Genomic DNA, 268097 nt, shown 5'->3' with positions numbered 1-268097 from the left:
TGACGTATTGTACTTCATGTTAGTGGTAACATTTCTTTGATATTACTTGCGATTATTCATGAAAAAAACGGAAATATGGCAAAAAAAATTTAAAATTTTGCAATTTTCAAACTTTGTATTTTTATGCCCTTAAATCAGAGAGATATGTCACACAAAATAGTTAATGGATAACATTTCCCACATGTCTACTTTACATCAGCACAATTTTGGAAACAATTTTTTTTTTTTGTTAGGAAGTTGTAAGGATTAAAAGTTGACCAGCAATTTCTCATTTTTACAACACCATTTTTTTTTAGGGACCACATCACCTTTGAAGTCATTTTGAGGGGTCTATATGATAGAAAATAACCAAGTGTGACACCATTCTAAAAACTGCACCCCTCAAGGTGCTCAAAACCACATTCAAGAAGTTTATTAACCCTTTACGTGCTTCACAGGAACTGAAACAATGTGGAAGGAAAAAATGAACATTTAACTTTTTTTTGCAAACATTTTACTTCAGAACCATTTTTCTTTATTTTCACAAGTGTAAAAACAGAAATTTAACCATAAATGTTGTTGGGCAATTTCTCCTGAGTACGCCAATACCCCATATGTGGAGGTAAACCACTGTTTGGGCGCACCGCAGAGCTTGGAAGAGAAGGAGCGCCGTTTGACTGTTTCAATGCAGAATTGGCTGGAATTGAGATCGGACGCCATGTCGCGTTTGGAGAGCCCCTAATGTGCCTAAACAGTGGAAACCCCCCACAAGTGACACCATTTTGGAAACTAGACCCCTTAAGGAACTTATCTAGATGTGTGGTGAGCACTTTACACCCCCAAGTGCTTCACAGAAATTTATAAAGTAGAGCTATGAAAATAAAAAATCCTTTTTTTTTCCTCAAAAATTATTTTTTAGCCTGCAATTTTTTATTTTCTCAAGGGTAACAGGAGACATTGGACCCCAAAATCTGTTGACCAGTTTGTCCTGAGTATGCTAATACCCCATATGTGGGGGGAACGTTTGGGCACCCATCGGGGCTCAGTAGGGAAGGAGCGCCGCTTGGAATGCAGACTTTGATGGGATGGTCTGCGGGCGTCATGTTGCATTTGCAGAGCTCCTGATGTACCTAAACAGTAGAAACCCCCCACAAGTGACCCCATTTTGGAAACTAGACCCCCCCCAAAGAGCTTATCTATGAACCCCCAACTGCTTCACAGAAGTTTATAATGTAGAGCCATGAAAATAAAAAAATCATATTTTTTCCACAAAAATGATCTTTTCACCCCCAAATTTTTACTTTCACAAGGATAACAGGAGAAATTGGACCCCAAAATTTATTGTGCAATTTATGCTGAGTAGGTTGATACCCCATATGTGGGGGATAAACCACTGTTTGGGCGCATGGCAGAGCTCGGAAGGGAAGGAGCGCCGTTTTGGAATGCAGACTTGATAGAATGGTCTGCGGGCGATATGTTGCGTTTGCAGAGCCCTTGATGTACCTAAACAGTAGAAACCCCCCACAAGTGACCCCATTTTGGAAACTAGACCCCCCAAGGAACTTATCTAGATATCTCTTATCTAGAGAACTTTGAATGCCCAAGTGCTTCACAGAAGTTTATAATGCAGAGTCGTTTTTTTTTTCCACAAAAAAAGATTTTTTAGCCCCCACGTTTTTATTTTCACAAGGGTAACAAGAGAAATTGGACCCAAAAAGTTGTTGTCCAATTACCCCCGGCAGCCGAGACCCCAAAGATCTTCCGGGTGCCGGCCGGCGGGTGCACTGCACATGCGCCCACCATTTTTTGGCCGGAACAAGATGGCGGCGCCCATCGACAGCCACGAGGAGCACCGGGGGAGACAGGTGAGTATTGGGGGGCGATCGGGACCCCATTTCTCTGTCCTCTGATGTGCGATCACATCGGAGGACAGAGAAATTAAATGGGAAATTGCGTATTTATTTTTTTTTGCGACCGCCGGTAAACGGTTGACTACCGGCGATCACAACCCGGGGGTCGGTAAAAAAACCCCGAATCATGTTCTCTGGGATCTCGGCTACCCCCGGCAACCGAGACCCCAGACAAAATCTGACTCTGGGGGGGTGCTATTCACTTTTTCCACAGCGCCGTTAATTAACAGCGCTGTGGTTTAAGTACCCTTAACTGCCGCCGCTAAAAGGCATATCGGCGGCCGTTAAGGGGTTAAAGGGTTTCAGCTTTAAATTATCTCTTTTATAATACTGTGTTTGGGCATTATAATAAAAAAGAGCTGAAAATGTAAAAGATATATTGCACTCACAGCTTGCCCAAATAAACAAACCTAAACAAATTGATTACACCTATACAGTAATATAACTATTATAATACTGCCCCCTATGTACAAGAATATAACTACTATAATACTGCTCTGTATGTGCAAGAATATAACTACTATAATACTGCCCTTATGTACACGAATATAACTACTACAATACTGCCCAATATGTACAAGAATATAACTACTATAATACTGCCCAATATGTACAAGAATATAACTACTATAATACTGCTCCTATGTACAAGAATATAACTAATATAATACTGCCCCTATGTACAAGAATATAACTACTATAATACTGCTCCTTTGTAAAAGAATATAACTACTATAAGAATGCCCCTAGGTAGAAGAATATAACTACTATAATACTGCTCTCTAAGTATAAGAATATAACTACTATAATACTGCCTCTTATGTACAAGAATATAACTACTATAATGCTGCCCCTATGCACAATAATATAACTGCTATAATACTGACCCTATGTACAAGAATTTAATTATTATTATACTGCCCCTTAAGTATAGGAATATAATTACTATACTACTGCCCCCATGTACAAGAGTATAACTACTATAATACCGCCCCCTATGTACAAGACTATAATTACTATAATACTGCCTCTATGTACAATAATATAACTGCTATAATACTGCCCCTAAGTGCAAGAATATAACAACTATAATACTGCCTCTATATACAAGAATATAACTACTCTAATAATGCCCCTATGTACAAAAATATACAGTAACTACCGTACTGCCTAGGATATAACTACTCTAATACTGCATTTATGCACACGAATATAACTACCATAATACTTTTCCTATATACAAAAATATAACTACTATATACTGACTCCTATTTACAAGAATATAACTACTACAATACTGCCCAATATGTACAAGAATATAACAACTAATATACTGCCCAATATGTGCAGGAATATAACTACTATAATACTGCCCAATATGTACAAGAATATAACTACTATAATACTGCTCCTATGTACAAGAATATAACTACTATAATACTGCCCGCTATGTACAAGAATATAACTACTATAATACTGCTCCTATGTACAAGAATATAACTACTATAATACTGCCCCCTATGTTCAAGAATATAACTACTATAATATGGCCCCTATGTACAAGAATATAACTGCTACAATACTGCCCTTATGTTCAAGAATATAGCTACTATAAAACTGCCCTCTATGTAAAAGAATATAACTACTATAATACTGCCTCCTATGAAAAATATAACTACCATAATACTGGCCCTATGAGCAAGAATATAACTATTATAATATGGTCCCTATGTACAAGAATATAACTGCTATAATACTTTCCCCTATGTTCAAGAATATAACTACTATAATACTACAACTATATACAAGAATATAACTACTGTAATACTGACCCCTATGTACAGGAATACAACTACCATTATACTACATAGTAACATAGTTATTAAGGTTGAAGGAAGACTTTAAGTCCATCTAGTTCAACCCATAGCCTAACCTAACATGCCCTAACATGTTGATCCAGAGGAAGGCAAAAAAAAACTCATGTGGCAAATAGTAAGCTCCACTTTGGGGGAAAAAAATCCTTCCCGAGTCCACATACGGCAATCAGACTAGTTGCCTGGATCAACGCCGTATCAAGGAATCTAGTGTATATACCCTGTAACATTATACTTTTCCAGAAAGGCATCCAGTCCCCTCTTAAATTTAAGTAATGAATCACCATACGGCAGAGAGTTCCATAGTCTCACTGCTCTTACAGTAAAGAATCCGCGTCTGTTATTATGCTTAAACCTTTTTGCCTCCAGATGTAGAGGATGCCCCCTTGTCCCTGTCTCAGGTCTATGATTAAAAAGATCATCAGAAAGGTCTTTGTACTGTCCCCTCTTATATTTATTGTTATGAACTGGTGGTTTAGGAGCAACATGCGACGAGCTCTGAGCAGGTGGTAACTATACTGACCGCAGTTCCTGAGCTTAACACAACACTAGAAGTAGCCGTGGGATGTTCCTGTCACTCCCTAGACACCTCGTCACAGCCGGAGAACTAACTACCCCTAAAGGTAGAAACAGGAAAGCTATCTTGTCTCAGAGAAAATCCCCAAAGGATAGGTAGCCCTCCACAAATATTGACTGTGAGTGGAGAGGGAAATGACATACGTAGAATGAAACAAGATGTAGCAAAGGAGGCCACTTCTAGCTAGATAGATAGTACAGGACAGAACACTGTGCGGTCAGTAATAAAAACTAGAAAAAGTCCACTGCAGAGAATGCAAAAATCTGCACACCTGACTAAAGGTGTGGAGGGCAAAATCTGCTGCCCAGAGCTTCCAGCTTAGCTGAATAGATCCATACTGATAAGCTGGACTAGAAAGAAAAACATAGAATGCACTGAACGATCAAGTCCACAACAAGTGGGCTGCAAAAGAACAAGCAAGGACTTATCTTTGCTGAACTGGTCAGAATATCAGGGAAATCCAAAAGAGATGTGACTCCAAACAGGAATCATTGACTACTGGCACTGGCTGAGGTATAAGGCCAGACTAAAATAGCCGAGCCAGAAAGACAATCAGTGGAAGCAGCTGCTGATGCTAAATCCAAGGAGCAGCCATTCCACTTAAAACCACCGGAGGGAGCCCAAGAGCAGAATTCACAAAAGTGCCACTTACAACCACCGGAGGGAGCCCAAGAGCGGAATTCACAACAGTACCCCCCCTTGAGGAGGGGTCACCGAACCCTCTCCAGAGCCCCCAGGCCGATCAGGACGAGCCAAGTGAAAAGCACGAACCAAATCGGCGGCATGGACATCGGAGGCAACAACCCAAGAATTATCCTCCTGGCCATAACCCTTCCACTTGACAAGATACTAAAGCCTCCGCCTCGAAAAACGAGAATCCAAAATTTTCTCAACCACATATTCCAACTCCCCCTCAACCAACACCGGGGCAGGAGGATCAACAGAGGGAACAACGGGTACCACATATCTCCGCAACAAAGATCTATGGAAAACATTATGGATGGCAAAAGAGGCTGGAAGGGCCAAACGAAAAGACACCGGATTGATAATCTCAGAAATCTTATAAGGACCAATAAACCGAGGCTTGAACTTAGGGGAAGAAACCTTCATAGGAACATGACGAGAAGATAACCAGACTAAATCCCCCACCCGAAGCCGGGGACCAACACACCGACGGCGGTTAGCAAAACGTTAAGCCTTTTCCTGAGACAACGTCAAATTGTCTACCACATGAGTCCAAATCTGCTGTAACCTGTCCATCACAGAATCCACACCAGGACAATCAGAAGGCTCAACCTGCCCCGAAGAAAAACGAGGATGGAAACCAAAATTACAAAAGAAAGGCGAAACCAAAGTAGCCGAACTGGCCCGATTATTAAGGGCAAACTCGGCCAACGGCAAGAAAGCCACCCAATCATCCTGATCAGCAGACACAAAGCATCTCAAATAGGTTTCCAAGGTTTGATTAGTTCGCTCAGTTTGGCCATTTGTCTGAGGATGGAACGCCGAAGAAAAAGACAAATCAATGCCCATCCTAGCACAAAAGGCCCGCCAAAACCTAGAAACAAACTGGGAACCTCTGTCAGACACAATATTCTCCGGAATGCCATGCAAACGAACCACATGCTAAAAAAACAATGGAACCAAATCAGAGGAGGAAGGCAATTTAGGCAAAGGTACCAAATGGACCATTTTAGAGAACCGGTCACAAACCACCCAGATAACAGACATGTTCTGGGAAACAGGAAGATCCGAAATAAAATCCATGGAAATATGCGTCCAGGGCCTCTCAGGGACCGGCAAAGGCGAAAGCAACCCACTAGTGCGGGAACAGCAAGGCTTGGCCCGGGCACAAGTCCCACAGGACTGCACAAAAGAACGCACATCCCGCGACAAGGAAGGCCACCAAAAGGACCTAGCAACCAAATCTCTGGTACCAAAAATCCCAGGATGACCGGCCAACACCGAACAATGAACCTCAGAAATTACCTTACTTGTCCATCTATCAGGAACATACAGCTTCCCCATTGGACAGCGGTCAGGTTTATCAGCCTGAAATTCCCGAAGCACCCGCCGTAAATCAGGGGAGATAGCAGAAAGAATCACCCCTTCCTTAAGAATGCCAACCGGCTCAAGGACTCCAGGAGAATCAGGCAAAAAACTCCTAGAGAGGGCATCCGCCTTAACATTCTTAGATCCCGGAAGATACGAGACCACAAAATCGAAACGGAAGAAAAACAGGGACCATCGAGCCTGTCTAGGGTTCAGCTGCTTGGCCGACTCGAGGTAAATCAGATTCTTATGGTCGGTCAAGACCACAACGCGGTGCTTGGCTCCCTCAAGCCAATGTCGCCACTCCTCAAATGCCCACTTCATAGCCATCAATTCCCGATTGCCGACATCATAATTGCGTTCCGCAGGCGAAAACTTTCGGGAAAAAAAGGCACACGGTTTCATCAAGGAACCATCAGAATTACTCTGAGACAAAACGGCCCCTGCCCCAATCTCAGAAGCGTCAACCTCAACCTGAAAAGGAAGAGAAACATCCGGCTGACGCAACACAGGAGCAGAAGTAAATCGGCGTTTAAGCTCCTGAAAGGCCTCAACAGCTGCAGAGGACCAATTCGTCACATCAGCGCCTTTCTTCGTCAAATCGGTCAGGGGCTTAACCACACTGGAAAAGTTGGCAATGAAACGGCGATAAAAATTAGCAAAGCCCAAAAATTTCTGAAGGCTCTATACAGATGTGGGTTGAATCCAGTCATGAATGGCTTGGACCTTAACAGGATCCATTTCTATAGACGAGGGAGAAAAAATAAAACCCAAAAAAGAGACCTTCTGAACTCCAAATAGGCACTTAGTTCCCTTCACAAATAAAGCATTATGACGAAGGATCTGGAATACCATCCTGACCTGCTTCACATGAGACTCCCAATCATCGGAAAAAATCAAAATATCATCCAAATACACAATCAAGAATTTATCAAGATAATTGCGGAAAATATCATGCATGAAGGACTGAAATACAGAAGGAGCATTAGAAAGCCCGAAAGGCATCACAAGGTATTCAAAATGGCCTTCGGGCGTATTAAATGCAGTTTTCCATTCGTCACCCTGTTTAATACGAACAAGATTATATGCCCCTCGAAGGTCAATCTTAGTAAACCAACTAGCCCCCTTAATCCGAGCAAACAAATCAGAAAGCAAAGGTAAAGGGTATTGGAATTTGACCGTGATCTTATTAAGAAGGCGATAATCAATACAGGGTCTCAAGGAGCCATCCTTCTTGGCAACAAAAAAGAATCCCGCTCCCAATGGTGATGAAGACGGCCGAATATGCCCCTTCTCCAAAGACTCCTTAACATTACTCCGCATGGCGGCATGCTCTGGCACAGATAGATTGAAAAGTCGGCCCTTAGGGAACTTACAGCCAGGAATCAAGTCAATAGCACAATCACAGTTCCTATGCGGAGGAAGGGAACTGGACTTGGGCTCCTCAAATACATCCTGGAAATCCGACAAAAACTCAGGAACATCAGAAGAGGGGGAAGAGGAAATTGACATCAAAGGAACGTCACTATGTACCCCTTGACAACCCCAACTAGTCACAGACATAGATTTCCAATCCAGCACTGGATTATGTACTTGTAACCATGGAAAACCCAGTACAACAACATCATGTAAATTATGCAACACCAGAAAACGACAATCTTCCTGATATGCTGGAGCCATGCACATAGTCAGCTGAGTCCAATACTGAGGTTTATTCTTGGCCAACGGTGTAGCATCAATGCCCCTCAAAGGAATAGGGCTCTGCAAAGGCTGCAAGGAAAAACCACAGCGCCTGGCGAATTCCAAGTCCATTAAGTTCAGGGCAGCGCCTGAATCCACAAATGCCATGACAGAAAAGGATGATAATGAGCAAATCAGGGTCACAGATAGGAGAAATTTAGGCTGTACAGTACTGATGGTAACAGACCTAGCGACCCTCTTAGTACGCTTAGGGCAATCAGAAATAGCATGAGCAGAATCACCACAGTAAAAACACAGCCTATTCTGACGTCTGAATCCCTGCCGTTCTGCTCTAGTCAAAATCCTATCACATTGCATAGGCTCAGGATTCTGTTCAGAGGACACTGCCATATGGTGCACAACTTTGCGCTCGCGCAGGCGCCGATCAATCTGAATGGCTAGAGACATAGATCAAACCAACAGGCGTGGGGAACCCCACCATAACATCTTTAAGGGCTTCAGAAAGACCCTTTCTGAAAATTGCTGCCAGAGCATCCTCATTCCATTTAGTGAGCACAGACCATTTTCTAAATTTCTGGCAGTATAATTCTGCCGCTTCCTGACCCTGACACAGGGCCAACAAGGTTTTTTCTGCATGATCCACAGAGTTAGGTTCGTCATACAATAATCCGAGCGATTGAAAAAATGCATCTACATTAAGCAATGCCGGATCCCCTGACTCAAGGGAGAATGCCCAGTCCTGAGGCTCACCACGCAGCAGAGAAATGACTATTTTAACCTGCTGAATGGGATCACCAGAGGAACGGGGTTTCAGAGCAAAAAACAATTTGCAGTTATTTTTAAAGTTCAAAAACTTGGATCTGTCCCCATAAAACAAATCAGGAGTAGGAATTCTAGGCTCTATAGCCGGAGTCTGGACAACATAATCTTGGATACTCTGTAGTCTTGCAGCTAGTTGAGTTGATCCACACGAGAAAACAAACCCTGAACATCCATGCCCGCGCCAAAATCCTGAACCACCCAGAGATTAAGAGGAAAAAAAAAAGACAAAACAGACTACAGAAAAAAAAAAATGTCTCAGAACCCTTTTTTTTCCTTCTTTTGAGATGCATTTAACTCATTTGTGGCCAGTTGCACTGTTGTGAACTGGTGGTTTAGGAGCGACATGCGAAGAGCTCTGAGCAGGTGGTAACTATACTGACCGCAGTTCCTGAGCTTAACACAACACTAGAAGTAGCAGTGGGATGTTCCTGTCACTCCCTAGACACCTCGTCACAGCCGCAGAACTAACTACCCCTAAAGGTAGAAACAGGAAAGCTATCTTGCCTCAGAGAAAATCCCCAAAGGATAGGTAGCCCCCCACAAATATTGACTGTGAGTGGAGAGGGAAATGACAAACGTAGAATGAAACCAAGATGTAGCAAAGGAGGCCACTTCTAGCTAGATAGATAGTACAGGACAGAATACTGTGCGGTCAGTATTAAAACTAGAAAAATCCACCGCAGAGTTTTACAAAAATCTCCACACCTGACTAAAGGTGTGGAGGGCAAATCTGCTGCCCAGAGCTTCCAGCTTAAATGAACAAATCCATACTGTTAAGCTGGACTAGAAAGAAAAACATAGAATGCACTGAACGGTCAAGTCCACAACAAGTGGGCTGCAAAAGAACAAGCAAGGACTTATCTTTGCTGAACTGGTCAGAATATCTGGGAAATCCAAAAGAGATGTGACTCCAAACAGGAACCATTGACTACTGGCACTGGCTGAGGGATAAGGCCAGACTAAAATAGCCAAGCCAGAAAGACAATCAGTGGAAGCAGCTGCTGATGCTAAATCCAAGGAGCAGCCATTCCACTTAAAACCACCGGAGGGAGCCCAAGAGCAGAACTCACAAAAGTGCCACTTACAACCACCGGAGGGAGCCCAAGAGCGGATTTCACAACAATTTATACATTAAAATAAGATCACCCCTTAGTCTTCGTTTTTCCAAACTAAATAGCCCCAAGTGTAGCAACCTATCTTGGTATTGCAGACCCCCAGTCCTCTAATAACCTTGGTCGCTCTTCTCTGCACCTGCTCCTTTTCAGCTATGTCTTTCTTATACACCGGAGACCAGAACTGTGCACAGTATTCTAAGTGTGGTCGCACTAGTGACTTGTATAGAGGTAAAATTATGTTCTCCTCATGAGCATCTATGCCTCTTTTGATGCATCCCATTATTTTATTTGCCTTTGTAGCAGCTGCCTGACACTGGCCACTGAATATGAGTTTGTCATCCACCCATACACCCAGGTCTTTTTCATTGATGGTTTTGCCTAGAGTTTTAGAATTAAGCACATAGTTATTCATCTTATTACTTCTACTCAAGTGCATGACCTTACATTTATCCCCATTAAAGCTCATTTGCCATATATCAGCCCAAGTTTCTAGTTTACATAAATCATCCTGTAATATAAAATTGTCCTCCTCTGTATTGATTACCGTGCAGAGTTTAGTGTCATCTGCAAATATTGAAATTCTACTCGGAATGCCCCCTACAAGGTCATTAATAAATATGTTAAAAAGAAGAGGGCCCAATACTGACCCCTGTGGTACCCCACTGCTAACTGCGACCCAGTCCGAGTGTGCTCCATTAATAACCACCCTTTGTTTCCTATCCCTGAGCCAGCTCTTAACCCTCTTACACATATTTTCCCCTATACCCATTATTCTCATTTTATGTACCAACCTTTTCTGTGGCACCGTATCAAAAGCTTTTGAAAAGTCCATATACATTACATCTATTGGGTTCCCTTGGTCCAGTCCGGAACTTTACCTCTTCATAGAAGCTGATCAAATTAGTCTGACATGAACGGTCCCTAGTAAACCCGTGCTGATACTGGGTCATGAGGTTATTCCTCTTCAGATACTCCAGTATAGCATCCCTTAGAATGCCTTCCAGGATTTTACCCACAGTAGAGGTTAAGATTACTGGCCTATAATTTCCGAGTTCAGTTTTTGTCCCCTTTTTGAATATTGGCACCACATTTGCTATACGCCAGTCCTGTGGTACAGACCCTGTTATTAAGGACTCTTTAACCCCTTAAGCCCCGAGGGTTGTTTGCACGTTAATGACCGGGCCAATTTTTACAATTCTGACCACTGTCCCTTTATGAGGTTATAACTCTGGAACGCTTCAACGGATCTTGGCGATTCTGACATTATTTTCTCGAGACATATTGTACTTCATGATAGTGGTAACATTTCTTCGATATAACTTGCGTTTATTTGTGAAAAAAATGAATATTTGGCGAAAATTTTGAAAATTTTGCAATTTTCCAACTTTGAATTTTTATGCCCTTAAATCACAGACATATGTCATGCAAAATACATAATAAGTAACATTTCCCACATGTCTACTTTACATCAGCACAATTTTGGAACCAAAATTTTTTTTTGTTAGGGAGTTATAAGGGTTAAAAGTAGACCAGAAATTTCTCATTTTTACAACACCATTTTTTTTTAGGGACCACATCTCATTTGAAGTCATTTTGAGGGGTCTATATGATAGAAATTACCCAAGTGTGATGCCATTCTAAAAACTGCACCCCTCAAGGTACTCAATACCACTTTCAAGAAGTTTATTAACCCTTCAGGTGTTTCACAGGAATTTTTGGAATGTTTAAATAAAAATGAACATTTAACTTTTTTTCACACAAAATTTTTTTCAGCTCCAATTTGTTTTATTTTACCAAGGGTTACAGGACAAAATGGACCCCAAAAGTTGTTGTACAATTTGTCCTGAGTACGCTGATACCCCATATGCGGGGGTAAACCACTGTTTGGGTGCATGGCAGAGCTCGGAAGGAAAGGAGCGCCATTTGACTTTTCAATGCAAAATTGACTGGAATTGAGATGGGACGCTATATTGCATTTGGAGAGCCCCTGATGTGCCTAAACATTGAAACCCCCCACAAGTGACACCATTTTGGAAAGTAGACCCCCTAAGGAACTTATCTAGATGTGTGGTGAGCTTTTTGACCCAACAAGTGCTTCACAGAAGTTTATAATGCAGAGCCGTAAAAATAAAAAATCATATTTTTTCACAAAAATGATATTTCGCCCCCAATTTTTTATTTTCCCAAGGGTAAGAGAAGAAATTGGACACCAAATATTGTTGTGCAATGTATCCTTAGTACGCTGATACCCCATATGTGGGTGTAAACCATTGTTTGGGCGCAGGGCAGAGCTCGGAAGGGAAGGAGCGCCATTTGACTTTTCAATGCAAAATTGACTGGAATTGAGATGGGACGCCATGTTGCGTTTGGAGAGCCCATGATGTGCCTAAACATTGAAACCCCCCACAAGTGACACCATTTTGGAAAGTAGACCCCTTAAGGAACTTATCTAGATGTGTGTTGAGCACTTTGAGCCAACAAGTGCTTCACAAAAGTTTATAATGCAGAGCCGTAAAATGAAAAATCACATTTCTTCACAAAAATGATCTTTTCGCCCCCATTTTATTATTTCCCCAAGGGTAAGAGAAGAAATTAGACCACAAAAGTTGTTGTGCAATTTGTCCTGAGTACGACGATACCCCATATGTGGGGGTAAACCACTGTTTGGGCGCATAGCAGAGCTTGGAAGGGAAGGAGCGCTATTTTACTTTTCAATGCAAAATTGACTGGAATTAAGATGGGACGCCATGTTGCGTTTGGAGAGCCCCTGATGTGCCTAAACATTAAAACCCCCCACAAGTGACACCATTTTGGAAAGTAGACCCCCTAAGGAACTTATGTAGATGTGTTTTGAGAGCTTTGAACCCCCAAGTGTTTCACTACAGTTTATAACGCAGAGCCGTGAAAATAAAAATTCTTTTTTTTTTCACAAAAATGATTTTTTAGCCCCCAGTTTTGTATTTTCACAAGGGTATCAGGAATCAGGATAAATTGGACCCTAAAAGTTGTTGTCCAATTTGTCCTGAGTACGCTGATACCCCATATGTGGGGGGAACCACTGTTTGGGCGGATGACAGAGCTCGGAAGGGAAGGAGCGCCATTTGGAATGCAGACTTAAATGGATTGGTCTGCAGGCGTCACGTTGCATTTGCAGAGCCCCTGATGTACCCAAACAGTACAAACCCCCCACAAGTGACCCCATATTGGAAACTAGACCTCCCAAGGAACTTATCTAGATGTGTTGTGAGAACTTTTAACCCCCAAGTGTTTCACTACAGTTTATAACGCAGAGACGTGAAAATAAAAATTCTTTTTTTTTTTTCACAAAAATTTTTTTTTAGCCCCCAGTTTTGTATTTTCACAAGGGTATCAGGATAAATTGGACCCTAAAAGTTGTTGTCCAATTTGTCCTGAGTACGCTGATACCCCATATGTGGGGGGAACCACTGTTTGGGCGCATGACAGAGCTCGGAAGGGAAGGAGCGCCATTTGGAATGCAGACTTAAATGGATTGGTCTGCAGGGGTCACGTTGCATTTGCAGAGCCCCTGATGTACCCAAACAGTACAAACCCCCCACAAGTGACCCCATATTGGAAACTAGACCTCCCAAGGAACTTATCTAGATGTGTTGTGAGCACTTTGAACCCCCAAGTGTTTCACTACAGTTTACAACGCAGAGCCGTGAAAATAAAAAATATTTTTTTTCCCCAGAAAAATGATTTTTAGCACCCCCAATTTTTATTTTCCCAAGGATAACAAGAGAACTTAGACTGCAAAAGTTGTTGTCCAATTTGTCCCGAGTACGCTGATACCCCATATGTTGGGGTAAACCCCTGTTTGGGCGCACAGGAGAGCTCGGAAGGGAAGGAGCACTGTTTTACTTTTTCAACGCAGAATTGGCTGGAATTGAGATCGGACGCCATGTCGCGTTTGGAGAGCCCCTGATGTGCCTGAACAGTGGAAACTCCCCAATTCTACCTGAAACCCTAATCCAACAACACCCCTAACCCTAATCCCAACGGTAACCCTAACCACACCCCTAACCCTGACACACCCCTAATTCTATTCCCAACCCTAATCCCAACCGTAAATGTAATCCAAACCCTAACCCTAACTTTAGCCCCAACCCTAACTCTAACTTTAGCCCCAACCCTAACCCTAACCATAACCCTAGCCCTAACCCTAACCCTAGCCCTAATGGGAAAATGGAAATAAATACATTTTTTTAAATTTATTATTCTTCCCTAACTAAGGAGGTGATGAAGGGGGGTTTGATTTACTTTTATAGCGTTTTTTATATCGGATTTTTATGATTGGCAGCTGTCACACACTAAAAGACGCTTTTCGTAGCAAAAAAGTTTTTGCGTCTCCACATTTTGAGAGCTATAATTTTTCCATATTTTGGTCCACAGAGTCATGTGAGGTCTTGTTTTTTGCGGGACGAGTTGATGTTTTTATTGGTAACATTTTCGGACACGTGACAGTTTTTGATCACTTTTTATTCCGATTTTTGTGAGGCAGAATGACCAAAAACCAGCTATTCATGAATTTCTTTTGGGAGAGGCGTTTATACCGTTCCACGTTTGGTAAAATTGATAAAGCAGTTTTATTCTTTGGGTCAGTTCGATTACAGCGATATCTCATTTATATCATTTTTTTAATGTTTTGGCGCTTTTATACGATAAAAACTATTTTATAGAAAAAATAATTATTTTGGTATCGCTTTATTCTCAGGACTATAACTTTTTTATTTTTTCTTTGATGATGCTGTATTGCGGCTCGTTTTTTGCGGGACAAGATGACGTTTTCAGCGGTACCATGGTTATTTATATCTGTCTTTTTGATCACGTTTTATTCCACTTTTTGTTCGGCGGTATGGTAATAAAGCGTTGTTTTATGCCTCTTTTTTTTTTTTTTTCCTTACGGTGTTTACTGAAGGGGTTAACTAGTGGGGCAGCTTTATAGGTTGGGTCGTTACGGACGCGGCGATACTAAATATGTGTACTTTTATTGTTTGGTTTTTTTTATTTAGATAAAGAAATGTATTTATGGGAATAATATTTTTTTTTTCTTTATTTAGGAATTATTATTTTTTTTTTTTTTTACACATGTGGGAAATTTTTCTTTTTACTTTTTTACTTTGTCCCAGGGGTCGACATCACAGATCGATGATCTGACAGTGTGCACAGCACTCTGTCAGATCTGCGATCTGCTGTGCAGGGCTGCAGGCTTACCAGCGTCTGCTCTGAGCAGACACTCGGTAAGCCACCTCCCTCCCTGCAGGACCCGGATGCCGCGGCCATCTTGGATCCGGGACCTGCGGCGAGGAGGGAGGTCTCAGGGAAGCCCGCAGGGAGCCCCCTCCCTGCGCAATGCTTCCCTATACCGCCGGCACACCGCGATCATATTTGATCGCGGTGTGCCGGGGGTTAATGTGCCGGGGGCGGTCCGTGACCGCTCCTGGCACATAGTGCCGGATGTCAGCTGCGATATGCAGCCGACACCCGGCCGCGATTGGCCGCGCTCCCCCCGTGAGCGCGGCCGATCGCGTATGACGTACTATCCCGTCACTGGGAATTAAGTCCCAGGTCACCTTGACGGGATAGTACGTCATATGGGATTAAGGGGTTAAAGATTAAAAATAATGGTCTATCAATGACTGTACTTAATTCCTGCAGTACTCGGGGGTGTATCCCATCCGGGCCCGGAGATTTGTCAATTTTAGTGATTTTTAGACGCCGCCGTACTTCCTGCTGGGTTAAGCAGGTGACATTTAATTGGGAATTTTTATCACTAGTCATTTTGTCTGCCATGGGATTTTCTTGTGTAAATACTGATGAAAAAAAGTCATTTAGCATATTGGCTTTTTCCTCATCCTCATCCACCATTTCACCTAGACTATTTTAAGGGGGCCAACACTATCATTTTTTAGTTTCTTACTATTTACGTAGTTAAAGAATATTTTGGGATTATTTTTACTCTCTCTGGCAATCAGTCTGCTCTTATGTATAAGACTATAACCAGGGCCGGCTCCAGGTTTTTGTAGGCCCCAGGCGAAAGAGTCTCAGTTGGCTCCCTCTTTAACACATGCCACGATTCATGATGCACCGATACAGCAGAGAAATATAGGTATAGTACAATGCCAGATTTCACTTCTTACATGAGTGATACCTATTGTAAATGCTACAATACCATACAGCAGAGGGGCTTTATATAAGACAGCCCCTTATATGCCAATTTTTGTGATCTACTCCCTCTTCCTCAGTTACCAGTAGGCATTTTATTGTTAGCTGAACTTGCTGCAAAGAAAAACTGCATACATTGAATATGACAATTTTTTAATGGAAAACTATTTAAAGTAAACATTAGAAAGTATTAACGTAGAACATTTGTAAAAGTGCAAAATGGGTAGCATATAGAACAGCCACATAGTATATAGCACCGCCAAGTAGTATATAGCACAGCCATGTAGTATATAGCACAGCCCGCGTAGTATATAACACAGCCCACGTAGTATATAGCACAGCCCACGTAGTATATAGCACAGCCCACGTAGTATATAACAGCCATGTAGTATATAACACAGCTACATAGTATATAACAGCCCACATAGTATATAACACGGCCCACGTAGTATATAGCACAGCCCACGTAGTATATAACACAGCCATGTAGTATATAACACAGCCACATAGTATATAACACAGCCCACATAGTATATAACACAGCCCATGTAGTATATAACAGAGCCCACGTAGTCCAGTACTCACTGTTATATTAAAAAAAACACACACACTACTCACCTCTCCTCGTGCCTGCACCGTGTTGCTCCCTGCTCCTGTCTCAGCGGCTGCACAGCCTGGCACACAGTGAGTGCGCAATGACGTCATCGTGCACCCGCAGTGTCAGAGGCAGAGCGGGGAATGATGGGAGAGGGAGCGTCAGCTGACATTCTCTCCTCCATCATTGCTTTGAACTGTACAGGCAAATGCCGGTATAGTTCAATGCGGAGTCGGCGCTGGGGGGGGGAGCGGGGGCCCTAGGCAGCTGCCTGCCCCTAACACCTTCCCTGCCTGCAGGGGCCCACCGGAGCCTCAGTGTACCGTACCGTGAATGGGCCCCCCTGTCTCGCCAGGGCCAAGGCACTTGCCCGGGTGCGCCAGGTGCTGACACCGGCCCTGACTATAAGTACTATAATACTACTTCTATGTACAAGAATATAACTACCATAATATTGTCCCTTATGTATAAGAATATAGCTACTATAATACTGCCATTTATATATAAGAATATAATTACTATAATACTGCCCCTATGTACAAAAATATAATGACTATAATACTGCCCCCTATGTACTATGGTATAACTAGTATAATACTACCTCTATTTACAAGAATATAACTGCTATATACTGCCCCCTATCTGCATGAATATAACTACTATAATACTGCCCCCATGTAAAAGAATATAACCGCTATAAGGCTATGTGCACACGCTGCAGAATGGTGTGCAGATTTTTCCGCACTGATTTTGATAAATCCACAGGGCAAAAACACTGCGTTTTTCCTGCGGATTTATCGTGGATTTACTGCGGATTTACCGCGTTTTTTGTGCGGATTCTACTGCGGTTTTACACGTGCGATTTTCTAATATGGAGCAGGTGTAAAACCGCTGCGGAATCCACACAAAGAATTGACATGCTGCGGAAAATAAACCGCTGCGTTTCTGTGCTTTTTTTTCCGCAGCATGTGCACAGCGTTTTTTATTTTCCATAGGTTTACATGGTACTGTACACCGCATGGAAAACTGCTGCGGATCCGCAGTGTCAAAAACGCTGTGGATCCACAGTAAAAACCGCATTGTGTGAACACGGCCTAATACTGCCCCTATGTACAAGAACGTAACTACTATAACAATGCCCCATGTAGAAGAATATAACTACTATAATGCGGCCTCCTATGTACAAGAATATAACTACTATATTACTGCCCCTATGTACAAGAATATAACTACTATAATACTACTCCCTATGTAAAAGAATATAACTACTATATACTGCCCAGTATCTGCATGAATATAACTACTATTAAACTGCCTCCTATGCAAAAGAATATATCGGCTATAATACTGCCCCTATGTGCAAGAATATAACAAGAATATAACTACTATAACAATGTCCCATGTAGAAGAATATAACTACTATAATACTGCCCCCTATGTACAAGAATATAACTAATATAATACTGCCCCTATGTACAAGAATATAACTACTATAATACTGCGCCTATGTACAAGACTATAAATACTATAATACTGCTCCCTATGTACAAGAATATATCTACTATAATACTGCCCCCTATGTACAAGAATATAACTACTATAATACTGCCCCTATGTACAAGACTATAAATACTATAATACTGCTCCCTATGTACAAGAATATATCTACTATAATGCTGCCCCCTATGTATAAGAATATAACTACTATAATACTGCCCCTATGTACAAGAATATAACTACTATAATACTGCGCCTATGTACAAGACTATAAATACTATAATACTGCTCCCTATGTACAAGAATATATCTACTATAATACTGCCCCCTATGTACAAGCATATAACTACTATAATACTGCTCCCTATGTACAAGAATATAACTACTCTAATACTGCCTCTATGTACAAGAATATAACTACTATAATACTGCTCCTATGTACAAGAATATAACTACTATAATACTGCCTCCACTTATTCAAGTGGAATTGAGTTCTACTCGAATTTTACAAAAATACAAGTTCTCCAAAATGTGGATTTTTTTGTATTTTGCTCCCTGTATGTTTAGCACAATGGACACTTTTCTGCACTGTAGAATGCCAGTTAATGGTAAAAAATAAAAACTAATATTCACCTTATTGCTCACCTTTTCATCCTCCCTGCTGCTTGCCGCCTGCCATCCGGTTCTCTTCTTTTCACTTCTTCTTGCTGCTTGTCATAAAGTCACGACACATGCTATCACAACCCTGTGACGCACAGTGATCTCGAGTCTGGACGTGATCAGAAGTCCTGGCTTATAGTGAAGAGCCAGAGAAGCAACGGCATAAGAGGACTGGATGATGGGCAGCAAACAGCAGGGTTGTTGGAGAAGTGAGTGAGGAGTTTGTTACATATTACGTCCATATCTACAAATTGAATGTAAGTTGGAGGTTTGTCACTCTGGGACTGCCTGTACTGTAATGCTGCCTCCCCCTAGTGTTTACAAGGAAAATCTACTATTTTATAGGGACATGTGGAAAGAAAGGCTCCGAAGTACAAATCCTTTCAAAAATTGATGTGTTAATAGTAGTGATGAGTGCAAGTGCTCGTTACTCTAGTTTGCCTAGGGTGCTCGGGTATCCACCAAGTATAGAGAGCAGGGCCGCTATCAGGGCATTACTGCCCTAACTGGCGTATGGGGCCCAATCAGCAGAGGGGGCCCGCATCGGGCTCCATCTCTTCTGCTGATCGGGCCCTAGTGGCAGGCTTCTGCTCTGTGCAGTAACTGAACGTGCGTCCGAGACGCAGGTTCATTTACTTATCGCCGTGAGGGCCCGCCAGCCAATCGGAGGCTGGCAGTTAACGTCAGCACGTCATTGTCATTTGCCGGCGACTGCATGCTTGACGCTTGAGACGCCTGGAGGGATCATCATCAGGAGCGCGGCAAGGTAAGGAGAATTTTTTTTTTTTTTATTGAAAGCAATATGTTTCACCAGCAGAATGGAGACACATGGACCATGCCTTGGGCAGAATGGAGACACGGGGCAGAATGGAGACATGGGCAGAATGGAGACATGGGCAGAATGGAGACACAACCAGGATGGGAGACGGGGGCAGAATGGAGACACAGGGGCAGGATGGGAGACACTGGGGCAGGATGGAAGACACGGGGCAGAGTAGAAGCACAGGCAGGATGGGAAACGGGGCAGAATGGAGACACTGAGGCAGGATGGGAGACACGGGGCAGAATGGAGACACAGGGCAGAATGGAGACACAGAGGCAGGATGGGAGACAAGGGGCAGAATGGAGACAATAGAAGCACAGGCAGGATGGGAAACGGGGCAGAATGGAGACACTGAGGCAGGATGGGAGACACGGGCAGAATGGAGACACAGGGCAGAATGGAGACACAGAGGCAGGATGGGAGACAAGGGGCAGAATGGAGACAATAGAAGCACAGGCAGGATGGGAAACGGGGCAGAATGGAGACACTGAGGCAGGATGGGAGACACGGGCAGAATGGAGACACAGGGCAGAATGGAGACACAGAGGCAGGATGGGAGACAAGGGGCAGAATGGAGACAAGGAGCAGAATGGAGACACGGAGGCAGGATGGGAGATGGGGGCAGAATGGAGACAAGGGGCACCATGAAGACACGGAGGCAGGATGGGAGATGGGGCAGAATGTAGACAAGGGGCAGAATGTAGACAAGGGGCAGAATGGAGACACGGAGGCAGGATGGGAGACACGGTGGCAGAATGGAGACAAGGGGCAGAATGGAGACACGGAGGCAGGATGGGAGACATGGTGGCAGAATGGAGACAAGGGGCAGAATGGAGACACGGAGGCAGGATTGGAGACACGGAGGCAGGATGGGAGACACGGGGGGCAGAATGGAGACAAGGGGCAGAATGGAGACACGGAGGCAGGATGGGAGACACAGGGGCAAGATGGAGACACGGGGGCAGAATGGAGACAGGAGGCAGGATGGGAGACACGGGGCAGGATTGGAGACATGGGGCAGGATTGGAGACATGGGGCAGAAGGGAGACACGGGGGCAGAATGGAGACACGGAGGCAGGATGGGAGACGGGGGCAGAATGGAGACAAGGGGCAGAATGGAGACACAGAGGCAGGATGGGAGACAAGGAGGCAGGATGGTAGACATGGGCAGAAATGAGACAAGGGGCAGAATGGAGACAAGGGGCAGGATTGAAGACACAGGGCAGGATGGAGACATGGGGCAGGATGGAGACATGGTGCAGGAATATGGGGCAGGATGGAGACAGATGTGCAGGATCATGGGGCGGAATGGACAAGATGGAGACAGATGGGGCAGGATGGAGACGGTGCAGAATCATGGGGCAGGATGGACTCGATGGAGACAGATGGGGCAGGATCATGGGGCAGGATGGAGACAGATGGTGCAGGATCATGGGGCAGGATGGAGACGGGGCAGAATCATGGGACAGGATGGACACGATGGAGACAGATGGGGCAGGATCATGGGGCAGGATGGAGACAGATGGGGCAGGATCATGGGGCAGGATGGAGACACATGGTGCAGGATCATGGGGCAGGATGGAGACAGTGCAGAATCATGGGGCAGGATGGATACGATGGAGACAAATAAGGCAGGATCATGGGGCAGATTGGGCAGGATCATGGGACAGATGGTGCAGGATCATGGGGCAGATGGGGCAGGATCATGGGACAGATGGGGCAGGAACATGAGACAGATGGGGCAGTATGTGGAGCTCAGATGGGGCACGATGGGACATCACATGGAGGCAGGATGGGAGAACATATGGCTGAAGCCAGGAATGAGACACACGGGGGCCAGGATGGGGGATATTATTACTGCAGTGAGGTATTTATTTTATTTTTTAAGGATAGAGTTTTAAATGGGGGAGGCGGTCCTGTTACTGTGCAGAGCAACACTGTCACTTTTTTTTCTTCATCTGGTGTAGTTTAGAATTTGGGGAAAACAAAAGTAATGTGTTCTGCAAGCAGAGCTCTAGATAACTGTGTTATTTCCTGCAGAGATGAGCCCTGGCTGGAAGAAGTGGTCTGTGCTGGATGAGGATGAAAAGCAAAGATGAAGGCCTTCACCTAGAGACGTCAATGGTGAGTCAGTGTGTTACCTGGGACTTGAACATGTCACTCCAGCACCCGCGATACTCGGGCACCCTAGGGAAACTTGAGTAACGAGTACTTGCGCTCATCATTAGTTAATAGAACATTTTTTATCAATTAACAAAATGCAAAGGAAATGAAAAAGAGAAAACTCTATGTCACACCAATATTTGATATAAATGCCTGGGCTTTCAAAACAGCACTGGTTCTTCTAGGTACATTCGCAGTTTTTTTCAGTTTTTCTTATTAATGACATTGGCTGTATGTTTGGGGTCGCTGTCTTGCTGCAATATAAATTTGGAGCCAATCGGAGGCCCCCTTGATGGTACAGCATGACGGATGAGTGACTGCCTGCATTTCTCAGCATTGAGAACACCATTAATCCTGAACAAGTTTTAGGCAGGTGTGGGAAAGATGCTACAAAGTCAGAAATGCCTCCAAAATATATATCTGTAAATTGGCTCTTCAGAGAGGTAGAGGACTTGAACTCTAGTGGCACCTATTGGGAGTAGCAATCCTAAAAGTCAATATAGACTCTTTAATGAGTTTTGCCATATGACTTATGATAAAAGCCAAACCAGAAAATTAATTTCCAGATACGTATTTCGAGTTGTTGCCCTTCCTCAGCACAAAGCACGAGATCTGATTTTACTGTATGAGAGGCTTCTGTCTGGGTTTAAAGGGGTAACATTTCTCCATGCGGAGGGTCACATGCCAGTGTAAGGAGACTTGTAGGCCATGCAATGCTCCTCTGGAAAATTAAATAAGCAAATTGCCTCTTCATAGAGGAAGAGGACTTGAACTCTAGTGCCACCTATTGGAAGTAGCAATTCTAAAAGCCAATAGGAAAAATGTGCACGAACATGAAAAACCTCACCGTGCCTTGTCTCTACATCAGTAGTAAGTACCTATATCTATTCTGCCGAACAGCGAATTGTTTGCAGTGCTGAGTTTGCATCAGCGACGCTTTACTTGGTAAGGCAACTCTAGATTATTAAATCCCTCTGGCTCTCAGCTCTGTAGCTGTGATTAACAGATTTGAGGCAACATGTCACTTGATGTTCTCCTCCAAAGAATAGCTAGTGGGTTGTGTTCTGCTCTCATGATCTCTAAACAAAGGTGACAGCCACCCTCATGGCAGACAGTTTTTGCAACAATTCTGGCGAAAAACTATTTCGAAGTGCTGCAAAATTTTTGCACAACTTATAGGTACACAAAAATTGTGCAACTTTTGGCATTTCTATGCCAGTCCCAGCCAATTTTTGTGCAAATTCAATTTTCTATAGCTAAATTCATCATTTTGTAAATTATGACAGAAATCTACAGGGGTATGTATTTTGCAGTTGTGCTCGGCAGATGCACCTCTTACTGAATTTAGCTCATCTTCCTGCCGTGCATTCTCCATCAGGACTGGAGTACAAAACACCAGTCTTGATGAATCAGGGCCTGTGTCTACTTCTCAGAATATGCTTATGTCGATTTCAGACATGAAGAAAAACAGATTGTTAGATGAGAATTCTTAGATATATGGGCTCTACACACATCCCCCAGCTTTATCTACATGAAGGCTCTGCGTATGGTAATGGACGCTTAGAACAGAGCCATTCATCCTCCTCTGTCGCATTGCTCATTAACAGAAGTAGATTTCTATCTCAGTGGCAGCACAATCCGATACTTGGAAGATGGCAGCGTGAGCCGAGTGCAGCGCCGGTCTCGCTGTGGGAGTGACGGTGCTGGGTTTTGATTACTGCAGTGACTGAGGAAATGTGATAGGTTTGTGTAAGAAAGTAGGACAGTGCATTAGGAGCAGGGAGCTGGGCGCTTTCTTGCAGGTAACATAAGTGGAGGAAATTCATTAATAATGCACCTACACACATGGGATGAACTCAGCGAGTGTAGGGAAAGGGCCGAAGCTATCACTGCACTCTGGAAGTGGTGGAGACCATCAATGAATATTGACATTTTTGTTGTGTTTTGTCCTTTTTTTTTTAAAGGGCACATTTACACGGTCAGTATTTTACCTCAGTATTTGTAGCCAAAACCAGGAGTGGAACAATCAGACAAAAAGTCTAAGGGTATGTGTCCACGTTCAGGATTGCATCAGGATTTGGTCAGGGTTTTCCATCAGTATTTGTAAGCCAAAACCAGGAGTGGAACAATTAGAGAAAAAGTATAATAGAAACATATGCTCCACTTCTGTATTATCACCCACTCCTGGTTTTGGCTTACAAATACTGATGGAAAATCCTGACCAAATCCTGATGCAATCCTGAACGTGGACACATACCCTAATAGAAACATCACCACTTCTGTATTTATCACCCACTCCTGGTTTTGGCTTACAGATACTGAAGTAAAATACTGACCAAAGACTGAAAATGTGCACGTGGTCTAACAGACAAAACAGGAACACGTTAACGTCAAGGCCACATTCACATGTTGAGTATTTGATGAGTTATTTACCTCAGTATTTCTACGCCAAAACCAGGAGTGGGTGATAAATACAGAAGTGGTGACGTGTTTCTATTATACTTTTCCTCTGACTGTTGCACTGGTTTTGACCGTGGCCTAATGGATATATCCACATGCCCATCTTTGATCCACAAATCAGATCAAAATAGGATATGTCTCCAATTTTAGAAAATAAAAGGAGACGTCCTAGTTGGATCCAGTTTACAGATCAAAGTCGCCCATTCAAGTAAATGGTTTCATTGAAAAAAAACAAAAACAAATGCTGCTTGGATGCCATCCTTGTGTCACCTGAGTGCTGTCTGTTTTTCATTAAGAAAAACAAATGGACCAAGAGTATTTTTTCATGTAGGAGAACACATTTGACATGTGAATAACCCCTTGCTAAGAGTGGGGAAGTTAGCCACTTGTACTCATTTTTTTTCTCGGCGGGTATAATGGCCTGAAAGGTCAGGCATGACATGGGACGCACTTATTGAAGCTGTTCAGAAGACCAACATCGTCTAGCAGAAGGTTGGATGGACTTCAAGAAATTGTATGACCGTAATATATGGTGAATTCTTGCAAAGACCATTTACGGGTCATTTCTGACATACCCAATGGGAACTTTCTGGATTAATTGGCATCTGATTTGCCAATGCTCTCATGGTTTTATTATGAGAGGAAGTCATGCCAAAAAGGGTTCATGTAGATGCTTGTGGATCTCGATCTGATCATGGACCACAATGCACGGACTGGCCGTGGGTCTCTTGACCTGAGCATGAGTGCCTCATAGAAATATATGATGCTGGGGACCTGAACTTTGGTGCTATAAAATGGTTGTAGTAAGGGCTAGGGGGCTGCCAAGGGAAGCAGAGTACCTTCACAGACATCGTTGGACTAGAGCACCTTGGGCCCACCAGAGAAAATCATTCTTGGGGACCACTATGTAGCTATATAGAAATAAATGCAAGACCACCGATTGTGCTGTAAAACATTATAATATCAAAGTATAATATAAGGTACACATCTTAATGATGTAGCAGGGGTTGGGGTAGTCCCCCTCATAGAATATAATGTTGCCCCCTCATAGAGTATAATGAAGCCCCTTCATAGAATATAATATAGCCCTCCTCATAGAATATAATACAGTTCTCTAATATAGTTTAAAACAGCCCCCCATAGAATATAATGCAGCCCCCCCATAGAGTATAATGAAGCCCCCTCATAGGGTATAATGCAGCCCCCCATAGAATATAATGCAGCCCCCCTCATATAGTAACATAAAGCACCTCATAGAATATAATGTAGAGTATAATGCAGCGCCCCTCCATAGAATATAATGTAGTTCCCTCATAGGGTATAATGCAGACCCCTCATAGGGTATAATGAAGCCCCCTCATAGGGTATAATGCACCCCCCATAGAATATAATGCAGTCCTGCTCATATAGTATCATACAGCACCCCATAGAATATAATGTAGAGTATAATGCAGCGCCCCTTCATAGACTATAATGTAGTTCCCTCATAGGGTATAATGCAGCCCCCTCATAGGGTATAATGCAGCCCCCTCATAGGGTATAATGCAGCCCCCTCATAGGATATAATGCAGCCTCCCCATAGAATATAATGTAGCCCCTCAGATTGTATAATGCAGGCCCCACATATAATATAACGTAGCCCCCTCATAGGGTGTAATACAGCCCCCCTCATATAGCCCCAATGGGTGTGGGGAGCAGTGAATATAAATTTTTCTTAGCAGGGGAACAGGCTTTAGTCGCAGCAGCTGGCTCCTGTCATCCACTTCTCCACTGCTGGCGCCGGGCGGGCCCCTGTGACTCATGGGCCCCATAGCAGCTTCATAGTGTGCCTCTATTAGCGACACGCCACTGGCTGGGGGCCCCTGGAGAAGCGGGGGCCCTTAGGCAGCTGCTGGCCAGTATGCCAGCAGAGGTCAGTGCATGGGCCCACGAGGAGAATCCTCTGGTTCTCCGGTGGGCCAGTCTGACCCTGCTCACAGAATTACCCTCTCTCTTCACTGAAACAGACTTCCGGGAGATGTCCGCGTACAGAATTCAGCACCGGACACTAGATGGTTGTGCCTAATATAGCGATTAGGTCCTATTCATTGAATGGGACTGACTTGCATTAAGTAGTATTTTGCACCTGTTTTGCCATCATCTTTCCTATATGGGCTGGCTGCATCCTGTAATGCATTTGTTCTGAAACCTGGGCAGGTAAGCGGTGCTGCTCTTCTTTCAGCTGTATTTTTTAATTTTTGGAGGATTTTAGTCCTCTTTTGTGGCTTTGCTACTAAGTTTAGTGATAGGACTCGCAAGCGTGGGGACCCTTGACGTTGGGTTGCGAGCTTGCATATCTGGAGCGCCCCCACACCGCCGCAGGGCCGAGGGGTACCCGGAGCCGGGCCTCTGGAATCTCAGTCCTGGGGTTATCACGGTGGCTAGACCCGGTCCGTGGCCCTGTCTGTCAGTGGGGGACGTCCAGTGCAATAAGTGGTGTTAGTAACGTAACGGTGCAGTTGTGGGGTGCAGGTCGCGGTAAATAACGAGGACACCAGGTTGCAGTCTCTTTACCTCTTTACTGGAGATCTCTGAGTCCTCAGTCCAGAATACGGTTCACCAGACTGCGCAAGTCCGGCCGGTCCAATGGCACCTCCAGAGTTCACTTCACAGGTGGAAATCGGTGCCTTCCTTCTTAGCGCTATGTGTTGTAGTCCTTCCCTGCTGTGCTTACGGAAAGTACCCCACAACCGTTGTGTCTGTTTCTTAAGTTCCCTCACAACTCGATTAAATGATGTTCTTCTAATCTTCCGTCCCTTCCTGATGTTACGGTTAGAACGGCACCCGTTTGTCGGATAGGCCTGGAGTTCTTCCGGGACCCTAGAGACGCCCCTCTCCCGCAATTGCCTCCCAAGACTTCATAGGTGATATGTGTTAGACAGCCCGCCTTAAACTGACTGTCCTGCCGCTGTTTAGAGTATTGCTTGAAGCTGAATGTTATAATACTCCCTCGGCGTTCCGGCCACCGGTAGTGCGCCTCAGCAGGGTGTTGCTCCGGTCTTACAGCATGACCCCTACTGGAATTCTCCTATTGCTTGATCTCGTTTCTCACTCAGCACAATCTATCTCGCTTCTAGTCCTTTCTTGGGTCCCGCCGCTTCCCGGAGCTGGCGCGGACCCGTTACGTTCTTTTCAATGCCAAGCCTCTGTCAGGATCCCACCCCTGACAGAGACCCTACTGTCTCTTCCTCCACAACACCCTCTGCCACTAGGTGTTGCTTCGTCCAATCCAGTCAGCTTTCTGATCTAACTTCCTGCCTGACCCCCAGTTTACCCACTATGGTGGGGGAGTGGCCTAATGAATACCACCCTTAGCTCCCCCCCCGGAGGCCCAGCTGTGAAATGTATTGGTGTCTGTGATACCTGATCAGATGAACTCCTTCAGTGCCATTGGACGCACCATGGCTCCCCATAGTGGCGGAGCCACAGTACTGCAACGACCAGGACTCTGGGGCACTGCATATCGACCTCACATATTTATATGTATTTTGTGCACTTTATTTTTCAGGGTGCAGCCAGCCCAGCATGTTGGGTCTTGTATACAGGGGTGTTCACATGGGACGTATTGAGAGAGTGCTGACCAGCCCGACTAATCGAATAGTATGGGCGTGACTAGTGATGAGCGACTATACTCGTTACTCGAGATTTCTCGAGCATGCTCGGGTGTCCTCCGAGTATTTTTTTAGTGCTCGGAAATTTAGTTTTTCTTGCCGCAGCTGAATGATTTACATCTGTTAGCCAGCTTAAGTAAATGTGGGGATTCCCTAGCAACCAGGCAACCCCCATATGTACTTATGCTGGCTATAGTCCAGTCAAAATACGAAAAAAAAATACTTTACCCTGAACAAATTCCACGAAAACGTTTTATTTGGTAGTATTATGTGTAGGGAAAAACATGCTAAAAGTTTACCAAGATAGGGTTACCACAAAGGGTCCAAATGTGACGTCAAAGAATATGGCCGCCAAAGCTGTAAAATGTTAAATGCGACTCGCCTTTCCATGTCTATCATATTTCTTTTACAATTACTACTATTATTATATTTATTATTTAACAATTTATTTATCTTCTTTTACAGAGCTGAGAATGATGGAAAGTCAAGAAACTTGCCCCTTATGCAGCCATGAAGTAGAAGATGATGGAGAAAGAGTGGTGATTGGTGCGAAAGGAGCTGAAGGGATCAATAAAGCCAGTATTGAGAGGGGCGTTAGCATTGTGGTAGCTGCTGGAGCAGTGGTGCACAAGAGATGTCGTATGAACTACATAAGCAAGACGCAAATAGACTTGCATAAGAAAGCTACTTCCGTTCATCGTTCACCTGCCAAGAGAGGTACACGGGTGTCTACTGGATCCTATGATAGCATGACGCAGTGTTTGTTCTGTGGACATGAAGTGGTGAAGACAAGATCTAGAAGTGATTTCGATGACTATAGCTTTGTTAAAACGGATGGATTTGTAAGGTCCATCATGTCACATTGCAAACAGCGTAATGATGACTGGGCAATCACCATTCAAGGGAGAATCGCGTACATTGGGAAGGACTTACATGCTGCAGACTGTCTGTATCATCGTTCATGTGACATTAACTTTCAGACAAATTACGGAATGCCTATGCGTCATGGTGGTGGATCTACTACAAATAAACCGCGGAAAGTAGGGAGGCCGATGAACATGGACCAAGAGCAAGCGTTCTTGAGAATATATGCATTTCTCGAGGATAACAATGAAGAGCAACTGACTGTCACAGATCTTGCAAAGAAAATGACAGAGTATCTTGTAGAAGGAGACAGTGCTGCCTATAGTAATAAATGGCTGAGGTATAGGCTGGAGGAGAGGTATGGCGATTCGCTATTCATAGCAGAGTGTGAAGGGTTGCCTAACATTGTAACGTTCCGTGAAAAGACCAGAATAATCCTGAGGGACTATTTCCGTAGTCAGGAAACGGATGAAGAAGCCCAGAAGAGAGCCATCATAGAGACTGCGGCCAAACTAATCAAGAGCGATATCAAGTCTAAGATCCCATCTTCAACCGATGAATATCCGAAGACTTCTTCGCTTGAATGTCAGTCTGCCTTAGATTATCTCCCCCTGAGAATTTCTTGTAGACAGTCTTTCAGCCATGGGATATTGTTCATCATGATCTTTCTCTTGATGAGGTGATGGCCTATGAACTTTCACCATACCCACCATCCCTCTTTGAGGCAAAACATCTCTAAGGCCATGTGCACACGTTCAGTATTTTTCACGTTTTTTTCGCGTTTTTTCGCTATAAAAACGTGATAAAAACGCGAAAAAAACACTAACATTTGCCACCTATTATTTACAGTGTATTCCGCATTTCTTGTGCAAATGTTGCATTTTTTTCCGCAAAAAAATCGCATCGCGGAAAAAAAAGCAACATGTTCGTTAAAAATGCGGAATTGCGGGGATTCCGCACACCTAGGAGTGCATTGATCTGTATACTTTCCGCACGGGGCTGTGCCCACCATGCGGGAAGTAAGCAGATCATGTGCGGTTGGTACCCAGGGTGGAGGAGAGGAGACTCTCCTCCACGGACTGGGCACCATATAATTGGTCAAAAAAAAGAATTAAAATAAAAAATAGTGATATACTCACCTTCGATGTCTTCCCGCCTCTCATGTGCATGCTGCTGCTTCGGTTCCTATAGCTGGTGTGCGGTGAAAGACCTGCGATGACGTCGCGGTCCTGTGATTGGTCGCGAGACCGGTAATGTGACCGCTCACGTGACCGTGACGTCATGGAACGTCCTGCGCACACACACCAGCTATAGGAACGGACGCCGCTGAGGAGATCAGCTGTCTGCAGGTGAGTATAAGCATTTTTTAATTTTTTTTATTATTTTTAAACATTCTATGTTTTACTATAGATGCTGCATAGGCAGCATCTATAGTAAAAAGTTGGTCACACTTGTCAAACAGTATGTTTGACAAGTGTGACTGCAGCGCCCCAGAGTCCTGGTCGTTGCAGTACTGATGCTCCGCCGCTAAGGGGGGCCATGGTACATCTGATGGCACTGAAGGAGTTCTTCTGACCAGGTATCACAGTCACCAATACACTTCACAGTCTGGCCTCCAGGGGGAGCTAAGGGTTCTATGTATTAGGCCACTCCTCACAATCTGGTAAAACTGGGGGTTAGGCAGAAAGTTAGTCAGAAGCTGACTGGGTTGGAACCAGGCAACACCTTGTGGCAGAGGGTGTTGTAGGGGGAAGATTCAGAGGGGTCCCTGTCAGGGGTGGGATCCTGACAGAGGCCTAGCAACCAGAGAGAACGTTACGGGACCGCGCCTGCAACATCCTATTGAGGCGCATAACTGGTGGCCGGAACGCCGAGGAAGTATAGAGCTCCAGGCCAAACTTCAAACCTACGGCAGGACAGTCAGTTATAGGCGGGCTGTCTCACCCAATTGACCTAGGAAGACACAGGGGGGTAACAACAGGAATGGGGCGACGCTAGAGTCCCGGAAGAGCTCCGAGCCTCCCCGTCATACGGGTGCGTCCTAACCATAAGATCTGGGGGACGTGGAAGAACATCAGAATCGAGTTGTGAGGGAACACGAGAAACAGACACAACAGTTGTGAGGACTATCCCGTGGTGCTTAGCAGGGAAGGACTACAACACACAAGCGCTAGAAGGTAGGCACAGATTTCCACCTGCAAAGGGAACTCTGGAGGTGCCATCGGACCGGCCAGGCTTGCGCAGCCCGGTTAACCGTATTCCGGATTGAGGATCCTGAAGCCTTCAGTAAAGAGGTAAAGAGACTGCAACTTGGTGTCCTCGTTATTTACTGCGACCTGCACCACACCACCACAACATCATCACCATTCCCTCCACCTTTATTGTACGCCCCTCAGCAGGGTCACGGACCGGGTCTAGCCACCGTGACAACCCCAGAGCAGAGACTTAGAGGCCCGGTACCGGGTACCCCTTGGCCCTGCGGCAGTGGGGGCGCTACAACTTGGCGTCACGAACAGGATCTACTTAAGCCTGAAGAATCGGGTCATATGTGCCTTGGAACTGTGATTTATTGTGCTTGGACTGTGACTTATTGTAAAGACTGTGCATTGCCATTTACCGCCAAAAACCGCCGCCATTACAGCGCTGAGGAGAGCGCAGGAGAAGAAGAGGGGCGTGGAAGTGGGCGTAACCAGGTTGGAGAGCGCGAAAGACAATGGCCGCCCAGTCTAAATATTTCTGCACCGTGAGGACGTGTCCGTCAGCAGCCGAGATCCGCCTCCTGATTCTCAATGGTGGGCAGAGACAGAGAAAACGAAACCGCCCACGAAGGCGAGAGCGGGAAAAGGATCAGGAAGCGACCCACGTGGAGGACGCCATGGCCAGCAGCTCGGGACCCGAATGTGGGGTGGAAGCAGAAGTCTCCCCCAACTACCCGGACGAATACCGCAGCCAATTCTCCACGGATAGCGCTGATCTCTTGCAGGCTGAGATGGGAGACTTGATCCACCAGCTCCTTCAGCTGAACGTGAAGGCCCAGGCTCCGCACCAGGTAGCGCCGGAAGGAAGTCCTCTGGCATCGGATCCTGTACCACCACCGGAGTTGTTGCTGGGGCCCTCGCCGGCCCAGTCAGCGGAACCCGCCGCAGAGGAGGAGCCTGCATTGGCTGGTGAGTCCGCCGACCCCGTCCCGCTGGCAGAGGGCTTGTTAGTGGGCCCCGTTGCGGCACCCCCTCTCCCTGGGACCCATAGACTCCAGCGCCTGTTACCATGGGAGGAGGCAACGGGTATGGAACACCTCCTGAAAGCCCCGATTCCGCCAACTACCCTGCTGTGTGATGCCCATGCGGAGCGTACGGTATGCCGCTGGGTGAACCCAGGATCCAACCTCATGGGGTTCCCCGGGGTGAAGACACGGGAAGGGGAGATTGTGCAGGCCCTGAGCTGGGAGGAATACCAGACCCAGCTGGAACAACAGTGGGAGGAGAAGGAAAAGGCGTACCAGGCCGGGCTGGAGACCCACCATCAAAAAGACCTGGCGGTCAAGGACCGGGCCCGCAAGGACCCCACCGTTCACCAGGCCCCGCGCAGGCAGGGCACTATTGTCGCCTTCAAGCTCCGCGGAGGCTGGGGCTTTATCAAAGAGCCGGGCCTATACGCCGAAGTCTTCGTCAACCGGCGGGATGTGGAGTCGCATCTCAGAGAGGGCCACCCAGGCTGGGATCTCTACCCGGGGGACGAAGTCACCTACACCCGGCATTTTGGGGGAAAGGGGTGGTTCGCCCTGAATGTCCACAAAAAGCGCAGCCCCGTGACACCCTCGACTAAGGTGTCGGAGAAGCTGTTCCCCATAGCCAAGGTGCTCCCTTATGATCAGCCCACGGTCATCACCAAGACCACCGTGGTCACTCCAACGTGCACCATGGTCAAGACCACGACCTGCAGCATAGTCACCTCAACCACCCTCGTGGCCAAGGAGGTGCCTCTTCAGGTGGGCAGTGCCCCTGCTGCTCCAGAACTGAAGACAGTGGGTACGCAGACCCCCAGATGGGACAACACTCCTCCTTACGCAGTACCAGGCGGCGGGCAATATCCACAGGGGTTGCCTCCGCCGGTGCTGCCTCCTGAGTGGTTCAAGTAAATATCCTAACACTCTGCGAATGTAAATAGTTGATTGTTTGTTTCCCGTTTGCTGCTACGACCCGATCAGGGTTAACTCTTAAAGGGGTCCCTTTGTTTACCCGGGATCCCTATTGCTTTTTATTTCTTGTTTTCTACCTGTTTGCACAAGTTATCAAGAACTGCTGAATCATGAACAATGCATGATTACAAACTTTTTGTACATAGTTTGCACCTTCTTAAAGGTGCTCTCTACTGGTTTTACACAAGGAAAGGACTCTTTGCGAAGACACTGGTCTTGGAACCAGCACCGGAGTCCTTACTGCGAACAGACTTGCAGCTTGAGAAGTTGCACTACCTCTTAGAGACTTAGTCCCTTCTTAAAGGGGATGTTCATCAAAAGCACTTAAAGAATGATGATGTTTTGAAAGAAAGTACTGATAATGCTGATATGTAAAAGTTATATGTAGCTAACTAGTTGATTGTGGGAAATGTTTAATGATGTTGATAGAAGAATGAGGACAGAAAGTGAACCCGTACGGGGTTAGTCAGTGAGTCCTCCTAGGAGCCATACAGAGATGGCTCAGTAATCCTGAACCGAAAGATGGATGATAAGTTCTATACCGTGTATAGTAGTAGAAAGGCAGTAGGCCCGGGCAGAAAGGGGCGGTCCTGTAACAGAAAGGAGAGGCAGTAGGCCTGGAGCGGATAGGACAGGCGGTCCTGCAGATGTAAAGAAGGAGAATGCAGAAAAGTTGATTAGCCTTATAATGTTTTATAAGAAGGTCTTTAGTGGATTCAGCGAGTACGTCCTTAAAGGCAATGTTAAATTATTGTTCAAAAATTTTGCACTTAGTAGAATACCCGGTTGGGTAAGAAAAGTTATTTATAGTATGTTATTTAAAGTATTTAACCATGTTTGTAACGTTCAAGTGTCCTCACCTCCCATAAAGGGAAGCTCTGTTAAAAAGTTTACTTGTACTTGCATTTTCAAAATTGTATGTCTTTTTGCTGACATATATTGTTGTTTTCTTCCCAGTCCAGGAGTACTGGATTTAACCGGGGGGGAGTGCAGCGCCCCAGAGTCCTGGTCATTGCAGTACTGATGCTCCGCCGCTAAGGGGGGCCATGGTACGTCTGATGGCACTGAAGGAGTTCTTCTGACCAGGTATCACAGTCACCAATACACTTCACAGTCTGGTGTTGTGAAATTGGATTTTGGGCTTCCCCGGTGGCCACTGGTGGAATTGAACTGGTGTGCATCATCCTCTCTGTTCACCTGTTTCCATCAGGATGTGGGAGTCGCTATTTAACTTTGCTCCTCTGTCACTTCCATGCCGGTCAACATTGTAATCAGAAGCCTTTCTGTGCATGTTCCTGCTGCTAGACAACTCCCAGCTAAGTTGGACTTTAGTCCTCGTTTGTTTTTGCATTTTGTTCCAGTTCACAGCTGTAGTTTCGTTTCTGTGTCTGGAAAGCTCTTGTGATCTGAAATTGCCACTCTGATGTTATGAGTTAATACTAGAGTCTTAAAGTAATTTCAGGATGGTATTTTGATAGGGTTTTCAGCTGACCATGAAAGTGCCCTTTCTGTCTTCCTGCTATCTAGTAAGCGGACCTCAATTTTGCTAAACCTATTTTCATACTACGTTTGTCATTTCATCTAAAATCACCGCCAATATTTGTGGGGGCCTCTGTCTGCCTTTCGGGGAAATTTCTCTAGAGGTGAGCCAGGACTATATTTTCCTCTGCCAGGATTAGTTAGTCCTCCGGCCGGCGCTGGGCGTCTAGGGATAAAACTCAGGCTACGCTACCCGGCTACTGTTAGTTGTGCGGCAGGTTTAGTTCATGGTCAGTTTAGTTTCCATCCTTCCAAAAGCTAGTTCTTATGTTTGCTGGGCTATGTTCTCTTGCCATTGAGAACCATAACAGTTTGACCGGCCTAAAAGGGTTAAATTAATTGACAGAGAAAGGAGAGAAAAGAGAAGTCTGCTGAAGATTTTTTTTTTTTTTTTTCTCAGTTCTGAGTGTGCTTGTAATTGAATCTCTTGCAAGTCTGCCTATATTGCAGCCTTTCTCTCTCTCTCTCCTTCTAATCCTGGAATGGCTCTGTGTTCACCTGTTTAAAATGGATATTCAGAGTTTAGCTGCAGGTTTGAATAATCTCACCACGAAAGTTCAAAACTTACAAGATTTTGTTGTTCATGTTCCTATATCTGAACCTAGAATTCCTTTGCCTGAATTTTTCTCGGGGAATAGATCTTGCTTTCAAAATTTCAAAAATAATTGCAAGTTGTTTTTGTCCCTGAAATCTCGCTCTGCTGGAGATCCTGCTCAGCAGGTCAGGATTGTGATTTCCTTGCTCCAGGGCGACCCTCAGGATTGGGCTTTTGCATTGGCTCCAGGGGATCCTGCGTTGCTCAATGTGGATGCGTTTTTTCTGGCCTTGGGGTTGCTTTATGAGGAACCTCAGTTAGAACTTCAGGCGGAAAAGGCCTTGATGTCCCTATCTCAGGGGCAAGACGAAGCTGAAATATACTGCCAGAAATTCCGTAAATGGGCTGTGCTTACTCAGTGGAATGAGTGCGCCCTGGCGGCGAATTTCAGAGAGGGTCTCTCTGATGCCATTAAGGATGTTATGGTGGGGTTCCCTGTGCCTGCGGGTCTGAATGAGTCCATGACAATGGCTATCCAGATCGATAGGCGTCTGCGGGAGCGCAAACCTGTGCACCATTTGGCGGTGTCTACTGAGAAGACGCCAGAGAATATGCAATGTGATAGAATTCTGTCCAGAAGTGAACGGCAGAATTTTAGACGAAAAAATGGGTTGTGCTTCTATTGCGGTGATTCAACTCATGTTATATCAGCATGCTCTAAGCGTACTAAGAAGCTTGATAAGTCTGTTTCAATTGGCACTTTACAGTCTAAGTTTATTCTATCTGTGACCCTGATTTGTTCTTTATCATCTATTACCGCGGATGCCTATGTCGACTCTGGCGCCGCTTTGAGTCTTATGGATTGGTCCTTTGCCAAACGCTGTGGGTATGATTTGGAGCCTCTTGAAACTCCTATACCCCTGAAGGGGATTGACTCCACCCCATTGGCTAGCAATAAACCACAATACTGGACACAAGTAACTATGCGGATTAATCCGGATCACCAGGAGATTATTCGCTTTCTTTTTTTTTTTTTTAACCAATAAATTTTTATTGAAAGATTGCATAACAAACAACATTTCAAAAAACATCCGGAGAGGGAAAGAAAGTAAGGAAGGGGGAGAGAACATGGAAAGGGGGGCAACAAAGACCCCAGTACATAATATAATAGGACCATAATGAAGTCAAAGCAAAACACATAAAATCTACAATCACAGAGTCAGTCATGACGAGAGACAATAGCAGAAGTAAAGTCTTTGCATAAAACTTTAAACTTTAAATTTTAAATTTTAAATTTTAGATGAGGGCGAGTGCAGACTGAGATATGTGTGTGGAGGAGATCCAAGGATCCCACCACGTAAGAACCCTAGACTTCCGCGATAGATCCTGCGCCATAATCACCTCATAACAGAAATGTAAATCAATTTTCGCAATCAGCTCAGCCCTGGAGGGGAGGGCCGGGGACTTCCAGTACTTTGCAATACATTGTCTGGCGGCAACAAGGACATTAGAGATTACGGGCCGGAGAGAGGAGGGGAGGTCGATGAGGGAAATACCCAGAACCGCAAGCTGCCCACTCAGCAGAAGGGGGAGACACGTCAGCTCAGTAATCAGTGCCTCCACCTCACGCCAAAAAGCCCGAACCCGCGGACATGACCACCAGACATGGGAAGCCGACCCCACAGCGCCACAACCCTTCCAACAGAGGGGGGAGGAGGATGGAGAGAACCTCGCCAGACGGGACGGAGTAATATACCAGTGTAGTTGTATCTTTTTCACCTGTTCCAAGTGGCCAATGCATGAAGAGAATTTAGCGGGATGTATCATTGCAAATTGCCAGTCCTCCAAGGAAGCCTCAAAACCCAACGAGGACTCCCAGGAAGTCATGAATTGAAATTTGTCAGCAACGCCACAGGATAGGAGGGCTTTGTAAATAATGGAGATGCCATGGGACAATACAGTGGAAGGTCTAAAAAATCTATGGACCAAGTCCTCTGTCAAAGGCGGGGGGGCCCCGAATGAGCGACGAGTCCTGAGGAAACTACGGAGTTGGAAATATTGGAAAAAGTCAGAGGCGGTCAGGGAGAACCTCCCCGAAAGCACCTCAAATGACAGAAGGCCATCTGAGCCGAATAGGTCCGCCACCCGAAGCACCCCGCGCCTCCTCCAGGAGGAGAGAGAGATGTGTCCGATGGCATACTCCAGAGCCCGTAGAGAGACATAATCATGCATGAACCCCAGTAGAGAGGGAATAAGCAGCGCCCACAGTTTTGTAGCAGTCCTGACAGAGCGGAGACACCTGCCCACAAGGGGAACCCGGAGAAACTGGAGTTCTAAGAGCAATTTTAACGAGTTTTGGGGGGCAAAGTGAGATTCGATAAGAAACCAGGGCAGATGTGAGTCCCCATCCCACCATATTTTAAGAGGCTCAAGGATCGCCGCTTTATAATAAGATTGAACCGCCGGAACACCCAGACCTCCCATTGAGTACGGTAAACACATAATCCGACGCTTGACCCTATGAGGTTTCTTGTTCCAAACGAACCTATCAATCAGCGATTGGAAAGCAGAGATAAATTTCGAGGGAATAAAAAGGGGAAGGCAACGGAAGAGGTACATAATTTTAGGCAGGAATAACATTTTAGCAGTTTGTATACGAGCCATCCATGATAGAGTCGTATTCGATAACTGATCCATACCTCTTCTGACCTCTGCAAGAGATTCCTCACAGTTTGCACGGACTATGTTGTCTAACCTAGTTATCTTGATGCCCAAGTATGTGAATCCCAGGGGGGCCCAGATGAACGCATATTTCGATTGAATTTGGACCTGAAGGGAAGTTGGAAGAAACAGAGGGAAAATTGTGGATTTTGTCAAATTAAGCTTATAATACGAAACCGCTGAAAATTCATTTAGAATGGAGGTGATGGCGTTCAACGAGGTTAAGGGTGAAGTGCAAGTTAATACTACATCGTCAGCATAAAGACCGATTTTATGTTCCGATCCCCCCACCACAATTCCCTTTATATCCGTCGACTGTCTAACTCTCGCAGCCAGGGGCTCCATAACCAGAGCGAAGATAATCGGTGAGAGGGGGCAGCCCTGACGCGTACCATTACGAATAGGGAACGTCCGAGAGCTAAAACCCGCCGAGCGAACCGACGCACAGGGGTTGGAGTACAATGCCATGACAGCTCTAGCAATCTGTCCAGTAAGCCCGAATCTCCCCAAAGTGAGTTCAATATAGTCCCAGTGTACCCTGTTGAACGCTTTTTCAGCGTCGAGTGACAGAAATACACTGGGAATACCCCCCCCCTCCACCACATCCAAAAGGTCTATCAGGCGCCTGGTGCCATCCCTGGTCTGCCTACCCGGGACGAACCCAACTTGATCTGGGTGAACAAGACTAGGGAGAACTGCAAATAGTCTGTTGGCCCAGATCTTGGCATAGATCTTCACATCACAGTTTAGCAGTGCTATCGGGCGGAAATTCCCCGGAGATGTGGGGGGCTTCCCCTGCTTGGGGAGAGTCACAATGGAGGCCCCCAGACCCTCATCCCCAATACTACCTGCCGACATCCAACTATTAAAAAGCCGCAGTAGGAAAGGGGAGAGAACAGAAAAGAACTGTGCGTAGTAGAGAAAGGAAAAACCATCTGGCCCAGGAGAGGAACCTTTATTAGCATCTCTAATAATTTGTGAGAGTTCAGACTCAACAATGGGAGAGTTTAGGAATGCGAGCTGCTCCTGGGTAACCGAGGGGAGATTAGCCCCATCCAAGAACGCCAAAATTGACTCCCGCGAAGGCTGGGGAATCCCTAGGTCAGACCCGAGGTCATAGAGCGAGGAGTAATAGGAGGCAAACTCCTCAGCAATCTGAATCGGGTTCCTCACCTGGGAGCCGTCAGGCCTAAGCAAGAATGGGATCTTAGACTGAGCCTCTCTCTTCCTAACACGTCTGGCCAGGAGAGCGCCCGCTCGGTCCCCCATTGTGTAGAACTTCGCTCTAGATTTCCTCAGGTTCCTCTCAGCCCTGTGGAGCAGAAGGTTACGGACATGCAAACGGGCCCTAGAAAGGTCAGAAAGAAGGGCTGGAGTAGGAGATAATTTATGAGCAGACTCCAGACGAGATAAATCCTCCAGAGCCGAGCGAAGGACCGCATTGTACTTCCTCTTGGCCCTGGCTGCCAGTTTAATGAAGTGGCCCCTAATCACCGCCTTGTGCGCAAACCAAAGGGTGTCATCCGCTATGTCAGGAGTATCATTGTAGGCGAAAAATTCACTCAGCGCCGCCTCTATGCATTGGGAGTTGGTTTGGTCAGCAAGGAAATGGGCGTTAAGACGCCAATGCCCGGGGGGTCCAATGGCCAGGGGGTCCTTCAGGGTGAGGGACACCGGAGCATGGTCCGACCAAGTAATGCCTCCAATATCTGCTGAAGTACAGTGAGGGAGAGCCACGTCATTCACCAGCACAAAGTCAATCCTGCTATAGGAACCGTGCCTGGGAGACAAAAACGTGTAGTCTCTCTCGCCGCAATGCAGATATCTCCAAATATCATGAAGGTTGAAAGAATTGACTAGGGGCCCCGCTTCACATCTTGATAGCGAGGAGGCAGAACAGTCCAGATCTTTAGACATTGGGACATTGAAGTCGCCAGCAATCAACTGGTGACCATGTTGGATATCGTGAAGGGTTTGAAAAACCCCCTCCAGGAACCTGAGCTGCCCCACATTAGGGCCATAGATCGAGGCGATGGTATAGGGTACATTGTTAATGAGACATAACACCACAATAAACCTACCCAGCGGGTCTGCAATGGAACGGACCAATTGAAAGGAGTTGGACCTACTAAAGAAAATGGCTACTCCCGCCTTTTTAGTCGGGGCGTTAGCAAAAAACTGGTGCGGATATAAGCCTGAGTGCATTCTCTGGTTGTCACATTCCAGCAAATGCGTTTCCTGAAGGCACAAAATATCATGGCGGGATTTACCTAATTGGCGCCACACAACAGACCTCTTGCCCGGGGAGTTAAGACCATTAACATTAATTGAAAGTAGCGAGATACTCATAATGAGAACATAAAAACAATTTAGTAATCATCAAATACTGACAATCTGTGAATAAAAGAAGACACGATATGGTCAATGAACTAAAGCATACATGTGAATAGACCGGGGGGAGGGAGGAAGGAGACGGGAGGACACAAACAAGACATACCACAAGAAACAAATAAACTAGCGGACTGGAGTCCATTCAGGAAAACCCTGAGTCCAAAAAGGTGAGAATCAGAAAAACAGTTCACCTATGGGGCACAAGAAAGCTGTAGAGATCCTCAAAAGAGGGCTCAGCACAGCAGCAAAAACCAAGAAAAAATAAAAGAGAGAAAAAAAAAAAAAACAGAGTACAACCGTGTGGGAAAATAGCCAGGAGCCACAAAAGCCGTGGAGTCAGACCTCCTCCCAATCAGGAGCAATGCGGGCCCTGGGGCCATTGTTACCTCCAGTCTTAGTAAAGGATGCAGAAACCGGAGATTCAGGAGTCGCGAGTCCCCATTTGGAGAGAGCGGAGGCCGCGTGAGCCGGGATCAAGCAGGTAGTGATCGAACCATCTTTACGGATGAGAAGCTTGGTAGGAAATCCCCAGCGGTACTGGATACCTTTCTCTCTGAGGATGGCGGTGTAGGGGCCAAAGGTCCTCCGAAGCGCCAAAGTACCTGGGGAGAGATCCGGAAAAACAGCAATGCGTGCGAACCTATCAGGGAGCACTGGATTTTTCCGTAGAGCCTGTAGAAATTCTTCCTTCATTTCATAAAAGTGTATGCGCGCTAACACATCTCTTGGAACGGAGGGACCCAAGCCGGACGGTTTAGGGATCCTGTGAATACGATCGATTATGACCTTCTTTGGGGCAAGCTGAGGGAGAGCTGCAGCCACAAATTCCTGCAGGAATAACTTCAAATCTCCTGACAAGGTAGATTCATCAATGCCCCTGAGTTTGACGTTGTTTCTCCTGGACCTGTCTTCCAGATCCAGGGCTTTAGAGTGGGTTTTAGTAGCCATGGTTTGCAGTGCCTCATGAGCATCCCAGAGGTCATTGTGTGAAGAAACCAGCTCCGCCATCTTACGCTCCAGACGGTCTGTGCGGTTACCCAGTTCCACCACTTCCCCTTTAAGCTCAGCCAGCATATTGCGCATATCCTCCTGAATGGAAGCTCTGAGGTCTCCAAGAAGGTTTTTGAGGAGAGCAGCAGTCACCGGACCATCGGCCGAATCCGACGCTGCAGCGCCTGAACGCGACGCCTCACCGCCAGATTTGAACGCTGCTGCGTTGGACTTCAGCGCCGCACCACCCGATTGCGACGCCTGAGCGTTACGTTGTGCAGAGCGGGAAGACCTGGGGGAGGACGGCGCCATCTTGGGTGCCGGCGGGAGCTGCGGGGCAGCGGCAAAGAAGTCAGGGATTCTCCTTGAGGGGTCACGGGCGCCTGTTTTCGCTTTCCCCATGCACTCACCACTGCAGCGGGGACCAGCGGCGGTATCGTGGAGGCAAAGAATATAGCAGAGGAGGTAGAAGAGAGCCGTTTTAGGGTTCCTGGCTGAGGAGCTCCCACTCTGTGCGACCTACTCCATCAGCAGTTAGGCCACGCCCCCGATTATTCGCTTTCTTGTGCTGTATAACCTACATGATGTGTTGGTGCTTGGATTGCCATGGCTGCAATCTCATAACCCAGTCCTTGACTGGAAAGCTATGTCTGTGTTAAGCTGGGGATGTAAGGGGACGCATGGGGACGTACCTGTGGTTTCCATTTCATCATCTATTCCCTCTGAGATTCCTGAATTCTTGACTGAATATCGTGACGTTTTTGAAGAACCTAAGCTTGGTTCATTACCTCCGCACCGGGAGTGCGATTGTGCCATAGATTTGATTCCGGGTAGTAAATACCCTAAGGGTCGTTTATTTAATCTGTCTGTGCCTGAACATGCTGCTATGCGAGAATATATAAAGGAGTCCTTGGAAAAGGGACATATTCGTCCTTCGTCATCTCCCTTAGGAGCCGGTTTTTTCTTTGTGGCTAAGAAAGATGGCTCTTTGAGGCCGTGCATTGATTATCGGCTTTTAAATAAGATCACGGTTAAATATCAATATCCGTTGCCACTGCTGACTGATTTGTTTGCTCGCATAAAGGGGGCCAAGTGGTTCTCTAAGATAGATCTCCGTGGGGCGTATAATTTGGTGCGAATTAAGCAGGGGGATGAGTGGAAAACCGCATTTAATACGCCCGAGGGCCACTTTGAGTATTTGGTGATGCCTTTTGGTCTTTCAAATGCCCCTTCAGTCTTTCAGTCCTTTATGCATGACATTTTCCGTGATTATTTGGATAAATTTATGATTGTGTATCTGGATGATATTTTGATTTTTTCGGATGACTGGGACTCTCATGTCCAGCAGGTCAGGAGGGTTTTTCAGGTTTTGCGGTCTAATTCCTTGTGTGTGAAGGGTTCTAAGTGCGTTTTTGGGGTTCAAAAGATTTCCTTTTTGGGATATATTTTTTCCCCCTCTTCCATCGAGATGGATCCTGTCAAGGTTCAGGCTATTTGTGATTGGACGCAACCCTCTTCTCTTAAGAGTCTTCAGAAATTTTTGGGCTTTGCTAACTTTTATCGTCGATTTATTGCTGGTTTTTCTGATGTTGTTAGACCATTGACTGATTTGACTAAGAAGGGTGCTGATGTTGCTGATTGGTCCCCTGCTGCTGTGGAGGCCTTTCGGGAGCTTAAGCGCCGCTTTTCTTCCGCCCCTGTGCTGCGTCAGCCTGATGTTGATCTTCCTTTTCAGGTTGAGGTCGACGCTTCTGAAATCGGAGCTGGGGCGGTTTTGTCGCAGAGAAGTTCCGATTGCTCCGTGATGAGACCTTGTGCTTTTTTCTCACGTAAATTTTCGCCCGCCGAGCGGAATTATGATGTTGGGAATCGGGAGCTTTTGGCCATGAAGTGGGCTTTTGAGGAGTGGCGTCATTGGCTTGAGGGGGCTAGACATCAGGTGGTGGTATTGACTGACCACAAAAATCTAATTTATCTTGAGTCCGCCAGACGCCTGAATCCTAGACAGGCGCGCTGGTCGTTGTTTTTCTCTCGGTTTAATTTTGTGGTGTCCTACCTGCCGGGTTCTAAGAATGTTAAGGCGGATGCCCTTTCTAGGAGTTTTGAGCCTGACTCCCCTGGTAATTCTGAACCTACAGGTATCCTTAAGGATGGAGTGATATTGTCTGCCGTTTCTCCAGACCTGCGGCGGGCCTTGCAGGAGTTTCAGGCGGATAGACCTGATCGTTGCCCACCTGGTAGACTGTTTGTTCCTGATGATTGGACCAGTAAAGTCATTTCTGAGGTTCATTCTTCTGCGTTGGCAGGTCATCCTGGAATCTTTGGTACCAGGGATTTGGTGGCAAGGTCCTTCTGGTGGCCTTCCCTGTCTCGAGATGTGCGAGGCTTCGTGCAGTCTTGTGACGTTTGTGCTCGGGCCAAGCCTTGTTGTTCTCGGGCTAGTGGATTGTTGTTGCCCTTGCCTATCCCGAAGAGGCCCTGGACGCACATCTCGATGGATTTTATTTCGGATCTTCCTGTTTCTCAGAAGATGTCTGTCATCTGGGTGGTGTGTGATCGTTTCTCTAAGATGGTCCATTTGGTTCCCCTGCCTAAGTTGCCTTCTTCTTCTGAGTTGGTTCCTCTGTTTTTTCAAAATGTGGTCCGTTTGCATGGTATTCCGGAGAATATCGTTTCTGACAGAGGTACCCAATTCGTGTCTAGATTTTGGCGAGCATTCTGTGCTAGGATGGGCATAGATTTGTCTTTCTCGTCTGCTTTCCATCCTCAGACTAATGGCCAGACCGAGCGGACGAATCAGACCTTGGAGACATATTTGAGGTGTTTTGTGTCTGCAGATCAGGATGATTGGGTTGCTTTTTTGCCTTTAGCGGAGTTTGCCCTCAATAATCGGGCCAGCTCTGCCACCTTGGTGTCTCCCTTTTTCTGTAATTCGGGGTTTCATCCTCGATTTTCTTCTGGTCAGGTGGAATCTTCGGATTGTCCTGGAGTGGATGCTGTGGTGGAGAGGTTGCATCAGATTTGGGGGCAGGTAGTGGACAATTTGAAGTTGTCCCAGGAGAAGACTCAGCTTTTTGCCAACCGCCGGCGTCGGGTTGGTCCTCGGCTTTGTGTTGGGGACTTGGTGTGGTTGTCTTCTCGTTTTGTCCCTATGAGGGTTTCTTCTCCCAAGTTTAAGCCTCGGTTCATCGGCCCGTACAAGATATTGGAGATTCTTAACCCTGTGTCCTTCCGTTTGGACCTCCCTGCATCTTTTTCTATTCATAATGTTTTTCATCGGTCATTATTGCGCAGGTATGAGGTACCGGTTGTGCCTTCCGTTGAGCCTCCTGCTCCGGTGTTGGTTGAGGGCGAGTTGGAGTACGTTGTGGAAAAAATCTTGGACTCCCGTGTTTCCAGACGGAAACTCCAGTATCTGGTCAAATGGAAGGGATACGGTCAGGAGGATAATTCTTGGGTGACTGCCTCTGATGTTCATGCCTCCGATTTGGTCCGTGCCTTTCATAGGGCTCATCCTGATCGCCCTGGTGGTTCTGGTGAGGGTTCGGTGCCCCCTCCTTGAGGGGGGGGTACTGTTGTGAAATTGGATTTTGGGCTTCCCCGGTGGCCACTGGTGGAATTGAACTGGTGTGCATCATCCTCTCTGTTCACCTGTTTCCATCAGGATGTGGGAGTCGCTATTTAACTTTGCTCCTCTGTCACTTCCATGCCGGTCAACATTGTAATCAGAAGCCTTTCTGTGCATGTTCCTGCTGCTAGACAACTCCCAGCTAAGTTGGACTTTTGTCCTTGTTTGTTTTTGCATTTTGTTCCAGTTCACAGCTGTAGTTTCGTTTCTGTGTCTGGAAAGCTCTTGTGATCTGAAATTGCCACTCTGATGTTATGAGTTAATACTAGAGTCTTAAAGTAATTTCAGGATGGTGTTTTGATAGTGTTTTTAGCTGACCATGAAAGTGTCCTTTCTGTCTTCCTGCTATTTAGTAAGCGGACCTCAATTTTGCTAAACCTATTTTCATACTACGTTTGTCATTTCATCTAAAATCACCGCCAATATTTGTGGGGGCCTCTGTCTGCCTTTCGGGGAATTTTCTCTAGAGGTGAGCCAGGACTATATTTTCCTCTGCCAGGATTAGTTAGTCCTCCGGCCGGCGCTGGGCGTCTAGGGATAAAACGCAGGCTACGCTACCCGGCTACTGTTAGTTGTGCGGCAGGTTTAGTTCATGGTCAGTTTAGTTTCCATCCTTCCAAGAGCTAGTTCTTATTTTTGCTGGGCTATGTTCTCTTGCCATTGAGAACCATAACAGTCTGGCCTCCAGGGGGAGCTAAGGGTTCTATGTATTAGGCCACTCCTCACAATCTGGTAAAACTGGGGGTTAGGCAGAAAGTTAGTCAGAAGCTGACTGGGTTGGAACCAGGCAACACCTTGTGGCAGAGGGTGTTGTATGGGGAGATTCAGAGGGGTCCCTGTCAGGGGTGGGATCCTGACAGAGGCCTAGCAACCAGAGAGAACGTTACGGGACCGCGCCTGCACGATATAGCAGCGGTACCCCAAGAAAGGACAAGAAGCGAGGTTCATTGTGCTGAGTGAGAAACGAGATCAACGCAACAAGGAGAATACCAGTAGGAGTCGTGCTGTAAGACGAGGCAACATCCTATTGAGGCGCATAACTGGTGGCCGGAACGCCGAGGAAGTATAGAGCTCCAGGCCAAACTTCAAACCTACGGCAGGACAGTCAGTTATAGGCGGGCTGTCTCACTCAATTGACCTAGGAAGACACAGGGGGGTAACAACAGGAGTGGGGCGACGCTAGAGTCCCGGAAGAGCTCCGAGCCTCCCCGTCATACGGGTGCGTCCTAACCATAAGATCTGGGGGACGTGGAAGAACATCAGAATCGAGTTGTGAGGGAACACGAGAAACAGACACAACAGTTGTGAGGACTATCCCGTGGTGCTTAGCAGGGAAGGACTACAACACACAAGCGCTAGAAGGTAGGCACAGATTTCCACCTGCAAAGGGAACTCTGGAGGTGCCATCGGACCGGCCAGGCTTGCGCAGCCCGGTTAACCGTATTCCGGATTGAGGATCCTGAAGCCTTCAGTAAAGAGGTAAAGAGACTGCAACTTGGTGTCCTCGTTATTTACTGCGACCTGCACCGCACCACCACAACATCATCACCATTCCCTCCACCTTTATTGTACGCCCCTCAGCAGGGTCACGGACCGGGTCTAGCCACCGTGACAACCCCAGAGCAGAGACTTAGAGGCCCGGTACCGGGTACCCCTCGGCCCTGCGGCAGTGGGGGCGCTACATGACCAACTTGTCAGTCAGTTTTCCAAGCAATGCTACAGATCGCTTGGAAAACTTTAGCATTCTGCAAGCTAATTACGCTTGCAGAATGCTAAAAAAAACGCGAAGAAAACGGAAAAAAACGCAAAAAAAAAATGCGGATTTCTTGCAGAAAATTTCCGGTTTTCTTCAGGAAATTTCTGCAAGAAATCCGGACGTGTGCACATACCCTTAGGCAAACCAAACAAAGCACAACTGGTGGCTGCTATAAAAGAACAGAGTTCAGATGACGCAGCACTCAAGGATGTACCAGAAGTGGAACATTATGTTCTTGACGGAGGTTCTCTTCTCCATCGATTGAAGTGGTCAGAAGGAAAGACATATTGTTCAATCGCTGAAGACTATGCATCTTTCTCACTAAAGCACTATGGTAAGGCTACGATAGTATTTGATGGTTACATTGGAGGACCAAACACTAAGGACATTACCCATCAGCGATGGCGCAAAAAACGAACAAGTAACAAAGTGAACATTGCTGAAGGAACAAAATTTGTCGGGAAAAAGGAGGACTTCCTCTCGAATGTGGAGAACAAACAGTCTCTTATCAATCTCGTTTCACAGCGCATGAATGACAGAGGTTGCCACGTAATACAATCAGAGAGGGATGCAAATGTGGAGATTGTTAAGGCAGCAGTGTCAATATCATCCAACAAAAGTAATAGACTCATTGACGAAGATACAGATCTTTTGGTGTTGTTACTTCATCATGCGTCAACCAGCGATGGCAACAAGCTTTATTTCTACTCAGATAAAGGGAGTCCTGCAACAGTATATGACATTAAGGTTATGAAGAAGTTCCTGGGAAACCTTGTCTGCAGCAGTCTTCTGTTCCTTCATGCATTCACGGGTTGCGATACCACTTCCGCGGTTTGTGGAATCGGAAAAAACCCCGGTCTACACAAGGTTTTGAAGGAAGACTCAGTCTTTAATAGCTGTGCTAAAATCTTTTCCACACCTAACAAAAATAGAGCTGAGATTGAAGATGCTGGGTGTAAAGCGTTGGCGGCATTGTTCGGGGGCAAACCTGGAGACAATCTGTCTGCAATGAGGTATTCTACTCTCTGCAAAAAAGTTGGTTCAGCCAAAATCTTTGTTACACCTGAACGACTGCCACTGACCTCCTCTGCAACGAAGTATCATGCTCTTCGGAGTTACCTCCAAGTGATGCTTTGGATGGACAATGGTGAGGCCATGGACACTACTGAATGGGGATGGGAATTGCAGAACAACAGTCTAGTTCCAGTGATGATGGATACTTCACCCGCGCCAGAAACACTTCTGAAAATAATTCACTGCAATTATTCCGAGGTTGTAGTACACTTCGGTGCACTTGCAAAAGACGTGGACTTACCTGTTCACGGGTATGCGGACCATGTCAAGAAGGGCATTGTGACAATATGAATGAGGAAGCAGTGTCTGATGATGAAAGTAGTGACTATTGACCTGACACGCTTATTCAGTGATGAAGTAGGTCTTAAAATGCACTGTGTATTAATTCTATAATTTCTAGAAATGTACATATACTGTATGTCATGGCGTCATTGATGATGTCATGACCTCGCCTGTCCATGTAGTTAGTATAAAACTTTGTATAAAAATTGCTATATGAAAATATATAGTATACAAAATGCAAACTCTTCTGTAACCTAAAGCTACAGCTTTGAAATAGGGAAATATTCGTTATTTTTAGTGCGATGGCTGTCATCGTCTTATGACGTCATAGTTAGGACCTTTGTGGTGATCAATTTTTGGAAAACTTTTAATATGTTGTTCCCCACATATAATAGTAATAAAAAAATATCATGTAATGCTTTCTTGGAATTTGTTCCGGGTCAAACCGTATTTTGACTGGACTACTAACAGATGTAAATCATTTAGCTGCGGAGATGAAAACTACATTTCCGAGCACTAAAAAATACTCAGAGGACACCCGAGCGTGCTCGGGAAATCTCGAGTAACGAGTATATTCGCTCATCACTAGGCGTGACTAATAGGCTGAGAACCAGACACTATGCATTACCTACATGTGAACAGCGCCCTATACAGGCCTCTACTGTACAAATGTATACTAAGCAGTCACCCCCTCCATGAACTGGTAGGCTGTGAGTGGCTGTCTATTTGGTATTTTTCACCTGTGTTGCCAACATCTTTGCTATATGAGCTGGCTGCATCCTGTAGTGCATTTGTTCAGAGACCTGGGCAGGTAAGCGGTGCTGCCCTTTATTCAGCTGTATTTTTTAATTTTTAAAGGATTTTTAGTCCTCTTTTGTGGCTTTACATAGTTATTAAGGTTGAATGAAGACTTTAAGTCCATCTAGTTCAACCCATAGCCTAACCTAACATGCCCTAACATGTTGATCCAGAGGAAGGCAAAAAAAAACCATGTGGCAAAGAGTAAGCTCCACATTGGGGAAAAAAATTCCTTCCCGAGTCCACATACGGCAATCAGACTAGTTCCCTGGATCAATGCCTTATCAAGGAATCTAGTGTATATACCCTGTAACATTATACTTTTCCAGAAAGGTACCCAGTCCCCTCTTAAATTTAAGTAATTAATCACTCATTACAACATCACACGGCAGAGAGTTCCATAGTCTCACTGCTCTTACAGTAAAGAATCTGCATCTGTTATTATGCTTAAACCTTCTTTCCTCCAGACGTAGAGGATGCCCCCTTGTCCCTGTCTAAGGTCTACGATTAAAAAGATCATAAGAAAGGTCTTTGTACTGTCCCCTCATATATTTATACATTAACATAAGATCACCCCTTAGCCTTCATTTTTCCAAACTAAATAGCCCCAAGTGTAATAACCTATCTTGGTAGTGCAGACCCCCCAGTCCTCTAATAACCTTGGTCGCTCTTCTCTGCACCCGCTCCAGTTCAGCTAGGTCTTTCTTATACACCGGAGACCAGAACTGTGCACAGTATTCTAAGTGTGGTCGCACTAGTGACTTGTATAGAGGTAAAATTACGTTCTCCTCATGAGCATCTATGCCTCTTTTAATGCATCCCATTATTTTGTTTGCCTTTGTAGCAGCTACCTGACACTGGCCACTGAATATGAGTTTGTCATCCACCCATACACCCAGGTCTTTTTCATTGACGGTTTTGCCCAGAGTTTTAGAATTAAGCACATAGTTATTCATCTTATTACTTCTACCCAAGTGCATGACCTTACATTTATCCCCATTAAAGCTCATTTGCTATTTATCAGCCCAAGCTTCTAGTTTACATAAATCATCCTGTAATATAAAATTGTCCTCCTCTGTATTGATTACCCTGCAGAGTTTAGTGTCATCTGCAAATATTGAAATTCTACTCTGAATGCCCCCTACAAGGTCATTAATAAATATGTTAAAATGAAGAGGGCCCAATACTGACCCCTGTGGTACCCCACTGCTAACCGCGACCCAGTCCGCGTGTGCTCCATTAATAACCACCCTTTGTTTCCTACCCCTGAGCCAGCTCTCAATCCACTTACACATATTTTCCCCTATCCCCATTATTCTCTATTTATGTAACAACCTTTTGTGTGGCACCGTATCAAAAGCTTTTGAAAAGTCCATATACACTACGTCCACTGGGTTCCCTTGGTCCAGTCCGGAGCTTACCTCTTCATAGAAGCTGATCAAATTAGTCTGACATGAACGGTCCCTAGTAAACCCGTGCTGATACTGGGTCATGAGGTTATTCCTCTTCAGATACTCCAGTATAGTATCCCTTAGAATGCCCTCCAGGATTTTACCCACAGTAGAGGTTAAGCTTACTGGCCTATAATTACCGAGTTCAGTTTTTGTCCCCTTTTTGAATATTGGCACCACATTTGCTATACGCCAGTCCTGTGGTACAGACCCTGTTATTATGGAGTCTTTAAAGATTAAAAATAATGGTCTATCAATGACTGTACTTAATTCCTGCAGTACTCGGGGGTGTATCCCATCCGGGCCCGGAGATTTGTCAATTTTTGTGATTTTTAGACGCCGCCGTACTTCCTGCTGGGTTAAGCAGGTGACATTTAATTGGGAATTTTTATCACTAGTCATATTGGCTGCCATGGGATTTTCTTTTGTAAATACTGATGAAAAAAAGTCATTTAGCATATTGGCTTTTTCCTCATCCACCATTTCACCCAGACTATTTTTAAGGGGGCCAACACTATCATTTTTTAGTTTCTTACTATTTATGTAGTTAAAGAATATTTTGGGATTATTTTTACTCTCTCTGGCAATGAGTCTCTCTGTCTCAATCTTTGCAGCCTTGATTTGCCTTTTACAGAATTTATTTAATTTTCTGTATTTATTTAATGCCTCCTCACTACCTACTTCCTTTAATTCTCCAAATGCTTTCTTTTTGTCACTTATTGCACCCCTTACAGCTCTATTTAGCCATATTGATTTCCCCCCTTCCATAGAATATAATGCAGCCCCCTCATAGGGTATATTGCTGCTTCCCCATAGAATATAATGTAGCCCTCTCAGATAGTTTAATGCTGACCCCACATAGAATATTATGTAGCCCACTCATAGGGTGTAATACAGCCCCCTTCATATAGCCCCTATGGGCGTGGGGAACAGTGAATATTAATTTTTCTTAGCAGGGGAACAGGCTTTAGTCGCAGCAGTCGGCTAGGGGCCCCTTGGGCAGTGGGGCCCTTAGGCAGCTGCCAGACCTGTATGCCAGCAGAAGTCAGTGCCGGGGCCCACGAGGAGAATACTCCGGTTCTCCGGTGGGCCAGATTGACCCTGCTCACAGAATTTCCCCCTCTCTTCGGTAAAACAGACTTCCTGGAGACATCCGTGTTCAGAATTTAGACACTAGAAGGTCGTGTCTAATATGGCAACTAGGTTGTATTCATTGAGTGGCACTGACTTGCATTGAGCAGCAATAACAGGCACAACCATTCCCAAATTTACAGTATGGTGCTATATAGGATAAGTAAGCAAAGGCCCACCATCCTCATTGCGGCCCTTACACTTATCTAATTGACAGGGGTGCTCCTCATATCCGATATTCATGACTTATCCTATAGACAGCTTTGGTGCATCTTATCCCAATGAATGCTGATAGATCCTGTTGACTTCTATTGGATCCATTAGCTTTTTTTTTTTTACGAGATTACTTTTTTTTGCCTTATTCTTAAATATTGGTATTTTTGTCAGTAGCCTCATGCTCTGAAAAAGATAGTAAACAAATAAAAAAATGTAATAAAAAAAACAAACAAATACAATAGGTGTTTATGCAAAGAGGAAAAACCTGTTGTTACGCATACGACACGCAGACATGAATTAAGGTTCTTGCCCAGTATAGAAGTCATTCAGGTATGAACATGTTAAGAGCGTAAGACAAAGTATGTTCTTTATACCAGCTTGTTAAATGAAATCTCCAGGGAATGAAGACTAATGTGAGCTTCTACCAGAATGAACACCCAGATGTGTTGGGGTAAAAAAAATATAAATAAACTAGAAAAAAAATCTAATATATATTTTTTATGCAAATTACTTTAGGTAAAAATATACATATATAATAAAAAATATGATTATTTTATACTGCAGGAGTAAAAATAAAATGTTGGTAATGTTAGAACATGACCACTAGAGGCACTAGCTCCTGTGCGGTGTTTTGGAGATTTTATCAAAGATATATATATATATATATATATATATATATATATATATATATATATATATATATATATATATATATAAAAACAAAATAATAGTGATGCATTATGTTTAGAAATGTTAATAATCCTCAAAGAAAAAATATATGGTATATACATTAAAAAAATGTGTTCGAAAGCTATAAAAAAGATATATAGTTTCATAATGATTTCTGGCTCTTGCCCTGAAGGCATTGCACTACATGGGACTTAAATAGCCATGAAGAGACTATAAATGGTAGAAGTGCCGAAAGCCTGTCCAGTCATATATACGATTACATGAGAAGTGGCGTCAGTAGTTATTCCCAGAAGAGGGAGCCCTCAAAATGAACTGTGAGAGTCAGAAGTGATGCGGGGAGTTGCTTTCATGAGCATGAAAATACGTAATTGTTCTTTGCACAAGCAATCAGCCTGAAAAATGACTGTCATGAAGCAGGCGGTGATTATTGTAACCTGCCACTGAATGGACAGTGACTGATACAGATTACTGGTTTTTGGCCGGTGGCTCCTGGACTGTAGGTTTCCTGTAATAATACGATAAGTTGTCTCATACATTGTTACAGTAATTTAAAAACTATCAGTGTATTAAAACATATCTAGTCTTGGGATACAGGGCAATGATAATGACACTTGGGGTACAGGACAATAATATGCTGACATTTTTGGTACAGGATAATGACACTTATGCTAGGTCGCCGGTCGGCATTGGACAATAACATGCTGACACTTGGAGTACAGGACAATGGAACACTGATACATGGGGCACCGGATAATGACACTTGGGGTACATGATACTGACACTTGAGGAACAGGACAATAACATGAAGACATTTGACAATGTCAATTTTTCTTGGAGTACAGTACAATAACACAGTGACACAAGGAGTACCAACCAATGACACCGTGACACTTGGGGAACCTGGAAAATGACACTTGGGGTACAGCACAATGACACAGTGACACTTGGGGTACAGGACAATGATACAGTGAAAACTGGGGTACCGGACAATGACACTGTGACACTTAGGGTACTGGACAATGACACAGTGACACTAGGTATACAGGACAATGACACAGTGAAACTTGGGGTACAGGTCAATGACTCAGTGAAAATTGCGGTACCGAACAATGACACAGTGACACTTAGGGTACCAGATAATGACACAGTGACAATTGGGGTACTGGACAATGACACTTGGTGTACTGGACAATGACACTGACACTTGGGGTACAGGACAAAGTCATATTGACACATACCTCCCAACTTTTGAAGAACAGAAAGAGGCACAAATCATGCGCAGTGCGTTGCATCAAATTTTGGCTACGCCCCTGGCCATACGCTAATCCAAACCCATTGCCTTTTCTTTCTTCTCTGGCAGGAGGAGATGTCAGAGGGGCGCTGGCAGTGAGGGACATTCAGCAGACGTCGGAGACTGCAGGGTATAGACCCAAATCCAGGACTGTCTGCTGTATACAGGGGACTCTGGTCCATCATACAGGTCAGTGATACCTGGCAGCTGTACGGGAGACCGCAAATCTCTAACCTTCAGACGTCCTCTGTTGAGGGCAGAGTAAAGTCGTCCTGCAGTGCGCAGGCGCTGGGCCTCTCTAACCTTTCCCGGCACCTCCTCACTGCAGCACTTTGCCTCAACAGGGCAAATCAGTACACCAGGGCAGGAGCGCGATGCCGGGGAGTGATGAAGCAACAGGAGGGCGGCATCACCAGAAGATGGCAGGCGCCAGACCAGGACCAGACAGCCCTGCAGGTGATTATAATAAAAGTTATTTTTACTCTCTGACATGTCGGATCGGGGGCTTATCTACAGCATTATAGAATGCTGTAGATAAGCCCTGAAAGGCAAAACCTGGTGACAGGTTCCCTTTAAAAACTCTGCACCAAAATCACATCAGATAAGCAGGAAAGTGCTAAAAGGAAGCACAGCAAACATGCAATAGTCGTAGAAGATTGTTATTACATTGTGGTGCGGACAACTGCAGAAAAAAGCAGCAAAAAGCACGCAGCATTTGCTACATTTTACTACATTTTTTATGTGTTTAACACCTTTCCGACATCATAATAGTCATAATTCCATTTGCACAACAGCATGTGAAATTGATTGTCAAACAGCCTTGCTTCCTAAGTGGACAGTTTGATTTCACGGAAGTTTGACTTGGAGTTATATTCTGTTGTTTAAGTGTTCCCTTTATTTTTTTGAGCAGTGTATATATATATATACAATGTATCTCTATGGACATGTATAACTGGGTTCACTGCCTGCAATAGAGGTCAAGATGACCAAATTCTTCTGTCTGCATCATTATAAGCTGTGGCTCATTGGTGGAGCTTCAGTTTGTGAATGTGGAGATGTGACTTCAAGTCCCAGTGAGACCTGATCAGGAGAAGTAGTGTACAACATATAATCTGATTTATGCAGAGAGAAACAGCCTCGCCCTCCCCTGAGGAAAAGCTGAAGACATTGACGTCAGTACCAGAAGCCGGGGAGTGGGACAGTCCCCTCTGAATTTGGGACTTTTGGAGTTATGCTGACACTTGGAGGGCAGGATGATCACAGAAATTTGCAGTAGTAGAATCAAGGCTGATTTTAGACAAACTGTAGCTGTGTGTGCATTAATTAAAACTGGGAGGTTGAGCTCCGACCGCGGCTGTTATGCATTTAAAGGGTTTGAACCAAGAACAAGGAACATTTTAATCGATAGATTTTGGAATAAAAATAAATTCCACAATTGGATGTCTTAAAAAAAAGTTCCTGTGTGGAGATAATCAGTCACCCGTCAGGGCAGTGGGGAACTCGGTACCAGGTCCGGTCACAATTAAAGGGGTGGTCACTGTAGCAGCGACCCGGTCCATGGCCCTGGGCACCCAAGCATAAGGGACGGTCTTTAAAGGGGTTGTGGAAATAATGAAAGTTCATGACGCCACCTGTGGTTCTCGGTCAGAGGTGACCAACGCTGCTTAAAGGGGTCCTCTGGGGCGATGGCGCTGCAGCATAGATGGTGTTGCTTCCCACAGGTGAAGCGGTGTCCCCAGGGCTCCCCGTGCACCTGGCAGGGATGGTGAATGCCGGCAAATAAATGGAGGACACAGGGTTGCAGTCTTTACCTAGTTTACTGGTGTTAAACAGCCTCAGTCAAGGGTACTGGCAACAGGTAAAGATGGAGTACAGGCAGCCTGAAGACAAGTGGAAATCCATTTGACAGGTCAGTTTGGGAGCCTTCCACTATGCGCTGGTCTGTGGTCCCTTGCTGCCTGTAGCTCTCTAACAAGGCCCTCTTTCTTCCCTGTCCAGGGACAGTACGTGCACGGAAGGCAACTTGAGCCATCTCTTTGGGGTCTCTGTCCACGGTGACTCCGGACTCTGATTGCTGCTGTACCTCAGGTATTATGTGGGCAAGTCCCTTTTAGTTTCCTGCCCTCCGGTTCTGCCATGGGATCTGTAGTTCCTCACGAACTCGGGCTCCCGGTGCCCGGTTTCTGCGCTCAGCTCAGAGAGGCCCAGTAGCAGTCCTCCTCTAGCTCCTAAGTCCTTCTGTGCTCCTCCACTGTCTGCTACCAACTGTCAACTGTCCGCTTGTCTGCACCAGACTAACTAATTCATCCCTAACTGCCTAGCAACTGCCTAGCAACTAACTCCTCCTCCCGACTAGAGAGAGCAGCTCCCCTGAAATCGGGTGTAGAGCTCCCCCTTCTGGCCTGGAGTCAGAACGGTGTTGTATGTGCTAATTACCTGTTAAAAGGAATCTTACATCACTTCCAAGTGTGATATCACTCTCCCCGTGAGGAAAGCAATGCCACTGTGACAACCAGGACCCTAGGGCGTCACAATAATCTTATAAATGTGCAGTTATAAATGGTGCGATTGCCAGTGCTTGCAAGCACTAGCTCCCAAAGGTGCCATTGCTATGCGGGGCATGGGATACTATGGCAGCAACGCCTGAAGGCCCCCTGATGCTGCCATGTTGGTACACAGGCTGGACTTCACAGGAGGCTTTAATTTACATATATACAGTATTGCAATAGTGTGGTATAGTATTATATGGAGTAAGCGATCAGATGATTGCAGTTTCAAAGCCTTTAAAAGGCCCCTTTCACACATCAGATTTTTTGCTGTCAGTCACAATCCTTTGGCTCGACAGATCCATAGCAGATTGTGAAAACCTGATGCGAAAAATCCTTTTTTGGACGGATGCGACTACAAGATCTGGCTAATTGGATCGGAGTATGTTAAAAAAAACAAATCCGCCGCCGGATTCCATCATTTGACGGATACTCCATAGGCTTCTATTCTAGCAAACGACGGACGGTGACGGATCTGTCGCTGTCCATTTTTTTCGACATGCGCAAATAACGTTACTTTGTCCATTGTCTCCGGCCACCGGACAAACAATTTTTGACGGAACCGGCGAACGACGGATGAAACGTGAGGCCATCGGTCGCAATCCATTGCTAATGCAAGTCTATGAGAAAAAAACAGATCCGGCAGCATTAGTCGCTGGATCCGTTTTTTTTCAAAATTCGACGGATTGCGACTGATGGTAAAAAACTAATGTGTGAAAGGGGACTAAGGGGAATAAAAAAATGGATAAAAAAGTTTATAAAATATGAAAAAATATAAAAATTGGAATCAACTCCATTTCCCCCAATAAAAAAATCAAGAAATTATATAAAAAAAAAAATAAAAAAAACCATATTTGGTATCACCACATCCGAAAAAGTCGGATCTATCAAATTCTAAAATTAATTAACCATATACTAAACGCAGTAAGGAGAACTACACCTCCCCCAAAAAATGCAGGAAAAAACAATCAAAGCTTTGCATCTATCCCAAATTATTGTCAATAAAGGAGCTTGTGGTACAAAAAATAAGACCTCACACAGCTCAATTAATAGAAAAACACAAATATTACAGGTCTAGAAAAAATGGATGCACAAATATATATATTTGTACATCCATTTGGTACAGACCAAAAGTTTGGACACACCTTCTCATTTAAAGATTTTTCTGTATTTTCATGATTATGAAAATTGTAAATTCACACTGAAGGCATCAAAACTATGAATTAACACCTGTGGAATTATATACTTAACAAAAAAGTGTGAAATAACTGAAAATATGTTTTATATTTTAGGTTCTTCAAAGTAGCCACCTTTTGCTTTGACGACTGCTTTGCACACTCTTGGCATTCCCTTGATGAGCTTCAAGAGGTAGTCACCAGGAATGGTCTTCCAACAATCTTGAAGGAGTTCCCAGAGATGCTTAGCACTTGTTGGCCCTTTTGCCTTCACTCTGCGGTCCAGCTCACCCCAAACCATCTCGATTGGGTTCAGGTCTTGTGACTGTGGAGGCCAGGTCATCTGGCGTAGCACCCCATCACTCTCCTTCTTGGTCAGATAGCCCTTACACAGCCTGGAGGTGTGTTTGGGGTCATTGTCCTGTTGAAAAATAAATGATGGTCCAACTAAACGCAAACCGGATGGAATAGCATGCAGCTGCAAGATGCTGTGGTAGCCATGCTGGTTCAGTATGCCTTCAATTTTGAATAAATCCCCAACAGTGTCACCAGCAAAGCACCCCCACACCATCACACCTCCTCCTCCATGCTTCACGGTTGGAACCAGGCATGTAGAATCCATCCGTTCACCTTTTCTGCGTCGCACAAAGACACGGTGGTTGGAATCAAAGATCTCAAATTTGGACTCATCAGACCAAAGCACAGATTTCCACTGGTTTAATGTCCATTCCTTGTGTTCTTTAGCCCAAACAAGTCTCTTCTGCTTGTTGCCTGTCCTTAGCAGTGGTTTCCTAGCAGCTATTTTGCCATGAAGGCCTGCTGCACAAAGTCTCCTCTTAACAGTTGTTGGAGAGATGTGTCTGCTGCTAAAACTCTGTGTGGCATTGACCTGGTCTCTAATCTGAGCTGCTGTTAACCTGTAATTTCTGAGGCTGGTGACTCGAATAAACTTATCCTCAGAAGCAGAGGTGACTCTTGGTCTTCCTTTCCTGGGGCGGTCCTCATGTGAGCCAGTTTCTTTGTAGCGCTTGATGGTTTTTGCAACTGCACTTGGGGACACTTTCAAAGTTTGCCCAATTTTTCGGACTGACTGACCTTCATTTCTTAAAGGGAACCTGTCACCCCCAAAATCGAAGTTCAGCTAAGCCCACCGGCATCAGGCGCTTACCTTCAGCATTCTGGAATGCTGCAGATAAGCCCCCCCCGATGTAACCTGAAAGATGAGAAAAATTAGATTATACTCAGCCAAGGGCGGTCCCGCTGCGATGGGCGTCGCGGTCCGGTCCGGGGCCTCCTATCTTCTTACATTCACGTCCTCTTCGTGTCTTCACGCCGCAGCTCCAGCGCAGGCATACTTTGTCTGCCCTGTTGAGGGCAGAGCAAAGTACTGCAGTGCGCAGGAGACAGGAAAGATCAGAGAGGCTCGGCGCCTGTGCATTGCAGACAAAGTACGCCTACGCTGGAGCCACAGTGTGAAGACAAGAAGAGGACGTCATTCTAAGAAGATGGGAGGCCCCAGACCGGACCGCGACGCCCATCGGACCAGAACGCAGCGGGAACGCCCCTGGGTGAGTATAATCTAACCTCTTTTTCTCATCTTTCAGGATACATCGGGGGCTTATCTACAGCATTACAGAATGCTGTAGATAAGACCCTGATGCCGGTGGGCTTAGCTCAACTTCCATTTTGGGGGTGACAGGTTCCCTTTAAAGTAATGATGGCCACTCGTTTTTCTTTACTTAGCTGCTTTTTTGTTCCCATAATACAAATTCTAACAGTCTATTCAGTAGGACTATCAGCTGTGTATCCACCAGACTTCTGCTCATTACAACTGATGGTCCCAACCCCATTTATAAGGCAAGAAATCCCACTTATTAAACCTGACAGGGCACACCTGTGAAGTGAAAACCATTCCCGGTGACTACCTCTTGAAGCTCATCAAAAGAATGCCAAGAGTGTGCAAAGCAGTCATCAAAGCAAAAGGTGGCTACTTTGAAGAACCTAGAATATAAGACATATTTTCAGTTGTTTCACACTTTTTTGTTAAGTATATAACTCCACAGGTGTTAATTCATAGTTTTGATGCCTTCAGTGTGAATGTACAATTTTCATAATCATGAAAATACAGAAAAATCTTTAAATGAGAAGGTGTGTCCAAACTTTTGGTCTGTACTGTATATATATATTTAAACTTATTTTTGTTTTAACCACTTAAAGAGGTTGTCCATTAGTTTATCCTTAGGATAGGTCATCAATGTCTGATCGGTCAGGTTCCGACAACCGGCATCCCCACCGATCAGTTGCACTCGGTGTTGGAGGCCGCCGGCTGGAACTGCTCAATTGTGGAGCTGCTACCCCTTCTGATAGTGGTCGAGGCTTGGTACTGCACATCCGCCTTCTATTCAAATCAACAGGAGGCAGATGTGTAGTACCCAACCGCGGCCACTATCAGAAGATGGAGTAGCTCCGCAATTGAGCAGTTCCAAATTATTATGAAAATTATATTTTTCTCAGATTTTCCTAAATGGTCGGTGCAAATGACAGTCAGTCTAATAAAAGTGATCACCTGTTAGAGTATACATTGAATTTTATTGAAGAAACCTCCCAATGATAACAGTATAATCTCCAAAATGAATAAAAACTCAAAATGCATTGTTCCAAATTATTAGGCACAGTAGAATTTCTAAACATTTGATATGTTTTAAAGAAATTAAAATGCTCATTTGTGGAATTTGCAGCATTAGGAGGTCACATTCACTGAACAAAAAAGCTATTTAACTCCAAAACATCCTAACAGGCCAAGTTACATGGTAACATAGGAACCCTTCTTTGATATCAGCTTCATAATTATTGCATCCATTGAACTTGTGAGTTTTTGGAGAGTTTCTGCTTGTATTTCTTTGCATGAAGTCAGAATAGCCTCCCAGAGCTGCTGTTTTGATGTGAACTGCCTCTCACCCTCATAGATCTTTTGCTTGATGATACTCCAAAGGTTCTCTATAGGGTTGAGGTCAGGGGAAGATGGTGGCCACACCATGTGTTTAACTCCTTTTATGCCTATAGTAGCCAATGACTCAGAGGTATTCTTTGCAGCATAAGATGGAGCATTGTCAGCATGGAGATGATTTTGCTCCCGAAGGCACATTTCTGCTTTTTATACCATGGAAGAAAGTTGTCAGTCAGAAACTCTAGATATTTTGCAGAGGTCATTTTCACACCTTCAGGAACCTTGAAGGGCCCTACCAGCTGTTTCCCCATGATTCCGGCCCAAAACATGACTCCTCCACCTCCTTGCTGGCGTCGCAGCCTTGTTGGGACATGGTGGCCAACCACCAATCATCCACTACTCCATCCATCTGGACCATCCAGGGTTGCTCGACACTCATCATTAAACAAGACTGTTTGAAAATTAGTCTTCATGTATGTCTGGGCCCACTGCAACATTTTCTGCTTGTGAATACTGTTTAGGGTGGCCGAATAGTAGGTTTATGCACCACAGCAAGCCTTTTAAGGATCCTACACCTTGAGGTCGAGGGACTCCAGAGGCACCAGCAGCTTCAAATAACTGTTTGCTGCTTTGAAATGGTATTTTGGCAGCTGCTCTCTTAATCCAATGAATTTGTCTGGCAGAAACCTTCTTCATTGTGCCTTTATCTGCATAAACTCTGTCTGTCTGTGCTCTGTCTCAGTCACAAATCTCTTCACAGTATGATGATCACTCTTAAGTTTTCGTGAAATATCTAATGTTTACAAAAACTGGCTGCGGAGGCAAGGGGTATAAAATTAGGGGCAAATGTTCCCCACATGCAAACTATATATTATTTCAATGTGTAGCACTATTACCTCCATACTGTTACTGAATAAAACAAAGAATCGCTAATTTAAAGCAAATTCAGGAGGCCCCTATAGTTTTTTGGAAATGATGATGTTGCCTATATGAAGACTATGCTGTATGCAAAAAAATGGTCTATATGATGCTACCACCTGGTGCTAAAAATCCTACACACTGACTCTTCAATTACCCTGGTGTGTATTCAAGTAATCAGAGTTTTTACCAACTGCAGCTGCGCTTAGATGGCCTACAAGACACATTATGTCGCAGTGTTTGGGCAAACATCAATTTTTTTCAGTGTCCTCTTTCAATTTTATGAAGGGGTACTAGTGTCATAGTGCTACATAAAGCAATACGGCTGTATAGTGCCTAAGAAAAGCCGCCATGCAGTGACGGACAGGAGGCAGAACAAGAGTTAACAGGTTTATTAACAAGGGTATTGCTCCACACAGGGAGGTGATGGGTAAACAGGGATTTGGCAGGAGGGAAAGGCCCTGTATAAGGCTATGTTCATGCAGCGCCCCAGAGTCCTGGTCGTTGCAGTATTGTGGCTCCGCCACTAAGGGGAGCTATGGTACGTCTGATGGCACTGAAGGAGTTAATCTGACCAGGTATCACAGACACCAATACATTTCACCGTCGGGCCTCCAGGGGGAGCTAAGGGTTCTATTCATTAGGCCACTCCTCACATACTGGTAAAACTGGGGGTCAGGCAGGAAGTTAGACAGAAAGCTGACTGGGTTGGAACCAGGCAACACCTTGTGGCAGAGGGTGTTGTGGGAGAAGATTCAGTAGGGTCCCTGTCAGGGGTGGGATCCTGACAGAGGCCTGGCAACTTGAGCGAACGTAATGGGACCGTGCCTGCTCAGTATAGCGGCGGTGCCCAAGGAGGGATTGGAAGCGAGATAGATTGTGCTGAGTGAGAAACGAGATCGAAGCAAGAAGGAGAATACCAGTAGGAATCGTGCTGTGAGACCGAGGCAACATCCTACTGAGGCGCACAACCGGCGGCCGGAACGCCGAGGGAGTATTACAATATTCAGCTTCAGGCAATACTCTAAACCAACGGCAGGACAGTCAGTCTAAGGCGGGCTGTCTCACCTAAATCACCTATGCAGTCTTGGGGGGCAACTTGTGGAGAGGGGCGACTCTAGGGTCCCGGAAGAGCTCCGAGCCTACCCGTCATACGGGTGCCGTCCCAACCAGAACATCAGGGAGGGACGGAGGATTAGCAGAACATCATCTAATTGAGTTGTGAGGGAACTTAAGAAACCGACACAACAGTTGTGGGGACTTTCCGTAAGCACAGCAGGGAAGGACCGCAACACCTAGCGCTAGAAGGAAGGCACAGATTTCCACCTGCTAAGAGAACTCTGGAGGTGCCATTGGACCGGCCGGACTTGCGCAGCCCGGTTATCCGGATCCCGGACTGAGGACCCAGAGATCTTCAGTAAAGAGGTAAAGAGACTGCAACCTGGTGTTTTCGTTATTTACTACAACCTACACTGCACCGCAACATCACCATCCACATCTATGATTCACTGTACGCCCCTCAGCAGGGTCACGGACCGGGCCTAGCCACCGTGACAACCCCAGAGCAGAGACTCAGAGGCCCGGTACCGGGTACCCCTCGGCCCTGCGGCAGTGGGGGCGCTACATTCACACGATCCTTTTTTCGCTGCGGAATTTTCAGGTCCTGATTTGGGAAAACCGCAGTGCAAAACCTGCGGTGGTTTTCACTGCGGTTTTCGGTCCTTTTTCTACTGCGGATTCCACTGCGGGTTTCCAGCTGCATTTTCCTATTGGTGCAGGTGGAAACCCGCAGCGGAATCCGCAGAAAGAATTGACATGGTACTTCTTTTTTTCCGCAGAAAATCAGCGCGGATTTTCCAGCGGAAAAAAGGAACGTGGGAACAGCGGTTTTCTTTTTCCATAGGGTAACATTGTACTGTACCCTGCATGGAAAAAGGATGCGGATCTGCAGCTGCAAATCCGCTGCGGATCCGCAGCGAAAACCGCATCGTGTGAACAAGCCCTCAAGGTGGGTTATAGTAACAATGGCAATCGATAAAGCAACTGTTCATGAGAGGTTAAACTTATCAGTCAGATGGCTTCTTAGCTGCAGAATCCTAGTGCTCAACGGAGGTGCCTTCGCAACCAGAGTGTGATGATCTCGGGGTAGTCCTGAAGAAGTTGCAGATCCGGTTCCTAACGATGGCGTCGAGTCCTCGCTGTCTCGAGCGTGATCCTGAGTCTGGATTCGCCGTGAGGAGTGAAGAATAGTGAATGATGCTGCCTGTACATGGTTCAACTTGGCAGAACACTACGGGTGAGGTGGGACACAGATCTATGCAAGTCATCCTGTCTGTCTCAGGCGGCACGCAAGCAGCAAAAACCGGCCCGGAGCATCTGGCACTTTTGGATGCAGGAGCCAGCGGGCACAATGCAGGTCTCTGCTCACAGTCACTGTACTTGACAGTCGGGGGTCTATAGCGTGGGCTGTACTGTCACGTTGCTCGAAGGATTGAGCACCAACCTTCCCCTGATGCGCACGCTATATTCCCACCAAGTCTCCTCCACTCTTCCCGCGCACAGCCCCTTTTATATCAGACGTGCCCCCTATTGCACAGTGCAAAGGTGAGTTCAGGTCAGAAAGCTTTCCCCCAAGCAACAATGGTGACAGCCCCGACAGTTCCAGAACCTGCGCAAGAAAGGTACCCCCAGTCCATCTTCTTACACTGCCATACCATGCTCAGGTAGTACCACAGCTACATGTATTAGAAGATGACTATTGCAGCTCCCTGATGCAACTTCTCATTAGAATTAGGCTTCAGACTTTGATCAGAGTCAAGTCTGAGTGTCATCCGATTTTCTCGTATGTGGAGAAATTAAGAAACAATTAAAAAAATTCTCCACCGCATCCATTCTGACAATCCGGGAAAATTGGACCACACTCAGATGTCATTCGTGTGTCGTCCGATTTTTTCATGAACCCATAGACTTGCAGTGCTGATTTTGGATAAAAATTGGACATGTCTCTGATATTCGCTGAAGAAGTCCTGACTCCCTTTAAAAGCAGAAGGGGGTCCTGTTATTCAGCTGGAGAATCAAAGTCAGCATCACTGCCCTACCGATACAGCAGAATATGTCGCCCTGCAAATAATGTGGAGAAGTATTACTATCACATGGACAAAACCGCATGGCTTCACTGTATTAAAGGACTGTAAGCATGTAGGGACAGAGACTTGCAGCAATGGGGGGTGTGAGGGACAAGGGAGAATCCATTTTGGATTTTAAATTCAGGACATCTCCTTACACTCCTGAAATGTTCCCCAACCCTTAGGATTACACAGGCTCATTGTTATCTTTTAATTAAAAAAGCTAGGACAAGCTCTTTGAAGCTGTTAACACAAGGGTGCAAACTCTTCTGCAGGTATAGCAACCTGAACCTCTTTGTGTGACTAAGCACATGGTACAACTATTCACAGCAGACTGAGGTATGGAATCTGGAAAATGACCTATAATAACAGAATGCAATATCTCTAAGATGAGCCGAGCACATATTCCAAATCGGCGTTCCTTTCCCCACCTGCACATATTAGGCTACGTTCACATTTGCGCCTTTGGGCGCAGCGTCCTCGACGCATAACGACGCATGCGTCATGCACCCCTATCTTTAACATTGGGGGCGCATGGACATGCGTTGTCATGCGTTTTGTTGCGTTTCACGACGCATGCGTCGTTTGGCCGCACCTGGGGGGGCGCGGCCGACGCTACATGTTGCATTTTTGTAGCATCGAAAATTTTGGAAAAAACGCATGCGTCGCCCGTGCGTCGTAAATGCGTTTAAATCCCCATTGAAAACAATTGACAACGCAATGGACGCGAGTGCGTGCGTCGTACTGCGTTGTGCGACGCATGCGTCATTTAATAAAATAACACAAAAAGTGTCTAGACGGTGTCTAGACAGTGAAAAAACATCCGACATATATAAATAAAATGTTTGCATTGTTTGTCACTTGGCTGCTGCATAGGACAGAGAACAGACAAGCTCTATATCATCTGCATCATCTGCTTTCAAGAGATGTAAGTATAGAAAGGATCTGCGCATTTTCTTTGTGTTTGATTTTTTAAAATTTATAGCAAGTTGTGTATTTGTTTGTTATGCACTTTATATACTGTGGTTGTGTAATGGACATTGGTGTTTTTTTCTTATGGTTGTGATGTATTTCTGGCATTATATGATGGCGTTTCATTGTCTCCGGCCTTGTTGGTTTTATTGTAAAGTATGGTGGTCTATCCAGGATTGACTTTTATTTTCCATTTTTTGGGGGTGTTTTTTTATTATGGTTGTGATGTATTTCTGGCGTTATATGATGGCGTTTCATTGTCTCCGGCCCTGTTGGTTTTATTGTAAAGTATGGTGGTGTATCCAGGAGTGACTTCTCTTTCCTTTTTTTTTTTTTTTTTTTTTGTTTGCCTTTTCTTGTGCCTTTCTGAAAAAAAAACTATTTATTTTTTTTTAAAAGATATGTGTGTTTTTTGGATTAGTACATAGGGTCTGTTGTTTATTTGTTTTGTTATCTTTTCTGGGACTGTTCTATTCTGCTTTTGCTATACTCTGGCATTGTGTCGTCTCTGCCATTGTAGTTTCAATGTATGGCGGTGTCGTTTGCTCAGTGCTTGTTCAGTTGGCATTGTACTATGAGTGCACTGTTTGTTGTGTTCGTAATGTTTATGTATGGATTTTTTTATATTTTCCTCTATGTGGCTGTGTATAATTGTGCATTCTGTTAATGTAAATATTTTTTTTTGTTTTTCCTTCCAGAATTTATCTTGTTACCATGGCCAGCGAGTCAAGCCACACAACACCGCAGGGGAGTCCGGTGAGTACATGATCTACTGTTGCTTACTATTCGGTGTCATTTGTAGACGTGTCACTCAATTTGTGTAAAGCTATTTTCCAGGCTTCTTCAAGTGAGGAGGAGGAAGCGTGCCAGCAGGAGCAGCGACCTCGGGGCCAAGCTGTGGTGGCAAGACGGCGAGTAAGTATTTTTTCCAACAACCTATTTATTTTTTCTTTTAACAATTTCATATGTTTTTTTATATATTTGGGGGGGGGGAGAGAGCTATTTTTATTTAGATTGCAAACATTAATGTTTTCCAATTATTCTAGGTTTCACAACGGGACCAAGATGAGGAGCTAGACATAGATATCATGGTCGCCTCTATCCAGGAGCGAGGCCCGTTGTGGGACAGCCGTGACCCCCGGCACGCGGACCAGGTTGTTTTGAGGCGTATGTGGACGGAGGTTGCCAAATCGCTGTGGGATGGCTTTGACACAGCTTCATCCGCGGACAAAGATAACTTTGGTAAGTATTGCTGAAATGCCCCTCTGACACATCAGGCCAGGATACACAACCGTGTGTGATGCGATCAACTCCTGCAAGTTTGTTGCATCGCACACAGTTGCGTTATCATATGAAAATGTTTCTCAAAATTATTATTTTTTTTTTTTTTTCACAGTCAAAAAATTGAGGACAAGATGGCGTTCCATGAAAGACCGTTTCAATCGTGGCCTGCGGAAGGAGGAGGAACAGGCTCGTAGTGGTGCTGCTGCGGCAAGGACATCTACGTACAGGCACACCAGACTTCTCCAGTTCCTGAGACCGGTCCTTGCCCGCCGAGAGTAAGTATTTAGTACCTATTCAAACACATCGGCTATTGTACAACATGCATGTTCACGTACTATATTGTCCAGCCACGTAGTATATAGCCCAGCCATTTAGTATATTGGCCAGTGACGTAGTACAGCACAGTGACACATAGTATATTGCCCAGCCACGTACAATATTTCATAGTGGCGTTGTATATTGCCCATCCTGGTTTGTCACAGTTTTCTAAAAAAAAAAAAAAATTGACACGGGAGACCTTATAGTCCACGGCAGGTTCCGTTCCCAGGGTTGGTCTGATCGCAGGACCTGTGATGACGTCTCGGTCACATGACCGTGACGTCATGGCAGGTCTGACGATAAGCATAAACCATGGCGGCCATCACAAACGGCAACCATGGGTGAGTATAGCATGGTAATTTTTTAAATCAAAATGTTTATATTTTTAAATATTGATGCGGCATAGGCAGCGTCAATATTAAAAAGATTGTGACATCAAGGTTTAACGGCGGCAACGGTTACTGCCGGTAACTGTTTATCGTGACAGAGGGGAGTATGCGGGCGACAGGCATTCACTGCGGGGAGTAAGGAGTGGCCATTTTATTATGGACTTTGCCCGTCGCTGATTGATCGCGTCAGCCATGACAGGCAGCTGGCCAGAACAATCAGCGAATTAATAAACCGTTACTGCAGGACAGACAGACTGACAGACGGAACTGACCCTTTACAATTTTTTAAAATTGGTTTACTGTTGTGTGATGCAATGTTAACTTTTTATTACACAGGAGGTGGCGAATGTGAAATGTTATATTTTGTATACTAATGTTTTCCTTATGTTTTCACAGAACACACAGCAGCACCCTCGAGCCTGTTGGCCCATCTGGAGCGGTCCTTTGTGAATCGCCATCTGACCCGTCACAGCCCTCCCACAGCGAGAGTAGGCTTGCACCACCATCTGGAGAACCAGCAGCCGGTCCATCAGGTGTTCCCCTGGCCGAGGCCACTGGCGCTCCTTCCTTCGGTTATTCCCGACAGCGTCAGCGGGCCTCGGACAGGCCGCTAATGCCCGAATTTTTGCATTTGGGCACGGTCTTCCAGAATTGTTTCAAGGCACTGGGCGATAGAATGGACACTGCTCTGTCCAATATCGACCGGCGCCTTGAAACAATGGAATCCGAGTTCTCGAGGCCGGCAAAACATTTTTTTAGTGCCATTGCGAAGGGCATGGTGGAACATCTTATGCCGGAACTCCAGATTTCGGTGATGCAGGCCTGCAACAATGCCTACGTGACTGCTCTGCAGCAGGCTCGGGTCATGCAGTCAGCGACTACAATGCCCGTAGTACCATCGCTGGCTAGCATGACTCCGACTCCTGCTGCAGAGCAACTCCACAGAGGTCCGGGTGCTGAGGGCCGCCGCCACCGACACCATCGAAACGAGCCGCCAAGTCCTGCTCCTGCCAGGCCTTCCAGTTCCAGAAGACGCCATGCAGAACACCACCCAGAGGGAGAGAGGAGAAAACGCAAAAAAACACAGACAGCTACAGCGGCTCTGGCTGCTCCAATACCAACACCGAGCTCTCGGCCGGGGTCTAGCCGGAGCAGGAGTAGCCAGAGCCAGTCAACAGTGACTAGGAGACTGGTCGTGCCTCCTCCCTCCCCTCCTGCGTTGGCAATCTCGCCACCGTCTGCCACAGGGTGGTCAGAGATACCTTCAAGTATTTTACAGTACGGTTCCTCCTCCTCCTCCTCCCCCTCCACCCACTCCCAAACCGGTGGATATCAGTCGCCCTTAATTGCAGACGTTCCTACCCCTTAAGAACCTTTCCCCATTTTTCTTTTTGTGTCCCCCTTATTAAAATTGTTATTTTGCTAACAAAATCGGAGTTTCTTGTTCTAAAATAAGTTTGCAGCAACTCACACCGTGCGCCGCATACATTAATCTTTTGTTTTTCACACCTCATATCTGCAATGTCTGACACTATTTTTTCTATTTTGTTTTCTGTTTTTTTTGGGTGTCTTTCATTGTACTATGAGGTGTTACAAACACAAAGAGGATTAAAAAATATAACAATTTTCAAACATACTGTAAGGTTATGGGTCAGGTGAGGTGGTAGCAATGGTCACGTCACGTGGACAAGTGTCGCCACTATTTGACTCAGGACGTTTTCCAGCATCCTGAGTTCAATAGTGTTAACTCACTAGAGTTGAGCGAACATGATCGTCTCCCTCCTTGTCAAGCAAAACACTTGCAGACTAGTAGCATATGGGCCCCGGCTTCATGGAGTGCGGATTATGATCTGCAGCCGCATGTTCAGAGGCTGTGTGACAGGCAGAACACATGCACAACCCAGGCCTATTTGTTGGCCTCGCCATGCATGTGTAGTGCCTGTCACACAGCGGCGGCACATGCAGCTGCAGTGGCAGAAAACCTGCTTCAGCCCGCGCGCTACATGAAGCCAGGTTCCATATGCAACTAGTCTGCAAGCTTCATTGCTTGACAAGGTGGGAGCCGATCATGTTCGCTTAAAACTATGGAACACACGGCTATGTGAACAAGTGAGGTGGTTTGTCAGAGTCAATTTGGGAACTGGTGCTCACATTAGTACATTATTTGTGGTACACGCATTTGGTTCTAGGACATTGCCTTTGTTTTAACATTTTTTTATTGACAACAACATTGTTAAAAAAAAAAGGGGAGCAGTTTTTTGTAACGGAAAGGCACACTACAGTACGTTTATTCAAAACACAACACAGTAGAAAATCTAGGTACATTACAACATTGAAAGAACATTACATTAGGCTGGTAAAATTTAATGGACTCAATAGTGTTTAAATCTTTAAATGTCAGTATTTAGATTTTTATTAAGCACAATAAATGTATTTTAAGTTAACAGCAGGATAAAGTACTGTTAAAATCAACACTACACCATTTGATTTTGCCATGACACACGGCCAACATCTGAAACAAAATAGGAAGCAAATCGATCCCTCATCTGCCCAATTTCCAAAGTTGTCCTCAGAGGATGATCTTGGTAATCGGGCAATGGGTTTGATATGGGTTCATCTAGTTCCACGTTGACTCTCTCTTTAGCAATAATATAATTGTGGAGAACCACACAAGCCTTCACTACCTCATCAACTGTCTCAATTTTCAGATTTATAGCGGATCCTAAAATCCGCCATTTGGAGACCAGGATCCCAAAGGCGCACTCCACAGTTCTTCTGGCCCTGGACAGTCTATAATTAAAAATACTTTTTGTGTGGTCCAAGCCCCGACTGGAGTAGGGTTTTAATAGGTTGGCACACATTTGAAATGCCTCATCCCCAACCACAACAAATGGCATTGCCGGGCCTTCGGTGTTGGGAAGAGGTCGTGGCTGGGGGAAATTAAAATTTTTCTGATATAATCTTCGGCCCGTATCAGACTCCTTAAATGTCCGTGAATCATTTGCACGGCCAAACGCTCCAATGTCCACGGTGACAAACCTGCAGTCCGCACCTGCAATTGCTATGAGCACGGTGGAAAAGTGTTTTTTATAATTAAAAAAGAGAGATCCACTTCTTGCAGGCTTTGTAATCCTAATGTGCTTCCCATCCACAGCTCCAATACAGTTAGGGAAAGAACACAGTTGTTCAAATTTTTTGGCGTTGGCCTCCCATATTTCAGTTGTAGGGAGGGGTAAAAATTCATCCCGGAGATTGTCCCACAAAGCGCGGCATGTGTCGGCAATAATTCCCGAAAGTGTGGAGACTCCAATCCTGAATTGGAAATGCAGGGATCTCAAGGTCTCTCCGGTAGCCAGGAAACTGCAAAACAGATACATTTAAAAATTTAATTAAGTACATTGAAATATAAAAATAGAATAACAAAAAAAACAAACAAAACATTGCTGAACATATGACAGGCCTTTACATTGCAAGATAAAGTACCGTAGAGTCACCAGCAGCCTTTCCTCAGCAGAAATTGATCTCCGGAGCTGTGTGTCCTGCCTGGTAATGGATCCTTCCACAAGACGAAGCAGATATCGGAAGCTGTCTTGAGACATCCTGGTAAATTCAAAATATTTTTCCAGGTTGTCATTTAGCTCACCAAACAAGCAATGGTAGGCTCCACGGCTCTCCCGGACTTCCACTATAGGGTGTAGCCAAAAGCGCCGATGAAGACTCCTTCTCCGTTTCTCTCTTTTCCTTTGCTCGTAATAGGCAATAGCGTAAGCATTAGCCAAGGCAAACTCCAACTCCATATTCAGGTAGATACTCTCCATGGAACGCTCCATCATGATGCTGTAAACACAAGCAAAATGGGAGGAATTCATCTCTGCCAGGGTATATATACACAAATTCCATTACACCCACCCTCCTCTATCCATTGGTGGTCCTTATCTAGTGTCTAGACACAAAATTGGGCTTTTTTTCCCAGCAATTGGGTAAAGAATGACACAACGCATGCGTCAAAAAACGCAGCCTTTTCGAAAAAACGCAATGAAAACGCACACAAAACGCTGCGTTTTTTGACGCATACGTCATGCTCTGCGGCGACGACGCTGCACCCAAAGGCGCAAATGTGAACGTAGCCTTAGTTAGCCACTTGTAGCACTCTGGATTATGGAGTTATAAAGCATAGCTAGCAGTAATTACATACGGTAGTCATATTTAGTCTAAAATCCAGCAGAGTCCAGTCGCGGTACAACCAACCCATTCAGAGCTTCGGGCGCAAAGTTATGGGCCAGCCACAGTTCTAGGCAGAAAATCATATTCTCAGATATGGGAGGAGAGGCTGCACCACCCAGGGGTGGGAGCATATGTGTGAGGTAGCAGCCTAGGAGATATAAGGCAGCCTCTTATTTTGGACTGTGTTTTCTGATGACCGGAGGATACGTTTGCTGACGCAGCCCGGAAAGCCTGTAACTAAGATTTGGACCTGTGATCCATCAGCGCCTCCCTGTGGTCACATGCTACATCACATGGTAATTGCAACCTAGCTATACCCTATCCTTGTCCTACACTCCTGACTATATATTTGCTCTTGTATGTATAGCTGTATTTTCTAGTGCGCCTCCTCGGCGATTAAATATAAAATTAATCTTGGGCTGCTCTTTTATCTCAATCCACGAATCCCCACGTCCGCACGCTCAGTTGGTTATATTATATGCTACCCCAGGGTTGGTTCCTGACCAGATATAAGCCTGCTGTCAGACGGGGCTTATTTTAAATGAGGAACTGGTGGCAGAATACCGTACTATTTTAGTGAGAAGCTCTGGCAGTGACAGCCGGGAGGTTTAGACATATATGCCCAGACTGGACTGGTGATATATATATATCCCCCCTCACTGGGAGTACCTCACTAACTCGTGCCTATAAGGGAAGCCTTTCTGGCGACTATTTCCCTTTGGTGCAGTTCCCTGACTGACCTGAGGCAAGTGGTGGTGCCAGAGAGCCGATCCCTGCTGGGTCCTTCTCTCCCCTCCCCCAAGGGGAGCGAAGTCAACGCCCCCCTTCCCCTGTGACATCCATCACAGAGGGTGATGGACAGCTAGCAGCAATGGGGGGAGGGGGTGATGGATAGCTAGCAGCAATGGGGTGATGGAGAGCTAACAGCAAAAGGGGTGACTGACAGCTAGCAGCAATGGGGGGTGATGGACAGCTAGCAGCAATGGAGGTGACTGACAGCTAGCAGCAATGGGGGTGACTGACAGCTAGCAGCAATGGGGGTGACTGACAGCTAGCAGCAATGGGGTGAGGGGGTGATGGACAGCTAACAGCAATGGTGGGTGACTGACAGCTAGCAGCAATGGGGGTGACTGACAGCTAGCAGCAATGGGGGGGTGTTGTGAATTAGACTTTTTTGGCTCCCTCTAGTGGTTACTAGTGATATGACTCTGGGATTTCCTTCCCTCTGTTTGCACCCAGCTGGGTCGTTACTTCAGGGGTGTTGCTATATAAACCTCCTGGAACCTTAGTCCAGTGCCTGGCATCGATGTTATCAGACACATTCTGTTTGCTCCTGTTTGCTGGTCCTGGTTCGTGCTAAATTAAGCTAAGTCTTGCTTCTTTGTTTTTTGGGTTATTTGTTTGCTATCATTTTTGTCCAGCTTGTACTAAATGTGATTCCTGACCTTGCTGGAAGCTCTAGGGGGCTGGTGTTCTCCCCCCGGGCCGTTAGACGGTTCGGGGGTTCTTGAATTTCCAGTGTGGATATTTTTGATAGGATTTTTTGCTGACCATATAATTTATCTTTCTATATTCTGCTATTAGATAGTGGGCCTCTCTTTGCTAAATTCCTAGCTCATTCTTATGTTTGTCTTTTCCTCTTACCTCACCGTTATTATTTGTGGGGGCTTCTATCCAACTTTTTGGGGTATTTCCTCTGGAGGCAAGAAAGGTCTTTCTTTTCCCTTCTAGGGGTAGTTAGCTCTCCGGCTGGCGCGAGACGTCTAGGATCAACGTAGGAACGTTCCCCGGCTGCTGGTATTTGTGGTGCTAGGATTAGTTATATGGTCAGCCCAGTTACCACTGCCCTATGAGCTGGTTTTCTGTATTTACTGACTTAGCATTATTCCTGAGACCCTCTGCCATTGGGGTCATAACAGTTTGCCAGGCCAATATTGAATGTTTAAAGCATTGCAGAAGTGGGATAATAAGAAAGGAAATTCTGAGTTTTTTTTTTTCCTTCCTTCTCTTCCTCCCCTTTACCTTTGAGTGGCGTGTGCTTGCTGCAGACATGAATGTGCAGACCTTGATTACAAGTGTTGACCAGCTGGCAGCTCGTGTGCAGGGTATACAAGATTTTGTTACCAGTAGTCCTATGTCTGAACCTAAAATACCTATTCCGGAATTGTTTTCTGGAGATCGATTTAGGTTTAGGAATTTCAAGAATAATTGTAAATTGTTTCTTTCTCTGAGACCCCGTTCATCTGGAGATTCTGCTCAGCAAGTTAAAATTGTTATTTCTTTTTTGCGGGGCGACCCTCAGGATTGGGCTTTCTCGCTAGCGCCAGGACATCCGGCATTGGCGAATATTGATGCGTTTTTTCTGGCGCTCGGATTGCTTTACGAGGAACACAATCTTGAAATTCAGGCAGAAAAAGCCTTGCTGGCTATTTCTCAGGGTCAGGATGAAGCTGAAGTGTATTGCCAAAGGTTTCGGAAATGGTCCGTGCTTACTCAGTGGAATGAGTGTGCTCTGGCTGCAAATTTCAGAAATGGCCTTTCTGAACCCATTAAGAATGTGATGGTGGGTTTCCCCATTCCTACAAGTCTGAATGATTCTATGGCGCTTGCTATTCAAATTGACCGGCGTTTGCGGGAGCGCAAAACCGCTAATCCTCTGGTGGTGTTGTCTGAACAAACACCTGATTTAATACAATGTGATAGAATTCAGACTAGAAATGAACGGAAAAATCATAGACGTCAGAATGGGTTGTGTTTTTACTGTGGTGATTCTACACATGTTATATCAGCATGCTCTAAACGCCTAACAAGGGTTGTTAGTCCTGTCGCCATTGGTAATTTGCAACCTAAATTTATTTTGTCTGTGACTTTAATTTGCTCTTTGTCTTCTTACCCTGTTATGGCGTTTGTGGATTCAGGTGCCGCCCAGAGTCTTATGGATCTGTCATTTGTCAAGCGCTGTGGTTTTGTTCTTGAACCGTTAGTAAATCCTATTCCTCTTAGAGGTATTGATGCTACGCCATTGGCGGAAAATAAACCGCAGTTTTGGACGCAGGTGACCATGTGCATGACTCCTGAACATCGGGAGGTGATTCGTTTTCTTGTTCTGCATAAAATGCATGATTTGGTCGTTTTGGGTCTGCCATGGTTACAGACCCACAATCCAGTCCTGGATTGGAAGGCAATGTCTGTGTCAAGTTGGGGCTGTCAGGGAATTCATGCTGATACCCCGCCGTTGTCTATTGCTTCCTCTACTCCTTCGGAAGTTCCTGAGTATTTGTCTGATTATCAGGATGTATTCAGTGAGTCCAGATCCAGTGCTCTTCCTCCTCATAGGGACTGTGACTGCGCCATAGATTTGATTCCAGGTAGTAAATTTCCTAAGGGAAGATTATTTAATCTGTCAGTACCTGAGCATGCCGCAATGCGTTCATAAATCAAGGAGTCCCTGGAGAAGGGGCATATCCGTCCATCCTCTTCCCCTCTTGGTGCGGGATTCTTTTTTGTGGCTAAGAAGGACGGATCTTTGAGACCTTGTATTGACTATCGGCTACTGAATAAAATCACTGTAAAATTTCAGTATCCTTTGCCTCTCTTGTCGGACTTGTTTGCCCGGATTAAGGGTGCCAAGTGGTTCACCAAGATAGATCTTCGTGGTGCATACAACGTTGTGCGCATTAAGCAAGGTGATGAATGGAAGACTGCATTTAATACGCCCGAAGGTCATTTTGAGTACTTGGTGATGCCTTTTGGGCTTTCTAATGCTCCCTCAGTATTTCAGTCCTTTATGCATGATATTTTCCAGAAGTATCTGGATAAATTTATGATTGTTTATCTGGACGATATTCTGGTTTTCTCTGAAGATTGGGACTCACATGTGGAGCAGGTCAGGATGGTGTTTCAGGTTTTGCGTGAGAATGCCTTGTTTGTTAAAGGCTCAAAGTGTCTCTTTGGAGTACAGAAAGTTCCCTTTTTGGGGTTTATTTTTTCCCCTTCTGCTGTGGAGATGGACCCAGTCAAGGTCCGAGCTATTCATGAGTGGACTCAATTCACGTCAGTTAAGAGTCTTCAGAAGTTCTTGGGTTTTGCTAACTTCTACCGTCGTTTTATCGCTAATTTTTCTAGCGTTGTTAAACCTTTGACGGATATGACCAAGAAAGGTTCTGATGTTGCTAACTGGGCTCCTGCAGCCGTGGAGGCGTTCCAGGAGTTGAAGCGCCGGTTTACTTCGGCGCCTGTTTTGTGCCAGCCTGATGTCTCACTTCCCTTTCAGGTCGAGGTGGATGCTTCTGAGATTGGGGCAGGGGCCGTTTTGTCACAGAGAGGCCCTGGTTGCTCGGTAATGAGACCATGTGCTTTCTTCTCTAGGAAGTTTTCGCCTGCTGAGCGGAATTATGATGTGGGCAATCGGGAATTACTGGCCATGAAGTGGGCATTTGAGGAGTGGCGTCATTGGCTCGAGGGTGCTAAGCATCGTGTGGTGGTCTTGACTGATCACAAAAATTTGATGTATCTCGAGTCTGCTAAACGCTTGAATCCTAGACAGGCCCGCTGGTCATTGTTTTTCTCCCGTTTTGACTTTGTGGTCTCGTATTTACCAGGTTCAAAGAATGTGAAAGCTGATGCTCTTTCAAGGAGCTTTGTGCCTGACTCTCCTGGAGTCACAGAACCTGTTGGTATTCTTAAAGAAGGAGTTATTTTGTCAGCCATTTCTCCTGATTTGCGACGTGTGTTGCAGAGATTTCAAGCTGGTAGACCTGACTCTTGTCCACCTGACAGACTGTTTGTTCCTGATAAGTGGACCAGCAGAGTCATTTCCGAGGTTCATTCCTCGGTGTTGGCAGGTCATCTGGGGATTTTTGGCACCAGAGATCTGGTGGCTAGGTCATTTTGGTGGCCTTCCTTGTCACGGGATGTACGGTCATTTGTGCAGTCCTGTGGGACTTGTGCTCGAGCTAAGCCTTGCTGTTCCCGTGCCAGCGGGTTGCTCTTGCCCTTGCCTATCCCGAAGAGGCCTTGGACACATATTTCCATGGATTTCATTTCTGATCTCCCGGTGTCTCGGGGTATGTCTGTCATCTGGGTGGTATGTGATCGCTTTTCAAAAATGGTCCATTTGGTGCCTTTGCCTAAGCTGCCTTCCTCTTCCGATCTGGTTCCTGTGTTCCTTCAGAATGTGGTTCGTTTACACGGCATTCCTGAGAATATTGTGTCTGACAGAGGATCCCAGTTTGTTTCCAGGTTCTGGCGATCCTTTTGTGCTAGGATGGGCATTGAGTTATCGTTCTCGTCTGCCTTTCATCCTCAGACTAATGGACAAACTGAGCGAACTAATCAGACTCTGGAAGCTTACTTGAGGTGTTTTGTTTCGGCAGATCAGGATGATTGGGTGACCTTCTTGCCGTTGGCTGAGTTTGCCCTAAATAATCGGGCTAGTTCCGCTACTTTGGTTTCGCCATTTTTCTGCAACTCTGGTTTCCATCCTCGTTTTTCCTCGGGACATGTGGAGCCTTCTGACTGTCCTGGAGTAGATTCTGTGGTGGATAGGTTGCAGCAGATCTGGAATCATGTGGTGGACAACTTGAAGTTGTCACAGGAGAAGGCTCAGCGTTTTGCCAACCGCCGCCGCGGTGTGGGTCCCCGACTTCGTGTTGGGGATTTGGTGTGGCTATCTTCTCGATTTGTTCCTATGAAGGTCTCCTCTCCTAAATTTAAGCCTCGCTTCATCGGTCCTTACAAGATATTGGAAATCCTTAATCCTGTGTCCTTTCGCTTGGATCTTCCGGTTTCGTTTGCCATTCACAACGTGTTCCATAGGTCTTTGTTACGACGCTACGTTGTGCCTGTGGTTCCTTCTGCTGAGCCTCCTGCTCCGGTGTTGGTTGAGGGCGAGTTGGAGTACGTGGTGGAGAAGATCTTGGATTCTCGTCTCTCCAGGCGGAGGCTTCAGTATTTGGTCAAGTGGAAGGGTTATGGTCAGGAGGATAATTCCTGGGTGGTTGCCTCTGATGTGCATGCGGCCGATTTGGTTCGTGCCTTTCACGCTGCTCATCCTGATCTCCCTGGTGGTCTTGGTGAGGGTTCGGTGACCCCTCCTTAAGGGGGGGGGTACTGTTGTGAATTAGACTTTTTTGGCTCCCTCTAGTGGTTACTAGTGATATGACTCTGGGATTTCCTTCCCTCTGTTTGCACCCAGCTGGGTCGTTACTTCAGGGGTGTTGCTATATAAACCTCCTGGAACCTTAGTCCAGTGCCTGGCATCGGTGTTATCAGACACATTCTGTTTGCTCCTGTTTGCTGGTCCTGGTTCGTGCTAAATTAAGCTAAGTCTTGCTTCTTTGTTTTTTGGGTTATTTGTTTGCTATCATTTTTGTCCAGCTTGTACTAAATGTGATTCCTGACCTTGCTGGAAGCTCTATGGGGCTGGTGTTCTCCCCCCGGGCCGTTAGACGGTTCGGGGGTTCTTGAATTTCCAGTGTGGATATTTTTGATAGGATTTTTTGCTGACCATATAAGTTATCTTTCTATATTCTGCTATTAGCTAGTGGGCCTCTCTTTGCTAAATTCCTAGCTCATTCTTATGTTCTTTTCCTCTTACCTCACCGTTATTATTTGTGGGGGGCTTCTATCCAACTTTTTGGGGTATTTCCTCTGGAGGCAAGAAAGGTCTTTCTTTTCCCTTCTAGGGGTAGTTAGCTCTCCGGCTGGCGCGAGACGTCTAGGATCAACGTAGGAACGTTCCCCGGCTGCTGGTATTTGTGGTGCTAGGATTAGTTATATGGTCAGCCCAGTTACCACTGCCCTATGAGCTGGTTTTCTGTATTTACTGACTTAGCATTATTCCTGAGACCCTCTGCCATTGGGGTCATAACAGGGGGGTGATGGACAGCTAACAGCAATGGTGGGTGACTGACAACTAGCAGCAATGGGGGTGATGGACAGCTAAGAGCAACAGGGGGTGATGGACAGCTATCAGCAATGGTGGGTGACTGACAGCTAGCAGCAATGGGGGGAGGGGGTGATGGATAGCTAGCAGCAATGGGGTGATGGAGAGCTAACAGCAATAGGTGTGACTGACAGCTAGCAGCAATGGGGGTGATGGACAGCTAGCAGCAATGGAGGTGACTGACAGCTAGCAGCAATGGGTTGATGGAGCGCTAGCAGTAATGGGGGTGATGGACAGCTAGCAGCAATGGGGTTTGATAGACAGCTAGCAGTAATGGGGGTGATGGACAGCTAGCAGTAATGGGGGGTGATGGACAGCTAACAGTAATGGGGGGTGACTGACAGCTAGCAGCAATGGGAGAGTGACTGACAGCTAGCAGCATTGGGGGTGACTGACAGCGAACAGCAATGGGGGTGATGGAGAGATAACAGCAATGGGGGGTGACTGACAGCTAGCAGCAATGGGGTGACTGACAGCTAGCAGCAATGGAGGGTGACTGACAGATAGCAGCAATGGTGTGACTGACAGCTAGCAGCAATGGGGGTGATGGAGAGCTAGCAGCAATGGGGGTGACTGACAGCTAGCAGCAATGGGGGTGACTGACAGCTAGCAGCAATGGTGGGTGTCTGACAGCTAGCAGCAATGGTGGGTGACTGACAGCTAGCAGCAATGGGGGGTGACTGACAGCTAGCAGCAATGGGGGGTGACTGACAGCTAGCAGCAATGGGGGGTGACTGACAGCTAACAGCAATGCGGGGTGACTGACAGCTAGCAGCAATGGGGTGACAGACAGCTAACAGCAATGGGGGTGATGGAGAGCTAGCAGCAATGGGGGTGACTGACAGCTAGCAGCAATGGGGGTGACTGACAGCTAGCAGCAATGGGGGTGACTGACAGCTAGCAGCAATGGGGGTGACTGACAGCTAGTAGCAATGGTGGGTGTCTGACAGCTAGCAGCAATGGTGGGTGTCTGACAGCTAGCAGCAATGGTGGGTGACTGACAGCAAGCAGCAATGGGGTGACTGACAGCTAGCAGCAATGGGGTGACTGACAGCTAGCAGCATGTTGTGAATTTGCTTTTTGGCTCCCTCTAGTGGTTACTAGTTTTTTGACTCTGGTTTTTCTGTCATTCCTTTTATCCGCACCTGGGTCGTTAGTTAGGGGTGTTGCTATATAGCTCCCTGGACCTTCAGTTCAATGCCTGGCAACGTAGTTATCAGAGCTAATCTGCTGTGCTCTTGTCTACTGATCCTGGTTCCGGTTATATCAGCTAAGTCTGCTATTTTGCTTTTTGCTATTTGTTTTGTTTTGTATTTTTGTCCAGCTTGTTCCTAATCTGTATCCTGATCTTTGCTGGAAGCTCTAGGGGGCTGGTGTTCTCCCCCCGGACCGTTAGACGGTTCGGGGGTTCTTGAATTTCCAGTGTGGATTTTGATAGGGTTTTTGTTGACCATATAAGTTACCTTTCTTTATTCTGCTATTAGTAAGCGGGCCTCTCTGTGCTAAACCTGGTTCATTTCTGTGTTTGTCATTTCCTCTTACCTCACCGTTATTATTTGTGGGGGGCTTCTATCCTGCTTTGGGGTCCCTTTCTCTGGAGGCAAGAGAGGTCTTTGTTTTCTTCTACTAGGGGTAGTTAGATTCTCCGGCTGGCGCGTGTCATCTAGAATCAACGTAGGAATGATCCCCGGCTACTTCTATTGTTGGCATTAGGAGTAGATATATGGTCAACCCAGTTACCACTGCCCTATGAGCTGGATTTTTGTATCTTGCAGACTTCCACGTTCCTCTGAGACCCTCGCCATTGGGGTCATAACAGTTTGCCAGGCCAGTATTATATGTGTAATGCATTGCAAAAGAGGGATTACAAGAAAGAAGATTCTGAGTTTTTTTTTTCCCTCTCTCATTTTTTTTTTTTTTTTTTCTTCTTTCTTCTTCCCCTTTACCTCAGAGTGGCTTAAGCTTGCTGCAGACATGAATGTCCAGACCTTGATTACAAGTGTGGACCAGCTGGCTACTCGTGTGCAGGGCTTACAAGACTATGTTATCAGAAGTCCTAGGTCAGAACCTAAGATACCGATTCCTGAACTGTTTTCCGGAGACAGGTTTAAGTTTAGGAATTTCATGAATAATTGCAAATTGTTTTTGTCCCTGAGACCCTGTTCATCTGGAGACTCCGCTCAGCAAGTAAAAATTGTTATTTCGTTCTTACGGGGCGACCCTCAAGATTGGGCTTTTTCGCTGGCGCCTGGAGATCCGGCATTGGCCGATATTGATGCGTTTTTTCTGGCGCTCGGTTTACTTTATGAGGAACCCAATCTTGAGATTCAGGCAGAAAAGGCCTTGCTGGCTATGTCTCAGGGGCAGGACGAGGCTGAAGTGTACTGCCAAAAATTTCGGAAATGGTCCGTGCTGACACATTGGAACGAGTGTGCACTGGCCGCTAATTTTAGAAATGGCCTTTCTGATGCCATTAAGAATGTTATGGTGGGTTTTCCCATTCCCACAGGTCTGAATGATACTATGGCACTGGCTATTCAAATTGACCGGCGGTTGCGGGAGCGCAAAACCGCAAATTCCCTCATGGTGTTGTCTGAACAGACACCTAATTCGGTGCAATGTGATAGAAAAACCGCAAATTCCCTCATGGTGTTGTCTGAACAGACACCTGATTTAATGCAATGTGATAGAATCCTGTCTAGAAATGAGCGGAAAATTCATAGACGCCGGAATGGCTTGTGTTACTACTGTGGTGATTCTACACATGTTATCTCAGCATGCTCTAAACGTATAGCTAAGGTTGTTAGTCCGGTCACCGTTGGTAATTTGCAACCTAAATTTATTCTGTCTGTAACTTTGATTTGCTCACTGTCATCTTATCCTGTCATGGCGTTTGTAGATTCAGGTGCTGCCCTGAGTCTTATGGATCTGTCATTTGCTAAGCACTGTGGTTTTATTCTTGAACCATTAGAAAATCCTATTCCTCTTAGGGGTATTGATGCTACGCCATTGGCAGCAAATAAACCGCAGTATTGGACACAGGTTACCATGTGCATGACTCCTGAACACCGCGAGGTGATACGTTTTCTTGTTTTACATAAAATGCATGATTTGGTTGTTTTAGGGCTGCCATGGTTACAGACCCATAATCCCGTCCTGGACTGGAAGGCTATGTCAGTGTCAAGTTGGGGCTGTCGTGGTATTCATGGGGATTCCCTGCCTGTGTCTATTGCTTCTTCTACGCCTTCGGAAGTTCCGGAGTATTTGTCTGATTATCAGGATGTCTTTAGCGAGTCCAGGTCCAGTGCATTGCCTCCTCATAGGGACTGTGACTGTGCTATAGATTTGATCCCAGGCAGTAAATTTCCTAAGGGAAGACTGTTTAATCTGTCGGTACCTGAACATACCGCTATGCGTTCGTATATCAAGGAGTCTCTGGAGAAAGGACATATTCGTCCTTCTTCTTCCCCTCTTGGGGCGGGATTCTTTTTTGTGGCTAAAAAGGACGGATCTTTGAGGCCTTGTATTGATTATCGGCTTTTAAATAAGATCACTGTCAAATTTCAGTATCCTTTGCCGCTGTTGTCTGACTTGTTTGCCCGGATTAAAGGTGCCAAGTGGTTCACCAAGATAGACCTTCGTGGTGCGTACAACCTTGTGCGCATTAAGCAAGGTGATGAATGGAAAACCGCATTCAATACGCCCGAAGGTCATTTTGAGTACTTGGTGATGCCTTTTGGGCTCTCCAATGCGCCTTCAGTTTTTCAGTCCTTTATGCATGACATTTTCCGGAAGTATCTGGATAAATTTTTGATAGTTTATCTGGATGATATTTTGGTTTTTTCTGATAATTGGGACTCGCATGTGGAGCAGGTCAGGTTGGTCTTTAAAATTTTGCGTGAAAATTCTTTGTTTGTCAAGGGCTCAAAGTGTCTCTTTGGTGTACAGAAGGTTCCCTTTTTGGGGTTCATTTTTTCCCCTTCTGCTGTGGAGATGGACCCAGTCAAGGTCCGAGCTATTCTTGATTGGACTCAGCCCTCGTCAGTTAAGAGTCTTCAGAAGTTCTTGGGTTTCGCTAACTTCTACCGTCGTTTTATCGCAAATTTTTCTAGCATTGTGAAACCTTTGACGGATATGACCAAGAAGGGCTCCGATGTAGCTAACTGGGCTCCTGCTGCCGTGGAGGCTTTCCAGGAGTTAAAACGCCGGTTTACTTCGGCGCCTGTTTTGTGCCAGCCCGATATCTCACTTCCCTTTCAGGTTGAGGTGGATGCTTCAGAGATTGGAGCAGGGGCCGTTTTGTCGCAGAGAGGCCCTGGTTGCTCTGTTATGAAACCTTGTGCCTTTTTCTCTAGGAAATTTTCGCCTGCCGAGCGAAATTATGATGTGGGCAATCGGGAGTTGTTGGCCATGAAATGGGCATTTGAGGAGTGGCGTCATTGGCTCGAGGGTGCTAAGCATCGTGTGGTGGTCTTGACTGATCACAAAAATCTGATGTATCTCGAGTCTGCTAAACGCCTTAATCCGAGACAGGCCCGCTGGTCATTGTTTTTCTCCCGCTTTGATTTTGTTGTCTCGTATTTACCTGGTTCAAAGAATGTGAAGGCCGATGCTCTTTCTAGGAGCTTTGTGCCTGATGCTCCTGGAGTCGCTGATCCTGTTGGTATCCTTAAGGATGGAGTTATCTTGTCAGCTATTTCTCCGGATCTGCGACGTGTGTTGCAGAGATTTCAGGCTGATAGGCCTGAGTCTTGTCCACCTGACAGACTGTTTGTCCCGGATAAATGGACCAGCAGAGTCATTTCCGAGGTTCATTCCTCAGTGTTGGCAGGTCACCCGGGAATTTTTGGCACCAGAGATCTGGTGGCCAGGTCCTTTTGGTGGCCTTCCTTGTCAAGGGATGTGCGGTCATTTGTGCAGTCCTGTGGTACTTGTGCTCGAGCTAAGCCTTGCTGTTCTCGTGCCAGCGGGTTGCTCTTGCCCTTGCCTGTCCCGAAGAGACCTTGGACACATATCTCCATGGATTTCATTTCTGATCTTCCGGTGTCTCAGGGCATGTCTGTCATCTGGGTGATATGTGATCGCTTCTCCAAGATGGTCCATTTGGTTCCTTTGCCTAAGCTGCCTTCCTCTTCCGATCTGGTTCCTGTGTTTTTCCAGAACGTGGTTCGTTTGCACGGCATCCCTGAGAATATTGTGTCAGACAGAGGATCCCAGTTCGTTTCTAGGTTCTGGCGATCCTTTTGTAATAGGATGGGCATTGATTTGTCGTTTTCATCTGCTTTCCATCCTCAGACTAATGGACAGACGGAGCGAACCAACCAGACTTTGGAGGCTTATTTGAGGTGCTTTGTCTCTGCTGATCAGGACGATTGGGTGACATTCTTGCCGTTGGCTGAGTTTGCCCTTAATAATCGGGCTAGTTCCGCCACCTTGGTTTCGCCTTTTTTCTGCAACTCTGGTTTCCATCCTCGCTTTTCTTCGGGTCATGTGGAGCCTTCTGACTGTCCTGGGGTGGATTCTGTGGTGGATAGGTTGCAGCGGATCTGGAATCATGTGGTGGACAACTTGAAGTTGTCACAGGAGAGGGCTCAGCGCTTTGCCAACCGCCGCCGCGGTGTGGGTCCCCGACTACGTGTTGGGGATTTGGTGTGGCTTTCTTCTCGCTTTATTCCTATGAAGGTCTCCTCTCCAAAATTTAAACCTCGCTTCATTGGTCCTTACAAGATATTGGAAATCCTTAATCCTGTATCTTTTCGTCTGGATCTTCCTGTGTCGTTTGCTATTCACAATGTATTTCATAGGTCCTTGTTGCGGCGGTACGTTGTGCCTGTAGTTCCTTCTGCTGAGCTGCCTGCTCCGGTGTTGGTTGAGGGCGAGTTGGAGTACGTGGTGGAGAAGATCTTGGATTCGCGCCTCTCCAGGCGGAGGCTTCAGTACCTGGTCAAGTGGAAGGGCTATGGTCAGGAGGATAATTCCTGGGTGGTCGCCTCTGATGTTCATGCGGCCGATTTAGTTCGTGCCTTTCATGCCGCTCATCCTGATCGCCCTGGTGGTCGTGGTGAGGGTTCGGTGACCCCTCACTAAGGGGGGGGTACTGTTGTGAATTTGCTTTTTGGCTCCCTCTAGTGGTTACTAGTTTTTTGACTCTGGTTTTTCTGTCATTCCTTTTATCCGCACCTGGGTCGTTAGTTAGGGGTGTTGCTATATAGCTCCCTGGACCTTCAGTTCAATGCCTGGCAACGTAGTTATCAGAGCTAATCTGCTGTGCTCTTGTCTACTGATCCTGGTTCCGGTTATATCAGCTAAGTCTGCTATTTTGCTTTTTGCTATTTGTTTTGTTTTGTATTTTTGTCCAGCTTGTTCCTAATCTGTATCCTGATCTTTGCTGGAAGCTCTAGGGGGCTGGTGTTCTCCCCCCGGACCGTTAGACGGTTCGGGGGTTCTTGAATTTCCAGTGTGGATTTTGATAGGGTTTTTGTTGACCATATAAGTTACCTTTCTTTATTCTGCTATTAGTAAGCGGGCCTCTCTGTGCTAAACCTGGTTCATTTCTGTGTTTGTCATTTCCTCTTACCTCACCGTTATTATTTGTGGGGGGCTTCTATCCTGCTTTGGGGTCCCTTTCTCTGGAGGCAAGAGAGGTCTTTGTTTTCTTCTACTAGGGGTAGTTAGATTCTCCGGCTGGCGCGTGTCATCTAGAATCAACGTAGGAATGATCCCCGGCTACTTCTATTGTTGGCGTTAGGAGTAGATATATGGTCAACCCAGTTACCACTGCCCTATGAGCTGGATTTTTGTATCTTGCAGACTTCCACGTTCCTCTGAGACCCTCGCCATTGGGGTCATAACAGCAGCAATAGGGGGTGATGGAGAGATAGCAGCAATGGGGGGTGACTGACAGCTAGCAGCAATGGGGTGACTGACAGCTAGCAGCAATGGGGGGTGACTGACAGATAGCAGCAATGGTGTGACTGACAGCTAGCAGCAATGGGGGTGATGGAGAGCTAGCAGCAATGGGGGTGACTGACAGCTAGCAGCAATGGTGGGTGTCTGACAGCTAGCAGCATTGGGGGTGACTGACAGCGAACAGCAGTGGGGGTGATGGAGAGATAGCAGCAACGGGGGGTGACTGACAGCTAGCAGCAATGGGGGGTGACTGACAGCTAGCAGCAATGGTGGGTGACTGACAGCTAGCAGCAATGGGGGGTGACTGACAGCTAGCAGCAATGGGGGGTGACTGACAGCTAGCAGCAATGGGGGGTGACTGACAGCTAACAGCAATGGGGGGTGACTGACAGCTAGCAGCAATGGGGTGACAGACAGCTAACAGCAATGGGGGTGATGGAGAGCTAGCAGCAATGGGGGTGACTGACAGCTAGCAGCAATGGGGGTGACTGTCAGCTAGCAGCAATGGGGGTGACTGACAGCTAGCAGCAATGGGGGGTGACTGACAGCTAGTAGCAATGGTGGGTGTCTGACAGCTAGCAGCAATGGTGGGTGTCTGACAGCTAGCAGCAATGGTGGGTGACTGACAGCAAGCAGCAATGGGGTGACTGACAGCTAGCAGCAATGGGGGTGACTGACAGCTAGCAGCAATGGGGGTGACTGTCAGCTAGCAGCAATGGGGGTGACTGACAGCTAGCAGCAATGGGGGGTGACTGACAGCTAGTAGCAATGGTGGGTGTCTGACAGCTAGCAGCAATGGTGGGTGTCTGACAGCTAGCAGCAATGGTGGGTGACTGACTGCAAGCAGCAATGGGGTGACTGACAGCTAGCAGCAATGGGGTGACTGACAGCTAGCAGCAATAGGGGGTGACTGACAGCTAGCAGTAATGAGGGTGACTGACAGCTAGCAGCATTGGGGGTGACTGACAGCTAGCAGCAATGGGGGTGACTGACAACTAGCCGTAATGGGGGTGACTGACAGCTAGCAGCAATGGGGGGTGACTGACAGCTAGCAGCAATGGGGTGACTGACAGCTAGCAGCATTGGGGGTGACTGACAGCTAGCAGCAATGGGGGGTGACTGACAGCTAGCAGCAATGGGGTGACTGACAGCTAGCAGCAATGGGAGGTGACTGACAGCTAGCAACAATGGGAGGTGATGGACAGCTAGCAGTAATGGGAGGTGACTGACAGCTAGCAGTAATGGGGGTGACTGACAGCTAGCAGCAATGGGGGTGATGGAGAGCTAGCAGTAATGGGGGTGATGGACAGTTAGCAGCAATGGGGGGGTGATAGACAGCTAGCCGTAATGAGGGTGACTGACAGCAGCATTGGGGGTGACTGACAGCTAGCAGCAATGGGGGGTGACTGACAGCTAGCAGTAATGGGGGTGACTGACAACTAGCCGTAATGGGGGTGACTGACAGCTAGCAGCAATGGGAGGTGACTGACAGCTAGCAACAATGGGAGGTGATGGACAGCTAGCAGTAATGGGGGTGACTGACAGCTAGCAGTAATGGGGGTGACTGACAGCTAGCAGCAATGGGGGGTGACTGACAGCTAGCAGCAATGGGGGGTGACTGACAGCTAGCAGCAATGGGGTGACTGACAGCTAGCAGCATTGGCGGTGTCTGACAGCTAGCAGCAATGGGGGTGACTGACAGCTAGCAGCAATGGGGGTGACTGACAGCTAGCAGCAATGGGGGTGACTGACAGCTAGCAGCAATGGGGTGACTGACAACTAGCCGTAATGGGGGTGACTGACAGCTAGCAGCAATGGGAGGTGACTGACAGCTAGCAACAATGGGAGGTGATGGACAGCTAGCAGTAATGGGAGGTGACTGACAGCTAGCAGTAATGGGGGGTGACTGACAGCTAGTAGCAATGGGGGTGATGGAGAGCTAGCAGTAATGGGGGTGATGGACAGTTAGCAATAGGGGGGGTGATAGACAGCTAGCCGTAATGAGGGTGACTGACAGCAGCATTGGGGGTGACTGACAGCTAGCAGTAATGGGGGTGACTGACAACTAGCCGTAATGGGGGTGACTGATAGCTAGCAGCAATGGGGGGGTGACTGACAGCTAGCAGCAATGGGGGTGACTGACAGCTAGCAGTAATGGGGGTGACTGACAGCTAGCAGCAATGGGGGGTGACTGACAGCTAGCAGCAATGGGGGGTGACTGACAGCTAGCAGCAATGGGGTGACTGACAGCTAGCAGCATTGGCGGTGTCTGACAGCTAGCAGCAATGGGGGTGACTGACAGCTAGCAGCAATGGGGGTGACTGACAGCTAGCAGCAATGGGGTGACTGACAGCTAGCAGCAATGGGGTGACTGACAGCTAGCAGCAATGGGGATGACTGACAGCTAGCAGCAATGGGGGTGACTGACAGCTAGCAGCAATGGGGGATGACTGACAGCTAGCAGCAATGGGGGTGACTGACAGCTAGCAGCAATGGGGGTGACTGACAGCTAGCAGCAATGGGGGTGATGAAGAGCTAACAGCAATGGGGTGACTGACAGCTAGCAGTAATAGGGGTGATGGACAGCTAGCAGCAATGGGGGTGATGGAGAGCTAGCAGCAATGGGGTGACTGACAGCTAGCAGCAATGGGAGGGTGACTGACTGCTAGCAACAATGGGGGGTGACTGACAGCAGCAATGGGGGTGACTGACAGCTAACAGCAATGGGGGTGACTGACCGCTAGCAGCAATGGGGGGTGACTGACAGCTAGCAGCAATGGGGGTGATGGAAAGCTAACAGCAATGGGGTGACTGACAGCTAGCAGCAATGGGGGTGACTGACAGCTAGCAGCAATGGGGGTGACTGACAGCTAGCAGTTATGGGGGTGACTGAAAGCTAGCAGCAATGGGGGTGATGGACAGCCTCCATCTACAGAACATGAATGATAGTGGGTGATTGACAGCTGGCAGATATAATTCACACTGACACTGTGGATGACTGAGAGTTTACAGCTAGCAGGTATAGGGGATGATTGGCAGTTTGCTAGCAGATTAATGTGATGATTGACAGGTTGCAGGTATATGGGATAATTGATCGCTTGTAGTTAGAGAGGTTCTGCAGCAGTTGCAGCCCTGGTTGTGACCCTAGCAGTGTGCTTCTTCTGGCACTGGGGTGGGGTTCCATGACTGAGAGCCTCCTCCCTGTGGTAATAAATAACGCAGCCCTGTGTGTGGTGTGCAGTCTGCACTGGAGCCGGTACAAGGGGTTAATCAGGGAGGTGAGGGGCCGCCCGTGTAGGAGGAGCCGGGCTCCGGAGAGCGGATTGCGGAGATTCCGTGTTCATCACTGAGCGAACGGCAGCTGCACTGGTCATAGCCCCCACCATCCCCATATACCAGGGATATGAGCCCCCCACCTGGAGAGACCCCCTCGGTCTGCCCCCCATTCAGCATGGAGCCCCGGTGAGACCCCCAAGTTCTATTCATTGACCATGGTGCAGAAATCTCGCAATGGGGGGGTCTACCCCGGCCCTACCGGAGAGAAGAAGCTAAAGGTGGGCTTCGTGGGTCTGGACCCGGGGGCCCCGGAGTGCAGCAGGGACGGAGCTCTGCTGATAGACGGCTCCGACCACAACACGAAGAGGAGCAGCATCCTCAGCAGCAAGAGCCGCTCAGCAGTGCCCGGGACCGGGAAGCCCCCGAAACGCAACGCCTTCTACCGCAAGCTGCAGAATTTCCTGTACAATGTGCTGGAGAGACCCCGGGGCTGGACCTTCATATACCATGCCTATGTGTGAGTACCCCGCCAGGGCGCTGGGTCCACTACATTAATGGGGTACACACAGAGAGGGGCACTGGGTCCACTACATTAATGGGGTACACACAGCCTGGGGCACTGGGTCCAGTACATTAATGGGGTACACACAGCCAGGGGCACTGGGTCCACTACATTAATGGGGTACACACAGCCAGGGTCGCAGGATTCCAATACATTAATGGGGTACACACAGCCTGGGGCACTGGGTCCAGTACATTAATGGGGTACACACAACCAGGAGCGCAGGGGTCCAATACATTAATGGGGTACACCCAGCCAGGGCGTAGGAGTCCAATACATTAATGGGGTACATTAATGAGGTCTAGTACATTAATGGGGTACACAAAGAGAGGGGCACAGGGGTCCTATACCTTATTGGGGTAAACACAGCCAGGGGCACAACCTGGGGTCCAGTACATCAGCAGGGAAAACACAGTAAGGGGCACAGGGGTCCAATATATCAATGGGGTACGTGTAGCAAGAGGCACAGAGGTCCAAAACAACAGTGGGGAACACGGTAAGGGGAACAGGGTCCAATTCATCAGTGGGGTATACACGGGGGTCCAATACATCAGTAATGTACACACAGTAAAGGGCACAGGGGTTTGATACATCTTTGGGGTACACCCTGCCAGGGGCACAGGGGTCCAGTACATTATTGGGGAATATGCAGTAAGGGGCACAGGGGTCCAGTACATCAATGGGGTACACACAGCAAGTGGCACAAAGGACCAATACATCAGTGGGAAGCATACAGCAAGGGGCACAGAGGTTTAGTACATCTTTGGGGAACACACAGTAAGGGGAACAGGGGTCTCGTACATCAGTGAGGTACACATAGGTAGTGGCACAGGGGTGCAGTACATCAGTGGGGTACACACACTTTGTGGCAGAGGTGTCCAGTACATCATTGGGTAACACACACTTTGTGGCACAGGTGTCCAGTACATCATTGGGTAAGACACACTTTGTGGCACAGGTGTCCAGTACATCATTGGGTAGCACACAGAAAAGATAACAGGGGTCCAGTACAACAGTGGGGAGCACACAGCAAGGGGCACAGAGGTCTAGTATATCTTTGGGGAACACACAGTAAGGGGTACAGGGGTCCAGTACATCAGTGGGGTACACACACTTTGTGGCACAGAGGACCAATACATCAGTGGGGAACACACAGTAAGGGGCACAGGGGTCCAGTACATCAATGGGGTACACACACTTACAGGGGTCCAGTACATCATTGGGTAACACACAGAAAAGATAACGGGTCCAGTACAACAGTGGGGAGCACACAGCAAGGAGTACATTTTATGGAGATTAATTGGTGTACACTTATGAATTCAGAAAGTATCTCAAATAGAAAAGCCAACTCCATAGTGGGGTACAGTAACAATCACAGACCTATGTTACTTTGGCTTTAAAGTTGAAAGCCCCAATTATAAGACAATTGTGAAAGGGAAGAAAATATAGGGTTAGCAAAATTGGGGTACAACTCTATTGGCACATGATTGGTAGACTCAGCAGTGATGTAAATCTGGGGGCTTAGATGTAAGCGTGGTCTTCTAAGAGTGATGTCTGATTTTTGGGGTGTATTGGACCACAGGGCTTTTCACAATATCCCCGGAAATCTGGCTGCCAAATTTTGGGTTCAGTATTAAAATCATGGGGCCTGTCATGTTCTAAGAAAGATTCTGAGATAGAGTGTGGCCTATTCTGTGGTGTAAAACACTTTTGGAGAAACATTTGGCACCAGATGTTCATACTGAACACCAGAACAGATCGAAGCCTGTGGAAACTGGGGTTCAGTTGATGACAAGAACAGAATGTTGTGAGGTCCTGTAGATTCCTGCCCAGCTCATATCTCCATAAACCTTACAGTTTACAGATACCGGAGTCTGTCCAGAACATATGACAGGTACTATAAAGGTCTTATTGTTGGCTCATGGTGTCCTCCATGAAGCCTTTTATATTACTAGATATCAAACTGGTGTACAGAACACATAACATGTATGAGAAGGGAGGCATTATCTTCTATTTCTTTGCTACTGTATATTTCCAGCCTAAACATGCTGATATTCACTTGTTTATTATGCACGATGGAACCTTGAGGATCAGGCCAGTGACCACTGATGGTCAGGTGTCATCGTAGTAGAAGTTGAAGAAGCAGTACATGAATGTAACCTATCATGGGAGTTAATAACTGAAGGGAGGTTGGGATACCATTACACTGTTCATAGCTTTGAACCTTATAGTGAGGTGATCACTCAGATTGGGGGTGCTGTCCTTCTTGACTTCTCTGAGCTTTGTCTTCCATCAGATATCTGTCTCCATTTGGATATGTGTCTGCCCATAATCTGTCTTTAGCTCATGTTCAATTAAGGTTTTTTCTTTATTAGAAGATTTAACCCACTCTGTGCTGGTATGAAGGTTTATTTTCCTCCATTATTTAATATTGAGCCCCCCTTTGAGTTTTTCCATTATCCTACGTAGCTAGAAATATTGAGTTTCTGATTTTTGGGGTAAACTATAGCTGGTTTTCTATCTTCCATTTTAAGTTTCATTCCTTATCTATCATCTATATGCATCTTGGCTACCACACCCCAACAATGTCTTCCTCAAGTTGGATAGCACAATTCTTTGTCCATTCTTAAAGTCCAAAATCTATTGTGAGCCTGTTTTCTTCAGAAATCCTCTGCCTGCAACATCTTAAGACGTCCATTCCTCATGTAACGTTTCTTCTATCATATTGGGCCATACAATGGTTGCTTCTTGCTGTGACTTAAGCCTAAGGTTTTCATTAGAGCTTGAGCAGTAGAGGGAGAGTAGGAGGCAATATTGTCTGTGAATTTGGTCCATCCCACAATTTGTAGACACAAAAGGGGGGAACGTTCCATTGAAAACATCCACAACGTCACAGCTGGATCTCATGTGTGCCGAGAAAGCTGAAGACATTTTCTAGTGTGGAGAATACATTCAGCATCTTTCCTCACGGGGAATCATGTGGGGCCTTAGCCGTCTCCCTGTTCATCAGCCAGTACATGATAGAACATTCCTTGGCTTGGAATGACCACAAGATTCTTCTCCCTAGGGGATTTCTTTAGCTGAAGATCAGCTTTACGTGGTGGGGTTTTCATAGAACAGAACGCCACATAAGACCCAAATTTCCAAGCACTAATCAACGTAGTTCATTGCAGAGCACCAGGTGGTGTGAAACAGCTCAGGAAGGTGCGATTTCCTGACTCTCTCATAGACATGAGCTTGTAATTTATTCAGTGAACAACTGTTGACCTAGAAAATACTAACATTATTTTTAGTATTTCTTTTTACTTACCGTAATTTGGTAAAATATTGTAAAAATGGAATAATGCAGAATAAGGCAATTTAGCCAAAATGAGGACCCATGACGATTATCTATAGGTCCATGGTGGCGAAACAATTTTTGGCTCTTGTATGGACATGGGTATCTCCAGGGGTTTCAATTGGTAAAAGTTCACATACATATTATACTAACCTGTTGATATCGTTAGGTTCAGCCTGTGATCTAATGACTGCTGACCCTTTTGTTCTCCCAGATAAGTAGCCAGCAGAGATGTCTTTCAGTAGCTCTCTCATAGAGAACACAGAAATGATCGGCGAAACCATTGTATGTTTGACAGCTATCTAAGATGTATGAGGGGCTTAAGGTGGAAGATAGGACTGCCACCGATCACTAGCACAGATGGGTTCTAACTCTACTTTAAGAATCTTTAGATTGAGGATTTCTTGATCTCAAAGCTAATGTTGATGGGCTAGCTGTGGAGACATTGTACCTAATGCTGACTTTCTCAATTTCAGTATGAACTTTTAGCCAAAAAGTCTTTACATCCTCAAGCATTAACATTGAAACCAAGGCCATGTATACCAAAGTAGTGGCATCTGTGAATACTACAGAGCTAGTGAAGTTGGGTGACTCAGCTCAGGTTGGATCCATGCCACTTGTCTAGCATCTTAATTAAAAACGAAAGTAAGCAATGAGGGTCATTCTGCTCCAAGGATTAAAAAGGAGTACAGCTAGAAGTATAGCTAGAAAGGGTGCAGAGGTAGCAGTACCACCTAAGACCTGGTGCCTGAGGGGCTCAAAAGCTATTATCCTACTTAAGGACACACCCTTATTATAGATCCATGTTAGGTGGTGACACTGGAACTTTTCCAGTGAGTCTCAGGAGCTTCATGCTACATCTCTGAGGGCAAATATGGATAGGGGCTTATGGTGGTGGAAACATGGTGATGGAATCTATCTCAAGGAAAGTTATAGTTTTGATCTTTTTTCTCTGTGGCCTCTAATTCTCTACAAAAGGCCAGTATGCCTACTTGGTCAAGTGTGTAGCAGTGCATTGATGAAACAAATATTCATGTTTCCACTATAAAGTAGGGTACAAAGATTTTTTTTATTGTCTGTAGCAGCAGGATCCTCAATAAGTGATGAAATGTGATTGTAAAGTGTCACATACGTCACGTGTACAAGGTAACAAGCTTTAGCTGAAATGACTAGGGTCCTGAGCTTTGTGCTACTGTTCTTACAGACCTGAGGGCATATGGGTTATGCACTTTGACTAAGCCCACAAGACCTAGACTGTGAGGTGAGTAGGCACCATGATGTGGTCTCCATCTTCTGTTTTGGATCCTTCCCTTTTACATATTGAAGGGTACATCCCAATCATGGGGTAGAAGGTGGGAATCTTTCCACTAACAGCCCTCATCAGTTGCAACCAATGGGAAAGCCAATCTTGTTGGTGTGTCCAGTGTGTCAATTCTGTTCAGTGGCCACATTTTGGTCCACCAGCAAATAAATATTGAGATGACATTAGTCATTTGGAAAAATAAGGCAGCTGTCACTCAGTGGGTTCCTACAGGCGGCAGCAAATTTTGAAAGAAGGAATATAAACCAGCTCACCCGTGATGCATAAACCAATCCTCGGGAGCACGGACCCGCTGTGTTCAGGCGTATAGAGTCCAAAAAAATCTCAACGCGTTTCTGGAGACTAGGCTCCTTTAATCATGTCATGATTAAGGGAGCTTAGTCTCCAGAAACGCGTTAAGATTCTTACCCATATGGCTTGTGCTGAAGTCTGTATCCTCTATGCTTAAAAGTATGTGAATAAAGAAAACTCTTTTTTACGGATTCGGTGAAGCTGGACATTCTTTTCTTTTTTGGGCAGCAAATTTTACCACAATGTCATATTCTGTGATCAGAAGGCTGTGAGATAAGTATCAGAAGTGGCTCTGCATGTTAGGTTGGCGTCGACTACAATTCTAGCAGCGGATAATGGGTTCCTTATGATGTATCATGGTCGAATTAATAGGACACGGTCTCTGTGTCGTCCTTAGATCCAGGGATATTGTTCCTTTGTACAGCCTGGAACATGGCCGCATTCCCTGTGTGTAAGGGACGGGTCTACTTTAATGAAATGAAAATGATTTATCTTCTTGAAGCTCCTTCAGACCATGGGGAGACCACGCTAGTGATGTGCTAATGACAAAGATCATTAAGATATGATCATAGGATGTTTCTGAATACAAGAAGTGGCCGATGTGTCTTTAAGAATGGCATACACCACACCTTCCTACTTCCTTGTGTTATACTGTACATTAACTACTTATTTACCCCATTATGTCTTACTAGATGGTGGCCCGATTCTAACGCATCGGGTATTCTAGAATATGAATGTAGTTTACTTATGAAGATTTCAGAATAATGCAATGAATACACAGGATTCGGCCGGCCGCAACCAATTAGCGAAGTGTGGTTTAAATTCCGCGCCAATTCGCGGCCGGATTGCGCCTGTCACTGACTGTTCACGGCCGGCCACGTAGTATATAGCACAGCTACGTTGTATATAGCACAGCCACGTAGTATATAGCACAGCCACGTAGTATATAGCACAGCCACGTAGTATATAGCACAGCCACGTAGTACATAACACAGCCCACGTAGTATATAGCACAGCCCACGCAGTATATAGCACAGCCCACGTAGTGTATAGCACAGCCCACGTAGTATATAGCACAGCCCACGTAGTACATAGCACAGCCACGTAGTATATAGCACAGCCCATGCAGTATATAGCACAGCCCACGTAGTATATAGCACAGCCCACGTAGTATATAGCACAGCCAAGTAGTATATAGCACAGCCACGTAGAATATAGCACAGCCACGTAGTATATAGCACAGCCCACGTAGTATATAGCACAGCCCACGCAGTATATAACACAGCCCACGCAGTATATAACAGCCCACGTAGTATAGGGCACAGCCCACATAGTATATAGCACAGCCCATGCAGTATATAACACAGCCTACGTAGTATATAACACAGCCATGTAGTATATAGCACAGCCACGTAGTATATTGCACAGTCTACACAGTATATAGCACAGCTACGTAGTATATAGCACAGCCACGTAGAATATAGCACAGCCACGTAGTATATAGCACAGCCAACATAGTATATAGCACAGCCCACGCAGTATATAACACAGCCCACGCAGTATATAACAGCCCACGTAGTATAGAGCACAACCCACGAAGTATAGAGCACAACCCATGAAGTATAGAGCACAGCCCACGTAGTATATAGCACAGCCACGTAGTATATTGCACAGCCCACGCAGTATATAACACAGCCCATGTAGTATATAGCACAGCCCACGTAGTATATTGCACAGCTACGTAGTATATAGCACAGCCCACGTAGTATATAACACTGCCCATGCAGTATATAACACAACCCACGCTGTATATAACACAGCCTACGTAGTATATAACACAGCCTACGTAGTATATAGCAATGTGGGCACCATATCCTTGTTAAAAAAAGAATTAAAATAAAAATTAGTTATATACTCACCTTCCGGCGGCCCCCGGATCCAGCCCAGGCCTTTAGCGATGCTCCTCGCGACGCTCCGTTCCCAGTAATGCCTTGCGGCAATAACCCGTGATGACCGCTATGTCATCTGGGGTCATTGCTGCAATGCATTCTTGGGACCAGAGCGTTGTGAGGAGCGGGAAAGTCTGCCGCTGACGCCGGAAGGGGAGAATATAATGTTTTTTATTATTTTTAACATTATATGTTTTTATATGTAGTATAGAGCACAGACCATGTAGTATATAGCACAGCCCACGTAGTATATAGCACAGACCATGTAGTATATAGCACAGCCACGTAGTATATTGCACAGCCCACGCAGTTTATAGCACAGCCACGTAGTGTATAGCACAGCCCACATAGTATATAGCTCAGCCTACGTAGTATATAGCACAGCTACGTAGTAAACAGCACAGCCACGTAGAATATAGCACAGCCACGTAGTATATAGCACAGCCCAAATAGTATATAGCACAGCCCACGCAGTATATAACACAGCCCACGCAGTATATAACACAGCCCACGCAGTATATAACAGCCCACGTATTATATAGCGCAGCCCACGTAGTATATTGCACAGCCACGTAGTATATAACACAGCCCACGTAGTATATAACACAGCCCACGCAGTATATAACACAGCCCATGCAGTATATAACACAGCCCATGCTGTATATAACAGCCCACGTAGTATATAACACAGTCTACGTAGTATATAACACAGCCTACGTAGTATATAGCAATGTGGGCACCATATCCCTGTTAAAAAAATAATTAAAATAAAAATTTGTTATATACTCAACTTCCGGCGGCCCCCGGATCCAGCCCAGGTGTTTAGCGATGCTCCTCGCGACGCTCCGTTCCCAGTAATGCCTTGCGGCAATAACCCGTGATGACTGCTACGTCATCTGGGGTCATTGCTGCAATGCATTCTTGGGACCGGAGCGTTGTGAGGAGTGGGAAAGTCTGCCGCGGATGCCAGAAGGTGAGAATATAATTTTTTTTTTAATTATTATTTTTAACATTATATGTTTTTACTATTGATGCTGCTGACTGGAGGGAGTATGGAGGGGGCACTGACTGGAGGGGAGTAGGGAGGGGCCAATTTGTGGCCTGACTGTGCTTGTCGCTGATTGGTCGCGCCCAGCTGGCCGCGACCAATCAGCGACGCGGGATTTCAGTGACAGACAAACAGACAGAAGTGGACCTTAGACAATTATATATATAGATTGCCTTTCCAGAAATACCTGCTGGGTGCAAGCACGATCTCTGGGGCCATTACCTATGGGGATCCCATTTTTCCTGTTTGTCAACTGATGATAGCTGCTGTCCCTATTAAAGTCTATAGAGTTATAGATGGAAGAGAGTGCGACTTACTTGGGTCTTCCCATGCCTGCCACAGACCACCATAGACCTCTATAGGGAAAGCTGCTCATGTGATACAGTGAATAGGAGTCACAGGACCCCGGTTACTCTACAGTAGCACTTTATAGGGCTTAGAGCTAATGTATGTACACAGTGACTGCACCAGCGGAATAGTGAGTGCAGCTCTGGAGTATAATACAGGATGTAACGCAGGATCAGTACAGGATAAGTAATGTAATGTATGTACACAGTGACTGCACCAGCGGAATAGTGAGTGCAGCTCTGGAGTCTAACACAGGATGTAACTCAGGATCAGTACGGATAAGTAATGTAATGTATGTACACAGTGCACAGTGACTGCACCAGCGGAATAGTGAGTGCAGCTCTGGAATATAATACAGGATGGAGCTCAGGATCAGTACAGGATAAGTAATGTAATGTATGTATACAGTGACTGCACCAGCAGAATACTGAGTGCACCTCTGGAGTATAATACAGGATGTAACTCAGGATCAGTACAGGATAAGTAATGTAATGTATGTACACAGTGACTGCACCAGCAGAATAGTGAGTGCAGCTCTGGAGTATAATACAGGATGTAACTCAGGATCAGTACAGGATAAGTAATGTAATGTATGTACACAGTGACTGCACCAGCAGAATAGTGAGTGCAGCTCTGGAATATAATACAGGATGTAACTAAGGATCAGTACAGGATAAGTTATGTAATGTATGTACACAGTGACTCCACCAGCAGAATAGTGAGTGCAGCTCTGGAATATAATACAGGATGTAACTCAGGATCAGTACTACTGTAGTTATGAGTTGCTTTAAAAAAAACCCCTCAATTTTGAATGCAGATTATATTTCTGTAAATATATATGTTATAAAGTGTAACCCTTTTAACTTTGTTAAATCTGGTAATTGCGAGAAATTTACAACTCTTAAAGGGCCCTATGTAAAATATCACACACGTTCATTCCTTCATCTCTTGTTCCTGGCAAACATGGTGACGCATAATTTAATGGACCGGTTCCTCAGAGAATTGACTTTATTCATTCACACTGTAATAACAGGAATTATCCATATTACAGACTCTTTAAACAGAGCAAGATCCAGACATTCTTACATTAATAGGATATTAATGAGGCTTTGTAATATAATCTGCTCTAGAACAGAGAACATTGGGTTGTCCCTACTGATTGCAGTGCACACTAGACTACATGCAGTGGGGAAAATAAGTGTTTGATACACGGCCGATTTTGCAAGTTTTCCCACTTACATTTGCATTTTATTGCATGAAATAAGTATTTGATACAATAGAAAAACAGAACTTAATATTTGGTACAGAAACCTTAGTTTGCAATTATAGAGGTCACACGTTTCCTGTAGTTCTTGACTAAGTTTGCTCACATAGCAGAAGGGATTTTTGCCCACTCCCCCATACAGATCTTCTCCAGATCTTTCAGGTTTCGGAGCTGTCGGGATTTTCAGCTTCCTCCAAAGATTTTCTGTTGGGTTCAGGTCTGGAGACTGGCTAGGCCAATACAGGACCTTGAATTGCTTCTTACGGAGCCACTCCTTAGTTGTCCTGGCTATGTGTTTCAGGTCATTGTTATGCTGGAAGACCCAGTCACGAAGTTGGTGAACTTCAAACAGGCCTAAACATGTGCTGGCGTGGGCATGGGGACATTGGGTGCCCTGCAGTATTTCAATCCATGATGGTGTAGTGTGGTACTAATGGTAATGTTTAATATTATGGTTCCTGCTCTCTTCAGGTCATTGACGAGGTCCTCCCTGATAGTTCTGGGCTGATTCCTGACCTTTCTTAGAATCATCCTTACCCCACGAGGCGAGATCTTGCATGAAGCCCCAGACTGAGGAAGATTGACAGTCATCTTGTGTTTCTTCCATTTTCTAATAATTGTGCCAATGGTTGTTGCCTTCTCACCATTTCTATATTTTCTACAGTTAATGAGTTTGAACAGGTGCAATTAATACAGGTAATTAGTGCATAGTAGGAGGGCTTCTTAAAGAAAAACTAACAGGTCTGTGAGTCAGAATTCTTGCTGTTTGGTAGGTGATCAAATACTTATTTCATGCAATAAAATGCAATTTAATGATTTAATAATCATACAATATGATTTTCTGGTTTTTATTTTTAGATTCTGTCTCTCACAGTTTAAGTTACCTATGATCAAAATTACAGACCTCTCCATTGTTTGTAGATGGGGAAACTTGCAAAATCGGCCGTGTACCAAATGTACGTCTCCTATGCTGACCGATGAGTCTCCATGGTGACAGATTACAAATTCTGAGTGGTCTGGTCCAGCGTTACTCCACTACAAGATACCAGAAGAAGGTGGAGTGATTGGAGTAACACATGACTGCAGGATCAGACTACATGGTTTGTTTGTAGTCTGTTACCATGGAGACCCACAGAGGTCTGCACAAAGGGAGCCTGACATTATCAAGGTAGTCCGCTTTAAAACCCTCACCAAATGGAAGTGTTGGTGGCAGGGCTGTGGAGTCGGAGCCCATTTTGGTGGAGTCGGAGTCAGTGTCATGGAAATTAAGGAGTCGGAGGTTTGGCTTACCGTCTCCACAGTCCTGGTTGGTGGAAGCGATCATTTCCAGAATCGCCGTGTTCATTGATCATTAAATGGATATGTGTAGGTGAAGGCTTCATGGTGGTCAGGAGGAGTTAGGAGACTAGTCATCTGCTGGTCATTAGGCCGCATCCTCCGGATGAAGCACAGACCTTTTCTCTTTCCTTATCTTGAACCAGATAGCAGTCATCAGGTTTTTCGATCCATAAATCATTCCTCCTGGCCGCGGAGTGGCCGGGGCTGACTGTGGTTCTTCGGGATTATTTTCCACCATTTCATACCGACAGCCTGATGTAGATCATTGATTCCTTTCATCGCTTCCTGTGTTGCTGGGGCTGATAGTTTGATTTCCCTATAGCAACGGTCACTATGTCTTCATTTCTTCACTGCTTATATACTCTGTGTCTCCAGGGTCAACAAATCCAAGATTTAAAGGGGCAGGCCACTTTTTCTTTTTTCAAAGACATTTTGTAGGATCTTTTTTGCTTTCTTCCACAACTAATGCCACACCTGTCCTTTGGTCATGTCGGTTGTTATGGCTTGGCTTTAATAACTTTTGTAAAACTGAACTTCAATACCAGATTTAGTAATGACTTTTGGAAGAAAGCAGCCATGTCTTTCACATCCAGAACTATCCCCTTAAAAGGAACCTTTCACATTGTACTTGCAGTCCGATATGTGAACAGCACAGTATAAAGGAGAAGCTGAGCAGAGTTATATAGATTTTTGTTGGAAAGATTCAGTATAACTTGTACTTTATTTATTGAAATCCCTGGTGTTTGTATCATGAGTCCAGTGGGCGGTCCTACCAGTGATTGACAGCTCTCTCCATGTCATAGTGCGATGACTGTCACTGAGTGGGACCGCCCACTGGCCTCAGCTATCAATGAATAAAATAGACATTTTTATGGGAAATGTTTAAGTAAAACTTGTGTTTTTTTTCATTGAAATCCCTGGTATTTGTATGTATAGGAGTCTAGTGGGTGGTCCTACTACTAGTGATTGACAGCTATCTCTGCATCCACAGTCTTACAGGGAAGATTGTCAACCACTCAGTAAGACCGCCCACTGGACTCTTATGTATAGATTTCAATGAATGAAAGTCAAGGTTGTTAGTCATGTACTAACTCCGGCTCCAGCTGTAAAAATAATCCTCTCTGTCATGAATATTGTATAATGAAATTTATTCATTTTTATCAGAATTTAGCCAAGTTAAGTGATGTTAATAATAGAAATATATTTTATGTTTTTCAATCGAAGGCTGCTTTTTAAAAAACAAAAAATAAAACAGCAAAACTCAGTAAATCTAATAATAATAAGTTAATTTCTTTCTAATTATTGGCCATTTATAAAGGAGTCTGGAAAAATGAAGGAATTGGAGATGGGGTCAGATCTTTGGTTTATTGACTCCTTGGGCCGGTAGACATAGACCGGGCTTCTCAGCTTCGCTATGGTACCAGATGGGGTCCAGAAGTCCCTCTGCCAAATAAGGAGACCCCTAGATTATAAATGGCACATGGTAGGTAGCGGTCTATCACAGATTTTGCATTGCAGCCCAGGAGCCTCAAATTGCACCAAAGCTGGACTTCCTTATTTTTAATCCCATCTACATAGATGGTTATTGTCAGACAGTGCTTGTAAATACAAGAAATGTTCCATTTTACTGTTTATTAAATTTTGCAACCGTTCTTGAAATTTTAACAGTTTTCTTTTGCTTACATACCTCTGCCTTGGAGACCGACCACTGCTGATAGACAGCAGAACATGCCAGTGCTTACAAGCAGGGCCGGCTCCAGGTTTTTGAAGGCCCTGGGTGAAAGAGTCTCAGCGGGCCCTCCCCCTTTAGCACATGCCACGATTCATGATGCACAGATACAGCAGAGAAATATTGGTATAGTACAATGCCAGATTTCACTTACATGAGAGATAGCTATTGTAAATTCTACAATACCGTACAGCAGAGGGGCTTTATATAAGTCAGACCCTTATATGCCAATTTTTGTGATTTACTCCCTCTTCCTCAGTTACCAGTAGGCATTTTATTGTTAGCTGAACTTGCTGCAAAGAAAAAACTGCATACATTGAATATAACAGTTTTTCAATGGAAATCTATTTAAAGTAAACATTAGAAAGTATTAACGTAGAACATTTGTAAAAGTGCAAAATGTGTAGCATATAGCACAGCCACGTAGTATTTAGCACAGCCACGTAGTATTTAGCACAGCCATGTAGTATATAGCACAGCCCGCGTAGTATATAACACAGCCCACGTAGTATATAACACAGTCCACTTACAGTAGTATATAACACAGCCATGTAGTATATAGCACAGCCACGTAGCATATAGCAAAGCCATGTAGCATAAAACACAGCCCACGCAGTATATAACACATCCCACGTAGCATATAACACAGCCACATAGTATATAACACAGCCCACATAGTATATAGCACAACTACGTAGCATATAACACAGCCCACGTAGTATATAACACAGCCACATATTATATAACAGCCATGTAGTATATAGCACAGCCACGTAACATATAACACAGCCCATGTAGTATATAGCACAGCCACATAGTATATAACACAGCCATGTAGTATATAGCACAGCTACATAGCATATAACACAGCCCACGTAGTATATAGCACAGCCACATAGAATATAACACAGCCATGTAGTATATAGCACAGCCATGTAGCATATAACACTGCCCACATAGTATATAACACAGCCACGTAGTATATAACACAGCCCACGTAGTTGTAGTATATAGCACAGCCATGTAGTATATAGCACAGCCACATAGTATATAGCACAGCCACGTAGCATATAGCAGTCACGTAGTATATAACACAGCCCAGGTAGCATATAACAGCCCACGTAGTATATAGCACAGCTGAGCCCACCTAGTATATAGCACATCCCACGTAGCATATAACACAGCCATGTAGCATATAGCACAGCTGAGCCCACCTAGTATATAGCACAGCCCACGTTGCATATAACACAGCCACGTAGTATCTAGCAGTGTGGGCACCATAACCCTGTTAAAAAAAGAATTAAAATAAAAAATAGTTATATTCTCACCTTCTGGCGACCCCCCCGGATCAAGCCCAGGCCTTAGCGATGCTCCCGTCCCCAGTAATGCCTTGCGAGACAATGACCTGTGATGACGTAGCATAGGCAGCATCAATAGTAAAAAGTTGCTCACCGACTTGTCAAAATGGAAATGGGCCCCCCACCTGCTCAGGGCCCCGGCACTTGCCCTGCTGTGCCGGGTGCTGACGCCTGCCCTGCTTACAAGCTCTTTTCTATTGAGATTGTAAGCAGTATTTTGAAGCCGGCAAGAATCGCTGGAGCGCTCGCTGTTCCATCCGAATCCCGGCCGCCTGCAGCACATTATTTATAAGCCAGACGGCAACAGTGGTCAGTTTCCTAGGCAACGAGCTGTAAACAAAAGAAAAATGTTAATATCTCAAGAACAGCTCTAAATATTAATTAGCAGTAAATTGCAAAATTGCTTGTTTTTACAAGCACTATCCAAAAATAGCTCTGAAGAAGGGGATAACCCTTTAAGGCATGTTTGAATTATTGATGGATCAGTGGTGGATGCCATAACATTTGGTTGTTACCCAGCTATCCCAGATAGAAATAAAGCTTGCCATTGACATGAGATATTTATCTGCAGACAGTTGACAGATCCGGCTATAATTGATGACAACCCGATGTCTGAATTGGTCATACACATCAGAACAAGGGGTTATTTACAGGATATCTTGTAGATCTATGGGGTCTGACAACTTGGACTGCCACAATCCCAAGAAAGGGGTCTGTGAGATGCCCTGGATCAGTGGCTGGACACGTGCACTACAGCTCCATTCATTCTTTATGGGACTGCCAGTAAAAGCCCGGTGCTATACACGTAAGGCTGTGGAGTCAGAGTCATGGAGTTGGAGCCCATTTTGGTGGAGTCGGAGTCGGTGTCATGGAAATTGAGTAGTCGCAGCCGGAGGGGCTGTGGAGTCAGAGTTGTGGAGTCAGAGTCGGAGCCCATTTTGGTGGAGTCATGGAGTTGGAGCCCATTTTGGTGGGAGTCGGTGTAATGGAAATTGAGTAGTCGGAGCCAGGGCTGTGGAGTCAGAGTCGGAGCCCATTTTGGTGGAGTCGGTGTCATGGAAATTGAGGAGTTGGAAGTTTGGCTTACCGACTCTACAGCCCTGGTTGGGCTGTGGAGTCGAAGTTGTGGAGTCGGAGTCGGAGCCCATTTTGGTGGAGTCGGAGTCGGTGTCATGCAAATTGAAGAGTCTGTTACGGAGGTTTGGCTTACCGACTCCACAGCCCTGTTACACGGCTATGTCCGGGAGTCCCATTGAGAATAAGCCAGCGCTTCAGAGCCTGTCCTTGGGACTGGCGGGGCCCCCAAAAGTTGAATAATTGTAAATGTTGGGAAGAAGCCTTTAACAGCAGATGCTGCAAAAATAAGTTGGATCTGCCAGTGATCTTCCAATACATTTCTCATGTCAGTGTGATGTCCAACAGAACACACTCATCTGCCCCCTGAAAGGGATGATCCTTACACAAGTACATAAAAGGGACTTTTGGGGGAATTCATGGGCTGAGAGGGGAACAGGATTTTTATCATAATTTTGGATTGAAGCGTGAATGGTGTAGTTACGCCTATTATTACTAGAATATAGGGCGTTAGGGTCTGCTGTATTTGCAGTGCGGTAAGTAGGACCCCTGTCACCTCTGGGGCCCCCAATACACCTAGTTGGAGTTAAACACTGAACTAATTATATAAAAACAGGCGCCGAACTCCCCCGCAATCTGTCAGGATTAGACTCCGACGTCCCCCAATTTCCCGCCATTGATTTTTCATTTGCTATATAACCAGATTACAGGAAGCCTGTTATTCAGCGGCTGCAAATGAACTCTACTGCCATAAAGAACAGTGTGCCAGGTTCCTGCGCCATTGGCATAAACCCTGTGATAATTTGGCATTATTTCCCGGGAGGTGTAAATATGACTGCAAATACATCAGCAGCATGAGAAATGGCGCCATGGGGTCAGGATTCGGGGGAGGGGCAGGGTTAGGGCAGCTTGTAAATTCCCGTATGTGGACAGTGATGCACTGGTGAATGGGCTCAGAGGTTACTGTATTTCATGCTGAGAGCCGGACACTTGTACTCCAGGCCCTGGCTATGGATTTTCTGGTCCCAGTGGTGATGCATTAGGCTAGGAGATGGACTTGTTTGTTGGATTTACTGACACTATTTTCTGTGTCCCGGTAAATGTCGTGTGTTAGGGAGAATAACGGACATTCACCATGATAGCATTTTGTTGTCATTTCTTAGCAATGTTTGATCTCAGGAAAGCTGGTGGCAACCAGTGTGGCTTGTTCAATGGTGGGCTTCTTCAGTGCTCTAGAACCTTCATCCTGTGGCGTGTGTAAATGGGTTTCTTGGCTCTCAGATCTTCATCTTTTGTGTTTGGTCTTACTTTTCTTGTGTCTTTTCCCGTGTTGCTGTTTTTTTTCTGTGTTCTAGAACTTGTGTTCTGTGGCTTATTTAATTTCTTCAAAGCTCTATGAACATTATTTTGTGACATGTTTTATGTTATTTAGGGCTCTTAATTATCTAACTCCATGATTGATTTAATCAGTGCTCCAGCATCTTCATCCTGTTTCATCCAGGTTTTCTTCAGTGCTCTAGGACCTTTATCTCTTTCCATGTATGGTTACATCACTTCCTCTATAACCTTCACCCTGTTCCATCCAGATTTTCTTTAGTGCTCTGGGACCTTTATCTATTTTCATGTATGGCTTCATCAGTGTTCTATAACCTTCATCATGTTCCATCCAGATCTTCTTCGGTGCTATGGGGCCTTTATCTCTTTCCATGTATGGCTTCATCAGTGTTCTATAACCTTCATCATGTTCCATCCAGATCTTCTTCGGTGCTATGGGGCCTTTATCTCTTTCCATGTATAGCATCATCAGTGTTCTATAACCTTCACCCTGTTCCATCCAGATATTCGGTGCTGTGGGACCTTTATCTCTTTCCATGTATGGCTTCATCAGTTCTCTATAACCTTCATCCTGTTCCAACCAGATCTTCCTCAGTGCTCTGGGGCCTTTATCTTTTTCCATGAATGGCTTCATCAGTGTTCTATAACCTTCACCCTGTTCCATCCAGATCTTCTTCGGTGCTCTGGGACCTTTATCTCTTTCCATGTATGGCTTCATCAGTGTTCTATAACCTTCATCCTGTTCCGTCCAGATCTTCGGTGCTCTGGGACCGTTATCTATTTCCATGTATGGCTTCATCAGTGTTCTATAACCTTCATCCTGTTCCGTCCAGATCTTCGGTGCTCTGGGACCTTTATCTATTTCCATGTATGGCTTCATCAGTGTTCTATAACCTTCATCCTGTCCAATCCAGATCTTTTTCAGAGCTCTGGGACCTTTAGCTCTTTCCATGGATGGTTTCATGAGTGCTTTAGCATCCTCATCCTGTTCCATCCAGGTTTTTCTCATAGCTCTAGGGCCTGTATCTCTTTCCATGTTCGGTTTCATCAGTGCACTATAATCTTCATCCTGTTCTATTCAGGTCTTCCTCCTGATTGGCAGATTTCTGTGTACACTGCATAGTCAGAAAGCTGCCAATCAGAGGTGTGTGTGTGTGTGTGTGTGTGTGGGGGGGGGGGGGTATACAACTTTCAACATTCAGAGAACTAGTAGAGCTACAGCAGATAAAATTGATTTTATCAAAACTACAGCAAGCAGCCCAGTAAGTGACTCGTTCTAGAGCGGATCCAACATGAGGTCAATGTCTTTGCTAACTTACCAATTATTTGAATCTGTGGAAAGAATACCAAGGAATATTGGCTGATTTTAGGCTGCATCGGTCTTGTTCACTGGTTGTCCGTATTATTGCACTTCAATACCAGACACAACATACTGGGGGCTATTTCTATAGAAAAAAGAAAATCTAGACAACAGCTTTAGGTTACCTATAAAAAACCGTGGAGTATTGGCATATTCTGTGCCTTAAGTGTGTTGCCATTTTTAAGATCTCTGCTTGCTGTCAGTGTCTGAAAAGATTTCGCATAGGCTCAGAATTGAGTGTGATACAATTGCGTTCATTAAATATTTGACAGATTTTATTGAATTGGATTAGCGTCTCTGCTCCAGCAGTAAATAGGTTAATCGCCCGGCTTCATTCAGTCTGCCAGCCAAGGGAAAGTGTCCTGTCAGCAGAAATGGACCTGGATCCGGCTCCTCCCGGCGCTGCCGGGTTCAGTTTCATCGGGTAAAAGCTTTACGTAAATGAAGAGTGGCTTTATTGCCGCTGATTTGTGTTACTCGCTTGTTTCTCCCGCACAATTGTGATCAATCTCCCCATATAATTGCCCCTACAGTGCACAGTGCCACCGACCCGCCAGATCCCTATGGTCCTAGTGCCATCATGGAGGCACGAGCTCTGTTTCCCCAGCACTACATTTTGGCCCAACCGTTCCCGTGGCCATCATGGCGATTGTGTCTTCTGTCTGCTCTGTGCCAAACGATCGGCCTGTGTGTAGCAGAGCCGGGCGTGTTTCCTACACGGCAGAGACGAGTTTGTTCTGGTTCTTGCACATTTCTATCAGTTTCAGCAGCTGAGTTTCTGTCGGATACCGCAAAGGTGAATTTTAAGGTTGCAGCGGAGGTGAGGTTTTTTTTTCAGGTATAGCAGAAACTTTTGGATGCAGCAGAGCCAAGTTTCATTCAGATGCGGTAGAGTGTGTCTTTCACATGTAGCAGAGCTGAGTTTATTGTTGATGCAGCAGAGCAGAGTTTCTTTCCGGTGCAGCAGTGCAGAGTTTCAGATGTAGCAGAGATGAATTCCTTGCTGATCCAGCAGAGCTGAGTTTATTGTTGATGCAGCAGAGCTGAGTTTCTTTCAGATGCAGCAGTGCAGAGTTTCAGATGTAGCAGAGCAGATGTAGCAAAGATGAGTGCCTTGCTGATGCAGCAGAGCCAAGTTTCTTTCAGATGCAGCAGTGCAGAGTTTCAGATGTAGCAGAGACGAGTTCCTTGCTGATGTAGCAGAGCTGAGTTTCATTCAGATGCAGCAGTGCAGAGTTTCAGATATAGCAGAGACGAGTTCCTTGCTGATGTAGCAGAGCTGAGTTTCTTTCAGATGCAGCAGTGCAGAGTTTCAGATATAGCAGAAATGAATTCCTTGCTGATCCAGCAGAGCTGAGTTTCTTTCAGAATGTCGAGTGATTAGGGGTTTTTTTTTGGATGCAGCAGAGATGAGGGGTTTTTTTTCAGTTGCAGCATAGACCTGTTTCTTCTGGATGAAGCAGAGCCGAGTTTCTTGCGGATGCAGGAGATGTGTTTGAGTTAGACCCAGCGGAGGCAAATTTCTATTACATGCAGCAGAGCTGACTTTCTGTAGAGATACGTTTCTATTGCACCCAGTAAAGACAAGGTTTTTCATGATGTAGCAGAGCTGTGTTTACACTCTTTATGTCAGACGCAGAAAGCTGAGTTTGTCATTGTGTTCGGTTTGGATTTACATAGGACTGCAGATAAACTTAATGCATTGCCTGAGCTCTATATGTGAGTTGTTAATACAATATTAAAGCTGAATTACAAATTTAGCTCTGCTACATCTGTGCGTAAACTCTGACGCTCAGGAATAATGGCTAATGGTCTAGTGCAGGGATTGGTTTTCTGACCACTGGTCACTTGGGATCGCCAGCCCTTGTAGTGATTCCTGGGGTTATGGCTCAGACCTGTCTCCGTAGAAGCAGAGGACATGACAGTCCCGGATTTGATGTGGGCAGACACGCGCCCGTGGGCAGCAATGCTCAAGATCTCTCCCAGAAATCCTGGTGTAAATAGATCAACCCTCGGCTGTGACCGGTATCGCGTCCGTACCAGCATTGATCCTCGGGATATCAGCAGGAATGTTCACACAGACTGACAGCAAGCACAGATATTGATGGGGGGTCCTGATTTTGAGGGGGGCAGACTTGTCCACAGATCTGCATGTGATGGTCAGCGTGCCATGACGAAATCAGGGTAAATGGGATAATGCAGAATGAGTGTTTGCTATTAGCAGCACAGAGTATTTCAGGAGAGTATTTGTGGAGAGTAGTAGTTAATGACTGATCCCCAGCAGCACAGAGTATGTCAGGGTTTGAGTACTCAGATCATGTGTAGGGGCTTGTTCTCACTAGTCTTGTGATGCTAGTGAGGACGAGAGGAACTGAGACAAGTGCTAAAGGGAATCTGTCACCAAGTTTTTGCTATCTTATCTGAGAGCAGTATGATGTAGGGGTGAGACCCTGATTCCAGTGATGTGTCACTTACCGGGCTGCTTGTTGTAGTTTTGATAAAATCCCTGTTTTCTCTGCTGCAGATCTAGCAGTGCTCTGAATGCTGAGCTCTGATAACCCCGCCCACATCACTGATTGGCTGCTTTCTTTGTACATTGCGCATAGGCAGAAAGCTGTAATGGGGATGGGGTTACACAGAGCTCATGAATATCCTCCCACGTTCCAAATTTAGAATTTAGATTATGAGCCCCAATGGGGACAGTGATGATGATGATGATGTCTGTAAAGCTCTGTGGGACTAATAATAAGCTGGTAAAAAAATGTATAACTATGGAGCACTACATAGCAGCAGGTGTAATAATCTGATGATAAAACATTGATTTGATCAAAACTACAGCAAGAAGCCCAGTAAGTGACACATCGCTGGAATCACGCATAGGGCAACGCAGAGTATTTAAGAAGGTATGTGTGCTGAACAGTGGTGTGTTAGTGGAGGCAAGTGGGAGGGTAAAAACTGAGAGTTAGCAGTGGAAAAAGAAGGCTGGCACAGTGGCACAAAGTATACAGGAGAGGAATACTCATCTTATTAGAGTCACAGACCGACAGTTACCTCACGCAGCACAGAGTACTTCAGGAAAGGGATGTCCTATCTTCATGGATGTAGTGAACACAGAGGGTCCGCAGTAGCACAGAACATGTGATGAGAGGACTGATGATGATGATGATGATGAAGGTCAGAACAGGGATGCACATTTCCCACAAGACCTTAGAGGGTCCTTCCCCCCAAAATCTCCCCATTATAGATGACGGCTCCCTGTGATAATGACGCTCACTGCTTTGAGGTCTTGTTGAGAGAAGACACATTTATAAAATGCATTTTCTTCTAAAACCGCAGATTAATTTTCCGTCTCATTATCCAATTACATGAGCTCTGGATAATGAGACATTACTGCAGTCCCCTGGTATTACTGATGCTGCCATATAGCGGTCTGTAGACAGGCGGCATGATGGAGGTGCATTGCCCAGGGGACCGGGGCGGGTGTATGAGGCCGAGGTGCTGACTGTGGTGGAACCACAAGGAAGTGCTGAACTCAACTTATTGACTGGATATTGCCCTCTTCACTAAATTTGAACTGTCCCCCGGGATTGGAGAATGGGACCCCCTCCCCCAACAATCATTGTGGATTTGGTTTGCTGTACCATGTACCTCTTTAGGGAACCTGTCCGTCAGCCCTGATTTCTCTGCAATTAACAGAGCCATGTAATTCCCGAAGGTGCTTTAGTCTCACATGTCACGTAGGAGGCAGGAGAACAGGAACATTATATATAATGCTTTGTATCACTGCAGCGTGATGGGGGAGCGGAGGAGGGGGCTTCCTATAAATGTCCACCAGGAAATATGAGATTTATGTCTGTAAGTGCATGTGAAAAGACTTTTACCCCTGTGTACATGTATTTTCTTATACATAGGCAGTATTATAGTAGTTATATTCTTATACATAGGGGCAGTATTTTAGTAGTTATATTATTGTACATAGGGGGCTGTATTATAGTAGTTATATTCTTGTACATACAGTGGGGCAAAAAAGTATTTAGTCAGTCAGCAATAGTGCAAGTTCCACCACTTAAAAAGATGAGAGGCGTCTGTAATTTACATCATAGGTAGACCTCAACTATGGGAGACAAACTGAGACAAAAAAATCCAGAAAATCACATTGTCTGTTTTTTTATCATTTTATTTGCATATTATGGTGGAAAATAAGTATTTGGTCAGAAACAAACAATCAAGATTTCTGGCTCTCACAGACCTGTAACTTCTTCTTTAAGAGTCTCCTCTTTCCTCCACTCATTACCTGTAGTAATGGCACCTGTTTAAACTTGTTATCAGTATAAAAAGACACCTGTGCACACCCTCAAACAGTCTGACTCCAAACTCCACTATGGTGAAGACCAAAGAGCTGTCAAAGGACACCAGAAACAAAATTGTAGCCCTGCACCAGGCTGGGAAGACTGAATCTGCAATAGCCAACCAGCTTGGAGTGAAGAAATCAACAGTGGGAGCAATAATTAGAAAATGGAAGGCATTCAAGACCACTGATAATCTCCCTCGATCTGGGGCTCCACGCAAAATCCCACCCCGTGAGGTCAGAATGATCACAAGAACGGTGAGCAAAAATCCCAGAACCACGCGGGGGGACCTAGTGAATGAACTGCAGAGAGCTGGGACCAATGTAACAAGGCCTACCATAAGTAACACACTACGCCACCATGGACTCAGATCCTGCAGTGCCAGACGTGTCCAACTGCTTAAGCCAGTACATGTCCGGGCCCGTCTGAAGTTTGCTAGAGAGCATTTGGATGATCCAGAGGAGTTTTGGGAGAATGTCCTATGGTCTGATGAAACCAAACTGGAACTGTTTGGTAGAAACACAACTTGTCATGTTTGGAGGAAAAAGAATACTGAGTTGCATCCATCAAACACCATACCTACTGTAAAGCATGGTGGTGGAAACATCATGCTTTGGGGCTGTTTCTCTGCAAAGGGGCCAGGATGACTGATCCGGGTACATGAAAGAATGAATGGGGCCATCGTGAGATTTTGAGTGCAAACCTCCTTCCATCAGCAAGGGCATTGAAGATGAAACGTGGCTGGGTCTTTCAACATGACAATGATCCAAAGCACACCGCCAGGGCAACGAAGGAGTGGCTTCGTAAGAAGCATTTGAAGGTCCTGGAGTGGCCTAGCCAGTCTCCAGATCTCAACCCTATAGAAAACCTTTGGAGGGAGTTGAAAGTCCGTGTTGCCAAGCGAAAAGCCAAAAACATCACTGCTCTAGAGGAGATCTGCATGGAGGAATGGGCCAACATACCAACAACAGTGTGTGGCAACCTTGTGAAGACTTACAGAAAACGTTTGACCTCTGTCATTGCCAACAAAGGATATTTTACAAAGTATTGAGATGAAATTTTGTTTCTGACCAAATACTTATTTTCCACCATAGGGGGCAGTATTATAGTAGTTATATTCTTGTACATAGGTGCAGTATTATAGTAGTTAAATTCTTGTACATAGCAGTATTATAGTAGTTATATTCTTGCACATAGGAGGCAGTATTATAGTAGTTATATTCGTGTACATAGGTGCAGTATTATAGTAGTTATATTCTTGTACATAGGGGGCAGTAGTATAGTAGCTATATTCTTGTACATAGGTGCAGTATTATAGTAGTTATATTCTTGTACATACGAACAGTATTATAGTAGTTATATTCTTGTACATAGAGCAGTATTGTTGTAGTTCTATTCTTGTACATAGGAACAGTATTATAGTAGTTATATTCTTGTATATAGGGGGAAGTATTTTAGTAGTTATATTCTTGTACATAGGTGCAGTATTATAGTAGTTATATTCTTGTACATAGGGAGCTGTATTATAGTAGTTATATTCTTGTATATAGGTGCAGTATTATAGTAGTTATATTCTTGTACATAGGGGTAGTATTATAGTAGTTATATTCTTGTACATAGGGGTAGTATTATAGTAGTTATATTCTTGTACACAGCAGCAGTATTATAGTAGATATATTCTTGTACATAGGTGCTGTATTATAGTAGTGATATTCTCGTACATAGGAGCAGTATTATAGTAGCTATATTCTTGTACATAGGGAGCAGTATTATAGTAGTTATATTCTTGTACATAGGGGGCAGTATTATAGTAGTTATATTCTTGTACATAGGTGCTGTATTATAGTAGTGATATTCTCGTACATAGGAGCAGTATTATAGTAGCTATATTCTTGTACATAGGGAGCAGTATTATAGTAGTTATATTCTTGTACATAGGGGCAGTATTATAGTAGTTATATTCTTGTACATAGGGGCAGTATTATAGTAGTTATATTCTTGCACATAGGAGGCAGTATTATAGTAGTTATATTCGTGTACATAGGTGCAGTATTATAGTAGTAATATTCTTGTACATAGGGGGCAGTATTATAGTAGCTATATTCTTGTACATAGGTGCAGTATTATAGTAGTTATATTCTTGTACATACGAACAGTATTATAGTACGGTAGTTATATTCTTGTACATAGAGCAGTATTGTTGTAGTTCTATTCTTGTACATAGGAACAGTATTATAGTAGTTATATTCTTGTATATAGGGGGAAGTATTTTAGTAGTTATATTCTTGTACATAGGTGCAGTATTATAGTAGTTATATTCTTGTACATAGGGAGCAGTATTATAGTAGTTATATTCTTGTACATAGGTGCAGTATTATAGTAGTTATATTCTTGTACATAGGGGTAGTATTATAGTAGTTATATTCTTGTACATAGGGGTAGTATTATAGTAGTTATATTCTTGTACACAGCAGCAGTATTATAGTAGATATATTCTTGTACATAGGTGCTGTATTATAGTAGTGATATTCTCGTACATAGGAGCAGTATTATAGTAGCTATATTCTTGTACATAGGGAGCAGTATTATAGTAGTTATATTCTTGTACATAGGGGGCAGTATTATAGTAGTTATATTCTTGTACATAGGTGCTGTATTATAGTAGTGATATTCTCGTACATAGGAGCAGTATTATAGTAGCTATATTCTTGTACATAGGGAGCAGTATTATAGTAGTTATATTCTTGTACATAGGGGCAGTATTATAGTAGTTATATTCTTGTACATAGGGGCAGTATTATAGTAGTTATATTCTTGTACATAGGGGCAGTATTATAGTAGTGATATTCTCGTACATAGGAGCAGTATTATAGTAGCTATATTCTTGTACATAGGGAGCAGTATTATAGTAGTTATATTCTTGTACATACGAACAGTATTATAGTAGTTATATTCTTGTACATAGAGCAGTATTGTTGTAGTTCTATTCTTGTACATAGGAACAGTATTATAGTAGTTATATTCTTGTATATAGGGGGAAGTATTTTAGTAGTTATATTCTTGTACATAGGTGCAGTATTATAGTAGTTATATTCTTGTACATAGGGAGCAGTATTATAGTAGTTATATTCTTGTACATAGGTGCAGTATTATAGTAGTTATATTCTTGTACATAGGGGTAGTATTATAGTAGTTATATTCTTGTACATAGGGGTAGTATTATAGTAGTTATATTCTTGTACACAGCAGCAGTATTATAGTAGATATATTCTTGTACATAGGTGCTGTATTATAGTAGTGATATTCTCGTACATAGGAGCAGTATTATAGTAGCTATATTCTTGTACATAGGGAGCAGTATTATAGTAGTTATATTCTTGTACATAGGGGGCAGTATTATAGTAGTTATATTCTTGTACATAGGTGCTGTATGATAGTAGTGATATTCTCGTACATAGGAGCAGTATTATAGTAGCTATATTCTTGTACATAGGGAGCAGTATTATAGTAGTTATATTCTTGTACATAGGGGCAGTATTATAGTAGTTATATTCTTGTACATAGGGGCAGTATTATAGTAGTTATATTCTTGTACATAGGGGCAGTATTATAGTAGTGATATTCTCGTACATAGGAGCAGTATTATAGTAGCTATATTCTTGTACATAGGGAGCAGTATTATAGTAGTTGTATTCTCGTACATAGGAGCAGTATTATAGTAGCTATATTCTTGTACATAGGGGGCAGTATTATAGTAGTTATATTCTTGTACATAGGGGCAGTATTATAGTAGTGATATTCTCGTACATAGGAGCAGTATTATAGTAGCTATATTCTTGTACATAGGGAGCAGTATTAAAGTAGTTATATTCTTGTACATGGGGCAGTATTATAGTAGTTATATTCTTGTACATAGGAGCAGTATTATAGTAGGTATATTCTTGTACATAGGGGCAGTATTATAGTAGTGATATTCTCGTACATAGGAGCAGTATTATAGTAGTCCTTCTCCTTTTTTATCCCCAGGTTCCTGCTTGTCTTTTCCTGCCTTGTTCTTTCTGTCTTTTCCACCATTAGGGAGTATGAGGAGAAGTCAGAGGGGGCCCTCTACATACTGGTATGTACAGAAAAAGAGATTGTCAACTCTTTGAAGCAAAAATGTGTGATAATAACTTCAACACAGTGTTTTGTGCATTACATACTGTATAATATAAATTAATACAAATTGATTAGATTTTAAAATGTTGTTAAACTGAGGTCCCAGATTTCTTGCATCAGTGACTGATGTGATGAGCTCCAATTTAAAGGGATCTATCAGCAGGATTGTGCAAAGAAACCTACAGTGTCAGGTTGGTGCCGTTTTACAGATTAAAATAATACCTTTGTTGATGAAATCCGTCTTGTGGTTGTTGTTTAATCCTTATTTGTAGTTTTCAGTTAATGATATGCTGGTGCCCCAGAGCGGCCTGTGGGGGGGGCTTCATGTGGTGGTCTGCTTACATATGCATCTGTATTGGCTTATGAGAGGTTACTGATCCCTCAATGACCTGTCCCCTATTTTCATACTGTATATCTTACTGTTTAAAAAAAAAAAAAAAAAATTCCGTTCGTCATGGAGGTGGTGGCGCCTGCGCTCTATCATGGTTGGATCTATAATATCCTTATTTATTTAGTCATATAAATTTATTTAGGAAAAAAAAATTCTTCCTCAAAATGGCTGGGGCCATTTTGCTAGATGAAAATTATTATTTTTTGCCACCACCAAGAAGGCGCCGGGCGCGCCTGTGCAGTAGCATCTATCGAGTTCTGATGAAAGCTACTGTGCAGGCGCCGCAGTTGCCATCTTGGTGGAGACACAATTTTTTTTATCTAGAAAAGTGGCAGTGGTTCCTGCACAGTAGCATCTATCGCGTTATGAATTTTGCCACTACAGCGCAGGTGCTGTAGGCGGTATTTTGAGGAAGAATTTTTTTTCTAAAGAAATTTATATGACTAAATAAAATTTAAATATGGATATTATAGATCCAATCATGATAGAGCGCAGGCGCCGCCACCTGCATGATGAATGGAATTTTTTTATAAACAATAAGATAAATAGTATGTAAAATGGGGGCAGGTCAGTGATGGATCAGTGACCTGTCATAAGCCAATACAGATGCATATGTAAGCAGAGCACCACATGAAGCCCTGAACACAGGCCGCCCCGGAGCACGAGCATCTCATTAACTGAAAACTGAAAATAAAGATTAAACAACAACCACAAGACAGATGTCATCACCCAGGTATCAGTGAAATCAGTATAACAGCGCCGACCTAACACTGTCTGTAGGTTACTGAGCACAATCCTGCTGACAGGTTCCCTTTCCCTGATTTTTTGAAGTCTAATATCCCTTTAAATTCTTTTTTCTATTGTCTTTTACAGCTGAAAAATCAGAATGGTTTTCTTTCTTGCAGGAAATTGTCACCATTGTGGTCTTTGGAGTGGAGTATTTTGTTCGGATTTGGGCTGCCGGGTGCTGCTGTCGTTACAGAGGATGGAGAGGTCGGCTGAAATTCGCACGCAAGCCATTCTGTGTCATTGGTGAGGCCAGTCCAGCAAAATTGTTATTTATTTTTTAAAAGAATAATTAGTAAGTGACAGTAAAAGTCTCCTGCTCAATATCTGTAATCAACTGGTACCTTGTCACTAATATATACCCCCTTTCAGATCTACATCCTTTCACTGTGTATGTTTTTCTAGCTTTGGGACCCCACAGCCTGAAAGTGGTGGTTCGGTTTGAGAAAACATGGTATTTTATTCAACCCTTTATGTCCATTATTGTGTCCAGAACTGCCTCGTAGCTCTTCAGCTGTTACAGAATTTTAATTATCTGCTTTGTAATATTGGTTGGAGCCGCTGTACCCTGCATACCCTGCGCAATTGTAATATTATTGAAGTGCAGTTTTTTGCCACATATGAGAAGATCTCCCCCTTTTCTTTCCTCTCTTTCCAGACATCCTGGTGTTGATAGCGTCCATAGCGGTCCTATCTGCCGGATCACAGGGGAATGTCTTTGCTACCTCTGCTCTCAGGAGCTTGAGATTTCTGCAGATTCTGCGCATGATCCGTATGGACCGGAGAGGAGGAACATGGAAACTACTGGGCTCTGTGGTGTACGCGCACAGCAAGGTATTATCCACTGTACATGGGCATTACCTTATTTCTATGGCAGTGTAGTACCTACTTATTGGACATATCCATGTATGTGTGTACAGTATATATATACAACTCTGGCAAAAATGAAGAGACCACCACATCGAAACCCTGCCATGGGCAGCCCAATCTCCAGACCTGAACCCCATTGAAAACCTCTGGAATGTAATCTAGAGGATGATGGATAGTCACAAGCCATCAAACAAAGAAGAACTGCTTAAATGTTTGCGCCAGAAGCAGTGTGAAAGACTGGTGGAAAGCATGCCAAGACGCATGAAAGCTGTAATTAAGAATCATGGTTATTCCACAAAAAATTGATTTCTGAACTCTTCCTGAGGTAAAACATTAGTATTGTTGTTTCTAAATGATTATGAACTTGTTTTTTTTGCATTATTTGAGGTCTGAAAGCACTGGTTATTTTTTTTTCAATTTTGACCATTTCTCCTTTTCAGAAATAAAATACAAAATTTATTGCTTGGATATTCGGAGACATGTTGTCAGAAGTTTATAGACTAAAAGAACAATTTACATTTTACTCAAAAATCCTACTATATAATTGTCTAAGGGTCACTTCCATCTGTCTGTCCCGGATATTCATTGGTCAAGGCCTCTGTCTGTCATGGAATCCAAGTCGCTGATTGGTCGTGCCAGCTGCCTGTCATGGCTGCCGCGACCAATCAGCGACAGCCACAGTCTGATTAGTCCCTCCCTACTCCCCTGCAGTCACTGCCCGCCGCCCGCATACTCCCCTCCGGTCTCCCCCCACAGACCCCGGCAGTTCCAGTCTCCTGCCTGCAAACAGCTCAGGTGGTGGGCTCCACACTCCCACCAGCCTGGCACACCGCCTTCAGCCTCCCAGGACCGTCCCCTGCTTACCGTCACCCCGTACTTGAGAGCGATGCCCTGCACGGTGTCCCTGGGGCAGACCGGGCGCTCTATGTACCTCTCGGCCCAGGGCGCCATCACGCTGGACGCGGCTGTAGCACCGGCCACAGTCCCGCCATCTTCTGCGGAGGAATGCACACTCCGGTAACGGTAAGAGCACTACATGTGCTGAACTGGAGCCTCCACTGCCAGCAGCCACCGGCAGGGGGCACTCCTCTCATCCAGCACGGGGAAGCGCGGCCGTGTTATCCCGGGATCCCCGGTGTGGAGCACGTGTCCGGGAACGCTCCGCCCCTGGCGGCATCTCCAGGCTGCACGGTGTGCACGGCAGACATGCTGCAACCTCAGGAGACATTAGTAGCATTCATCTTATTTACTCTATCAGTGCTGTTAGTATTTTATGGGCAGTATACTACGTGTGTGTGCTGTATACTACATGACTGGGCAATATACTACGTGTCTGTGCTGTATACTACGTCACTGGGCAATATACTATGTGGCTGGGCAATATACTACGTGACTGGGCAATATACTACGTGGCTGGGCAATATACTACGTGACTGGGCAATATACTACGTGTCTGTGCTGTATACTACGTCACTGGGCAATATACTACGTCACTGGGCAATATACTACGTCACTGGGCAATATACTATGTGGCTGGGCAATATACTACGTCACTGGGCAATATACTACGTCACTGGGCAATATACTATGTGGCTGGGCAATATACTACGTGACTGGGCAATATACTACGTCACTGGGCAATATACTACGTCACTGGGCAATATACTACGTCACTGGGCAATATACTACGTCACTGGGCAATATACTACGTCACTGGGCAATATACTACGTCACTGGGCAATATACTACGTCACTGGGCAATATACTATGTGGCTGGGCAATATACTACGTGACTGGGCAATATACTACGTGAAGGGCAATATACTACGTGACTGGGCAATATACTACGTGGCTGGGCAATATACTACGTGTCTGTGCTGTATACTATGTGGCTGGGCAATATACTACGTGGCTGGGCAATATACTACGTGGACATGCATATTCTAAAATACCCGATGCGTTAGAATCGGGCCACCATCTAGTATACCTATAAAGAGAAAAATCACACAAACTGGACATTTTACAGTGGCCTCTTAATTTTTGCCAGAGCTGTATGTATATATATATATATATATATATATATATATATATATATATATAATTTTTCTATTTTTCTGACTATAAGATGCACCCCAGGTTTAGACAGCAGAAAATAGGAAAAACATTTTCCTGATAATTAAAACTTTGCTGTAAAATGGAGGGGTCAATATCACTTAGTTTAATGTGCTTGGGTAGAATAGGGAAGTAATAAATCTGTTATTAGTGTCTCCCTGCATTGTGTGTATTTTACATACATCTCTGCTACATATGCACACTGCATGCACATATAGATACAGTCTACTACAGATGCAAATATAAACACAGCTCTGCTGCATGCACATATAGACACACACAGCTCTGCTACATGTACACTACATACACATACAGACACACACAGCACTGCTACATGTACACTACATACACATACAGACACACACAGCACTGCTACATGCACATATAGACACATACAGGTCTGCTACACGCACATATAGGCACACAGCTCTGCTACATGCACATATAGACACATACAGCTCTGCTACATGCACATATAGGCACACAGCTCTGCTACGTGCACATATAGACACACAGCTCTGCTATATGCACATATAGACACACACAGCTCTGCTACATGCAGATATAAACACACACAGCCCAGCTACATGCACATATAGGCACACACAGCTCTGCTACATGCACATATAGACTTGCACAGCTCTGCTTCATGCACATATAGACACACTGCTTTGCTACATACAGATACAGACACACAGCTCTGCTACATGCACATATACACACAGCCTGCTACATGCACATATAGTCAGGCTGATCTGCTACATGCACAAATAGATACACACTGCTCTGCTACATGAACACTACATGCACATGTAGACACACAGCTCTGGTACCTACACATATAAACACACAGAACTCTGCTACATTCAGCTATAGACACATACAGCTCTGCGACATGCACACTACGTGCAGATATAGACACAGCTCTGCTACATGCACATATAGACGCACAGCTCTGCTACATGCACATATAGACGCACAGCTCTGCTACATGCACATATAGACGCACAGCTCTGCTACATGCACATATAAATATATAAGCAAGAGGAACAAGAGTAATCAGGTACAGTTAATAGATGTCAATTTTATTGAAAGTTCAAAAACCTAATAATTACAAATCAAATCGACTGACACCCCATCCGGGGTCTTTATTCTTCTGCCTGTGGTAAGTCCTCTCGTTGTAGAACTGTGTTTGGATGCAGTGACATCCCTTGTGAGAGAGAGGATCCTATCCTAGTTCTGTGATGCACCTTTGCACAAGCACTTTAAATGAATATGGATCTATCTGCACAATCGGGCAGTTGCAATGAGTGACCCTTTTACCCTTCTGTCTCTTTTTTCTGTATTTTGTTTCATTTTTTATTGATTAATTTGTGGTCATTTGTGATTATTAGGTTTTTGAACTTTCAATAAAATTGACATCTATTAACTTTACCTGATTACTCTTGTTCCTCTTGCTTATATATTGATTTTTGAGTGGGTACTCATTTTTGGTTTTTCTGATGGGCTACTCATAGCCCGACCTTGAGACATAAATATGTCACTGAGGTATGTGTATCTATGCACATATAAATGCACACAGCACTGCTACATGCAAACTACATGCATATATAGACACGCACTATACATTACTACATCTTGCAGTTCCTGATCATCATCTGAACAGATCCTACACAAGTGTCGTAAATATCCTATAACCCGTCCTACCTCATATTTACTAATTACCGTACCTTTGGGGACTGTACATCCCCACCCAGTGTATCTATAATCTCAAATATTGAAAATATGACTCCCTATAGAAGTCTACAATCAAGTAGTTCATAATTAGGTGAGAGAAAGTTTTTTCCCCTACAATAAAAAAAAAAAATCACCGAATTTAGAGTTATCCTGCGTTATATTCATTTCTGGGAAATCTAGGTGATAAGCAGTACCAGTACTGCACCATGTTGTAGCTGACACCAGACAGAACTGATCACAGAGAGTAATAGCTTGCATTATGCTGTACAATAAGTGGAGATTGCAGAGACTTTATTTTGCAGGATCCCTTTAAGGAGAATATTTCTGACTAACTGATTTTACTTTTAGGAACTGATAACAGCCTGGTACATCGGCTTCCTGTGCCTCATCTTGGCATCGTTCCTGGTATATCTGGCAGAGAAAGAAGCAAACAGTGAAATGTTTGATACTTATGCCGACGCCTTGTGGTGGGGACTGGTGAGTGTCTGAGTTCTGAAACTGGCACCATCTGCAGGGCACATTGAAGAATCGTGGGAAACTTTCAGGAAATTCTCCTTTCTTTATTATTCTTTATATGTAGCTAGATACAGTCCAGTATTAAGTGTTCACATTCACCAGCCATATTGAGAAGTCTGTCTCTTACCTCCATCTCATCAGACACCCTGATGGTCACCTTATCCAGCCTGGCTGATAACAGTGATCACTTCTGATTAATGCCAAGAACGCTTGTCACTAAATCAAAAGTGGCCAGTTTTTATTCGTCCAGCTCCCCTGTTTGTTTGTTTTTTAATGCCGCCATACGGTTCCAGAGACTTGGGTCTTTTTTATTTAGCGTTATTTCTATGGACTTTACAAGGGGACGGGGTCACAGGATCCTCTGGGGTGGGTCTTTAGGCTGCTCTGCATTGTTAACTTTGGGAGCTACACCCCCTTGGTAAAAACCATAAAAAATAGTAGTAAAGAAAAATGCCCAAATCTCTCTACTGTATGGTGGATTTAAAAAACAACCAAAAGAAAAACAAGTAAAAATGTAATACTTAGGAAATGAATAGGAATAAAATAATAGCAAAAACTGGCCTCTTATAACAGGTTTTCTTTAAGTACTAAGTCTCTGATCTCAGATATCTTACCTGTTAATTATGAAAAATTGATGTAAAATGCCAAAAGTATGAGAAGCAGCTTCACTGCTCTGAAGGAACAAGCACTTCATCAATATTTGACGATGAAGTGAAATCGCTCCTTCCAAGAATAATGCTGTAATAAGCAGTAAAGAGATACTCAAGTCTGATATAAAGGTTCTCCAACCTGTGCACGTCCTTATGTATTACAGTAGATATATTCTTGTACATAGGGGGCAGTATTATAGTAGTTATATTACTGTACATAGGGACAGCATTATAGTGAAAATAATGGCATATCCAGCAAAAGGATCCTTAAAAATTCAGAAGTTTATTGTAAATCCATAAAATCCAAGCCATTATCTTTAGCCATATTCTTGTATATATAAGACAGTATTATGGTAGTTAAATTAGATTACTGAAGAAATGTTGACATCTCACTATATTAAAGCTCCAAGGCTACATGTATATAGAATTTCTGGCCACCTTTTCCCAATGCTGACTTTGGTCTATATCTCCTGTTACACAGCAATACTGTTATTGTGAATAGTTAAGCAAGTTGAAGATTAAATGATCTCTAAAAGGCCGAAAGATAAAGATGTCACATTTCCTTTGTTTTTTTTTTAGAAAAAAAATATATTTACCATTTTAAAACTTAGAAAACGTAAAATGAGCCATTGGAAAAGTTTAGGCACCCTTGGAGATTTGAGTGCTCAGATAACTTTGACCAAGGTTTCAGGCCTTAATTAGCCTGTTAGGGTTATGGCTTGTTCACTATCACCTTTAGGAATAGCCAGTTGATGAAAATTTCCCAGCTTTATAAAAACCCAGCCTCCTCTAACCTTGTGCAAAAAAACAGCAGCCATGTGTTCTTCTAAGCAGCTGCCTAGCACTCTGAAAATGAAAATGGTGGAGGCCCACAAAGCAGGAGAAGGCTATAAGAAGATAGCAAAGCGTTTTCAAGTTGCCCTTTCCTCAGTTTGAAATGTAATTAATAAATGGCAGTTAACAGGAACAGTGGATTTCAAGATAAGGTCTGGAAGACCAAGCAATATTTCAATGAGAGCTGCTTATAGGATTGCTAGAGAGGCAATTCAGAACCCTGCTTGACTGCACAAGACCTTCAGAAAGATTTAGCAGACACTGGGGCTGTGGTTCATTGTTCTACTGTTCAGAGACACGTGCACAAATATGGCCTTTACAGAAGACTCATCAGAATAAAACCTCTCCTGCATCCTCACCAAAAAAGTCAGCATCAGAAGCATGCAAAATAACATCTAAACAAGCCTGATGCATTTTGGAAACAAGTCCTGTGGACTGATGAGATTAAGATAGAACTCTTATGATCAAAGTTAAGTGTGGAGAAAAAAGGGCACAGAATTTCAGGAAGAGAACATCTCACTAACCATTAAGCATGTGAGTGGATCAATCATACTTTGGGGTTGTGTTGCACCCAATGGCACGGGGAACATTTCACGGGTAGAGGGAAGAATGGTTTCAATGAAATTTCAACAAATTCTTTATGCAAATATAACACCATCTGTAAAAAAATGAAGATGAAAAGATGATGGCTTCTGCAAATGGTTAATGATCCTAAACACAAGACAAAATTCACAATAGACAACCTCAAAAGGCGCAAGCTGAAGGTTTTACAATGGCCCTCATAGTCCCCTGATCTGAACATCATTGAAAATCTGTGGCTAGACCTCAAAAAAGCAGTGCATGTAAGATGACCTAGGAATTTCACAGGACTGGAAGAATTTTCCAAGGAAGAATGGATGAAAGTCCCTCTAACAAGAATTGAAAGACTCTTGGCTGGCTACAACCTGTGATACTTTCAAAAGGGGGTGCTACTTGGTACTAACCATGCAGGGTGCCCGAACTTTTGCATCTGCTTTTTTTTAAAATGAAAAAATTACAATATACCGTATATATTTTTTTGCGTCATCTTTAACTTTAGCTTGTTCAGAGATAATTTCATCTTCAACTTGCTTAACTGTTCACAATAACAGTAATTTTGACCACGGGTGCCCAAACTTTTACATGCCACTGTATATTGTTTGGATTGCATTACAATAAAATGTGAACATTTTTTTTTCTTCTATTGAAATGCCAAGTGCCTTTTTTAATTTCACAGAATTTTTTGTGTGGTTGACAAACCATGAGCTGTCTCAGCCTTCTGATTGGTCAGTGCCTATTTTGATGGAAATCCCATTAGGAACCGCTCAAAGTTCCCATGTTTTTTTTTTTTTAAATCTAAAGTGGAAAAATATGCTATTCATAGAGATGCATAGGAGGAGTCTTACAAGCAATTTTTTTATAGCCATTTTTTGGAGTGTACCCGTTTGAAAATATTCCGAGTCCACATGCCCTAAGGTCCCGATTCATGAAGACTGGTGTTTTGTGTGCCAGTGTAAATGAAGAGAGCGCTGGAGTAAGAGCGCCAATTTTATTAACAGGCTTATGATACTTTAATGAATTTGGCGCATTTTTCACTTTTTGTGCGCCAACACAAAACTGGTAATAACTGGCGTACATTTTTCATTTACTTTTTTTGGCATAAATTATTTATAAATTTGTTGGCCATGCTCATCAATCCCCAGGACTTTGGAAAAATGGCAAAAGCCTCCTATTTTTTTCTGCCAAGAGAAGCAGAAAAAATGGTAAAAACTTTTTGATGAATCGGGGGCCTAAGTGGTTTCCTGTAATAGTGGACGACCATTATTTCTATTAAATGTGCTTGCCCTTTGGAGAGATGAAGTGCATGTGCTTGTCATGTTCTGCTTTACTCCAGATTTACTTACAGAAAGACACACATCCTGGTCATATTTCCTTTTCTTCATTAATCGTCTTAAATCATCATATATCAGAAAATGGCATGTATGGCAATTCACTATCACAACAGATTTGTGGAAGCAATTGGCTCATAAGGTCCCTGTTTAGGACTGATGACATCTTGTATCTGCTGATTGAATCACATGGTACTTAATAGTTTATTCCCATCTTCATAGATGGTTAGTGTTTGCAAAGACAAGCAATTTTACAATTTTCAGCTTATTAATCTTTGCATCCTTTCGTGAAATATTATCAGTTTTGTTTACTGCTCGTTGCCTAGGAGACTGACCACTGCTGCTGTCTAGCTTGTAAGCTTGTGCTGCAGGTGACCTGGATTAGGCTGTAATAAGGTGCTCCAGCAATCCTGGGCAGCTTCAAATTAGTGTTTACAAGCTCTATAGAGTAGAGCTTGTAAGCACTTTGCGTGTTCTGCTGTCCAGCAGCTGTGGTCTGTCTCCAAGGCAACAAACTGTAAACAAAACCAAAAAGTTAATATTTCATGAACAGGTGCACATTTTAATAACCAGGAAATTGCAAAAGTGTTTTTTTTACAATACCCATTTATGAAGATTGGAAGAACCCTTTAACTCCTGATCCACAGATAGTGATTAACCTGTAGAGCTTTTCTTGTCTCTTTCAGATTACTCTGACCACCATCGGTTATGGAGATAAGTATCCACAAACCTGGAACGGTCGTCTCCTCGCTGCCACCTTCACCCTTATCGGGGTCTCGTTCTTTGCCCTTCCTGCTGTAAGTACATGGATCTTAATGGTGTTGTCTAGTTTAGGAAGCCGAATTTCAAATACCCTATTGGAGGGTGGGATGTTGCCCCTTTTTAAGCAGTAAGCCCTTACAAGCACCCTCCTTTCACTCTGGATTCCCATGGATGACACATACAAAAGTGTATATATATATGGGCGCCATGTAATACTTTATGTCCCCTATGGGGGTGCTGCAGCAAAATTGCACACCTGATTCCAGGTTCTTCCATAGATCTCAGTTGATCTCTAGTGGTCACATAAATGGGATTTCCACACTACAAAGGTATAAACTTGTTGTATGGCATCGGCCTGTAATGTCATCTTTTCAGGGGATCCTCGGATCTGGATTTGCCCTGAAAGTCCAAGAACAGCACAGACAGAAGCACTTTGAGAAGCGGCGTAATCCTGCGGCCGGACTGATTCAGGTAACGGATGACTGTCCTCGGTTCCCCTGGTCCCAGCGCTGGGACCAGTTTTAGATCCTGCGTGGGAGGTGTAATCTCTGCATCATAAATATGCCCATTGTTGTCAAAGCACAGACGTCATCCTGTGCGGCAGCCAGCTCCGGCGCGGGAACAGATGGCACCAAGGGAGTTTTTAGGGAAAGGTGAGGAATAACTAAATGCAGAAAACATCCACATGTAAATCTCTCCTGAGTGCGGAAAAGCTTAGAAACCGAGGCAGAGCGATAATTGGACAAGCTGTTTCTCTATAGCTATTCTGGAACCACAAATCCCAGCAAGTTGTGAGATGACGAATTTGGTGCCAGAGAAGAAAAAAAATCTGTTATGTTGGATCCTTGTGTTTTTCTAGATTTTCTGTTCACTAATGCATTATAGTTTCCATCTATTGGCAGCAAGCAGAGATGATGGGGTATCCCTGACAGTCACCTGTGTAGAACTCATCAAAATCATCAGCCCCTATTAAAATGAATGGTCGGTGGTCGACCATAAGGAATCCAGTTGTTGAAAATTTATCCAACCTCCTTCTCTACTTTGCATGTAATTTTATTCCCTTTTTGCTTGCTGTCAGGGAATGGAAATATTATTTTTGTTGGTTAAAATGTATTGAGCTGTCAGACTGGAATCCAGACCCAAAGAGAAATTTGGAGACATACCTAGTCTGATACATTGTAACAAACCTGCATAAACTGGGAAATGCTTGGGAAATAAAATCCCCACTTTTACTCTTGCATTACTGTTGAACCCTACAGGAATGGCCTTACCACATGGTACTAGGACGAGTTAGATCTGCCAGATTGGGAGCTGCTCCTGCTCTCTGTCCTGGCTCATACAGGGGGTTTAGTAGGGACCCCCCCCCCCCCTTTATGACATCCACTGACTCTAATATAATTCAGATCTGGGTGGTCTCTCTACTGGAGTCCAGCGGACAGTGTGCCATCCCACTAGTTGCCCAGAAGGTCAGGTTGTGGCTGAGGTGTCTCCTCTGATCCAGCTATGGGTCTCAAGGACCCTACTTAGTACCACTGCTTGCCCTTCATGGGTTTTGATTGTGCGGTTGTTTACAAGAGCCCTGGTACCTTCGGGGGGGGACCACACGACACGGCCTCCTGACTGTCTCCTGACTTTATTGAGGATGTACAGACATGTTCACCACTAATTTTGGTGTTATCAAAATGTCTGACTGATCACAATGTGGCCAATGCAGTCCAAAGTCTTTGTCAGTCTTTTCTGAAGCCCTTCAGGCACTCTGAATGTTTACTGATGTCTCTGAGAGTTCGATCACACTTAGGGAAGAGTCAGACGGCCGTATATCTCGGATGAGGATCGCAACACAATGCTCGGACTGGCAGTCGGTTCTCACAACTGGACTTTTGCATAGAAATACATGCTGTCCTGTCAGGAGAGCCAACGACCAGTCCAAGCACTGCGTTGCCGCATGACTCTTCCCTTAATTACAGCTACCCTACAAAATTCGGAACACTTAATCCCTGCTTGGGTTTGCCTGGCAATACCCCAGATGCCCAGCACCGTGCCAAGCAGCCATTTTAGATACGGTTTTACTAACCCCCTTCCTTTTTGTGAAATAGTTTGCAGGATGTTCCTGATCTTTAAATTGTTGGCAAGTATGAACCCATTGCCACCCATGATCCATCAGGTTCGCGATACACCGTGTCCTACTTCAGCCGCCTCTCTGTACCTTGACTTTTTGGCGTCACTTTCAGGCTCCATGGCTGATGGCTGTCTCTGTAACAGACCTCTTTGTGGTCTCTCTGTTTGCCAGGTGCCTCAACGCGTCCATGTTTGGCACCAACTTAAAAACGCACCTACTGTCTCCAGGGTTACCGCTACTTTCCTCACAGTCACGTCAGCAGAAAGCTTATAGCACATCGCCCTCGCTGACTGACACCTACTCCTCCTGCAACCTGGCATCCAGGAAAAGCACTGGCAGGATCTGGCGGTGCTGCCACGCGTGCAAAAACCCAACATGCTTCACTATTACACATAAAATTGCTTGTACAGGGGCAGGGAAGGATACTTGTGGTCCTCCTCCCTTACAGATGGGACAACCACTTCAGTGGCGACTTCTCTGCTGGAACATGGACCCCAGGAGTTACATTCCCCCTATAAATAGTTAACGAGACTGTTGATACATTAACCCTAAGCTGACTGTCTCTATGACAAGTGTATCCTTGCCCAAAATGACATGTCTGACACAGATAAGTAAGCCTACTTTACTTTTTTTAGGCGTCTTGGAGATTCTACGCCACAAATCTATCTCGCATGGACCTGCACTCCACGTGGCATTACTATGAGCGCACCGTTGCCGTGCCAATGTACAGGTAGAGGTTCTAGCCGTTTGTCGCTCCCCCCAAACAAGGCTCATTTCCCCTCCCCACCCACATGTTATGAGCATCTTTGGGTTTGATTTTCATTTATATTTCACATTTTTGTATCTTTATGATTTTGTTGAGATTATTAATTTTATTCTTCTCTTTGTTGTTTTTTTTTTTGTGCAGTTTGTTTAATTTATTTATTTTTTTCTCATTTGACCCCCTCACCACATCCATTGTCAGTAGATTTTTGTTGTGTCATGTGAACGTATGAAGACGGCTCATGCATCAGAAGATACTAGGTAACTCTTCACCGTGTTCTGGGGTATGGGTGTGGGTAAAATCTGAAACAGGAGACTGACACATCATGGCGGGAATTGAAAATTCATGTGTGCAGGACTACATGTTCCAGAAATTTCCAGCATGGCCATAAATACTGCCCGTGAAAGGACGAATCTGTGGACTTTGGTCAAAAATAGATGTAGCGCTGTCCAATTTTTGACAAATTGATCAGTCTTCTATAGGAAAGAAATTAGCAGTACCTTACACAAGCAGGTTATTAATATGAAAACTTGATCCTATTGGTCAAGGTATTGGGGAGTCTTTAGTTATTTTACAAAATTATGAAAGCGTACAGTATTCTTATATTATATAGTTGCCGTCCATACAGTGTGAATATAGCGCCACATACACGCTGGTAATCACTGAAGTGTTTCGCCCTCATATGATCCCTCCTTGGTTCTAGCACACCCGCAAAATTCTTGATCTTTTTTGCTTTTCTTCCCTTCTTTGCTGTTCGACGAGCAGCTCTCAAACATACGGCGCATCCAGGTATGGCACAGATATATATGTGGAGCGTCCTGTCTTCCACCCTTTCCCTGGCGTTGTGCTGTTGGCTTGCCATTTTAGCTGTGGTTTGTGTGCCCCCCAGTGACTGTGAAATCTCTGTGACCATTTTGTGGTGACCTGTGTATGCATAAAAAAATGTTTTTGGTGATTTTCACGAGAATGAGGGATAAATTTTATATAATGTTTAAAATACATTTTTTCCTACCATGAAGGTGCCAGGTTGTGCCATATGAGGGCACATCCTAATGCCCCCTAAGGTAATAAGATGTGCTGGTTCAGGCGCCAGTATAGCTACATTAGTGCTGTTTTCTAGACTAAACCATTATTCACTTTCGCCATACTATATGCCAATGGGGAAGAGTTCACCTTTTTAGGCAGAACCTGGCATTCTTCTCTAGTTCAGTCAATTTTTGTTGTGTCTACATCAGTCATGAGATATCTTGTGATTGTACAGTATTTTTGCCCATTTGTTACTTTGTGTTTGTGGCTTGCAGTTTGTCTTTCCATAATAAAGCCCCTTTAGGTGGCAGAACTGTCACACCATTGCATTTCAGTTGACATTTTTGGGTGGGGAGAGTCAATGAAGGAATAACTTAACATAGTGGAACAAAAAATGTAGACAATGAAAACTCAACATCCCAAGGTATGGCGATGTGATGTATTGGTAGCAGTAGACCTGGATAAGTTGGTCAATGTGTCAGTCTGTTCATCGGCATTGAGTTGAATTAATCTGAGATGGAACAACTGAACAAGCACATTTTTTTTTTTTGTCTTGTGTGACTGAACAATGTCCTCAGCCCCGGTCAGAAGTCTTGAGTACGGACTGCGATGCATGAACTAGCAATTGGTGTCCTGACTCAAACTTGACAGCTAGTTCGGGACAGTAGACCATTGGCCAGTCTGTACATTGCGGTCTATACATGGACCTTGTTTCATGGATATCTGAATTTAGTCTAGCCCCAAGAGTCAACTGTGATAGATCTAGGATAACTAGCACATCCTTTATACTCTAAACTGAGGTTGGTGGATGTCAACATGTTTAGTATTCGACGTGGAGCAAACCTCATATGTTGATGGACCAAACTTTGGAATGATCTACTCTTATCCCATGACCTCTGGTTAATTACTCTAGGCCTTTTCCAATTGGAGACCATGCAGTCTGGTTCTTTTAGTCAATTTTGATGTCTGACCATCCCTATTGCCACTCACATTGTTACACATTGGAATAGAAGCCCTCAACTATTGGGGACTTGGATACCCTGAGAGAAGCTTCTAATTCTAGTCATCAAACATTCTGGGATCCGATTGTGCTGTCTCTTCCCAATGTACTAAAGTGTTAGACATTAAAGATGAATCAGCGGGTTGTAGAAGCCAAAGGGCATAACTTAGAAGTCTTGTTCCCTAAACATAAGGAATTTTCTATGGGATATCCTAATTCATTCTCTTTGACATGTTCAAAATTTGTTACAGAGGAAGCCTCCAGTCTTCATGATCAGATTTTATGATGTTCACCATCTACTCCATTCGGTGAATTACCCCGTGGCTTCCCAGCTGGTGACCCATAGCCAGATTGCCGCTCTAGCTTTGTTCATTCCTACTGGCCTTCTTTTGGAATTGTTCATAAAACATTTTGAAAAACATTTATTGAGATTTTATTGTTAGTATTAATCAGTTGGATTAATATGAGTCTTTGGAAACATCTCTATTCGGGCAAGGTCAAAACAAACTAAAAAAGAACAAAGCCAAACATGTTTTTAAATAAAATAACAGAGGGAATAAAACTTTTGGATTATAATACATTATTGATATCCTATCTTCTATATCCCTTCTTTAGGTTGATCCCACCACTTAATCAACTGGACCTTCTAAGGAACCTGAAGAGCAAATCGGGACTTACATTCAGGTCAGATGTGCCAGGGGGAGTTTTCGTGGAGTTGGTCAATGAACCTAATTATTATTTTTTACAATGCTTGATAAATTTAATGAGGGGTCTGAGTTATGTGGCACTTTGGACACCCCCAATCATGGTCATGTCTAACCAGTTGTGCCCACTCTCGGATACCTTTCATGCAATGATTGTGTATCTATATCAGGGTCATGTAATGCAGTAAAAAGTCGCCGCATTGTGACATTACAAACTGGTTGCCATCATCTAGCATTGCATTGCGTCCGTCTACATGTGCTTTATGATGCCAGAGTCAATCATTCAACCAAGTCAATGGATTTAGTGCCTGGCCATATATTAAGCTGACCTAATTTAAGGGAATGTAGTGTCAGAAAATTACCTAGTGTTTAAATCAGGTTTTTAACTCTTACATGTATATTTTTAATTTTTTATCATGATTTGTATTAAAAAAAAATTAACAGATTTCACACTGGCTACATGTACATTAGCAGCAGAAGTAGTCGGACTCTGACCCTATCTTTTATATTGGTCCATACAGTGAACGGGTGCAAAGGTCTTTGTGAAAGGAGGGGGAGTAGGATCAGCCATTGTGATCATTTGATCCTTTTTTTTACTAACTGTGTGTAGAGATGTAATTTGTAATCCTGCCTCTGATGATAAGAGTCTGCTGAAAACTCTTCCTCAAAGGATAGAAAGTATGGGTCTAAAAAAGCTCCAATGATCAGCATGAAAATTGCAACATTACTAATTTTATGTTTTACTACAGATCATGATACGAAAAAATAAATAAATATTGCTAAGTTAAAAAAATAAATAAATAAATTTAATACAAAAAAATGTGATGTACACGGTAGATCATTTTCTGACGACATATTCCCATAAACATAGATTGGGTCATCCTTCAAAATCTTGATGTGTAGGACCCTTCTGGTCAGTTCTCACCGTTCTTGTGCCAAAATAGAATTTATTTGGGGGAAGGAGGGGCAAGAGGGGTCTCTAACAAGTTTTTTATTGTTCTGCTTGATAGTTGATTCCAAACTCTTGCGTGACGCTAATAAAACACATATGCCCAATACGGGTGTATGGGGATATCAGTTTTTCATTAATTAATGGAGAAAATGGCGCATAGGTGGCCACCTCCTTATTCCATGATAACGCTCCAGGGCCCCTTTTTCGATAATTTTTTATATATATATATATATATATATATATATATATATATATATATATATATATATATATACATACACTCACTGGCCACTTTATTAGGTACACCTGTCCAACTTCTTGTTAACACTTAATTTCTAATCAGCCAATCACATGGCGGCAACTCAGTGCATTTAGGCATGTAGACATGGTCAAGACAATCTCCTGCAGTTCAAACCGAGCATCAGTATGGGGAAGAAAGGTGATTTGAGGGCCTTTGAACGTGGCATGGTTGTTGGTGCCAGAAGGGCTGGTCTGAGTATTTCAGAAACTGCTGATCTACTGGGATTTTCACGCACAACCATCTCTAGGGTTTACAGAGAATGGTCCGAAAAAGAAAAAAAATCCAGTGAGCGGCAGTTCTGTGGGCGGAAATGCCTTGTTGATGCCAGAGGTCAGAGGAGAATGGGCAGACTGGTTCGAGCTGATAGAAAGGCAACAGTGACTCAAATCGCCACCCGTTACAACCAAGGTAGGCCTAAGAGCATCTCTGAACGCACAGTGCGTCGAACTTTGAGGCAGATGGGCTACAGCAGCAGAAGACCACACCGGGTACCACTCCTTTCAGCTAAGAACAGGAAACTGAGGCTACAATTTGTACAAGCTCATCGAAATTGGACAGTAGAAGATTGGAAAAACGTTGCTTGGTCTGATGAGTCTCGATTTCTGCTGCGACATTCGGATGGTAGGGTCAGAATTTGGCGTAAACAACATGAAAGCATGGATCCATCCTGCCTTGTATGGAGCATCTTTGGGATGTGCAGCCGACAAATCTGCGGCAACTGTGTGATGCCATCATGTCAATATGGACCAAAATCTCTGAGGAATGCTTCCAGCACCTTGTTGAATCTATGCCACGAAGAATTGAGGCAGTTCTGAAGGCAAAAGGGGGTCCAACCCGTTACTAGCATGGTGTACCTAATAAAGTGGCCGGTGAGTGTATATATATATAGTATATCTATTAAATGTCCCTGATGGGTCCCCTGACCCATATTTTTATCAGTTTTTCGCATGCTAGTTTCACCGTTTATTGCCAAGGGACATCAGATGATGGCAGGAATCACCTCAGATTTTCGGGCCGCAATGAAGCCATGTGTGGGAATCCAGCGTAACCAATTAAGGGCTGTGACGTGATTTACAATGTACCAACAAATACTATAATGAAGAAGATCTGGGGTATAAATATTAATTCATGATGAAATATTCAGCAAGAACCTTCCCGGATTTGCTTTTGATGTTCTGTATCCAGGCTCCATCAAACCGATAATTTTTTTTTGGGTGAATTATTTACTGGGTGACACAGGGTCAGTTATAGCCTTTTTTTTAAAGTAATCACGTCCAAGTTTGTGTTCAGCTTCCGAGGTGATCAGTATGCGGTTTCCATGGCTACAGGCTAGTGCGGTTACCATGCCGACGTCTCCCTCTCCTCCTGTGACTCATCGCATCCTCGCATTCCATGCATGCGAGGAGAACGGCACCGTGACTCCCCGATGACTGAGGAAAGCACAGTTATGGGGGCCACGCTCACCCCACTCTATTGTGTCCATAGTTGTCTTCTACCATTTAAAGCCCCCTCATTATCATTTGTCTGTAATATTGCAAGGCTGCCGAAAAAGTGGTTAATAAAATAAACCTATACGCACAATTTTTCTTTTTTTAGCAACTTTAGTTATATATATAATGCAGTGCTATGCAAAAGTTTTGGGCAGTTTTTGGTAAAGACTTTGCAAAGTAAGAATGCTTTCAAAAATAAAAGGGTTAATAGTTTACTGTTATAAAGGAACAAAATGCAAATAAAATTAATATTTGGTGTGACCGTCTTTTACCTTCAAACCAGAATCATAGCATAATTTCCTCTTGCACTTGCACACAGGTTTTGAACGAGCTTGGCAGGAGGTTGTTCCAAACATCTTGGAGAACTAACCACAGATCTTCTGTGGATGTCGCTTGTACAAATCCTTCAGGCTTCATGTAATCCCAGACAGACTGGATGATTGAGATCAGGGCTATGTGGGGTCGTATCATCATTTCCTGGACTTGTTCTTCTTTCCGCTGAAGATAGTTCTTAATGACATTGTCTACTTGTATTTCCGAGTGTTGATAACACCATTAGTCCTGATCAAATCCCCAACTCCAGTTCCAGGCTTGCCTGGAGCCTCCATCATGCTTCAATGTTCCTGCAGACACTTATTATTGTACCGCTCTCCAACCCTTCTGCGAATAAATTTCCTTCTGTTTGAGCCAAATATTTCACATTTTGACTCATCAGTCCAGAGCACCTGCTGCCATTTTTCGGCAAACCAGTTCTTTGGTTCTTATTTATAATTGAGTTGCTTGGCCTTGTTTCCATGTCGAAAGTTTGACTTTTCAGTTGCATTTCTTCAATGAAGACACCTTCTGGTCAAACGTCTCCAAACAGTAGATGGGTGTAACTGAGTCCCACTGGCTGCTGCCAGGTCTGAGCTGATGGCACTGCTGGACATCTTCCAATTTAGTAGGAAAGTGAGCATGTTGTGTCTTTCATCTGCTTCACTAAATTTCCTTGGTCGACCACTGGGTCTATGGTTCTCAACGTAGCCCATTTCTTGATGCTTCTTCAAAAGAACTGGAACAGCAAATCTTGAAACCCCAGTCCGCTTGGAAATCTTTCCCTGGGATAGACCTTGCTGGTGCAGTATAACTACCTTGTGTCTTGTTGCTGTGCTCAGTCTTGCCATAGTGTATGACCTGTGACAAGAAAGAAGAGCAAAGGGTCCTGGAAAGGAATATATGGCATTACATAACCCTGTTGTCAACATCTTCAAGGCTGTCTGGGTTTAAGAGAGCACTTGTCAGTGAAAGGCTGGGATCCATTAAAAGGGCTATACTATTAACAATTCTATTTTTGAAAGCATTCTTACATTCTAGCATTTTTCTCACACCTGCCTTAAACTTTTGCACAGTACTTTATATACTGTGTGTATACCTATATATTTTTTTTGTTTTATTTTTTTTTTCCGTTTTTGCTGACTTTGGACTAAGAGCTAATCTTTTCAATTTAAGAGTACCTCAACAAGTATAGCCCCAAATGGTCATATAACATTGCTGAACTAGCTCCAGCATGGCACCATAGATGTATATAGTGATCTGCATACAGGGAAACAGGGAACAGAGTGAAAGAGTATTTTTCTCCTGTGTTTTATTGTATGGACTTGTCACTACGTATGTGCAGGGCAGATAGCGAGATCTCCAAATCCCCCAGGGCTGTAGCAGGTGATGTCTGAGCTACTCTGTATTCAGATCGCTTACATGGGCATTAATGCATAGATGTTTAGCATTTCATGGGACAGTGTCAAAAAAGGTAGAATTTATGATAATATGCCCCCAAAAGAGTAAGTTGGCTACATTCTGGATAGGATGGGTATGGGTCTTAAAATGCCTCTTATTTGTTTGTCAGATATTTTAAAACATAAATAAATAATTATTAATTTATATTACTAACTGGTGCTTCTCACAAAATTAGAATATCATCAAAAAGTTTATTTATTTCAGTTATTCAATACAAAAAGTGAAACTCATACATTATTTAGAGTGATTACAAACAGAGTGATCTATTTCAAGTGTTTATTTCTGTTAATGTTGATGATCTACCCTCACCTACTGTATTCTCACCCATCCCTTGTAGATTGTGAGCCTTCGCGGGCAGGGTCCTCTCTCCTACTGTACCAGTTATGACTTGTATTGTTCAAGATTATTGTACTTGTTTTTATTATGTATACCCCTCCGAGTCCTCACTTGTAAAGCGCCATGGAATAAATGGCGCTATAACAATAAATAATAATAATAATAATAATAATAATGATTATAGCTTACAGCCAATGAAAACCCAAGTCATTATCTTGGTAAATTAGAATACTTTATAACATCAGCTTGAAAAATGATTTTAAAATCCGAAATGTTGGCCTACTGAAATGTATGTTCAGTAAATGCACCCAATACATGGTCGGGCTCATTTTGCATCAATTACTGCATCAAAGCGGCGTGGCATGGAGGTGATCAGCCTGTGGCACTGCTGAGGTGTTATGGACCTACACCAGCAGATAACATGGCTCCCCAAACCATCACTGATTGTGGAAACTTCACACTAGACCTCAAGCAGCTTGGATTGTGGCCTCTCCACTCTTCCTCCAGACTCTGGGACCTTGATTTCCAAATTAAATGCAAAATTTTCTCTCATCTGAAAACAACACCTTGGACCACAGAGCAACAGTCCAGCTCTTTCTCTCCTTGGCCCAGGTAAGACGCTTCTGGCATTGTCTATTGGTCATGAGTGGCTTGACACAAGGAATGCGACACCTGTAGCCCATGTCCTGGATACGTCTGTGTGTGGTGGCTCTTGAAGCAATGACTCCAGCAGCAGTCCACTCCTTGTGAATCTCCCCCAAATTTTTGAATGGCCTTTTCTTAACAGTCCTTTCAGGCTGTTGTTATCCAAGTTGCTTGTGCACCTTTTTCTACCACACTTTTTCCTTCCACTCAACTTTCCATTAACCCCTTTCTGACATCGGACGTACTATCCCGTCGAGGTGGGGTGGGCCCGTATGACCACCGACGGGATAGTACGTCCAGCGCGATCGGCGGCGCTCACGGGGGGAGCGCGGCCGATCGCGGCCGGGTGTCAGCTGCATATCGCAGCTGACATCCGGCACTATGTGCCAGGAGCGGTCACGGACCGCTCCCGGCACATTAACCCCCGGCACACTGCGATCAAACATGATCGCGATGTGCCGGCGGTGCAGGGAAGCATCGCGCAGGGAGGGGGCTCCCTGCAGGCTTCCCTGAGCCCCCCGCAGCAACGCGATGTGATCGCGTTGCTGCGAGGGTCTTACCTCCCTCCCTGCCTGCTCCAGACCCGGATCCAAGATGGCCGCGGATCCGGGTCCTGCAGGGAGGGAGGTGGCTTCACAGAAACCTGCTCAGAGCAGGCACTGTGAAGCAGCCTGCACTTCTCTCAGATCGGTGATCTGTCAGAGTGCTATGCAAACTGGCAGATCACCGATCTGTATTGTCCCCCCCTGGGGCAAAGTAAAAAAGTTAAAAAAAAATTTTCCAAATGTGTAAAAAAAAAAAAAAAAAAATATTCCAAAATAATGAAAAAAAAAAATATATATATTATTCCCATAAATACATTTCTTTATCTAAATAAAAAAAAACAAAACAATAAAAGTACACATATTTAGTATCGCCGCGTCCGTAACGACCCGACCTATAAAACTGGCCCACTAGTTAACCCCTTCAGTAAACACCGTAAGAAAAAAAAAAAAAAACGAGGCAAAAAACAACGCTTTATTATCATACCGCCGAACAAAAAGTGGAATAACACGCGATCAAAAAGACAGATATAAATAACCATGGTACCGGTGAAAGCGTCATCTTGTCCCGCAAATAACGAGCCGCCATACAGCATGATCAGCAAAAAAAAAAAAAAGTTATAGTCCTGAAAATAAAGCGATGCAAAAATAATTATTTTTTCCATAAAATAGTTTTTATCGTATAAAAGCGCCAAAACATAAAAAAATAATATAAATGAGGTATCGCTGTAATCGTACTGACCCAAAGAATAAAACTGCTTTATCAATTTTACCAAACGCGGAACAGTATGAACGCCTCTCCCAAAAGAAATTCATGAATAGCTGGTTTTTGGTCATTCTGCCTCACAAAAATCGGAATAAAAAGCGATCAAAAAATGTGACGTGCCCAAAAAGTTACCAATAAAAACGTCAACTCGTCCCGCAAAAAACAAGACCTCACATGACTCTGTGGACCAAAATATGGAAAATTTATAGCTCTCAAAATGTGGTAACGCAAAAATATTTTTTGCAATAAAAAGCGTCTTTCAGTGTGTGACGGCTGCCAATCATAAAAATCCGCTAAAAAACTCGCTATAAAAGTAAATCAAACCCCCCTTCATCACCCCCTTAGTTAGGGAAAAATAAAAAAAATGTATTTATTTCCATTTTCCCATTAGGGTTAGGGTTAGGGCTAGGGTTGGGGCTAGGGTTAAGGCTACAGTTAGGGTTGGGACTAAAGTTAGGGTTAGGGTTGGGGCTAAAGTTACGGTTAGGGTTTAGATTACATTTACGGTTGGGAATAGGGTTGGGATTAGGGTTAGGGGTGTGTCAGGGTTAGAGGTGTGGTTAGGGTTACTGTTGGGATTAGGGTTAGGGGTGTGTTTGGATTAGGGTTTCAGTTATAATTGGGGGGTTTCCACTGTTTCGGCACATCAGGGGCTCTCCAAACGCGACATGGCGTCCGATCTCAATTCCAGCCAATTCTGCGTTGAAAAAGTAAAACAGTGCTCCTTCCCTTCCGAGCTCTCCCGTGTGCCCAAACAGGGGTTCCCCCCCACATATGGGTTATCAGCGCACTCAGGACAAATTGGACAACAAATTTTGGGGTCCAATTTCTCCTGTTACCCCTGGGAAAATACAAAACTGGGGGCTAAAAAAATATTTTTTGTGGGAAAATTTTTTTTTTTTATTTTCACGGCTCTGCGTTATAAACTGTAGTGAAACACTTGGGGGTTCAAAGTTCTTACAACACATCTAGATAAGTTCCTTGGGGGGTCTAGTTTTCAAAATGGGGTCACTTGTGCGGGGCTTCTACTGTTTAGGTACATTAGGGGCTCTGCAAATGCAATGTGACGCCTGCAGACCATTCCATCTAAGTCTGCATTCCAAATGGCGCTCCTTCCCTTCCGAGCCCTCCCATGCATCCAAACGGTGGTTCCCCCCACATATGGGGTATCAGCGCACTCAGGACAAATTGGACAACAACTTTTTGGGTCCAATTTCTCCTGTTACCCTCGGGAAAATACAAAACTGGGGGCTGAAAAATAATTTTTGTGGGAAAAAATTTTTGTTTTACTTTTACGGCTCTGCATTATAAACTTCTGTGAAGCCCTTGGTGGGTCAAAGCACTCACCACACATCTAGATAAGTTCCTTAGGGGGTCTACTTTCCAACATGGTGTCACTTGTGGGGGGTTTCTACTGTTTAGGTACATTAGGGGCTCTGCAAACGCAATGTGACGCCTGCAGACCATTCCATCTAAGTCTGCATTCCAAATGGCGCTCCTTCACTTCCGAGCCCTTCCATGCGTCCAAACGGTGGTTCCCCCCCACATATGGGGTATCAGCGCACTCAGGACAAATTGGACAACAAATTTTGGGGTCCAATTTCTCCTGCTACCCTCGGGAAAATACAAAACTGGGGGCTAAAAAAATAATTTTTGTGGGAAAAAATTTTTGTTTTATTTTTACGGCTCTGCATTATTAACTTCTGTGAAGCCCTTGGTGGGTCAAAGCGCTCAAAACACATCTAGATAAGTTCCTTAGGGGGTCTACTTTCCAAAATGGTGTCACTTGTGGGGGGTTTCAATGTTTAGGCACATCAGTGGCTCTCCAAACGCAACATGGCGTCCCATCTCAATTCCTGTCAATTTTGCATTGAAAAGTCAAACGGTGCTACTTCCCTTCCGAGCTCTCCCATGCGCCCAAACAGTGGTTTACCCCCACATATGGGGTATCAGCGTACTCAGGACAAATTGTACAACAACTTTTGGTGTCCTATTTCTTCTCTTACCCTTGGGAAAATATAAAATTGGGGGTGAAAAGATAATTTTTGTGAAAAAATATGATTTTTTATTTTTACGGTTCTGCATTATAAACTTCTGTGAAGCACTTGGTGGGTCAAAGTGCTCACCACACCTCTAGATAAGTTCCTTAGGGGGTCTACTTTCCAAAATGGTGTCACTTGTGGGGGGTTTCAATGTTTACGCACATCAGGGGCTCTCCAAACGCAACATGACGTCCCATCTCAATTCCTGTCAATTTTGCATTGAAAAGTCAAACGGCGCTCCTTCCCTTCCGAGGTCTCCCATGCGCCCAAACAGTGGTTTATCCCCACATATGGGGTATCAGCGTACTCAGGACAAATTGTACAACAACTTTTGGGGTCCATTTTCTCCTGTTACCCTTGGTAAAATAAAACAAATTGGAGCTGAAGTAAATTTTTTGTGAAAAAAAGTTAAATGTTCATTTTTATTTAAACATTCCAAAAATTCCTGTGAAGCATCAGAAGGGTTAATAAACTTCTTGAATATGGTTTTGAGCACCTTGAGGGGTGCAGTTTTTAGAATGGTGTCACACTTGGGTATTTTCTATCATATAGACCCCTCAAAATGACTTCAAATGAGATGTGGTCCCTAAAAAAAAATGGTGTTGTAAAAATGAGAAATTGCTGGTCAACTTTTAACCCTTATAACTCCCTAACAAAAAAAAAATTTTGGTTCCAAAATTGTGCTGATGTAAAGTAGACATGTGGGAAATGTTACTTATTAAGTATTTTGTGTGACATATCTCTGTGATTTAAGGGCATAAAAATTCAAAGTTGGAAAATTGCAAAATTTTCAAAATTTTCGCCAAATTTCCATTTTTTTTGCAAATAAACGCAGGTAATATCAAAGAAATTTTACCACTATCATGAAGTACAATATGTCACGAGAAAACAGTGTCAGAATCGCCAAGATCCGTTGAAGCGTTCCAGAGTTATAACCTCATAAAGGGACAGTGGTCAGAATTGTAAAAATTGGCCCGGTCATTAACGTGCAAACCACCCTTGGGGGTGAAGGGGTTAATATGCTTGGATACAGCACTCTGTGAGCAGCCAGCTTCTTTAGCAATGACCTTCTGTGGCTTACCCTCCTTGTGGAGTGTGTCAATGACTGTCTTCTGGACATCTGTCAAGTCAGTAGTCTTCCCCATGATTGTGGAGCTTACTGAAACAGACTAAGGGACCGTTTTAAACGCTTATGAAGCCTTTGCAGGTGTTTTTTGTTAATTATTCTAATTTACTGAGATAATGACTTTTGGGTTTTCATTGACTGTCAGAAATAAACACTTGAAATAGATCACTCTGTAATGACTCTATATAATTTGAGTTTCACTTTTTGTATTGAAGAACTGAAATAAATTAACTTTTTGATGATATTCTAATTTTGTGAGAAGCAGCTGTACGGTATATATAGTCACATATTTGTTTTAAAAAGATGCAGCAATCACCATTGCAGCTGTTTTTGCATTTTCTAAAAAGAGGCTCCAAACGTCCATCAGAATTATACTGATGTTTTCTTTTTTACATTTATGGGGTAAATGGCACAGCGCCCCCTTCTGACACAGTCAACATTACAGAATATTACAGTGATCATTAACATAAAGAAAAGAATTTAAAAAAATCTAGTTCTCTTTATTTATTATGAAATGGCAAAAGTGTCGCATTTTCTGGATATTGGTTTTGTTGTAATTATTTGTATTAAAAAGTTACAGTTCTCATTTCCGCTAGATTAGACATTTTTTGTACTTTCTCCTCATTCCTTTTCCCCCTCCTGCTGCCACGTCCCTCGTTTGCTTGTGTCTCGCTTGTGTCCCAGGCAGTTGGTAGCTGAGAATTAACAGAGAATGCGCCATTTTATCATTGCATTACGGCTAACATAATATTGCTTCTTGTTTTAAGGAAAGAGCAGCAGGCTGAGCCGCCACCCAGGTTGGTACCCAGACGTGTCATGTCGCCATACTATGCGTCCCTCTCATTCATGGTAACCCTTACTGATGCCCACCTGCCAGCTCCTGTGGCTACACCTCCTCCCCCATGGCTTCTCTGGTCCCATCCCACGTTACGTGTCCTCACTAACCGCTCACTGCACCCGTCATACAATAGCCAGAACAATTGGAAAGGGGTCTTTTCATTGGGATAAAAGTGGCAGTCTTGGGCTGGCATCATATTCTCCAACTATGAGTCCTTTCTACTATTGAGACCTCCTGGAAGACCTCTGTTGGGGGCATGAGAAGAATGTCGACATTGGGAGTGAGTGTTGCCTATAGTGGCCACTATTACTTCTTCCCCCGAACTCTAGAGCTATAGCATGCCTACTTGGCTCATAGATTTCGGCACTTTTGGGACTTGGGGCTTATTATCTATAGATTTAGTGAAAGCCTTTGCCCCCACTGCTTCTGAGATTGTCCTGATGTCCGGGTATGGTTTTCTATTCCTAACTAATTGACAGAGAGCAGATGACATCACAAGACGATTGCCGATGTCACCACTTCTTAACTTCTTAGTGACTAGACGTCTAATATTCAAAAACACCCTATATACATCCTATAGTAATATATTATTGAAAAGAATGGCGGCCACAGTAACAACCTTGTTTAGTAGGGAATTAAGAGGTGACATCTGCTTTATTCTGCATAGTGACTGCCTGTTCTGTAAGTGTCAGGTGTAGAGGTAACGCTTCCTGTGATCACTCCATAATGAACATTTATCACTCTAAAGTCATATCTATACTAACACCGGCTGGTCACCCTGCATGGACACCGCCATCCTCATGCTACATTGTGACATCTGCAGTTAGTTGGCAGCAGAAATGGTTGGGTAGAAATTAAGTAGAACATTTTAGTTTGTGGTGTGTAATACTTAGGTAGGCCTCTGGGTGGCGCCGTGAGTCAGAGAAGAGGTGTTGTCTTTCTGCAGTTGGTGCCTTCTATGGTGAAGCAGCAAGAACACAGTGTAACCGGCCGTGCCTCCTCCTTCTCTCATCTCCCTTCTCCTGACTTTTCAGTCAATATTTACTTTTTTCCTTCTATTCCTCTACAGTCTCTTCCTTTGTCCTCCCTCCTTATTTTCTCTCATTTTATTTCTTCTATCTTTTCTCACTCTGTTTTCTCTTCTTTTTTTTCCTTCCTCTTCTCCACTCTCATTTTCCATCTCCCACCTCCTTTTCTGCTCCTTTTTATTTTCTTTTTTAATCCTTCCTTCCTTCCTTCCTTCATCTTTCCTTCATCCTACCTTCCTTCCAGCCTTTATCCTTCCTTCCATCCTTCATCCTTCCTTCATTCTTCCATCCGTCATTCTTTCTCCATTCTTCCTTTCTTCCTTTATCCTTCCTTCCTCCAATCCTTCATTCTTCCTTCCTTCATCCATCCTTCTTTCATTTTTCCTTTCATCATCTTTCCTTCATCCTTCATCTTTCCATCCTTCATCCTTCCTTTCTTCATTCCTTCATTCTTCCTTCCGTCATCCTTCCTTCCGTCATTCTTCCTGTCTCCCCTTTTTCCTTTCTTCTCATTTCTCATCCTTTCCTTTTTTTCCTCATTTCTCTTCTTTCTTCTCTCAGTCCCCACTTAGCATTTAACTTGGCAATGAAGAGGTGTTATTTGGCTCTGTGTAGTCGAGAATGGCCGACATCCCTGGAGTATGCTTCTGTCGCTCTATACTGTCGCTGCCACGTGTGGTTATATTGCGGCAGGATTTTTTGGATTTACTATTATAGCATAACCTTATACCTATGGGTACACAGGTATCCCAAAACGTGATTTGTGTTATATTATTTTTATGTAGTTCATGAGACTGGCCACACGATGGCAGCACTGCCCATGTTTATATTTCCTAAGTCTTTTGGGCGCTGAGGTTTAGTTTTTCAGGTCATGGAATTTATTTTATTTTTTTAATTTCTAATCTTTTACTGTTGCTAGATAATTGTCACAGGGGGGTCCTACACTGTAATACTGCGTTACTACCTCCAGTAACCTGTGGGGGTGCCAGCCTGGCACACTAAAGCTCTATTGCTTGCCTTCTACTCTCTCTTCTAGCTCTGCTCAGTCAGCGCTCAACTATAATTAACTGTATTATTAGAGTCTGAGGTTTTCCAAAGCCCACCTGCTGCTCTGTCACCCCCCATGCTTTACACTGCAGCTCTGATGTATGCCCATTTAATCAAGTCATCGTGCAGCTATTCCTTACATATACCCCAAGTCAGTCACTTTTGCAGACATCTTAGAAGTTATGTATTTTTTTATTTTTCTTGTACGGCCATATAACAATCATATTTTGGATGTAACCATACCGTGTCACTTTGTGATGCTGCCACCTGCTGGCCATAATCATTGTCTCCTGAAGCTGGGAGACATAGGTATTGAAGTTTCCAGACATGGAGCCACCCTTCCATCAGGCGGTATGTCCGCCCCCGTAATACTGAAATATCCTGATAATTTTATTGGATCATGACAGCTCTGAGCATCTATAAAGCATCTAATTATGGCAGAACGCAGTGAGGTTGTCAACCATCGCTTAGGATTTTTTCTGCCAGGGAGGTGATATTAGGTGATCGTTTTATGGCTGAGACATTGCGGTCCTCACGGCCTGAGATGAATATGGACCCAGTCTGCAGAATAAATGTGTTACTTTGAAAAAACTTTACTATCAGTAGCCATTATACAAGGGTAACTGCATTATAGACAATTACAGTTATATGAAAAAGTTTGGGCACCCCTATTAATCTTAAACTTAATGTTTTATAAAAATTGTTTTTTTTGTAACAGCTATTTCAGTTTCATATATCTAATAACTGTTGGACACAGTAATGTTTCTGCCTTGAAATGAGGTTTATTGTACTAACAGAAAATGTGCAATCTGCTTTCAAACAAAATTTGACAGGTGCATAATGTCACCAGAAAAGTGACATTAATATTTAGTAGATCCTCCTTTTGCAAAAATAACATCCTCTAGTCGCTTCCTGTAGCTTTTAATGAGTTCCTGGATCCTGGATGAAGGTATTTTTGACCATTCCTCTTTACAAAACAATTCCAGTTCAGTTAAGTTTGATGGTCGCCGAGCATGTACAGCCCTCTTCAAATGATCCCACAGATGTTCAATGATATTCAGGTCTGGGGACTGGGATGGCCATTCCAGAACAGTGTAATTGTTCCTCTGCATGAATGCCTGAGTAGATTTGGAGCGGTGTTTTGGATCATTGTCTTGCTGAAAGATCCATTCCCTGCGTAACTTCAACTTTGTCACTGATTCATGAACATTATTGTCAAGAATCTGCTGATACTGAGAGCAATCCATGCGTCCCTCAACTTTAACAAGATTCCCGGTGCCGGCATTGGCCACACAGCCCCAAAGCATGATGGAACCTCCACCAAATTTTACTGTGGGTAGCAAGTGTTTTGCTTGGCATGCTGTGTTTTTTTGCCGCCATGCATAACGCCTTTTTGTATGACCAAACAACTCAATCTTGGTTTCATCAGTCCACAGGACCTTCTTCCAAAAAGAAATTGGCTTCTCCAAATGTGCTTTTGCATACCTCAGCCGACTCTGTGTGTGGCGTGCTTGCAGAAACGGCTTCTTTCGCATCACTCTCCCATACAGCTTCTCCTTGTGCAAAGTGCATTGTATAGTTGACCGATGCACAGTGACACCATCTACAGCAAGTTGATGCTGCAGCTCTCTGGAGGTGGTCTGAGGATTGTCCTTGACTGATCTCACCATTCTTCTCTGCCTTTCTGATGTTTTTCTTGGCCTGCCACTTCTGGCCTTAACAAGAACTGTACCTGTGTTCTTCCATTTCCTTACTATGTTCCTCACAGTGGAAATTGACAGGTTAAATCTCTGAGACAGCTTTTTGTATCCTTCCCCTGAACAACTATGTTGAATAATCTTTGTTTTCAGATCATTTGACAGTTGTTTTGAGGAGCCCATGATGCCACTCTTCAGAGGAGATTCAAACAGGAGAACAACTTGCTATTATTATTATAATCTATTGTTATTAGATATATGAAACTGAAATAGCTGTTGCCAAAAAAACAATTTTTATAAAACATTAAGCTTAAGATTAATAGGGGTGCCCAAACTTTTTCATATAACTGTATTTCACATATGTAGCAGAAGGGGAAGAGTGTGCTGATCATGTGGGGGCAGTGACCTCTCCACTCAGGTGGTGATGACAGTGGGTAAAGGGCTACATTTGATAGGAGTAGTGTCAGTGTGTTTCCATCTTAAAGGCATTAACATAAGGCACTAATATGATTATATCTGCAAGGACAGTGCTAAATGTGATGGAGCATTTCCATAATCAGGAGACAGCGTTTCCAGTATTTCAGTAGAGGCTTGTGCCAATCTTTTAGAGGCATTGACCCTGCTACTAAGAACTTAGCTGTATGTAGCATGGGTAGTGCTATACAGCTGGCAAGAGCAGAACTTTAAGTAGTTAATCTGAGTACAGCAGCGAAGATGAGTGTGTTGATCTTGCAGGAGAAAGTGACCTATCTACTCCTTATGCTAGAAATGCTAGAAGGAATATAGCTGTATTTGGCAGGGACAGTGTTAGACTATTTGCATAAAACGAGCTCTCAGTAGTTAATTTGAATACTGCAGCAGAAGATGAAAGTGTTGATCTTGGAGGAGAAAGTGACCTGTCTACCCTTATGGTAAGTTCACACAGGGCGTTTTTGCTTTTTTTTCTGCATCAAAACCTGATCATCTTGGCAGGAAAGAAGCTGCGTCAAAAATGCAGGTTTAGGTGCGTTTTTTGTTGCGTATTTGATGCGCTTTTTGGTGCTTTTTTTTCTCTTTGTCCATGCTAATGTCCTTGGATTTTCAGCAGCAAAAACGCAGCAAATAAAGATACCTGCATTTTTGCTGCGTTTTTTTCAACACCTATTCAGCAAAAACGCTGAAAGAGGAGACATGCTCTATGTCCAAAAAACACAGCAAAGCACAAAATACTGATCAAACAAAAAAACAATGTGTGTGCATGAGATTTCTGAAATCTCATAGGCTTTGCTGGTACTGTGAAAAGCAGCTGAAAATTAGCATAAAAAAACGCAGCAAAAACGCCCTGTATGAACTTACCCTTATGCTAAAAGAAATATACGGCAGCTGTGCAAGGACAGTGTTAGACATTAGGCAGGAGCAGAATGCTCAGTAATCAATCTGAATGTTGCAGAAGAAGATTAGTGTGTTTATCTTGTGGAAGATACTGACCTTACTACTTTTAAGTTAAGGTACCGTCACACTGACCAACTTTCCAACGAGAACGACAACGATCCGTGACGTTGCAGCGTCCTGGATAGTGATCTCGTTGTGTTTGACACGCAGCAGCGATCTGGATCCCGCTGTGCCATCGCTGGTCGGAGCTAGAGGTCCAGAACTTTATTTCGTCGCCAGGTCGGCGTGTATCGTCATGTTTGACATCAAAAGCAACGACGCCAGCAACGAGCATAGGGGGCGTCGCAGCGTCTTCTTCTAGCCAGTCGGTACAAACCGGCTGTTTGACATGGAGCTAACAACCAGCGAGAACGAGAAGTGAGTCACCGTTACGTCACTGGATCGCTCCTGCATCGTTCTGGAGTTGCTGTGTTTGACTTCTCTACAGCGACCTAAACAGCGACGCTCCAGCGATCTAGTTTAGGTCGGCTCGTTGTCTATATCGCCGCAGCGTCGCTGAGTGTGACGGTACCTTTACTTTCCTTTTATAAATTGTAATGTTTGACTTGTGATTCCTTGACAATATCTTCTAGTCCAATTAATGAATGACCCCATTGTATATGTGAATATGTTCAGAATTCGTCTTTGGGCATGACAGATTCCCTTTAATGTACAGTACAGACCAAAAGTTTGGACACACCTTCTCATTTAAAGATTTTTCTGTATTTTCATGACTATGAAAATTGGACATTCACACTGAAGGCATCAAAACTATGAATTAACACATGTGGAATTATATACTGTGAAACAACTGAAATTATGTCTTATATTCTAGGTTCTTCAAAGTAGCCACCTTTTGCTTTGATGACTCAGAAATCGCAGGTTAACAGCAGCTCAGATAAGAGACCAGGTCAATACCACACAGAGTTCTAGCAGCAGACACATCTCTACAACAACTGTTAAGAGGAGACTTTGTGCAGCAGGCCTTCATGGTAAAATAGCTGCTAGCAAACTGCTAAGGACAGGCAACAAGCAGAAGAGACTTGTTTGGGCTAAAGAACACAAGGAATGGACATTAGACCAGTAGAAATCTGTGCTTTGGTCTGATGAGTCCAAATTTGAGATCTTTGGTTCCAACCAGTGTCTTTGTGCGACGCAGAAAAGGTGAACGGATGGACTCTACATGCCTGGTTCCCACCGTGAAGCATGGAGGAGGAGGTGTGATGGTGTGGGGGTGCTTTGCTGGTGACACTGTTGGGGATTTATTCAAAATTGAAGGCATAATGAACCAGCATGGCTACCACAGCATCTTGCAGTGGCATGCTATTCCATCCGGTTTGGGTTTAGTTGGACCATCATTTGTTTTTCAACAGGACAATGACCCCAAACACACCTCCAGGCTGTGTAAGGGCTATTTGACCAAGAAGGAGAGTGGTGGGGTGCTACGCCATATGACCTGGCCTCCAGAGTCACCAGACCTGAACCCAATCGAGATGGTGTGGGGTGAGCTGGACCGCAGAGTGAAGGCAAAAGGGCCAACAAGTGCTAAGCATCTCTGGGAACTCCTTCAAGATTGTTGGAAGACTATTCCTGGTGACTACCTCTTGAAGCTCATCAAGAGAATGCCAAGAGTGTGCAAAGCAGTCATCAAAGCAAAAGGTGGCTACTTTGAAGAACCTAGAATATAAGACATAATTTCAGTTGTTTCACAGTATATAGTTCCACATGTGTTAATTCATAGTTTTGATGCCTTCAGTGTGAATGTACAATTTTCATAGTCATGAAAATACAGAAAAATCTTTAAATGAGAAGGTGTGTCCAAACTTTTGGTCTGTACTGTATATGGTAAGGAATCGCCGGACACCAAGGCCTTGCCATAGGGAAGTGGAATTGTATATACTGCATGAGTAGACCTTGACCAGTAGGGGGCGCCGTTCTTGATATTTCAGATTAGATTTACAATTGTATATGAATAAAAAGTTCAGTCTCTGATGAATCCCTTTGTTCCCCGCATTTTTACCCCTGTATGTGTATGTGTGAAGCAACTTTCTACTTTTAAACAACATTTCACAGGTAGAGCTTCATTTGAACGGATACCATTTTACAGGTCTTGGGTTAGGTTATAGCCTTCTTGTTTGCCCTCCTGAATATGTATGTGTCCTACAGATTCCAAGTGGCACTCAGCCGAATTTTGAATGCAGCTCTGGATGTAACTAGAGTATAAAACATAATTAAACCCTAGATTATTACATTATGCTTTAAATTATTAATGCAACATTGTTTAAAAGTGGAACTTCCTTTATGGATGTGTGAATTTTAGCCATTATTTTTGCCTAACGCACTATTTTTCATGGTCCTGGAGATGTCTTTGAGGATTCTCCAAAGTCCTGTCTTTGTTCCATAGCTTTGCATGTAAAGGAGACTAATTTTTTACTTTCCCCTAATTTTCAGTAAAGGCAAAACACTCTGCAGCTGCTGCGCGGGGGACAATAGGTACCGTGAGAGACCACCACTAGGACCCCTCCAAGCTGCACGTCCTGCCCCAGATCGGTTTTCTAACCCTGTAGTGTCTCAGTAGAGTTTCCACAAGTCCAGGTTCTCCTGATCGTTTCTGTTCAAACACAGTTAGTCTACTCATCCCAGTAGCCCAAAATGTTCCTCTTGGCCACAGGTGACTCTGTGACTTTTGGCAACTCTGCTCAGCTTTAATCTAACATGTTAACCCTCTAACCTTGATGTGTCCACCTCCTCGGCTACTGTGGTCCAGGCTTACGTTAACATTACTAAAACACTAAGATGACATTTATCCATCTAACTATTCCATATTTGCCCTAAAATTTTCTTAAGTCTTTTCTTTCACTATTGTAAAAAAAAAGAAATGTGGATTAGTTACTTGAAGGGGGTTTTCAGGAATTCTCATATTGGAGGAGTAGACTGAGGGTATGTGCACACGTTGCGGATTCTGCTGCGGATTTTTCTACACTTTTCTATTGGTGCTTGTTGAAAACCGCTGCGGAATCCGCAGAAAGAATTGACATGCTGCGGAAAATAATCCGCTGCGTTTACGCGCGGAATTTTCCGCAGTATGTGCACAGCGGGTTTTTTTCCCCATGGGTTTACATGGTACTGTAAACTTTGGGAAAACTGCTGCGGATCCGCAGCGTCGGATCCGAAGCAAAATCCGCAGCGTGTGCACATACCCTTAGACTAAGGCCGGGATCACACACAGCGAGATACGGCTGAGTCTCGCAGGTTAAAACCAAGCTCTGGCACCGGCACTCCAGAGCGGAGCGTACGGCCGCATAGCAATACATGGAGCCATGTACTGTGTAATGGCTGTGTATGTCCATGCAGAGCTGCTCCAGTTAATGGTCCACACAAGCCACAGCTCTTTGTCAAGGGAGGTGGCACAAATCACTTATGATAAGTGAGTATATCGACGGAAAACCAGGGGATCATAGCTGCTCATTTCTGGGGTAACACATTGAGTCCTGTGATATGCCAACGTTAGAGCATCCTGAGACCACTTGTGTGGGGGCTTCTCATTCATGGAGGGGGCTCATTCACAATTTGTTCCAGGAACATGGCCATGAATAAAGAGCGACATCTAGCATTCTCCAAGATCAACTTCTCCCAACAGTCCAGGAGCAATTTGGGGATGAACAATGATTTTTCCAGCATGATGGAGACTATGTCACAAGGCAAAATTGATAACTAAGTGGCTTAGTGAACAAAACATTAACATTTTTGCATCAAAGCCAGGGAACTCCCCAGATCTTAATCCCATTGAGGCTATGTGCACACATTGCGGATTGGTGTGCGGATTTTTCTGCACTGTTTTTGCAAAATCCGCAGGTAAACCGCACTGCGGATTACCCGCGGATTTACTGCGGTATTCGTGCGTTTGTGCGGATTCCAACTGCGGTTTTACACCTGCGGATTCCTATTATGGAGCAGGTGTAAACCGCTGCAGAATCCACACAAAGAATTTAAATGCTGCGTTTCTGTGCGTTTTTTTCCGCAGCATGTGCACTGTGGATTTGGTTTTCCATACGTTTATATGGTACGGTACAAAGCATGTAAAACAGCTGCGGATCCACAGCAAAATCCGCAACGTGTGCACATAGCCTGAGAACCTTTGGTCAAACCTCAAAGAGCGAGAGGACAAATAAAATCCAGAATTTGTGATAAATTCCAAGCACTGATTAGACAAGAATGGGCGGCCATCAGTCAGGATTTGGCCTAGAAGCAGATATCCAGCTGCCAGGGTGAAGAGCAGAAGTCATGAAAACTAAGGGACAACCCTGTAAATAATGAGTCTTTACATAAACATGTATTTGTCAGTAAATGTTTGATATGTTTCTTATTGAACTTCAGTAACCACAGAAACATCTGACTAAAAAATCTAAAAACATTAAAGTAGCATACTGTGTGAGAACAAAAATATGTCTCAAAACTTTTGGCTACAACTGAATACTTTTTAGAGACAGTATTATAGTGGTTATTTATTTAGCACCATTGGTTCCATGATACTGTACATGTGAAGTGGGTTTACATGTATAAATTACAATGATCAAACAGTGACAGACTGGTACAGAGGGGGAGAGGACCCTACTCACTTGGACTTCTAATATATTCTTTTTTCATAGGGCCAGTATTATAGTAGGTATATATTCTTGTACATAGGGGCAGTATTATAGTAGTTATATTCTTGTACATAGGGGCAGTATTGTAGTAGTTATATTCTTGTACATAGGGGCAGTATTATAGTAGGTATATATTCTTGTACATAGGGGCAGTATTATAGTAGTTATATTCTTGTACATAGGGGAGCAGGATTATAGTAGTTATATTCTTGTACATAGGGGCAGAATTATAGTAGTTATATTCTTGTACATAGGGGCAGTATTATAGTAGTTATATTCTTGTATATAGGGGCAATATTATAGTAGTTATATTCTTGTACATAGGGGCAGTGTTATAGTTGTTATATTCTTGTACATAGGGCAGTATAATAGTAGTTATATTCTTGTACATAGGGGCAGTATTATAGTAGTTATATTCTTGTACATAGGGGCAGTATTATAGTTGTTATATTCTTGTATATAGGGGCAGTATTATAGTAGTTATATTCTTGTACATAGGGGCAATATTATAGTAGTTATATTCTTGTACATAGGGGCAGTATTATAGTTGTTATATTCTTGTACATAGGGGCAGTATTATAGTTGTTATATTCTTGTACATAGGGGCAGTATTATAGTAGTTATATTCTTGTATATAGGGGCAGTATTATAGTAGTTATATTCTTGTACATAGGGGCAGTATTATAGTAGTTATATTCTTGTACATAGGGGCAGTATTATAGTTGTTATATTCTTGTACATAGGGGCAGTATTATAGTAGTTATATTCTTGTATATAGGGGCAGTATTATAGTAGTTATATTCTTGTATATAGGGGCAATATTATAGTAGTTATATTCTTGTACATAGGGGCAGTGTTATAGTTGTTATATTCTTGTACATAGGGGAGCAGGATTATAGTAGTTATATTCTTGTACATAGGGGCAGAATTATAGTAGTTATATTCTTGTACATAGGGGCAGAATTATAGTAGTTATATTCTTGTACATAGGGGGCAGTATTATAGTAGTTATATTCTTGTACATAGCAGTATTATAGTAGTTATATTCTTGTACATAGGGGTCAGTATTATAGTAGTTATATTCTTGTATATAGGGGCAATATTATAGTAGTTATATTCTTGTACATAGGGGCAGTATTATAGTAGTTATATTCTTGTACATAGTGGCAGTATTATAGTAGTTATATTCTTGTACATAGGGGAGCAGGATTATAGTAGTTATATTCTTGTACATAGGGGCAGAATTATAGTAGTTATATTCTTGTACATAGGGGGCAGTATTATAGTAGTTAAATTCTTGTACATAGGGGAGCAGGATTATAGTAGTTATATTCTTGTACATAGGGGTCAGTATTATAGTAGTTATATTCTTGTATATAGGGGCAATATTATAGTAGTTATATTCTTGTACATAGGGGCAGTGTTATAGTTGTTATATTCTTGTACATAGGGCAGTATAATAGTAGTTATATTCTTGTACATAGGGGCAGTATTATAGTAGTTATATTCTTGTACATAGGGGCAGTATTATAGTAGTTATATTCTTGTATATAGGGGCAGTATTATAGTAGTTATATTCTTGTACATAGGGGCAATATTATAGTAGTTATATTCTTGTACATAGGGGCAGTATTATAGTTGTTATATTCTTGTACATAGGGGCAGTATTATAGTTGTTATATTCTTGTATATAGGGGCAGTATTATAGTAGTTATATTCTTGTATATAGGGGCAGTATTATAGTAGTTATATTCTTGTACATAGGGGCAGTATTATAGTAGTTATATTCTTGTACATAGGGGCAGTATTATAGTTGTTATATTCTTGTACATAGGGGCAGTATTATAGTAGTTATATTCTTGTATATAGGGGCAGTATTATAGTAGTTATATTCTTGTATATAGGGGCAATATTATAGTAGTTATATTCTTGTACATAGGGGCAGTGTTATAGTTGTTATATTCTTGTACATAGGGGAGCAGGATTATAGTAGTTATATTCTTGTACATAGGGGCAGAATTATAGTAGTTATATTCTTGTACATAGGGGCAGAATTATAGTAGTTATATTCTTGTACATAGGGGGCAGTATTATAGTAGTTATATTCTTGTACATAGGGGAGCAGGATTATAGTAGTTATATTCTTGTACATAAGGGTCAGTATTATAGTAGTTATATTCTTGTATATAGGGGCAATATTATAGTAGTTATATTCTTGTACATAGGGGCAGTGTTATAGTTGTTATATTCTTGTACATAGGGCAGTATAATAGTAGTTATATTCTTGTACATAGGGGCAGTATTATAGTTGTTATATTCTTGTACATAGGGGCAGTATTATAGTAGTTATATTCTTGTATATAGGGGCAGTATTATAGTAGTTATATTCTTGTACATAGGGGCAGTGTTATAGTTGTTATATTCTTGTACATAGGGGCAGTATTATAGTTGTTATATTCTTGTACATAGGGGCAGTATTATAGTAGTTATATTCTTGTATATAGGGGCAGTATTATAGTAGTTATATTCTTGTACATAGGGGCAGTATTATAGTAGTTATATTCTTGTACATAGGGGCAGTATTATAGTAGTTATATTCTTGTATATAGGGGCAGTATTATAGTAGTTATATTCTTGTACATAGGGGCAGTATTATAGTAGTTATATTCTTGTATATAGGGGCAGTATTATAGTAGATATATTCTTGTACATAGGGAGCAGTATTATAGTAGTTATATTCTTGTACATAGGCGCAGTATTATAGTAGTTATATTCTTGTACATAGGTGCAGTATTATATTAGTTATATTCTTGTACATAGGAGCAGTATTATAGTAGTTCTATTCTTGTACAGAGGGGGCAGTATTATAGTAGTTATATTCTTATACATGGAGTATAATAGTAGTTATATTCTTGTACATATGGGCAGTATTATAGTAGTTATATTCTTGTACATAGGTGCAGTATTATATTAGTTATATTCTTGTACATAGGGAGCCGTATTATAGTAGTTATATTCTTGTACATAGGCGCAGTATTATAGTAGTTATATTCTTGTACAGAGGGGGCAGTATTATAGTAGTTATATTCTTATACATGGAGTATAATAGTAGTTATATTCTTGTACATAGGTGCAGTATTATAGTAGTTATATTCTTGTATATAGGGTCAGTATTATAGTAGTTATTTTCTTGTACATGGGGCAGTATTATAGTAGTTATATTCTTGTATATAGGGTCAGTATTATACTAGTCATATTCTTGTACATAGAGGGCAGTATTATAGTAGTTTTATTCCTGTACATAGTGGGCAGTATTATAGTAGTTGTATTCTTGTACATAAGGGTAGTATTATAGTAGTTATATTCTTGTACATACGGGGCAGTATTGTAGTAGTTATATTCCTGTACATAGTGGCAGTATTATAGTAGTTATATTTTTGTACATAGGGGCAGTAATATAGTAGTTATATTCTTGTACATAGGGGCAGTATTATACTAGTCATATTCTTGTACATAGAGGGCAGTATTATAGTAGCTATATTCTTGTACATAGGGGGCAGTATTGTAGCAGTTATATTCCTGTACATAGTAGCAGTATTATAGTAGTTATATTTTTGTACATAGAGGGCAGTATTATAGCAGTTATATTCTTGTACATAGGAGGCAGTATTATAGTAGTTATATTCTTGTACATAGGTAGAAGTTATATACAGAGAGCTACAATCATAGTAGTTATATTTTTCCCTATGAGGAAGAGTGTTGTATTCCTGTGTGCCAATGTAACTGGGAAATTTCCAATATTCATTATGGGTGGAGAATACACAGATTTAGGCATTCCACCTGCAGGCTAATTCAGACACATTGCCTGTTATTTATCTTCATGCATCAGCTAATTATTTAACCCCTCTTACACAATGCTTCTTTAGTCCCACACTCCTCATTCCACCATTGCATCTTGGTTTCCACGTGTCTTGCGTTGTCTGCTTACAGCACCTTTGTGTCGTCATTACGCTTTGCTATATCAAACACTTATTTGCTATATGCATGAAAACACAGTCTTATATGTGATTTTTCCATGATACATTGTTTCAGTCTTCAAAACAATGAATGCATAAATGTTGAATGTTCCAACACTTCACAAGTATTGGAACGCTCCTTGTATAGGCTTTAAGACCAGCCTTGCACTTTAAAAGTTACCCCATTTGTAGCCTTTACTTTTAAAGGGAGTTTGTTAATGATCAGTTGACTTTAGAACAGCGATCTTCAACCCAAAGCGCAATCATACTGCATATCCTGAAAGCCTGAGACTGGATAGACACAGTTTGAAGTCAACTACTTTGATTATTCCATATGCTATCAGTCTGAAAGGACAGATCTCTGTCCATTTCAAGTGTCAATATAACAAGTAATAATAATAATAATAATCTTTATTTTTATATAGCGCTAACATATTACGCAGCGCTTTACAGGTTGCACACATCATCATCGCTGTCCCCGATGGGGCTCACAATCTAAATTCCCTATAAGTATGTCTTTGGAATGTGGGAGGAAACCGGAGTGCCCGGAGGAAACCCACGCAAACACGGAGAGAACATACAAACTCTTTGCAGATGTTGTCCAAGGTGGGATTAGAACCCAGGACTCCAGCGCTGCAAGGCTGCTGTGCTAACCACTGCGCCACCGTGCTGCCCGCGCCAAGTCATTCAGCATTCACTCCCCTTAATAATCAGTCACCTGTAATACTCCTAGCAGATGTAGTCATTTAAAGGGAATCTGTCAGCAGGTTTGTGCTATGTATTCTGACAGCATTATGATGTAGGGACAGAGACCCTGATTCTAGTGTTGAACACTTAATTTACTGGGTGCAGTTGATAGAATCAGTTTTCTCTGCTACAGATCTAGCAGCGCATGTTGAATCCTGTAGAACCCCACCCACACCAGTAATTGGCTGCTTTCTGTTTGCACTGTGCATAGGCAGCAAGGTGCTAATCAGTGCTGGTGGCAGGGTTGGACTAGGAGGCACCAAACAGCTTGTGCTGTAGTGATAATCTCCTGCTGATAAAAAACTGATTGTATTGAAGCAGTAAAACACAGTCCAGTAAGTGAGACATTGCAAGAATCAGGGTCTCTGCCTCTACTGTAGATCATGCTGGTCACAGACTAAGCCTGCTGACAGGATAATTCGGTCACATAAAACTGGTGTAGAGATCTCCTAATGTGACATACCTTTGGATGTCCATATCACTGCCTAAGTCACTGCTTGGCCCAACATGGTGGCTACAATAAACAAAGGAATATCTTGATGTATTCCTATTGGTATAAGAAGAATTAGTTTTTAGTGGTGGAGTCATTGACAGGCCGAGATTATAAACCGTTAAGGATGTGTTCTCAGATGGCGTTGGACAAAGAAGTTGTGCTGGGCTTTCTAGTGCCAAATGTTTCATTGCACTGGTCTAGGAGGTAGAAAGCAGGTCTTGCATTGCTCATTCATATATTTCTTTTGTATCGTACTAATTTTTCTTTACAAGTTATTTTCGGGATTCTTGGTCAGCGCCTTTATTTTGTGTCCCGCAGCCAGAAAGTGAGCTTGAAGGAGAGGGTGTTTTCTAGCCCCAGAAATGTTGCTGCAAAAGGAAAAGGTTCTCCTCAATCTCAAGGGGTGCGTCGTTCCCCCAGCGCGGACCAAAGCATGGAGGAGAGTCCAAGCAAGGTGCCCAAGAGCTGGAGCTTTGGAGATCGAGGACGGACTAGACAGGCTTTCCGCATCAAGGGATCAGCATCACGGCAGAACTCTGAAGGTGGGGTCATTGATGGACCTGATGTGATCTAGATCCATGAGCTAATAAAAATAGTTCCAGCTTCTCAATGGTCTAAGGTAGTAAAGAGTCTAATGCCATTTTCACTAATAGTCTGTAGCCCTGGTCGTTTGTGTAAAGATTAATGCTTGTGTCTTCATTGATCGTGGAGGGGTTAAAGGGAATTTGTCATCAGAAAATGACCTACTGTTTAAATTAGGTTTTTATGTTAAATGTCTTTGTAAGAAAAAAATAATTTTTCAAATGAAAATCTGTATAACAAAATAGAAATCTTGCAATTTTCACACTGACCACTTTTTCAGGAGGAGTTTTCAGTAGTCTCATTATCATCACTGACAGGATTGTAATGAAAGGTAACCGGTCTATTCATTGTACTAGGTGATGTCACAGTTGCCCCTGCTCCCACTCCTTTCCTAATGACCTTTGCACATGCTCATTAGATGCTTCATTACTAAGGATAGAGCCTAGATGAGTCTATTGCTGTTAATATACATGTGAATTTCCTACAATAACAGGAGGTGAGAAACTAGAATAACCCCAGTTGTAGAAATGGGAAGATTTCTAATCCTTTTTTAATATTCAGATTATATTCTGAAAAGTAAAGGAATAAAATACCCATATTTTTGAAAACATACACACATTATAAAAACCTGATTCAAACATCAGATCATTTGCTGATGATGATGGCCCATTCCCTTTAAGGTTTGTGATTGACTTTGTGGTCTAGGATAATGTAACAATTAATACTGATACAATATATCTGGTAGTCTAAAACAGAGAAAGATTTAGTACACACTTTCCTAGTAGTCAGTGATAGTAAAGGGATAAATCTATGTTTCTCCAGTGGTATAGGATAGTGTAGGATTTAAAGGGGTTGCCCACTTCTTGGACAACTCTTTCTGAATCCCAATGTTTACCCCCTGAGAAAAAAAATAATAACCAAAACTCACCTCCGGAGCCGGTGTTGTTCGGCTTTGGCTCTCCCGCAGCTTGCGTGACATTATGTCACATGATTCCTGTGGCCAATCAGCGCTGGCTTCACTCTCCTCTCCTATAGACGTAATTGACATTGGGGGGAAGGGACAGGGCGGCTACAGCTATCACTTCCTCTGTCTGTCTTGATTTGCCTGATGGCTTGGGAAGTAAATCCAGCGCAGATTGGCCACAGGAATCGCATGACATAACATGTCACGCAATCCCCGGGAAAACTAGTGCCGCCACCAGATGTGAGGATAGGTGTTATTATTTTACTGCGGGGAAACATAGGGATTCAGAAGGAGTTATCCAAGTAGTGGACAACCCAGTCTGAAGAGCTTGTCCGGTCACACATATTAATGGGGCTATCCACATGAGATCATTTTGGGTCTGACAGCTGTTATAATCTGCGGCCGCTACTGGAAGTGAACATTTTCAACTGAGCTGATCTAGGAGCTGTTCTGCAGGACCCGCCAGCAGCCTCTACACTGCGTTGTTTATTCCACAGCATGTCACTTCTTTGTGCGAATTCCGCAGCGGTTTACATCTTCTCCATAATAGGAATCCGCAGGTGTAAAACCGCAGGTGGAATCCACACAAAATCCGCAAAAAAGGCGGTAATTCCACAGGTAATCCCCAGTGCGGTTTACCTGCGGATTTGCCAAAATAAGTCCTTAATAATCCGCAGGACTTCGGCAACGTGTGCACGTAGCCTCAGGGTAACAATTTTTTTTAATAAGATAATTTAAAAAAAAAAATCACATAACTTATATAAGTGACCCTGTGCTGTAGTTTGGCAATTGGAGATGTAGGTAATATAGCCCACTGATGTTTTATAGTGTAATTATTATAAGCAGTATTACAATGGGGAAAATAAGTATTTGATACACTGCCCATTTTGCAGGTTTTCCCTCCTACAAAGAAAGGAGTTGTGTAATTTTTATCATAGGTACACTTCAACTGTGAGAGACTGAATCTAAAAAGAAAATTACATTGTATGATTTTTACATAATGAATTAGCATTTTATTGCATGAAATAAGTATTCAATTCCATAAAACAACAGAACTTAATATTTGGTACCGAAACCTTTGTTTGTAGTTACAGAGCTCGGATGTTTCGTGTGGTTCTTGACCAAGTTTGCACACACTGCAGCAGGGATTTTGACCCACTCCTCCATACAGATCTTCTCCAGATCTTTCAGGTTTCGGGGCTGTCCCTGGGCAACATTGAGTGTCCGCTCACTCCAAAGATTTTCTGTTGGGTTCAGAAATGGAGACTGAGTAGGCCACTCCCAAGTCCTTAAAATGCGTCTTACGGAGCCACTTCTTAGTTGACCTGGCTGTGTGTTTCGGGTCATTGTCATGCTGGAAGACCACAGCCCATTTTCAGTGCTTATTGAATGAAGGAAGTTGTTGGTCAAAATCTCGCGATACATTACCCCATCCATCCCCCCTTCAATATGGTGCAGTCATCCTGTCCCTTTTGCAGAAAAACACCCCCAAAGTATGTTTCCCCACCATGCTTCACGGTTGGAATGGTGTTCTTGGGGTTGTACTCATCATTCTTCTTCTTCATCCAAACACGGCGAATGGAGTTGATACCAAAAAAGTTCTATTTTGGTCTCATCTGACCACATGACTTTCTCCCATGCCTGCTGTGGATCATCTAGATGGTCATTGGTGAACATCAAATGAACCTAGACATGTGCTGGCATGAGCAGAGGGACCTTGGGTGCCCTGCAGGATTTTAATCCATGACGGGATATGTTACTAACAGTAATGCTTATGGTCCCAGCTGGACCATTGTGCAGGTCCTCCTGTGTAGTTCTGGGCTGATTCCTTACCTTTCTCAGAATCATTCTTACCCCATAAAGCGAGATCTGTCATGAAGCCCCAGACCGCGGAACACTGACAGTCATCGTGTGTTTCTTTCATTTTCTAATAAATGTGCGAACAGTTGATGCATTCTCATCTAGCTGCCTGGCTATTGTCCTGTAGCCCATCCCAGCCTTGCACAGGTCTACAATTTTGACACTGGTGTCCTTAGACAGCTGTTTGGTCTTGGCCATGGTGGAGAGATTGGAGTGTGATTGATTGAGTGTGTGGACAGGTGTCTTTTATACAGGTAACGAGTTCAAACAGGTACAATTAATATTGGTAATGAGTGCAGAGTAGGAGGGCTTCTAAAAGAAAAGCTAACAAGTATGTGAGAGCCAGAATTCTTGCTGGTTGGTAGGTGATCAAATACTTATTTCATGCAATACAATTCAATTTAATTATGTAAAAATCATACAATGTGATTTTCTGCTTTTTATCTTAAGATTCTGTCTCTCACAGTTGAACTGTACCTACAATAAAAATTACAGCCCTCTCCATTCTTTGTAGGTGGGAAAACTTGCTAAATTGGCAGTGTATCACATACTAATTTTCCCCACTGTATTTCCTCCCACCTTCCGTCTTCCTTTGTTCTCGGTTATGTGACCTAATTTTACATTTGTAGTAATCTTTAAAAACAAAAAAGATCTCCTTCACTTTGCTTAAATAATGTTATTCATGGAGGGTTCTCCACCCAGCAGCCAGCCTCCCTGGGGAGGAGATTCCTGAGGACAACCGGAGCTGCAACTGTGAGTTTCTCGCTGAAGACCTTACTCCTGGTCTCAAGGCTTCAATTCGAGCCGTGTGGTAAGTCTTCTAAATTTCACCAAGTCATCCACAGTGAGGAACTAGACTTTTCAATGACTGACCTGTTTACTGTTGTATCTTTAGCGTAATGAAATTTATGGTATCAAAGCGGAAATTCAAGGAAAGTCTCCGACCCTATGATGTGATGGATGTGATAGAGCAGTACTCAGCTGGACATCTCGACATGCTTGCGCGTATCAAAAATCTGCAATCCAGGCAAGGAATCTTCTCAACTTCTCTTCCTGCCATATACACACAATAATATACACATTTATGAGCAGATCCTTCAACTACTACAGAGTCTGAAGTCAATAATATGTAAAATGTGGGTAGCCATATGTAGAGAATACGGACTACACCACTATGTTAATCCCTCAGTTATGGGATTTATATATATTACATTCAGTGACCCAAAAGATTCTAGAGCTTGTATGTAGAAATGTTGATATCATTGTCGGATTACGGTTCACATTGTCTGATGTGTATCCATGCAACCCAGAGTGTATTCGAGTGGTGAAATATGGCCGACGCAGAGCTGCTTCACGCTCCTTGTCGGGGATAACATGTTCGACCATTTGGTTTAGTTGATTACCTCTGATAAAAGCGCTGAGTTTCAATAGCTTGCTGAACTTAAATATGAATCATAAGGTGGAAAATTGGTCCAAGTTACCGCATGCTGAGATCATGAAGGTGGCTTCAATGAAAACAGGATCATGAAGAATTGATCAGGGCTAAGTCCAATGATATAGGGAGGACATATTGTAAAGTTAGCCCGTCTAAACCCATGCAACATCCAATACATGAGCTGAACAATTATAGGAGAAAAGGGAACATGCTATCAAACAGGAGCCACCAATACATAATCAATATTTTGTTAAGAGTGTACAAAAAAACTACATACCGTAAAAACATTTAAAACCAAACCGTGCCGACTGTGGGGTGGGATGCCGCCCTGTGGACCTAAGGGACATGCATGCATATACATCCCACCGCATGTTCATGCATTTATAAACTCTAAAGGATTAAATATCAAATAAGCATACACTGGCCAATAGGGTTGAGCGACCTTTAGTTTTTTAGGGTCGAGTCGGGTTTTGTGAAACCCGACTGTCTTAAAAGTCGAGTCGAGTGAAATCGGCCGACCACAGTGAAAAGTCGGGTTTCGGCCGAAACACGAAACCCAGTGAAGATATTATTTTTTTTTATTTATTTTTTTTTCTCTCTCTCTCTCTCTCTCTCTCTCTCTCTCTCTCTCTCTCCCCCTCCGTCCCAGAACAGAAAATTTCGATTTGCACATTCCAAATCGCTACTGCGCACAAGCGATAACATGACGATAGGCGTTCACTCCCCTAACACCTATGTCATCACTCTGCCCACGCTCATTCATTGGCTGAAAAAATGGCGCTAATCGCGTCATACGAAACGCGACTTTGGCGCCAAGATCGCGTACCGCATGGCCGACCCCCACAGGGATCAGGTCGGGTTTCATGAGACGCCGACTTTGCCAAAAGTCGGCGACTTTTGAAAATGAACGACCCGTTTCGCTCAACCCTACTGGCCAATGTTACAGATACATATACTATTTTGTCACCTGGTATGAGGCACCAACAAAAGAATGGACTTTCTTTTGTTTTAAACCCAGCATAGGCCTAATGGCAAATTGGAAAAATCCGAGAAATAGTGCAGGAAACAAGGCACAATGCAAAACAAGTGTCCAAATGAAAAATAAATGTCTATATTTGAATCAAAACACTGCACCCTGCTGAAAAGTTATCCTTTACCAACATGTGTAATTTACCATCATAATAGAAGATAAACTTGCAGCACGTGCATGAAACAAGACATGGATGGAAAATGATACTGGAAAGGATGATGATAAAGAGTCTCAATAGACTAAATTAATGTAAAAATGCCATAGCTGCAGCTAGAGCATGCCACCAGAAAAGTACACACAGTACCTATTGAACATGACCAGAGTATATGCCAGAAGGCCCGGAGGACGTGTGAGCCCAACGCGTATCGCCACTGAAAGTGGCTTCGTCAGGGGCAGGTGTAATGGCTCCTGTACACTCATATATATATATATGTGTATATATATATACTAGATGGAGGCCCGATACTGTCGCATTGGGTGGGCGGTAATGTCACGATGGGGGCAGGTTTTGCAGCGTTGAGAATCTCCCCCCCCATGTACTCACCCACCTATCCACTCTCTCTTTCCTCATGTGCTGACTTCTCCCATCTGTGCTCTCTTCTTTGACCTGTCTACCCCATGTGCTATCCCCCCGTCTCTCTCAATACTGACACTACAGCAGGAGATAGCAGAGGATACATTTTGTGAGGCAAAATATTGTTTTAAAACAGTCAGTGAAATATTTTACCTCACAAAATGAATCCTCTGTGATCCCCTGCTGTAATGTCAGTATTGTCTTTTGCTTCCTCCCCTGCCCAGGAAATGTGGTATGCTCCGTACACGGTCACACACAGACAATTTTTAAAATGAACTTTTGTTTGTGGGAAAACCCCTAGTACTAGTATGGCGCATGTCGTGTCTCCCCCTTTGATGTGGGCTCCGGCGCTGAGCCCACATCAAAGTCGCGACATGTCAGCTGTTTTGTACTGACATGTGCGCGCAATAGCGGCAGGTGGAATCGCAATCCACCTGTCGCTATTAACTAGTTAAATGCCTCTGTCAAACGCTGACAGCGGCATTTAACTCGCGCTTCCGGCCACATCACATGATCGGAAGTTAGCGATGCGTCGGCATGGCAACCTGAAGTCTCCTTGAGACCTTAATGGTTACTGATGCCAGATTGCTGTGAGCGCCACCCTGTGGTCGGTGCTCATAGCAAGCCTGCAATTCAGCTACATAGCAGCGATCTGATGATCGCTGCTATGTAGCAGAGCCAATCAGGCTATGCCAGCCCATGGAGGCTATTGAAGCATGGCAAAAGTAAAAAAAAAATGTTTTAAAAAATATGAGAAAAATAAAAAAAACTCTAAAAGTTTAAATCACCCCCCTTTCGCCCCATTCAAAATAAAACAATTAAAAAAAAAATCAAACATACACATATGGTATTTGGTATCACCATGTTCAGAATTGCCCAAACTATCAATTAAAAAAAAGGATTAACCTGATCGCTAAACGGCGTAGGGAGAAATAAATTAAAAACGCCAGAATTAAGTTTTTTTGGTCGCCACGACATTGAATTAAAATGCAATAACTGGCGATCAAAAGAACATATCTGCACAAATGTGGTATCATTAAAAATGTCAGCTCGGCACGCAAAAAATAAGCCCTCACCTGACCCCAGATCACGAAAAATGGAGACGCTACGGGTATCAGAAAATGGCGCAATTTATTTTTTTTTATTTATTTTTTTTTTTAAGCAAAGTTTGGGAATTTTTTTCACCACTTAGATAAAAGAGAACCTAGTCATGTTTGGTGTCTATGAACTCGTAATGACCTGGAGAATTATAACAGCAGGTCAGTTTTAGCATTTAATGAAGCTAGCAAAAAACCCACACAAAAAACAAAACACTTGGAATTTTTTTCCCGTTTTCTAGTGCAAGACATGGTAAAACCAATGGTGTCTTTCAAAAGTACAACTCTACCCTCAAAAAATAAGCCCTCACATGACCATATTGACGGAAAAATAAAAAAGTTATGGCTCTGGGAAGGAGGGGAGCAAAAAATGAAAACGCAAAAACAAAAAAGGGCTGCGTCTTAAAGGGGTTAATGTAACCGGCTTCCCCTGCCTGTAGACACGTCGGAATTCGCACAGGCGCAGTAAATCAGATCGCCGCCATCTTTGCGCAGACAGATAGCGGTGGTCATATTAAAACTGCGGATACACTCCTTCTGTACAAAAATGACGGCGGCGTGTTCGCGACGGTGTTCCGCTGGTGGTACCGCGCAAGAGGCTGCGTACGGCGTCTACAGTGTGTGTGTGGAGCGACGGTGTTCCGCTGGTGGTACCTTGCAAGAGGCTGCATACGGCGTCTACAGTGTGTGTGTGTGTGATGCGAAGGTGTTCCGCTGGTGGTACCGCGCAAGAGGCTGCGTACGGCGTCTACAGTGTGTGTGTGGTGCGACGGTGTTCCGCTGGTGGTACCTCGCAAGAGGCTGCATACGGCTTCAACAGTGTGTGTGTGTGGTGCGAAGGTGTTCCGCTGGTGGTACCGCGCAAGAGGCTGCGTACGGCGTCTACAGTGTGTGTGTGGTGCGACGGTGTTCCGCTGGTGGTAACACGCAAGAGGCTGCGTACGGCGTCTACAGTGTGTGTGGTGCAAACAGTGTGTGTGTTGTGCATACGGCATGTACAGTGTGTGTGGTGCATACAGCGTCTACAGTGTGTGTGGTGCGACGGTGTTCCACTGGTGGTAACACGCAAGAGGCTGCGTACGGCATCTACAGTGTGTGTGGTGCGTACAGTGTATACAGTGTGTGTGTGTTGTGCATACGGCATGTACAGTGTGTGTGGTGCATACGGCGTCTACAGTGTGTGTGGTGCGACGGTGTTCCGCTGGTGGTAACACCCTAGAGGCTGGTACCACCAGCCGTTTCCCTAGTGAGACACCCATCACTTGGATGTCCCAATGTGGCGGTCGGTGAACTTCCGCCGCTTGGAATTCTGGGCTCCGGACACATCTGTACGGAACAGGGTGTGAAGACATTACAAGGTAAGTATGTATTAAGATATAGACATACCAAAATGAGAGGATCCACAACAGCTGTGCGAGACGCCAATAAGAAACCGGAAATGACATCAGCGTTCACTCAGGTTGCAGGAGCCGGAAGTACTGATGTGCAAGTATGTAGTGAGGCAAAGTGCCGGCCGGCACAGAGACGGGGGACGGCGCATGCGCCAAATAGAAGCTCCGGAGATTAAAGTAGGAAGATCAGTCGTGAATGAAAATACATTACAGCGCATGCGTGCAAATATTAAATTCACAGCTATAGATGAAAGCCACAAAGCCTCACAGTATATGCGTGCAGGTATCCTGTTAGTATAGCTATAAACAGAAGCTGCAGTTTAGATGTTTTCTGCACCGCAAAATGAGGTGTAATGTAATAACAATTTAGCCACATTCGCTATAAGGCCAAATGCCATATATACCAAGAAGTTTGGTGATACAAAGACCAGTAGTGTCATAGAGCCAATGACAGTGGAGATTAATGGCACATGATGTCCGAATTTGAATATCAAAAAATAAGGTACTGCAGTTACTAGCAACCACACAGTCAGAGTCAAAGCCCGCAGGTCATGTGCAAAGAGACCGCACAGTTGTGAAAAACTAAGGTGAGCTATGTTTTCCTAAAAAAAAAACAAAAAAAAACTCCAAAGTGTCCTCCCATGTTCCTTGACAGGTGGAAACTTAACATAGCATAGTCAAACCTTAGATCTACCAAATATGACGAAAAGGAAGGCCGGAACACATGAAGAATTATATGAATATCATGTAAGTAGTAACATGCAGAAACTTGAAGAGGTAAATTAAATAAAATAGAAGATAATTCATTGCTTCATACCAAATCACGTACCCAGTGTCAAAATTGATGGGAAAATAATGACAGTAACCCAAAGGGATGTCAGAAAGATCACCTAAAGTCAAACCCCATACCAGGCGAATACATGAGCTATACAATGATATAGCGGACTTGGCTCCTATAAAAATCACGCTAGCACTGTACCTGTGCTTGAGAAAATAATGTGCATTTACAAATGAGGGGGCCTTGGTGCACCGTCACCATTTTGCATGTTGAGTGCACGCTTCCCAGAATGAGCTCTGCCTAAAGTTAACCAGCATGTGTGCACACTGGCACTGCCTGAGCCTGACCTCGCACATAGCGTCGGCATACACATAGTGTGGCTGGGCACGTTTTCCTGCCTGATTCTTCTCTGCTGATAGTTCTGGTTGTGTCATTGTAGAAAGCAGAGAGGAGCCAAGGAGGAGAACTTTCTCAAGCACTGTATGTGTTTGTGGCCGGTGACTGTCTGTGCAAACACACACACAACGTCGCTCTGGTAAGCGGGCGCTATCAATCAGAAGCGGGTGAAGCCCCCAAAATGCAAAAAGAGGGAGCGTAATGGTAAATCTCGTGGCTTTTCCAAGAGTACATCCTCATTTTCATGTGTATTAAGTTATTTTCTCAGTCACTGTACCAGTAACAGCTACAGTGCTAGTATTGTTTCTATAGGAGTCAAGTCCTCTATATTATTATATAGATTGTCTAAAATCCATTAGAGTGACATACTCACTGTAGAACAGAGTTGCTGCTTAGGTTGACACTTGAGAGCAAAAATAGGTGGATTTCATCCAAAGCTGCTTGTGACCATGGAGGTGCCTACTTTACTAGTACCTTCAGTCTTGAGGTTTAACTATGTATGGTAGAGGACTAGTGCCCAGTTCATATATTATTATATGAGGCTTCCTCTGAGCCTCATGTCTCCATTCATGATTCCTCAATTTTCCACCTAATGTAGGTTAAAATAAATTCCTCTGTTTTTGACAATCAGAAGAAAAGTTGACTTGACTTTTGTCTCAGAGTATTGAAGCTATCTTCTATTTTAGTCAAGATTGAGATGATGTTATCTAAGGTCATTAATAATACTTCTAGAAGATAACGTCAACTCCTTCTTAGTTGGGTTTGATAAATTTATTAATTTGACAAATGCCTTTGATAAATTCCAGTTTCACCACCAATTACACTCTGACCTGCATACGTATGATGACTACTCCCATGACCAGTTGTGTGTCTTGTGTCATATTGTGTATTTTTTTCACTCCTCCATCATGACGCACAAACCCTCTCTATACTTTCACACTGTGTCTGTCACCTCGAACCATAGGAATATATGTTGATCTATATCCAGTATTCCAACCAGGATATTGCTACATATATACATGCAAATATATTCCAGCCATCCTAGACTTTGACTGGTGGTTTTTCCGCAACCTACACATTGACATAGCTGAATTCAGCCCAATGGAATATATTTCCAATTTATTGAAAAATTTTCCCTTTTGAATTTTTCCCAACGTTGCTTCATTATGCATTTTTGCTGGTGTTTTGTTTTTCTATTTACTTTGCCAGGATAGATATGATTGTGGGTCCCCCACCCCCTTCAACACCCCGGCATAAGAAGTACCCTACCAAAGGATCAGTGCAATCTACCAAAGAATCTCCCTTGTACTCTCCTAGGTTAGGATTCACCAAAATGCCTCTTTGTATGGACTGCTTTCATTTTTTATTTCCTTTCTTGAAGGCGAACCTCTTCCAGTCCATGGTTTGTGATGGCATGTAGATGCTGGGAAAACCTAGGGGAATTAGACAAGAAATGTCATGTAGAATTTAAGGAGCCACCTCCACGTTTCTTATGAGATCATTGGCTTTTATGGACACACATAAGGTCCAAAACTGCCCAAATCCAAAATAGTATAAGACCTTAATATAAGTTTCTGTTTTTTTAGTGATGACCTGATAAGTATTTGTAGAGAACAATAATCAGGAAGCTCCAGAATTGTCAGTGACCTCAAAAACTTGGTGTATGATCAACAGTGGGAATTGATTCCCTTTAAAGGAACACTAAACCTAACTTCTGTCTACCCTACTAAATGGTATCAAATGAGGTCTACTTTAGGTTTAGTGCTCCCAAGATATAGGTTTTATAGTTTGAACATCATATGAAACAGGATTTTATAGGATGAGATCTAGGGAAGCATAGTGTCCATTGGTTAGGGAGAAACAAAGTTGTCAAGGTGACCCATGCAGAAGGTAAGTGTCCATCACATAAATGGGTGAAAGGGGTTTGCTGGTATCATTTATTCTTTTTTTTGAGCTGCAACGAGGTTGAGAAGACAAGCATCCTCCTTTGTTTTATCTGTTGCTAGTCTTTCTTTTCTGCTCTGGGTTCTACCTTGTTATTTGCATGCACGCATGTATTCTAATGGAGCATGACAAAGATGGCATCGTGGCTGAAAATGAGCAGCATTTTTATGTCTCTTTTAATGTATCTTTTTCTAAATAAATGATCTCTAGATCCCACCAAAGATTAGGATTTTAGAAGGGAGGAACCAATGTTGAGTAGATGTTGCGGGTGTGTAATCATAGGCATCTTCACTGGTTATAACTCCTTTTGTATACGCTGTTATTTATTAGAGGGGGTTTCCCTGCTCAGGACATCATCTTTTAAGCCACAGATGAGAGCCATGTCCACAACAGCTCCCAAAAATTGTAGGTTTCTTCTGGATTACATGGATTTTCAATTATTAAAATGGACATCTTCTGAGCAACTCTTTAAAGTAAAGAGCCATAACTTGGCACTGGGTGAGAACCTAAGAGCCATACTGACCACTGATATGACTATCAATGGTGGTATAATTAACATATAGAGCAGCAAGATCTTTCCAACTAATTGGGGTTTATAGAAGTTCTCAGCTCATGCAAGACTGATCTCAAGTACTGACAGCTTCCTCTCCGTACATTTAGGACAACCCCACTGTTGTAAACTGGCAATTCAAGCTGTAGGTGAAAATTTCCAGCAGTCTTCATTTGGATGACGTACTTTGTGAGCCAAAGTCATGTATAATTTAGCATATCCAAAGCATTACCCAGATGTATTCTAGCCAAAATCATGGGACCCAGTTGGTAAAGAAAAAATAAAAGTTGCCTGGATCCCTGGCAGTTGTTGTAGGCTGTTGCTTTCTGCCTTGCAGTAGCCTGGCCCCTTCATCTTCTCTGCTGTCACTGTGTTTGTCTGTGTCCACTTCATCCTTGCCCCTGCCACCCTCATTTAGTGCACGTGTCCCCATCACATATCATGCCGGCTGGTGGGAGCCACTCAGCATTCAAGTGTGATATAGGCTTAATGATCAGTACAAAGAGAACGGGGGGAGGGGGGGGGGGGATCTGTAGATGTTGCACCCCAGATCAGCTTTTGGAAGGGTTATACAAGAGCGAATGTTCACTCATGTCACTGACATTTTCACCTCATTGCCCCTAAAATTTCCAAGATGGACTTTTAGGGGCTCAAAAAATACATTATAATTGTTGAAAGGACCTAAAATTAATCTTCTACCATAAAAAGGCCAAAATAATGACTTAACTCTACTGGAAATGTGAATATTGCACTCTTGTAGGACTTTTCACGTGTGCCTGGGACTTGTTTTTGGTTTTCTTAGGTTAATGGCTTCCAATCGGTTTTAAAAAAAAATTGACGCCTTTAGATGCTGAAATTTCTTCTAATGTAGACTGTGCTACAGTGCTAGAACTAGTTTGATTCTGAATTGCTTACTGGAATAGTAAGAATTGAAATCTGCAGTGACATTTGACTAATCTTTGGGCATTCTTGGGTATGTTTATGTTTCTGGTAGAGTGGACCAAATTGTCGGAAGAGGAGGTTCCATTAATGAGAAGGATAGGACTAAGGGAGCAACTGAACCTGAGATTCCTGAGGACCCAAGTATGATGGGTCGTTTGGGCAAAGTGGAAAAACAGGTAAGTAAATTGACAACAGGTATGTGAGAAATTTTACAATGTTATATTTAGCTTTTGTTTATTTAGGTTTCATATCGAACCTTAAAATATCAGATTGAACCTTAAAATATCTTATCAATCCTTACAATTATGTTCACATGTGTTTATGTTGAGTTAAGATCACTTTTATGGTTCAAATAAAATCACGTCTCAGTAATTACACATTAGGCATGTTAATATGTATTAGCCTAGTGTAGGTGATTGTGGTAACCATTATGGTCTTTTCAGGTGCTGTCAATGGAGAAGAAACTTGACTTTTTAGTCAACATCTACATGCAAAGAATGGGCATCCCACCATCTGAAACAGAGGCTTACTTCGGGACCAAAGACCGTGAGCCTGCTCCTCCATATCACAGTCCAGAGGATAGCCGGGATCCTGTAGAAAGAAACGCCTGCATCACTAAAATTATTCGATCCACAAGCTCTATGGGTCAAAAAAACTATAGTGCTCCTCCTACACAGGGAACAACTACAACTTATTGCCCTCCATCTACATCATGGCAACAGCAGCAACAGCCACCAAGCCACCGCCATAGCCATGGCTCTTCCCCTGTAGGCGATCCTAATTCCATGGTAAGGATTCCTCCTCCCCCATCACATGAGCGCTCACTTTCTGCATTTGGAGGAAGCAGGATGGGGACAGGCGAAGAAGGATCTGCCAAACATCGAGAAACAGCAGCCTTGAGAGATAGTGACACCTCCATATCAATTCCTTCAGTGGATCATGAAGAGTTAGAGCGTTCCTTCAGTGGCTTTAGCATTTCTCAGTCCAAGGAGAACCTAGACGTTTTGAACAATGGGGCAGTGGCGGGTCCTGGTCCCAGCAACAAAGTTCGTCCTTACATTGCAGAGGGAGAGTCAGACACAGACTCAGATCTCTGCACACCCTGTGGACCACCCCCAAGGTCAGCCACCGGTGAGGGACCATATGGTGATATGGGTTGGCCAACTAGCAAATAAGCGGTTGCCTAGAGATCTTTTGGACTTGTGTAGATATTGGCAACCAGCGATTCATGTAATGCGCCCAGAATAAAGCGTCTCCATATCTACATCTTCCTCCGAAGGTGCAACCACATCAAAGAATTTAGTAGCAAATGTGGGATAGAAATTTTTGATGACAACATCTTCTGTTAGGCTTGCTCTAACTGCAGATTAGACTTGGTTGAACTGCCCAGTACTCTGGGGCAGGCACCCTGTTACCTTATGTGTCTGTTTGACATAGTTGATTGTTAGGTTCATTGGCCATTTTTCACTAGCTGTTGGGTTGGCAGATCAGTTAGCACTGGTTGATATGGCGAGGTTCATCATCTCTTCACAACTGTTGACTTGCTGGAAGTTGGGACATCTTTGTAAGCCCCCTGGGCTACTTATAGACAGTTTTCTTACTCTCATTCATCTTCTTCACTGTACAGTGTTTTTATAGAACATTACAAATCTAGTCCGTCTATTTTCACATTCTGCCATTACAAGTGTCTCCGTCAATTGGAGAGTTTTATAGACCTCACGTTTTCAACGCCACTGTATATAGTTGTACAGGATATTTAAGACACCCCTTCGGACTTTTCTTCAGATGTACAGTATTGGAACAATGATCAATTAATAGATCTTTGTTTACCATGTATAGATTAATGTAATTATGGATAGAGGCATATAATCTTCATTGGTCTCTCATGCATGTTGCAATGAAAAGTCCACATCATAGACCCCTATGACATCTTGTTTATCCCCAGATTTCTTCATTTATCTTTCTGCATGTACCAAAAAATGTGTTCCTTTTTCGTATCTCAGTAATCAAACTGTTTGCCAATAAAGCTGCCAACCGACAGGTCAGACAACAGAACTTTCTAATGAGTTCCATCCAGTTTACAGACATTGATGTCTCATCTGGTGCTGTTGATAGTTATATTAGGTCGGATATTGAAATTTCCACCACCTCCTGCATGAAAAGGGCTAGATTTAATCAGTACAGCCCCCAATGTACCTAACTAATGTAAATATATGTACGATTGCGATGCCTTACACTTTTCTGTGGTCTAGAGGGCGCTAGTGAGTTTTTACTTTTGAAATTCTAGTATTCACTTAACCCACCCGACCACAGTATCTCAAATGCAAACCTTTTTTTTTCTAATGAGGGCTCATTATAGAGATATGCAAGTAATCTGTGTATGTTTTGGCTTTGGCAACTCATGGTGAGCCACCACAATCTGGTAATGATGACCCGAAATCATGGTGTGCCATCCTATCTATGTACTGATATTGAGGTGACAACCAACCGTAATTTGGCTCTTGATGCACTTAGGTGAATTTAGCTTCTATGGCGTTCCATCCAGCCAACATATAGTATACAAAGGGTGGGATAATTTAAAGGGAATTTCCATCTTCAGCATTTGTTTGTTTCTTGGCTTGTGCGGTTTCCCAAGGCTTCTACGTAGCACCTAACAAGACTTTGCAATTGGTTAAAATTTTGAAGGCCATGGATAGAAGAAAGTTAGAGCCGTCCCTAAACTGGAGATTCCTTGTAGATAGAAGTCTTCTTGAAAGCCTATTTAATCTTGCAAATGTTCAGGTCCAACCTAAACAAAAGAAGTTCTTCCTGAATGCTATTGTTGAGTTGATGAAGAAGTTAAAGATTTCTCGTAAGGGGTAAAAAGTGTGATGTTTTTTGTAAATATGGCTCCACTTTCTTTCCACACTTGATGCTGTGGTCCTAACCATATATAAAGAACATTGCAGAACGGTTTTATAATGTGGTTGCACCTTTCAACGTGGTTCGGGAGGAAGAACTTTGGATGACTCTTAAGGAGCCTTCCACTTCTTAAGCTCAGGAAGGGTTTTGTTGGGTGAGAGAACGCATTTTATGCACTTGTTTCTCTGGAATTTGGACTGTCGGGAGCTGGGAGAAAAATTATTGTACTTTTTATATTGGGACGCCCAGGCTCCTTTCACCAGCCACCACTGCTGCCCGAACCAAATACTGGCACGTAGGCTTGACCTGGATTGATTTGCATTTCTGCCTTGGCTTTTTGTTGCACTTGTTTTCTTCCAAAGAAACTTTTTACATAATTGCCTTTTTTTCTTCCTTAATCTCTTAATCTCAGCTCTGTACTGGGCCGGTCGCTAGACCTGTGTATATGGTCCACTCTGGGTTTAGTAGGGGCAAGGAGCCGTGCTAGCTTCACCACACTGCCTGCATCTTGGGTTTTTTGCATCTTGTGCATGGCTGTATTTTTGCGATGTTCTGCAGTCTGCAAGAGATGGCTCAGTGCTGCGCTCCCCTTTATGTTAAGTAATCGGCCTTAACCCTACAACTGCCAGAAATGCATGCAACATCTACACAGCTCCTTGCAAGCTACAACGGCAGGGAAGTGGGTTAAAGGCAGGAGAAAATCAATAAGTAAAAGACCCCTTTTGCAGACAGAGTGCAGCTGCTCATTGCTGTGCAATTTGCTGCAAGGTTCTTTTTGCGCAAAAGGGTTGTATGCTCTTAAAGAATAAATTTAATTCAGTACTTATGACTGACTCTGGTTGAATTATGTGATCTCATCATTCACTCTGTAAAATTGCCAGTTCACTGAGATGTCAGATTAGAGCTGCCTATGAAGTTGGAGGATGAAAGAGGAGGTGGGTTGAGCAGAGTGAAAGAGATGCAGCTTCTAGTGTTTTAGCTCATCTCTGTGCTGGAGTCACAGCTACACTGCTCAGTGTAGAAATCACTCATGTGCACTGTGTATGGGAGATATCATAGGAGCTAGTCTCTTCTCACTAGTTCAATGAAAACTGAAAATTAGATACGGAGCCTGTAAAGGTAAAGCTGATGATAAGTTCAGGACATTGTGTTATTCCTTGTATACTCACATATAACAGTTTATTGAAAAATCAGTAATCTAGCATATTTTTCCCACTATAAGAGTTCAATAGACTGAATATCCTGATCGAAACTACAGTTACTTTTTGATAACTTATAGATAAGTAGGGGTCGCACCATTGGACCCGGCACCAATCAACAGAACAATGCACTTTTATCGCTGTTAGAATGGAGCAGCATTGAACATGTCCGACCGCGCTTTTATTTATTCACTATGCAGTTCCATAGAGAATGAATGGAGTGGCTCTTCGGCATGCACACTTTTGACCATTCTAACAGGGATAGGACTGCCCCTTTCTGCCATTTGGTGATGTCCCAGTGATCGAACCCCCGCTGATCTAGAAATTTTCACTTATCCCGGAATAACTTATCTTGACTGGAAAACCCCTTTAAGTTAGGTTGCACACTATAGTGTTAATGTGTCGGTAGGCTACTCATTATGGTAGAACCAATTTAGTACCACCAATGTTATAATATCAGCATAATGCGGTGAGAAGGTAGGTAGATGCCAAAGGGACCAGACCAGTACTGGTGGCACAAGAGTTCCTATCAGTGCCAAGAGGATCTTCGTTTTTGGGTTTCCGCAAAACAGTATTTTTGAGTGCCTTTACATACAGAGAGAGGCTGCTATGGAGATATATTATGAGGAACTCCCGATTAAAAAAAAAAAATCCTTTTAGATGTGTGTCTTGCCTTTTTTCACTACAACATCAACAACTTAATGAAAAGACTAAACTGATGTTCTTCAAGAGGCTGCTCATAATCCCTGACCATAGACCGTGGGTCATAAAATATCTCCTCAACCTACCTAATGATAGTGATAATGGCTACAGGTTGGAGGCTCCTTATCCCTTATATCTCTTCTATGAATAGTTTCTTCAGTCATATTGACATCAAACACAAGAACCTTGTTAGCCATTTCCAGAATAGGAGCCCTAATTACTCAGTATTTTAACTCAAAAATTCTCAGGCTTTTGTCCAACTGTGGTTAGTAAGTCCAAGTGGTCCCAGAAGGACATGAGGTGGAGATCAAGCTTCCAGTGACGATAGAATCAAGCTCAGTGTACCAGACTTCTGATAAAATTTGATCCAAAAAATGTTTTTCATGACTTGCTCTACAGTTATTATGCATTTTAGACACTTTCTGTCCAACAAGGAGAAGCGGCATTGCTGAAAATGGTGAGTATTTTATTATGGATTCCAAGATTCAAGGTAAATGGATTCTCACACACACAGTGGCTAAATTAAATAATAGCTTAAAGAACAGTAAACTTGTATTATGCTCAGAATCACACATCTGGGGGCGCCTCCTCCTGCCAAGACCCACATGGGCACAAGAGTAGACTTCCATCTTGCAGTTTTATTTGGACTCCACTCTCCCATTGTCTAACACAAAAGTCTGGGCAGAAAGCGAAGAGAAGAGAGATCTTTCTAAAGGTACCTTCACACGAAGCGACGCTGCAGGGATAGCGACAACGATGGCGATCGCTGCAGCGTTGCTGTGTGGTCGCTGGGGAGCTGTCACACAGACCGCTCTCCAGCGACCAACGATGCCGAGGTCCCCGGGTAACCAGGGTAAACATCGGGTTGCTAAGCGCAGGGCCGCGCTTAGTAACCCGATGTTTACCCTGGTACCAGCGTAAAAGTAAAAATAACAAACAGTACATGCTCACCTGCGCGTCCCCCAGCGTCTGCTTCCTGCACTGTGTGAGCTCCGGCCCTAACAGCACAGCGGTGACGTCACCGCTGTGCTTTCACTTTCACTTTAGGGCCGGATCTCAGTAAGTGTCAGGAAGCAGACGCTGGGGGACGCGCAGGTGAGCATGTACTGTTTGTTATTTTTACTTTTACGCTGGTAACCAGGGTAAACATCGGGTTACTAAGCGCGGCCCTGCGCTTGGTAACCCGATGTTTACCCTGGTTACCAGTGTAAAACATCGCTGGTATCGTTGCCTTTGCTTTCAAACACAACGATACACGGCGATCGGACGACCAAATAAACTTCTGGACTTTATTCAGCGACCAGCGACATCACAGCAGGATCCTGATCGCTGCTGCGTGTCAAACTAAACGATATCGCTAGCGAGGACGCTGCAACGTCACGGATCGCTAGCGATATCGTTACAAAGTCGTTTCGTGTGAAGGTACCTTAAATCTTAAACTAGTGGCTGTTTAGTGCTAAGATAACTACTCTGGAGCCTGGCACTGCCTGTTATCTACCTTCTCAAGAACTAAATCATCTCTGAAAGAGAATAAATCTCCCTAAGTAAGGCTACTTTCACACTAGCGTCGGTACAGGCCCGTCGCAGTGCGTCGGGCCGACGTACCGACGCATGCTGTGAAATTTCTGCAAGACGTGGGCAGCGGATGCAGTTTTACAACGCATCCGCTGCCCATTCTGCAGTCCGGGGAGGAGGGGGCGGAGTTCCGGCCGCACATGCGCGGTCGGAAATGGCGGACACGACTGCACCAGCAGAATAGTGAGTGCAGCTCTGGAGTATAATACAGGATATAACTCAGGATCAGTACAGGATAAGTAATGTATGTACACAGCGACTGCACCAGCAGAATAGTGAGTGCAGCTCTGGGGGTATAATACAGGATGTAACTCAGGATCAGTACAGGATACGTAATGTAATGTATGTACACAGTGACTGCATCCAGTGACGTATCTAGGGGGGAGGCAGCCAGGGCATGTGCCCCGGGCGCAGCCGACGGGGTGCAGTCATGCCGTTTAATGCGGCGGTCTGCAGTGTCTCCCCCTGCAGCTGCATTCTGCCGCCCCCCTGACTGAGAGCTGGCAGTTCTCTGTGCCGACTGTCAATCTGACAGCCATCACAGAGAAGCTGCCGTGCATCGGCTCCCATGTGTGGACATACCGCTTGTGCAGCCTGTGCGGCTGCATCGAGGCCCGGAGGTGGAGGGGGGCCCCTGCAGGGTGGCTGCGGTGGGTAGGGAGAAATCCCTGCAGCTCAGCTGCCTGCAAGAGAAAACGGCAGCGGAGCTGCAGCGATCTGTCTTCCAGCTTCTTGCCCACGCTTCCTCTCACACAGGCAGCACTGCTGGATTACGTCATCATTCAGCGGCCAGCTGTGTCAGGAAGGCGATGGAGATAGTGCGGCAGAGTGTGCAGAGAGGTATGTGTGTGTAGAGGTGAGAGGTGCTGCGTGTGTTGTGTGTGTGCGTGCATGCGTAGCGCTGTGGGGGAATGTGCAGAGGGGTAAATGGTGGCAATGATAGTGGTAGTGGAAAAGACAATGATGGGAGTGGTGGGGAAGGAGGCAATGATGGGGTTGTGGAGAAGGCTGTGATGGAGGTGGTGGAAAGGGCAATGATGGGGTGGTGGGGGAAAAAGCAATGATGGATCTGGTGGAAAGGACAATGATGGGGTGGTGGGGGAGAATGCAAGGTGGTGGTGGAAAGGACAATGATGGTGGTGGTGGAAAGGGCAATAATGGGGTTGGTGGAGGAGTAAATGATGGAGGTGGTGGAATGGGCAATGATGGGAGTGGTGAGGAAAGCGGAAATGATGGAGGTTGTGGAATAGGCGATTATATGGGGTGGGGGAGAAAGCAATGATAAGTGGTGGTGGAGAAGCCAATGATGGAGGTGGTGAAGAGAGCAATGATGGGGTGGGGAAGAGGACAATAATGGGATATGTGAGGAGGACAATGAGGGGTGTTGGGGATTGGGATGGGAGGAAGAGGGACTTATAACGGACTTAAGAACAGGGGGAGGAAGACATTGTTTATTATGTCTAACACAGTCCCTTAGTATAGAGTGTACGTACTTATGTATAGCACAGTCCCTTAGTATATAGTGTACTCACAAATTCTATATAACACCATCCTTAGTTACATAGTTTCCTCTTTTATCATGTATAACATCATCCCCTATTACGGACCATTCTCTCTAGTTATATATGGTGCCGTCCCTTATTATATAGCTTCCTCTGCTGTTATGTACAGTACTGTCTCTTACAGGGGGATTTATAAAGTGTGGGGACAATTTGAGTGGGGATAGGGGGATTTATTATGTGTGGGGAGAATTTGAGTGGGGATGGGGGGATTTATTATGTGTGGACTGAGATTTGAAGTGGGGATGGTGGATTTAATGTGTGGGGAGATTCTGAGTGGAGATGGGGTTATTGTGTGTGGGGAGATTTGTAGTGGGGATGGGGAGGGATTTGATGTGTGGGGGAGATTTGAGGACACAAAATGAAGAGCAAAGGGGGAGATGGCATATATGAGGAAACTGGGGGAATTGGGGGCATGTATGAGGAAACAGTACGGGGGAATTGGGTACATGTATGAGGAAACAGTATGGGGGGCATGTATGAGGAAACAGTACGGGGGAATTGGGGGCATGTATGAGGAAACAGTATGGAGGAATGGGGGCATGTATGAGGAAACAGTACCGGGGAATGGGGGTATGTATGAATAAACAATATGGGAGAATGAGGGCATGTATGAGGAAAATACTGGGGAATGGGGGGGCATGTATGAGAAAACAGTATGGGGAATGCGGGGCATATATGAGGAAACAGTATGGGGGGATGGGTGCAGACAGTATGGGGAGCGAACGGGGGAATGTGTGCGGACACAGTATGAGTAGCGATGTGAAAAATGTATGTGGACAGAGTAGGGGGAGTGAGGGTGATGGGATGTGTACAGACACAGTATGGGGAGTCAGCTGAGCAGGCAGTATAGAAAGTGAGGGGGTAAATATATGAGAAGACAGTATGGTGAACGGTGGGATGTGAGAGGAGACAGTATGGGGAGGGAGGGGAATAGTGTGAGGAAATAGTATGGGGGGAGAAAGGTGAGTGGGCACAGAATAGAAACTGAGTAGTGGGGGCGTAGCATGGAGGAACAATGTAAGGGCACAGCCAGGAGGGGACAGTATACAAAGGAGGGGGAGTGTGATGAGAGAGTACAGTATAAATACTGGGTCCTATAGGGGGGACACAGTATGAGAGGACAGTGTGAAGAGGGGGCCGGTATGGAAAGGAGAGGTCAGTGTGAAGAGCATGTACCATAAGAGGGACAGTGTGGGGGTCATATTTTGTGCAGACAATATAGTTAAGGGTAATTTTTTTTATTCAGGAGCATTTTAATTACACTTTGATCTTTAAGGGCATCATGTGGAGATTTTCTGCAAAAGAGCGGAGAAGATGGAAGTCTGCAGAGACGAGCTGTGGATGAGAAAACTCATCATGGGGTCTGGACAAGATGAAGATAAGAAGGAGAACGACTCCAGAGATGACGTCATCTATAAGGTACCTGGATGTAAATGTTATGTGTAATACTAACTAATTCTCATGTTCTTATTTATGTCAGAAGCATTAAAGGGGATGTCCAGGTTTGTAATGAGTGCAGTCATTCTTTGAGACTGCAGACTTATGAGTTCTCACAGTGCGCACTGCACGCTGTCAGGATTCTCTCGTGCTGGCGATTTACATACATGCGGTCACATGCTGACTAGACATGTGTGGCCTCACTCAATGAAAATGAACTGAGTGAGGCCGGGCACGTCTAGTCAGAATGTGGTCAGAAGTATATAAATTACATGCTTGTGCTGACATGACCGTCCACCGGCAAGGGAGAAAGTGTGCAGTGCATAAGTTGTGAGAATTCAGAAGTCTGCGATGTCAGGATTCAGCTCTGCAGGTTCCAGTAGTCATCACATGGACACTTGACTCACATGCGACTTTGATACTTGTGGTCCTGTGACAACGAGCTTCTCTTTCACTGAATATTAACCCCTTAGTGACAGAGCCAATTTGGTACTTAATGACCGAGCCAATTTTTACAATTCTGACCACTGTCACTTTATGAGGTTATAACTCTGGAACGCTTTATCGGATCCCGCTGATTCTGAGATTGTTTTTTCGTGACATATTGTACTTCAAGTTAGTGGTAACATTTCTTCGATATTACTTGCGATTATTTATGAAAAAAATGGAAATATGGTGAAAATTTTTAAAATTTTGCAATTTTCAAACTTTGTATTTTTATGCCCTTAAATCAGAAAGATATGTCACAAAAAATAGTTAATAAATAACATTTCCCACATGTCCACTTTACAGCAGCACAATTTTGGAAACAAAATTTTTTTTTGTTAGGGAGTTATAAGGGTTAAAAGTTGACCAGCAATTTCTCATTTTTACAACACCATGTTTTTTTTAGGGACCACATCACCTTTGAAGTCATTTTGAGGGGTCTATATGATAGAAAATAACCAAGTGTGACACCATTCTAAAAACTGCACCCCTCAAGCTGCTCAAAACCACATTCAAGACGTTTATTAACCCTTTACGTACTTCACAGGAACTGAAACAATGTGGAAGAAAAAAATGAACATTTAACTTTTTTTTGCAAACATTTTACTTCAGAACCATTTTTTTTAATTTTCACAAGTGTAAAAACAGAAATTTAACCACAAATTTTGTTGTGCAATTTCTCCTGAGTACGCCGATACCCCATACGTGGAGGTAAACCACTGTTTGGGCGCACCGCAGAGCTTGGAAGTGAAGGAGCGCCGTTTGACTGTTTCAATGCAGAATTGGCTGGAATTGAGATCGGACGCCATGTCGCGTTTGGAGAGCCCCTAATGTGCCTAAACAGTGGAAACCCCCCACAAGTGACACCATTTTGGAAACTAGACCCCTTAAGGAACTTATCTAGATGTTTGGTGAGCACTTTGAACCCCCAAGTGCTTCACAGAAGTTTATAACGTAGAGCCGTGAAAATAAAAAATCGCATTTGTTTTCACAAAAATGATTTTTTCGCCCACAAATTCTTATTTTCACAAGGGTAACAGGAGAAATTAGACCACAAAAGTTGTTGTGCAATTTCTCCTGAGTACGTCGATACCCCATATGTGGGGGTAAACCACTGTTTGGGCGCACCGCAGAGCTTGGAAGTGAAGGAGCACCGTTTGACTTTTTCAATGCAGAATTGGCTGGAATTGAGATCGGATGCCATGTCGCGTTTGGAGAGCCCCTGATGTGCCTAAACAGTGGAAACCCCCCACAAGTGATACCATTTTGGAAACTAGAACCCTTAAGGAACTTATCTAGATGTGTGGTGAGCACTTTGAACCCCCAAGTGCTTCACAGAAGTTTATAACGTAGAGCCGTGAAAATAAAAAAATCGCACTTTTTCTACAAAAATGATCTTTCTGCCCCCAAATTTTTATTTTCACAAGGATAACAGGAAAAATTAGACCACAAAAGTTGTTGTGCAATTTCTCCTGAGTACGTCGATACCCCATATGTGGGGGTAAACCACTGTTTGGGCCCACCGCAGAGCTTGGAAGAGAAGGAGTGTCGTTTTACTTTTTCAATGTAGAATTGGCTGGAATTGAGATCGGACGCCATGTCACGTTTGGAGAGCCGCTGATGTGCCTAAACAGTGGAAACCCCCCACAAATGACACCATTTTGGAAACTAGACCCCTTAAGGAACTTATCTAGATGTGTGGTGAGCACTTTAAACCCCCAGGTGCTTCACAGAAGTTTATAACGTAGAGCCGTGAAAATAAAAAAATCGAATTTTTTCTACAAAAATGATCTTTTTGCCTCCAAATTTTTATTTTACCAAGGGTAACAGGAGAAAATGGACCCCAGCAGTTGTTGTACAATTTGTCCTGAGTACGCCGACACCCCATATGTGAGGGTAAACCACTGTTCGGGCGCATGGCTGAGCTCGGAAGCAAAGGAGCGCCATTTGACTTTTCAATCCAAAATTGACTGGAATTGAGATCGGACGCCATGTCGCGTTTGGAGAGCCCCTGATGTGCCTAAACAGTAGAAACCCCCCAAAAGTGACCCCATTTTGGAAACTAGACCCCCCATGGAACTTATCTAGATGTGTAGTGAGAACTTTGAATGCCCAAGTGCATCACAGAAGTTTATAATGCAGAGTCGTGAAAATAAAAAATATTTTTTTTTAACAAAATAGATTTTTTAGCCCCCAAGTTTTTTCTTTTCACAAGGGTAACAAGAGAAAGTGGACCCCAAAAGTTGTTGTCCAATTTGTCCTGAGTATGCTGGTACCTCATATGTGGGGGTAAACCACTGTTTGGGCGCATGGCTGAGCTCGGAAGGGAAGGAGCGCCGTTTTGGAATGCAGACTTTGATAGAATTGTCTGCTGGCGTTATGTTGCGTTTGCAGACCCCTAATGTACCTAAACAGTAGAAACCCCCAACAAGTGACCCCATTTTGGAAAAAAGACCCCCCAAGGAACTTATCTAGATATGTGGTGAGAACTTTGAATGCCCAAGTGCTTCACAGAAGTTTATAATGCAGAGTAGTGAAAATAAAAAATATATTTTTTTCCCACAAAAAAGATTTTTTAGCCCCCAAATTTTTATTTTCACAAGGGTAACAAGAGAAATTGGACCCCAAAAGTTGTTGTCCAATTTGTCCTGAGTATGCTGGTACCCAATATGTGGGGGTAAACCATTGTTTGGGCACACGGCAGAGCTCGGAAGAGAAGGAGCGCCATTTTGGAATTCAGACTTTGATAGAATTGTCTGTGGGTGTTATGTTGCGTTTGCAGAGCCCCTGATGTACCTAAACAGGAGAAACCCCCCACAAGTGACCAAATTTTGGAAACTAGACCCCATAAGGAACTTATCTAGATATGTGGTGAGAACTTTGAATGCTCAAGTGCTTCACAGAAGTTTATAATGCAGAGTAGTGAAAATAAAAAAATATTTTTTTTCCCACAAAAAAGATTTTTAGCCCCCAAGTTTTTATTTTCACAAGGGTAACAGGAGAAATTGGACCCCAAAAGTTGTTGTCCAATTTATCCCGAGTACGCTGATGCCCCATATGTGGGGGTAAACTACTGTTTGGGCGCACGGCAGAGCTCAGAAGGGAAGGAGCACCATTTGACTTTTTTAGCGCAAAATTGTGTTTGGAGACCCCCTGATGTACCTAAACAGTGGAAACCCCCCAATTCTAACTCCAACACACCCCTAACCCTAATCTCAACCCGATCCATAATCCTAATCACAACCCTAACGATAATCACAACCCTAACCCCAAAACAGCCCTAATCTCAACTCTAACCATAACACTAAGGCTAGGTTCACATTGCGTTAATGGGTTAACGCTAACGGACTGCGTTGCACGGCGAAAATGTCGCAATTAACGCCATGCAACGGGTCCGTTAGCGCTCCCATTGACAGCAATGTGATTTCTGCCTGTAGCACATCGCTAGCGCATGCCATTTTCGGCACGCGCTAGCGATGTGCCGTTCTTTTGTGACGGACCTCGGACGCTGCTTGCAGTGTCCGAGGGGCGTCCGAGGTCCGTCCCTCGTTAGCGCAGATCGGGGATCTGCGCTAGCGGGGACGGCGAACACGGACCCTAGAGAAACATTGCGTTAGCGCAATCTGCTAGCGCTATGCGCTTAACGGATTGCCCTAACGCAATGTGAACCTAGCCTAATCAAAACCCTAAATCCAACACAACCCTAATCTCAAACCTAACCCTAATCCCAATACACCCCTAACCCTAATCCCAACCTTAACCCTAATCCCAACCCTAACCCTAATCCCAAACGTAACCCTAATCCCAACCGTAACCCTAATACCAACCCTAATCCAAACCCTAACCCTAATCCCAACTCTATACCTAACTTTAGCCCCAACCCTAGCCCTAACCCTAACTTTAGCCCCAATCCTAACCCTAAATTTAACCCTAGCCCTAACTTTAGCCCCAACCCTAACCCTAAGGCTACTTTCACACTTGCGTCGTGTGGCATCCGTCACTATCCGTCGTTTTGGACAAAAAACGGATCCTGCAAATGTGCCCACGGGATGCCTTTTTTGCCCATAGACTTGTATTACCGACGGATGGCCACACGTCGCGTCCATCGTGCACTGGATCCGTTGTGTTTTGGCGGACCGTCATCACAAAAAAAGTTCAATGTAACCTTTTTTTTGTACGTCGCGTCCGCCATTTCCGGGCATGCGTGGCCGTAACTCTGCCCCCTCCTCCCCAAGACATAGACTGGGCAGCGGATGCGTTGAAAAACTGCATCCACTGCCCACGTTGTGCAAAATTTTCACAACGTGCGTCGGTACGTCGGGCTGACGCATTGCGACCGCCCCGTACCGACGCAAGTGTGAAAGAAGCCTAAGGCTACTTTCACACTAGCATCGTACTCGGCCCATCGCAGTGTGTTGGGCCGACGCTAGCATTGTAAGCGCCGCACAACGGGTGCAGAGGATGCTGTCTTTTCAACGCATCCGCTGCCCCATTGTGAGGTGCGGGGAGGCGGGGGCGGAGTTCCTGCTGCGCATGCGCGGTCGGAAATGGCGGACACGTCGCACAAAAAAAGTTACATGTAGCTTTTTTTGTGCCGACGGTCCGCCAAAGCACGACGCATCCGTCGCACGACGGATGCGACGTGTGGCAATCCGTCGCAACGTGTCGCTAATGCAAGTCAATGGAGAAAAAAACGCATCCTGCAAGCACTTTTGCAGGATGCGTTTTTTCTCCAAAGACGCATTGCGACGGAAGCCAAAAAACGCTAGTGTGAAAGTAGCCTAGCCCTAACCCTAAATTTAGCCCCAACCCTAGCCCTAACCCTAACCCTTATTTTAGCCCCAACTCCTCTCTCCTGCCGGCCGGCAGATGGCAGCAGATGGCGGGCGCACTGCGCATGCGCCCGCCATTTTCTTTGCAGAAGAAGAAGCCGGCCGGCAAGAGGAGACGCAGGAGGACCCGGGGACACCGGGTGAGTATGATAGGGTCCCCGAATCCCCCTAATTCTCTGTCCTCTGATGTGCGATCACATCAGAGGACAGAGAATTACAGATCGCTTTTTTTTTTTTTGCGGTCGCCGGTAAACAGTTAATTACCGGCGATCGCAAAACAGGGGTCGGTAAAAACCGACCCCAATCATGTTCTTTGGGGTCTCGGCTACCCCCGGCAGCCGAGACCCCAAAGATCTTCCGGGCGGCGGGCGCACTGCGCATGCGCCCGCCATTTTTTCCCGGAAAAAAGATGGCGGCGCCCATCGGGAGCCACGAGGAGCACCGGGGGAGATAGGTGAGTATTGGGGGCCATCGGGGGCCATCGGGGACCCTATTTCTCTGTCCTCCGATGTGCGATCACATCGGAGGACAGAAATTAAATGGCAAATCGCGTTTTGTTTTTTTTTGTTGCGACCGCCGGTAAACGGTTAATTACCGGCGATCGCAACTCAGGGGTCGGTAAAAACCCCCCGAATCATGTTCTCTGGGGTCTTGGCTACCCTCAGCAACCGAGACCCCAGAGAAAATCCGACTCTGGGGGGCGCTATTCACTTTTTCCACAGCGCCATTAATTAACGGCGCTGTGGTTTAAGTACCCTTAACTGCCGCCGTTAAAAGGCGTATCGGCGGTCGTTAAGAGCATTAGGGAGAGCGGCTGGTCGGTATATGACTAAGTGTGCAAATCGCATATATCCTTGGGGGGGAGGGGGGCGAAAATTCTTGCCCCGGGTGCTAGACCCCTAGATACACCTTTGACTGCGCCAGCAGAATAGTGAGTACAGCTCTGGGATGTAATACAGGATGTAACTTATGATCAGTTTAGTATAAGTAATGTATGTACACAGTGGCTGCACCAGCAGAATAGTGAGTGCAGCTCTGGAGTATAATACAGGATGTAACTCAGGATCAGTACAGGATAAGTAATGTAATGTATGTACACAGTGACTGAACCAGCAGAATAGTGAGTGCAGCTCTGGAGTATAATGCAGGATGTAACTCAGGATCAGTACAGGATAAGTAATGTATGTACACAGTGACTGCACCAGCAGAATAGTGAGTGCAGCTCTGGAGTATAATACAGGATGTAACTCAGGATCAGTACAGGATAAGTAATGTAATGTATGTACACAGTGACTGCACCAGCAGAATAGTGAGTGCAGCTCTGGAGTATAATACAGGATGTAACTCAGGATCAGTACAGGGTAAGTAATGTAATGTATGTACAGAGTGACTGCACCAGCAGAATAGTGAGTGCAGCTCTGGGGTATAATACAGGATGTAACTTAGGATCAGTACAGGATAAGTAATGTATGTACACAGTGACATCACCAGCAGAATAGTGAGTGCAGCTCTGGAGTATAATACAGGATGTAACTTTGGATCAGTACAGGATAAGTAATGTAATGTATGTACGCAGTGACGCCACCAGCAGAATAGTGAGTGCAGCTCTGGAGTATAATACAGGATGTAACTCAGGATCAGTACAGGATAAGTAATGTAATGTATGTACACAGTGACGCCACCAGCAGAATAGTGAGTGCAGCTCTGGGGTATAATACAGGATGTATCTCAGGATCAGTACAGGATAAGTAATGTAATGTATGTACACAGTGACGCCACCAGCAGAATAGTGAGTGCAGCTCTGGAGTATAATACAGGATGTAACCCAGGATCAGTACAGGATACGTAATGTAATGTATGCACACAGTGACGCCACCAGCAGAATAGTGAGTGCAGCTCTGGAGTATAATGCAGGATGTAACTCAGGATCAGTACAGGATAAGTAATGTATGTACACAGTGACTGCACCAGCAGAATAGTGAGTGCAGCTCTGGAGTATAATACAGGATGTAACTCAGGATCAGTACAGGATAAGTAATGTAATGTATGTACACAGTGACTGCACCAGCAGAATAGTGAGTGCAGCTCTGGAGTATAATACAGGATGTAACTCAGGATCAGTACAGGATAAGTAATGTATGTACAGAGTGACTGCACCAGCAGAATAGTGAGTGCAGCTCTGGAGTATAATGCAGGCTGTAACTCAGGATCAGTACAGGATAAGTAATGTAATGTATGTACACAGTGACTGCACCAGCAGAATAGTGAGTGCAGCTCTGGAGTATAATATAGGATGTAACTCAGGATCAGTACAGGATAAGTAATGTAATGTATGTACACCGTGACATCACCAGCAGAATAGTGAGTGCAGCTCTGGGGTATAATACAGGATGTAACTTAGGATCAGTACAGGATAAGTAATGTATGTACACAGTGACATCACCAGCAGAATAGTGAGTGCAGCTCTGGAGTATAATACAGGATGTAACTTTGGATCAGTACAGGATAAGTAATGTAATGCATGTACACAGTGATGCCACCAGCAGAATAGTGAGTGCAGCTCTGGAGTATAATACAGGATGTAACTTAGGATCAGTACAGGATAAGTAATGTAATGTATGTACACTGTGACGCCACCAGCAGAATAGTGAGTGCAGCTCTGGGGTATAATACAGGATGTAACTCAGGATCAGTACAGGATAAGTAATGTAATGTATGTACACAGTGACATCACCAGCAGAATAGTGAGTGCAGCTCTGGAGTATAATACAGGATGTAACTTAGGATCAGTACAGGATAAGTAATGTATGTGCACAGTGACTGCACCAGCAGGATAGTGGGTGCAGCTCTGCTCAGCTGCTACTCACTGTGTTGATTGTGGGTGCGGTCGCTGCTGAACCTGCAGTGAGCTCCTGGGAACCACCACCTCTCCGCCCGGGGACCTGCTCTCTCTCTTACCCAGGGAGTGAGTGGGTTTCCTGGGATGAATGAGGGGGCCAAGTCCCAGGCTTCTGCTTCCCGGACCAGGCTGGCGAGGGGCAGAAAGAACCAGCAACCAGCCTGCACATCAGAAGATTCGGGGGTGAGACGCTCCACCAGGAGTCGCAGCAATGTGGCTCCTACTCCCCCCAGGTCTGCAGAGACCCAGAGAAGCCGCAAGGCTTCCATGGAGGAGAAGCTTGCTAGCGTGCAGGATGACGGCCCTTCCGGAGGAAAGCTGAGTGCTCACGGAGGTGAGGCCGACCTCACTGAGGAGGGTTGGGCGCTGCAGAGACCCCGGGAGTCTGTGTCCACCTATGCCTCCCGGGTCATGAGCCACCTTCGTGAGTATGAAGAAGCAAGCAAGAGATTGAGAAGGCTCCGGGAGGAGCTGCGCTGCACAAGCGCAAAAGCTGCAGGCGCCTCCAGACCCAGGAAGACGCAATTCCAGGCTGAGGTAAAGAGGCTGAAGCTTGAAATTAATGACCTGGAGGTAAGAAAAGCGTTTATCCAAGAAAAAAGTGGACCATTTAAAGAAAAATTGCAAAATGAAGACCGATTTAGAGAAATGGCTGATAACAGAGAGCAAAGGCAGATAGGGCTGCAGCCTGGGAGCCAGGTGGATGATGATGATGAGAAGGAGGAGGATGACCAGCAGAAAGCCCCACCTGGCAGCCTGCTTAGTCACTCACAGGCCACGTGCAGCGAGCTCCCTGCTGGACAGGCGACAATGACATCTCGTTGTAGTTCTGCTGGCTCTGGGGAGGACAGTGACATCGACCAGGGAGGGGCGCTAATGGCAGAGATCAAGCTCCTGGAGTCCCCAGTGTGCCTTCAGAACTTCCATCTTGGTGATGATTTGCCAGAGGAGGCACCTGGGGGCCGGAAAAAAAAGGTGAAGAAGATCAAACCTAAGCTGCAGGAAGCGGTAAGCTATGTATATGCCCCCCTCCCTGTACCCCCTGAGTCGGCTGCAGGGTCAGCTTGCTGTATAAGCCCCGTTGCCCAGCCCAGCCCGGGTTCTGCTGTGGATCCGGTGCAAAGGCGCGGGGAGACTACAAAGCAATGTAGTGAGGCACAGAGCTCCGTTTCTGCTTGTAGTAGCAGGGACGTAGCAGCAGGTGCATCAGCCGAGAGGCTGGACAGTGAGGGCGGCCCGGCGGCGGGCGAAAAATCAGGCCACGATACTGTGGTGCGCTCCCCAGTGGGAGGGGGGAGCAGCCCGGTGTCAGGGGCAGCTCCGGTAGCCTCGGTGCCCCTGAATGCTGTTGCCGCTGATCACTTAGTTGAGAAGCGGCGGCAGTGTGAGGGGGTTACCGGGGCTGGGCGTTCCGGTCCTCCCACCAAAGTCCTGTTCTGTGTTGGCGCCGCTGGTCAACAAGATCCTGATGCTAAGGATCAGCGGTGCCTCACAGCAGCGAAAGATCAGCGGCGCCTGGTAGCAACCATGAAGCAGCGGAAAATATCAACTGATGATGCAGAGGGCACACATAAAACTAGGGGTGAGGTCACCTCCAGTTCTGTGGAGGAGACTACGCCCCTTGTGCCTGATGATGCGGAGGCCAAAATGTCACCCCCTGTTGTCACTGGTCCAGCAGGAGTGAATGTGGTGGTGGGTATGGATGAGGAAAAATCTTTGTCTAGTGGTGTGGTTGCTGGTTTGGTGGAGGGTGAGGAGGTTATGGAGGTGGGTAATGGTGATGCTGTTGGTGTGGATGTGGTCACTGGTCCGGTTGCCCCCCCGGTGGTGGCAGCACCTGTCAGGAGTTATGCCGCTGTCACCTCCGGGGGAAATAGGGCGTCCTCCTCGTCTCTGGGCTCTGGGGACGGCATGTTGCAACGGCGTCTCCTGGAGGCTCTAAACAAGGGAGAGAGATCACTAATGGTAGAGGGTCAAGAGGTTGATCTATCCTTCTGGATAGAGAGGCATGGCCTCGGGGCCTTCCGAGAGCAAAGAGGGGGGGATACAGTGTGGTCCCTCCCAACAGCCGGGCCGGGTAGTGTGCGTAGGAATGTGGTCCGTCTTCGGTGGAGGGGCAGTGATGCGTGTCCTCCAAGGTCGAAGGTTGTGGAGCTCCTGCTGAGGATGGGCTTCAAGGCGATTGACATCTACGCCTTGATACATCCCTATTCCACACCTGAGTTTGATGTCAGCTTTGTTCGGCCGGAGGGGCTTGAACTTTTCTGGTCGAACTATGAGTTGGCAAAAAATGAGCCCGGCTGGCGAGACTTTGCCGTTCAGGCGGTGTCTCGCCAAAATCAAGTCAAGAAAGTGACCGTGATGACATGTAACGAGTCGCTTTCTTGTTATGACATCATGACGTGGCTTGGCCGGTATGGAGAGGTAGTGGAGATGCCAAAGAAAAACCGTGACGAGTTTGGTATCTGGTCAGGGGCCTGGACGTTTATGGTAAAACTTAAGCGTTCAGGTGGTACGGTTGCCCACATACCATCATCTGCCTTCCTGGGTAGGGATCGTATCCTGGTCTTCTACCAGGGGCAACCGAAGCTCTGTCACAAGTGCGGCGACCCCACACACTTCAGCGCAAACTGCACTGTGCAGAAGTGTGCATTGTGTGGGGATGTCGGCCATCTTGCTGCATCTTGTGTGGAGATTAGGTGCCACCTGTGTGGTGAGTTAGGTCACCCATTCAGCCGTTGTCCTCGCTCCTTCGCTAACGCAGTCGTGACCCCGGTGGGAGAAAGCCGTGAGGCTGATTCTGCTGGGGAAGGGACTAGAAAGGGTGAGGGAGCTGAGGGGCCAAGGAAGAAAAGCAATAAAAAGACGCCTGCCCAGCTAAGGCGTCTAGACAAGCGCAGACAGGATAGGGAGCTGGGCGAGCCTCGGGCTACTGGGGCGGCCCCTGTCCTGGATGCCAGTCTTGCTGCTGAGGCCCCAAGGGATGATGAGTTGGATGAGGAGGTGAGGAGGATCCACAGGGAGGAGAATGCCACTGCCTCAGAGTCCTCCCATTATGAAAGTATGGATGAGGATAATAGGCAGTGGCTAGAGGACAAGCGTAAGCTCGGCACCAAAAAGAAGAGAAAAAAGGGAGATAAAAAATCTTCTCTCACTCTGACCAAGGTACCTAAGGAAGGAAAAACCGACTCCCCTCTGGTTGGTCTTTCTAACCGGTTCCAAGCCCTTGAAAACATCTCTTCCTCTGAGGAGGAAGCTGAGGGTGAGGTTCTGGCTTCGGCGGGGCTCACAGGGGGCGCCGAGTCTCCTCCTTCTGGGAACGTAAGATCCTTGGAGGGAGGGACTGGCCCAGAGTCCGGAGACGAGGAGGAAAAAAATAAAAAACGCGTGGAAATGGATACCTCCATGTCATTAAAGAGGGGGAAGGATTCCTCCTCTGAGGCAGAGGATAAGGGGAGTGGGAAAAAGAAAGCCATCTAACTCAATCACCAATGATGGCGGAACCCACTCCGTTGACGCTGGCGTCCATTAATGTCGCCAGCATAAAGTCAAATACAGCTAGATTTGCGGCCTTTGATTTTCTCAGCCGGGTTGAAGCTGACATTTTCTTTTTGCAAGAGACCAGGCTGCCAAACATGGCAGATGTGTTTAAAGCTAAGAGGGAGTGGAGACTCGGGCCCTCCTATTGGTCTCTTGCGGCCGAGCCGTATAGCGGAGTGGCGGTCCTTTTTACCGCACCGGTGGAATGCCGACGGGTTATTGAGTTAGAAATGGGGAGGTGCCTGATCTTAGATGTCCTCATGAAGGGACAAGAGCTCCGGCTCATTAACATCTATGGTCCCCAATCTAAGTGGGACCGGAAGTGTCTCTTTATGAGGATCAAGCCCTACCTTTTTACAAGTTGGCAGGTTGTCTTTGGAGGGGACTTCAATGCTGTCACGAGGCCCTGAGATAGAGGAGGTTCCAGAGACAAGCTGACTTATGATAGCGTCGCCCTTAATAGTATAGCTAGTGAGGCTCGCCTGGTGGATGTCCACATTCGGCACACCCCAGGCCACGAGGGGTTCACCTATCATAGAGGTAACTGTAGGTCCAGAATAGATAGGTTTTATTTAAAGGAGGAAGCTGTCTCTTCAGCAGTGTCTGTTGTTGAGGTGGAGTTCTCCGACCACTGTTTAATTTTGTTTTCTCTGAATGTTACAGAGACCCTCCGGATGGGAAGAGGCTTTTGGAGGCTCAATTCGTCTCTCTTGGAAGAAGCGGAGATAAGACAGTCCTTTGAGGATTTTCTTCAGAGCCAGGTACCCTTACTGGATCTTTGTAGTAGTAGGTCAGAGTGGTGGGAGATGTTCAAGGAAAGGGTGGCGAGATTCTTCCGCCAGCTCTCGAGCCTCAGGAGTCTGAGCAGGTACCGCCTGTATCAGGGTCTGAGGAGGAAACTCGAGCATCTTGTCTCAACTGGAGGTAGCCGCGAGGAGATCTCCAGAGTGAAATCTTTACTTATGAGGTGTCAGTACGATAGACACGCATCTTTGGTTTTTGAGAGGGATTACGGGAAGTACCGCTCGCCCGACCCTTACAGAAACTGCAAGATGTCAGTGAATAGTAAAGTGGTTACAGGACTGGTCGACACTACGGGGTCCCTGAGGCGATCCAGATCAGGGATCCTGGAGGTTGTCAGATCCTTCTACTCGCACCTCTTGGGGAAGAGGGATCTTGATTGGGATGAGATGTCGGCTTTCCTGGCAGAAGCTGTCCCCGAAGCAGGGGTAGACCCCTCTCTTGACGTTTTGACAGAAATGATCAGGGAAGAGGAAGTTCAGTTGGCGATTGAAGGGCTTGCTCCCAAAAAAATCGCCTGGTCCAGATGGCTTAACATCTGAATTCTATAAGACCTTTAAGGACGTTTTGGTTCCCCTCTTGACTGAGGTATTCAATGAGTGTCTTTCCTCGGGCACTCTGCCGAAGTCAATGAGGAGGTCTGCTCTGATCATCTTGTCAAAGGGTAAGGACCCGTCTTGCATTGAGAATTGGCGTCCCATAGCGCTTCTCAATGCAGACAGGAAGGTTCTGGCAAAGGTGCTGTTTAATCGGCTGGTGAAATTTGCACCCCGACTCCTTTCGGGGGCCCAGCATTGCTCTGTTCCAGGCCGCAGCACATTTAGTGCTGTGCTCTGTGTCCGAGAGGCAGTGGAGCAGGGTAGGGCTGGTCACTGGAAGGGGTACATGCTGTCACTGGACCAGGCAAAAGCGTTTGATCGGGTTAATCACGAGTACCTCTGGTCCGTCCTTCTGAGATATGGCCTGCCGGGGGGGTTTGTTGATTGGCTTAAGACCTTGTACAGTGGGGCAGAGAGTTTCCCGCTTGTGAATGGTTGGATTGGTAGCTCTTTTGAGGTTGGGTCCGGTGTTCGCCAGGGTTGTCCCTTGAGCCCGCTGCTGTACATGTTTGCGATTGACCCTCTTCTTAGGAGGGTGGAGCGTGGACCGTTGGCCGGGATCGGGATGGATCAGGCAGCACCGGAAGCCACTCTGAGGGTGGTGGCGTATGCCGATGATGTCACTGTGTTTGCTTCCTCTCACGAGGAGGCAGGGTGGCTGATGTCAGGTAGATCGCTACTCGGAGGCATCCGGGTCCAAGATCAACCGGGATAAGTGTGAGAGTCTCTGGCTGGGAGGAGGAGATCCTGATTTTGAGCTCCCGGACACCCTTCCAGGACCCAAAGTCTCTGCAAAAGTCCTTGGCATCGAATTTGGCCAGGGGGATTACCCCAAACAAAATTGGGACAGCAGGCTAGAGATCGCCACTCAGAAGGTGAACAAATGGAAGGGTTGGTCTTTGACCCTAAGGGAAAGGGTAAACCTGAGCAAAAATTACCTGCTCCCTTTACTGATTTATCTGGGCAGTGTGTGCATCTTGCCGGAATCTCTCTGGACTCGGGTCTACAGTTTGTTCTTCCAAATGTTATGGGGGAATAGACTGAACCTGGTCAAGAGGGAGGTTACTTACTGTACGAGGAGACTAGGAGGGTTGGGTATGGTCAACCCTGTGGTATTCCTTGTGGATACCTTCATTAAGATCAATATCGCAAACCTCTGGTAAGAGAGGGCTCCTCCGTGGGTATTCTCCTGTAGGGGATGGTTTCAGCCTTTCTTCCAGGAATGGGAGACAGGAGGGCAAGTGAAGGATCTTCGCACACCGCATGGACATCTTCCGGCTTACGCTACCTTGGTTCTGAAGGTAATTCGTCGGTGGGGTCTGGGAATGTGGGAGATCAGGACTCTGCCAAGGAAACTACTTGACAGTAGGGTTCTGTTGACCCATTTCCAGAGGCCTCTGGCGCTCAGGGACTGCCCAAGTCGGGATCTTGGGGTGGGTTTGCATCTTTTGAATTCTATCAGGATCCCCTCGAAGTTTTGGGACTTGGCTTGGCGCTGCTTCCATGGGAAACTGTGTGTGAGGGACAATCTGAAGTGTAGGAGCTCTGAGGACAGGAATTGTCCTCGGGAGCATTGTGGTACCTTGCTGGAAAGCATGGACCACTTCCTGCTTCATTGTCCCTTCAACACAGAGGTGTACAACAGGGTGGGCGCCTTCATTGGCTGGTCTCGGCTGGCCGGTCTCTCCTATGCGGAATGGGCCTATGGAGATTTTGGAGACCTGGGTGGTCGGGACCGCTGCACCTTATTTCTAGTTAGCGCAGTGGTTAGGTATCACACGTGGAACGCACGGTGCTTAGTATCGACGCAACGAAAAATCCTCCCAGTGGACGATGTGTTTAGGACCATACTCGGTGACCTGGTGAAGGTGCGCTCTCTGGAGTATGGGAGACTGGGCGCACGGAGGGCCGCGCTCCTCTGGAGGGGCTTTTCTTTTAGTGTCCCCTAGTCTGGTCATCTCCTTTCCTGGTGGTGGGCTGATGCTGACACTGTAGATTTTTGTTTTGTTTGATCATTATACAGTGATGTAGGGCTGCAGGCGCCGAACTTGGGCTTCGTGTTTTGTAATTATTGTGTGTGCTGCTGTATATAATGTATATATTGTATATAGGGATATAGAATTGGGTGTAGGTATTAGGTTGGGTGGTGGGAAAAGGGGGGAGGTGGGATTATCTTGTGGGACTATGGGACACTGGGTTGTTTGGGGGAAAAACTGGCACTGCCTGATCTGGCCTATGGACGTTGGACATGGACTGAGGCATGAGACGCAGAACCAGCTCTCAGGTCAGTGCGGGGGGTTGGGAATGGAGGATAGCTTAGTATTGTATATATTTGTTTAATTTGTAGTTATTTTATTTAAAACTAAAAAAAAAAAAAAAAAAGTTAATGTATATAGTCTTTGTTTTCCATTGTTTATTTTATTTGTTATTATTATTTTGTTTGGTGACCGGACCTGAAGGTCAAAATAGTTATTCTGTATATACTGTATAATATGTGTGAGAGGAGAGAATGAGCGGCTGGACCAGTGTTCAGTATATTGATTATTTTCTGGCTAATATTTTTGTTATGTTTTCTGCTATTATTGTTGTTATGTTTTTCATTTTTATAATAAAAGATCTACAGGATGTAACTCAGGATCAGTACAGGATACGTAATGTGATGTATGCACACAGTGACGCCACCAGCAGAATAGTGAGTGCAGCTCTGGAGTATAATACAGGATGTAACTCAGGATCAGTACAGGATAAGTAATGTAATGTATGTACACAGTGACGCCACCAGCAGAATAGTGAGTGCAGCTCTGGAGTATAATACAGGATGTAACTCAAGATCGGCATAGGATAAGTAATGTAATGACTGTACTTACTAACTGTACGTTAGTGCATCCTGTAATGTCTGAGCATTACAGTTCAGGTACAGTTTTATTTTTAATAATATATTACTAGATAGGGTGAGCAGCTTTTCTAACATTTTGGAGATGCTGTTTCCTAGCATTATGCTGTTACCCGTCTGTCCTGTCTCTTTTTAGTGCTCTCTACTATTGTAGGAGAGGCCATTGATGTAATGCAGAAAAACATTGACTGTAACTCTCCATTGCTTCATTAGGGGGCAATAGAGATTCATCTTTTTGCAAATGATAGACCTTTTCAAACTTACTTGAAAAATAGCATAATTGTACCTTGTTTATCTTTGTAATTTTCATCAATTTTTGATTAATTAGGAGATGAGTGTTATGTCACCATTACATATCTTGGCTAGGAAGCAGTGTAAGGGGGAAAGAAATGAAAACCCAAACAGGACTGTAGGAACGTTAGTTAAGGGGTTTGTAAACTTTTGAAACTTGTTTTATTAATTGCTTCTGAAATAAAACATAATGCAATTTTATACATAATCAGAATCAAATAGTTCATACTATTTTGTATATTAAATTCATATGCCAATATAAGTGGATTAGAAATAATATGATTATCTTCTAAGACTTTAAAGCAGGGCAAGGGTCTTATATATTGGTCCAGAGCTGTGGTGCTTGAAGGGGCCAGTAAAGAAGTTACAATTTCAGTATGCCTTGAATCCTTGCTTTGGCTCCTATTTGAAAATAGTGCAGTGATGAAACAGACCAGTTGGGTTGACTAGAATAACTTAAGTTGAGTAAGGTAGAAATCAAGGTTCTCTGAGGGCACAAGCTTGCTGGTTACACGACAATGCGCAGGTACACATCTTGCTGGTTACATGTTACAATTGAGGCACTGAGCTTGGAGGTTATGATGCAACAATAAATCTACAGACTTGATGGTTAGAATTGAGTATAGAGGCACAGTGCTTCATAGCTGCAGTGTAATAGTAATAGTCTTTTGTTGGAATAACAGGTGAAAATACTCTCCATCAAAGGTCATGGAGATCTCACAATTTGGACCACTACTCATTCCCAGTAATAGGCCATGGAAAAGCTCATCACCTTCAGCCATAGCTCCCAGGCCAAGCTGCCACTCAGGAAATTCAGATCACAATAGGGCATATAAATCCAGGGTCTATTATTAGGTTCGGACATTCCTTTACTGGGTGAGGTGCCCACAAGTAGGAATAGGAGATCCAAAGCTACCCTCAAAATCTACTTTCTCTGGGCAGACTCCATGTGTTAGCAGTTTGAGCAAGGCTCTAAGGACAGCTCTGTTTTATACATCATACATACAGTACAGACCAAAAGTTTGGGCACACCTCATTTAAAGATTTTTCTGTATTTTCATGACTATGAAAATTGGAAATTCACACTGAAAGCATCAAAACTATGAATTAACACATGTGGAATTATATACTTAATTTCAGTTGTTTCACACTTTTTTGTTATGTCTTATAGTCTAGGTTCTTCAAAGTAGTCACCTTTTGCGTTGATGACTGCTTTGCACACTCTTGGCATTCTCTTGATGAGCTTCAAGAGGTAGTCACTGGTAATGGTCTTCCAACCATCTTGAAGGAGTTCCCAGAGATGCTTAGCACTTGTTGGCCCTTTTGCCTTCATTCTGCAGTCCAGCTCACCCCAAACAATCTCAATTGGGTTCAGGTCTGGTGACTGTGGAGGCCAGGTCATCTGGCGTAGCACCCCATCACTCTCCTTCTTGGTCAAATAGCCCTTACACAGCCTGGAGGTGTGTTTGGGGTCATTGTCCTGTTGAAAAATAAATGATGGTCCAACTAAACACAAACCGGATGGAATAGCATGCCGCTGCAAGATGCTGTGGTAGCCAAGCTGGTTCAGTATGCTTTCAATTTTGAACAAATCCCCAACAGTGTCACCAGCAATGCACCCCCACACCATCACACCTCCTCCTCCATGCTTCACGGTGGGAACCAGGCATGTAGAGTCCATTCGTTCACCTTTTCTGCTTTGCACAAAGACACGGTGGTTGGAACCAAAGATCTCAAATTTGGAATCATCAGACCAAAGCATAGATTTCCACTGGTCTAATGTCCATTCCTTGTGTTCTTTAGCCCAAACAAGTCTCTTCTGCTTGTTGCCTGTCCTTAGCAGTGGTTTCCTAGCAGCTATTTTACCATGAAGGTCTGCTGCACAAAGTCTCCTCTTAACAGTTGAGTAGAGATGTGTTTGCTGCTAGAACTCTGTGTGGCATTGACCTGGTCTCTACTCCGAGCTGCTGTTAACCTGCGATTTCTGAGGCTGGTGACTCGGGAAAACTTATCCTCAGAAGCAGAGGTGACTCTTGGTCTTCCTTTCCTGGGGTGGACCCCATGTGAACCAGTTTCTTTGTAGTGCTTGATGGTTTTTGCAACTGCACTTGGGGACACTTTCAAAGTTTTCCCAATTTTTCAGACTGACTGACCTTCATTTCTTAAAGTAATGATGGCCACTCGTTTTTATTTACTTAGCTGCTTTTTTCTTGCCATAATACAAATTTTAACAGTCTATTCAGTAGGACTATCAGCTGTGTATCCACCAGACTTCTGCACAACACAACTGATGGTCCCAACCCCATTTATAAGGCAAGAAATCCCACTTATTAAACCTGACAGGGCACACCTGTGAAGTGAAGACCACTCTCGGTGACTACCTCTTGAAGCTCATCAACAAAATGCCAAGAGTGTGCCAAGCAGTCATCACAGCAAAAGGTGGCTACTTTGAAGAACCTAGAATATAAGATAATTTCAGTTGTTTCACACTTTTTTGTTAAGTATATAATTCCACATGTGTTAATTCATAGTTTTGATGCCTTCAGTGTGAATTTACAATTTTCATAGTCATGAAAATGCAGAAAAATCGTTAAACGAGAAGGTGTGTCCAAACTTTTGGTCTGTACTGTACAGTTGGCCAACTTAGGGCCACTATGTTAATGGGGCCCCAGTTATGCATTCCCACTTTATCAATTAAAGAGGCAGTGCCCATAACAGGTTACATCAAATCCAATTCTCCACCTAAATTACTGGGACAACATAAGAAAAATATACGATATGTCTCCTGTAAGGTGTGGTTGGGATGTTTTTTTGATCAACACCTTTAAAGTACCTTGTAGAACTATTATGACTGCTAAAGTACATTTACGCAGGTAGCGTACAAACCAAAGAGACAAGTGTTCTGTTGGGCTGGTGGTTAGGAGCACTAGAAATGACCAGATGAGCAAACTAGCAATACAGGACGAGCTCTGGGAAGTGGGAGCTCTGCTGACCGCAACCCCTAATCCTATCACAACAACTAGAAATAGCCGTGGAGCGTTCCTGACTCTGCCTAGACGCCTCTTCACAGCCTAAGAGCTAACTACCCCTAAAGATAGAAAATACAGCCTTCCTTGCCTCAGAGAAATTCCCCAAAGAAATAGGCAGCCCCCACATATATTGACTGTGAGTTAAGATGGAAGTCACAAACACAGGAATGAAATAGGTTTCAGCATAGGAGGCCAGACTTACTAAACAGACTGAAGATAGAAAAGGTATCTTTGCGGTCAGCATAAAAAACTAACAAAAAACCACGCAGAGTGTGCAAAAGAAACCACCGCACCGACTCACGGCGCGGTGGTGCCACTCTGCATCCCAGAGCTTCCAGCTAACAAGATTAAATCATAATAGCAAGCTGGACAAAAACACAGTAGTAACAAATAAGCTAGCAGGGACTTAGCTTTTGCTGAAGTAGACAGGTCATCTGAAAGATCCAAAAGAACTGAACCAGTACTAGGACATTGACAGCTGGCATCAAGTAACGATCTGAGTGGAGTTAAATAGAGCAGCCAGCCAAGGCCTGAACGAGATCAGCTGGAGAAGGAATCTCAGAACCAGCAGCTCCACTCACAGCCACCAGAGGGAGTCCATGAACAGAACTCGACGAAGTACCATTCATAACCACAGGAGGGAGCTCGAGAACAGAATTCACAACAGACAAGTACCTGAACCTGACAGGTCCCTGTTCAGACTAGGTAAAGCCCTTCTCTGACTATGGTCTGTGCCTGCCTGACTGTGGAGGTTGGCTCCGTAAGATAACACAAAGGCACCCCCACTCGAAGACGGCTTACTCACATTACCAGCTTCTGGTATCGCTAGAGAAGCAATTCCCTGAGGAATAAAGGAATCACAAAGCAACTGCAACCAACAAAAACTACAGCAAAGTCTATAACCAGCAGGAGACATCAGCAGGGGAAGGTATATAAAGCTGCACCCGAAAGGTGATAGGGCAGACAAACAGTAAATAAAAAATACCAGTTAAACATAACCGACTGAAACAAAGATAACAGAAATGAAGCACCCAAAGAAAAGGTGCATGTGTTATGGCTCAGCGGAAAGAGACGCCGACCCCTGAACACAATATGAAGTATTCAATCCAGAAGCATGAAAAGTACTGAAGGCATCAAGAATGTATTGTGTAACTGTCTATGCCTGGCTTTTGGATCTTAGTGTAAGAAGAAAATATCTTAATGCTCTGTAAAGAAGAACTACAAAAGTAATTGGGGAGTACCTACTATTAAGCTGGTCTCGCTTTGCTCTGGGGCTTGTAGTGCTACCTGCAGCCACCACTTGGGGTGTCTCATTTTAAATAGATTTTTATGTTGAAGGAGGTTTCAAATTTTGGAAAGTCCTCTCCACTCGTTGCAGTTTGTTTAAAAAACCACTGCTTTTGTATTCACCTTTCCCAGGTCCAGTACTGAATCACCGCCACTGTCCCCAGTGTCTGACGCTGTCTGCAGCGCTGACATGTTAACAACGCTGCAGCCAAACAGGGAGCACCTTGTGTCGTCAACTCGGGCTGAGCTCAGATATTGACTCACATCAGCCCTGCCTGCAATAATGGACGGGACAGCAGCAGAGACGCAACGCTGGATCTCCAACCCCCTATATAGATATATTAAATTAATTAGAGCAGAATTACAGACCCAGTTGACATTTATTAGATGGCTCAGCGGAGCCCATAATATCCTTAATATGCAGATTTTATGCATCAAAGCCCAAGTTCCATGATATCCAAAGTTGCTGTCTGAGAACAGACGACCGTAAATTGGAGAAAATATAAATTCGATCATTTACTGCTATGGTCAGCAAAACCTATGAGCTTATCTAAAAATGGCAGCCAGATTCCAAATGGAAATTCTCCTTTGCTCAGCTAAACTACAATGTATTCCAATATGACTTATTTACAGCTGAACGCTCCAGTCCGGGAATATGGCGCTGCGTTACAAGTTCTAATAGCGGATATGGAAATGGCTTCTCACAATATAGGACATTAAAAAGGAACAATCCTTAGCAGATAAACATATAGCAGAGCTGAGACGGCGTCCCATCCATCACTGTCACAGGATTTATTTAATAAAGGCTGTACAGTCGCAGGCGGCTCTGGAGTTTAACTCCTAGCTGGCTACATGGGCTATAGAAACCAATGGGTTAAAAACGCATAGAGTGGAGAGAGTAACCCCAGACACGCGCCGGCTCCTACATAGTTAAAGATCTCTTCAAGAACATCTGCATTAAGAACACAGAGCTCCTGTTGAGACCAAGCAGCACAAACAGCAGCCACTACCTCCCCAGACAGAGCGGAACCCAGGCAAGGGGCCAAAAAGTGTCCCCATGAAGGGCAATGAAGGGTGGGGAGAAGGATGGAGTCTCCATACAGTCCATTCATAACGATAATTCCACCGTCTCCTGAGAAGAACATAGCAATAATTGTACTGAGAATTAGAAAAATGAGGAAAACTCCTTCATGAATAATAGGGATCACCGTATACGGATACATTTGCCCCAGAGAAAGAAACCCATATACTTTAAAACAGCAGTTATTACCAGTATATTCTAGTACATTGGAAGCAGTGTAATTGTAGCTTTATTCATATAAAGTATTATAGCAGTTATATTCTTCTCCATAAGAGCAGTATTGTAGTTATATTCTTGTACATAGGGACAGTATTACAGTAGTTGTATTCTTGTACATAGGGACAGTATTACAGTAGTTATATTCTTGTACATAGGGGCTGTAATATAGTAGTTATATCCTTGCTCCTTGTATAAAGGGGACAGTATTACAGTAGCAATATTCTTGTACATAGGGGGCAGTATTATTGTAGTTATATTCTTGTCCATAGGGGAAGTATTATAGTAGTTGTATTCTTGTGCATAGGGGCAGTATTATAGTAGTTATATTTTTGTACAAAGGAGCAGTATTGTAGTTATATTCTTGTATATAGAGGCAGTATTATAATAGTTATATTCTTGTATATAGAGGGCAGTATTATAGTAGTTATATTCTTGTACATAGAGGCAGTATTATTGTAGTTATATTTTTGTACATAGGAGCAGTATTTTGTAGTTATATTCTTGCACAGACAGGCAGTATTATAGTAGTTATATTCTTGTACATAGTGGACAGTATTATAGTAGTTATATTCTTGTACATAGGGGCAGTATTATAGTAGTTATATTCTTGTACACAGAGGGCAGTATTATAGTAGTTATATTCTTGTACATCGGGGCAGTATTATAGTAGTTATATTGCTTTACATAGGGGGCAGTATTATAGTAGTTATATTCTTTTACATAGAGGGCAGTATTATAGTAGTTATACTCTTGTGCATAGGATACAGTATTATAGTAGTTATATTCTTGTACATAGGGGGCAGTATTAGAGTAGTTATATTCTTGTACATAGAGGGCAGTATTATGGTAGTTATATTCTTGTACATAGAGGGCAGTATTATAGTAGTTATATTCTTGTACATAGGGGCAGTATTATAGTAGTTATATTGCTTTACATAGGGGGCAGTATTATAGTAGTTATATTCTTGTACATAGGATACAGTATTATAGTAGTTGTATTTTTGTACATAGGGGCAGTATTAGAGTAGTTATATTTTTGTACATAGCGGGCAATATTCTAGTAGTTATATTCTTGTACATAGAGGGCAGTATTATAATAGTTATATTCTTGTACATAAGAGACAGTATTATAGTAGTTATATTCTTTTACATAGGATCAGTATTATAGTAGTTATATTCTTGTACATAAGGGGCAGTATTATAGTAGTTATATTCTTGTACATAGGGGCAGTATTATAATAGTTATATTCTTGTACATAGGAGCAATATTATAGTAGTTATATTCTTGCACATAGGGAGCAGTATTACAGTAGTCCTATTCTTGTCCATAGATTGGCGTGTGTTTGTGAGCTCCCAGCAGGGCGGAGGCATGGCTTCTGACCCAGGTAAAGGGGAGGGAAGCTGGGCTGATGATCCAGGAAAAGCCCCGAGTCTGGCGTCTGGCCTGCAGTATGGACCTGATGGTAATGGAAAGCTGGAAATGGTGGCTGGTGAGTCTTCTAAACCTACTTGTTCTCTTGGTAGATTAAATGCTAAAGTTACAAGGCAAAGTATTTTTAATCTGGAATTGCAAATCAGCAAACTAAAAGACGAAATTATGAAAGACACTGATCCAAAGATAAAACTGATGAAGTGTGAGTGCCTGGATGACTGCAGACAAGAGCTGGTTATACGGAGAGAAAAATTGGACACACAGATTTAAACCCTGTTCCCACAATGGAGACTTGGTCTATGGTGAAAAAGGGGGGATCCAGATCCCAGACTGCGAGTAGAAATTGCTTCATTGGTAATAAAGTCACTAAATATAAAACTGTGCATGGTATTGTGGAGCTACGAAGTCAGGTGAGAAGTGCAGCTCTTGAATCAGCTACAGAATGTGAGTGGTCTGTGGCATCAGAAAATGTTGGGAATGCTGCGGAGGAAAGGGTGAGAGATAACATTGTGCAATAATCAGTAGTGGATCGGTGCATTATTGCAACATCAGTTCAGAAGGCTATTCTACAATGTCAGATGACAATGACCCTCCCCCTCAAGGGAGGAACGCTGTCAGGATAAAGTACACAGGACCAGAGGAGAGCATCCTATCTATAATTTACATTGGGACAGTTCTTCTGAACGAGATCATGAAGTTTAAAGGGAATCTGTCACCCCCGGGATGTGTATGACTTATTAATATGGGTATACAGGTAACAGAAATGTTAGACTAGTACTAGAGGCATTATACTGCCTCTGTACAAATCCCTAGTTAGACCGCACATGGAGTACTGTGTCCAGTTTTGGGCACCGGTGCTCAAGAAGGATATAATGGAACTAGAGAGAGTACAAAGGAGGGCAACAAAATTAATAAAGGGGATGGGAGAACTACAATACCCAGATAGATTAGCGAAATTAGGATTATTTAGTCTAGAAAAAAGACGACTGAGGGGCGATCTAATAACCATGTATAAGTATATAAGGGGACAATACAAATATCTCGCTGAGGATCTGTTTATACCAAGGAAGGTGACGGGCACAAGGGGGCATTCTTTGCGTCTGGAGGAGAGAAGGTTTTTCCACCAAAATAGAAGAGGATTCTTTACTGTTAGGGCAGTGAGAATCTGGAATTGCTTGCCTGAGGAGGTGGTGATGGCGAACTCAGTTGAGGGGTTCAAGAGAGGCCTGGATGTCTTCCTGGAGCAGAACAATATTGTATCATACAATTATTAGGTTCTGTAGAAGGACGTAGATCTGGGGATTTATTATGATGGAATATAGGCTGAACTGGATGGACAAATGTCTTTTTTCGGCCTTACTAACTATGTAACTATGTAACTATACCTGTATGATTCATATTAATGGTCATGTTGTGGAGAAATGTTCTATTTTTTCTGTATGCTGATGATTTCTTCCAGGCTCCAGGGTGTGTGGTGCCTGGAAGAAATCCCTGCTTCCTGTCCTGATTATAATACTACCCCCACCTTCTCATGCACATCAGTTATGGCCCCGGAATCCTTGTACCTGCGGCCTGCACGCTGTCCATAATACATAACTCACCCTCCCTTCTGTGGTGGGCACTGCATTCAGGGATCTTCTGCGCAGGGGACTTTCGCTCTAGTGACCTCCGACGTGTGCGACGATAAGGTGCACCCCACCACTTACTCCCTGCAGTCATTGCTATGTGCACATGGTTCCTACCGATGACTGCGCAGACAATTAATAGTCTTGTTTTTGAGAAATGTTATATTCTGTCTTTATGATAATGATTTCTTCCAGGTTCCGGGGCGTGTGGTGCCTGGAAAAAATGCCTGCTTCCTGTCCTCATTATAATACTACCCCCACCTTCCCATGCACATCAGTTATGGCCCCGGAATCCCGCGCCTGTGTGAGCAGGTTGCGGGATGCAGTAACGGACAGGAGGCAGAGCAAGGGTTAACGTATTTACTACTAACAGGTATATAGTCCACGCAGGAAGGAAGGTGGGGAAACAGGGGTATTAAGGGATAAAGGATACGCAGTTTGGGGAAAATGCAAGGTACTACAATAACAACAGTTCTCAAGGTGTGGCTTATCCGGTCCTGACGACGTCCAGTATGCCATGTCCACAGGATAGGGAATGGCGCCAACAACAGTTGTAGTGTGTCCGGTGCAGTCCCGATGATGTCAATGAGCAGAGTCCTGGCGTCGACGATTAGTCTCCGGTGTCTTTTGCGGACTCTTTGGTTCAGGATCCAGCAAAGGGAGGATAGCACAGTTCACTGAGATGCCAGAGCCTAACGTGACAGAAATCTCAGCCCTTAGTCACATGCATGTCAATTGACAAATGGTAAGGTTTTTAATATAAGAGGACTGTCCCAATTACGGTTGCTTTGACGATGCGGGATGGCTTTTGCACTTTTTTTTAATCAAAAAACATGTTAACGAAGTACAGTATATTATGTTCATGCACTATACTATTTATTTACTGCAGGGTATTCAATCATTGTTTCGGTCTTTGGTCAGACCAAAAGTGGATGCGATTTATAGAAATCCCATGCCCACTTTGCTACTATTGCTGCGTAAACTGACCCGCGGTGCTGGTTTATGAGCTGCAGCATGTTAATCACCTGCAGCAGAGATGCTAGGCTCCGCTGTGTAGTCTCACCCATAGCCATTCACTAGATGTGGTAAATTTTAATTTACCTGCGTGATTAGAACTTAGTGTTTTGGACGCAGCGAAAATACGTTGCAGCCAAAGCACTGCTATTTCCTGATTGTGAGCACATGGCCTTAGGTGTCTGAGGTCTACGCTCTGATCCATGTCCCATCCAGCAGGAACTATGACATGAGCTTTAATCTCCAGTGTGATCTCGATCTGCTCTGGAACATCTATGATGACACTAGAGAGGATGAGATCTGAGATCATCCCCATTGTATTCAGCTATATAAGCCGCAAGAAATAACGGCAACTATTCTGTTGTGGTAGTGCTTGCGGATCTGCAGCACTGGCTGAGCCGGCAGTGCATAGTAGGAAGTCATCCTGAGAAGATCTATGATGAGGAGCAGATATGGAACCAAGGGTATTCTGTGAAAATCCAGCTTATACAGGAGAGCGGTGTAACCATACATCTGCCACTTTCCTTCTACCTGGGTTCAGAGAGGGGGATATGATACTACCCCGGTCAGCCACGTCTGTGCCATAGATGTGGGGGAAAGCATGTCGCCATGAACTGCTGTCATATAACATGCTCATTATGTGGACAGCTTGGACATACAGAGGACAAATTCACAGAGCACGTTATCTGTAACCTGTGCTCAGGACTAGGACATACGTTCTGGAAATGCCAACATGCAGAACATAATAAATATAGTGACCAGATCTCCTTAGAAGTTATGAAGGAAGATGCCACCAGCGATACTGATGAAGTCCCATAAACCAGCACTGATGAGGATAGAAGTTATAGTATACCTGCTCAAGAACCTGTATTACTGATGGATGCTGCACTACTAGCACCCCCAGCCACTGAAGAAAAACCTAAACTACCACCAGTCACTGAAGAAGGACTTAAACTTCTATCAGCCACTATAGAAAAGCCTAAACTACGACCAGCCACTAAAGCAAGATCAAAACTATGTTCAGCCACTAAAGTAGGGCCTAATATACCAGTCGCTAAGGAAAGACTCAAGGTTTCCAGAAAATCTGTCACCAAACATCCAAACATCAGCCCAGTACATCTGTAGAAGTAATTAACCCCTTCATGACCCAGCCTATTTTGACCTTAATGACCTGGCCGTTTTTTTTAAATTCTGACCAGTGTCCCTTTATGAGGTAATAACTCAGGAATGCTTCAACGGATCCTAGCGGTTCTGAGATTGTTTTTTCGTGACATATTGGGGTTCACGTTAGTGGTAAATTTAGGTCGATAATTTTTGCGTTTATTTGTGAGAAAAATGGAAATTTGGCTAAAATTTTGAAAATTTCGCAATTTTCAAATTTTGAATTTTTATTCTGTTAAATGAGAGAGTTATGTGACACAAAATAGTTAATAAATAACATTACCCACATGTCTACTTTACATCAGCACAATTTTGGAAACAAAATGTTTTTTTTCTAGGAAGTTATAAGGGTTAAAATTTGACCAGCGATTTCTCATTTTTACAACGAAATTTACAAAACCATTTTTTTTAGGGACCACCTCACATTTGAAGTCAGTTTGAGGGGTCTATATGGCTGAAAATACCCAAAAGTGACACCATTCTAAAAACTGCACCCCTCATCGTGCTCAAAACCACATTCAAGAAGTTTATTAACCCTTCAGGTGCTTCACAGCAGCAGAAGCAACATGGAAGGAAAAAATGAACATTTAACTTTTTAGTCACAAAAATGATGTTTTAGCAACAATTTTTTTATTTTCCCAAGGGTAAAAAGAGAAACTGGACCCCAAAAGTTATTGTACAATTTGTCCTGAGTATGCTGATACCCCATATGTGGGGGGGAAGCACTGTTTGGGCGCACGACAGGGCTCGGAAGGGAAGGAGCGCCATTTGACTTTTTCAATTAAAAATTGGCTCCAATCTTTAGCGGACACCATATCGCGTTTGGAGAGCCCCTGTGTGCCTAAGCATTGGAGCTCCCCCACAAGTGACCCCATTTTGGAAACTAGACCCCCCAAGGAACTTATTTAGATGCATAGTGAGCACTTTGAACCCCAAGGTGCTTTACAAATTGATCCGTAAAAATGAAAAAGTACTTTTTTTTCACAAAAAAATTTCTTTTAGCCTCAATTTGTTCATTTTCACATGGGCAACAGGATAAAGTGGATCCTAAAATTTATTGGGCAATTTCTCCTGAGTACACTGATAGCTCACATGTGGGGGTAAACCACTGTTTGGGCACACGGCAGGGCTCGGAAGGGAAGGAGCGCCATTTGACTTTTTGAATGAAAAATTAGCTCCAATCATTAGCGTTTGGAGAGCCCCTGTGTGCCTAAACATTGGAGCTTCCCCACTTGTGACCCCATTTTGGAAACTAGACCTCCCATGGAACTAATATAGATGTGCGGTGACACTTTAAACCCCCAAGTGCTTCACAGAAGTTTATAACGCAGAACCGTGAAAATAAAAAATAATTTTTTTCCTCAAAAATTATTTTTTAGCCCGCAATTTTTTATTTTCACAAAAGTAACAGTAGAAATTGGACCCCAAAAGTTGTTGCGCAGTTTGTCCTGAGTACACTGATACCCCATATGTGGGGGTAAACCACTGTTTGTGCACACGTCAGGGCTCGGAAGGGAAGTAGTGACTTTTGAAATGCAGACTTTGATGGAATGGTCTGGGGGCAGGGGCGGACCTACCGCCGGTTCAACCGGTGCAGCCGCACCGGGGCCCGGAGGTGGAGGGGGGCCCTTGCAGGCAGGGCCGGCGTTAGGGGCAGGCAGACCAGGCAGCTGCCTGGGGCCCCCACTCCCCCAGGGGCCCCCAGCTAGCGGCAAGTCACGCAGCCGCTATGGGGCCCCTGTGAGGCAGGGGGGCCCGCCTGCCGCCAGCGCCGACTCCCCCGCCGCATTGAACTATACCGGCGTCTGCCGGTACAGTTCAATGCAATGATGGAGGAGAGAGCATCACCTGACGACGCCCCCTCTCCCATCATTCCCCGCTCTGCCTCTGACACAGCGGGTGCGCGCGCACTCACTGTGTCCCAGGCAGAGCAGCGGCGGCCACTGACACAGGAGCAGGGAGCAGCGCGGGCATGTGTGGAGAGGTGAGGAGCTTGTGTTTTGTTTTCTTTTGTTACTGGACTGTGGGGCCATTCTCAGGAGAGGAGAGGAGAGGTGGGGAGGGGAGGGAAGGGGGGATGAGCATGCTGTATACTATTGTGGGTTCTGCTGTATACTACTGTGGGCAGTGCTGTATACTACTGAGCCCTGTGCTGTTACTGTGGGCTGTGCTTTATACTACTGTGGGCTCTGCTGTATACTACTGTGGGCAGTGCTGTATACTACTGAGCCCTCTGCTGTTACTGTGGGCTCTGCTGTATACTACTGTGGGCTCTGCTGTATACTACTGTGGGCTCTGCTGTATACTACTGTGGGCAGTACTGTATACTACTGAGCCCTGTGCTGTTACTGTGGGCTCTGCTGTATACTACTGTGGGCTCTGCTGTATACTACTGTGGGCAGTACTGTATACTACTGAGCCCTGTGCTGTTACTGTGGGCTGTGCTGTATACTACTGTGGGCTCTGCTGTATACTACTGTGGGCAGTGCTGTATACTACTGAGCCCTGTGCTGTTACTGTGGGCTCTGCTGTATACTACTGTGGGCTCTGCTGTATACTACTGTGGGCTCTGCTGTATACTACTGAGCCCTGTGCTGTTACTGTGGGCTGTGCTGTATACTACTGTGGGCTCTGCTGTATACTACTGTGGGCAGTGCTGTATACTACTGAGCCCTGTGCTGTTACTATGGGCTCTGCTGTATACTACTGTGGGCTCTGCTGTATACTACTGTGTAGGCAGCGCTGTATACTACTGAGCCCTGTGCTGTTACTGTGGGCTCTGCTGTATACTACTGTGGGCTCTGCTGTATACTACTGTGGGCTCTGCTGTATACTACTGTGTAAGCAGTCCTGTATACTACTGAGCCCTGTGCTGTTACTGTGGTCTCTGCTGTATACTACTGTGGGCTCTGCTGTATACTACTGTGGGCTCTGCTGTATACTACTGTGGGCTCTGTTGTATACTACTGTGGGCTCTGCTGTATACTACTGTGGGCTCTGCTGTACACTACTGTGGGCTCTGCTGTACACTACTGTGGGCTCTGCTGTACACTACTGTGGGCTCTGCTGTACACTACTGTGGGCTCTGCTGTACACTACTGTGGGCTCTGCTGTATACTACTGTGGTCAGTGCTGTATACTATATGGAGGACTATGGGAAGTGTATAATACTATATGGAGGACTATGGGAAGTGTATAATACTATATGGAGGACTATGGGGTGTATTATACTAAACAAGCAAAATGCTGCATATTAATTGGGTGATTGGATTGTTTATGCTGGAATAAAAATCCTTGTTCTCAGCAGCACATCGCCTGGTGTGAACTGTAGATGTGCTGCTGATAACATGATGCTGTATGGTGATCTGTAGTGATCTATTAGTGATCGTTCTGTCCCCTTCATTCTTTCTCAGATGGTGGAAAGAGGCAGGGAAACAAGCGTCCATGACTTCAGTATTGTTGATCACACTCGTTTAGCGGCCTGAGATCAGCGCAGGTAAATACAACCGAAATGCTTCTGTATGATGTGCAATATGCTAGCATTTGGGGCCCCATTTTAAACTTTTAAACACTATGGAGCATCATGTGCGGCCATTATACAGTATGGAGCATCATGTGCGGTCATTATACAGTATGGAGCATCATGTGCGGTCAATATACAGTATGGAGCATCATGTGCAGCCAATATACAGTATGGAGAACTGTGTGGCCATATTTTTTTGTTTATAATTATTCTTTATAAAACAGTGTGATCAGCAGTGCTAAATGTGGTTGGGACGTGGATATGGGTGTGACTAGTTATGAAGGGGTGTGGCCAGAGGCGTGGCCTAAAATGTGCCGCGGCGCGCAACACTTTTTCCCTCTTTCCCATCTTAAAAACTTGGGAGGTATGATGCTGGGCAGGGAGGGGGGCCCAGACACATTTCTTGCACAGGGGCCCAAAGCTGTCAGTGTCCGCCATTGTCTGGGGGCATCATGTTGCGTTTGCAGAGCCCCTGATGTGCCTAAACAGTAGAAACCCCCCACAAGTGACCCCATTGTGGAAACTAGACCCCCCAAGGAACTTATCTAGATATGTGGTGAGCACTTTGAACCCCCAAGTGCTTCACAGAAGTTTACAACGCAGAGCTGTGAAAATAAAAAATCATTTTCCTTTTCTCAAAAATGATGTTTTAGCAAGCATTTTTTATTTTCACAAGGGTAGCAGGAGAAATTGGACCCCAATAGTTGTTGCCCAGCTTGTCCTGAGTACGCTGATACCCCATATGTGGGGGTAAACCACTGTTTGTGCACACGTCGGGGCTCAGAAGGGAAGTAGTGACTTTTGAAATGCAGACTTTGATGGAATGGTCTGCGGGCGTCACGTTGCGTTTGCAGAGCCCCTGATGTGCCTAAACAGTAGAAACCCCCCACACTTGACCCCATTTTGGAAACTAGACCCCCCAAGGAACTTATCTAGATATGTGGAGAGCACTTTGAACTCCCAAGTGTTTCATAGAAGTTTACAACGCAGTGCCATGAAAATAAAAAATCATTATTCTTTCCTCAAAAATGATGTTTTAGCAAGCAATTTTTTATTTTCACAAGGGTAACAGGCGAAATTGGACCCCAATAGTTGTTGCCCAGTTTGTCTTGAGTACACTGATACCCCATATGTGGGGGTAAACCTTTGTTTTGGCACACGACGGGGCTCGGAAGGGAAGTAGTGATTTTTGAAATGCAGACTTGATGGAATGGTCTGCAGGCGTCATGTTGCGTTTGCAGAGCCCCTGATGTGCCTAAACAGTAGAAACCCCCACAAGTGACCCCATTGTGGAAACTAGACCCCCCAAGGAACTTATCTAGATATGTGGTGAGCACTTTGAACCCCCAAGTGCTTCACAGAAGTTTACAACGCAGAGCCGTGAAAATAAAAAATCATTTTTCTTTCTTCTAAAATTATGTTTTAGCAACCAGTTTTTTATTTTCACAAGGGTAGCAGGAGAAATTGGACCCCAATAATTGTTGCCCAGTTTGTCCTGAGCATGCTGTTACCCCATAGATTGACTGGAATCAATGGTGGCGCCATGTTGCGTTTGGAGACCCCTGATGTGCCTAAACAGTGGAAACCCCTCAATTCTAACGCCAACACTAACCCCAACACACCCCTAACCCTAACTCTAGCCATAACCCTAATCACAACCCTAACCCCAACACACCCCTAACCACAACCCCAACCCCAACACACCCCTAACCCTAATCCCAACCCTAACCCAACCCTATCCCCAACACACTCCTGACCCTAACCATAACCCTAACCACAGCCTAATCTTAACCCTATTTCCAACTCTAGCCCTAATTCCAACCCTAACTCTAATTCCAACCCTAACCCTAAGGCTATGTGCCCATGTTGCGGATTCGTGTGAGATTTTTCCCCACCATTTTTGAAAAATCCGCAGGAAAAAGGCACTGCGTTTTACCTGCGGATTTACAGCGGATTTCCAGTGTTTTTTGTGCGGATTTCACATGCGGATTCCTATTGAGGAACAGGTGTAAAACGCTGCGGAATCCGCACAAAGAATTGACATGCTGCGGAAAATACAGCACAACGTTTCTGTGCAGTATTTTTCCCACCATGGGCACAGCGGATTTGGTTTGCCATAGGTTTACATGGTACTGTAAACCTGATGGGAAACTGCTACGAATCCGCAGCAGCCAATCCGCTGCGGATCCGCAGCCAAATCCGCACCGTGTGCACGTACCCTAATTCTAACCCTAACCTTAGTTCTAGCCCTAACCCTAGCCCTAACCCTAACCCTAACCCTAGCCCTAGTGTAAAAAAAAAAAATAAAAAAAAATATTTTCTTTATTTTATTATTGTCCCTACCTATTGGGGTGATAAAGGGGGGGGGGGTTTATTTATTATTTTTTAATTTTGATCGCTGTGATAGGTTCTATCACAGCGATCAAAATGTACCTGTAACAAATCTGCCGCCCGGCAGATTCGACGGGCGCAGTGCGCATGCGCCTGCCATTTTGGAAGATGGCGGCGCCCATAGAGCACACGGACGGACACCGGGAGGGACACCGGAGGTCGGTAAGTATGAGGGGGGGGATCGGACAGCAGGGGGAGGGATCGGACTGCGGGGGGAGCAGACAGGAGGATGGAGGGGAGCGGAGGACAGCAATTACAGGACGGATGACCGTGGGGACAAGATTGGTGGAGGGGGGCAGATCGCGATTTCCAGCCATGGCTGATGCTATTGCAGCATCAGCCATGGCTGGATTGTACCACTCCCCCTGTCCCTGCTGGTCGGGTGAAATTACAGTTAACCCTGTCACCCGGCCTGCAGGAGCGCGATCCGACCATGATGCATATGCTGCGTCACAGGTCGGATTGGCACAGGTTTTCATGACGCATACGCTGTGTCAAAGGTCGGGAAGGGGTTAATCCGAAGTGTCCAGTGTGGATGAGGAAGGTTTCGTGACCATAAAAAAAAATACCTCTGTGGATCCCTCCAGAAAAGTTACCACAGTACAAAGAACCTTTGCACCTCTGGTGCTGGCAATAATTGCTGGATGTTACAATGTACTGGAAGAAGAAAACCAAGAAGAGGCACAGATGGAGCAAAGACCTTCATACGTCCTAGAAAATGTTTCTGATGAGGTGGATCCTGATTCACTGTGACCACAAAGATGGAGTAGTGCAGGTGACAGCAGTGGATGGAGGAAGAAGACCAGAAAGTCTAAGGGTACCGTTACACAAAACGATTTACCAACGATCACGACCAGCGATACGACCTGGCCGTGATCGTTGGTAAGTCGTTGTGTGGTCACTGGGGAGCTGTCACACAGACAGCTCTCCAGCGACCAACGATGCCGAAGTCCCCGGGTAACCAGGGTAAACATCGGGTTACTGCAGCGCCCCAGAGTCCTGGTCGTTGCAGTACTGTGGCTCCGCCGCTAAGGGGGGCTATGGTACGTCTGATGGCACTGAAGGAGTTCATCTGACCAGGTATCACATACACCAATACATTTCACAGTCGGGCCTCCAGGGGGAGCTAAGGGTGCTATTTATTAGGCCACTCCACACCACTGTGGGTAAACTGGGGGTCAGGCAGGAAGTTAGGAGAGAAAGCTGACTGGGTTGGACCAGGCAACACCTTGTGGCAGAGGGTGTTGTGGGGGAAGATTCAGTAGGGTCCCTGTCAGGTTTGGGACCCAGACAGAGGCCTGGCAACAAGGAAGAACGTCACGGGACCGTGCCTGCTCAGCATAGCGGCGGTGCCCTAAGAAAGGATTAGAAGCGAGATATATTGTGCTGAGTGAGAAACGAGATCAAAGCAAGAGGAGAAATACCAGTAGGAGTCGTGCTGTAAGACCGAGGCAACATCCTACTGAGGCGCACAACCGGTGTCCGGAACGCCGAGGAAGTATTTATATATCTAGCTCCAAGCAATACTTCAAACCAACGGCAGGACAGTCAGTCTCAGGCGGGTTGTCTCACATATATCACCTATGAAGACATGGGGGGCGCACTAGGAGAGGGGCGACTCTAGGGTCCCGGAAGAGCTCCGAGCCTACTCATCATACGGGTGCCGTCCTAACTCCTAACCAGAACATCAGGGAGAGACGGAGGAGAAGAACATCATCCGAACGAGTTGTGAGGGAACATCAGAAACAGACACAACAGTTGTGGGGTACTATCCCGTAAGCACAGCAGGGGAGGACCACAACACATAGCGCTAGCAGGAAGGCACAGATTTCCACCTGCAAAGAGAACTCTGGAGGTGCCATTGGACCGGCCGGACTTGTGCAGCCTGGTGAACCGTATTCCGGACTGAGGACCCAGAGATCTTCAGTAAAGAGGTAAAGAGACTGCAACCTGGTGTCCTCGTTATTTACTGCACCGCACCACTACCACCACTACCATCATCTACATCTATCAGATACTGTGCACCCCTCGGCAGGGTCACGGACCGGGGCCTAGCCACCGTGACAACCCCAGAGCAGAGACTCAGAGGCCCGGTACCGGGTACCCCTCGGCCCTGCGGCAGTGGGGGCGCTGCATTACTAAGCGCAGGGCCGAGCTTAGTAACCCGATGTTTACCCTGGTTACCATCGTAAATGTAAAAAAAAAAAAAACGTACATACTCACATTCCGGTGTCCGTCAGGTCCCTCGCCGTCTGCTTCCTGCACTGACTGAGTGCCGGCCGTAAAGTGAAAGCAGAGCACAGCGGTGACGTCACCGCTGTGCTCTGCTTTTACTTTCCGGCCGGCAGTCAGTCAGTGCGGGAAGCAGACGGCTAGGGACCTGACGGACACCGGAATGTGAGTATGTACGGTTTTGTTTTTTTTACATTTACGATGGTAACCAGGGTAAACATCGGGTTACTAAGCGCGGCCCTGCGCTTAGTAACCCGATGTTTACCCTGGTTACAAGCGAACGCATCGCTGGATCGGTGTCACACACACCGATCCATATATAAAGATAAACCTGGCACTCAACTTATTTATCTGGAGATTTATTTTATTGTCAGCAACAAAAAAACGTTTCGGTCTCAAACTGGACCTTCTTCAGTTACGTGCTATGCAGAGGTTTGGAGGAAAATGTGCCGTGTAGGCAAATAATTGGTAATTTCCATGAAGATGCAGAATATTAGTCTGTAAACGGCTGACTAGGCAAAGCCTGTGACTGAAGAAGGTCCAGTTTGAGACCGAAACGTTTTGTTGTTTGAGCTCCACTCACAGCCACCAGAGGGAGTCCATGGACAGAACTCGCCGAACTACCATTCATAACCACCGGAGTGAGTTCGAGAACAGAATTCACAACAGTACCCCCCCTTGAGGAGGGGTCACCGAACCCTCACCAGAGCCTCCAGGCCGCTCCGGACGAGCCAAATGAAAGGCACGAACAAGATCGGCAGCATGAACATCAGAGGCAACCACCCAGGAATTATCCTCCTGACCATAACCTTTCCACTTGACTAGGTACTGAAGTTTCCGTCTCGAAATACGAGAATCCAAAATCTTCTCCACCACATACTCCAACTCCCCCTCAACCAACACCGGGGCAGGAGGATCAACGGAGGGAACCATAGGCGCCACATATCTCCGCAACAACGACCTATGGAACACATTATGGATGGCGAAAGAAGCTGGAAGGTCCAAACGAAATGACACAGGATTAAGAATTTCAGAAATCTTATAAGGACCAATGAAACGAGGCTTAAACTTAGGAGACGAAACCTTCATAGGAACATAACGAGACGACAACCAAACCAAATCCCCAACACGAAGTCGGGGACCAACACAGCGACGGCGGTTAGCGAAACGTTGAGCCTTCTCCTGGGACAATGTCAAATTGTCCACTACGTGAGTCTAAATTTGCTGCAACCTGTCCACCACAGAATCCACACCAGGACAGTCCGAAGGCTCAACCTGCCCTGAAGAAAAACGAGGGTGGAAACCAGAATTACAGAAAAAAGGCGAAACCAAAGTGGCCGAGCTGGCCCGATTATTAAGGGCGAACTCAGCCAAAGGCAAGAAGGACACCCAATCATCCTGATCAGCAGAAACAAAGCATCTCAGATATGTTTCCAAAGTCTGATTGGTTCGTTCAGTTTGGCCATTTGTCTGAGGATGGAAAGCTGAAGAAAAAGACAAATCAATGCCCATCTTAGCACAAAAGGACCGCCAAAATCTCGAAACAAACTGGGAACCTCTGTCCGACACGATGTTCTCCAGAATGCCATGTAAACGAACCACATGCTGGAAAAACAATGGAACCAAATCAGAGGAGGAAGGCAATTTAGGCAAAGGTACCAAATGGACCATCTTAAAGAAGCGATCACAAACCACCCAGATAACTGACATCCTCTGAGAGACAGGGAGATCTGAAATAAAATCCATGGAAATATGCGTCCAGGGCCTTTTCGGGACCAGCAAGGGCAAAAGCAACCCACTGGCACGAGAACAGCAGGGCTTAGCCCGAGCACAAGTCCCACAGGACTGCACAAAAGAACGCACATCTCGTGACAAGGAAGGCCACCAAAAGGATCTAGCCACCAAATCTCTGGTACCAAAGATTCCAGGATGACCAGCCAACACCGAACAATGAACCTCAGAGATAACTCTACTAGTCCATCTATCAGGGACAAACAGCTTCTCCGCTGGGCAACGGTCAGGTCTATCAGCCTGAAACTCCTGCAGCACCCGCCGCAAATCAGGGGAGATGGCAGACAAAATTACCCCCTCTTTGAGAATACCAGCCGGCTCAGGAACTCCCGGAGAATCAAGCACAAAACTCCTTGAAAGGGCATCAGCCTTCACATTCTTAGAACCCGGAAGGTACGAAACCACAAAATTGAAGCGGGAGAAAAACAGCGACCATGGAGCCTGTCTAGGATTCAACCGCTTGGCAGACTCGAGATAAGTCAGATTCTTGTGATCCGTCAAGACTAGGGTTGAGCGACTTTCATTTTTTTAAGATCGAGTCTGGTTTTGTGAAACCCGATTTAGTCCAGAGTCGAGTCGAGTGAAGTCGGCCGATTATCGCTAAAAGTCGGGGATCGACCGAAACACGAAACCCAATGCAAGTCAATGGGGAAGCATAGCCGGCAGTGAGTGGAGGCCAGGAAAACACCTACAGTGCACATTTTACTGCCAAAAACATCCATTCTTGTTTTCTGAAGCTTGTCAATCTTAATTAACTTTATAATAATAGTTGGGCACTGGAAATTGGGGGTCATTTGGCAAAAGTTGTGGGGGTAGGGCTGGTTCAAGGTTTTAGTGGGCCCAGGAAACATGGACTACGTCATGGCGGTGGAGCAGGGAGAGGTAAGTATTTCAACGTTGCAAGTGCTGTGATCCTGAGCAAGCAGGGGGGGCCCACTCGTTCGCATTGGCACTGGCACAGGGCCCCTCAAAGTACGGCGGTGTGTTTGCATGGCGGGGGCGCCTCCCACCAGCAGCGACACTTTTGCGTACTCTGAGTGGCCCTGTGCCAGTGACGTCGCCAACGAGTATGCCCCCCCACCTGATGAAGGAACCTGCACTTTCATCTGCACCTTCCTCTTTGTCCCTGTGTAAGGTGGTATAATATGCGGGAAGGGGAACCTTACTTTCAGCAGGGTCAGATTCTGGCTGTGTAGAGTACAAGGGGAATGTAGTGGTCTAGGTCAATGTACCAGCAGACTCATCTAGCAGTGGCTGGGCAATGGGCAGGATGATGAGGAAACAGATATAGGGCCAAAGAATAAAGTAGGCTAAATGCAGATCAAAATTGGTAACAGGACTAAACAGGCGGCATTGCTTTGTTCAGTGGAGTAGCAAACCCAAGAGCAGCAGACACTGTTTCAAGGGCCTAACCACACTAGTAGGCCAAATGCAGTTTAATATCTGATAGTATAGGCCGAAAGCCAGAATGTGGAAGCTCAGCTTTGTTCAGTTGAGGACAACACCAGGGAGGGGCAGACACCGTTAGTAGGCCCTAACCACCATTTTGTTTTTTAAAAAAACACTTAATGAGAGCCAGAAGGTTGAAGCTCAGCTTTATTCAGTTGAGGGCAACACCAGGGAGGGGCAGACACCGTTAGTAGGCCCTAAACACCATTTTGTTTTTTAAAAAACACTTAATGAGAGCCAGAAGGTTGAAGCTCAGCTTTATTCAGTTGAGGGCAACACCAGGCAGGGGCAGACACCGTTAGTAGGCCGGAACCACCATTTTGTTTTTTAAAAAACACTTAATGAGAGCCAGAAGGTTGAAGCTCAGCTTTATTCAGTTGAGGGCAACACCAGGCAGGGGCAGACACCGTTAGTAGGCCGGAACCAGCAATGTGTTTAAAAACAGCAGTTAATCAGAGCCGGAAGGTAGAAGCTCAGCTTTATTCAGTTGAGGGCAACACCAGGGAGGGGCAGAAGCCGTTAGTAGGCCCTAACCACCATTTTGTTTTTTAAAAAACACTTAATGAGAGCCAGAAGGTTGAAGCTCAGCTTTATTCAGTTGAGGGCAACACCAGGCAGGGGCAGACACCGTTAGTAGGCCGGAACCAGCAATGTGTTTAAAAACAGCAGTTAATCAGAGCCGGAAGGTAGAAGCTCAGCTTTATTCAGTTGAGGGCAACACCAGGGAGGGGCAGAAGCCGTTAGTAGGCCCTAACCACCATTTTGTTTTTTAAAAAACACTTAATGAGAGCCAGAAGGTTGAAGCTCAGCTTTATTCAGTTGAGGGCAACACCAGGCAGGGGCAGACACCGTTAGTAGGCCGGAACCACCATTTTGTTTTTTAAAAAACACTTAATGAGAGCCAGAAGGTTGAAGCTCAGCTTTATTCAGTTGAGGGCAACACCAGGCAGGGGCAGACACCGTTAGTAGGCCGGAACCACCATTTTGTTTTTTAAAAAACACTTAATGAGAGCCAGAAGGTTGAAGCTCAGCTTTATTCAGTTGAGGGCAACACCAGGCAGGGGCAGACACCGTTAGTAGGCCGGAACCAGCAATGTGTTTAAAAACAGCAGTTAATCAGAGCCGGAAGGTAGAAGCTCAGCTTTATTCAGTTGAGGGCAACACCAGGGAGGGGCAGACACCGTTAGTAGGCCGGAACCAGCAATGTGTTTAAAAACAGCAGTTAATCAGAGCCGGAAGGTAGAAGCTCAGCTTTATTCAGTTGAGGGCAACACCAGGGAGGGGCAGAAGCCGTTAGTAGGCCCTAACCACCATTTTGTTTTTTAAAAAACACTTAATGAGAGCCAGAAGGTTGAAGCTCAGCTTTATTCAGTTGAGGGCAACACCAGGCAGGGGCAGACACCGTTAGTAGGCCGGAACCAGCAATGTGTTTAAAAACAGCAGTTAATCAGAGCCGGAAGGTAGAAGCTCAGCTTTATTCAGTTGAGGGCAACACCAGGGAGGGGCAGACACCGTTAGTAGGCCGGAACCAGCAATGTGTTTAAAAACAGCAGTTAATCAGAGCCGGAAGGTAGAAGCTCAGCTTTATTCAGTTGAGGGCAACACCAGGGAGGGGCAGAAGCCGTTAGTAGGCCCTAACCACCATTTTGTTTTTTAAAAAACACTTAATGAGAGCCAGAAGGTTGAAGCTCAGCTTTATTCAGTTGAGGGCAACACCAGGCAGGGGCAGACACCGTTAGTAGGCCGGAACCAGCAATGTGTTTAAAAACAGCAGTTAATCAGAGCCAGAAGGTTGAAGCTCAGCTTTATTCAGTTGAGGGCAACACCAGGCAGGGGCAGACACCGTTAGTAGGCCGGAACCACCATTTTGTTTTTTAAAAAACACTTAATGAGAGCCAGAAGGTTGAAGCTCAGCTTTATTCAGTTGAGGGCAACACCAGGCAGGGGCAGACACCGTTAGTAGGCCGGAACCAGCAATGTGTTTAAAAACAGCAGTTAATCAGAGCCGGAAGGTAGAAGCTCAGCTTTATTCAGTTGAGGGCAACACCAGGGAGGGGCAGAAGCCGTTAGTAGGCCCTAACCACCATTTTGTTTTTTAAAAAACACTTAATGAGAGCCAGAAGGTTGAAGCTCAGCTTTATTCAGTTGAGGGCAACACCAGGCAGGGGCAGACACCGTTAGTAGGCCGGAACCAGCAATGTGTTTAAAAACAGCAGTTAATCAGAGCCGGAAGGTAGAAGCTCAGCTTTATTCAGTTGAGGGCAACACCAGGGAGGGGCAGACACCGTTAGTAGGCCGGAACCAGCAATGTGTTTAAAAACAGCAGTTAATCAGAGCCGGAAGGTAGAAGCTCAGCTTTATTCAGTTGAGGGCAACACCAGGGAGGGGCAGAAGCCGTTAGTAGGCCCTAACCACCATTTTGTTTTTTAAAAAACACTTAATGAGAGCCAGAAGGTTGAAGCTCAGCTTTATTCAGTTGAGGGCAACACCAGGCAGGGGCAGACACCGTTAGTAGGCCGGAACCAGCAATGTGTTTAAAAACAGCAGTTAATCAGAGCCGGAAGGTAGAAGCTCAGCTTTATTCAGTTGAGGGCAACACCAGGGAGGGGCAGACACCGTTAGTAGGCCGGAACCAGCAATGTGTTTAAAAACAGCAGTTAATCAGAGCCAGAAGGTTGAAGCTCAGCTTTATTCAGTTGAGGGCAACACCAGGCAGGGGCAGACACCGTTAGTAGGCCGGAACCACCATTTTGTTTTTTAAAAAACACTTAATGAGAGCCAGAAGGTTGAAGCTCAGCTTTATTCAGTTGAGGGCAACACCAGGCAGGGGCAGACACCGTTAGTAGGCCGGAACCAGCAATGTGTTTAAAAACAGCAGTTAATCAGAGCCGGAAGGTAGAAGCTCAGCTTTATTCAGTTGAGGGCAACACCAGGGAGGGGCAGAAGCCGTTAGTAGGCCCTAACCACCATTTTGTTTTTTAAAAAACACTTAATGAGAGCCAGAAGGTTGAAGCTCAGCTTTATTCAGTTGAGGGCAACACCAGGCAGGGGCAGACACCGTTAGTAGGCCGGAACCAGCAATGTGTTTAAAAACAGCAGTTAATCAGAGCCGGAAGGTAGAAGCTCAGCTTTATTCAGTTGAGGGCAACACCAGGCAGGGGCAGACACCGTTAGTAGGCCGGAACCAGCAATGTGTTTAAAAACAGCAGTTAATCAGAGCCGGAAGGTAGAAGCTCAGCTTTATTCAGTTGAGGGCAACACCAGGGAGGGGCAGAAGCCGTTAGTAGGCCCTAACCACCATTTTGTTTTTTAAAAAACACTTAATGAGAGCCAGAAGGTTGAAGCTCAGCTTTATTCAGTTGAGGGCAACACCAGGCAGGGGCAGACACCGTTAGTAGGCCGGAACCACCATTTTGTTTTTTAAAAAACACTTAATGAGAGCCAGAAGGTTGAAGCTCAGCTTTATTCAGTTGAGGGCAACACCAGGCAGGGGCAGACACCGTTAGTAGGCCGGAACCACCATTTTGTTTTTTAAAAAACACTTAATGAGAGCCAGAAGGTTGAAGCTCAGCTTTATTCAGTTGAGGGCAACACCAGGCAGGGGCAGACACCGTTAGTAGGCCGGAACCAGCAATGTGTTTAAAAACAGCAGTTAATCAGAGCCGGAAGGTAGAAGCTCAGCTTTATTCAGTTGAGGGCAACACCAGGGAGGGGCAGACACCGTTAGTAGGCCGGAACCAGCAATGTGTTTAAAAACAGCAGTTAATCAGAGCCGGAAGGTAGAAGCTCAGCTTTATTCAGTTGAAGGCAACACCAGGGAGGGGCAGAAGCCGTTAGTAGGCCCTAACCACCATTTTGTTTTTTAAAAAACACTTAATGAGAGCCAGAAGGTAGAAGCTCAGCTTTATTCAGTTGAGGGCAACACCAGGCAGGGGCAGACACCGTTAGTAGGCCGGAACCAGCAATGTGTTTAAAAACAGCAGTTAATCAGAGCCGGAAGGTAGAAGCTCAGCTTTATTCAGTTGAGGGCAACACCAGGGAGGGGCAGAAGCCGTTAGTAGGCCCTAACCACCATTTTGTTTTTTAAAAAACACTTAATGAGAGCCAGAAGGTTGAAGCTCAGCTTTATTCAGTTGAGGGCAACACCAGGCAGGGGCAGACACCGTTAGTAGGCCGGAACCAGCAATGTGTTTAAAAACAGCAGTTAATCAGAGCCGGAAGGTAGAAGCTCAGCTTTATTCAGTTGAGGGCAACACCAGGGAGGGGCAGACACCGTTAGTAGGCCGGAACCAGCAATGTGTTTAAAAACAGCAGTTAATCAGAGCCGGAAGGTAGAAGCTCAGCTTTATTCAGTTGAAGGCAACACCAGGGAGGGGCAGAAGCCGTTAGTAGGCCCTAACCACCATTTTGTTTTTTAAAAAACACTTAATGAGAGCCAGAAGGTAGAAGCTCAGCTTTATTCAGTTGAGGGCAACACCAGGCAGGGGCAGACACCGTTAGTAGGCCGGAACCAGCAATGTGTTTAAAAACAGCAGTTAATCAGAGCCGGAAGGTAGAAGCTCAGCTTTATTCAGTTGAGGGCAACACCAGGGAGGGGCAGAAGCCGTTAGTAGGCCCTAACCACCATTTTGTTTTTTAAAAAACACTTAATGAGAGCCAGAAGGTTGAAGCTCAGCTTTATTCAGTTGAGGGCAACACCAGGCAGGGGCAGACACCGTTAGTAGGCCGGAACCAGCAATGTGTTTAAAAACAGCAGTTAATCAGAGCCGGAAGGTAGAAGCTCAGCTTTATTCAGTTGAGGGCAACACCAGGGAGGGGCAGACACCGTTAGTAGGCCGGAACCAGCAATGTGTTTAAAAACAGCAGTTAATCAGAGCCGGAAGGTAGAAGCTCAGCTTTATTCAGTTGAGGGCAACACCAGGGAGGGGCAGAAGCCGTTAGTAGGCCCTAACCACCATTTTGTTTTTTAAAAAACACTTAATGAGAGCCAGAAGGTTGAAGCTCAGCTTTATTCAGTTGAGGGCAACACCAGGCAGGGGCAGACACCGTTAGTAGGCCGGAACCAGCAATGTGTTTAAAAACAGCAGTTAATCAGAGCCAGAAGGTTGAAGCTCAGCTTTATTCAGTTGAGGGCAACACCAGGCAGGGGCAGACACCGTTAGTAGGCCGGAACCACCATTTTGTTTTTTAAAAAACACTTAATGAGAGCCAGAAGGTTGAAGCTCAGCTTTATTCAGTTGAGGGCAACACCAGGCAGGGGCAGACACCGTTAGTAGGCCGGAACCAGCAATGTGTTTAAAAACAGCAGTTAATCAGAGCCGGAAGGTAGAAGCTCAGCTTTATTCAGTTGAGGGCAACACCAGGGAGGGGCAGAAGCCGTTAGTAGGCCCTAACCACCATTTTGTTTTTTAAAAAACACTTAATGAGAGCCAGAAGGTTGAAGCTCAGCTTTATTCAGTTGAGGGCAACACCAGGCAGGGGCAGACACCGTTAGTAGGCCGGAACCAGCAATGTGTTTAAAAACAGCAGTTAATCAGAGCCGGAAGGTAGAAGCTCAGCTTTATTCAGTTGAGGGCAACACCAGGGAGGGGCAGACACCGTTAGTAGGCCGGAACCAGCAATGTGTTTAAAAACAGCAGTTAATCAGAGCCGGAAGGTAGAAGCTCAGCTTTATTCAGTTGAGGGCAACACCAGGGAGGGGCAGAAGCCGTTAGTAGGCCCTAACCACCATTTTGTTTTTTAAAAAACACTTAATGAGAGCCAGAAGGTTGAAGCTCAGCTTTATTCAGTTGAGGGCAACACCAGGCAGGGGCAGACACCGTTAGTAGGCCGGAACCAGCAATGTGTTTAAAAACAGCAGTTAATCAGAGCCGGAAGGTAGAAGCTCAGCTTTATTCAGTTGAGGGCAACACCAGGGAGGGGCAGACACCGTTAGTAGGCCGGAACCAGCAATGTGTTTAAAAACAGCAGTTAATCAGAGCCAGAAGGTTGAAGCTCAGCTTTATTCAGTTGAGGGCAACACCAGGCAGGGGCAGACACCGTTAGTAGGCCGGAACCACCATTTTGTTTTTTAAAAAACACTTAATGAGAGCCAGAAGGTTGAAGCTCAGCTTTATTCAGTTGAGGGCAACACCAGGCAGGGGCAGACACCGTTAGTAGGCCGGAACCAGCAATGTGTTTAAAAACAGCAGTTAATCAGAGCCGGAAGGTAGAAGCTCAGCTTTATTCAGTTGAGGGCAACACCAGGGAGGGGCAGAAGCCGTTAGTAGGCCCTAACCACCATTTTGTTTTTTAAAAAACACTTAATGAGAGCCAGAAGGTTGAAGCTCAGCTTTATTCAGTTGAGGGCAACACCAGGCAGGGGCAGACACCGTTAGTAGGCCGGAACCAGCAATGTGTTTAAAAACAGCAGTTAATCAGAGCCAGAAGGTAGAAGCTCAGCTTTATTCAGTTGAGGGCAACACCAGGGAGGGGCAGACACCGTTAGTAGGCCGGAACCAGCAATGTGTTTAAAAACAGCAGTTAATCAGAGCCGGAAGGTAGAAGCTCAGCTTTATTCAGTTGAGGGCAACACCAGGGAGGGGCAGAAGCCGTTAGTAGGCCCTAACCACCATTTTGTTTTTTAAAAAAACACTTAATGAGAGCCAGAAGGTTGAAGCTCAGCTTTATTCAGTTGAGGGCAACACCAGGCAGGGGCAGACACCGTTAGTAGGCCGGAACCACCATTTTGTTTTTTAAAAAACACTTAATGAGAGCCAGAAGGTTGAAGCTCAGCTTTATTCAGTTGAGGGCAACACCAGGCAGGGGCAGACACCGTTAGTAGGCCGGAACCAGCAATGTGTTTAAAAACAGCAGTTAATCAGAGACGGAAGGTAGAAGCTCAGCTTTATTCAGTTGAGGGCAACACCAGGGAGGGGCAGAAGCCGTTAGTAGGCCCTAACCACCATTTTGTTTTTTAAAAAACACTTAATGAGAGCCAGAAGGTTGAAGCTCAGCTTTATTCAGTTGAGGGCAACACCAGGCAGGGGCAGACACCGTTAGTAGGCCGGAACCAGCAATGTGTTTAAAAACAACAGTTAATCAGAGCCGGAAGGTAGAAGCTCAGCTTTATTCAGTTGAGGGCAACACCAGGGAGGGGCAGACACCGTTAGTAGGCCGGAACCAGCAATGTGTTTAAAAACAGCAGTTAATCAGAGCCGGAAGGTAGAAGCTCAGCTTTATTCAGTTGAGGGCAACACCAGGGAGGGGCAGAAGCCGTTAGTAGGCCCTAACCACCATTTTGTTTTTTAAAAAACACTTAATGAGAGCCAGAAGGTTGAAGCTCAGCTTTATTCAGTTGAGGGCAACACCAGGCAGGGGCAGACACCGTTAGTAGGCCGGAACCAGCAATGTGTTTAAAAACAGCAGTTAATCAGAGCCGGAAGGTAGAAGCTCAGCTTTATTCAGTTGAGGGCAACACCAGGGAGGGGCAGAAGCCGTTAGTAGGCCCTAACCACCATTTTGTTTTTTAAAAAACACTTAATGAGAGCCAGAAGGTAGAAGCTCAGCTTTATTCAGTTGAGGACAACTTGAATTAGGGACTGCATACAGACTTAGCAGGCTGTCCCCTGTGTGGACCATGCATCCAATACATTAACCCATTGAGCCACAAAGGACACGTAACCTTCCGTGGCCATGCCTACAGGTCCATGTGTCTGTTGTCAGGTGTACCTTTGTCAGTGTAGGCCTATTGGAAGGAGGGACCGCAGACAGGCTTCGAAGGCCTAACACAATAAAATGGGCTGGCTGTAGGCACTTTAAAATTGGTTTCAGGGGTACACGGGCAGCAGTGGTCTGGTCAGTGGAGGCCTAGTGGAAGGAGGGACCGCAGACAGGCTATCAAAGGCCTAAAATAACAAACAATAGGCTCATGGCAGTTTTACAGCGGTTACATGGATACACGGGCAGGCAGCTTGGTGGTGAGTGGAGGAGTATTTAAAGTAGGGATCGCAGACAGGCTATCAAAGGCCTAAAATAACAAACAATAGGCTCATGGCAGTTTTACAGCGGTTACATGGATACACAGGCAGCTTGGTGGTGAGTGGAGGAGTATTTAAAGTAGGGACCGCAGACAGGCTATCAAAGGCCTAAAATAACAAACAATAGGCTCATGGCAGTTTTACAGCGGTTACATGGATACACGGGCAGGCAGCTGGTGATGAGTGGAGGAGTATTTAAAGTAGGGACCGCAGACAGGCTATCAAAGGCCTAAAATAACAAACAATAGGCTCATGGCAGTTTTACAGCGGTTACATGGATACACGGGCAGGCAGCTGGTGATGAGTGGAGGAGTATTTAAAGTAGGGACCGCAGACAGGCTATCAAAGGCCTAAAATAACAAACAATAGGCTCATGGCAGTTTTACAGCGGTTACATGGATACACAGGCAGCTTGGTGGTGAGTGGAGGAGTATTTAAAGTAGGGACCGCAGACAGGCTATCAAAGGCCTAAAATAACAAACAATAGGCTCATGGCAGTTTTACAGCGGTTACATGGATACACGGGCAGGCAGCTTGGTGGTGAGTGGAGGAGTATTTAAAGTAGGGACCGCAGACAGGCTATCAAAGGCCTAAAATAACAAACAATAGGCTCATGGCAGTTTTACAGCGGTTACATGGATACACAGGCAGCTTGGTGGTGATTGGAGGAGTATTTAAAGTAGGGACCGCAGACAGGCTATCAAAGGCCTAAAATAACAAACAATAGGCTCATGGCAGTTTTACAGCGGTTACATGGATACACGGGCAGGCAGCTGGTGATGAGTGGAGGAGTATTTAAAGTAGGGACCGCAGACAGGCTATCAAAGGCCTAAAATAACAAACAATAGGCTCATGGCAGTTTTACAGCGGTTACATGGATACACAGGCAGCTTGGTGGTCAGTGGAGGAGTATTTAAAGTAGGGACCGCAGACAGGCTATCAAAGGCCTAAAATAACAAACAATAGGCTCATGGCAGTTTTACAGCGGTTACATGGATACACGGGCAGGCAGCTGGTGATGAGTGGAGGAGTATTTAAAGTAGGGACCGCAGACAGGCTATCAAAGGCCTAAAATAACAAACAATAGGCTCATGGCAGTTTTACAGCGGTTACATGGATACACAGGCAGCTTGGTGGTGATTGGAGGAGTATTTAAAGTAGGGACCGCAGACAGGCTATCAAAGGCCTAAAATAACAAACAATAGGCTCATGGCAGTTTTACAGCGGTTACATGGATACACGGGCAGGCAGCTGGTGATGAGTGGAGGAGTATTTAAAGTAGGGACCGCAGACAGGCTATCAAAGGCCTAAAATAACAAACAATAGGCTCATGGCAGCTTTACAGCGGTTACATGGATACACAGGCAGCTTGGTGGTGAGTGGAGGAGTAGTGCAAGGAGTGTCTGTCCCAGTACTCCCAAAATATAAATAGATGTTAATGTCTCGCAAAACAACCAAAACAAAAAAAAAGGTGGCATACTTAGGTACAGGGGTGGGCTCATCTACTGAGTTTCTGACATAGTAATTTGGCAGTAACTATTTAATGGTGCCAATATAGGACACAGACACAGACTACTTTAAGTTGCATCATAGATGTCTACAAATTTGTATTGTCAGTGCCAGACATTGAATGATGTCAGCGAATAGACTAAAGATTGGTGGAGCTGTGCGACATAATTTTGCACGTGGTAGAGCACATTTTGAGCTGGGGTAGGGGGGAACTCTCTTGAGGCCGGCGGGACCGCCCCAGGGCCCCTCATGTTACAACGGTGTGTCTGACGTTGGGTGCGCACCACCACCGCCAGAGACACTACATTGTACTATGAGGGACCCAGTAGCAATGCCGTCAACCAAAAGCGAGCACACCCACCTCTTCAGACAAACAGCAGTCTCACGGGTGCTTGCGCCAAGTCGCGATACCACGGCCCCGTGTGGGGAGTTTTGCCATTTAGGGAGGTGTAAACATGTCGTATGCTGTACAATCAGCTGCAGCAAATTAGACATTAGAAAAGTAATTCACAGGCAAGAGCTTTTCATAGGAAAGCTAGGTGTCGGCCGGGCAAGGTGGGGCAAAAGATTTCGAAATCCAGTTGTGGTTCATTTTAATGAATGTTAGATCGTCAACATTTTGGGTAGCCAGACGAGTCCTTTTTTCGGTTAATATTGAACCTGCAGCACTGAATACTCTTTCTGATAGGACACTTGCTGCCGGGCAAGCAAGCTCCTGCAATGCATATTCTGCCAATTCTGGCCAGGTGTCTAATTTGGAGGCCCAGTAATCAAATGGGAATGACGGTTGAGGGAGAACATCGATAAGGGATGAAAAATAGTTAGTAACCATACTGGACAAATGTTGTCTCCTGTCACTTTCAATTGATGCAGCAGTACCTGTCCTGTCTGCGGTCATAGCAAAATCACTCCACAACCTGGTCAGAAAACCCCTCTGTCCAACGCCACTTCTGATGTGTGCACCCCTAACACTCCTAGTCTGCTGCCCCCTGGAGCTCGTGTGAGAACGATCACGTGCGCTGTGTGCTGGGAATGCCTGAAGCAAACGGTCAACAAGAGTTGATTGTTTGGTTGCTAATATTAGTTCCAAGTTCTCATGTGGCATAATATTTTGCAATTTGCCTTTATAGCGTGGATCAAGGAGGCAGGCCAACCAGTAATCGTCATCGTTCATCATTTTCGTAATGCGTGTGTCCCTTTTTAGGATACGTAAGGCATAATCCGCCATGTGGGCCAAAGTTCCAGTTGTCAAATCTCCGGTTGTGATTGGTTGAGGGGCAGTTGCAGGCAAATCTACGTCACTTGTGTCCCTCAAAAAACCAGAACCCGGCCGTGACACGCAACCAATTTCCTGTGCCCCCGGGAAAGGTTCGGCATTAAAAATATACTCATCCCCATCATCCTCCTCGTCCAACACCTCCTCTTCGCCCGCTACCTCGTCCTGTACACTGCCCTGACCAGACAATGGCTGACTGTCATCAAGGCTTTCCTCTTCCTCTGGTGCAGACGCCTGCTCCTTTATGTGCGTCAAACTTTGCATCAGCAGACGCATTAGGGGGATGCTCATGCTTATTACGGCGTTGTCTGCACTAACCAGCCGTGTGCATTCCTCAAAACACTGAAGGACTTGACACATGTCTTGTATCTTAGACCACTGCACACCTGACAACTCCATGTCTGCCATCCTACTGCCTGCCCGTGTATCCTCCCACAAATAAATAACAGCACGCCTCTGTTCGCACAGTCTCTGAAGCATGTGCAGTGTTGAGTTCCACCTTGTTGCAACGTCTATGATTAGGCGATGCTGGGGAAGGTTCAAAGACCGCTGATAGGTCTGCATACGGCTGGCGTGTACAGGCGAACGTCGGATATGTGAGCAAAGTGCACGCACTTTGAGGAGCAGGTCGGAGAACCCAGGATAAGTTTTCAATAAGCACTGCACCACCAGGTTTAAGGTGTGAGCCAGGCAAGGAATGTGTTTCAGTTGGGAAAGGGAGATGGCAGCCATGAAATTCCTTCCGTTATCACTCACTACCTTGCCTGCCTCAAGATCTACTGTGCCCAGCCACGACTGCGTTTCTTGTTGCAAGAACTCGGACAGAACTTCCGCGGTGTGTCTGTTGTCGCCCAAACACTTCATAGCCAATACAGCCTGCTGACGCTTGGCAGTAGCTGGCCCATAATGGGACAACTGGTGTGCAACAGTGTCATCTGCCGATGGAGTGGTTGGCAGACTGCGTTCTGTGGAAGAGCTGTAGCTTCTGCAGGAGGACGAGGAGGAGGAGGAGGAGGGGGTGCGAACGCCTACAGCCAACTGTTTCCTAGACCGTGGGCTAGGCACAACTGTCCCTAAATTGATGTCGCCTGTGGACCCTGCATCCACCACATTCACCCAGTGTGCCGTGATGGACACATAACGTCCCTGGCCATGCCTACTGGTCCATGCATCTGTAGTCAGGTGCACCTTTGTACTCACAGATTGCCTGAGTGCATGGACGATGCGCTGTTTAACATGCTGGTGCAGGGCTGGGATGGCTTTTCTGGAAAAAAAGTGTCGACTGGGTAGCTCGTATCGTGGTTCAGCGTACTCCATCAGGGCTTTGAAAGCTTCGCTTTCAACTAACCGGTAGGGCATCATCTCTAACGAGATTAGTCTAGCTATGTGGGCGTTAAAACCCTGTGTACGCGGATGCGAGGATAAGTACTTCCTTTTTCTAACCAGAGTGTCATGTAGGGTGAGCTGGACTGGAGAGCTGGAGATCGTGGAACTTTCGGGTGTGCCGGTGTACATGGCAGACTGAGAGACGGTTGGAGACGGTATTGTTTCCGCCGGTGCCCTAGATGCAATATTTCCTCCTACAAAACTGGTGGTTCCCTGACCCTGACTGCTTTTGGCTGGCAAAGAAACCTGCACAGATACTGCCGGTGGTGCGGAAAATGGTGGCCTTACAGTGACGGAAGGGATGTTGCGTTGCTGACTAGCTTCATTGGCCGAGGGTGCTACAACCTTAAGGGACGTTTGGTAGTTAGTCCAGGCTTGAAAATGCATGGTGGTTAAGTGTCTATGCATGCAACTAGTATTTAGACTTTTCAGATTCTGACCTCTGCTTAAGCTAGTTGAACATTTTTGACAGATGACTTTGCGCTGATCAGTTGGATGTTGTTTAAAAAAATGCCAGACTGCACTCTTCCTAGACTCGGATCCCTTTTCAGGGATTGCAGACTGAGCTTTAACCGGATGGCCACGCTGTCCTCCAACAGGTTTTGGCTTTGACACGCGTTTTGGGCCAGATACGGGCCCGGCAGATGGAACCTGTTGCGATGTTGATGCCTGCTGCGGCCCCTCCTCCACCTCCGCTTCTGAACTACTGCCGCCTGCACCCTGTTCCCCCAATGGCTGCCAATCGGGGTCAATAACTGGGTCATCTATTACCTCCTCTTCGAGCTCGTGTGCAACTTCGTCTGTGTCACTGTGTCGGTCGGTGGTATAGCGTTCGTGGCGGGGCAACATAGTCTCATCAGGGTCTGATTGTGGATCTGTACCCTGAGAGGGCAATGTGGTGGTCTGAGTCAAAGGAGCAGCATAGTACTCTGGCTGTGGCTGTGCATCAGTGCACTCCATGTCAGAATCTACTTGTAATGGGCATGGCCTGTTAAATGTTTCACTTTCTAAGCCAGGGACGGTATGTGTAAAGAGCTCCATGGAGTGACCCGTTGTGTCGCCTGCTGCATCCTTCTCTCTTGTTGTAGTTTTTGCTGAGGAGGACAAGGAAGCGACTTGTCCCTGACCGTGAACATCCACAAGCGACGCGCTGCTTTTACATTTACCAGTTTCGGAAGAGGAGGCAAAAGAGCTAGAGGCTGAGTCTGCAATGTAAGCCAAAACTTGCTGTTGCTGCTCCGCCTTTAAAAGCGGTTTTCCTACTCCCAGAAAAGAGAGCGTTCGAGGCCTTGTGTAGCCTGACGACGAAACTGGCTCCACAGCTCCAGACTTAGGTGGAATATTTTTATCCCCACGACCACCTGATGCTCCACTACCACTACCATCATTACCAGCTGACAATGAACGCCCACGACGACCTCTTGCACCAGACTTCCTCATTGTTTTAAAATCTTAACCAAAGTAACTTTATTTGTTGCTGTCAAACAACTTACACGGTGAGCTATAACTTCAGTATGATTTCAATATCCCTTAACAGGTTGGTGAGACCACAAGGAAAATCAGGCACAATGTTACACACTCTGTTTTCTGTGGCACAAAATCACAGAGATGACACACACGCAGGACTGTCACTCAAGCACTAATGTCAATATTAATCTCCCACCTAATTTATTTATTTTTTTTTCTCAGGGAGACTTTAGAAACCAAATAATATTTAAAAAAAAACAAACAAAAAAAGGCTTTCTATGTCCCACAATTAGAGAGAGAGAGGTGGCACACCCAGGAGTCAAGACTGGCGCACAAGCTGAAAGGGCAATATTACTCTCCCACTGTTTTTTTAAGTTTTTTTTCTTTTATTTTCAGGGAGACTTTAGAAACCAAATAATATTAAAAAACCCAAAAAAATAAATAGCCTTTCTATGGCCCACTGAATGAGAGAGAGAGGTGGCACACCCAGGAGTCAAGACTGGCACACAAGCTGAAAGGGCAATATTACTCTCCCACTGTTTTTTAGGTATTTTTTTTTTTCAGGGAGACTTTAGAAACCAAATAATAAGAAAAAAAATAAATAAATAAATAGGCTTTCTATAGCCCACTGAATGAGAGATAGCACACACAGCAGTGGCACACAAGCCCTGACTGAGGCCAATATTTTTCTCCCACTGATTGATGTAGTGTTTTTGTGTTGAGGTAGATTTTAGAACACAAATCAAGGAAAAAAAAAAATAAATGCTTTCTATGGCCCACTGAATGAGAGAGAGGTGGCACACCCAGGAGTCAAGAGTGGCACACAAGCTGAAAGGGCAATATTACTCTCCCACAGTTTTTTTATGTATTTTTTGTTTTTTAAGGGAGACTTTAGAAACCCAATAATATTAAAAAAAATAAATAAATAGGCTTTCTATGGCCCACTGAATGAGAGGGAGAGAGGTGGCACACCCAGGAGTCAAGACTGGCACACAAGCTGAAAGGGCAATATTACTCTCCCACTGTTTTTTTATGTTTTTTTTTTTTTTCAGGGAGACTTTAGAAACCAAATAATATTAAAAAAACCAAAAAAATAAATAGCCTTTCTATGGCCCACTGAATGAGAGAGAGAGGTGGCACACCCAGGAGTCAAGACTGGCACACAAGCTGAAAGGGCAATATTACTCTCCCACTGTTTTTTTATGTATTTTTTGTTTTTTAAGGGAGACTTTAGAAACCAAATAATATTAAAAAAACCAAAAAAATAAATAGCCTTTCTATGGCCCACTGAATGAGAGAGAGAGGTGGCACACCCAGGAGTCAAGACTGGCACACAAGCTGAAAGGGCAATATTACTCTCCCACTGTTTTTTTATGTATTTTTTGTTTTTTAAGGGAGACTTTAGAAACCAAATAATATTTAAAAAAAAACAAAAAAAAAAAAGGCTTTCTATGGCCCACAATTAGAGAGAGAGAGGTGGCACACCCAGGAGTCAAGACTGGCGCACAAGCTGAAAGGGCAATATTACTCTCCCACTGTTTTTTTAAGTTTTTTTTTTTTTATTTTCAGGGAGACTTTAGAAACCAAATAATATTAAAAAAAACAAAAAAATAAATAGCCTTTCTATGGCCCACTGAATGAGAGAGAGAGGTGGCACACCCAGGAGTCAAGACTGGCACACAAGCTGAAAGGGCAATATTACTCTCCCACTGTTTTTTTATGTATTTTTTGTTTTTTAAGGGAGACTTTAGAAACCCAATAATATTAAAAAAAAAAAAAAAAAAAAAGGCTTTCTATGGCCCACAATTAGAGAGAGAGGTGGCACACCCAGGAGTCAAGACTGGCACACAAGCTGAAAGGGCAATATTACTCTCCCACTGTTTTTTTATTTATTTTTTTTTTTTTCAGGGAGACTTTAGAAACCAAATAATAAGAAAAAAAATAAATAAATAAATAGGCTTTCTATAGCCCACTGAATAAGAGATAGCACACACAGCAGTGGCACACAAGCCCTGACTGAGGCCAATATTTTTCTACCACTGATTGATGTAGTGTTTTTGTGTTGAGGTAGAATTTAGAACACAAATCACGGAAAAAATAAATAGGCTTTCTATGGCCCACTCAGTGAGCGATGGCACACACAGGGATGGCACTGTAGCAGAAATGCCAATCTTAATCTCCCACAAAAAAAAAAAAAAAAACAGGGACTGTCCTACAATTACTATCTCCCTGCAGTAATCTAAGCCAGGTATGGCAGGCAGCAATAGGAGTGGACTGATGCACAAATTAAATAAAAAGTGTGGACAAATAAAAAAGATAGCTGTGCAGAAAGGAACAAGAGGATATGTGCTTTGAAAAAAGCAGTTGGTTTCCACAGTGGCGTACACACAGCAATACAGCTATCACGGAGCCTTCTAGGGCAGCCCAATAAGCTACAGCGCTGAGGAAAAAAAAAAAAAAATAGCTTCCACTGTTCCTGCACACCGAAGGTGGTGTTGGACAGTGGAAATCGCTACAGCACAAGCGGTTTGGTGGTTTGTGGACCCTGCCTAACGCTCTCCCTGCTTCTGACGAAGCGGCAGCAACCTCTCCCTAAGCTCAGATCAGCAGCAGTAAGATGGCGGTCGGCGGGAACGCCCCTTTATAGCCCCTGTGACGCCGCAGACAGCAAGCCAATCACTGCAATGCCCTTCTCTAAGATGGTGGGGACCAGGATCTATGTCATCACGCTGCCCACACTCTGCGTTCACCTTCATTGGCTGAGAAATGGCGCTTTTCGCGTCATTGAAACGCGACTTTGGCGCGAAAGTCGCGTACCGCATGGCCGACAAGCACAGGGGTCGGATCGGGTTTCATGAGACGCCGACTTAGCCAAAAGTCGGCGACTTTTGAAAATGATCGACCCGTTTCGCTCAACCCTAGTCAAGACCACCACGCGATGTTTGGCTCCTTCAAGCCAATGTCGCCACTCCTCAAATGCCCACTTCATAGCCAACAATTCTCGATTGCCCACATCATAATTGCGCTCAGCAGGCAAAAACTTTCTAGAAAAGAAAGCACCTGGTTTCATCACAGAGCCATCAGAGCCTCTTTGAGACAAAACAGCCCCTGCTCCAATCTCAGAAGCATCCACCTCGACCTGAAACGGGAGCGAAACATCTGGCTGACACAACACAGGGGCAGAAGAAAAACGACGCTTCAGCTCCTGAAAAGCCTCAACGGCCGCAGAGGACCAATTGACCACATCCGCACCTTTCTTGGTTAAATCAGTCAAAGGTTTAACAACACTAGAAAAATTAGCGATGAAGCGACGGTAAAAATTAGCAAAGCCCAGGAATTTCTGAAGGCTCTTCACAGAAGTAGGCTGAGTCCAATCATAAATGGCCTGAACTTTAACAGGGTCCATCTCGATAGTAGAAGGGGAAAAAATGAAGCCCAAAAATGAAACCTTCTGAACTCCAAAGAGACATTTAGACCCCTTCACAAACAAGGAATTAGCACGAAGGACCTGGAACACCATTCTGACCTGCTTCACATGAGACTCCCAATCGTCCGAAAAGACCAAAATATCATCCAAATATACAATCATGAATCTATCCAGGTACTTTCGGAAGATGTCATGCATAAAGGACTGAAACACAGATGGAGCATTAAAAAGCCCGAATGGCATCACCAAGTACTCAAAATGGCCCTCGGGCATATTAAATGCTGTTTTCCATTCGTCGCCCCGTTTAATACGCACAAGATTATACGCCCCTCGAAGATCTATCTTGGTGAACCAGCTAGCCCCCTTAATCCGAGCAAACAATTCAGACAGTAGCGGCAAAGGGTACTGAAATTTGACGGTGATTTTATTGAGAAGGTGGTAATCTATACAAGGTCTCAGAGAACCATCCTTCTTGGCCACAAAAAAGAACCCTGCTCCCAACGGTGACGACGACGGGCGAATATGCCCTTTCTCCAAGGACTCCTTTATATAACTCCGCATTGCGGCGTGTTCCGGCACAGATAAATTGAACAGTCGGCCCTTCGGAAACTTACTACCAGGAATCAAATTAATAGCACAATCGCAATCCCTATGAGGAGGTAGGGCACTGGATTTGGGCTCATCAAATACATCCCGGTAATCTGACAAGAACTCAGGGACTTCAGGAGGATGGGAAGACAAAATAGACAACAATGGGACATCCCCATGTACCCCTTGACAACCCCAACTGGATACAGACATTGATTTCCAATCCAATACTGGATTATGGACCTGTAGCCATGGCAAACCCAAAACGACCACATCATGCAGATTATGCAACACCAAAAAGCGAATATCCTCCTGATGTGCAGGAGCCATGCACATGGTCAATTGAGTCTGCAGCGCCCCAGAGTCCTGGTCGTTGCAGTAATGTCGCTCTGCCGCTAAGGGGAGTGATGTTACGTCTGACTGCACTAAAGGAGTTCACCTGATCAGGTAACACTCACACTACACTTCACACTCCGGCCACCAGGGGGAGTGGTTCTATCTAGTAGGCCACTCCTCACACTCTGGTAAAACTGGGGGTTGGACAGGAAGACAGAGAAGTAACTGGGAAGAGCTACAGAGAGGACCTGTCAGGGATGGGATCCTGACAGAATCCTAAGAAAGGACAAGAAGCGAGGTTTATTGTGCTGAGTGAGAAAAGCAGGAATACAGCAAAGAGGCAATAGGACCAGAAGGAGTTGTGCTGTAAGACCGAGGCAACATCCTTCTGAGGCGCAAACAGTCACGGTGGCCGGAACGCCGAGAAAGTAAGAGACTTTAAGCATTACTTCAAACCACGGCAGGGCAGCTAATTATAGGTTGGCTGCCTCACTTAAACACCTAAGCAGACAACGGAGGCAGCTGTGGGAGAGGGGCGACTCTAGAGTCCCGGAAGAACTCCAGGCCTACCCCGTCATACGGGTGCGTCCTAGCCATATCTGGGGGGACGGAGAGAACGAACATCAGAGACAGACAGAATAAGTTGTGAGGACTATCCTGGGGTGTTCAGCAAGGAAGGACTACAACACACAGGCGCTAGAAGGTAGACACTGATTCCCACCTGAAAAGGGAGCTCCGGATGTGCCGTTGGACCGGCCGGTCTCAGCCAGCCCTGTTAACAGTGCTCTGGATTGGGTACCTCCAAACCTTCAGTAAAGAAAAGGTAAAGAGACTGCAACCTGGTGTCCTCGTTATTTACTACGACCTGCACCGCACCATAACATCGTCACCATACCTCCACCTTCATTGTACGCCCCTCAGCAGGGTCACAGACCGGGTCTAGCCACCGTGACAACTCCAGAGCAGAGACTCAGAGGCCCGGTACCGGGTACCCCTCGGCCCTGCGGCAGTGGGGGCGCTACAAGTCCAGTACTGAGGCTTATTCTTGGCCAAAGGTGTAGCATCAATTCCTCTCAATGGAATAGGATACTGTAAGGGCTCCAAGAAAAAAACACAGCGCCTGGCAAACTCCAAGTCCATCAAATTCAGGGCAGCGCCTGAATCCACAAATGCCATAACAGAATAGGACGACAAAGAGCAAATCAGAGTAACGGACAAAAGAAATTTTGGCTGTACCGTACCAATGGTGGCCGACCTAGCGAACCGTTTAGTGCGCTTAGGACAATCAGAGATAGCATGAGTGGAGTCACCACAGTAAAAACACAGCCCATTCTGACGTCTGTATTCTTGCCGTTCAGCTCTGGTCAAGGTCCTATCACATTGCATAGGCTCAGGCTTCTGCTCAGAAAACACCGCCAAATGGTGCACATTTTTGCGCTCACGTAAGCGTCGATCGATCTGAATGGCCAAGGACATAGACTCATTCAGACCAGCAGGCGTGGAGAATCCCACCATAACATCCTTAAGGGCTTCAGAAAGACCCTTTCTGAAAATTGCCGCCAGGGCACACTCATTCCACTGAGTAAGCACAGACCACTTTCTAAACTTCTGACAATATACCTCCGCTTCATCCTGACCCTGACACAAAGCCAGCAAAATTTTCTCTGCCTGATCCACTGAATCTGGTTCATCATTAAGCAATCCAAGCGCCAGAAAAAACGCATCCACATTACGCAATGCAGGATCTCCTGGCACAAGGGAAAATGCCCAGTCTTGAGGGTCGCCACGTTGCAAAGAAATAATGATTTTTACTTGCTGAATGGGGTCACCAGAGGAGTGGGGTTTCAAAGCAAAAAACAGTCTACAATTATTTTTGAAATTCAGGAACTTAGATCTATCCCCAGAAAACAAATCAGGAATTGGAATTCTGGGTTCTAACATCGGGTTCTGAACTACATAATCTTGAATGCCTTGTACCCTTGCAGTGAGTTGATCCACACAAGAGGACAGACCTTGAATGTCCATATCTACACCTGTGTCCTGAACCACCCAGAGATTTAGGGGAAAAGAAAAACAAAACACGCTGCAGAGGAAAAAAAAAATGGTCTCAGAACTTCTCTTATCCCTCTATTGAGATGCATTAACACTTTACGGGCCAGCTGTACTGTTATGTTGAGCTGGTGGTTAGGAGCACTAGAAATGACCAGATGAGCAAACTAGTAATACAGGACGAGCTCTGGGAAGTGGGAGCTCTGCTGACCGCAACCCCTAATCCTATCACAACAACTAGAAATAGCTGTGGAGCGTTCCTGACTCTGCCTAGACGCCTCTTCACAGCCTAAGAGCTAACTACCCCTAAAGATAGAAAATACAGCCTACCTTGCCTCAGAGAAATTCCCCAAAGAAAATAGGCAGCCCCCCACATATATTGGCTGTGAGTTAAGATGGAAGTCACAAACACAGGAATGAAATAGGTTTCAGCAAAGGAGGCCAGACTTAACTAAACAGACTGAGGATAGAAAAGGTATCTTTGCGGTCAGCATAAAAAACTAACAAAAAACCACGCAGAGTGTGCAAATGAAACCACCGCACCGACTCACGGCGCGGTGGTGCCACTCTGCATCCCAGAGCTTCCAGCTAACAGGACAAAATCATGATAGCAAGCTGGACAAAAAACAGTGGTAACAAATAAGCTAGCAGGGACTTAGCTTTTGCTGAAGTAGACAGGTCATCTGAAAGATCCAAGAGAACTGAACCAGTACTAGGACATTGACAGCTGGCATCAAGTAACGATCTGAGTGGAGTTAAATAGAGCAGCCAGCCAAGGCCTGAACGAGGTCAGCTGGGGAAGGAACCTCAGAACCAGCAGCTCCACTCACAGCCACCAGAGGGAGTCCATGGACAGAACTCGCCGAAGTACCATTCATAACCACCGGAGGGAGTTCGAGAACAGAATTCACAACAGGAACCTACCTGAGCACCGCTAATACTAAGGCAGTGCACAAGTTTATTTTTCTACCCACACCGATCCAGCGATAACAGCGGGAGATCCAGCGACGAAATCAAGTTCCAAACGATCTGCTATGACGTACGATTCTCAGCAGGGTCCCTGATCGCTGCTGCGTGTCAGACACAGCGATATCGTATGGATATCGCTGGAACGTCACGGATCGTACCGTCGTAGCGACAAAAGTGCCACTGTGAGACGGTACCCTAAGTGATCTGGAGGCGACTGATAATCAGCTCCATTAATGTGAACAGTGTGAAGACTAGGAGCCTCCAGCAGGCAAATTACCAGCATTTGTCTCATGAGAGATCTGACTTCTTCTTACAAGAGACATATCTGAAGTGCAATGCCCATGTGTATGCAGCCAAGAGAGACTGGAGACTTGGGCCGCCATTCTGGTCCTGCAGCCCTGGAGAGAAATGATGGGGTGGGGATACTTCTTAATACTATTAACGTTCAAGTGGACAGAGTCCTGGAGATGCTGGAATCCATCTATTATAGAGCGATAAACATTTATGCCCACAGACTAAGAAGGAGCCGAGGGAACTGTTTGATCACATGAAGCCATATTGCTTCACGTCTAAAGTGTTTATGGAGCGCCCCCACACCGCCGCAGGGCCGAGGGGTACCCGGAGCCGGGCCTCTAGGTCTCAGTCCTGGGGTTGTCACGGTGGCTAGACCCGGTCCGTGGCCCTGCCTGTCAATGGGGGACGTCCGGTGCAATAAGTGGTGTTGTAACGGTGCAGTTGTGGGGTGCAGGTCGCAATAAATAACAAGGACACCAGGTTGCAGTCTCTTTACCTCTTTACTGAAGATCTCTGAGTCCTCAATCCAGAATACGGCTCACCAGGCTGCGCAAGTCCGGCCGGTCCAATAACACTTCCAGAGTTCTCTTCACAGGAGGAAATCTGTGCCTTCCCCCTAGCGCTATGCGTTGTAGTCCTTCCCTGCTGTGCTTACGGAAAGTACCCCACAACTGTTGTGTCTGTTTCTGATGTTCCCTCACAACTCGACTAGATGATGTTCTGCTAATCCTCCGTCCCTCCCTGAGGTTCGGGTAGGAACGGCACCCGTTTGACGGGTAGGCCTGGAGTTCTTCCGGGACCCTAGAGACGCCCCTCTCCCGCAATTGCCTCCCAAGACTTCATAGGTGATTTGAGTTAGACAGCCCGCCTGAGACTGACTGCCCTGCCGCTGTTTGGAGTATTGCTTGAAGCTGAATGTTATTCTACTCCCTCGGCGTTCCGGCCACCGGTAGTGCGCCTCAGTAGGATGTTGCTTAGGTCTTACAGCACGACTCCTACTGGTATTTCTCCTTTGCGTGATCCCGTTTCTCACTCAGCACAATCTATCTCTCTTCTAATCCTTTCTTGGGCACCGCCGCTACCCGGAGCAGGCGCGGTCCCATTACGTTCGTTCTCGTTGCCAAGCCTCTGTCAGGATCCCACCCCTGACAGAGACCCTACTGTATCTTCCCCTACAACACCCTCTGCCACAAGGTGTTGCCTGGTTCCAACCCAGTCAGCTTTCAGATCTAACTTCCTGCCTGACCCCCAGTTTACCCACTATGGTGGGGAGTGGCCTAATGAATAGCACCCTTAGCTCCCCCCGGAGGCCCGGCTGTGAAATGTATTGGTGTCTGTGATACCTGATCAGATGAACTCCTTCAGTGCCATCGGACGCACCATAGCTCCCCATAGTGGCGGAGCCACAGTACTGCAACGACCAGGACTCTGGGGCGCTGCACTTATTTTGTGTGGGACTTTAATAATGTGTCCAGCAATGTGGGCAGATCCAGCAGTCACAAGAAACCGATATTATCAGACGTTTCCTAATAATATAGTCCAGCAGGCCCATCTAGTAGACCCCTATGGTATTCGTCATGCCAGTAAGATGTACACTTATCATAAGAGTGGAATAGACCTTGTGAATCTAAAGAGAGAGGTGAAATGCTCTCAGTATAGGATCAGTCCCCTGGGATACTCTGACTATTGTATGGTGAGCGTGACGCTGGATCTGGCCCAAGCTGTGGTCTGTGGAAAGGGGTATTGGAAAATGAACAGCTTTGTGGTCCAAGATCCACGATTTCAGAGAGGCCTTCATCACTTTCTACAATGAGCAGAAGAACACTCAGTGTATGTGTGATGACACAGCCGAGAGGTGGGAGACCATGAATAGGGACATCAATCAGTTTATTATAGGAGCAGCCAGGAGATGTAGTTGTATGCAGTATATGAGATACTGTGCTCCGAGACAGGCGGCTTTACAGCAGATTGAATGGTGGTGAGGAGATGGACTTGTGGAGGGAGCGTAAGCCATATAAAGCAACAAATGAGGGAGCTCCAGTAGGATCGCCTCAAGGCAGAGGGACAGTTTGATAGCTGGGCGTCCATAAACCAAATCACTGGCTTATTAGATGAGTATGCAGTGGAGCAGGAGAAAGTCCACAAGATTATTAGATTATTGGTGATTATTATAGAGATCTGCATGAAGAGGCTCAGATCGGTAATGATGACATTAAAGCTTTTGTGAAGGGGGCGTTCTTACCAATGTTAGACCCAGTGCAGGATAGTATGGCTGGGCCCATAACTTAGGAGGAGGTGAAGAAGAGCATTGAGTTTTTAAAGGCCATCAAGAGCGCGGCGCTGGACAGCCTGACTAGTAAGTTTTAGGCTATGTGCATACATCAGGATTTCTTGCAGAAATTTCCTGACAAAAACCGGACATTTCTGCCAGAAATCCGCATGCGTTTTTTAATGCGTTTTTTGTGCTTTTTTTTGTGCGTTATTTTTGCGTTTTTTCCCAATGCATAGAATAGCGAGAAAAACGCAAGAAATCCGCCAAATGTATGAACATGCTGCTTTTTTTTACAGCGATGCGTTTTTTTTCGCGGAAAAAACGCAAGTGCAGCGCCCCAGAGTCCTGGTCGTTGCAGTACTGATGCTCCGCCACTAAGGGGAGTGATGGTACGTCTGATGGCACTAAAGGAGTTCACCTGACCAGGTATCACAGTCACACATTACACTTCACACTCTGGCCACCAGGGGGAGCAAAGGGTTCTATGTATTAGGCCACTCCTCACACTCTGGTAAAACTGGGGGTTGGATAGGAAGTTAGGGAGAAGCTGACTGGGTTTTGCCCAGGCAACATCCTGTGGCAGAGGGTGTTGCGGGGAAGATTCAGGGGGTTCTCTGTCAGGGGTGGGATCCTGACAGTGGCCTAGCGAAAAGGACAGAACGTTACGGAGCCGCGCCTGCACCGGTTGCGGTGGCATCCTAAGAAAGCCCACGAAGCGAGGTTTATTGTGGAGAAGTGAGAAACGAGATCACAGCACAAAGGAGAATAGAACCAGTAGGAGTCGTTCCTTAAGATCGTGGCAACATCCTACTGAGGCGCGTAGCCGGTGGCCGGAACGCCGAGGAAGTATTGGGCTCCAAGCATTACTTCAAACAGCGGCAGGACAGTTAATTATAGGTTGGCTGTCTCACCTAAATCACCTAAGCAGACATAGGAGGCAATTGTGGGAGAGGGGCGTCACTAGGATCCCAGAATAACTCCAGGTCTACCCGTCATACGGGTGCGTCCTAGCCATATCATCTGGGGGACGGAGAAGAACATCAGAACAGATACGATAGTTGTGAGAAAGAACATCAGAAACAGACACAACAGTTGTGAGGGCTATCCCGTGGTGCTCAGCAGGGAGGTACTACAACACACAGGCGCTAGTAGGTAGGCACTGATTTCCACCTGCCAAGGAAACTCTAGATGTGCCTTCGGACCGGCCGGTCTCAGCCAGCCCTGTTAGCAGTACTCTGGATTGCGGATCCTGAAGCCTTCAGTAAAGAGGTAAAGAGACTGCAACCCTGTGTCCTCGTTATTCATCGCACCTTGCACCACGCACCATCATCACACCTTTCATTGGACGCCCCTTAGCAGGGTCACGGACCGGGTCTAGCCACCGTGACAACCCCAGGACCGAGACAGAGAGGCCCGGTACCGAGTACCCCGCGGCCCTGCGTCTGGGGGCGCTCCACATCATGTGAACAAAGATTGCAGAATGCATTCTAAATGATAGGATGCATATGTATGCGTTTTTAATTAGTTTTTATAGCGTTTTTATCGCGAAAAAAAGCAAAAAAACCCTGAACGTGTGCACATACCCTTACAGAGAATTCAGGGACTTATTAGCTCTGGACATGGCACAAGTCTATAATGATTGCCTCTCTGCTACAAAGCAACTACAGTCCCTTTATAAATATTTTCTGGCTCTCCTGGCAAAAGAAGGGAAATCTAAAAGATATAAAGAACGGGTGTCTATTGTCTTTGCTGAACATGGATTATAAAGTCCTGGCCAAGATCTTGTATAATCGGCTGAGTGAGGTGGCGGGTGAGCTCATCATCTCCAACCAGACATGTGGTGTAAAGGGTTGGATGATAGAAGATTCATTGCTGCTGGTGAGAGAAGTTGTGATGTACATTAAGAAGCACAATGTGGAGGTATATATTTTTTCCTTAGACCAGAGTAAAGCCTTTGATAGAGCCCATCATGACTACCTATACCAGGCAGTGCCTGCAGGTTCTGTATAGGGAGGGAATAAGCCTGCCATTGATTAATGGTCACTTGGCTGAACCCTTCAAGATCATATCAGGATTAGTGTTGAGCGATACCGTCCGATACTTGAAAGTATCGGTATCGGAAAGTATCGGCCGATACCGGCAAAGTATCGGATCTAAACCGATACCCGATACCAATACAAGTCAATGGGACTCAAGTATCGGACGGTATTCCTGATGGTTCCCAGGGTCTGAAGGAGAGGAAACTCTCCTTCAGGCCCTGGGAACCATATTAATGTGTAAAATAAAGAATTAAAATAAAAAATATTGCTATACTCACCTCTCCGACGCAGCCTGGACCTCACCGAGGGAACCAGCAGCGTTGTTTGCTTAAAATGCGCGCTTTTCCTTCCTTCCGTGACGTCACGGCTTCTGATTGGTCGCGTGCCGCCCATGTGGCCGCGACGCGACCAATCACAGCAAGCCGTGACGTAATTTTCAGGTCCTTCTAGGCATTCAGTATTTTAAAATTACGTTCCGGCTTTGTGATTGGTCGCGTCGCAGTCACATGGGCGACGCGACCAATCACAAGCCGTGACGTCACGGGAGGCAGGAGACGCGCGCATTTTAAAATGAGCGCGTGTCCAGCCTCCTGTGACAAAAATAGATCAATGGCCACCTTCGTCTGTGCTAAAAACTAAGGAAATGTGAAATATGTGAAATGTGAATAGCATACTGGCTTATGAACTTTATGAACAAACACATGAGATTTTTAGCACAAGATTTGCAAACGTTGTGAGCCCATTCACCAAAACGTCCAGGTAATCTCAGATCGAATGGGTAACTACACTGACTGCCTGGTGTGAACACTTACCTATGGTATCTGAGCTGAATGCCTAATGTGAACACTTACCTATGGCTAATAACAGGATAAAGCCTACTTATATAGGAGGCTCAGAACCAACTGTGTTGAGATGTAATTAAAACCTGGAGAAGGGCGGGACGTTCAAGTCAGAAAATAGTATATAGTAAAATAGATCAACTGACCAAATCTTGTGCTAAAAATCTCATGTGTTTGTTCATAAAGTTCATAAGCCAGTATGCTATTCACATTTCACATATTTCACATTTCCTTAGTTTTTAGCACAGACGAAGGTGGCCATTGATCTATTTTTGTATTTGACTTTTTTTGGCTACAAATTATTTATATACATATATATATATATATATATATACATACACTCACTGGCCACTTTATTAGGTACACTTGTCCAACTTCTTGTTAACACTTAATTTCTAATCAGCCAATCACATGGCGGCAACTCAGTGCATTTAGGCATGTAGACATGGTCAAGACAATCTCCTGCAGTTCAAACCGAGCATCAGTATGGGGAAGAAAGGTGATTTGAGTGCCTTTGAACGTGGCATGGTTGTTGGTGCCAGAAGGGCTGGTCTGAGTATTTCAGAAACTGCTGATCTACTGGGATTTTCACGCACAACCATCTCTAGGGTTTACAGAGAATGGTCCGAAAAAGAAAAAAAATCCAGTGAGCGGCAGTTCTGTGGATCGGAAATGCCTTGTTGATGCCAGAGGTCAGAGGAGAATGGGCAGACTGGTTCGAGCTCATAGAAAGGCAACAGTGACTCAAATCGCCACCCGTTACAATCAAGGTAGGCCTAAGAGCATCTCTGAACGCACAGTGCGTCGAACTTTGAGGCAGATGGGCTACAGCAGCAGAAGACCACACCGGGTACCACTCCTTTCAGCTAAGAACAGGAAACTGAGGCTACAATTTGCACAAGCTCATCGAAATTGGACAGTAGAAGATTGGAAAAACGTTGCTTGGTCTGATGAGTCTCGATTTCTGCTGCAACATTCGGATGGTAGGGTCAGAATTTGGCGTAAACAACATGAAATCTTTGGGATGTGGTGGAACGGGAGATTCGCATCAGGGATGTGCAGCCGACAAATCTGCGGCAACTGTGTGATGCCATCATGTCAATATGGACCAAAATCTCTGAGGAATGCTTCCAGCACCTTGCTGAATCTATGCCACGAAGAATTGAGGCAGTTCTGAAGGCAAAAGGGGTCCAACCCGTTACTAGCATGGTGTACCTAATAAAGTGGCCAGTGAGTGTGTGTATATATATATATATATATATATATATATATATATATATATTGTTCGGTCAGTTGATCTACACTCACCGGCCACTTTATTAGGTACACCATGCTAGTAACGGGTTGGACCCCTTTTGCCTTCAGAACTGCCTCAATTCTTCGTGGCATAGATTCAACAAGGTGCTGGAAGCATTCCTCAGAGATTTTGGTCCATATTGACATGATGGCATCACACAGTTGCCGCAGATTTGTCGGCTGCACATCCCAAAGATGCTCCATACAAGGCAGGATGGATCCATGCTTTCATGTTTACGCCAAATTCTGACCCTACCATCCGAATGTCGCAGCAGAAATCAAGACTCATCAGACCAAGCAACGTTTTTCCAATCTTCTACTGTCCAATTTCGATGAGCTTGTGCAAATTGTAGCCTCAGTTTCCTGTTCTTAGCTGAAAGGAGTGGTACCCGGTGTGGTCTTCTGCTGCTGTAGCCCATCTGCCTCAAAGTTAGACGCACTGTGCGTTCAGAGATGCTCTTAGGCCTACCTTGGTTGTAACGGGTGGCGATTTGAGTCACTGTTGCCTTTCTATCAGCTCGAACCAGTCTGCCCATTCTCCTCTGACCTCTGGCATCAACAAGGCATTTCCGCCCACAGAACTGCCGCTCACTGGATTTTTTTTCTTTTTCGGACCATTCTCTGTAAACCCTAGAGATGGTTGTGCGTGAAAATCCCAGTAGATCAGCAGTTTCTGAAATACTCAGACCAGCCCTTCTGGCACCAACAACCATGCCACGTTCAAAGGCACTCAAATCACCTTTCTTCCCCATACTGATGCTCGGTTTGAACTGCAGGAGATTGTCTTGACCATGTCTACATGCCTAAATGCACTGAGTTGCCGCCATGTGATTGGCTGATTAGAAATTAAGTGTTAACAAGAAGTTGGACAGGTGTACCTAATAAAGTGGCCAGTGAGTGTATTTTACAGCCTCCCGTGACGTCACGGCTTGTGATTGGTCGCGTCGCCCATGTGACCGCGACGCGACCAATCACAAGCTAGAACGTAATTTTAAAATCCTGAAGGACCTGAAATTACGTCACGGCTTGCTGTGATTGGTTGCGTCGCGGCCACATGGGCGACGCGACCAATCACAAGCCGTGACGTCATGGGAGGCTGGACACGCGCGCATTTTAAAATGCGCGCGTCTCCTGCCTCCCGTGACGTCACGGCTTGTGATTGGTCGCGTCGCCCATGTGACCGCGACGCGACCAATCACAAAGCCGGAACGTAATTTTAAAATACTGAATGCCTAGAAGGACCTGAAAATTACGTCACGGCTTGCTGTGATTGGTCGCGTCGCGGCCACATGGGCGGCACGCGACCAATCAGAAGCCGTGACGTCACGGAAGGAAGGAAAAGCGCGCATTTTAAGCAAACAACGCTGCCGGTTCCCTCGGTGAGGTCCAGACTGCGTCAGAGAGGTGAGTATAGCAATATTTTTTATTTTAATTCTTTCTTTTACACATTAATGTTGTTTCGATACCGATACCCGATACCACAAAAGTATCGGATCTCGGTATCGGAATTCCGATACAGCAAATATCGGCCGATACCCGATACTTGCGGTATCGGAATGCTCAACACTAATCAGGATCCTTTCCTTAGTAAGTGCAGGATCATAGCGATTTTACAGGGCTGAGGTTTTACTTGCAGAGTAAAGTGGAGGATGTAAAGTTTTGTGCCTATGCGGATGATGTGTCAGTTGTGGTGTCTTCTAGAGATTACTGTGCTGCTCTGCAGCAGTAGTTTGCAGCCTTCACCAATGTAACTCCTCTTTGAACATGGAGAAGAGCGAGGTGCTGTGGCTGGGGAGTGCCCCTTCTCTGTGCCCTTCAGAACAGTTCAGGGTCAGATAAAAACTTTGGAAGTTGTGTTTGGTACTGTAGATGATGGGAAGTTGAACTGGGTGGAGAACCTGGCAGTGTGCGAGCAGAATATGCAGAGCTGGAAACATTGGAAGCTGACATATCTGGAGAAGATCCGCCTGCTGAAGACCTCCCTGCTCTCGCTCTTCTATATCAGTGGGATGTTCCCAGTGCCCAATACTTTACTCCCCAGACCTGCCAATGTCTTCTTTCACTTCTTGTGAGGTAACAGAGTGAATGTGGTTAGGAGAAACATTGTCTATCTCCCCATAAGGAGAATGGTCTCTCCATGCCCTGTTCGGAGCTCTTCTTTAATCTCTTGTTTCTTATGAAGAATTTTTCGTTTTGCAAGAATTCAGAGATGACGCCATGGCCTTGCTTGTTTAAGAGCCAGATCCATCAGTTTGTGTCTGTGTGGTTGGTAGAGGACCCCATCCAGAGGATCTCAGGAGGAATAAAGAATAATGTTTCTTGGTATGGTGTCCATGTAATAAGTAAGGTCATTAGGTAAAGGATCCTGTATGATATTGTCAAGCAGTTCAGAAGGAAGGAGCTGTATAAGAAAGTTCTGTCAACTCACTTAAGTGTCCAGGTACAACTGTAGGGCGCCCCAAGTATAGATGTAAAACAGGCTGCAAAAAACGTGCTAGATCCCAGCGTTCCCCCTCATATGAGAGATGTAGCGTGGCTGGCACTCCATGGTAAAATGTACATCAAAGATAATCTAAAGTGCAGGAAGATCCTGTCTTAGAAAAGAGTGCCCCCAGGGGTGGGATTCAGCCGGTACGACCCGGTACGGGGCAGCCGTTTACTAAAATTTCTATCTGCCAGCGTTCCGGTAATTGAAAATGCCATTTTCAATTACCGCGGAACGCTGGCAGATAGAAATTTTCAAAATGGTTACCACTGGCAGTGGCGTAGGAAGGGGGGGGCGGGCCGCCCCAGGCGGCACAATGCGGGGGGCGGCACAATACGGGGGGCGGGTCGCCGGCGGCGCAGAATTTACCTGTTCGCATCTCGGCTTCAGAAAAATGGCCGCCGCGATCTCCATCTGCGCATGCGCGGCATCCCGCGGCCATTTTCCTGAAGCCCCGGTCAGCAGAGCACTCCACCTGCGCACGCGCGGCCTCAGGAAGATGGCCGCCCCCACCGATAACCAGAGAGAGCAGGATCGCGGTCAGGTAAGCAGAACTTTTTTTTTTTTTATTAAGAGCGGCGATCGGGGGGGCCCAGGGCAGAAAGCTGGACACAGGGGGGCAGAAAGCTGGAAACAGGGGGTCAGAAAGCTGGACACAGGGGGTCAGAAAGCTGGACGCTGGGGCAGAACGATGGACGCTGGGGCAGAACGATGGACGCTGGGGCAGAACGCTGGACGCTGGGGCTGAAAGCTGGACGCTGGGGCTGAAAGCTGGACGCTGGGGCAGAAAGCTGGACACGGGGGCAGAACGCTGGACACAGGGGGGCAGAACGCTGGACACAGGGGGGCAGAACGCTGGACACAGGAGGGGGCAGAACGCTGGACACAGGAGGGCAGAACGCTGGACACAGGGGGGCAGAATGCTGGACACAGGGGGGCAGAACGCTGGACACAGGAGGGCAGAACGCTGGACACAGGGGGGCAGAACGCTGGACACAGGGGGGAAGAAAGCTGGACACGGGGGAAGAAAGCTGGACACAGGGGGGCAGAACGCTGGACACAGGGGGGCAGAACGCTGGACACGGGGGCAGAACGCTGGACACGGGGGGCAGAACGCTGGACACAGGGGGGCAGAACGCTGGACACAGGGGGGCAGAACGCTGGACACAGGGGGGGGCAGAACGCTGGACACAGGAGGGCAGAACGCTGGACACGGGGGCAGAACGCTGGACACAGGGGGGCAGAACGCTGGACACAGGAGGGCAGAACGCTGGACACAGGGGGGCAGAACGCTGGACACAGGAGGGGGCAGAATGCTGGACACAGGAGGGCAGAACGCTGGACACAGGGGGGCAGAACGCTGGACACAGGAGGGGGCAGAACGCTGGACACAGGAGGGCAGAACGCTGAACACAGGGGGGGCAGAACGGGGGTGATTGTGCGACCTGGGGGGTCCGATCGGCAGTGGGGGCCAGCTGATTGTGCGGCCCGGGGGGGGCGATCCAATCGGCAGTGGGGGCCAACTGCTGCGCTGGGGTCATGACTGTGGCCTCGGGGGTACGAACGATGACAGTGCATGTGCTGCCGTTGATGTTGGTGAATGTGCGGGGGGCCAGCTGCTGGGGTCGGTGAATGGGGGGGGGATGCAGAACAGTGGCAGAGGTTGCAGAAGATGATGGGTTAGGATGGGGGAAGGTGGAGGATCCTGAAAAGTGGAGCTGTGTATACGGGGAAATGTGTATGTATATAGGAGGGAGAAGCTGATGTGTATATGACACGATCGTGTTCATATAGACATCACAGTGCCCCTAACACTTTCTCTCTTATTTTTAGCTACCAGCTGAAGCTGCTGGCTAGAAACACAGTGGATGCCATGTTGACATCATGGAAGACTCCTCAAGGTTTGTTTGGTCTTTTACTATTGTATAGAGAAATGCAGAGCTGTAGTACACAACCCGTATAACACCCCTCTCCCATATACAGTATCAGCGCCCTGTTCTTTGGTGCTAGCATTCTTAGAATTATAAAATTGTAGAGTTGGAAGGGACCTCAAGGGCCATCGGGTCCAACCCCCTGCGAATGCAGGTTTACCTAAGGGCAGGCGCACACGGACGATTTTGCTGCGATTATACGGTGCGTATAATCGCAGCAAAGCAGCTGTCAAACCTGCCCTGCGAGCGGGTCTGAGAGTGCTGGAGCGCATACCTGCGCTCCTGTTCAAAGCCCGGAGTCGACCGCAAGTGTCCTGAACGGGATTCAAAGAGGCAGCATCGCGCTGCCTCTCTGAGTCCCGTTTAGGACACCTGCGGTCGGGGCGGGCTCTGTAACAGGAGCGCAGGTATGCGCTCCAGCACTCTCAGACCTGCTCGCAGGGCAGGTTTGACAGCTGCTTTGCTGCGATTATACGCACCGTATAATCGCAGCAAAATCGTCCGTGAGCGCCTGCCCTAAATCATCCCAACTATATGTTTATCCAGCTTCCGCTTGACGACTCCCATTGATGGAGAGCTCACCACCTCTCATGGCAGCCTGTTCCACTCTCTAACTACCCCCACTGTCAGAAAGTGTCTCCTAATGTCTTCTTTGAATGACTTTAATACCGTATGTCACAACGTATTCTTGTCATTAAGGGAGACAAACTGCTTCCGAAAATATGAATCGTGCCACTGGGCGTGGCTTATTAGTACGGGCGGGGTTATTGAAAATGGGCGTGGCCAAAATTCCGGCCGCCGCGACTTAGAGGACCTGTTGTTAAAAATTTGAATCCCACCCCTGAGTGCCCCCATATACTGGAGACGATGGAACATCTGTTGCAGTGTCATTTTGTAACAGTGGTGGGAGCTAATTGATTACTCCCTGATACTTAAGGGTTAAATATATCTTGATACATTTGTATGTGGTAAAGGTATAATATCCCCTGGGGCTGCAGTTAGCTGGGACAGGGCTAAGTGAAGTGGCCAGGCAACTTGGAGGGGGAACTAAGTGTTAGTGGCAGAGGAAGGAAGTGACAGTCAGCCAATGCGAGGGCAGTAGTGAGCTGGCTGCTAGGGCCAACGTGAGCCTAATATTTGGGGCAGTGGATTCAGTTTGTGAAGCTACAGGACAAGATGGACTCAGACTACATGGGGCGGAAGGTATTGCAATCCAAATAACTGCTAGTGGTGAGGAAGATCCCCAAGGGCTAGGAAAGCCAAAGAGGGGGATATGTCACCCATGCTGAGAACCAGGGCTGAAGTTGTATCAGGTAACTGTGGGAAGGATGACAACCCATTCGGCCTTATTCTTTGTACCTGCCTGTAACTACTGTACAGACTGCCATTCACAAAGTAAAAGTTTGGTTTTCATAAACCTTGTGTACCCTGGATAGATTGCTGCCCTGGTACCAGAAGACAGATTCCTGGAGTCAGAAGAGGCCTGCGGGCCAGAAGTGGTAGCACCTCATACACAGCAGCACACTGGGACTGAGACACACTTTGTCTGTAGGATGCCAGAGCAAGTGGGGACCAACGCTCGCCCACGACTACCTCGCTTGGGCATCTTACACTTTCAGTATGCAGGTACGGGAGTCTGTGTCCTTGTCCCTAAAGTTACCACGCCTAGTAGGACAGTCGTATGGTCAGCTGCTGTACTGAAACTTCCAACCTGAGCTCAGGATATACAACAGAAGTTCTCTGTATATAATAAATGTGGTGACCATCTATCATCTGTGGTGTGCACGGTGCTGCCTGCTCATCAATAAGGAAGTCCTGTCCTGTGATATTGTCAGGTATACGATCTTAGAAAGTCTTAAGTCTACATAAAAGAAGGATATGAAGCGTAACCCAGGTAACGTGACCTGGAGGAACATTCATGTATCGGGATTTGTCAATGTTTTCTAATGTTATTGTGTAAGTGATGTAACAGCATAATATTTATTTACATAAATATTTATTACTTTGTGATTTTAATCTAAATATTTTGTAATATTTGGTTGTTAGTTTTTAAATAAAAAGATCATTACAGTAGTTATATTCTTGTACTTAGAGGGCAGTATTATAGTACTGTAGTTACAGTTGTGCTCAAAAGTTTACATAAGCCCCCAGAATGTTTGCTTTTTTTCAGAGAATATGATTGATAACACCAAAACTTTTCCTCTACTCATGGTTAGTGATTGGGTGAAGCCATTTATTGTCAAACTACTGTGTTTTCTCTTTTTAAATCATAATGACAACCCAAAGCATCCAAATATAATATTTGGCTGCCTTATACTATATGAGGGCTGCAATATACCATATGGGGGACACATTAAATTCTATGTGGGGGGCTTCATTTTATTCTATGGGGGCTGCATTATACTGAATGAGGGTGGCTGCATTATATTCTATGTATATGAGGGGGCTGCCTTATAATCTATGGAGTGGCTGCATTATAATCTATGGGGTGGCTGCATGATACTCAGAGGGGGACTGCATTATACTATATAGGGGCTGCATTATATTCTATGGAAAGGCTGCATTATAATCTGAGGGGGCTACATTAAACTTTATGAGGGGGGCTGCATTATACTATATGGGGGCTGCGTTATAGTCTATGGTGGGCTGCATTATACTCTGGGGGGCTACATTATACTTTATGAGGGGGGCTGCATTATACTATATGGGGGCTGCGTTATATTCTATGGTGGGCTGCATTATTCTCTGAGGGGCTGCTTTATATTCTAGGATGGTACTATCATCAACATGTTAGAGCATGTTAGGTTAGGCTATGGGTTGAACTAGATGGACTTAAAGTCTTCCTTCAACCTTAATAACTATGTAACTATATTATATTCTATGAGGGGGATGCATTATATTCTATGAGGGGCATTATACTCTATGGGGTGACTTTATTTTACTGTTAAGAGTGGCTGCATTTTATACAATGGGGTGGCTGAATTTTACGCTATGGGGTGGCTGCATTATACTGTATTGAGGAATATAGGATGCACTATACTATATAGGGGCTGCATTCTACTATATAAGACTTTGGGCAGTGCATTATCCTACATGTACAATATGGGACCTGCATTATACTGTATTGAGGACTATGGGGAGCGCATTATACTATATGAAGAACTATGCATTTTTTATGGGGAGTGCATTGTACTACATGGAGGACTATGAGGAGCATATTATACTATATGAAAGACTGAGGGGTGTATTTTAATATATGGAGGACTATGGGTGCATTATACAATGGGGAGTGCATTGTACTACAAGGAGGACTATGGGAGTGCATTATACTATATGGAGGACTATGAGACATGTATTATACTTTAAGGAGGACTATGGGAAGTATATTATACTAAATGAAGGACTATGAGGAGTGTATTATACTATATGGAGGACTATATGGAGTGTATTATACTATATGGAGGACTATGGGGGGTGTATTATACTATATGGAGGACTATGGGGAATGTATCTACTATATTCAGGACTATGGAGGGTGTATTATACTATATTGAGGACTATGGGCAGTGTATTATACTATATGGAGGCCTATGGGGAGTGTATTATACTATAGGGAGTACTATGGAGGATATATTATACTATATGGAGGACTATGGGGAGTATATTATACTACTAGATCGTGGCCCGATTCTAACGCATCGGGTATTCTAGAATATGTATGTCCCCGTAGTATATGGACAATGATGATTCCGACTGTGCCCGTCGCTGATTGGTTGAGGCAACCTTTTTGACATCATCATCGCCATGGCAACCATTATGACATCTACGTTGATACTGTGCCCGTCGCTGATTAGTCGAGGCAGCATGGCGACGATGATGTCATAAAGGTTGCCTCGACCAATCAGCGACGGGCAGTCTGCCGCGAATTCGCCTCGACCAATCAGCAACGGGCACAGTATCGACGTAGATGTCATAATGGTTGCCATGGCGACGATGATGTCATAAAGGTTGCCTCGACCAATCAGCGACGGGCACAGTCTGCCGCAAATTCTGGGATTAACATCATTGTCCATATACTACGGGGACATGCATAGCCTGGGCCTCGACCAATCAGCGAATGAATAAACGGGACAGACAGACAGAAAAACCCTTAGACAATTATATATATAGATGTGGAGGACTGTGGGGAATGTATTAAACTATATGGGGGACAATGGGGAGTATATTATACTATATGGAGGACTGTGGGGAATGTATTATACTATATGGAGTCTGTATGTTCTCCCCGTGTTTGCATGGGTTTCCTCCGGATTCTCTGGTTTCCTCCCACACTCCAAAGACATAGGGAATTTAGATTGTTAGTCCTATCGGAGACAGCAATGATAATGTGTGCAAACTGTAAAGCGCTGCGGAATATGTTAGCGCTATAAAAAAATAAAGATTATTAAGATTATATGGAGGACTATGGGGTGCATTATACTATAGGGAGTGCATTGTACTACATTGAAGACTATGGGGGTGCATTATACTATATGGAGGACTGTGTGAAGTGTATTATACTATGTGGAGGGCTATGGTGAGTGCATTATTCTATATTACGGACTATGGGGAGTGTATTATACTATAGGGAGTACTATGGATGATTTATTATACTATGTGGAGCTCTATAGGGAGTGTATTACACTATATGGAGGACTATGGGGAGTATATTATACTATATGGAGGACTATGTGGAATGTATTATAATATATGGAGGACTGAGGGGTATATTTTAATATATGGAGGACTATGGGGTGCATTATACTATATGGAGGACAATGGGGAGTGTATTATTCTATATGAAGGACTATGGAGAGTGTATTATATTATATATAGAGGACTATGGGGAGTGCATTATACTATATTGAGGACTATGGGCAGTGTATTATACTATATGGAGGCCTATGGGGAGTGTATTATACTATAGGGAGTACTATGGAGGATATATTATACTATGGAGAGTATATTATACTATGTGGAGGACTGTGGGGAATGTATTAAACTATATGGGGGACAATGGGGAGTATATTATACTATATGGAGGACTGTAGGGAATGTATTATACTATATGGAGTCTGTATGTTCTCCCCGTGTTTGCATGGGTTTCCTCCGGATTCTCTGGTTTCCTCCCACACTCCAAAGACATAGGGAATTTAGATTGTTAGTCCCATCGGAGACAGCAATGATAATGTGTGCAAACTGTAAAGCGCTGTGGAATATGTTAGCGCTATAAAAAAATAAAGATTATTAAGATTATATGGAGGACTATGGGGTGCATAATACTATAGGGAGTGCATTGTACTACATTGAGGACTATGGGGGTGCATTATACTATATGGAGGACTATGTGAAGTGTATTATACTATGTGGAGGGCTATGGTGAGTGCATTATTCTATATTACGGACTATGGGGAGTGTATTATACTATAGGGAGTACTATGGATGATTTATTATACTATGTGGAGCTCTATAGGGAGTGTATTACACTATATGGAGGACTATGGGGAGTCTATTATACTATATGGAGGACTATGTGGAATGTATTATAATATATGGAGGACTGAGGGGTATATTTTAATATATGGAGGACTATGGGGTGCATTTGCTATATGGAGGACAATGGGCAGTGTATTATTCTATATGAAGGACTATGGAGAGTGTATTATATTATATATAGAGGACTATGGGGAGTGCATTATACTATATGAGGACTATGGTGAGTGCATTATACTATATGAAGGACTGCGGGGAGTGTATTATACTATATGGAGGACTATGGTGAGTGTATTATACTATATGGAGGACTATGGGGAGTGTATTATACTAAGCAAGCAAAATGCTGCCTATTTATAAAGTGATTGGATTGGTTATGCTAGAACAAAAATCATTCTCAGCCGCACATAGCCCGGTAAAAAGTGCAGATATGCTGCTGAAAACATGATACTGTATGGGGACTGATTGATCTTCTAGTGATTATTCTGTCCCTGTCATTGTTCCTCAGCTAGTGTAAAGAGGCCGGGAAACTAGCATAGAACCACTTCAAAATTGTCGATCACACTCATTTAGAAGCCTAAAATCTGTGCATGTAAACACAACCAAAATGTTTCTGTGTGATGATGCAATAGGTTAACATTTGGGTCATCATTTTAAACTTTTGCCCACGGCTCCACTTTGCCTAAAACTGGCCCTGTTCACAGGTGAAGTGTACCTCCGATAAAAATTACAGACCTCGCCATTCTTTGTATGTGGGAATACCTGCAAGATCGGCAGTGTGTCAAATAGTTATTTCCCCACTGCATGGATCAGGCCTGATATGTTCTGTGCTTGGTACCATTTTGGACACTGACCATTGTGTCTACTATTCTTTATTCATTTGACTTGTGCAGTAATATCAATGAACCTATCTTTGATGCTAACATATGTACTGGACTGTGTAGTTGCTAAAACACTCTTTGTAGTTGTCCTGCTTTTATTGTATCACTCTGTTTACTACATGCGTAAGTTAAATAAAGTATAAATTTTAACTATAAAAATTCATTTTATTCTTTTCTGTGTAAAGCCGATGTGGGCTCAGCTTTTCTCAACTGAACAACAATGATTGTATAATGGCTGAATTGGCCGTTTGATAAAATGTACCCAGTGAACATATTTTACTTAGCTACACTGAGCCCTGTATCTAATCCCATCATGTAATACACTACACTGGGCCCTGTATCTAATCCCATCGTGTAATACACTACACTGGGCCCTGTATCTAATCCCATCGTGTAATACACTACACTGGGCCCTGTATCTAATCCCATCGTGTAATACACTACACTGGGCCCTGTATCTAATCCCATCATGTGATACTGGAGCATCCGCCAGGACCGTGGGTACTCGGGCCGGGTCCGATGGTTCTTCAGGGGGTTGTCACGGCAGCAGTGACCCAGTCCGTGGTCCTGGGCGTCCAATAAAAGTCAATTAAAGGGGAATAAAGTTTATAAGGGATTAGTTCTTGACGCCACCCGTGGTGCTCGGCAATAGGGAAATGGGCGACGCTGCGGTTCAGGTCCACTGGGGCAGATGGTGACGCAGCAGAGATATTTCAGCTCTCCACGGGTAGAGCTAGGCCCCAGGGCAGTTAAAGAGTTAAAGTTAATGATGGTGAGTGTTGTGATGCAGGGCAGGGGACGCAGTAAAAATTCAGAGAACACAGCAGGGTGCAGTTTCCACACGTTTACTCACAGTTCTTATATGCAGTCCCCAGGCAGGTGCTGTGTCCTCCGGGTCTGTGGTCCTGCCAGCTGAGGTAAATTGGGGTTCACTTTACCGAGACCCCCTTTCTTATGTGCCTTCCCTGGCCGTCTCTCTGCGCTGGCTTTGCCCACCTGCCCTGCACCTCATACACAGTGTCCCAAGTCAGCAGCCTCAGATCTTGTCAGGCGACGTCCTCCTGGTGTCCTTGATCCTATGTGGCTACCTTTTTGGCGAATGTGTGTGGCTGTGACTGACTGTGGCACGTGTTATGAAACCTTGTGCCTTTTTCTCTAGGAAGTTTTCGCCTGCCGAGCGAAATTATGATGTGGGCAATCGGGAGTTGTTGGCCATGAAATGGGCATTTGAGGAGTGGCGTCATTGGCTCGAGGGTGCTAAGCATCGTGTGGTGGTCTTGACTGATCACAAAAATCTGATGTATCTCGAGTCTGCTAAACGCCTTAATCCGAGACAGGCCCGCTGGTCATTGTTTTTCTCCCGCTTTGATTTTGTTGTCTCGTATTTACCTGGTTCAAAGAATGTGAAGGCCGATGCTCTTTCTAGGAGCTTTGTGCCTGATGCTCCTGGAGTCGCTGATCCTGTTGGTATTCTTAAAGATAAAGTTTTGGAACAAGCTGGACAAAAATACAAAACCAAAACAAATAGCAAAAAGCAAAAGGCAGACTTAGCTGATATAACTGGAACCAGGATCAGTAGACAAGAGCACAGCAGACTAGCTCTGATAACTACGCCGCCAGGCACCGAACCGAAGGCCCAGGGAGCCCACACAGCAACACCCCCAACCAACGACCCAGGCGCGGACAAAAGGAACGACAGAAAAACCAGAGTCAAAAAACCAGTAACCACTAGAGGGAGCAAAAAGCAAATTCACAACAGGCACGTACAGCTACCACAGCCTCCGGCTTGCTAGCTGAGCCTTGTAGTTCTTCATTAGTCTGGGGCCGGTTCCCCCACTGCGACCTGGTACTTTTGCCCGATGATGGTCGGTGTGGATTCTGGCGCCCAGGGTGGAATCCTCACTTTCCTGGCCCCTAGGACCCCTTCTTTCCTTCTCTCAGACACTTCCTCTCACTCCTCTCTCCTCTCTCTGACTGACTAACTCCTCCCTCTAACTGTCACTCTCTTCACCCACACCCTCTACCTAGTTCCCCCTCCAGCCTGAGATGGGGCCCTCCCTCTATAGGGTCCGCCCAGATCCCCTGGCCTGGAGTGGTGTAGTGTTGGATTCTAGTGTGAGTCTCGGGTAGTGCCCCTCCTCATCCGAGAGCGGAGTACCACACCTGTGGCTGAGGTGCAGTACCTATGTGGTGACTGGACCTTCAGGGCCACCACAATACACTACACTGGACCCTGTATCTAATCATATCATGTGATACACTACCCTGGACCCTGTATCTAATCATATCATGTGATACACTACACTGGGGCCAGTGTCTATTACCATCTTGTGATACACTACAATGGTCCCTGTATCTAATCCCATTGTGTGATTATTATTATTATTATTATTATTATTTATTGTTATAGCGCCATTTATTCCATGGCGCTTTACATGTGAGGAGGGGTATACATAATAAAAACAAGTACAATAATCTTAAACAATACAAGTCATAACTGGTACAGGAGGAGTGAGGACCCTGCCCGCGAAGGCTCACAATCTACAAGGGATGGGTGAGGATACCGTAGGTGAGGATAGAGCTGGTCATGCAGCGGTTTTGTCGATCGATGGTTACTGCAGGTTGTAGGCTTGTCGGAAGAGGTGGGTCTTCAGGTTCTTTTTGAAGATTTCGATGGTAGGCGAGAGTCTGATGTGTTGTGGTAGAGGGTTCCAGAGTAGGGGTGATATGCGAGAGAAATCTTGTATGCGACAGTGCGATACACTGAACTGGGCCCTGTATCTAATCCTATTGTTTGATACACTACACTGGGCCCTATATCTAAACCCATTGTGTGATACACTACACTGGGGCCAGAATCTAATCCCATTGTGTGATACACTACACTGGGCCCCATACCTAATTCCATTGTGTGATACACCACACTGGGGTTAGTATCTAATCCCATCATGTGATATACTACATCGGGCCATGTATCTAATCCCATTGTCACAGGGTTACCACGACAGAGAGGAGCCAGAAGACCGCAGAGTCTGCTCCTGCTCATGTGCCGAAAATAAGCACTTCACCTTTTTTAAATGTAAATTTCTTTTGGCAGTACAGGGGTTAATCGTCCATGTTGGGAGCTCTGGGAGTCTGAGTTCTCAGCTGAGCTCGGTTAGCCACTCCTATCCCTTATAAATAACCCATCGTCAGAGCTTGCTTATGCTGCATGGCTAGGAGGACTGTTGATTGGTGGTTATATGAGACTAGATGGAGGCATGATGCTATCGCATCGGGAGGGCGGTAATGTCAAGATGGGGCAGGCATACAGCGCTGTTGTTGCCTAATGGTATCCTGTGATAATCTAACAACTTTTGCATCAGGGGACTCATGTGCTTGACGCCTACACTTATATGCATTGTTTTTGTCCCAGCAATGCTGTTGCTCTTCAAGAGTCTCATTTGCCCTTTGATGTCTTCAACGTTGTGCCTTTGCTGCTTTCCTTTCATTGTCATTGGCGTACTTTTTAGGAGGAGCCATGTTGGCATTGATATTTGCTTTTTAAAGGGGTTTTCCCATCAACAAAAGTTAATTTTAAAAATTGTGACTGACCGTGTACCAAACATACCAAAGCTCCTTGGCAGGGGACAAAGGAAAAGACAATACTGGCATAACAGAGGACACATTTTATGAGGTAAAATATTTTTTGAAAACAGTCAGTGAAAAACTTTTCCTCACAAAATGAATCAACTGTGATCCCCGCTGTAATGTTTGTATTGTCTTTTGCTTCTTACCCTGTCAAGGAGATGTGGTCAGACACAGTTAATTTTTAAAATGAACTTTCGTTCGTGGGAAAACCCCTTTAATGTGATCGGCTTCCTCTGCCTGTAGACACGTCACGCCTCTGCCACCAGGATCAGCCAAATGATTCACTGCACCTGCGCGTAATTCGCACAGGCGCAGTAAATCAGACCGCCACCATCTTTGTGCACATAGTGGCGGTCACATTAAAACTACGCATGCACTCCTCCTGTACAAAGATGGCGGCAGTCAGTGAATCATTCGGCTGATCTCAGTGACGGCGGCATGTTCGCGACGGTGTTCCGCTGGTGGTGCGTGAGTGTGGGTGAGTGTGTGTGTATGAGTGTGTGTGTGTGGTGTGTACAGCGTATAGAGTATGTGTGTGTGTGTGGTACGATGGTATTCCGCTGGTGGTACCGTGTAATAGGTGGGTACCAGCAGCAGTTTCCATATTGAGGCACCCATCACTTGGGTGTCCCAATATGGCGGTCGGTGAACTCCACTTGGAATTCTGGGATACAGTGACATCTGGACAGAACAGGAAATGAAAACACTACAAGGCAATTATATAAATAGATGGAGTTTAGTGTATTTATCTGTGACTGTTGCTTGGGTTTGTAAGTGTGGACCCTACACTGGGCCCTATATCTAATCCCATCGTGTGATACACTACACTGGGCCCTGTATCTAATCCCATTGTGTGATACACTACACTGGGCCCTGTATCTAATCCCATCATGTAATACACTACACTGGGCCCTATATCTAATCCCATTGTGTGATACACTACACTGGGTCCTATATTGAATCCCATCGTGTGATACACTACACTGGGCCCTGTATCTAATCCCATTGTGTGATACACTACACTGGGCCCTGTATCTAATCCCATTGTGTGATACACTACACTGGGCCCTATATCTAATCCCATTGTGTGATACACTACACTGGGCGCTATATCTAATCCCATTGTGTGATACACTACACTGGGCCCTATATTGAATCCCATCGTGTGATACACTACACTACACTGGGCCATGTATCTAATCCCATTGTGTGATACACTGCACTGGGTCCTGTATCTAATCCCATTGTGTGATACACTGCGCTGGGCCCTATATCTAATCCCATTGTGTGATACACTACACTGGGCCCTATATCTAATCCCATTGTGTGATACACTACACTGGGCCCTGTATCTAATCCCATCATGTGATAGACTACACTGGGCCCTGTATCTAATCCCATCATGTGATAGACTACACTGGGCCCTGTATCTAATCCTATTGTGTGATACACTACACTGGGCCCTGTATCTAATCCTATTGTGTGATACACTACACTGTGCCCTGTATCTAATCCCATCATGTGATACACTACACTGGACCCTGTATCTAATCCCATCATGTGATAGACTACACTGGGCCCTGTATCTAATCCCATCATGTGATGCACTACACTGGGCCCTGTATCTAATCCCATTGTGTGATACACTACACTGGGCCCTGTATCTAATCCCATCATGTGATACACTGCACTGGACCCTATATCTAATCCCATCATGTGATACACTACACTGGGCCCTATATCTAATCTCATCATGTGATACACTACACTGGGCCCTGTATCTAATCCCATTGTGTGATACACTACACTGGGCCCTGTATCTAATCCCATCATGTGATACACTACACTGGACCCTATATCTAATCCCATCATGTGATACACTACACTGGGCCCTGTATCTAACCGCATCATGTAATACACTACACTGGACCCTGTATCTAATCCCATCATGTGATACACTACACTGGACCCTGTATCTAATCCCATCATGTGATACACTACACTGGACCCTGTATCTAATCCCATCATGTAATACACTACACTGGGCCCTGTATCTAATCCCATCATGTGATACACTACACTGGGCCCTGTATCTAATCCCATCATGTGATACACTACACTGGACCCTGTATCTAATCCCATCATGTGATACACTACACTGGGCCCTGTATCTAATCCTAGTGTGCATTACACTCCGCGTATCTAACCCCAGCGTGTAATACAGAGAGCAGCACCAACTAACAGCCGTCCTCGGTGACACTATAGACATGTCAGTATCACTCTGCAATCACCACAAAATGGCTCCGCACTGTGATCCCAAACTTCATCCCCTTATCCTTTTGCTAACACCCAGAAGGGGAGGGGAGGAGTGACATCACACATGTGAGCAGGTCCCGCCCACTTTTACTGCAGTCGTAATCTGAGCTACTTGTACATTAGGTTTTCATGGCAAATTTCAGCAGCAGCAGCAGCTCCCCCTATTGTTTCAAAGAGGAAAATATCAGACCTTTTAAAATTATTTTTCACATTTTTCTCCATTAAAAATAAATATTCATATTAAAAAATATATAAAAAGTGTATATTCTTTCAATTGGTGAAAATATTTTTTTCCATGGCACCTTCCATCTAATGAGTCGGGTCCCTAATGTTCTGATATGATATTTAATGAAATTGAAACCTCTCTGTATGGAAAAGTAAAGCTATGCCCCCCTGATTATCTCCACTCCTATTATAAGCAGAATTACAGCACACATATGAAATACTCTGCAGAGAAAGAAATAACAGCAGCATGTACCTTTAAATTCTGTGTGTTCCATGACACTGGTCAGCAGCCAATAGGATCGCTGCATTTGAATTTGAAGATAAAGCAAACTGTCAATCATCCTCAGTCTGTTACAGGACAGTGAGCGGTGAAGATGAATGTTGGTGAGTTGCTCCCATCCCATCATCTGCTGTAACTGACACTGATTTATCTCATCCCCCTGAAGATTTATTCTTGTTATCTGGAATCCGCTGATGATTTTATCATTTCACCTAAAGTAGGAGAGAAACGAGCAGAGTTGACAAATCTGCCACAACGGCAGTTATCACCCTCCACTAGGGGGAGCTATCTGCATAATATATATATACTGGTGCACTGTGCTCCCCCTACTGGCTGCAGGAAAGCAGAGTTTTATCTTTAGGTTTCACAGGACACTCTGCCGCCAGTATTAGTTATTGGGGGACATTTTTATGCCACTAATGTTAATGGGATTAGTGTTCTGGAACTGTTAATGGGGGTCCGGCTTTATGTGCTGGTAATGAAGCCTATTTGGGTGTCATTGTTTAGGGCTTACCTGTACTTATGGGCATGAAGAGCACAGGAATACCTGTATGCCATGTACCTTTACTTACAGGGCACCAGTACAATCCAGTGCACCTTATGTGCTGTATGTGGTGTTACCTATACTGGGGCCTCTGCTGTCAGGAGACTGTACAAGCACCCAGTAAAGGCTATGCTCCACGGGGTCATATTACCTGCAGGTATGAGTGTAATGGGGGTCCGATACCGGGGGGACGTTCACTATGAATGTGTGAGGAAGCTGCAGTGTTTGTGTCTTTATTAGATCTGTGACTAAATCTTTTTTGGATTCCCAGATTTTTCTATGGCTACTACAGGAGAAGATGAATACAGGATGGCAGCGAGCCGCGGATCTCTGGGGGTCAGCAGCTTCATTATAACCGGACCCCTTGTCCTATTCTCCACCCCTGAGGAGTGATAAGCGGACACTGACTGGATTCTGTTTTCTTTAGGACTTCTACCTCCGCCAGGAATGTGTCTTCGGACCTGGATACTTCTCATGTGAGATTATTAATTAAATAAAAGTATTCCCAGTTAATCTGAAAATATGATTCCCTTCCTTTTATCCAGCATTTGATAATCCAGAACGTTTATTAGTCCAGCACAGAATTGCTTCACAATGTAGAGTGAGCAGGAAATAGTTTTCAATAGTAGATTGTATGCTCTTCTGTCCCGGAATCATTCAGAATCTGTCAGGTCACATTGATGTTGGGTTTAAGGATCTTCCTGTAATGTTAATGATTTGATTCCTCTGGACATTGTGTGATTGATCCCTTATCTGCTTGTGTTTTCTTTCCAGCTTATCCCTGCACAAAGGAGGAAAGAGAACAACAACTTCTGATCTACTGCACCAGATTCCTGCCATCACCGATCTTCAAGATGGAGGTCACTGATCGTACCGCATATTATGTCGCCCATGTTCTGTCCATAGATGGAAAGGAACATCTCAGTAGACAAGTGACTGGATCTATTCTTTCCTTAGCGCCTCATGCCGACCAACCGAGAAGCTCAGAAGAAATATCTGCCATTTCCTTTGGATGACGAAAAACCAGAGCCGACATCAATGCCAGAGGAACCGAAAGAAGAGGAGATGGAGATGCCCAAGGACGCAATGAAATATCGGGATATTAAAGTGTTTGATGAAGATGAGGCAGAAGACATGGAGGAGACAGAAGAAGAAGATGAGAAGGCATCAGAAGTGAAAAAAGAAGTTGTGCAGGAGAACAGCAACTCCACAAGAAGAGTTCAGAAGCAGCCGGCACGAAGACAGAAGATCCGCCAGCAGTCCATCCTCCAATACGTTACCACCAACCTCAGAGGAAGGAGGAATATCATCTGGACCATCCTCCTCAAAGCAATGAGGCGCTGATGGACGTCTGAAGCTGAGTAACATCGACAGCTTCAAATCTAATATTAATAAAAATAATTTGCATAAAATATTAGATTAATACAGCTTAAAAATGTAGTAAAAACATTATAAACATTTTTAGAATATTAGGAGTAGTAATATAGTGTGTAATATTCTAATAAGAGCAATAACTATAATATTAATTGTATAATAATGATAGAAACCTATAAATAACAGCAGCAGGTTTGATCCAGGGTTTTTTGGACTGATCGCCTTTTCTCGGGGTCAAGAAGGAATTTTCCCCCTGAGACACTAATTGGCTGAATGTGTCCAGGGGTTTTTGCCTTCTTCTGGAGCAACAGCTTTAGGAGTAAGGACCTAGGTATTAGGACGGTTATAGTAGAATTAGCACTAGTGGAATAATAATATAATATAGTATAAAGTGTAATATTAGTGATAATAAAACTGTAATAATTTAATTAGTAAAGTAATAATATTATGTTATAATATTAAAAATACAATATTAATAATATTTATTAAAATCTGAATAGGTATTAGGGGATTTGATCCAGGGTTTTAGGACTGATCGCCTTTTCTCGGGGTCAAGAAGGAATTTTCCCCCTGAGACACTAATTGGCTGAATGTGTCCAGGGGTTTTTGCCTTCTTCTGGATCAACAGCTTTAGGAATAAGGACCTAGGTATTAGGAAGGCTAAAGTAGAATTAGCACTAGTGGAATAATAATATAATATAGTATGAAGTGTAATATTAGTGAAAATATAACAGTAATTATTTTCCCTAGTAAATTTTTTACATTATACCGTAATTTTAGAAATACGATATTAATAATATTTATTAAACTTTTAATAGGTATTAGGGCATTTGATCCAGGGTTCTAGGACTGATCGCCTTTTCCCAGGGTCAAGAAGGAATTTTTCCGCCGTAACACTAATTGGCCGAATGTGTCCTGCGGTTTTTGCCTTCTTCTGGATCAACATCTTTAGGAATCAGGATTTAATTTATAGTTTTACTAAAATATCAATACAAATGTTAGCAGTAATGATAAGAATAATCCGAAGATATCTAGAATAAAAAAATATTAACAGTAAAATATTAGTAATGTAACAATAATATCAGTAAAATAGCAGCAAATTAAATATAATATAAATAAAAGTAGTAATAATAATAATAATAATAATAATAATAATAAAACAGCATCTAGGGTAATGATTTTAATAATTAGTGCATAATTAATAGGTATTAGTGGATTTGATCCAGGGTTCTAGGACTGATCGCCTTTTCTCGGGGTCAAGAAGGAATTTTTCCCCTGTGACATGAATTGGCTGAGAGTGTCTAGGTTTTTTTTGCCTTCTTCTGGATCAATAGCATTAGGGATCTAATTAATAGTAAATAGAAAAATAATATAAATATTAGTAACAATAGTCATAATATGAGAAATAGTAATTTAGCAAAAGTAGAAATATTTGTAATAAATTGTGGTAGCAATAAAATAGCTATATACATTTTAATACTATAGCATTATTAGAAATAGTCTAATAATAGCATAGTATAGTATTCGGTATCAGCAGGTTTGATCCAGGGTCTTAGGACTGATCGCTTTTTCCCGGGGTCAAGAAGGAATTTTTCCCCTTGACACTAATTGGCGTAATGTGTCCAGGGGTTTTTGCCTTCTTCTGGATCAACAGCTTTAATTCTAGGGATCCCATAATATTAGAAGAATAATAAGTATAATAATATTGTAATAGTAATGAAAGGATTGTGCTAATGAGATTAAGAATAGTATAAGCACAATAAATAGGTTAGTCTGTTAGTGTAGGGCCCCATCTGATGAGGTCGCCTTGTCGTTGGCAGATGGGCTTGCACAATTTGATCAAAATGTGCACTAAGAACCTCAAATTTATAAGTATAAGTAAATAAAGAAGTAATAAAACAGCCCGTATCAAAAATCTAACTTTGTGTTGTCTCCTTTATTTTTCTGTAATAAAGAAAAACAGAAAATCCAACACATTTATACATTAGTATCTCTGTGTTGCAATCGTGTTAGGCTAAAATTGCAACGTAACACCATAAGAAATCATTATATTCTATCCTGCAAGAAGACGTACAATGCAAACCTATTGGCGGTTATTT

The 268097-nt window shown here is 44.8% G+C and overlaps 2 protein-coding genes across 11 annotated transcripts; both read left to right on the top strand.

Annotated features, from left to right (window-relative positions):
• The first annotated feature begins 88678 nt into the window (after nucleotides 1–88678).
• KCNQ2 (potassium voltage-gated channel subfamily Q member 2) lies at nucleotides 88679–174811 on the top strand. 8 transcript variants are annotated; one of them, XM_077252926.1, is made up of 17 exons: nucleotides 88679–89165; nucleotides 115338–115428; nucleotides 116766–116892; nucleotides 117305–117480; nucleotides 121714–121842; nucleotides 125959–126069; nucleotides 126410–126505; nucleotides 128789–128883; nucleotides 129682–129705; nucleotides 131558–131626; nucleotides 142387–142416; nucleotides 157860–158083; nucleotides 161653–161758; nucleotides 161843–161974; nucleotides 168858–168965; nucleotides 171137–171260; nucleotides 171528–174811. In XM_077252926.1, the coding sequence occupies exons 1-17, from the start codon at nucleotides 88864–88866 to the stop codon at nucleotides 172257–172259; spliced, it is 2676 nt and encodes an 891-aa protein (XP_077109041.1). In that variant the 5' UTR covers nucleotides 88679–88863; the 3' UTR covers nucleotides 172260–174811. The 8 variants fall into 8 exon arrangements, with proteins under 8 accessions (XP_077109041.1, XP_077109040.1, XP_077109042.1 ...); XM_077252925.1 differs by having other exon boundaries at nucleotides 161650–161758; XM_077252927.1 differs by lacking the exon at nucleotides 129682–129705 and having other exon boundaries at nucleotides 161650–161758.
• A 5269-nt stretch (nucleotides 174812–180080) lies between these two features.
• LOC143769183 (uncharacterized) lies at nucleotides 180081–267786 on the top strand. 3 transcript variants are annotated; one of them, XM_077257748.1, is made up of 9 exons: nucleotides 180084–180178; nucleotides 180300–180442; nucleotides 203749–203907; nucleotides 252653–252842; nucleotides 264896–264960; nucleotides 265052–265100; nucleotides 265399–265484; nucleotides 265582–266202; nucleotides 266520–267786. In XM_077257748.1, exons 3-8 carry the CDS (start codon nucleotides 203827–203829, stop codon nucleotides 265966–265968), a joined length of 858 nt encoding a protein of 285 aa, XP_077113863.1. In that variant the 5' UTR covers nucleotides 180084–180178; nucleotides 180300–180442; nucleotides 203749–203826; the 3' UTR covers nucleotides 265969–266202; nucleotides 266520–267786. The 3 variants fall into 3 exon arrangements, 2 of the variants coding, with proteins under 2 accessions (XP_077113864.1, XP_077113863.1); XM_077257749.1 differs by lacking the exon at nucleotides 252653–252842 and having other exon boundaries at nucleotides 180081–180178; XR_013214249.1 differs by lacking the exons at nucleotides 180084–180178; nucleotides 180300–180442; nucleotides 203749–203907; ... (3 more) ...; nucleotides 265582–266202; nucleotides 266520–267786 and adding exons at nucleotides 209591–209633; nucleotides 211063–211145; nucleotides 251119–251186 and having other exon boundaries at nucleotides 252653–252767.
• The last annotated feature ends 311 nt before the right edge of the window (nucleotides 267787–268097 follow it).

This window comes from Ranitomeya variabilis, chromosome 4 (genome assembly GCF_051348905.1).
Source record: "Ranitomeya variabilis isolate aRanVar5 chromosome 4, aRanVar5.hap1, whole genome shotgun sequence".
NCBI classification, from domain to species: Eukaryota; Metazoa; Chordata; class Amphibia; order Anura; family Dendrobatidae; genus Ranitomeya; species Ranitomeya variabilis.
The sequence above is the reverse complement of the archived record's forward strand: the minus strand, read 5'-3'. Positions and strand labels throughout refer to the sequence as shown.

Bases quoted from the DNA above. Each gene is read 5' to 3' on its own strand.
- KCNQ2 (XM_077252925.1), top strand. From the start codon at position 88,864: ATGGTGCAGAAATCTCGCAATGGGGGGGTCTACCCCGGCCCTACCGGA. The intron at 126,070-126,409 runs GTAAGTACATGG...TCATCTTTTCAG, and splicing joins CGTTCTTTGCCCTTCCTGCT to GGGATCCTCGGATCTGGATT. The intron at 142,417-157,859 runs GTTGGTACCCAG...TGTGTCCCGCAG, and splicing joins CAGGCTGAGCCGCCACCCAG to CCAGAAAGTGAGCTTGAAGG.
- LOC143769183 (XM_077257748.1), top strand. From the start codon at position 203,827: ATGATCCAGGAAAAGCCCCGAGTCTGGCGTCTGGCCTGCAGTATGGAC. The intron at 252,843-264,895 runs GTACGGGAGTCT...TTGGATTCCCAG, and splicing joins CTTACACTTTCAGTATGCAG to ATTTTTCTATGGCTACTACA. The intron at 264,961-265,051 runs GTCAGCAGCTTC...TGTTTTCTTTAG, and splicing joins CGAGCCGCGGATCTCTGGGG to GACTTCTACCTCCGCCAGGA.